Source organism: Punica granatum, chromosome 4 (assembly GCF_007655135.1).
Source record: "Punica granatum isolate Tunisia-2019 chromosome 4, ASM765513v2, whole genome shotgun sequence".
NCBI lineage: Eukaryota > Viridiplantae > Streptophyta > Magnoliopsida > Myrtales > Lythraceae > Punica > Punica granatum.
The window spans coordinates 16848679-17112362 of NC_045130.1; the positions used below are offsets into that span (position 1 = coordinate 16848679).

Sequence of the window (263684 nt, forward strand, 5' to 3'; positions counted from 1 at the left end):
AAAATCGTTTCAATATAATACATTCCGTCAATTGCCTCTGATGTCGTTAATATTTTACTGACATAGCGCGTCCTATGTGTTACTTTTGTTACGTAGAGTTAATCATAGTGCGCTACGTCATTAGAGAGGGCATAAAATCTGAAAAAGTTCAATAAAACAAAAAATACAAAAAATAGTAAAAAATTAGAAAAATAATAAAAAAAATTATTTTTAAAATTTTAAAAAACTTTTAAAAATAATTTAAACCTTTAATTTTAAATTTTAAATTTTAATTTAATTTTAATTTTAATATAAAATTATTTTTAAAAATTTAAAATTATTTTTAAAAACTTTTAAAACTTTTAAAAATTTTAAAAATATTTTTTTATTTTTTTTCTATATTTTTAGTATTTTATTTTTTTTATATTTTTACTGGACTTTTTAAAATTTTATGTCCTCTTAAATGACGTAGCGCATTATGATTGGTTTCACGTAACAAAAGTAACACATAGGACGCATCACGCCAGTAAAATGTTAACAACGTCAGAGGAAATTAACAGAATGCACTACATTGAAACGATTTTGAAACTTTTTGTACTAACAAGTTACCAAAAAAATATTTTAGACCAACCTAAAACATTCATGAAACTTTTTTGACCGCCAGTGCAATTAACCCTAACTTTTAATCTCATCCGTTTATTATTTACATATTGTGCCCTTTTTTATCCTTTACTTTTTACTTTCGCGTTTTTCACCCATAATATTATACCATAGATCCAAATTCTTCCTATCATACGTACCAATCACATTCCGCTACATTACTCATCACAACCGTGTCATCCACCACGCCATGTCACGATTCATTCTGACACGTGTTCCAATCACGGTAGGCCACATCACCTACTACTAAACCAACCTAATAAACTTGTTGAGTTAGCCAAATCGCTTAAATTTAAAAACAAAAAAAAAGAAAAGAAAAAGAAACTGCTGCAAATAGAGAAGAGAGGAGGGAAGGTGTAGTGGCTACCCCAACACTGGTCGCCGCCCTCTTAGACTTGGTTGCCAACGGCTTCAAAGGTCGCCAGCAACCTCGTCTGGGCTGTGGTAACTGGAGCCGAGGCCACTGCTGCCCAAACGAGGTTGCCAATGACCATGTCTGAGAGGTTGGCGGTCGGCGCCGTAGTAGTCACCGCCACCCCCCTCTATCCTCTCTTATTCTTTATTTAGGAAACTTTGTCTTTTTTTTCTTTTAATTTCAATTTTTTTCTGAAATTTCAAACATATTTTTATCTTTATATTATTTAAGTTGTTGGCTCATAATTTCTTTTTAATCTGACTAAGGATATTTTAATAAATCATTTTTATTTTATAAAAACTTATCCAAAATATAGAACCTGATCTTTTTCTTACAATTATTTTAAAGTAATACATTTAAATTATTTTAAAATTATTTATTTTAATTAATTTACAATTATTTTAAAGTTTTTAGAAATATTTGATAGTTATATAAAATAATTTATTTATTGTACAATTACTTTAGTTTTTTCATTTTATTTTTACAATTTTAAAAATCAAAATTTTAATCATGCAATATTTTGATTTTGCAAAAATAACTTTATCATGTATGTTTTATTTTAGATATTTATTTTATTTTATAAAAAACTCTATTTGTGATCCTTTTTATTTTAAATATATATGTTCTAGTATAAAATAACTTTATTTCATATTTATAATTTACAACTACTTACTTTCAATTTGAGTTTAGATATTTATTTTTCATTACGATTTATGTAATCAAAGAAATCAATTAAATAAAAAAAATAAAAGAAATGTCTTGTTTGCGTGGAGGAAGAAGAATGATAAATTTATAGAGAACACATTAGTTGGAGCAAGAGTTACGGTTCGCTCGCACTAACATATAATCGGCGTACTATTTTCTCCTTACCATATTAGTTTTGAGCAAATAACAGTACTAGGTGGAACAAAATGTTTAAAAGAAAGAGTTTATCATGTATTGATCAGCGATAGTTTGAACCAACTTAACATATACTTGGAATCATAAAATATCGTGAAAAGATAAACTGGAGCAAAGTGGTAACATGTACGTAGTAATCATGATCATTTGTTGAGGGAACAGATTTGAGTTCACAAGGCGGCTCACTTATAGATATATTCATACGAGTTGGTTCTTCCGTTCTATACAATCGCATTGTATCAGATTATTAAACTCGGCATGGATCTTATGAAATTTCTTTTGTATGTTGCAGGATGAGGTGTTGAAGTAAGTCCAGGGGACTGGCCTCTACAAGCACATTCTCGATTTTTTTATCATGATTAACTAGTTGCAGAAGACTCCGATCTCTCACTAATGATATCGGTCGAGTGTTATGTAAAAAAAAAAAAAATTCCCAGATTCAATTTTAACGACAAATACCAATATGGTATAAACTTTTTGTTTAGAAAATTGATTCCACCTAAAACTGTTACTTGCCTAAACTAACGCATTAATGAGTCAGTTATTATTAGTAGGGGCTAGCTGCAACTCTCCTTCTAACTAATGTCTTCTATCAAATTAATATGATTATTAAGTTTGAACCCTGGGAAGTGTACTCTTTGGGAGGAAAAATAACCTTTAATATTCGATCTCCCGATTGGATTAGTCAGACCCCATTAGACTTCTGGACACCAGGGTACACACCGAAAAAAATTAATATGATTATTCTTCAATTACGCAAGCAAGATATTTTATCTATCCTTTTATACAATTTATTTATTTTTATTAAATAACTCATAATGGAAAATAAATATATAAAATAAAGTATAAAATAAAATATTTTTAAATAAATATTTTTAATTTAAAAAGAAATATGTTGGTAAAATATAATAATTATTTTTTAAAACTTATAAAAAATTAAATTTAAAATAAATTTAGACTCCTTGTAGAAATATAACTAAAATATATATAAATAAATAACTAATAGCATGTAAATATATATATTATTATAAAATGAAAATAAAGAAGAATTATAAAGTTGATCTTTTGACAATGTGAAAATTAAAAGTAAGAATAAAATAAATATAAAGACAACTATAAATTAAATTAAATTAATATTGTAAAAAATCATAAATGTTTTTACAAGAATTTTAAAATAAATATTGTTATAATGTAAAATAAATATTATTCAATAAAAAAATAACTCTTCATCCATTGTATAATAATGTAACATGATATTAATTTTAAATTCTAAAATAATTATCTTTTTAAAATAAAATTTTAAAATAATTTCTTTAAATAATGTTTACTGTAAGAATTATTATGTATTGTAAGTACATTTTAAAAAAAATTATTGAAATAAAGTGGATAAAACAATTTATTTAAAAAAAGGAACAATTGTCTCGAAGAAGAAGAAGAAGATTGGCGCCGGCAACCTATTCTGGGGCTAGTTGGCGCCGGAGCCACCACCGCCCCGGATCTTTTCTGAATATGGATCCTCATTTCTGAATTAATGGGATTAGTGGAGTGGGAGGAGAAGAAGATGAAGATGAAGAAGACAAGAGACCTCCGATCAGATTTTTCTTTTATTTACATTGTGTCGGCCAGTTTAACTGATTAGATCGGTCCATTAAGCCGGTCAATCTTCAGGGACACATCAGCGACTCTTTTAATTTGTTGAACTTTGGATTTGACTCGATAAATTCGTGACAGATTTGAAGATTTGTGGGTAAATTGAATTTTTAAAATTCAAAGGATTAAAAAAAACTAACGTTTCACCATTGAACATAATTTGGCATTTCATTCTAGGATTTGTCAATTTATTTATTTTCATTTTGCCAAGATATATGGGATTGAGTAAATTAACAATTTAGTCCCTAACATTTGAGGCGACCATCAATTTCATCCTAACCTTTACGAGCTATTAATAACACCTCTGACCTTATACTTCTATCACTTTAGTCCTCGCCGTCAACCCCGTTAACTAACTTCTAAAGGTGTTAATTAAGATATTAAATATAAAAAATTTTAAACTGGTAAAATGGAAAGAAAATAAATAGTAGTAAAGGCAGAAGTGTAATGTTGACGGCATTATTGATGGCTTGAAAAGGCTAGGGATGACATTGATGGCCGCCCAAAACATTAAATACCAAATTGTTAGTTTACTCTCCGGGATTTGGATGAGCGTGTAGCCATGCCATGTAGTCTTGGCAAGTTTGACTGACATAGCTATCTTCCCGTAAACAATCAAGAGTCGAGAGTAGCCCTCCCACAATTATAACCACCTAGAATGCAGGGTAAGCGGCTCCAGTCATCTCGAACCATAAGGTCTACACTGGCGGGAGGACACCGATTGAACGGCATGTCATGACAACATTCGATCGGCTTATACTTCGAATGAGTTTAATTTCATTTTCTTTCTTTTTGGTAACAACTACATTCATCATTTTCTTTCTTTTTGGTAACAACTACAATCGAACGGCTTCCAATACAAAAATAGACTGCTCAGAAGAGGGAAGAAACCGCAAAAATAGTAAAGAATTTAGGAAGAGAAGTTGAGAGAGAGAGAGGAGAGAGGCAAATTTACAGAGGAGACTTCCCCGCCGTCTTATATGGTGGGATGAACCGAACAGAAACAATTAGGAGTTTGTTACCAAACCTCAATATCTCTCTGATAACTCCTCAGCTCTCCTCCGACAATCCTCTCACCCTTCTCCAACAGGTCGGAACATTTCCCAGAAAATATTGTCTTAAGTTTTGTTATTTTGATGTACAATTTTTTGTTTATTTTGATCATAAATGTCTTGAAAATGAGAATTTATCATTATTTGTGTATGTTTTGTATTTGATTTTGGTAGGGTCATTGAACGGAGAGGTGGTGGGAAAACATTTGAAATTTCTTTCGCAGCATATGGGCTCTACGACTCGGTTGGTTTGAGACGGGAATTGTATAGCTCGATCGATGGCGTCTCCGCCTGAATCTGAGACCCCTCCGCCTCCCCCTTCTGATGAGGACTCATCTCCGCCGCCCTCGGGCTCATCCTCTTCGCCTCCTCCTTCTTCTCCGCCCCCCTCCTCTCCCCCTCCACCAGCCTCCCCGCCACCAGAGGACTCCCCCTCCCCGCCTCCACCACCCCCACCCTCACCGGCCTCTTCACCCCCGCCAAAATCATCCCCGCCTCTTTCACCTCCTCCTCCGAAGTCATCGTCCTCCCCCTCGCCGCCCCCTCCATCTGGGTCATCGAGCCACTCACCTCCACCTCCACCTCCACCTCGGGCCCTCGTGCCACCAAAGTCATCCTCCCATTCGTCCCCTTCCACAGGCTCTAGTAGGGCACCAGCACCAGAGAATGAAAGCTCGTTCAACTTGTCCCAGAAATTGCCGATCATTGTCGGAATTGCGGTCGGAGCCGGGTTATTGCTCGTGGTCATGATTTTGCTTTGCGTGGTATGCAGGCGGAAGAAAAAGAAACAGCTCGACACGACAAACTTCTACAGAGAACCTTCTCATGCATCAAAAGGTACCAAGATTCAATTTCATATATGATAGACTGACCAAAAAAATGAATAATCGGTACTATAATACCGGACAATTATAAAAGTTTAAGAATTAAAATTTTTCAAAAGTATTAAGGAGATCAACCGGGGCCAAACCGGAACCGAAGCTAGCTAGACAACTTTAAGGATATTTTGTGATCTCATGCAATGTCTCTCTTCTTGCCGCAATGCTTTCTTGATTTTAGGCGGTGACTACTACTATTCGAACCAGAACCAGCAGCAGTCCAACTGGCACGGTGCGCCAGCTGAGCACGTCGTCAAACTTCCGACTCCGCCGGGCATGCTTCCAACCCCCCCAGGCAGGCAGGCGTCACCACCAGGTGCTCAGGCGGGAACAGCTTCCTCACACATGAGCTGGCCGCCGCCTCCACCTCCACCTTATGGCAACAGCAGCGAAATGAGCTCAGGTGGCTTCTCCAGCTCGCACGGACCACCAAGGCCGCCGCCGCACCCATCTGTGGCTATGGGATTCACCCAGAGCAGCTTCAGCTATGAGGAACTAGCAGCCGCCACCGGCGGATTCTCCCAAGATCATATACTGGGCCAGGGCGGATTTGGGTACGTCTACTTGGGGGTCCTGCCCAACGGGAAGGAGACCGCGGTGAAGTGCCTGAAGGCAGGCAGTGGCCAGGGCGACCGCGAGTTCCAGGCGGAGGTTGAGATCATCAGCCGGGTCCACCACCGCCACCTGGTGTCTTTGGTGGGGTACTGTATCGCCGGTGATCAGAGGATTCTGGTCTACGAGTTTGTGCCGAACAAGACACTCGAGTTTCATCTTCATGGTATACTTATTACGTTTTTTAGTTGATTAATTAATTAATCATGTAATATTATATATATATATATATTCCATATTATCAGCTATAATTTTCCCCCTTTTTTTTCCTTCTTTTATTTAATTTTTTGATGACCTGTCGATTATTTACAGGCAAAGATCGTCCCACCATGGATTGGCCTACTAGGCTCAAAATTGCATTGGGATCAGCCAAAGGGCTTGCTTACTTGCACGAAGATTGTAAGTCCATACTACATATACATACATTATACATGCATGAATTTTTTATATAATAAAAAAAATTGTGATATTTTCCCCGTCTCTCTACAAAAACAAAAAAGGGATGTTCAAAGATGAATTATTCTAATTAATGGCCTGTCGTTGGGTTTCAATCTAATGCAAATGCTTCAACTTTTTGGGGGCAAATTTAATTACTAAGGCGATACTTAGCTACTTTATATCTTCGGTATTATCATAATGTTATAACTTGTCATTTCTCCCAAAAAAAAAAAATAGGCCATCCTAAAATCATCCACCGGGACATCAAAGCCGCAAATATTCTCTTGGATCACAATTTTGATGCTAAGGTATGCAGTCAATGCAGTTTTATATTGCAACTTTGATTCGACTATATCTATCAATGTTGGTAACTAGTATTGCAACTCGTTCAGGTGGCAGATTTCGGCTTGGCTAAGCTTTCATCGGACAACTATACTCATGTGTCAACTCGAGTGATGGGAACTTTCGGGTGAGGAAACGCAATCTACTGCATATGAATGAAACCAATGCCAATAGCATATGCAAAGAATTATTTATTTGTCTCTGAATTTAATTCAACGTGTTTTGGTGCGAGTAGTTAATCAATTCGAAATGAGAAAAACTTGTGCAGGTACTTGGCTCCTGAGTATGCAGCAAGTGGGAAGCTGACCGAGAAATCAGACACTTTCTCCTTCGGTGTAATGCTCCTGGAACTGATCACCGGGCGTCGCCCAGTGGACATAACCGGAGAACTCATGGAAGACAGCCTGGTGGACTGGGTCTGCACAAAACCCTCTTCCCGATTAGCACTCTTTAATTGCATACGATTAATCAAATGCTGATAAATGATCGTACACAACTGATTTGGATGAGCAGGCTAGGCCACTGATTGAAAGCACACTGCAACGCGGGGATTTCGGGGAGTTGGTCGATCCACGTCTGGAAAACAACTTCGACTCGCAGGAGATGACTCGCGCGATCGCCTGTGCTGGAGCCTGCACTCGACATTCTGCAAAGAGACGACCCAAAATGAGCCAGGTAGGCCGCTTATATGAAGATGTAGATTCCTGCATTGATGATATATAGATAAATTTAAAACATGTCGTATCTTAATTAATCTCCAATACATACCGATCTTTTCTTCGTTAAGTAGGTTGTTCGAGCCTTGGAAGGTGACGCTTCGTTGGATGACCTGAACACCTGGAACAAAAAGACCCAGAGCTCGATCTTTGGGGACTCCAGCAGCAGTACTGACAATGAACCCGGAACGTACAGTGCTGACATGAAGAAGTTCAGGAAAGTGGCGTTCAATAGCCAGGAATACCAGAGCAGCGAGTACGGAGGCACCAGCGAGTACGGCCTCAACCCTTCGTCTTCCTCTTCCAGCAGCAGTGGTGACTCTCAGGAGATCAATAGCCGCGCGAATAAAAAGCGTGCTGCTTGAAGGAAACAAGAGTCTGACATCTCACAGGGTAGTGAATGACCAGAAACTTGGACGGCAAGACAACTATCCCTCTCTGTCTTGCAGTAAGTTTTCTCGGGAATTTGGGATTACATATATGACGGAGAGAGCTAATTTCTTTAGAGCCTACTCGAGGCATGAAGCGGACGTGCATATAATATCCTCTATTTTCACATCTATATATATATATATATGCGAAACTCTCTACTTAACTTTCTTTTTTTAGGTGTAACAGTCTCCGTATATACATATTTTCGTGCACTAGAGAAAGGATTGTCGGTCAGGGACAGACTGTCTTATAACTGCATAGAGTTGTCAAGGAAACTTAGAGCGTAGCATCTTCATCCGTCGTAGCTGTGGGTGTTATAACAGAGTGTTTGCGATATTATGCTGTATAAAGACCCTTCATAATGCTGCTTTATCTAGTATAAGTGTGATATTCAATAGATAATTCGCCCCTTCTAGGTTGTTCTTCGGGTTTTGCCATTGTTCGGAAAATTTTCTTTAGATGGGCAAGTGATGTAGCAGTTAACATTAAGGAGGAAGCAGAGTTTCGGGGTAACCCCGAGTGAGCACAAACAAGAAGACTCGCAAGGCAAAGTAATGGTCTAGCAGTAAGCGAGGGAGTCGATTTCCTATTAATGCAAGTAGAGATCGAAAAAGGCAAAAAGGATTTAAGTTCCTAACGATATCCGAGCCAAGAGATTATCTCCCAGCGGGCCAAAAGTGGAGCCTGGACTGATTGGAGAATACGAGCATGCCACTCTGTGTCCATACTGATCACAATTCATTATTCATTGCAAGTCCCATTAGTCATTAGAACAGCCTATAATTCAGCTTGAAGAACAAAGAGTGTGCCTGAGATATGATCAGAGACCCAACCCGCTGCAAAGCCCTCTAGGCGAAAAATGCAGTATCAGCATTATGATGTCTTCTGCAGCAGGCTGCTATGAAACTGGATTGAGGTCACAGCAAATTCCTCGGCTAAAAGAGCAGCAGCTACAAGTTTGTTAGAGCCGAGAGTTTTTACCGGAGAACAGCCAGCACTTGTAAAAACTGTACTGGAACATACTGATAATCTGACCGCATCTTCATGAATCTCATGAGAAGCATGTGGAGCTTAAACCGTATGGGGACAACTGAAACAGGTGGTAAACTTCAGGGAGCAATTTGTACACAACCTCATTACCTAATATACCCCCCATTTTTCATTTCCTTGAGGATGCACTTAAACGCGCCGTTTTCTTGTAAAATTACGCTTACACCCCTACGTGTTTGGTTGAGATTCCGAAAGTGCCCTCGTCTCCTCTCCTTCCTCTTTTCTTCGCCGATGGAACTCATTTCAGTTTGCTCAGCGCAGAGCAGACGGAGAGAATTCTGATCCTCTCAGAGTGTCTCCGATCTCAGTGCTTCCACTCGTTCAGAAATGGCTCAACCATTCATGAAGAAGGACGATGATCTTGACGACGAAGGTACACCATCGGGTCCTCTCTCATTCATGCTCTCAATCTGATTAGCTTGAATTGGCTGTTGGAGTTTTGTTGCGTCAACTGTGCATTGATCTGGTAATAGAGATGCTAGCAGAGTCACTTGGTGCAATGCTGTCAGTTTGCGAGCTGGTTTCATGGTGCTTAATGCGATTCTGAAAATTGTATGTGGTGCAGCTGAGTACTCTCCTTTTCTTGGGATTGAAAAGTGGGCAGCTCTTCAGGAAGCTAGGGTCTTCAATGACCCCCAGCTTGATCCAAGGCGGTGCTGTCAGGTCCCGGCTTTTCCTGTTTCTGCCATTTGATTACCCTCTAATGGGAATTCGCTCCGGTTGGATGCCGAGCTTCTACAGTAATTGTTTCTGAATTTCAGGTTATCACAAAACTGCTGTACCTGCTGAACCAAGGAGAGACATTCACAAAGGTCTAACTCTTTGATGTTCTTTTATTAGGCTGTGTATATCCGATTGCAGTTTCCATTCGTACGATTCTGATGGTTTTGATGTTGTTTGAATGCTTTTTGCAGACAGAATCGACAGAAGTGTTTTTTGCTGTCACGAAGCTCTTTCAGTCGATAGATCTAGGATTGAGGAGAATGGTTTATCTGATGATTAAGGAGCTATCTCCTTGTGCAGATGAGGTTGCCTGTCATGCTGGGATTTTTCTCAATTCGTTCTGGTCTCTAGCTTGGCAGCTGCAATCCGCTTTGTCATAAACACTTCATTGTTTTGTGTTCTTCTACATGCAGGTGATCATTGTCACAAGCTCTCTCATGAAGGACATGAATAGCAAGACTGACATGTATCGAGCCAATTCAATCAGGGTCTTATGCCGAATCACAGATGGAACCCTTCTTACCCAGATTGAGCGGTATTTGAAGCAAGCGATTGTTGATAAGAATCCTGTGGTTGCTAGTGCAGCCTTAGTCAGTGGGATTCATCTACTTCAGGTTTATTCGTATTCTTGTAGTCCAAGGTGTACTATGTCGACGGGACTCTTTCCCAAAATTTGTTTCCTAATGTCTGTCTCGTATATGCAGACAAACCCAGAGATTGTGAAAAGGTGGAGTAATGAGGTTCAGGAAGCCATGCAATCAAGGGTAGCCCTTGTTCAGTTCCATGCTCTGGCGTTGCTGCACCAGGTGTGGGCTTTATCTTTGGTTCCATTTCCACTCGTTCAGGCTAGGAATGAATGTAGGCCTCTAGAGCCATCAATGATTGGTGAACTTGCATATCCATTTGCAACTCCTTTGGAAATATTACCCGAATAGTATTTCTTTCCCATATTTCAAATACTCCGTACAGCAACCAATAAGTTATTGGGGGTTCTTTTGACGGTCTCAGTACCTTCGGGATTATTAACAGTACACTTTCTGGAAAATGTTAATAAATTTCAATATCCATTTCGTCGTTCAGAGTTTGGCCGTAGGATAAAGAGAAATGTAAAAGAATAGGCCTAATCGATCTATAGGTTAGTAAATTGGATTAAACTCGGTATTGGAGTCTCTTTTAAATCTAACATGGTGGCTGTATCTACTCCATATGTTAGCTTGTTAATAATCAATGGGGAAAAATCTTCCTATTTGCGGACCTTGTGGTTTCTCCTAATGTATTTCCTTGTCTCTGACACCTGTAATATAAATTTCACAAGAGTTTGGTATCCCTTCAGATTTCTTCAATTCATTCGGAAGTTGCTTTATTATTTTCATGGTCAAGCAACTATTTAATTTATGAAGCTTATGCTAATATGTTTGAATTACCTGAAATTGCTTTGAGAAACTGTAGCTTATTGGCAAATTGCAGATCCGACTAAATGATAGACTTGCTGTCAGCAAGCTAGTGACCAGCTTGACCAAGGGCACTGTTCGTTCACCTCTGGCCCAGTGCCTCTTAATTCGTTACATTAGTCAGGTATGTGTGCATTGGAATATCTTGTCTGCAATCGGCATGTAAATATTTTCATCCCTAATATCTCTGTCCAGGTTATCTGTGACTCAGCTGGTAACACACCACCAGGGGAGCGGCCTTTCTATGACTATCTTGATAGCTGTTTACGACGGGGAGGTGAAATGGTTAATTTTGAGGCTGCCAGAGCTATTACAGAGCTTAATGGCGTGACAAACCAAGAATTGACTCCAGCAATAACTGTTCTCCAGTATTTCTTGCTGTCTTCCAATCCAGTAAAGAAATTTGCCGCTATTCGCACTCTGAACAAGGTTAGGTTCTCTGAGACTGAACGAGGTCACCTTTTTTTCCATGGCATTCTACAAATAGACATTTGGCAAACTTTTGGATCTGGTTTGGCATGGGAAGGCTGATGACAAAGAGAAGGAGAGTCTAGATTGCTCACTTAGGATACCTCCCTATATAAGTTATCACAGTTATCTAGTGTCATGAACTTTTGGACTTACTTATGGGTGTTATCTAACTGTGGGATACTCACTCCGTTATAAACTAAACTACTTCACTTTTCCATATTATTGGCGATGGTTTATGGAGTTTCATTCAGGGCTTTGTATAAATAAACAAAAAGCATCATTAGAATGGCTCCTTTTGTTTCTGTCTAGGTTCTTATATAGCTTGGCTTTTGTCAGACATATGCCCATCGTCAATGTACAGTATAGGCTTAACTATACAATCAGAGCCAGCTAGATGTTTTCTTTTGGTATAAGAGGAAACTTGGTTTAGAGTGCTGAAAGAGGTTCTATATTGCAGGCTACTTTTCCACTTTAGATTCATGTGTCTGGTTTTAACATTTGATTGAATGAACTCTAAAATGACTGAATGTCTTTCATTAAGGTGGCAATGACGCATCCAATGGCTGTAACTAGCTGCAACATAGAGATGGAGAGTTTGATTTCTGACCAGAATAGGAGCATCGCCACACTTGCCATCACCACACTTTTGAAGACTGGAAATGAATCTAGTATAGATCGTTTGATGAAGCAAATTACAAATTTCATGTCTGAAATTGCAGATGAGTTCAAAATTGTAGTGGTGGAAGCCATAAGATCATTATGTATGAAGTTTCCCTTGAAGTATAGATCCCTGTGAGTTACTTGTCTCCTGCTGTTCTCCTTTTAAGCTGGGTGAAGTGAGCACATGTTCCGGTGTCCGTTTCAAAGGTCACTCATGATTCTTCGTGATCTTTTATTGGCAGAATGAACTTCCTAAGCAACATTCTCAGGGAAGAAGGTGGATTTGAGTATAAGAAGGCAATTGCAGATTCAATTGTCATCCTTATAAGGGATATGCCTGATGCAAAAGAAAGCGGATTGCTTCATCTCTGTGAATTCATTGAAGACTGTGAATTCACTTACCTCTCAACACAGGTTGCTTTGTGCAGTCAATTTCTCAGCTCGACTTTATCTATTAGGTGCGGATAACTTTTTTGTCCCTTTTTGTCTAAGTTTGATTAATTATATCATATGCTGCCAGATACTCCACTTTCTGGGTATTGAAGGGCCCACAACAGCAGATCCAAGCAAATACATAAGATACATCTACAACCGTGTACACCTTGAAAATGCTACTGTTCGAGCCAGTGCTGTAAGCACATTGGCGAAGTTTGGTGCCATGGTAGATTCACTGAAGGTACTATCCATTCACTCTTCTTCTATTCAGATAGGTAATCACGAAAATGACTTGAGTTTCTAACTAGCATTTCTGATGCAGCCACGTATTTTTGTCCTGTTAAGGCGCTGTCTATTTGACGCTGATGATGAGGTTAGCTCCTTTCTAACACACTTTAATCTTAATCTTAGTGCTGTCCGAATGTTTTTCGTCTTTTTCTTTTTCTAGATGCCAAGAATCTTTGACTTATCTTATAAATGCCAGCCCTCTAGATTTTACTCAGCTACTGCATGTGCTCATATGTGCAGGTTCGAGATAGAGCAACTCTGTATATGAACACACTTGGGGCTGATGGTGCAGTTGTTGAAACTGGTGGAGATGCAAGCGAATTCCTGTTTAAATCATTAGATGTTCCGCTGGTCAACTTGGAGACGAGTTTGAAAAACTATGTTAGTCTTTGCTTTTATTATTATTATTATTTTCTTTTTCTTTTTTTTTTACTTTTCAATCGATTGCTTTCTTTCTCATATTTGCTTTTGTTACAATGGTCTAGCTGACACTTGTTTATGTTTGTATGCAGGAGCCCTCTGACAAACATTTTGATATTTCCTCCGTGCCCAAGGAGGTCAAAGTTAAGCCACTTGCTGAGAAGAAAGCACCAAGTAAAAAGCCAACTGGTTTGGGTGCTCCTCGTAGGGGGCCTACTAGTACTGGCACTGTTGATGCATATGAGAGGCTGCTTTCTTCAATTCCTGAGTTCTCCAGTTTTGGCAAACTCTTTAAGGTTCCCATTCAAACTCTCGTGTGAATGGCTTCAGGCATTAGGTGGCCTATTTGTACTTATGCTGAATATAGGATTACTTACAAGCTGCTTCTTTTATCTCATTGACCAGTCATCTGCACCAGTTGAGCTGACAGAGGCAGAGACGGAGTATGCAGTTACTGTAGTCAAGCACATTTTCGACCACCATGTCGTTTTTCAGTACAACTGCACAAATACAATTCCAGAGCAATTTCTGGAAAACGTGATGTTCCTTGATGGTCAACTTCTTAATATATAAGATTTTGTTAAAGCATTAATGTAATTGATTGAGAAATCTGCATGCTGCCAGGTCACTGTTATAGTGGATGCTTCAGAAGCAGAGGAGTTCTCTGAAGTTGCATCCAAGCCTCTTCGATCTCTTCCCTATGATTCACCAGGACAGACCTTTGTGGCTTTTGAAAAGCCAGAAGGAGTTCCAGCAGCGGGAAAATTCTCTAACATCTTGAGGTTTATTGTTAAAGAGGTGAACATACTCCAATATACTAATTTGCATTCCTCCACTAGAAAGATAAAGACATATTTATTAGTGAATTGAATTGCTCTTTCCATCTTCATGATTGATTCGATGATTATCAAATCATCAGAGGTTAAAATTAATTAAGCTGTATGGGAACTGATCTGTTTCAAAAATTATCAGGGTGATATGACTCAATTATTTTTTTGATGGGTGGTATGACTCAATTATTGGTTCCTTCTGTTTTTGGATATTATATGTAGTAGAATCCAACCTGCTCAGGTTCTTTTCAGAATACTAGGCTGCTTGATGTCAAACATTTTTCGACAGCTTCGACTTGTTCCTGGTTAATAAATGGGAATGTCCTTTCTATCAAGGAAGTCCCCGAGAGTTTTCAGAATGATTACCAATGAACCTTTTTCCTTCTTTTTTTTACTGCTTATTGCATGTTTCCACATCAGGTTGATCCATCCACTGGCGAGACAGACGATGATGGTGTAGATGATGAGTATCAGCTCGAAGAACTCGAGGTGGTTGCAGCAGATTACATGCAGAAAGTTGGAGTCTCCAACTTCCTCAATGCATGGGAAAACATGAACCCTGATAGTGAGAGGATTGATGAATATGGCCTGGGACAGAGGGAGAGCTTGGCTGATGCTGTCAATGCGGTCATCAACCTTCTAGGCATGCAACCCTGTGAGGTAATCTATTTACTCTAAACAAGCAATTTACCTATCTCTCCTTAGTTTTTATGTGGAACTGCTAAGAAAACTTCTAAGAGTTAAGGACGATCACGAAGTTGATAATTAATGGATTAAGGGGGGAAAAGAATTTGGATTTCAATTTACTTAAATGGACAACAGCAATCTGTCTTGCTGGCCTGTCTATTATGGAAACTCAGTTTTAGCAGGCAAGTGAAATTTCGCTTGGTGACCGAATAGTTCTATATGCTGGAGACTCATAACTTTTAAGTCCTTTACTGTCATTCACTACCTGGCACTTATATGAGGGAACTCATCTTAAATCTCTATTCAAGATTTTGAATAAGGCTCTTCCTCTCGTGGCATCTGTGATTGGCTATTTGTTTTGTTCCCTGACATTGCCTCTTCATGCTCCTTGATTTAATTACTCTGGACTCGCTGAAGTTTGGGATAGCCGTTAGTCATTGTTCCTTTTTTCTTGGTCTTCTGTTGTTCTCAGGGCACAGGGGTTGTCCCAAGCAACTCAAGGTCGCATGCCTGCCTACTTTCTGGTGTGTTCATTGGCAATGTGAAGGTCCTTGTTCGTTTGTCATTCGGGATTGATGGTCAGAAAGAAGTTGCAATGAAGTTGGCCGTAAGATCCGATGACGAGAGCATCAGCAATGCGATCCACGAGATCGTGGCAAGTGGCTAGTTTTCTCGTCTGTCATTTACTCGGTTTAAAGATGGTTTTTTGGAATCCATTTTATCCTCCCCTCATGTGAAGATGATAGAAGTGGCGACTGTAAGTCCCCAACAACGAGAACCTTTTTACAGAAGAGATTTGGTGGATGAATTTATTTTCGAGCTAATGCGATGATCAGCATGTATCCAGGAATAAAGACTGCGGGAAACATCCCAGGATGAGTTTGTAGTCGCATTCTTTTTGCTATATTGGCGACTGATGTTTACTCATATGTGAATAACAAAGGAATGTATATGCACGTCTTGCCTTTGAATTTGGATAATTTTTTCAATAAATTTGGATCAAAGTTGACAACTCATTGATGAGCGTTTATGTTATGTTTCTGGGGGCCATTAGGAAAAACCGAGCGGTGAATTCGAGTAGGAGGGTTCGTGTCTCCTCTTTAGTTTACGTCAACTAACAAAGTCTCACTCGCACCGGGAGAAGTCCATCACCACGTCTATGATTAACTTGTGTTGACACTTTGGATGATCGGTTATGCAAACAGAAGAAGAGTAGCCACTCTTCCCTTCTACTGCGTGTAAAAATATAATGCGCGCAATCTATCAACTAAATTACGAAAAGTACATTGCGTATTCGGTTTGCCTGTGGGACGAAAGGAGATAAATGGTTCGGTAGGTTACTCTTTAGCGGCGGACATTCCCGGTTAGTAAAAACAAAAACTAGCACCACCGGACAGAAGAAGGGCCTTATACTACAATATAGTGACCGGATTAAGAGTCCTTAATCCATCAAGGTCACGTGGAGTCTATCTTAATTTTATTTATTTTAAAAGTTTACAATAAGACTCGTATATTTTGTGCAGTATGATTGGTCTAATTTATTATATTCACATTATTTTAAAAATTATTAGGAAAAATGAAAATGTATTGTGATTGGTCTAATCTATTAGATTCACATCACTTAAAATTTTCAGGAAAAATGAAAATGTGTTGTGATTAGTCTAATTTATTAGATTCAAATCATTTAAAAATTCTTAAGAAAAATAAAAACAGCAGAGGATGTTCCGTTGCCGGGAATCGAACCCGGGTCTCCTGGGTGAAAGCCAGATATCCTAACCGCTGGACGACAACGGATATGCTGTCTCCATACTTGTTCCAAATTATTAGACTTGAATCATATTCCCCCTGGGATAACTCATGGGCATCTAGTCAACTGTCAAGTACGTATTCAGCCAAAAAAAAAAAAAACTTTCAAGTATGTTCTTATTAGTCCTATAGGATGAAATATATATATATATATATATCAGCGTAAAGAAAAAAGAAATGCTCCGAGAGCCTCACTAATTAGAATGTCCCTAGTACTATTCAATGTAACCGTGAAACTACCACGTGATACAAATTCGATTGAGCCGCCGAATCGGCCAGAATAGCAAAACTCTTATTAAGAATAATAACAAGTGAATTCCCACTCCTCTATCAAAGAGATAAAATAGGACTGACTCAAGTGGGGACTTCTATCATTACATACCTAACATTCCCTCATCCTCACGTCCAAATCATCATGACACGAGATTAAAGGAAAGAAAGCACACATTTTACAATTTGTTTGGACCATAATACAAAATTATATAATTAGATTGATTCAGAGTAATTATTACAAAGCCCTAAGTAGCTTATAGCTTAATGGGCAACTTACGGTTTTTATTTTTTTTAAAGGGGTGGAAAAAACTTACTTTTTCCCACCCTAGCAAACATTACCAGAAAATTTTTCACGGGAAAAGAAAAAGAAAAAGAAAAAGAAAAAGAAAAAAAAGAAAAATCCTCCCACCCACATGTTATATTACATTACATTGCCCCCATAAATATGTATGACAGAAGGGAGCCCTTACCATCTAAATCTATTCTTACATTATTATCCTCAGCAATCTGCTGTGAAATTAAAACGGGACCCCCACTATATGCACCGCTATATTCGCAACAACGAGTTCGTGAGTATACACTTTTCAGGTGCTTCCACCGGGATACATGCAACCATTGTAACCTGCAACATATCAGAAACTCACTGTTGGTTCGGAGAACAGATATTGTAAACGATAATCGGATACACCCGGCTCTCAAAATGTACAGTGAAAGTGCCGTATCAGACTCATCGCCCCTAGTTTACATCCGCAAAGGGATCCTATGCAGTTTGTGATTCACTGCTGTCTTGGACAGTTTGTCTAATGGTCCACATTGGCTGTCGACAACAATCAAATTGTAGTCCACAGGACTGGATAATTGTCTAAGAGTTAAAAGAGATGTAGCTGCATAGTGTGCGGACAAAATGTAGAGGAGCCATTGGCATATTGCCTCGTAAGAGGGAAGTATATGTAATAGTAAAGCTTCTGCCACAGAAGAGACTCACTTGGATTGTTCAGCGTGAACGTAGCCGTCTGCGAGAAGTCGCAATTCCATGGGTTCTTGCCTGAGTTCTGGTAGTAGAGGTTCATTGCATAAGCTGCATGCGATGCCACGGTGTTCGGCTCAAAGCAAGCTCCTCCTGGTTGAATTGGACTGCAGTCGATGCCATGACCACATGCATAGTCGAGACTTGCCTGCAACTGATCATCTGGAATGCCAGACTTGGGAACACACCAACCCAGTGACTTCGGCTTCGGTGATGGAGACGCTGGAGTTTTAGCTACTGGGGCCTAAACCACAAAATGAAAGTCACGGTCATTCTAATGAGAAATTATTGCATGCTCTCAGGTATATGTGCCCACCCAGGCATAGCACGTGGTGGTGAGCCCCTCCTCGCCCGGCACATTAACAGAGTTGAGTATTTCATGCATAGCTTCTATATCTGAAGAGAGAATCTACGTAGACTTGGGGTACAAAGACTCTTTCTGACCAATTCATGACCACAAATCACTGCGAGTTCAATCAAAATCGATTTGAGAATAAAAGCAATTTCATAGTTATGACCAATTTAGTCCAAAGTAACTTTTCTAGAGACCCGAATTATGTTAAAGGATTAGAAAACTTCTCACCTGGCTAGATTTTGATAGACCAGCATCGTACGTCATTGTCAGGTCAGGCTTGAAAAGCCCAAATGATCGCTCGGACGCAGGCCCCGGCTTCAAATCCTCGTCGTAGAGTGCAAAGATGTATGTCTCGACGGACTTCCCCGGCATCAGCGGTGTCCCAACCATCGACCTGAGGTGTGCGATCAGATTCCCATTGTAGGCCTTAGCATTCTCGATGCTGGGCCCCACTTCATTGGGATCTCCTTTGTAAGGCCACCCAGTCTCTGAAACCATGATCTCAACGTCCTTGAATCCCATAGCATTGAGGGCAGAGTGCACGGCATCAACCTACACAGCACATGATCAAATCACCCAATTGTATTTTTGATGAATTAACGTGAAAACACTGTCCTCACTGAAACCAAAGGCATCAAATTATTGTGATAAAATCCGATCCACCAGACAGAGCCCAGAAAAACACTTCTATAGTATCTTGCAGAAATTGCATTTTGATGCGACCAAGCACAGCTCCCTTTTTTTGGCCGTCACAACTGAAAACAACTAATGATGCAAAAACAAACAATGTTGTAATTGCATATTAGATGGAATAATGTTGTGAATTCTTAGACAGTAAAAGCAATTCATAATCAACACTATTCCTTTACCAATGTTAGACACCAAAATCACAGCTCAGATTAAGTAAATCACCATGTCCCTAATCATTAACTTTCTTTTTTCCTAACAAGTCACAAATTGTAGGATATTGGTCCCTATCCTGTTGAAAAGCTTTATTGCTTTTAGTCCATTCCTGTACATGGGCTCCGACAATAATTTGAGAAATCACAAACTGACAGATGGAAATTATTAATGGCCAGCCTGTCAAACAAGCACCTTATGTCACATCAAGTACAATCCTTGTCGGATCACACAATGTCTGCATGCAATTACATTCTTCCAGCGTTCGCCTTTGATTTGAGGCTTTCAGGCTCTAAGTTAGTAGTCCATATACGGTAAGCACTGTCTGGAGATTAGATAGTCCACAAACTCACCTGAGCATCGAACATGTTCATGTACTTGATCCCGGTCCCTGAGTCGACCCTGCCAGAGTTGGGTTGGAAGAGGCAGAAGGCCAGCGTCTCCGGCCTTGGGTCGCTCTGGTATGCGAAGAACGGGTACGGGTTTATTGCAAGAGGCGATCCACTGTCACGCTGGAACAGGAGCAGTTTCCTCATCATGTCATCGTGGGCAGGGTCGAACCGGCCCGAGGACGGTGGATCAGACTGGCTCAGCAGGGACATGGCGTGCACGGTGGACACCCTGACCTTGCCGCCCAATGAGGCCGCGGTCAGGGCCTTCTGTACGTTCTGCATCGCGGGGAGGAGCTGGGAGATTAAGCCCTGGTCGTTGGACATTAGGACCTGGAAAACAATTTAAGTGATAGTAAGATTAATACGGTAGAACAAACTCAGTCTTAGAACAACGAAAAAAGATAGCAACAACTTTTACTATATAAATCTTCAATTAGATATTCCGTGAGCAATCAAGACGCCAAAGCTTGAACCTTGAGCACAAAAAACCGAAGGCGAGAGCAGGGAAAACCGACCTCGTTCCCGATGGTGACGAGGGTGATGTTGCTGGCGGGGTAATAAGGGAGAACATTGGAGTTGACCCACTGAGCCGCGGTGTTGGGGTCGGAGGCCAACCCCGGGATGTCCCCGTTGGCTGCACCAATGACGATCCCGATGCCAGTTCCCGCGAGCGCCTTGATGATCGCCGGGTCGGCGCCATAGAGCCTCATGCTGCCTATGGATGTCGACTGCAGGAGCTTCGCCGTGGCCGAGGGCGGCGGGAGGTTGTCCGCCACTTGGCCGTAGTTCACCCCGATGAAGGACTCCGAACCTGCAAATACACAGGGACGTAATTGCAAGTCCATTTTGTCATTAAGGGTGCGAATCAGAAATTACTACAATTTCATCCACCCAAATAAAACAGGGGAATTTTACTACTGCACTGTGTAGTCGGCTCAGCTCAGCCCAGGCACCCGTTGGCCGAGCTCCGACGGCGACAAACCGTCGCCGAGTCAGCTCGGCCATAGTGAAATCTCACTGAGTGAAGCCAATCAAACAAAAATCAAGCCGTCGAGAAAGTAAATAAACCATCATTTTCATTAGGGGGTAATTCCCGAGCGTCGGAAAGCAACAGAGAGAACAAAACAAAAGGCGACAGAAAGGCACGGTGAAGACGATGTCGGTTCATCCTCGACCATCAATCAGTACAGTAGCAGGGGAGGGGGGGCACGAGATCAAAGATGACGAGAAGCAAGCAGAAGAAGGGTAGAAGTGAAATGAACTTACCGGCGAAGTGGAGAGCCTGCAGCGACAGGGAGAGAAGCAGAAGTAGGAGGGCTGAGCTCCGGGAGAGGGCAGCCATGGATGTGGAAAATGTTGTTGCTTCAGGGCTCCAACACAGGGCGAATTGCGTGTGAGTTTGAGAATCGAACACGAAGGAGAAGAAGGAAAGCAGAGGACAGCCGATGAGAAGAACAGTAACGGCAGAAAGAGGAAGAGCTGAATGTCGGAGTTAGCACGCAGCTGCTTATAACGGAACCAAAACAAACATATTAAAATAAAACAATTTTTTTTATTTATTAATTAATTATTCGGAGGATGCATTGCATCGAAGTTTGTAGTATGTTTACGTTGGTGCGGTGGGACCAAGGATGGCATGTCGTGTCAGGTTTGCCCTTGGAGAGATGAATTATTGGCTTTCCCGGTGAAACAAATTAAGACACATTGCTACTATAATTCCATTATATCGAGTATACTGAACTTGCATCTTTTTTTTCCTTTTTTTTTCCCTATGAGAACTGAAATTACGTATTAGTCAATTAATTCTTTGTTGGTGATGAATTTTTTATTGGCTTTGGAGTGACCGAAGAGCTGAAGGGTATTATGGGGTTTTTAACGTTTGGTTTCTGTATCTGTGCATGATCTATCTATCCATGTTTGTTCTGTGAAATTCCTGGGGTAAAAAAGAAGTCAATTTTTTTTTTTGATAAGTAAAAAGAGAAGTCAATTAGTAAAAGATAGTTATCGCACGTTCCCACTTAATTATTGTGATATTTCAGATTAGATATTTTCATCGATCCTCCTTATAATCGAGGGAAAAAAAAAGTCATTCAGTGTGAATAAAGGTCAAACTTTTTGGGACCAACCTCTGCGTCCACCGCAACTTTGTCTTTAAACAAGGACTGAAATTATTATCATTTTTCTTCTGTTAAGAAAATTGCTTCTCACGGAAGGTAATAGGAAATTACTGTAACTCGAACCGAAATTATTGCTGCTCGAGAAAGCTTGTCCTCATTGAACCTCTCTTGTAATAAAAAAATAATATCACCTTTTCGTTCAGGACTAAAAAAATTTACTAAATATGTAAGTGAGATCACGTGAAATTCAATGTAAGATAAATTTGAGCTTATAAATGTTTCCTTTTTTGTTATTTATTGGGGGAAAGAATGGAATTTCCCAGATGCTCCTATCTATCTACAATTAGATTCTTGATGGGCATGTGCATGTTTACATAATCCAATCCCATCCAGTGATTTCTCTTATAATAAGTTGGTGGGTGATGGACAAGAGAATCTATTATTCCTCTTGGGTGAAGTGGGTGGTATGTATGATTAAAGATGAATCCCTAATAAAGTGAAACAAACAACTCTTCATGATCTAATCCACATCTCCCCACATGTTGGTCCATAAAATAGTTAAATGGCATTTGATCTACCCATGCCATCATTTTCATTTTGAAATGAAGAAGTCTCCCATATTTTTGGCTTCATAACGGAAAAGTTACCGGCAATTGGGAAAGTTATCGACCTTTATAACTCCAATCGGTAAAAGCTCGATGAACATTTGAAACAAAACGAGAGAAAGGAATTGCTATACATATCAAATATGAAGTAACACTACTAATTATGAGAAAATATTGACGGAGTGTTAATCATTCACTTGTCTGAATGAATAACTCTCAATCAAGATACTTAAAAGGTGTAAAGCTGATTGTATGAAATTTTACGAATTCTCATTTCCAAGCATTACTCATCCACAATTGATTGATAAGTAACATTCACTGGACATTTTCTCGATTAGCTTATAATTTACAATTGAGAAAACTAACAAAATGCTCCTTAAAATATCTAAAATTTAACAATTTACTACTCAAAAGATTTTGTCTAACAATTTAATTCTTCAAAGATCATTATTCCTAACATTTTGGTCCCACCGTCAAATTTTTGTAATTGCCGTTAAGGAAAAATAATATGGACATTTATGTGGCATCTAGTAGGACAAAATCTTCTTAGTTTTTAGATCTTTCAATGAGCATTTCGTTAGTTTTCTCTTTACAATTGATCGTATGGACATGACGACGTTGTCGTATAGTTTGACGTCTCATATGAACTTTCCACACAACCGACCTTTCTCTGTGTAGCTATAAAGCCACATGACTTTCAGGTCTTCTTCCCTTTTTTCGCTTTTCCACTTCCAACCACAACATTTGTGGCCGTTCCACCATAGCCAATACCTTAGCCAAGACCAAGACTTCGTTTACTTATGTTTATCTTAGGATATTAGGAATTCATTAAAAAAAAATTTGGGATAATAGGAACATTTTATCGGAACTTCACTATCTTTGTAATCAATCGTTTTTCGAATTGGCATCGCTTCCGGATTCCCCGAAAGGATAGCCTCCAAGCCCATTACTTGCCCACCTAGGCTTCAATTCCAAATTTTGCTTCTTTAGCATGTTTGGGAGGTTATCCTTGTAATGTTGCTACTTAGTTATTCTTACTAGCTAGTTAATGCATTTCCGCATTTCTTATTAAAAAAGAAAAGGGGTAAATTGTAAACACCCCTTGAAGTTCGGAGAAAAGCATGGAACGTCATTTGTTTAGAAAATACGCACTTAACCCAGTTGACCAGTTTGACCAAATCTTTAATTTTTGGATTCTGCACAAATAACAATTCAAGTCAAAACTTTTGGATTTCTTTTTTCTCAACACCATAGAATTATTTGTCATTGAATAAAGTTACCATTTTACGTAAAATTTTTGTATAAGGCCCTTCATATATTTAAAATAGTTTTTAATATGAAATTTAAAATAATAAGAAATAAATACAAGAAAAAAAGAAGAAGTTGACAGCATCGAACAAAGAAGAGAAATAAAAAGAGAAAAGGGCGGTGCTAATCTGTTGCCGACCACTACAACCCCAAGCAATGTCGCTGGAGGGCGTGGGAGACCTTGCCTGACGCGGGTGATCCAGCCCATCTCCCTTTGAAGAGAGAAGGGAATAGAGTAAAGAAACGCGGTGATGGCCCGTATCCAACTATTCCCACCCAAAGTGAGGTCGTTGGCAGTTTTAGAAGTCAATAACTACCTCATCTAGGGTGGGAGTGGTTGACAGCGTGTCACCATTGTACCTTTTCTCTCTCTCACAAGAGAGATAAAAAGGGGCGTTAAAGCCTTAGAGACACGTGGTCAATCACTACTGGCCTAAATAATGCTTTTGAGGCTCTTCTTATTTCAACCATCTTTATATATATATATATATATATATATTTTTTGTTTGATTTTTCAGTTTTTAATTTCTTAAATTAAAGACAATACTTAATAAAAATAAGAAAGGCCTTATAAGAAAATTTTATGTCAAATGGTGGTCTTATCAAGTAATAAATATTTGTATGGCCTTAAGAAGAGAGAACTCAAAAATTACATATGTCCTAAATTATTATTTTTGCAAAAATAAAATAAGGGAAAAGGTCAAATTTAGTCCTCAACCTTTAGCTCTTTTTCTATCTTAGTCCTAAACCTTTTCTTTGGTTGGATTTCGTCCTCAATCTTTTTTGCGCAGTATGATTTCAGTCCTTCCATCCAAAATTCCGTCCATTTTCCCTGACATGTGTATTCGTCAAATGAGAGTGCGCCACATGCGCGACATATCACTGCTATTCTAAATCGGTTGTTATAGAGCAAATCCGATTCTTTTTTTAATCAGATCCGTAAACCAGACTAAGATATTTTCAGTTCTTTTAGGATTCCAACCATCGCTTTTCTTTCATTGTCTCACGCACCGACAGATGGCTGGAATCCTGAAAGAATCGAAAATATCTTAGTCCGGTTTACGGGTCTGATTAAAAAAAGAATCGAATTTGTTCTATAACAACCAGTTTAGAGTAGCAATGATCTGTCGCGCAAGTGGCGCACTTTCATTTGATGAATATACAAGTCAGGGAAAATGGACGGAATTTTGAACAGAAGGACTAAACTCTTACCATGCGGAAAAGATTGAGGACGAAGTCCAGCCAAAGAAAAGGTTTAGGACTAAGATAGAAAAAGAGCTAAAGGTTGAGGACCAAATTTGACTTTTTCCCATAAAATAAAGATTTGGTCAAATCGGTCAATTTGAGTAAAGTTCATAATTTTTAAACAAATGAAGTTAAATATTATTTCTTCGAATCTCAAGGAGGTCTTTGCATTTTACCAAAAAAAAAACAAGAAGAAGAAAAGAATGTGATCTTTTTCGTCGCCGTGGCAACTATTGCTAGACACAACTACGCTTTGTGAGTTGTGATGTGTTGCCTTGCTTGGCTAGTAGTACAGAAGCTTCATTACTTCATTAGGAGTTCCTACTCGAATTTAATTATAGTCGCAACCTCTGCACCTACACCGGCTGTTCAGCATAATACGGCTCAAGTAAGAGCTCCCTGCCGGAAAGCAGATCAGTTAAAAGTCGGAAATCAATAACTGGATATAAATTATCAATTTCTTCTCGAGAATGGTAAACGCGCGATCTTGAAAGTGCAGCCCGCATCAATTGCCTAATACAATTCGACTTGAGCCAGATTTTTCCTCATCTCAATCGAATACACATAGAACGGTTTGATATACGATGGAACAGCTTGGCACGTAATACAACCGATAAACATACCAAATTATAACCTGAGGAATTATTTGCAATCCCCTTTTTCGCAGGGTGTCGGTGAACCTGAACAGCCGGAGATGTACGCAGGGAAGCCACAACCAAGGAGATGCTGCAAAATGCCAAAGCAATTGTTGCATCAACTAGTGAAAATCATCGATAATTCTACCTTTCGTTCGGTTTTCAACTAAGAACATGTACCTTAGGGGTGGCCGAATTTATGAGCAGTATATATCTTTTCACGCTCCATGAGCGTTATAGTAATAGTGCACAATTCGAATCATCCATTCATTAACTAAGATAAACTCATTTCAACTTATACAGCCACCAATACCGCTGACGTGCATGCATTCATATATTCTCCCCGTTTGTAATTTATAGCAAGCCGCGATCCTCTGTTTTATACGTACCTAGTCCTTAGGATTTAACGGGCTTGAATGAAGTGAGTTCCCTCGAATGGTCAAGTTTGTCCCAGACGTAGGCCTCGTAGTCTGTTGTGGTTGTCCGGTCTGTCACCGAAATAATCAGGTGGTAGTTCATCCCGGCTACCACCTGCCTCTCACCGCTCTTCACGACCCCAAGCATTAGGCTCGCCTTCGACCTTTTGTCATATTCACTGACGGCGAATTTTGCGATCCCTTGAATGTATGGGTCTTTAAGATCTTTTATAGGCTCCTACCCACCAGGAATGAGCTTCCGGCGGCCGCCAAGGCCAACTGCAGAGAGGATGGGGATGGCAGCGGCAAGTAGGAGGAGGAGGAGGAGGGAGATTTTGAGTAGCAGCTGGCACCTCATGGTATCCTAGTAGAACCAAGAGATTTGAGACAATTCATTTGTTGTTTCACCGCAAGTGCGTAGTTACATTACACCTACCTATCTATATTATCTATATTCCTATACCTATGCCTATACCTATCTATCTCTGTCTATTAACCAAGAAGTGACGTATTGAAACTATGGGGAGAGTTAAAAACTTTTTTCTTATTCTTACTCTCAGATTATTTTTGTTCTATTAATCATTATATATATTTTTGCATTTTTAACTTTTCTTATATTATATGTCTTCTTTCTTTTTCATAACAAAAAGGTATGGATTTCATTTGAATTTTCGCACGTCTGGTAAGATCATGCCCAACAAGTCTGTGGGATAGGTATGTGGAGGTGACACGGACTTTGCAGATTGCCAAATAGAGTGGTATTCTCCTACATGAATTTAGGAAGTATTCTATACATATTTTTCATCGTTGCTTGTACTACTGTTTGTATATTTTTTTTATTAGCTTTAAGTATTATCTTTTCATTTCATATGTATAACTAGAGAAGAACACACATACGCTACGCGCAGAAACATAAAAGGTAATACAATATTATATCAAAATAATAGTATCATTTATAAATTTTCTATAACACTTTTCTTTATATAACAATTCTTTTTATTGAAAACATAAAATAATTGCTTTCTTATATTTCAATGTTCTCACGAATATTAGTTGAGCAAAGCATTGTTATTAGAATCGGACCCACCCGTCCGGTTCCACCGGTCGGATAGGAAAGCGGACTTAAATCCGGTCCGGTTAGCTGAAAAACTCAAAATGCACTAAAAAAATGATGAACCCATAAAATCGACCGGTTTTTAAATAAACCTGTCGAACCCATTCGAAACGGCCGTTGCATGGGTTCAGAAATTTAAATGGAAATCTGAACTGAATCCACCCTAACCCGAAATGAAAACGGCCAGAAATCGCAAAACTAAATCGAAAATGAGCACAATTGAGTCAAAATCAAAATCGATTGAAACCTAGTCTTCTTCGTCTTCACTCTTCATAACCTCCACGGGTAAGTGCTCCATGGTAATAAACCAACCACCATCAACAAGCATCCAAATATCTCAAGAATATCAAAGACCACCAAATCTGTCCCTCTCAGCTCCCGAAATTTTGCAGCAATTCGTAACTAAACCCTTCACTCCCTCTTAAGAAAACCCTAAAGATTTCTGTCCTTTTCTTCCATTGATTCAGACAAGGCGACGAACATAAACCCAACAACCTCGAAATCAAAAACATGAAAGAGCTTCAACAACACTACAGCTCATGAATGCAGAGGAGGGAGTTTCGGCGGAAGATGCAGTAATGGAAGCCGAAGTAGTTGATGATGCCATCGTTGCGCTTGACCGAAGAACAAAATTTGGGATTGTTAAAGATTTGGGGTTGTTGAGGAGGAGCTATGGGAGCAGAAGAGGTCGGTGGGGAGATGAAAAGGAAGAAGAAGAAGAAGAACAGGGTGGAGATTGCAGAGGAGGCTGAGAGATTTGATGATTTCTTTTGAAAAAGAAGAAGAATTTGTGCGGAGAAGGATGGTCAAACAATAGGTGACGCAAGAAATGTTGAATCTGGAGAGGAAGGGTTAGGTGAGGAAGAAGCAGAGGGGTCGGGGTTGATGTTATCCCCTTCTGACGCCATGACATGTGAGGTGAGATGAGTGATGCGCTGTCGGTGAAAAAAAGTTTTTGGTAGACTAATATTTTTGCTCAAATAAGTGATAACTATTTTCTTGTATTGTATGTTATATTCTTAAAATAATAAATATTTATTTATTTTATAATTAAACATGCGGTTCGACCTATCAAACCTTCGATTAAACCCATAAACTCATGAACTCATACCTTGACCGGTTCGATGCCCGGTCCGATTCTGATAACATTGGAGCAAAGTGACCAAATGAAACAAAAAAGGCCTTTGTAATTATTCAATATAAAATTTGAAGCAAGCGTAAAGAGAGAGATTAGCTTTTATATCATGTATCTTATATGAATTAATGTACCTTGTAAGAAATCTAAAATCTTACTAACAATTAAGAGATCATTATGATTGTAATTCTATTATTAATATATATTGAGGTTATGTATTATATTGAGCATTATATAAATTACGATTCCGATAATATTGGACCAAAAAGTTTCAGTCCCGCGACACCGCTTGTATACATAAAACTTGAGCTTTTTCATGCAATGTCGGGTAGAGTACGATTCGAATTCCGTATTCTTACGACTGTAATTCGTTTTCATTTATTTTTGTTATATTTTTATTTAAGAGGTTTTTACCCTATATATCCCCAGGTTTCACCCTCTTTTTTTTTTTCAAATTTACGTTATGCTTTTAAAATATCAAAAATATCCCATGGTTTACATTTTTTTTCCTAAATCTATCCCGGCGTTATATTTTCCGTTAATGAAATGTAAGTAGGTTCCAAATCTATCCCATGATTTTAATTTTTTTCTCAAATCTATCCTATGGCTTTAATTATTTTCTCAAATCTATCTTATAGTTTTAATTTTTTTCTCAAATATATCCATGGTAAAGGTCCACAATGGTAAGACTGTCAAATGTTGACGAAAGATATAACAGTGGGATAAATTTGAAAAAAAAAATGTAACACAATAGGATATTTTTGATAATTTTAAAAGTATATGGTAAATTTGAAAAAAAGGTGAAATAATAAGATATATGCCTTTATTTGCCCTTTATTTAATTCATATTCGACTTTTAATAAATAAACAAACGAAAACAAAATGTTTGTTCACATGTTATTTTGTTCTCTTAGGCAAATAAATTTCTTAATGATGGAGTAAATAATAATATTACGAAATAACACAATAAGAAATACGTTACTTAATGATGAAGTAAATAATAATATTAACATTTAATATATTAATATATACGTTTACGTAACAATGAAGTGAATAATATTAATATGTATTTTTATTTTTCTATGTGTTTTACAACAAATTAATCTTCATGAATTTCGTCGTAAATTAATTGGTAGCATATTCGATCAAGTGGGTGATTTTCTCACATACTACAGATCTTATTCTACCCCTCCGGGCAAGCATTCGGATCTATTATGATATCGGGGAGAGTACAATTCAAATTTCGTATAAGCACGACTCTGATTTATTTTTGTTTATTTATTAATTATATATTAATAAATTTATTTTAATTATAATATATATTCTATTCGACTTTTGATGAATAAACAAATAAAAGAAATAAATGAGTTCACATTAAATTACAATTCATTTTTGTTTATTTTTAATATATTTTAATAAATTTATATTGCTTATAATATATTCTACTCGACTTTCAATGAACAAAGAAAGGAAAAAATAAACGCTTTCACATTGCTATTTCGTTTTATTATGCAAATTAAAATTTTTTATTTTACAATATATATTAATAATTTCTCCCTAAATTTTTATATAAAAATATATACATTACTTAACGAGAAAGTAAATAATAAAATATAATATAAATAATATATGTGTTTACTTAATTGTGAAGTAAATAATATTAATCTATACTTTCATTTTTCTCAAAATCTTATCCTATAAAATAATATATTTTATTCGACTTTCAATGAATAAAGAAAAGAAGAAATAAATGCGTTCGCATGGCTATTTCGTTTTATTATGCAAATTAAAATTTTTATTTTACAATATATAATAAATAATTTTCTTCTAATTTTTTTATATAAAAATATATACAATACTTAACGAGAAAGTAAATAATATAATAATATAATAATATATGTGTTTACTTAATTATGAAGTAAATAATATTAATATTTACGTTCATTTTTCTCAAAATATTAATATAAAATGTGAAGTAAATTTGAATTTATTTTCTTGCATTTAAATTACAAACTGGGATATAATATATAATATTTAAAATAAATTTATCTGCAAAAATGGACCGTCTTCTATGAGTTGGATATGTATTTTTTCTTAACAAAATACACCTGTTAATATGCATGAAGCTACTGTCATGCAACCAATTATATGTTGATATGTGGGCAGCCTAATATTCTTTAATATGTATAATTTCTATCGTTTTACTATATAGGCCTCACAACTACATATGCTTCATTCTTTCATTTTTTTTTATTGAGAGAGTTTCTTCTTTATCCGTTTTCATTACTATTTTTTCTTGACAATACAATTTTCTCTTACAGGTCATGAATAACAGTGTTTCTTCTACATAGAGATTTATGGAGAGAATCTCTACGAGTTTGGAACAAATTATGATCGTATACAAAAAGAAAGTCATGTAGTTGAAGAGTTATTACAATTTCAGACGAGTAAAGTAATATTTATTCATTTTTCAAATATAAAATGTAATCACTATTTCAATGAATATATATCAATTATGTGAATTTCTATATAAACTTTGATAACATCTCATTACTTAATAATAACTAAAAAATATCATTCATATTTATATTTTACGATCTATAATTAGCAGGTCTTGAGGACGCATAGCACGGGCCATCTCCCTAGAAATAGCGGTTTCACAAATCATAAGTGATAATAATAAATATATGAGCTGTACAGTCCAACTACTATCTATTAATTCTGATAATTGATTGGTACTATATCGGACTATTGCACAACTCTCACTACTACTGTTTATTGCTCCTCTGAAAGCGAAATGCGAGAAGCTGAATATTGAGTTTGAGCTTGACTTACGCTACGTTTGGATCGAGAGAAATGGAGGAAAATGAAACGGAAAGGAGGGGAAGTTTGTATAGAAATTTGGCAAAATTCTATATAGAATTAAACTCCCTCTCGCATTTCTTTCCTTTTTAACCATTTCCCTCTATTCAAACAGAAACTCAGCATGTAGAGAGGATCGGGATGGCTGTGGGGAGTAGGATGAGGCCGTGAGATTTGGACTAGCTGCCCCCGTATTGGCAAGTGCATTACACCTATTTGTAGTAGTTTAGACAAACTACAAGAGATTTTTTATTTTATTTTATTTTATCGTGCACTCTTATATCTGAAAGTCTAACAAATCGTAATAAATTCAATTTGAGATATCTTTATGGCGACGTTCCCCCGTCAGATAAGGTCGTATATCTCAAAAGTGCAGGCACATACCATTACTTATGGCTATCATATTTTCACAGAAAAAAAAGTTGGTAATATTTTTTTCGATTATAAAGGGAGGTCAATGGCCTTAGTACAATAAAATAAAAATCCTCAAGCTAATAAAGGGATAAGAGTAATCTTACCACGATAATCGAACATGTAACTTCTTGATTGACAGGCGAGTGCGTGCTCTATATCCTCCTAAAAGAAATGCTAATATTGGCCAAAATAGCATGGCATAGTGAGAAAAATCAAATCATCAGAACTGAAAATTTTCTCTATTTTTTATTTCTTAAATAACATCGGTGGGTGGTGGGGGTGCTCTTTATTGCTCTGCCAGAATGACACTACAAGAACCAAGTCAAATGAAATAATGATCAGCAAGATGTTTGTTGAGTCTCTCATCGCGCCGTTGCCTCCGTAAGGAAGTACACGGATTCGATAAGTATATATATCTATCTGATATCGAACGTTTTAATAACTTTGCCAGATAAAGCCCGTGAATATGAAGATCAGCAAGAGCCATCCCTCAAGAATCATAAACTGTGAATGGTTCAATAAAGTCGAGTCCATGAAGATATACCTCTGAGAGGCAGAGGCGGCTCGAGATCCTCAAGAGAAATGTGGGATGGATCGGATCCACCAGCAGAGCAGAGGAGAATCCTTATTGCTTGGCGTCATGAGTTCGCTAATCTTGCAGATGAGGGAGTTCAAGGACTTCAAGAATAAGCTCAAGTCTCGCGTTTTCTCCACGGATGGCAGTTCCTTCAAGTATGAGAATGTCACTTCACTGCCATCAACTAAGAAAGGAGCCATTGTTGCTGTAGTCCATTGTTATCTGAGATTGAAGAGAGTTTTGCATACCTGTGCAATTATCCTCAGAATGTCAAGGGGAGCCCGGTCCAATGGTAATAATAAAGCTTTTGCAAGAGAAGACACTGTTTGATTGTTCATTGTGAATGTATCGCTCTGCCAGAAATCACGATACCATGGGTTCTTGCTGGCTGCTTGGTAGTCAATGAGGGGTATTCTCAACTTCGCATTCAGGGTGATCATGGATCTCATAAAGGATAGTTGTTCGAACGAGTCACATTAAATGCTTTTATAGGATAAGTCGACTCAGATTTTCAGCTATTTTGAATGAAAACGCCAAGCTTGATACAATGCAGGATAGCTTGGCAATGGAACTAATAATATAACGCCTGAGGAATTGCTTTCCCATTCCCTTTTTAACTGCGACATATCGAATGAAAATAGAGAAAACCACAACACAGGAGAAGCAGCCCAATGCCGAAGCAATCAATCGTGCATCAACTAGTGAAAATCATCGGTTCTATCTCCGGTCGGCTTTCAGCTAAGGATATGAAATTTTTGTTCAGAAAGCGATGTGACAAAGTTCAGAGTCATATTCAGGTGCATAAAGCAATATTCATCGCAGGAGTTCTCGGTGTTCCATTACAAGAGAAGTGAAATACACTCCATACATCTTCAATAAGAGGACATTATATTTACACGGCTTGTTTATGTGTAAAATACTGCTACATTATAAACAAGGAGCTATTATATTGAAGAACTAAAGCAATACACGAGGGAACTATCAATTATATATACTCGAATTTGCCAATCCAAAAATCACAACTATATTTCAGACTAGTGGAAAACTTATATGACAGAAATAATGTGTGACCTTGGTGGCTGGGTTGGCTCAAAAGGGAGTTTTGCTATCATCTCCATCGCAATCTCTCCTCTGGACTGTCGGCAACAAACCTGGAAGGACGTGGAACTTTGTTGAATTCACCTGCACGGGAAGGGGGGGGATCTTTCTCTCGAGTTGCTCTATGTTCCTGCAGGACATGAGAGAGGTGGCCCAAGAGGATGAGTAATTACATGATAATAATATAGCACGTTATTCGATTTCAGAAAAGAACATGCTGACTGTTAATATACAGGAACACTCTTCCCTAAAATGTTCCATTTTCATCAGTCTTCGGCTAAATTGTTGCCCAAGAGGAAAAGAAAAAAAAAAAGGCTGGAAGAAGCATGATGGAAGTTCAAAAACAATCCCTGCTTTAACATATGCAGGTTAAACTTAAAAAAAGGTAAATCGTATGTCTCTGGAAGGAGCTGCAGGGGTTAGAAAACCGGAGGAACAGAGCAGCAAAGGTACTGTGAAATCGGTGACAGTGCTTATATTGGATCAGGAAAGGAAACAAATAGGAATATGAAATCCTCCAGGACAGGAGAAGAACTTACGGCACGAAATGGGAAATCATCCGTCTCGAGCATGTGAACAATTTGACCCATCTTTGGTCGCTTACTGGCATCCAAATCTATACACCGGAGACAAACTAATAAAACCCGCTTCAGGGCTCTTGGAGGGGGCTGAACTGCAATGAGAGGGTCAACAATTTCCTCCCCGCGATGACTGGCTACCATTGATTTAAACCAGTCGACCAGGTTCATCTGAGAAACACGCAACAGAGGACTTTCTATAGCAGCTATACATATGGCTTGGAATTTAATATCAATGTGCTATAACAGAAAGTTTTACCTCCCCGGCTGGTCTAGAATAGTCGATAGGACTCCGTCCACTAATCAGCTCCATAAGTAGAACTCCGAAACTGTAAACGTCACTCCCTTCATTAAGCATACCAGTGCTTGCATATTCAGGTGAGACGTATCTGCACAGTACATGTATAGCAAAGAAAAGCTAAGGTCATTGGTCACAGGGGTAGACTTCCCCAATACTTGTTAATACCCATTAAATTGTGAAATACATCTCATAAAGAACATACCCGAAAGTGCCCATTACACGTGTAGTCACATGAGTTGCCTCTGATCCCAACAGCTTTGCCAGTCCAAAATCTGATAACTTTGGATTCCACTTTCTATCCAGAAGAATATTGCTAGATTTTACATCACGATGCACAACCTTGGGCTCCAATCCTTCATGCAAATAGGCTAAACTGCAGAAGCAAATGAAAAGGCAACAAGCTTAATGCAATGCATATGACAGATTCAGCATTATCAATCTATGCTAATGAGTCCCGGTTTACAAATTATGGAATTCTCTTAATACAACAAGCCAGACTAGACCAGTGCAGTGGTTGATTTTTATAACAATGCACGATTCATAGTTCGGGTTTACAAGATGCATTATTGTCTGCAGGACATTAAATCTGATCTTCAGCAGACTAAAGAGAGGATACTAGTGATTGCTGAAATTTTTTGAAACTGCAGAGACACTTTGAGAAATGAGTCAAATGACACATCGGGCAGAAACAAGAGCTTATAATCTGAAAAGCTTGTCCACCACATAACAGGATGGTAAATGCAAAATTTTGTCCTGCTCTACTTCTACTCTCTGTTAGACTCGTGATAGGGAAAAGACATTATCAAGTCAGATTCAATCTATTAGTTTCTATGAAACACAAAATGATGCGCAACAAAGACAGAGCAGCAAGGTGCTACAAATTACAATATGCAGTATATTGATAAATTGCTCATTGAGAAGCAGTAGGCAAGCAAAAATATTTTATAGAAACAAAGGATGCTAGCATATCATACCCTTTAGCTGTTCCAACAGCAATTTTCATTCTAATTTCCCAGGTAAGAGGACTGGTCGGCCCAACATCACCATGCAACCACTGCTCCAAATTTCCATTATCAATGTATTCATAGACAAGCATCCTGATAAGGGATAGAAGTTGAGAAAGCAATATATGAATGCTATTAGAATTCATCTCATTCACAACGAAGGTTGATACGGTTGCTGCCTACCTTTGAGGACCCTCTGCGCAGTAGCCAACTAGACCCACCAAATTTTTGTGTCTTACTTTTCCAATGGCCTCAACTTCTACTCTGAACTCCTTTTCTGCCTGACCCCTTAAATTAAATAGTAGAAGTTATTAACCATAAGTTCATTGAACCATGGCATCATGACAACCAACCTAAAAACCACATCACAGAGTTGCATCACCAGAGATAATGAGAGTTCAAAATATTTCGCGTTAGACGAAGTGCAATCCCGAATAACATTGGTATGGATCATATACTTAATTTCATATGAAAAAGCTCAAGGCAACAGCATACTTAGTCACTGTAAAAACATGTCTATGATTAAAAGGAACTCTCCTCTTCAGCTTTGCACTTAACATTATAGATCGAGTGCATTCTACGTCTTTTGTTGGCCGTCCTTCTAGTTCGGTCCCAATATATCAATTTTTAACTTTATTAGTAACAAAAGGTTGATTACCCTTTTACCAACTCGCCATACATTCTTTGTGGAACACTGAAAATTCACACCACATAGAAAAGAAACGTATGAGGACTTAAGTGCAGTAATTCTTGCTTCAGTAAAGTTGAAGGGAATGATGGGAAGAGCAAAGCAGAGCAAGGAGCAGAGCGGGCAACTGCCATCATCACCCATGTACTAATATACGTACTACTTTCATGCTTTGAAATGGATAATAATAATAATAAGACACCATCACACCAATACCGACACAGAAGAAAACAAAGTGATGTGTCATCATTCTCGACGACGGTACCACAAATTATTTATTCCACATGCACCCCGTATTTTATATAAAATAAACGAAATGGAAAAATCAAAAGATTATCAAGCAAACCCAAAAAAAATAATCCACAAACATCAACTGAACATTTATTCATGCCCTCGTGATAATGATGCAGTTCTTTCCAGATCCCTATAATTTGTCTTGATGCTTGACAGGAAAAATGTGTTCTTTCAGCAGATTCAAAAGAAATGGCCGTAATTAAGGCGAGTCGGACACACTGTGTTGATCAGACGACACGGGGAGAGACCAAATGCATAGATAGCTGTCTGTCTGATCCCATTAATTTCGCTTATCGTGTCGTTGTTGTGTTCTTATTGGAGGAAATCTTGCATGGTTTTTGCAGGCCCCAGATCATAACAAAGGGTCTATGGATGATTGATTCTCTGATAGCTATGGGTCTCTAATCTACATTGACGCTGCGTCATGTCAAGTCAATTGCCAGCTCTGCCAATGCTCTGCTTACAGCTGAGCTTCCAGGAATGGAAAAGCTTTTCCGGAAAATGCGTTTTCGTGAAATGGGTTTTCCCGGAAAACGCTTTTCCAGGAATGCGGAAAACAAACGGAGAGAATAGTTTCTGATTTTGTATACGTACTTCTTGTTGAGAAGGTTCTTCACCGCAACCACCGAGCCATCGGTCAGGACTCCCCGGTACACGACGCCGTAGCCTCCTTCTCCAATCACATTCTCCTCCGCAAATCCGCGCGTCGCAACCTCGAGCTCCCGCAGACTGTACCACCGCCCCCAGCCGATGTTGCCCTGCGCCTCCGCCGCGGCATCGCTCTTGCTTCCACTCGACGCACCATCACTCTCCCCGCTCTTCCCGCCTCTGGCCGCACCGGCAGGCTCGCTGTCATCATCAGTTGACTCGTTCCGCTTCCCCTGCTTCTTCAGATCCGCGATCCCGATCCTGACCTCGTCTTTGACTCCATTCACCACCAGATCCTTCGCTCCGATCTCGGCGATCTCCTTGGTGACCAGGGGTATCGAGCCGGAGCCGTGCTTCCCGAGCACTTTCCGCTTCTTGGATGTCCGGGTGCGGCAGATGCAGAAGAAGAAGGCCGCGAGGGAGGCGGCTGCAAAGCAGAGGACGAGAATGCCGGCGAGTAGGAGTGGTTTAGGGGAGAGGAACGGCGGCTTTGAGCTGAGGGATACTTCGGAGGTGGAGCGGCGGTGGCTGGGAAGAGGCATTGTCTCCGGCGAGGAGACGGGGCTTGTGGGGGACTGCGAGCTGAGCTTCCTCGGGATTGCGAGAGACAGAGAGAGCGGGGGAAGCGTAACGTTGGGGAGCGTTTGTTTAGTAATGGAAATGAGAGAGAAAAATGAGAATGAAAATAGAAAAAATAGGTGAAAATTATGGAGTCCGAGTTATAAAACCAAACGCTGCGATATCGGTGAGTGAGCTCTGAAGCTCAGAGAGAGAGAGAGAGAGAGAGAGAGGGCCGTTGCTTCAACGGATACAAAAAGCGGAAAAGGGCAGAGGGGGGAGGGGGGGGGGGGGGGGGGGGGGGGGGGGGCAACAAACAGAGACTGGACTTCTTTTTGTTTTTGTTTTTGTTTTTTCTCTCTCTTTTTTCCTTCTTTTTCTTTTTATTTTTTTGCTTTATTTTCTTTTTCAAGAGCTTTATTCGTCTAATCATTTTTTTTGGCCAAGCTTGATTTGTCTAATTAATTAATTAACCGAATAAACCAATTAAACCTCGAAACGGCTTAACCTCGAAAATTAAAGAGGTAATCGTCACTGTCATCTCGAATTTTTCTTTTGTCACTACGGTTGGACTAAATATTCAATGAATATTACTCATCTACGGTACTTGAGTAACAATCAATCAAAATACTTATAAGTGCAAATTTGTAAACTCATTGTAAGGTAAGTTTTCACTTTTAAATATTTACTCATTTGGACCAGATATTCAATGAGTATTACTCATTCACTGTGACTGAATAAATATTCTTTTTTTATGAATTTTTACAAAATTTTATAAAATATTTACTCTTCCAATGAGCGTTGCTCCTCCAATATTTGCTTTCACATTTGCCTTTGAAATTTTTACCACACTTTAGCTTAAACGTCATTGTTTCGTATACCATTCCTGTCCCTCCATTAATTCTCGTTGTAAAAAAATGACGGGACTACACACATGAACCAAACGTAGTCAAGTTAGGCCCCGTTTGAAAAGTTAGTGTGATTTTAGAATCATAATTTTGATTTTAACTCAACACACTACACAACAAAAAATACACGTTTTTCAAGTCAAATTTATAATATCATCTCATTTATCTTTTTCCACAATCAAAATCAAAATCAAAATCATGATTTTAAAATAACACTAATAAATCAAATGCAGCCTTATTTTTTAATTAAAGTTGCCAAATCAACCTCATTTTGAAATTTTTTTACATTTTTCTACTTCACTTTCCTTGGAGCACACGAAGTAGAGGCTCCGTAGCCAGCCACCGCCTCTCTATCAAGGTAACTAGGTGCAGACCTCGCCTGCGGAGTTGATGGACGACGGGGTAGAGCCCTTCCCAGCCAATCTCCCTAGAGCCACCCAGCCGATCTGCCCCCCTTCCCTTTTCCGAGCCAATCTCCCTATAGCCCACTGGAAGCACAAAGAAAGAATATAAAAGAAAGTATTTTTTAATAATTCAAAAAAGATGACATTTTGGACAATATAATTAAAAAATAATATTTTCGATGTCATAATATTACCACGTAATATTTTCGTCACTAGAGTTAATGGAGGGATTAGCTTGGAAGACGAAACAACAACGGATTAAACTCGATACCCTCAGAACGTCGTAAAAACTATTCATTTCAATTGTTCAGAGCTCATCAAGAATATGCACATACGTTCGTTAAATGTTGTATAAATGCATCATTTTCCAGACAATACAATAACTTTTTTTTTAAAAGGAAGATAGATAAATCGATTGACAAGATGAGAAAAGGAAGACATAGTTTTATGCTTCTTTATAATGCTTTATAAGCCTCTGCATAGAAATCTACTCTCTTTTATGAAACCCAATGCACTCCCTTTAGAAAGCTAAGAAGCACGCACTCTTTATCTTCGAAATGATTTAATTTTTTTTTAAGTTTCATCCACAAGTCGATGGCAAAGTACTATTAGGAGGATTATGCATGGGATCCTATAATTCTCAAACCACTTTTACATATATAAATTCTAATAACGAAAATAAATGATTTCTAATCCACCGACTGCTAGCTTTTTTCAAAGCTTTGATACGGGACGAGCCCACAAGAGCATTGACATTCGGTTTCTAAATGATCGGGCGACTGTTTCTCATTCCCACCGACGCTAATCGCTATGATCCTCAACTCCAAAGAAGTTAATCTTGAAAAAGATTATTTCCACATGACAACACCCGAATGCTCTGCATTAATTTATTTCCTTAATGAAGAGAAAAGGACTCCTAATGCAAGTCCTAAACTCAATTATTATGGTTTGAATGGACAGCTCAGCTCAATGGTTTGGGTTATAAGTTTCCCAATCGGCCTCACCAATTGGTGGCCTTACGTATGGCACAATTCATTCTACCAGCAAATCAGTTCCAATTCCATCTATCCTGCGGGAAAAGCCTTTAACCACTCCCCACATGTCATCCTATCTTGACCCTATCCTTCTTCTTCTTCTTCATCAGAAAAAAAAAAAAAGAAAAAAAAAAGGGCTACTCCCCACCTAATGAAAGCTTCCCTTATGTAGAGACTACCAACTTTCATTCCTTGCGTTCAAAATTAGCATACCATGAACTTTTTGATAAATTGGGCACATGCCCTTCCTTCCGGGTCAGTTTAATTATTGTTGTTTCGGGCTGGTTTTACGGCATTCAATGTTTGCATGGCAGAGACTGAGCCTATGCATTTTTCGTTTTGTAATTTGCATTCTGTTGGAGGTGAGATGAGTGCTTGCAGTTATTCTGCAGAACCGTTTCTGCGAGGCCCGTCCTTTGGCATTGACTCGGAGTGTGATTCGAGGCGAGTTTGTGAGCTGAGGGTAGTAAATGAATAAGGGGAAAGATTTCGTGAGTTCTGAGATTTGCATTGAATGGATATTTGAGGAGGAGCGGCAAAGAAGCAAATGCAAATGGGTCCGTCCTGCTCGGTCCTGCCTATCGATCAAATTCAAAAAGATCAAATTTTCACCCTCCATTGTTAGACTTGTTATGGATCACCCCCAGAACCTTCTATTTATGTCAAGATATACCCATGCCTATGGCACCTCAACTATTAAAATGCCATGAGCGACGCCCTATTTGTCTATGGAAATGTGTCCATAGATCGTCGTCACAGCCAAGAAAATGGTAGGAGAATTTTTCAACCGACATTGGAGCTTTTCAGAAAATTAAGAGGATTTTTTTACTGTCAAGACTCGAGAAATAAGAACATATGCGTGCGCGTACCATCTCTGTCTCACTGCCATCGCAATTCAACATAACATCTATTGTGTCCGCTTTATATCCAAAATATATATTCTTACTATCCAGAGTAAAAATTTCGATATGAAAATTGGAGAATTATTGGAAAAATGGTTCACCAAATCTGAAGTGGGCCGTAATGAAAATCATTCTGCTGGTGGAAGAGACAGAGTCCAACTCCCATCCCTTAAATCGTGCCACAATTCTTGTCCTCTGCACAGTAAAATTTTGCTCATGGCATGTTGAATAATTCAATCGACAAGTTCCACCAAATGCTGCAGAAATAATATGGGAAGGAAAAGCAGCATCATTTTGCAATTAGAAGGACTTTTGAATTTTCCTTTCGTATTCCAGTTTCGGGTCTCTCGAGTCGTCGGTCATGCAGTCATGTCGAGCTAGGCTTGTTGACATTTGGTTGCTGAGATAAAAGGTGCCGCATGCGTCAACTGCTCTCTGGGACATCATACGAATGTAGATTAAGAAGCCAACTAGCTTTCAATTACATCAGGAATGCAACCTTCCTGCCGCAATATGTTCGCTTGGTAAAGGCAGGGAGCAGTATCTTATGTCGAATTTTGGCTGCTGGGTCCAAGAGGTGTCGTAATTCGAATTTTCTCTCAATAATATTGTGCCGGGTTTAAGTTGTATTGCTGATATCGGGCAGCATCTGAGTTTTGCTAGAACTAATACATATGGATGGGTGACTTAGCAGGTCAGAATTCCTAATTACTAGTGATTGTGAACTTGGTAGGTGCAATGGTGCAGAGTGTGTTCTACTACGTCTGCAAGAGTTATCACCATCAGGGCATCGATAAGATTGCTCCGCACGAGCATCTCAGCAGGTATATCTTCGGGAGTATGTGCCATTGAAGAGCAACATTCAGATGGAGAACTTGGAGATTTGATTATTCAATCAGTGGATCTTCTAAGTTGTTTATAAGCCCTATTTGCGATTTTGCTGGATTTCCTATCATTCTATTAGATTAATGTGGAGTTTGCCCAATGTTGCCATCTCGTCTTTGAGCTGTGACGAACATGAACCTCTTTGAAACTTAAATACTGCTTCCAGGCCTTCCGTTTTGTGTAGTGGAACTATGGGTCGGAATGCCCGTTAAGCTAATCTATGCCGACTCTAGCTAGAACGTTATGGCAGTGAATCCTAAATAGAATGTTCGTTTCCCTCCCTTTCTAGCTGGGATTGGATTATTCCACATTTCATTTAGTTATATATTCACTTATGCGAATATCCTCAACGGTGAATGCACTGGTTCATAACTAAAAAATTCGCGGTGCTTTAATATGCATGCCGGAAAGGAATTGCCAATTTCAAATGAATCCATTTTAGCTGCAGTCTCTGTGTAGTGACGATTCTGATTCGTTATTTCTTCTTTCTGGATTTCTGGATAAGAAAAGAGCAGATGCCGCTTCTCAATGGGAAATGTCCAGGTACCTTGCATGCATGTTGAATTGAGCGACCATTATGGTTATTACGTTTGAGGACCGGACCTATGGTTCTGAGTAGTCGGTCTGCTATTGCTAAGCATGAAAACTAGACCTGATACCTCCTTCAGTTTTGCTTCAATTTTTTTTTTTTAATGTATTCTTCGTTTGCTTTGTAAGGGAAGCAATCTCGCATGAGATGGTACAATGCTTTCGTTGAACGTTCATTGACAATGCAGCCACGTAACTTTTAAGTTCTTGTCCATTGCTCTACAGTAGTTTGTGAGAATCCTGTCAATCCTGCGATATTGCACTTGGGATCTGCTGTTATGTGCAAGCAATTTCTGTGAGGTACTCCGTGATGTCGCGCTGACTTTGCTGGTAAGGCGTCATGGACGCTTACGTTTTGAAAATGAAATGAAGAAGCGTCCTCGTCCACAAGCTTGTTTCATAGGGTCACTTAAACATAGGATAGGATGAGATGCATTCAATCAACTCTATAATTAAGATAAAATATGTGAACAAGGGAATACTACTCTCGGTTTAAGTTAAATTATGCATCTAACCCTATATGTGCTTTCACATATTCTGCATTTGATCTCGACATAAATGGACAAAATCAAGCGTCTTTACAATGGTGATATCCTATGTGATAGTATCAAGTGAAGATCAATCTCGTAGTGACAAGAAGACTCGTAGACGATTTACATGTTATTTGATTAAACTGAAAATGAAGTGTGCTCAGATATGACGCTGCCTTGTTGACACAGGTTGGCTTCGGTAGCTGTTGCAGACATGGTAAAATATATCCGAACTATCAAGCGGAAGGTTGGCATTTTGGTAGCTTTTGCAGACATGGTAGAATACGCTCAGGACTATCGACCAGAATACATTCACGAGCACCACGACAAGAAGTAAGACCAGATATAGGATTGCCTGAATAGGCTGGCCAAGCACAAAAGTACCTAGTGTGGCCCCATTCGTCTCCACCAAATGGGACATCCTGCTGATCACGCCACCAATAATGAAATACCCGAGCACCAGCATTGAGCCCATGAGTTCCCTACCAGTAAGGGGATATAAGGCTTCTCCTATGGCATCGATTCCATACCCGGGCTCAAGGACAGTGACAATGTTAACGAGGTACCATACCAATGGAACGTACACAGGGGCCATGATGAAACTGCCAATGATGCTGACAATGGAGAGGAAAGTCAAAACCTTATCATCGAGGATCTTTATTGCGTCGATCAGGCACCACACCAACAAGGAGAAGAACTTGTGGGAAACAATCATGGGAATCCAGAACCAAAGGAAGGTGAATCGGAGGTGGGGGAGGGTCCTTGAGATGGCAGAGATATAGATTACACGTTGCACGTGAGGGTGGGTGTTGAGGATATTAATCCCACGTAGAAAAGATAATCAAAATCCATTGGTTTATATGAGATTTGAGTACCGCCACTTATCAGCTTGAACTTTTAAGTGGATATGGGCCCAGACCTATATAAGTCCAATGGAAATTTAATAAGAGATGGCAGCCAAGAAGATACGGGCTTCCCGGAGGAGTAGAGGGTGGCCACAGTGAAGGAGACAACGGCGGTTGTGAGGAACAAGAACAAGCAGATGCACAGCAGCAAGAGGAAGTGGGCAGCCATCACGACCGCCCACTCCTTGCTGGTCCAGGACACATCCAAGTCGAGATGGACGAGGGTGGCCAGGAGAGGTTGGGAGACATGAGAATGGAACAGGATGAGGCCGCAGAGAGGGAGGACGAGTGTCAGGGTTGTCAGGATGAAGGAACGATGAGCTTGTTTCAGTATCAGAGCCGATTCGACCCGGATTCCTTGGACACCAAGGAATTTCAGCTCTTTGGACCGATCCATAGTGTTAGAGAAGATATATGATGAGTTTTCTAGGAGTTTTAGCTTCGGCGGTATGAGAAGTCGAATTCTTCTGCTAATATACGAATGAATGTTCTAGTCAGTACAAAGTGATTTAATTTAAGGCATGTGAGGGTGTTTCTGACGTTTCTTTAACATTGTCTTGATCAGGTGTGCACGTATATTCCAATTTTGAGTTTTATGTTTCATTGTTTCGATCTTTGCCACCCTTTTCTATTCCGGGTTTAACTTGAATTTGATCTAATATGTTATCCATTATCATTACCAATAGGGTATGGAGATTTTATGTGCCGATAAAGGCCTCCATGCCCTGTTAACGTTGGATATATGGTATCGGCGGCAAAAAAGCCTTCCCCTTAACACCATATATAGGAAAAGATATGACGACGTCCATAATGCAGAATAAGATGCACGATCAAGACACTGAACAAACGACCCCACAGTGCACCCGCATCAGAATCTATATATATATATATATATATATATATATTATAGGTATTTAATTACTATAATGCGATACAAGGCCTCGATTCATGGAATAATATTCTATCAGATCAACAGTTTCACATGTTTGGGAGACTCACAACGATAAACTCTAATTCATATTTTGTATTTAGTTTATAGGCCCCAAAACTAATCAATAAAAAAAATTATGAAAGTGAAAGGAAATCATATGTTTGTTGGTGTTGTTGTGGTAGAGACATGGGTAATTGTGCTCATTGTCTCGTGTTTTTAACTCTCCATTCAACTTTCTCATTTGTATTATTTTTTTCACTTTTTATATTTTATATATAGTAATTTAGAATACTTCACGGGAGTTTCCGGTTTTTTTAATGAGGAGCTTCCACATCAGCCTTCTCAATAAACACTCAATTTGTGATTTATTGTCTCTTCACGCTCCTTGCCAATACATTTTCCAAATTTTTTAATATTTTATAAGTTCATTATAGTAGTAACTTTAATCAACACTTACTTCTTGAAAAATATTCTTATAGGTTGAGTAAGCATTTTTCTTTTACATATTCATGCGATATTGTTTAATGAGTCTGAGCTTTTAGACCAACATCCTCGTTAATTTATATTTCATGTACTTTCATCTTATTATTTGGTCGAAATCTACAATTGTATTAATATACAAGAGATTTCTCACACAAAAAGTTCAAGGAAATTAAAAAAAAACACAAGGAAAATTGATAAATTGAAAAATAGAGAAAGTGCCCACAAATAAACTGAGAAATATAAAAATAAGATCATATCCTAACGATGTTATATTTTCATATTTTTCTTCATATTATTTTCTAAGTTATTTCAACATTTTTTTCTTCATATTATTTTTTATTATTTTTCAAGTTATGATTTCAAAAAATTCCCCCATAATTTGCATAGTTTTATATTTAATTATATAATATTTCATTATATATTTCAATACTATACGTTTTAAAATAAGCAATCAACTATTTGATTGATAATTAGCATTAAAATTATTATCCATTTATTATTATATATTTCATGCCATCTACAGTACTATTGGAAATGCAAATTACAAAATATTTAACTAAAATCGTAAAAATGCAAAATTATTTACAATTAAACTACAAATCACTATTAGAATAGTTTTATCAACTAATGGAATGAATTTACTACAAGTCATCAATTCAATATATTTTTACAATATATTGCACAAGATATTAATTGAAGTACATAAATATAAACGCCTGCGCAATACGCGGGTAATAATTCTCATGCCGCCACCTCATCAAAATTAAAACCGCCTTCTCTCATACCGTCACATCTTCAAAAATAAGAAACATAACTCTCTCGTTTTGTTATATCATCACTTATGTATTAATAAAAATTTTATATTCTTTTATTACTAATTATGCAGTAGAATATGTAAATTATATGCATATAACTTAATAGAATATATACAAATGAGCAAAATATGCACTATACTATATACCTCATATAATAATATATATACAATGTGCAATATATAGATTATCTACATCTTAAATAAGTTAAATTAAATATAAAATAAGTAACATGTACACATACTTCAATGTGTGCATATATACCGGTTCAATATGTAATAAGAATCAATATATCTCCAATAATAGAAAGTGTGATAATTAAACTTGTGTGTGTATATATATAGCACGAATGGCAAGGGTAAGTAATCTAAGGTATAGTCTGTCGATTTTTTGAGGAGAACAATAATCTCAAGTGCAACACGAGCAGAGACAAGTATGACATTTTCTTCCCATTAACCTTGCTTGGAGATAGCAAAAGGCCTTAAGCAATTACTACTTTAACAAACTCTTTTGTATTCCTTCAACTTTCATTGATTCGAAGTATCAATATATAATTATAAAAACCAAAACAATACGCCAGATAATGGTATGTAGGACGTAGGTAGCTCATGGTTGACTGACTCTTGAAAATTCTGCCAATCATGATGCGAAAAATAACATAGTATTATTGAGCCACATAATTATCATGAAATTCTAAAAGTTCTTCAGTTACTGAAGATGAAAAGTCATCTAATATAGTCTTAAGAATAAAATTTTTAAAAAATAATTATTTGTTTATATGCGTTTTTAGCATATTCACATTAATAAAGCACAAATTTTCATACTATACGAACTAATGAAATCTAATTTTTTTTAAAGCATAAAAATACTCAGTTAACTATTTTGTAGTACATCGTCAACCTATTTGAGAACCAACATTAAGAACTTTAATTGAAATAGGATTAATAAAAAATAAACCATAGCTAACTATTAACTTTCTTGTAACCAACTCTGTTAATGTAATCATGGACGAATCTTTGTTATTCGTGAACATTTCATATAATCTATAAGTTTATGCCATAAGTGGTCAGCCATCTTTTCAATACTAGTTCGTGCATACGCGCAGGCCCTACGTCTTATATTCAATAACTTAACATTCTATCCAAATTTCCAGATACCAATATATACTTCAACGGATGAATGCCTCATCTGATTATTCCAATTACAACAATGGTTGTCTAATTGTTGTCAACTGCTTTTATGCGCTTTAATTTGAACTCAAAAATTGGGAAATCTGGCTTTTTGCCTTCATGTGTGTACTAATCTTTATATAATTTCTTGGAAGTATTATGCCATTTAATTGTCATACGTGGGAGTTCACCGAAAACAATTCTCCATGAACTTAAAATTCAGTAGCTTTATTTATTTATTTTCTTTGGTTAAGTTTTGATTCGTACAATGAATTTTTTAGTGCAAATTTAAAACTAATTCCTTCAATATTTTGATTGTTTTAATAATCTTCTCCAAAATTTCTTTTTCTTGATTGAATTTTTATTTCTTAAATATATTTTAATGCAAATTCGAGTGACTAAACAAAAAGATAAATGCAAATATAAATAAAACAATCTAGAGTGATAACATATTTTACATTATATATTGATTGGATTTATTTTTAAATTATCAGTGAGTATATACTTTAATTATTTCTATAACCATACACGGTTTATCATGAATATAATCAACCTAATTTGCACAATTTTCATACACCTTTGCCTTAATAATAAACCATTGAAATCTAACTCAAGAAGATAGAAACTAAATATTTACTTTCCATTATTTACTAAATAAGGGAAAAATTTTCATATATTTATGTTTTAAAAGTGCACTTGATATAATTAACTATTCTAATATTGCAATATATTGCTTAAAAATTATTTCCTTTATCTTCTTATTATAATTATTTCTTAATAATTATTTTCCTTAATAAAAATATAAATTTTATAAAAAATTTCTCATTATAAATTATGAATTTTTTTTTGCATATTTGTCGAATATACATCCACTGTAATTATATACTATTTCCTCAACAATTATATGAGAATATATTATGCATTTTTTGTTACAATATAATATGCATATATTCAATTAGGACAATCTAGATAAAAGAATATAAAAATTTTCCTAATATATATATGAGAAATGATGATATGGCAAAATGGGAAGTTGAGCGCCCATGCAACGCGGAGTATTCACCAGGTATGTATGTATGTATCTATATATATATATATATATATATATATCACACTCAAATTAAAAGAACTAGGGCATGAGCCCCGTGCTTCGTCGTGGTCTCGGAAAATAATATCGATAAATTCACTATAATATTATGAAGGTATATGATGATTACCTTTATCTTCTTTTTCATCAAACTATTTTAGTATTTTCTCATTTTATTGTGAAAATATTAAATAACAAAAATAATATTGTTATCATTCTTCTGATTAATATAAATTGAAATATTCAACGAAATTTTGTTTGTATTTTCAAATAATACAATTGGATAATTGAACCAATCAAATGTAAACAGTGGATAAGTTTAAAATAACTAAAATGATGCATGCACTGTATTTTAGAATTGTGTTGAATTCTCTAACTTAATTTGATCGTGTTAATTATATTGCTCTAGGTTGACTCTTTAATTGTATTTCTCTTTCTTGATTAATTCACACTCGTCTATATATTAGTTCCTTTTTCTAACGATTGTGTTTTCTAATATGATGTTAGAAATTTACACATAGATTATAATAAAAAAAATAATTGATTTAATCCAAAATTATAGTTGTATGATTTTTTTGAGTGAATCATTGTTGTATGATTTTGATCTATTCATAGTATAAACTATATTGATCTTATTACATAATTATAATTAGCTAACCTTTCCTATATACTTAGTAAGAATTTTTCCGTACATTTGCATGTATCATGTCAGTTTTTTTTTGGGGGAGATAACAGTTAGAGTCATTTTGAAAATAAATGCACGTGAGTATTAAAATGATCTCGCTTCACTTTTACAGGATATGATATGTTTTAATCAATTATATAGATAGTTAAAATATGTCACATTAAAATCCTTTTGGATAATATTAAAAACAATCATCAGACACTTTCTTGTTTGGGATCAAGAGATTATGAATTCTATTCCCACTAATGGAACTTTTGGTTTCCTTTTGTTTAACTTTTTATTTTACAATATTAAACGTACGATTTTTTTATATTTGGAAAACAAAAAAAAAAGAACAAAAACAAAAATCGAATTTTGTTGGCAAACCATAAACATTAGGAAAGAGAAGGGTAACTTGAGAAAAAAAACAAAAAAAGTAAGGAAGGTACGTGCCATAATGTACTTGTCATGGATCTATATAAGAGTATTATTTATAAGATATGAAATAATTAATAATTATTGTAATATAAAAGACAAAATTTTAATTGTTTGACTAGTGTCCACAATAAGTGAGAGATTTAGTAAGAGTTTGACAAGTGGCTCCGAATGATGTTGCTTTGAGTTTTAAGAGAGGCCGACAAGCCTAAGATGGAATAGACCAATCTACACCCCGAATCACTGACAGTATTCCGTCATTTGTGCGAAAAATATATACTCGCAGCTCCTTTATTTACCTGTCTTTCATATGTCTGAATCTAATAAATCCCATTTATATTACAAGCAACTTTTTTAATCATTACTCACAAATTTAATTGTATATAAGATTTAACTTAAAATTTTAGAGCGGTATAACAAACTCAAGTTATTAAAAATAATTATGTCTCAAAATGAATTGCTTCCTGTAAAGACTTTTGGAAAATTTAAGAATTTTTCTATTTTTTCATGTCTACAGTAAATACCGACGAGCTATTAGATTTTTTATGTCGATAGGGAATAAAAACATCACCTAAAAAATGATGATTTTTTAACAAATTTACTATTTATAAATTTTAGATGTCTATTTATGGATATATCATACTTTGACTTAATTACTGTCTTGGACTAAACTAATAAAGTTATTTTTTTTAAAAAAAGTATATCAGAATAATGTAAATAATCTTTGAAATGTACAAACAATGTAATAATTTAATTAAATTTGATTAATCTTATATTTAAATTTATGATTCAATTTGTCAAATTTTTAGTGAATAAAAATCTATTTTCATATTTCATAAACTACACGTAAAACCTAATTTATAAAAATTATAATAATTAATGTGCTTTTCATAATTCATGATTTTTCGCTTGAATAATCGGTATTAATTTGATGAAAAAATATATTTGGATAAAGTCAAAGAATTAGTAAATAAATAAAAATATAAAATGTTATAAAAAGTTTGCAAGTAAAGCTATATATACATATTTTCAAAACAAAATCTATTAATAAGGCGTTAATTAGTAAACCGCACAATGTATGCAAAATTAGAGCAATATAATATAACTACAAACTGAATTTATTATTTATATTATTTTAAATTGAAACTTAAAAACACTAGGATAAATTTATTATTGTAAAACTGATGTAAAATTAAAAATATCCAAAGTATTTTCTACAATTTCAATCTTAAAAAATAAATATTCCATTAAGAAACTAAAAACAATTAACTAATTACCTTAATTTTGTTAAAATTAATTTATTCGATTGATCTTATTTATTAATTACATGTTCTTAAGTGAATAAAATAGTGCCCTTTTTATATAAGAGATTATCTAGCAGAGCTAACTCAATATGATGTATTTAGAATTCCTTATTAATTTTCTTATTAGAAGTTATCAAAGAGTTAATTTCACAAGGAATTTTTACGCCATATATCTCATTATTTTACCATTTCCTCAAATATATCTCATGCTTTATAAAATTACCCGAAAAGACCTATGGTTTACATCTTGTTCCAAGTCTATCACACCGTCAATTCGTCCGTCAATGTAAGTGGACTCCAAACCTATCCCATTGTCTTAATTTTTTCTCAAATCTATCCCGTAATTTTAATTTTTTCTCAAATCTATCCCCGGCAAAGGGCCACGGAGGCAAGAATAGGCCCACTTACGCTCCTCATCAGCAACACCGCTAATGTTGACGAAAAAATTAACACCATGATAGATTTGGAACCATATGTAAACCATGGGCCTTTCTGGGTAATTTTTAAACTATGTGATAGATTTGAGAAACAAGTGATATCATGGGATATCTAGTGTAATAATCCCATTTTACAATCACAAACTAATTAATATATTTAAAGACCTAGATAAAGAATATTATATGCAAATTTCTGTCATTAATAACAATTTCTTACCATGCACGGGATGAAATGAACAAGGAACTTCACTTTCACAAAAAGTTGAGCCTTGAAGCTCTTCATCTATATATATATAAAAGTAAAATTGACTCCCACAAACATTTAATAGGTTATAGTTAATAAGGTTAGAATCGTCAATTGGCTTCATTTATAAATAACTTTTATAAAAATTTCTTATATTCTTTTAAATTTTTTTTAAAAATACAAAAATGAGTTTATCTATTTCCATTACTGATATCATTGGAAAATCATATTTTGATTGTCAAATTCATATATCTGTACTATCTATATATAGTAGAATAAACTATTGGAAAAAGTACAAAAACCCCCTTGTGGTTTGGAATCGGGACAAATTGCACAATGTATTTTTGTTAGAGACAATTAGCCCCATGTGATGTACTCCGTTAGACATAGGGGTTACGGCGTTATTTTTTTCCATTTTTAATTCTTAATCTTTAGCATTTTAATCATTTTGGTTTTAAATCTTTTCTTTTATCATTCCTATCCTAAACTTTTCATTTTGTTTCATTTTAGTCCTATAAAGAAAATCAAAAGGGAAAGAGGGGTCGGGGCCGCCAATCGGCGACCCCGACCCCTCCATTGAGGTTGCCGGTACCCACGGAGGACGTCGGCCACCTCGGCGAAAGGGTCAAGTGGTCGATTGGCGGCCCCAACCCCAAGCCGACCGGAGACCTCTTAATGGAAGGGTTAGAATCGCCGATTGGCAGCCCCAACCCCGAATCGACTAGGGACCTCCGACTCAGAGTCCTCAGTCAATTCGAGGTTGGGGACGCTAATTGGTGACTTCTACCCCTCCACCAAGGTCGCTAGCGTCCTCCGTGGGTATCGGTGACCTCAGTGGAGAGGTCGAGGTTGCCGATTGGCGGCCCCGACTCCTCTTTCCCTTTCGATTTTCTTTGTATGATTAAAATGAAATAAAATGGAAAGTTGATGGTAGGGATGATAAAATAAAAAGATTTAGAATCAAAATGATTAATACGCTAAAGATTGAGGATTGAAAATAGAAAAAAATTAATGTCGTAACCCCCTATGTTTAACATAGTACACCACAGGGAGGATAATTGTCCTTAACAAAAACATAGGGTGCAATTTGTTCCGATCCCAAACCACAAGAGAGTTTTTGTACTTTTCTCTAAACTATTTAATGTATATAAGAGCAAGTTCCTACAAACTAATATAACCTAGAAAATTGTTAATAAAAAAGTGATAATAAATGCAAAAATTACTTTATAAATATAATCCAATCCAATACACATATTAATATATATATATAAGTAAAATTGACTCCCACAAATATTTAATAGGGTTAGAATCGTGATTTGCTTCATCTATTAATAATTTTTGTAAAAATTTCTTATATTATTTTAAAATTTGAAAAAGATACAAAAAGGAGTTTGTCTATTTCCATTATTGATATAATTGCAAAATCATATTTTGATTATCAAATTCCCATATCCATACTCTCTATATATAGTAGAATATGTTATTTAATGTATATAAGAGCAAACTCTTGCAAACTAATATAACCATGAAAATTGTCGAGCAACAAGTGATAATAAATGCAAAAATCACTTTCTAGATAGAATTCAATCCAATACATAGATTTATATATCTCTCTATATATATAATTCATCTAATATATTTAATACTAATGACAATGCATAATATCATAAATACGAAAAATTAAATTTTCAAACTAATGTAATCTAAAAAATTAATAATTAAGAGCTGATAAATGTAGAAATCGCTTTCTAGATAGAATTCAATCCAATGTGTAGAGTTATATATATATATATATATATATTAAGCTAAAAGCTTTTTTTCTATAAATGACTGCATAATTTCATAAATATAACAAATTTATATTAATATTGTTCAAATTATCAACATAATGATTCATTAATTAAATGACTTAAAAGCAAGTTTGGTTTGCAAAAATATGAATAAATGATTAATTTGAGTTTCAAATCAATCATTTATTTTTATTAATAAGAAATATTGTTGTTAAAATGTGATCAATAATTTATATAAAAATGATGACGTGGATATCATAACATGTATAGGGTTTGAATAGTCAATTTGCTTTATCAATAAATAATTTTTATAAAATTTTCTTATGTCATAAAATTTGCGAAGATTTCAAAATAGTTTATATTTTTCTATTATTTTAACCACTATATTCGATATAATAGACGTTCAAGATATGATATATAATTTTAAATTACTTATATAATTACAAACTTATATTATTAATTATTGTATCCATATATCTACGCTTTGCATATAGTAAAATACACTATTGAATGTATACGAGAGCTTTAGAAAATTATTAGTAAGTGATAATAAGGTAGAAGTTGATTCAATAGATAATTTTATATTTAGATACAAATATATATAATATGGATAGCTAAGAATTGGTTTATATAAATGACAATGCATAATCTCATAAATATAATAAATTTTAATTAATATTGTTCAAATTATCAACATAATAAGTAATCAACTAAATGGCTTAAAAGAAATTGGTTTTTCAAGGATCTAAATAAATTATACAACTCTGTGATAACAATAGGGTGAATTGCAATAGATAGCACCCTAAAAGAAAGAATTAATTCATTATTAATTTTAAAAGAAAAAAGATTATTTCAAGCAAACTAATTTAATGACACCAAGGTCATTAGGAAATAAAATTATTAATTTCATAAAATTGTTATTCATAAAAATAATAAAAAAATATATGTAACTAACATTTAGAAATTGAAAGCCCACAAAATAACATTTTTAGAGAAAAAATAAAATTGAAAATTAGTAAATGCGTGAATGGGTTATCCATGATAAATCGTTATAATATATTAATGCTTAAATAGATATACAATTCATATTGGATAAGATACTTAGTTGCAACATTATTATTGGATTATTTATATTTAGTCTAATGTTATTGAGAATTATTGTTTTAAATTCATATTAATCATTTTTTTATAAAGTATTTTGTTAAAAATGTATGTAAATCCCATATAAATAATAATAGGTATGCAATAATGAACACGCGCAACGCACGAGATAGAAGACTAATTATAAGTGAAAATCATGTCCAACAAATGCATGTTGTTCCGAGGGATATGACTTTATAATACAGAAGGAAAGGTTATGACGCTCTAGTTTAACATGTCCAAGGTCCAAATGCATTTAACTTAGAATACGAAGAGAAATTTGACACATTAAAAATTGAGCTAAGGAAAAGGGAAAGGAAATAAAGAGGCGTTGGAAAATGTGTGCCATTTAATAATAATTAAATCTGAAATCTCTTTGTTGGAGTGAAAATCGTTATACTATTTTCTTTTTAAAGTGATCGATTTTACATCAGTTTTCATGGATCACGTATTGACCATGTATCTTAATGGTCGAATGGTCTTCCTAATTCATCATAGCACACATCTGTTCATCAGCAGTGGAGAGTCAAGGACAGTTAAGGCCATCGAACCTAGAGGATTCGAGATAGGATTGCGTCCACAGACGTAAACAAATTGACACGTATGTAAAGATATACGGCATGTCCAACGCGCATCCACACAATTTCAACCATACATGCCGGAAGATACTAAAGTTGCCTTATGCTTATTACAAGGCGAGTGCGGATCTTATCAATTGGGGGTCGAAGTCAATTTTGGATGATCACATCTTACCCATCAAAGAGATCCCAAGATTTCATTCATTCCATGGGCGAGAGAATAGAAAGTCACACCCTATCACGACAAAACAAAAGCCCTTCCCTTCGCAACAGTGCCTCCCATAAAGCCGAATCTATCCATATCTTCCACTCCTTATCACTATACCCCTTGTTCATTGAGATCAAAGACTTATCTTGCCCGAATTGCGGGTAGTGCTCGAGAACTTGTCGCGTATTTCTAGCGAGCATGACTCATTACCTCTAATGTAAAACACGTAGGATGATACATAAAGCTTCAAAAGAAGCAATTTCATACGCATACGAGTGTTAAGTTTCGAGAAAATCACCAATGATAAATTAATCTATAAATTGAGTCAAAATATCATTTAAATTCACTCACTGAACACTTACTTTACTTAAAGAATAGCATATATAGAAGCCACATGTAACACGCACTCCACCAAATATCTTTTTCAGTGTGTACTATGATATTCGAAAATATGGTAATTCCTTATTAATTTAATTGAGTTAGGACGGCTCATTAAGGAATAAAATTCTTTCAGCGTGAATTTAATTTTCTTTATCCACAAGGTTTGAATCCGAAACTTTATTTAAGGGGTAAAATCATTTCAACTAATTCAGATTAGTTACGTCGGATACCTTGATATACTCTCAACATGTTCCTTCCATTGTGGGAATTGACTGAAATTAAAAGAGAAAAACGACAACCGGAGAAATTGGGAGTGTGAATGTGATAAACCAATTCGAGCCACTATTCATGGTTGACTACCCCCACATCATGAGCTAAGCGTACAAGTCAATTGTAGGTCCTCCATAAAGTCATCTTAAAAAAGAAAAAGAAAAAAGAAAAAAAGAAGGTCCTCTATAAAGTCTTCACGTGTGCTTTTGTTAGAGGAATATTCTCTCTTTGCATTGAGGCCTACGTTAATCCCGTTTCATATTGAGAGCTTCTTCCATCATTTTAAGGAAATCTTTTGGAAGTCACTAAATCAATTCTTTCGTGATGCCTACTTTAATTATATGAAAAAAGAAAAAAAAATTGATCCAATAGAATATAAATATAGCTACCGTTTCATAACAAAATATGATAGAATTTTTATATATTCATATGACCTTAAGAAAATATGACGAAATTGGAATATTCCGGGCGATTCTCGCAAATTCCATTTTAAAGAAGCATCTTATTCCATCGACTTCTTTTAGGTCTTTGCTTAAGCTCAAATAAAGCATCATTATCATCTTGATTAATATATGTACTTTTCTTCTCTACCCAACGGGAAGAGCTCTTCGCACACGGATTTATACTATTTGTTTTCTGTTAAAAGGAGGTCCCGGGGATTATTAATATATAAAGGACAAGAGAACTGAAATATCGTGGTTTGGAAGACAACCGACCAATGAAATTCGAGTTAATTAGCGTAAATTGATTTAAATGGTTCAACGTATATTCCTTTTAAATAAGATTTTAGGATCAAGGTTTGTAAATCAGTAAAAATCCAAATATAATAGGAGAGTTTCACTCCTTAATGGGCTCGATCTGAATTAATCGGGATCCGTTGGGCACCCCAATATCAGGTTACACATCAGAAAATTGGGTTAAATTAGCATGGATTGATTTAAATGGTTCACCACTTATTCTTTTTAAATAAAATTTCATGTTCAAGTATTATAAATGACGAAAATCTATAGTAGGAATGCTTCATTCCTTGTTAGGCCAGCTTAAACTTGATTTAGTCAGGACACATTGAACTTCCAAATATCAGATGATACAAATCGAAAAAAAAGAACGAGGGTAGAATATTTTGATTGTAGGGTAGAGTTTTAGACGTTTCTGCTAAACCCCTCCTTTTCTATATATGGATTATTTAGTATTGACTTAGTAAGATCAACATCCCACTATCACACACTTTCCGTCCTATATAGTCAAAAGTTAAAACCTCCCCCGTAACCTTTTGCCCCTTGTTTTCACTTTGATTTTTTGCTCAGTTAATTAATGAGGCACATTCTTTCGTTGCAGTTCGAACCAATTATTGTTCCGTTGCTGTTTTAAGTACTGCCTACGGTAGAAGATCGATTATGAGAAAGTTCATATAAGAATACAACCCTGTCCCCGTGTAGAATATTACGGACAACTCGACTGCAGAGGAGCCCGACCTCTTCTAATTATCTCATGCGTACGAGAATAAACAAAAGATGCAGCACCGTATTGATATATATAAGCTTTTTTCGTATCCAAATCGTTGCAACTTCTTCAATGAACCGCGCGGTGCGATATCCTCCTTAGAAATTGTCAATACCACATATTTGCAATCGCAGAAATGTCTCTAATTTTCAACTAGTTTCATATGTCTAAACCACCGTTTGAGCATCAAACTTAAATGTGGTTCGACACACCTCCCGTTTTTAATTCTTTTTATGTTTCCCTTTCAGGCTTTACAAGAGGAGATCCACTAGTCTAATATCCCATCATGGGAAGTGTGTTTCTAGTTTTAGGCTCTCTCTTCGACATATCCATTCAAAGTGGGGAGCACCGTCCATGACATCATATCTACAAATTTTCGCATGCTTTATCCACGTATGTAACGTTGGAAATTCTCGTCTCATGTTCACGAAACTGGTCTATAAATAGTTCTCGCATACTACATGCAAAGTAAGACGTGTAGCACAACACGAAAGGGTATCTCAATCGTCGAGTTAGTCTGAGGCAGACATGAAGTCTCTACTCGCCCTTTCTATCGTTTTCTCTCTTCTGCTGGTAACGCTACTTTGAATGATATTTAGCATGATCATGCAATTAATTTAGATTCGTACTCAGTTTTTGAATCATGCCATATATGAATGTGACCGTGTTCTTCCTGATCTCCTCGTTTTCCAATTACAAGAGAAAGGAAAGCTCGCTCAGTCCTCCCCGGCCCTAGTCTCGTGCAGTTGTATTGGTGTTTTTTTTTTTTTTCCCTGAAACATAAGATAGAAGCACATATAGGAAGATATCTAAATGCATTTTCGACGATTTTTCCTCTTTATTTTCAGAAAATGGGGTAATTTAGAATTTTGTGAGAGACCCAGGAGTGTCAAAGTATATATACTAACCGAAAAACGACGTTGTTCTTTGAAAACCCGTGCAGTTCTCCTGCTCGGGTTATGCAAGAAAGGGCCCAGCAGCAGCAGAGTACTGGAAGATGGTGATGAAGGACGATCCCATGCCACAGGCAATCTCCAGTCTCATCGTTCAAGCTCGAGAAGAGCCCTCCACTTCGATGGATGAAGAACTCAGGTCGACATTTGTGAGGGACTTCGATGTCAGGCCCAATGTTATCATATACCAGGGACGCGGGAATCACAACAAAGAAGAGCAAGGTTCTTCAAGGGTCGATCATGGAATGAGTAGGTCGAAGGATCTCCGTCATGGAGACGAAGAGATGCAGACATATAATTAAGTCTGTAAGACATTGGAAACAGACCGAGAAAAAACCTGTTTAGATGACGACTGATAGGATCCGTGCTATCGATGGACATGCTTCCTTTTCGCCTTTCCATTTTCTGCAGGTGTTTCTTTCGTTTGGAATTGAAGGGTGCATTTGTTTTATGAATAAACTTTAACTTAATTCAACTTAACTCCACCAATCTTCAAGTCAACAATACAATCATTACTTTTTTATTTTTTTTAAATATTTTTAACCATTCAATTCAATTTTTAATATTAAATTTTCGCAATTATTCATTACTTTTTCACAATTCAACAACACAATCATTACTTAATCATTATTTTATCTCAATTATTTATTGCTTTTTCACACTTTTTCTCATAATTCAACAATACAATCATTACAAACTAATTAAAACCAAAATTCAACTCAACTTAACTCTCAATCCAAACGCACTCTAAATTACCGATGTAACCAGTGAAATCCTGATCCAAAGCTGCTTTTCCGTCATTTCTTCTTCAACCTGCAGAGCATTAAATACTTCCAGAAAACTGTCTCTCGAATTATAGTCTCATAATGTACAAAGTTTCGTGTACACATGCCAAATAATCTAAGAATTCCAAAAAGTAGAAGATAAACGGTGCTGAGAGAGTTTAATGACATATTATGCATAATATCACTAGACATTGGCATTCAACACCGGACTAAATCGCGACAGTTCTTCTTGACATAGAGCGTACACAACATTTCTTCACACTGGAATCAATCCAAGCAGGTTGATTATCCTAGGTCCTATGCTAATATGACAGTGCCCGCGCCAATTACTTATCATGTTTGATTTCCAAAACCAGTGTAGACTGGAATTTCCTTAGCAAGTTAGTCCGATGACTATCAAAAGAGAAGGCTGAGAAGCACCTCCCCAAGTGAAATTCCTAAAAGCAACTTGCCTCGTTGAGGTCCACATAGGAATCTACTGAGCTGAATCTTCAGAGAATCGAGTATCAAAAGGAGCAGAAGAAGAATGAGACTGCGACCCACCGCCAGGGACGCCAGCCCCGCTCTGGAGCTCGATGACAAGGCACCGAACGGCTTTACTCATCTGCTCCAACCTCACAGCACTGATGGGTGGCAGACCGGTCGTAGCCCCCTGCCCAGGCTTTCCCACCACGGTCCCAGTGGCCTCGTCCACGAGACACTCTGAACCGATCCTCTGCTTAACGGACTCTACAAACTCCTCTGCTTGATCACAGGCCACTCTAAAGAGTTCCCACTTCTGCTTGAAGTTCTCAAGGGCAGCGTCTGTGGCTGATATTTTCTGCGTGCTTGACACTTCCTTGGCCTCGAGCACATTAGCTGCTGCCAACACAAACTCCTGGTATGCACTGTTCAGGGAGTCTACCATGTTGTCCATTCTGTAATGGAGAGATCAGCTGCCGGTTCATGAAGAAGGATCGCTATAACATATGTGATTAAACAGAACAAAGTCCATAAACAGGAATTCTTTGGCAAAGAGTCATAAGAAAATCCAAGCATCGGAAAATTTTTCAAGTATCCATAATATCACAAACAAGAATATCACAATTATCCACTTCGGCAATCCATAGAGCTGAACATTACGCCCTTCCAATTCTCAGTGTTCAATTCCTACAAACCACGAGCTTTCACCCATTTCGTAAGAAACAAATCTCGAGCAGTAACGATACTTCTCGCAATGGACTCTTCAAGCAATTCAATTGATAATATCCCCGAACAATCACAAGCAGAGTCGACTTTGATCTGTAACCACAAAATTATCTGCATGCTTCAGCGACCTCGAGTAGAAACTCATTTTCACATTATTAGCATCAATCAAAGTCTCGTCTGACGCATAAAGACTGAGAGTACTTTTAATTCGCTGAATCGCTACAGAATCTGTTCAAGCAAATCACAAGCTCATCCCCCAAATCCCTTCGACTATACATCGAATTCCTTCACCTCATTGTAAGATTATGCAGGTCCACTTGACTTCATCATCAGATAAGTATCAACAAGTCTTTACTGAACATTTATATCCTCAATACATCACAAACCTTTGCAGGCTTAATCTCAGTACAAAAAGTAAACAATCACTAAAATCTTGCCGCCCGAGTGAACCCTAAAAATGCAGACTCTACTTAAGCTTAACCTAAATCATAGTTCCTTTCAATCAATTACTCAAGTCATAGCAATCAACATTCCCATGAACACATAATAACACCAAAGGTGCACCTTTGACGGATGAAATCGAGAGAAAAAGGCATCAAAAAAACAGAACAAGATTAAAATCTGCCGTTGAAGAAATATGAACGTTCCGGCGGGAAGCTGAGCGATTAGCTTACCGTTTGAAGATCGTTGTGAAAACGACAATTGACCAGATGCGGTGCAACTGTCTCGAGGGGATTGGTTTCCTGATCGGAGAATTGGTACCGGCGGTAGTCAGCGACGGGGAGGCGTCTCCGGTGCGTGACAGTCGATGTTTTGAGGAGAGGAGAATAACTTCTCTTTCAGGTGCAGAGGAATTTATCCATCAAAAAAAGGCGCACGGGAATTTGATTTCACGTCCAATCTTTTACACTCTCTTTGTTTTGCACCCTGTTGTTTGTATAATCTCAATATAGACCCTCAAGGTTGACTTCTGTTGCACTTTGGCCCACATGCTTGTTTGGATGCAAAGGGGTGAGTGGAGGCGTACAGGGGTGGGGAAGGGGACTGTGGACGGCTAGGGGAAAATAAGGATGGTGAAACCTAAAATATTTGGATAAGCAAAATAAAAGGGGAAGAGGTGATATAAGATAACAAATCTTGTGTTTATATAGAAAATTTAAATGAATTAGGGAAAGATAACTTCAATAGAGATAATATTTTGACCTTATATTTTCACAATGTGGGTAGAGAGAGGTGGATATGTTAGCCCTTTTGATATAAATTAAAATATTCTAATTAAAAAAAAGGATAATTATTTTTTACTGGCCAATCATGTGAAAGCACACGCATTGACAATCTCTCTTTTCTCCTCTATAAATAGAGGAGCCCCTTGAGAAACTGAAAACAAGAGAGAAGAGGTACAAAGGTCTGGAGAAGCTCTACTGCGACCAAGACTCACAGCTCCCTCTCGAAGCCCCGTAGAATCAAAGGCTCGGAGGACTTTAACAAGGACTCATCAGACTCATGTCTCGAAGGTCCCGGTGGTTTCGCTAACACCTCCATGAGGTCAAACTGCTTAAGCCCTCGATTGAGAACTCATTGCACGTGGAAGAGAATCATAATTAACTTGTATTTAAAATTTGCGAGTTATATGATTAGAGATTATATACCCGTAACATTGATGCAAATCATTTTGTTGCATTTATTTCTCATTAATTACAAGACTTGAAATTTGTTTGCATACAAATTTATATTGTTTACAGTACGACTATCTTTACCTCTCATCTCTCTTTTACAGTCCTACAATTAGAGGTTATGATGGCCTCCAGGGAGCTTGTTATTCAAGACCCGAAGGAGGTTGCTCGCTCTGATGATTATGTTGTCAATCCTAACCTGGAGAAACAAACGAAGGTGTATGTTAGGACCAAGGCCAAAGGAGTGGTTGCACAAGGCGAGCTGACGATAAAGTGGGTCCAAGCAGAGTGGCGACTCTACTCCCTTTTCACCACAAGGACAGCGGTCGAAGTGCAAAACCCCAGCAACACCCGAGTGCTGCATGCTATATCATGACGAGCACGTCATCGCTGGAGGACCAGGTGTCCAATATGGCCAAATTCCTTGAACGCCTCATGAAGACCATCGATGATAGGGATTGGTTTATAACTTTCCTAATGAACAAGCTCGAGAATGCCGGAGCATTGAGCCAATTCAACAACAACGCTCCAAGACAAGCTCAGGCGTTGGGGACGACAACAATTGCTCCAAGGGCACCCGCACCGACAAGGACGCCACAACTGCAGGCTAGCTAACACCAGGCGTTGGGCACTGCTGCTGCTATAGCTCTAGGAACTACTGCAGACGCAAAACCACTACCAGCTTCTTTGGATCCAATTTTCCAAATACTCTATAGTGAAAAAAAACAAATGTTGACCCCAGTTCCTCCTCCGCTCTCTGTAAAAGGTGAAAAAAGTATCGGCTGGTCACAAATAAAAGTTATTGCTTAATTCTTTCTTGAATTTTATCCTATTATTTTTTATGTTCCTTTCCCTTTCATTCCCTTTAAAAAAACTCATATTATGTTTCTCATCACTCAAGTATTACTATCTCACCTCTCAATTAAGTTTTGTATCCTCTATCAAAATTTTTAATTTTCTCTCATAAACACTACCTCGTCTCTTATAAAGTAGACGACACTGTAATATATCCCGAGTTCTTTCTCCATTTACCTCCCAATAAGTGCAATTGCGAAGGTCTTTTTAAACTTATTAAAACGATGTTTTTCCAAGTCAAAATGAGAAATTTATCGATAAATAATTGTTTAATTACTTATTTAAAAAAACATAATTGATAATATTGATGATGACACGTGTACATAACAAGTTTGGAATATGAAATTTCAAAAAACAATTTTAAGATGTTACAATTGTTTTTTCATTTCAACATTACTTTCAAATATTCAATTATCATTTTGTTTTTTTTGTTATTTTAATTTTATACGTTAATATGAATGCTTATCTCATTTAAATAGTACATGTTAATAAGGTTATACGTATTATAAGATTTTCTACACCCATTATCTTTTGTGTCTTGAATCTGCACTCCCTACAACCCTTGACTGTCTTGGCCAAGACATTAATAGGATGAAAAAGGGTATAAATACATATATGTCTCTTTTTTGCGATTAAATTTCTCCACATAATCAAATCTCTAAATTTATGCTGTTTTTATGTATGTGTCTTCAACTTTAGGAAGGAGCAGGGGAAAATCAGCTGACTTTCAGCTACCTCTAGGATTTCAATTTGTTAAAATTTACTTCTCTCACATGTTATATGAATTTTGCTGGGGCAAACATAATCCTTCACACTCGACTATACACTAAGAGAATTTTTTTTTTTTTTACGAATTACGGGGCTGAAGCCATGAGTACTATAAATAAAGCTAATCAGTACAAAATCGAGATATGGAGACTCCAGTTACATTGCCAAATAGCAAAACCCTAGCCAAGAAAAGCAATCAGACTAGCAATGAAGACCGAAAACTAAAAGTTAAATTGAACAACCATACACGAATTCTGTTCCCGATAAATATGTCAAGTAACGACCAGCCAATCTTGCAAGAGGAGCTGATGAATGTCACTAATAAGAGCACCATTTGAACCATCAGCACTTTGCCCCGAGGTTAAAAAATGGACAGCCACTTCCGAGTCGATCTCTAGAATAATCCTTCGAAAGCCATGCGACCGTGCCACCTCGAGCCGAAATCGTACTCCCCAAAGCTCAACCACTATCGGAGAAGAAAAAATTTATACATTGTACAGATTTGTAGAAATAGATCGCGAGAGAGCTCTGCCCTCTCTAACCTTTAGTTGTAATTAATTTATACTTCCCCCATCCCCTTATGTGATTTTGATTCTCATAACACATCTAAAATTCAAAAAATCGAATTCCTCCCCATCTTTTTATAGTCTAATAAATACCATTATTACAATTAGTTCGCTAGAATGAAATTGATATGGACAAATCTCATTTTGGAATCGGGTTTTGGGCCCACGAGACGCTTTAGTTGGGCTCTCACACGTGCAATGAAAAAAAAATGATTAAATTAAACAACAAAATTGAAAGCCTCCTACCCGCCCGTTCGTTAGTCAGTTCACTATAAACGAAAAGTCAAGGAAAAAACTCTGAAAAGAAGAGCAGATTTTCCCAGCTAAATTCTCCCAACTGCCACGTGCTGTGACCAAACGACGTCGCAGCGGCTCCGACAAAAATAGGCTCAGCGGACCGGACGGAGAGCAGGACCCGACGGTTCCGACCAACCCGAAGTGAAAATAGCGTCGTGGAAATTTTAAAAAAAAAATCGAAAATTCGGCAAAAAAAATAGGGAAAAAGAAAAACTGTGAAACACAGAGAGCAAAAGCGACGTCTCGTGCTCGCTTTTCACCGGAATGATAGAAAAAATTTAACGGAAACGACGACGACCACCCTTCCGCCATTGCCGACGCCCCCCCTCTCATGGAAACCCTAATCCTCCTGCCCGTCTAGACCTCCGCTGCCGGTCCTTCCTGTTTCTTCAGGCACGCTCGCATCCTCGTTTGCCGAAGCAGTGGCGATGCCTCGATGCGTGACGGACCTGCTCCAGGTTGCCTGATCGAGCGCCGTGACTTGATCTGCGGGGGTCCTCGGGGGAGGATTTCGGATTCCCGGCGCCTTTGGTGCGTTTAAGCGGTGGGCTTTTCTTCGCATTCCGGTGGCAATGGAGTCGTTGATGGAGTTGTGCGACCTGGTCGCGCAGCATCCAGCGCTATTCTCCGACAAACTCGCGTGGATGTGCAGCCGGTGCCCCCAGCCTGACTCGTTCGGCGGTGGATCTCCTCGGGTTTCGCCTTCTCAGCTCAATGCCACCCTCGCTGTCGCCCGGTTCCTTTCCAAATCGGACTCCGCCTCTGATCACAGCCCCAACTCGGCGGTTCTCGATTTCCTGCGCTTGATCCCTTCCTCCTTCAGGCGGTCCTTTTGGCCGCAATCCTTCAAGAACGAATCTATCGGGTCCTTTTTCACGGATTTCCTCGGATACCTCTCAAAGGCGACAGAACTGTCCCCGGAATTCTCCACTGAAGTGGCTGAAGTGATGGGAGACATTGTCATCTCCGCGATCAGCTCCAGCGGGGACGATACCGGGATATCTAGGGTTTTCTTGCTCTCTCTGTCGCAGAATTTCCTGCCAATTTTGTCTTCTGATGCAGATAAGCTCGTCAACTGCCTCCTCGATCAATTCACAGTTCCAGTTATGGTGCCCCGGTCGCCTAGGGAACAAATGCAGCTTATTTCAGAGACATCTTCATCATCGCAGAGCTCACCCGTGAGTGTCATTACTAATAATATGAATTCACTCGAGGTCTCCAGTCCAAATGTAGCTAGTCAAGTGTCTGCTGGATCGCCAAGTGGGGCAAGTTCGAGGTTGGCGGATGGTACCCCTAGTGCATCCTCCTCCAGGGTCTCAGGGATGATGAATGGTGAGAGCGATTCTGGGTTATATGATAAGGTGGCTTCGTTCAAGGAGGAGTCCTTGGAGAGCTTGGAGAAGCAAGAAATCGCTTACAAGTTGATTGCTCATATTGTAGAAAAAGTTAGAATAGATCCTAAGTTGTTGGAGCAGGTAAGATTGATGGCCCGGAAGCAAGTACAGTCTATGCCTGCATTTCTAAAGGTATGTCTCCGGCTATACTGATTGTAGGGGTCCTCCTTTTTGTGTGTGCATAGGTGCAGACAGTTTACTCTTTGTGGTTTGTTCAGTCTTAATGGGAACTTGAGCAGCTTCTGTGCAATTAGTTATTATCGCATTATTGTTGGCAACACGAAGAAGATGTTAATAATTAAATGTGGAACATATTCATTGTTTTTTCATTCCTAGTATTCGAATGTTTGCTGTTACTGCAGATGCAGTGGCTAGTAAGTTTAGTGGGGAAGGTGTTAATCATTTGTTGATTGGTCACATGGACAGATAAGGAAGCGGGAGTGGAATGAGCAGGGGTCCCATTTGAAAGCCAGAATAAATGCAAAACTATCATTTTATCAAGCGGTTGCTAGGTTGCAAATAAAGAGTTTGGCTTCACTTGATTCAGATGGAAAATCTTCAAAAAAGTTGTGGCTTGAGGCTCTTGTACTGTTGACTGAAGCAGCTGAGGCTTGTCTCCTATCTGTTTGGCGGAAATTGAGAATGTGTGAAGATTTATTCAGTTCACTGGTTGAAGGCATGACCAAAATTGCCATCACCAAGGGAGGTCAACCTCTACGTGTTTTACTCATTCGCATTAAGCTCCTTGTGCTGACAGCATGTGCTCAGGTGCATTTTCAGGATAGATTGCTTCTCGTCTTTCACAAAATTGTTGAGCACTCTTCCAGTTTATTTATAATTACATTCCTATAATTTTATTTTATGGACTGTTGTGTTTGGCAGGCAGATACTTGGGCTAGCAGCCCAGGAACCATGGTCGAGAGTGTCTTGAAGGCAAGCCGAGAAGTTATTGAATATGGCTGGAGCAGGGACCGGGCTCCTGTGGACACTTTTATCATGGGACTGGCAGCAAGCATTCGTGAACGGAATGACTATGATGAACAGGTAAAGTTTTCATGGTCTGAATTCATCCTCTCTTTCGCCTATGACTAGCTTTCTGGTTGTTCTAGTAAAACCTCATGTTTTCTTCTCCTATACTTTGCATTCTTGTCCAACTGCAGGTTGAGAAAGAGAAGCAATCGATTCCTGTAGTGCAACTCAACCTGATACGGTTGCTGGCAGATTTGAGTGTTGCTGCTGACAAATCAGAAGTGGTAGACATGATATTGCCACTTTTCATTGAAAGTTTAGAAGAGGGGGATGCCTCAACTCCCTGTTTACTTCGACTTCGAGTATGAAACCTTTGTGTTAGAGCATTACTAGTTGTTCTGCAGTTTATTTCCATAAGATGCTTTTTCAGCAGCATGCAATAAATCACGTTTCATGCAAAACAGTAGCTACTCTTTTACATTTCAGTGATAAGCGTTCTCAACTCTCTGTTCTTGTGCTTCCGCAGCTCCTTGATGCTGTATCACACATGGCAAGTTTAGGTTTTGAGAAGTCATATCGGGAGACTGTTGTTTTGTTGACAAGGAGCTACTTGAATAAACTTTCAACTTTAGGATCTGCTGATAGCAAAACGTTGGCAGCGGAAGCCACTACAGAACGTGTTGAGGCATGTGAAATGTTCTAAGCTGGGGGTTCTAAATTGTATTAGGACAATTACCTGATACCATGGTTTGTTTTCTAATGAAAATTTTATTTATTTTGCTTTACTGTAGACTCTCCCTGCTGGATTTCTTCTGATTGCTAGCCGTCTCACAAGCAGTAAGCTGCGCTCAGATTATCGGCACCGTTTGCTATCTTTGTGCTCAGATGTAGGGTTGGCTGCTGAGAGCAAAAGCGGGAGGTAAAATTTAGGTTTTCTGTTAAGACGTTGATATGATGTCATAAGTAGATTTAGTTTTCTTATTTTTGAGAAAAGTAAACTTTCTTCTTTTCGTAATTAACGATAAGTGCTTCTAAACGTTTGCAGATGATTTTTTTTCCTTCTCAAGCCATTTCCTTTTCCCTGGGTTACAATTTAGAAAAACATGCCTTGTCAACTTTTGCAGGAGTGGAGCCGATTATTTAGGACCTCTGCTTCCAGCTGTTGCAGAGATATGTTCCGATTTTGACCCCACTGGAGATGTAGAACCATCACTATTGAAGCTATTTCGCAACCTGTGGTTCTATATTGCTCTTTTTGGGCTAGCGCCCCCAATACAATCTACTCAGTCGCCAAACAAATCAGTTTCAACAACACTAAATAGTGTGGGAAGCATAAATGTGATTCCTCTTCAAGCTGTCGGTGGACCTTACATGTGGAATGCTGATTGGTCCACTGCTGTTAAACGTATTGCTCAAGGAACTCCTCCCCTTGTAAGTTGTAATTGCACAATGCATGTGGATTGTACTACTATTGGTCTAAACGAGCGAGAATGTAGCTTAACATCTAGAAGGCAAATTGTTTGTATCTCTCAATGATTGTCCTTGCATCTATGATTGCCCTACGAGGTTATGTTATGAGTAGATTTAGTAGTTATATCCGGTTATCATCTTAGGCTTCGTTTGATAGTGCGGTGGCGGTTGAATAAGTGGTTATTTTGTTGAGTTTTAAGTAGAAGCAGTGTTTGGTGAATTCTTCCGAAGCCATGTTTTGGCTAATTTTTGCGGTTGGAAACGTGATTTTCTTTAGCAAGTTAATACATACTTGTAAAAACCACTTCTGCCTACTCTCTATTTTAAGGATTAATTTTTATTTCAGCAGTTTTAAAATTGTTACCTCCCAAACGCATTTGTTTATTCTAAAATCAGCACTTATTTTTCAGCAAGGGCCGGTTTGGTTTTTTAAAATTTTTTAACTCTACTCCACTTATCTTCAATTCAACAATACAATTATTACTTTTATATTTTTTTTCAATTTTTTTAACCATTCAATTCAACTTTTAATACTAAATTCTCTCAACTATTCATTACTTTTTCACATTTATTCTCATAATTCAACACAATCATTACAAACCAATTAAAAGCAAAGCTCAACTCTACTCATCTCTAAAACTAAAATCAACCTATATTTCATTACTTTTATTTCAGCAACACCACTCCCAAACCAAGCCTTAATTGTTTTGTCTTCAGCATGGTCATCTTAGTTAACATCCTCAAGAAGGATCCTTTGCATTTCTTTACCTTGAAAGGATAGCCTATCGATGTCTAACTTATGAGCTATGTATATGGTGGTAGATTATGGTTAATATTTTGCAGTGGTTTGGTTGCTCCTGAACTGGTGTTTATCTATTGAATTGTCAGATATTACGTGACGTTGATGAAAAGGATCCACAATTTGGTGGAACCATTTGAAATTTGAAGCATTTAGCGTATTGATTTTTTACTTAGGTTGTTAGCTCGGTGAAGTGGCTTGAAGATGAATTAGAGCTCAATGCTCTTCACAATCCTGGAAGTCGTCGAGGGAGTGGAAACGAGAAGGCTGCTTTGAGCCAAAGGGCTGCTCTTTCTGCTGCTTTAGGAGGGAGAGTAGAAGTTGGAGGGATGGGTACAATATCAGGTATATAATCTACCTATTTCATCTCCTGGCAGTTGATAAGATGCTCTACTCACTATTGTGATTACGTTTTTATACTACCTGAGTTTCAAAGATTTTATGACTGTGAAACAATTGAATGGTAGGATAGTTTTCATCTATTATCTCTTCTGTTTCTCTTCTCACATACTCTTTCACTTATGCAGGAGTGAAAACGACTTATCTTCTCGCTGTAGCCTTTTTAGAAATTATTCGTTTCAGCAGCAATGGTGGCATTCTCAATGGAGGAAACAATTGGACTGTTTCCAGAAGTGCATTCAGTTGTGTATTTGAATATCTCAAAACTCCAAATCTTATGCCGGCTGTGTCACAATGTCTGATGGCAATTGTCCACCGTGCATTTGAAACCGCAGTACTTTGGCTGGTAATTTATCATCTAATGAGATGCACTCTTTCATAATTTGTAGTGTTGACTGATCATTTTTTTGCTTGATAAAGGATGAAATGAAATGGCTAAACTATCTTGCTCTGTTAAAGATACGAATTTTCACGTATTTTTGTTTGGCTATTAAATGCATGCAGACTGAGATTGATAGAGGTATGTGTCGAAGAATTTCTTCTATGTTGCATATTGTCTTCTTTGGTTGTGGTTGATAAATGTGGATTTGTGTTCGACCTGTATGTTATTTGGGTTATTTATATACACATATAATATGAAAAGTATTTTATTTAGTGTAAATTCCTTCCTTCATCTCTTAGGAAGATCGAATATCTGAAACGGGCCATCAAGCGGAGATGCGAGACTCTACTCTCTGTGTTCATGCTGCTTTTCTCATAAAAAGTATGTCCCAGAGGGAGGAAAGCATTCGGGATATTGCTGTGAATCTGTTGACACAGCTCAGAGATAAGTTTCCTCAGGTAAAGTTCATATTTAATGTTTTCAGAAATTTTTTTACACACTGCTTGTTTTACCAAGCCATTTAACTAGATTGAGCAATGTGCATTGCCTCAGGTTCTGTGGAATTCATCCTGTCTGGATTCGCTCTTATTTTCTGTGAATGCTGATTCATCTTCAGCCCTTGTCAATGACCCTGCCTGGATAGCAGCTGTTAAATCATTGTATCAACGGGTTGTCAGGGAATGGATCATCAAATCACTTTCATATGCGCCATGCACAAGCCAGGGCCTTCTTCAGGTTAAAAGTCTTTGTTTACATAAGCTGGTCTAGAGTATATTTGTATTTGTATTTTGATACTTTCTGAATATCTTAACATGAATGTTACTTTCAGCGTATCCTAAACATTTGTTAGCATAAGAACATCCTCCCCTTCCCTTCCCACCCCCACCTCCCAGCTATGCCCGAGAGTGTAAATTAGGATTAATGGGCTGAAAAGATCTTCTGTGCTTATTGATTCATCAGACTTATTCTTCCTGCATCCAATATCAGACATTTTTCCTTTTATTTATTTATTTTTATTTTTATTTTTTGTTTTAGTAGCCAAAACTGATGTTGTCAGATTAAAACACTTTGTATCAGTAGGTGGTTGTCAGTGGCTTATGCCGATAGTAAAGTACCATCAGCATCTTCTCATTTCCTTGTATTCCCCTACCCATTTAGATCTGCTGATGGGTGTCATCATGGCTATTTGCTATATTTTTCATCATATGTATTTTTTGCCATTTGGTTTCAAATAGAAAATCTGTTTGCCACATCTATGAAGAAAATGCCTTGTGTATAAGATTTCCCAGTACTTAGATTTAATTTCTGATGGGTAGATGTTCTTTCCAGGAAAAACTTTGTAAAGCAAACACATGGCAGAGAAATCAGCCCACGACTGAGGTGGTGTCTCTTTTATCTGAGATAAGGATCGGTACTGGTAAAAATGACTGGAATGGCATGCAAACTGCAAATATCCCTGCTGTCATGGCAGCTGCTGCTGCAGCTTCAGGGGCAAACTTAAAGTGGACTGAGCCTTTCAACTTTGAGGTGCTTAGTACTGGTATAGTCAGTGCAACAGTCAAGTGCAACCATGCTGGGGAAATCACAGGCATGAGAAGTCTGTTCGACAGCTTTGGGGGGTTGAATATGGGTACTCCAGCACCCGCTTTTGGGATTGCCGGGACTTTGCAGAAATTGAAATCTAACATGTTTCCACAGCCACAGATTGAGAATAATTTTGATAAGGTAGTGCTTATAAAGTTTGTTCAGCAGCTCCAACATTTTGTCAACATGTATGAGAAAGGTGGGGAGTTCGACAAGACAGCATTTCGTCAAACTTGTTCACAAGCGACGGCCTTCCTGCTATCAAATTTGGTAATGTATAGGATAATGTGAATTCTTTTGGTTTGGTAAAACCTATAAGTTGGAAGAAGCCACTTCCGCTCATGCTTTCTTTTGTCGCCAGGAGAGTACTACAAAGTCAAACATAGAAGGGTTCTCACAGCTTCTACGCCTTCTTTGTTGGTGTCCTGCCTATATTTCAACACCAGATGCAATGGAGACCGGAGTTTTTGTTTGGACTTGGTTGGTCTCTGCCGCACCTCAACTTGGCTCGCTTGTCCTTGCAGAGCTTGTTGATGCTTGGCTATGGACAATTGATACGAAACGTGGTCTTTTTGCATCTGAAGTAAGGTACTCTGGACCTGCAGCCAAACTGAGGCCTCACCTTGCCCCAGGAGAGCCGGAGCCACTTCCTGAACACGATCCTGTCGAACAAATAATTGCTCATAGATTGTGGCTGGGCTTTTTTATTGATCGATTTGAGGTATGGACTTCTATTTTCTTATCTTCTTAGCTGACTTAATGTTCTTCATGTAATCGCATGTTCCGGAGAATTTTAAGGGGCTTTTGAGAAATACTTGACCTATGATTAGTGCTCACTACATTGGTGGTATTAATATGGTTTTGCAAGCGTCCAGTTTTTATGCTGTTACACAGATGCTGTCGGCCACCTGCTTTGTGGCGCTGGGCGGTGGTGGGTCCGATCCCGGCCATCACGGCCCACATGAGGTCACTGGCAGCCTCTCTGTTTGTTGGTGACCTCCTCTGTGGCAGTGATGGCCGGCGATGAAGCCCCCATCGCCCCCTTCCGTGAATTGCCCTCCGCCTTTCTCTCTCTCCCCCCTCTCTCTCCTGTTCCCTAGTACCAAATGGGACTGTTTTGCACAATCAGAAAGGTTGAGTGGTACTGGTGCAATTTCAGAAAAATTGCCTGATTTGCTTAGCGTTAAGCCAAAAAAAAAAAGTAATTTCAATGAGTAAGTGCTTTTTTAACTTAACTTAGCATGTGTTTGTGAACTTAATCAAATAAGTGCTTAAAAGTTAGCTACAAAGTTAGTTATAAGGGAAAATGAATGGGAGAAAGAGGGAAATATGGTAGATTCTAAAATACTTAATCATTGAGCCAAAAACCACTTGAGTAAGTAAAAAGAACTTGACTTAATAAAATAAGTCATTTTTCACTTATTTGTGATCTTTACCCGTCACAAAATACGATCTCATCCTTATCATACATCCTCTTTGTCCATACATTTAAGCACTTAATTTATCGAACGCCACCTTAGTTAAGTCTTCCTCCCCCCCACAAAGCAAACAAGCTAAATCCAATTAAGTGCTGAAATTTTTATTTAAGCACTTAATTGGTGTAATCAAATGCCACCTAACTTTTCCATTCATCTTCTTATCCCATTCTCAGGACAAATTTCATCCTCTGTCTCCTTTTGCCTAAGCTGAATTTCTTTTGCTAGTCTTATAGCTTTTAAGATGATTATTTGCTTAGAAGCAGTAAAAATTACGTTTTGATTCCTACACTTCTCCTTTGGAGCTTTGCCATCACTTTCTTTAGTCAAATCCACCTGAGCACTTACACTCCAAGACAACCATTTTCTTGAGTTCCTCTTGTTGATCCGTATCGACAAATTCCCTGCATTAGGATGCTAACAGCACAGTGACTTTTTCCTTGCATTAGGTCATTCGCCACATTAATGTGGACCAGCTCTTGCTCCTTGGTCGTATGTTACAAGGAACTACAAAACTCCCCTGGAACTTCTCACGGCATCCTGCAGCTACTGGTACATTTTTTACTTTAATGCTTCTTGGACTCAAGTTCTGTTCATGCCAATCGCAAGGAAATCTGCAGAAGTTTAAATCAGGGCTTCAGTTGCTAGAAGATCGAATATACAGGTGACCAATTTCTCAATGTTTTACCTCTAAATTAACACTTATACTTGTGGAATCTTAGTGCAGCTGGAATCAATGGTTTGGCATGAAAAGCCTTGAAATGATCAGATTATTAGTCTGACCATGCAACCTAAATGTTTTATTACTTCAAATTAGTAAAACCTCTTGACCAAGTAAAACCCGCTGAAACTGGATCCGCTCTGGTCCAGTTTGACATGATTTCTGCAATAAAACTACTCTAACTGAAGGGGTTGCTAACTCATCGTGTACCTTTCGGGGCGACTTCTCTTTATCATAGCTGATATGTGCTTTAGAAAGTTGAATTACTTGATATTGTTGTAGTAGCTTGGTCATTGCAAGTTCGATGTGTCAGCTTAACAATTTAAAGAATAAAATGCCTTGATTTCTAGAATTGCTGTTTTATGCCATTAATTATATCTTCAGTTTCTCTGAGAATTACTTACATAGTTACAATGCTCATGGACCAACTATTAATTAATAGTTATTCATTTACAATTTAAAAGTTGAACCACTGGGCTTCTTGCCTTTGAGCTTAAAGAAGGATTCAGTTGGGAAAACATTTTAAGCATTTAGTAGCACGCATGCTTTGATGTCAATAGTTGGTATTGCATTTCTTGGAGTTCGGGGGGTTTCCTCTGCTTTTTCATATTGTGTAAGAAGTGTCATACTAAAAGGTAGAACATTTTTGGATAATGCTATTGCCGTTCAGTGCATTAAAAACTCTTAGGACTTTGAATGAGGTGATATCTTTGACAAGTGCATCATATTTCATTATGGATTGAAAGTGGTATTTCTCACATGTTACAGGGCTTCCTTGGGTTGGTTTGCTTATGAACCTGAGTGGTTTGACATGAGCAATATGAATTTTGCTCAGAGTGAGGCGCAATCTGTATCTATATTTGTTCAGTTTCTACTTAGTGACCGAGGGGATGCTCTTCAATCGAATATTAAAGGATCCGGGAATGAAAACGAATGCAGTTTCATTGATGTGGTAAGATACCCATATCACAATTTCGGGAAAGTTAATAATGTGTTGCAACAGTCTTTACACTTCGAATTTCCTTCTTCGCTATAATACAGAATTATAAATGTCATCCTATCTGGGGCCCCATGGAGAATTATGCTGTGGAAAGAGAGAAGCGCAAGCAGCTACTTTTAATGCTATGCCAGCATGAGGCTGATAGGCTGGAAGTTTGGGCAGCGCCCACCAACTCGAAGTATGGTTTTCTAAGAATTAGAGATTTTCTTTTATATTAATTTTGTTTTATTTGTTTTATGCTGTTGCAATGGTAATTCCTTGCTAGAATTTTAATTCTGCTGAATTTTCAGGGATCCTGGTTCTCGGCCTAAAATTAGCTCAGACAAATGGATTGAAAATGCCAAGACTGCCTTTGCTGTAGATCCTCGGATTGCATTATCATTGGTCTCAAGGTTCCGGGCAAATACTCACCTGAAAAATGAAGTAACTCAGCTGATTCAGGTTAGTTTGTCAATAGGCTTGGAGATTGACAATCTCCACTTATATTTTCATGTAAAAAAAAAGGAAAAAAGAAGAAGAATGGATACAAAACTTTGAACCTCTGAAATATAATTTGGATTGGCACATAAATTTTTCCTTCCATTGATTCTTTCTGCATATAGGATGGAATTTGATTCCAGTCTCATTGTTATGTTATTGTGGTAATGAGGAGCATTTACCCCATTACATGTAGAACAATTATTCAACATATATTGATGGGTAAAAGCCCTATAGGTTTCTTTCTTTTGCCCCTCTTCTTTCTTTAGCTCCTTTTCCTTTTAAAATCTACCATTTTCTCCACAACTAGCTGATGAGAGGATGAAGTATTACTAGAAACCTGTGTTTACCAGCTCAAATATATGAAGCATCCTTTACATTCTGCAACTTGCTGCCTTAGTTACACTAACATTCTTCTTATGCAGTCTCATATATTGGAGGTTCGCACCATACCTGAAGCATTGCCATATTTTGTCACGCCTAAGGCAGTTGATGAGAATTCAGTTCTTTTGCAACAACTCCCACATTGGGCTGCTTGTTCAATAACGCAAGCCCTAGAGTTCCTTACTCCTGCATACAAGGGCCATCCTCGAGTCATGGCTTATGTTCTCAGGGTGCTGGAGTCCTATCCTCCTGAGAGGGTGACATTCTTCATGCCCCAGCTGGTTCAGGCCCTACGATATGATGATGATGTGAGTAGGCTCCACAATGACCTTGTTTGATATTCTAGGGCTTCCATTGATTTTTTTGATTGATGATGCTAGATATCAACTATTTCTGAACTGGAAACTTAGCATGTGTTTGTTTCAACTTAATCAAAATAAGTGCTTAAAAGTTAATTACAAGTTAGTTATAAGGGAAAATGAATGGGAGAAAGAGGGAAAATGAGAGATGATGTTCTAAACTATTTATCATTAAGCCAAAATCACTTAATGAGTAAATGAAAAAAATTTACTTAATGAAATAAGTCATGTTTCACTTATTGGTGTTCTTAAACCCTAACAAAATATCTTCTTATCACTCTTCCCCTCTTCTTATACATTTCTTTTTATAACTAATTAGTTGCTTAATTTTTAAGCACTTAATTTATCAAACGCCACCTTAGTTAAATTTTAGTATTGTGATGCTGTGAAAGTAGTGATCAATCAGAAAGTTATTTATTTTGTACTTATATATTGGGAGCTGTTATATCCCCACTAGGTAGCTCGAAAATTGCCCTTTATATTTGGGCAACAGAGGGTGCAGATTTCCCTCTCAACCCCTAGCCCAGACCCCACTCAACAGGAAAAAGAAGTCCAGCGTGTTTCAGCAGGATTGAGCTTTTCTTTTTGGTCTTTTCCTTTAATAAGTTCTGGGACATACACATCAGAGATTGCTTTTACTTTTCTTAAATGTTATGGAACCTGCAGATGTTGATCTTACAATACCTGTTTTGCTGCCATTAGATTTTTTAAAATCTGGTTTTCGGCTTTTGTTTCTTACATATGGTCAAAACTAGAGAGCTTTCACTTGTTGGATATTGTGATTACAGTGCATGCTTGTCGAGTACCAACATCACATTAATTTGTTTATTTTTCAGAGGTTAGTAGAGGGTTATTTGCTCAGAGCTACTAAGAGGAGTGATATATTTGCTCACATATTGATTTGGCACCTACAGGTTAGTGAGGATCTAAGTCCACCTAGAAATTCTTTCACAGTATTTCAATAATTTTCATATTTTGTTTGATTCAATCCTAATTTGTAATGCACAGGGTGAGACTTGTGCCTCAGAACCTGGGAAAGATCCTGTAGCTAATGCAAAGGTATGCTATCTCTTTCGTCCTTGCACTTCTGGTCACAGGGCTGAACCTTGATTTATGCATGGCACTGAGTCATCAATATGGCAATCGGCAATTTCAAAAATAGTTTTACATGTTTATCATGTTCGATTTTGTTTCTATTTTGTATCTAACTTTTGACCTCAAGTAAATCAGGGGCATTTAATATCAATCTCATAGATATCATTGATCTCATCTGGACAGGCTTCTTTCTATACCTCTGAATTTTATTGGACCCAGAAATGATACATTGAAAGAATCTTTCGGGTCTTCCAATATCAATAGGTTGAGTTTTACTTATTCAAAAGAAAAAAAAAGGTTTGAGTTTAGTTAAATTGCAATTTATTAAGAGAACGAAAGGGAATTAATGGATTACAAAATATCCATTGCTTCAAATTTGAACTTTAAGAGACATCTTAATTCTGTAAAGATGTGCGGTAGCTAGTATGTTAATAAATTGATGCGGAGCCAGAGTATTCAGCTGACACTTATAAATATATTTGTTGTTTCAGAATGCCGCTTTTCAAGCATTGTTGCCAGCTGTTAGGCAGCGAATAATTGATGAGTTCAATCCCAAGGCCCTTGACTTGTTCAAGAGAGAGTTCGATTTCTTTGATAAAGTCACATCGATTTCAGGCGTGCTCTTTCCATTACCAAAGGAAGAACGCCGAGCTGGTATTCGCAGGTGAGTCTTCATCCTCACTTTTCATCAAGCTCCTGTAATTTTATGCATTTTAAATTTTCAGGAATTGAAACTTCTATTATTGGGTTATTTCTGCATCAGTTGTTGAATATTTGTGGATAAATTTGTCCATCAGGGAGTTGGAGAAAATTGAAATGGATGGCGATGATCTCTATCTACCCACTGCTACTACTAAACTCGTCAGGGGTATTCAAGTGGACAGTGGAATACCTCTACAATCAGCAGCAAAAGTTCCTATTATGATCACATTTAATGTGGTTGATCATGATGGTGACCCTAATGACATAAAGCCCCAAGCCTGCATATTTAAGGTAATTTTGTCTCACTGAGTTCACTTGATTACAAAATTATTGCCGTCATTCGAGGGTTAATATGATATAATTATCAAATCTAGGTTGGAGATGATTGTCGCCAAGACGTGCTGGCTCTTCAAGTGATATCACTTCTCAGAGACATTTTCCAGGCAGTTGGGCTTAATTTGTATCTATTTCCTTATGGTGTTCTCCCAACTGGTCCTGAAAGGGGAATTATCGAAGTGAGTTTCTTTCTACCCTCCTATCTAGAGATTCTGTTTCTGTGCTTTTGCCTCATAAGTTCTTCAATGAAGCCCACTTTGTGAGAACGGGGGAAGAAACATCCATTACAAGTGGTTTTTGTCTTTCTATCCTGTAGGTCGTTCCCAACACACGAAGCAGAAGTCAGATGGGGGAGACCACTGATGGTGGACTGTACGAGATCTTCCAACAGGATTATGGGCCTGTTGGCACCCCATCTTTTGAAGCCGCTCGTGAAAATTTCATCATCAGTAGTGCTGGTTATGCAGTTGCCAGTCTTCTACTTCAACCAAAAGATAGGCACAATGGCAATCTTCTCTTCGACAAGTATTAGCCTCTCCCTCTCTCCTTCCTCCCTCTCTTCCTCTCTCTCAGGATCTGATTAACTGAACCTTGTTTACATGTAATGCAGTACGGGGAGACTCGTGCATATCGATTTTGGCTTCATTCTCGAAACTTCACCTGGCGGAAACATGCGATTTGAGAGTGCGCACTTCAAGCTGAGTCACGAGATGACTCAGCTGCTTGACCCATCGGGAGTTATGAAGAGTGAAACCTGGTATCGCTTTGTGGGGTAAGAAGACTAGAGATTTATTCCTTCCTTCCCTCCCGTCTCCTCCCCCACTAGCGATGCTCTTGAAGTGGAATTGCTTATAAATCAGGAATCATTTAATGTAGCAATTCCATTTCATTCCTTTAGTACCAGATATGTCCTAAGGGACCTAACAGAGTGACAGTTGGCAGAAGGTGAAACAATACCTTATTCTAAGTTCCATTTAAAATCTCGGAAAATTTGTCGGTGACCACATGTTAAAGTTTTTCTTGAGTGTGAGTGCTGCTTTAGGAGCACGCTTCAGCTTAATACCCTCTCTAGTTATGCGTCAAGTGAAAAACCAATTTTCTCTATTTTCTCTCTTATGTTTCCGTAGGTTGTGCGTGAAAGGATATCTCGCTGCCCGCCGTTACATGGATGGAATTATAAACACAGTGCTGTTAATGGTCGATAGCGGCTTGCCTTGCTTTAGTAGAGGAGACCCAATAGGAAACCTCCGCAAGAGGTTCCATCCTGAGATGAACGAGAGGGAAGCAGCCAACTTCATGATACGAACATGCACTGATGCATACAACAAGTGGACTACCGCTGGTTACGACTTGATACAATATCTGCAGCAAGGCATTGAGAAGTGAATCCTCTTTCCCCGACTCTATGTTATATATTATACATATATATATGAATTGGTGAGTTCAAATGTAAATTGATTTGATTGGAATCCCATAGGTGACATTTTTGTAGCAATGAATTTTTTTCCTTTTCAAGTTCTTGTGACCATAGACATGCCAGGTAAATTTGCAATGGCTGGGGTTGGCGCGGCTCTGGAGGGATGCTTGAGGAGGCATGTATACTTAGCTGCACTATTTTATTCCCTTGTGGGATTTGTATAGTAGCAATCCTATATTGAATTATCCTGTGTATTCTTCGCGATTTTCGGAGGAATGAGTATATTCTTGGGAGGGAGGAGTGTTTTCACCTTTCAGTTTTATCGTCTATTTGATGCTTTCCTTTTCAGAGGAAACAACTTTTGAGGGAAATTTGGGTCCGAGGTTCCCAGTATTCGGGTAAGAACTGACAAGCTGTGGACATTCGGTTGAAAGGCTAATAGCCGGGAACCCGATGAGTCACTTTCTGGTATTGCCTAGGGGACTGCCACCGGCCTGTCATGGAGGCTGCTGCTGCTATTGGTGACCATTATGAGGACATGAAGGAAAATGATCACTCACTGGACTGTGGCTGGGTCGATCCAGATGTTGCGGAGATGGCTCGAACCATCGTCTCATGCTGCAATCGGGTCTCATGATTGCATGCGACGAAGAAATCTTGATCCCTTTATTCGTTTATTCTTAACTTCTCCGGGGTCTTCTTGGTAGAAAAATTATTGCAACAGGGTGCAGGAATGAATATTAATTTTTAATAAAGAATATATCTAAAATCTATATATCTATACATTTTTATATATATATATATATATATGAAAGAAAGATATGAGGTGGGCTCGGCCCAATGGCCTCATAATGCTTCATTTTTAATTGAATTTTCTCGATTTTTTGAGTTTTTAAAATTTTAAATTATCTTATATTATAGAACTAGCAATAAAATTTTTTGAAATTATTTTCGGTAATAATATTCCATTTAAAGAAGACCAAGAATATCATAAAATTTATTAGATAATACAGTGATTTTTAATTGAAGGCAATATTAATTTTATGAATGGAATTTTCTAGGTTTTTATTTTTTTTATTTTCTCAATTTTTTTTAATAATTTTTTTTAAAGATCACATAATAAAATTTGCTTTCTTGATTTCTTTAATTTTTTGAGTTTTTCAAAATTTAAATTATCTTTTATTATAAAATTAGCAACAAAATCTTATGAAATTATTTTCGATTATAATATTTCATTTAAAAAAGACCAAAAATATCATAAAATTTTTGGATATTGTGGTGATCTCTAATTGAAGGCAGTATTAATTTTTTGAATGGAACTTTTTAGGATTTTATCTTTTTATTTTCAAAATTATTTTCAATAAAAATATTTTTTTAAAATATCTCATCATAAAATCTGATTTCTTGAATTTTTATAATATATATAACATAATATATTTGAAATAAATGAGAAGATTTTACTATATGTATAGATATTATTTGATAATCTTGAATTTTTTAAATAAAAAATAATATTTCATCATATCAATATTAACATCAAAATAAGTATATATTAGCATATATTTTATGAAATGATTTTTCTAGGTTTTTATTGATTTATTTTTATTTTCGGAATTATTTTAATAAAAATATATTTTAAAGATATCTCATCATGAAATATTATTCTTGATTTCTTTAATTTTTATAATTTATATAGCATAATGTATTTGAAATAAATAAGAAGATTTTATTATATGTATAGATATTATTTAATAATCTTGAATTTTTTAAAATAAAAATTAATATTTTATCACATCAATATTAACATGAAAATAAGTATACATTAATATATATATTTATATATAATATAAATATATAAATATATGGTTATGTGGACAACTTTCAGTATATATAGGAAGAAAAAGTATATATAAATTATATATTTATATATATATATATTCATTTTTAAAAAATAGATTATATAATATTTTATAGATATATATATATATATATATATATGAATTGTGTTTTCTTTTTAAAAATAAATCAGATTTGTTCACTGAAAAAGAAGAACAAATCTGATCATATTTTATATAGATTTTGTATGATAATTATAAACAAAAATTATTTTACACATATACATGGGCCTATTTAGCTCTCAAACAATACGTTTACAACTAGAAACGAGCTCTTGAAACATATGCGAGTGAGTTGATTCAATTTATGCTTTGATTTTTCTCTTATTTTTATCATAATTTTTCTTTTTTTTATTTTTCTCTAATTTTTGCTTATTTTCTCATATTTTTTTTCTCAAAATTGGTGATGTAAGTTTCATCTATCGAAAGGCTATCCTAATACGTAAACTCTCAGAAAATAAGTTCGTTTACCTCTTAAACGTGAATGTTGGTTGTTTATTTTATTATTTTTATTTCACTTTTGATTCTCGAAAAAAAAATTTCTTTTCAATTTTTAATTATAATTTCTTTTCATATTAGTGTACTATCATGTGTAATGCACGGGCTCCATTACACTATTAGTAATAGAATAATCTACGATACATGGTCAAGGAGAATTAATTATTACCATCATGATAGTTATCATAACTAAAATTTATCATTCCACTTAAGTAAGATTTTGGATTCGAGTCCGGTGAATGTAAAAAACCCATGCTGGGAGAGCTTTATCTCTTAGTAACCTGACCCAGCTTGACTAGATTAGTCGAGACCCAATTGGACTTTCGAATATCAAAGTTCACACTGAAAAAAAATTATCAATGAATGAACTAATGTGGTTTGATTTAAGTGGTTTCTTATTTTTGTTAAACTAGATTTCAAATTCGAGTGTTAGTAATGGAAAAAATTCATGCTATGAGAGCTTTACTCCTTAATCGCTTAACTCGACTCAACTAGATTAGTTAGAGCCTATTTGATTTTGGGATATCGGGTCCACACCGGAAAAGTTATCAATGAACTCATCGATTTCAATTCAATGCTGAGGATGCTGCTGGTGATATGGGTTCACGAGGACCCGGTGGCGCAGCCCTGGGCCCGGAGGCGGAGGGGAAAGATCTCGGAGCTGTAGACCTGCACGACGGTGCCCATCCCTACGGAGAAGAAGGCCACGCACGAAAAGGTAGAGAGGATGCAGAGGACGATGGCCCACAAGAGCTTGATGGAGCTGTGGTTGATGATGCTGAGGCAGGTGGCGATGGAGATGAGGAAGCCGATCGTCCCGGCGATGCTGCTGAGGAGGAGCGGGCGGTGGCCGAGGCTGTCGAGGAAGAAGGTGGTGATGAGGATGGACGAGGACTTGACCAGGCTGACACCGACTGTTGCGAGCAGCTTGTGGTCGGAGTCGGTAATGCCGGCCTTGCCGAATATCTCCAGGCCGTAGAGGACTGAGCGGATGCCCGACGCCTGTTGGAGGAAGTGGATCCCCACGCTGGTGATCAGTATGTGCCGCACCGCCGGCGTCAAACGGAGGAACAGCTCCTTCGACACCCCTGACCCCTTGGTTCTCTTTGGTACCTGCACTCCCCAAGTGGGCCCCAAAAAAATATTTCGACTTAATGAATTTATTCGCCAATGTTAAAAATAAAAATAAAAATAAATAAATAAATAAACCAATTTTGTCTTAGCATCTCTTACCCACCTGAGCGGTCTCATCCCAGCTCGGCTTCGTCCTTAGAGTCGGAGGTCTTGTGGAGGCCCCTTGCTTCCCCAAGACGGCCCTACATGACGAGCCACCAATGGCATGGCCATGTTGCTGAATCCGATCACCATTGATGGGATGGCCCCGATTCCGAGCATGAACCGCCACCCGAGGTGCAATGGCATCTTGGAGAAGGCATAGCGAACTACGTAGCCAAGGAGTATTCCGGCGTTAATGATGAAGACCTGGGAGCATGTGGGAAAACATTATGATAAATAAACAAACAAATGATATAATACATTTAACAAAGATTGTATTTGTATGCAAAGTGAAGCCGGGAATAGGGAGCCTCGAGTGGAAGCCGGGGAGACCTCAGCGGTGTAGACGGGTGCAATCATGAGGGCGTAGCCGAAGCTGACCCCAGCGACGACACACCCGAACATGAGAAAGGCATAGTTTGTGGCAAAGCCCATGAGGACGGCTCCGGCAAAGAAGATGGCCCTGACAAGTACTATGGTTACCGGTGGCCCATATAGTCGGAGGTCCTACCGATTGCCGCCGAGTCGAGGAGGGAGATAGAGTAGACGTTGAGGATTCCCATGAGAACCTCCTCCTGGACTACTGTCATCTTGATCTCCTTCCTTATGAAAATCACCGGCCCACTCATCACATGATAAATAGAGTCAATTCTTCGCATTCTTTTATGAAAAATTATTGTGCATTTTTTTTTTGTTATAAGGAAGGCCCATTGGTCCGGTACAATGAAACATGAAATCCTAATAACTAATAAATAAACATAGATAGTCGCATCAAATATTTGACATTGAATCTCTTGACTATCATCAAGTAAGAGCGTGTATTATTGTGTTACATCTTTTTTTGTTTCACGACGCCTTTATAATCCGCTTCATCAGATATATATGTCATTTCCCAACCAAAATTATTTATGGCTAGGTTTTAATTGTGGTTCCCGTAGCCAAGCAATATGGAAGTCATGGAAGCCAAGATTGTGCAGGCAAATGCGAACTTGTTCCTCTGGGGCTTCTTCGGTAGGTCGAAGTCCTGTATGGATTTCCCGTAGTTCAGGTGCGGTGCCGCGACGTTTCTCGTCCTTGCTTCCTGCTGGTGCTTGCCATCTCTCAAATTAGCAAATCTTAGCCACGTGGCCAAGAAAGAGACAGCTAAGGGCATCTCTCTCCACTGGGGAGCGAGAGATCCTCGCCAGCCGTCGTTGGCTATCTTGTGCCTCTGCAAAGAGACCCATCCTACTCAGATAATTGGCTACCGTGTGACAACCTTGGACCCCACATGGCAGCCAATTTCCTTTTTTTTTTAACATTATTTTTCTTAAAAAAATGAAGTAGCCGTTGGTTGCAAAGGCAGCTAATGGCTACAAAAAATTTTAAATTAAAATTTCTTTAATTAAAATTTTATGAATTTTTATTAATTAATATATTTTTAATTATTAATTTAAATAATTTTAAAAGTTCTTTTGTAAATTTTTAATTATGTTTAATTAATTAATATAATTAAAATTATTAAGAATATATGTTAATTATATATAAAAGTAGTTATATTAATTTAATTAATATAATATGTATATGGGGTCGGATCATAGACACTAAAGTCAAAGATACTGTTGGAGTAGATGTCTCATTTTTTCATAGAGTTTATCTCTATCTGACATGACGCCTATGTGACAGTGTAACGCCTAGTCCAAAAACAAGAGTGAAGACCCATTGGAGATAGCGAGGAGAGGTGAAGTCTCATGGATATTATGTGCATAACAAAGCATGACATAGTTGACGGGAGCTTATCCAATCCCAGTCCAGGGTTCTATAGTCAATTACAAAATTCAACATAATATACTACACTTAGATTATGTTCATTTTACAGACTACTGTATCCATTTTGAGCCTTCCTGGACCGGTCCTCACCTGGACTAGATAAATGCCCATAGTCGATAGAGCTTTTTTTTTGCAAGATGGTAGGGCCAAGGGACTTAATGCTTACGTCATCCTCGGACCGTGAATTTCTCCAAAAATAAATGTTTCTCTTTTTGGCAATGCAGTTAATTCTTCATGTATAATTGTAATCAAATTCTGTTTGAATAACCAACAAAGTATTGATTGAATGGTAAGCAGTTACAACCCCGTAAGGAGGAGAATATAAGTTCAAGCTTTCGAAAGTGCACTTATTGGGTAGAGAATAACTTTTAATACTCGATTCCTAAAAATTGCGAGTATAATATCACCCATAATTTTATTACAGTAAAAAATTCTTTTTGGGTAAGTTTTTATTCCACGTGTATATAGCTTGGATAAATAGTTTTATTCCACGTGTATATAGCTTGGATAAATAGTTATCTTGTTATTTTCATTGGTAATTATATTGCTTTAAATGTATTAGAGATTTTACAGCGGTTGACTAATAAAAACAACCACCATGCAGTCAGATCTCCTTACGTAAGATCATGGTCGTGAATTTTTTTACCTTAAGATTTACCCCTCATAATTAACTCTTGATATTTTCTGCCACGCATCTTCTCGTTGATGCTCATTCTTGCCCTTGAACGAGCTAAATCCACTTCGATATTAAACCGAATCAAAATGCACCATTTTAATCAGATAAAAAATAATTTAATTACTTAAGGAAAAAAGAAATAATAAAGTAATACTAAACAAACTTTATTTTCTCTTCATTTTCTCCTATTGAAAGAAAAATTCAATCTTGAAGAATCCCTAAAATTGACCGTGAAAAATTCAATCTTGGCTCTGCCGACAATGGAGGCATAGCAATGATGTCTACCTGTTCTAAACATTAAAAGAATTCATTGGAATGATTATAAAAGGGTTCATCGGATATAATCGTAATTGATTAATCACGGCGGTAGATTTTCCAAGAAGGACCTGGAGCTTCATAATATCATGAAGCCCATTGTTCCATGTGACGGACATTAAACCCAATTCTCTGACTTAAAACATTTTCCTTGTTTATATGGAGGGGTGTAATAATTCTCATAATGCTGTGAGTTAAAACATTTTCCTTGTTTTTGAAATTCTTGCAAGAACTCCAATGAAAAACTGAATTTTTCATTGGATTGAAAAATTCAATCCAGGGTTGTTGGGCAGCGATTGAGGGACGGTGCCGAGCATCAACAAGATTGAATTTTTCACGAGCAATATTAGGGATTCTTCGAGATTGAATTTGTTTTTTTGCAATTGGTTCTTCTTCGGTTGGAGAAAGACGAGCAGAAGATAATGTTTGTTTAGTGTTTCTTTATTTTTTTAAGTAATTAAATTATTTTTTATTTGATTGAATGGTGCATATCGATTCAGTTTCATATTGAAGCAGATCTAGCTTGTTCACGGGCGAGATCGAGAATCAACAAGAAGATGCATGGTCGAGAATATCAATAGTCAAAGTATAAGAGGTGAATTTTAAGATTAAAATATTTAGGATCCGTGTATGGCCAGAATCTTACATAAAGGGATCTGATAAAAAAAACCGTGATGATTGTTTTTACTACTAACAGTGGTAGCATCACTTTAAATGAATTTGGACTAAAATTTTTAGATATCACTTATGTTAACTTTTGTTAAAAATAGTCAAAATCAAATTTCTAAGTAGAAACGGAAGAGGGCTCATATAATCAAATCGTAAAATCGAATCATAGAATCGTAAGATTATACAATATAAAAAAAATAGTCTTCGAAATATAAATATAACTATAAATACGTGTAAAGAAACACGCTAAAATAAAGTTCAATGCATCCTTTATATTTGAAATTAAATCTAAATAATATAATCTCTATTCTAATAAATTTATTATCGTGGAGGAGAAGAATTTAGGCTATACATAAGGCGATCTTCAAGTGCAGGGTTTATTTACATTTTTTTTTTGTATATTTTAAAATCAATTAATTTAAGAAATGGAGAAAATGAAATATGGAGCCCACTTTTTTGCTATTTCATGTTTACTTATTATTTTATTATGTTATTCTATAAGTTGGGGTGGTATCTCTTGAGTCACTAATAGATGGCTCACCTGACCCACATCCCTTCAGTCTTTTTATCGTCTTTTTCTTCCTCACGATTAGGGTTTTATTTCTTCTCTCCTCCTCCAAGACAAACCAATCAAAGTTTCCTTCTGAACTGATCCCATACCAGAGAATCGAATCAAACTTTGACGAAAGTGTGAAAGAAATGAACCACCAGATACTTGCGGAAACGTCAAGTTTACCGATTTTACTTCTTCAACTTGCGATTCCAAGCTATTCGAAGTCAAATACCGATTTTGTTGCGCGTTGACTCGCCGGAAAAGCTGATTTTACGAGTTCGAATCGCGTTTTTGACTACCTTATTTTGGTAATACAAATAACTAACTTTGAAGAATTTATATATATTTGTTTTAGACTTATTTTACACCCTTCGCTGAACACAGGATCGGGTGAGAATGGGACTTTAGGGCTTTAACTTGAGGCCCAGATAGTCGAGGCCTCGCGACAGCGAAGGGAGCCCAGCAGCCCAACATGAAGAGACAGCCCGTTGACATGATTTTGGGCGGGAAACTGAGCCGGGATCTGATCCGCCGACTCGACTCCGAGCGAGGTCTGACTCGAAGTCACGGCAAAACCCACATTTGGTCCGGCGAGGATAGGGAAAGGCAGCTAGTATCCGGGAAAAGGCTTTTCTTTTTTCCCCCTCGATTCCAAGGTATTGATACGAACTTGCACTGATGCATACAACAAGTGGACCGCCGCGGGCTACAACTCGATACAATATTCGCAGCAAAGGCATTGAGAAGTGAATCCTGATCTTTCTCCCACTCTATGTTATATATATATATATTATACATATATTTGAATTGGTAAATTCAAATGTAAATTGATCGATTGGAATCACATAGGCAATTAATTGATTGCCTTGCTGCCATCAGTGACCACCACGAGGACAAGACGAAAGAGATCACTCACTGGCCTCTGCTAGGTTATTCTGTATGACGCAGAGATGGCTCGAACAACCATCTCAACCTCATTTGTGGCCAAATGCGGCATGTGCGTGGACTCTGGAACCACATCTATCCCAGCATCGGCAACCTTTATCGGCTCAAGTGGCCACAACCTTCCGCCCTTCCGGTGCGGTGATGATGGTCATTGCCAGGGGATTGGTGGGATCGCAATTAATTCACGGAATTGATTCCGGAAACAGTCCCTGAACAATTGCTTTGCAGCTCCCTTTGTGAACGGGCTAGCAGTAATCAATCAAACACAAAAAGAGGATGGGGTAAATGGCTAAAAGTCGAGATGAAAATATGTAACTGTGAAATACATAATAATAGGGAAGTCTTCGTCATCTGAATTAACCATCACTCGATGGGTGTAAGGGACCGAAACTATTTCATCTACGGAATATTTGTTGCTTTTCCTTTGGTTTAAAACGTCGGTTCCAGCACAGGACAACAGAAGAAGTAAAATGCAACGGGACAGTTCATAATACGTGCAGTGAGGTCCACCTAGGAGTTCGCTGTCGATCATTTCGGCTTCCCTACCCCCACAAACAAAGAACTTGGCCATCAAAGAGAGAGTGAAAAGTATCCATCAACTGGACATGCCAAGGAGCAATGAATGTATGGAAATGTTTTGCAGCTTTCATATTTCCTTTCACCTTTAGCTCTCACCTCCATGAGTCTTCTCCCAATAATATGTAAGTGGACCCATCTCTTTGGAGGAAAAGGGACACATATGTTATCAATCCACATTCAATTAAAGAAGCGATCCGACTTCTTCCGCGCGTCAAGTAAAGAAAGAGAGAGGTCGTCGAGGGGACTAAAGTTCTTGTCATGTTTTGCTACGAGTGGAGAGCGAGAGCTGTCTTCCGTCAATCACACGACTTCATGGAGGTCGGCGGTACAGTCTTCTGACCCGACATTTATCCGGTGCATATTCAGTCTTTCGACCCGAGATTTAGATTGTTCCCTTCTCTCACTTCCTCTTTCTATGGAGCAACCCGATGGATATATCAAACATGGGTCGTCCGCTTTGACGACACGATAGATTCTCAGTGATCGCATCATAGAATTTTAAGGAATGTTTGTTGCGACCAAACAAGAGTTTGTTGAAGCGGTTTGACGGTTGTTCCCCTTAAATAAAATTTTCGGTTTGAGTCTTGTGAATGAGAAAATTCTTGACTGTGAGAGTTTTACCGGACTCGAATTGGATTAATCATTACTCATTGGGCTTCTGAATATCATGATACGCACTAAAAAGAAAATCTTTTTTGCGACTAAAATGGATGAACAGAGACGAAATTTGATTAAGAAAACACAACAAAAATTTTTGAAACAAAGCAAAGTGCCCACTTGCTAATGAATGAACGGACCTGTCAATAGATATGTCATCTTCATCGTCTCCAAACTCCGATGGAGCTTTCATCAGTAACGAGCAGAAGCAGCTCCGTCAGTTCTCATATATTACCATCCTCCTTTTGTCTTAATTCTTACATATAAAAGGAAGAGAGTGACAATCAACCAAAATGTTGGTTGAGTGGTAAGTAGTTCATCCCGGAAAACACAAGTTTGAATCTTGGGAATCGCACTTATTGGGAGGGAGAATAACCTTTAATACTCGATTTTTCGACTGAATTAGTCAGAACCCATTAGATTTTTGAATACCAAGATATACATCGAAAAAAAAAAAAGTAGTAAGAGAGTGGCATTACATGTAAATTCCTCCAAGAATCGAGGGTGATGATTTTCCCCTCTTTCTTAATGTAAATACTTTCATCAAACACCTCCTTTTCGGTTTCCGAGGTTTATATTACTTTCCAAGGAAATGCATAAAATAGATAATTTTTCTTTGGTTTGGTTTCCTAAGATAGACTTAATTAAATCATTGTCGGTTTGATATATAAATTTGGATTCTGGAATCTTTTGTGCCCTCTCAATATATTATCATTTTGTTCATTGGCTTTTGGCATTTCGATGAGACAATCAATAATTTGGATTGCACAAAAATTAAGATAAAGTCAACTTGATTTTCTCTCTCCCACTATTTTAAGAAATGTATCTCCTTGGGTTAGAACCTACACATGCAAATCTTGATTTCATCATAATATGAATTTTGATTGCATAATTTTATGAATTTCTTAACAACGAAAAAGATGCGAGTCTAATATTTCACGAGATAGAAGCCCAACATATCGGTATCTCGTGACGAAGCAATCTTGCCCCCTTCATTTTTTTTTATATTAAATATCTTTGGAGTTTTCTTGGTAGGAAAATTATTGCAATAGCAGTGCAAGTGTCTTACCCCTTTTTCTTCTCTAAATTCTTGACTTTTTCATCCTTAAAAAATGACTAAAAATAAAAGTAGTAGTAATTGGTCTTTTCACTTAGCGATTTTACTTGACCACCTTCGTGGTCAACAAAATAGTAAAAAAATTATTTTAATTATATAGAAGAACAAGAAACATTTTTTTTCTGGGGACAGTGTAAAGGAATATGTGTGTACATGACATCATGGAAAAGTCTAAAAGGGCCTATATTTTTTTGACCTGTTTCCTAAAGAGTTCAATGGCCATGAAAACGAGACCAAATGTAGTAGTGATATCTTGGCGATGACAGGTCTGATCGAAACAAATTAATAATACTTAAATCATATAATAAAACACAGATGGACAACAATCATCGAGTGTTTTAAAATATAAATTAATATATTACAAGATGAGATGACAAAGTATACATTTAGAAACTCTTTTTGCCTCACCCCAAGCAAGAAAGTTCGGAAGTACCCGAGAAAGTGACACCTTAAATGGAGAGTTAATAGTATCGAAAGACTTGCGATAATTTCCAATTTTGTCAATATAATTTCATTACATGATTGAGAAGCCATTTCACTGATAACAAGTCTCGAAAATTGAAAAATGTAAATTTTACCCACTAAAATGGCGACCGGAATTTTTCATCCTAATTTTCTAATTTTCTATCATTTTTTCCCCTTTTCGGTTGAAATGATTTTTCTTTTCCTTTTCCATAATCTTTTTCGATGACTTCTCTTCCATAATTTAATTTCTTCATCATCATCATCGACAATATATATCGCTTGCCACCTATATTTACCGAATTGCCCTTGCCTAACCCTGCCTATTACCATTTGTACCCTCACCCAACTGGACCTCCCCCCTACGGCCGCCGTCAACGTTACCGTTAACCGCCTTCTTGTCCTCCTCTTGGAGGTCCCTCAGCGACGTCTTCCACCGGAAGAATCGGCCGAAGAGCTTCTCCATCTCCTCCAGCGTCCTCCCCTGCGTCTCCGGCATCATCGTGTAGAAGAAAGCCCAGGCGGCGGCGGCGATGGCGGCGTAGAGGAAGAAGGCGCCACCGATGGTGATGGCCCTGTTGAGGGAGAGGAAGGTCATGGTGAGGACGCCGCTGGTGACGCGGTTCACGAGGACCCCGGCGGCGCAGCCCTGGGCCCGGAGGCGGAGCGGGAAGATTTCGGAGCTGTAGACCCACGTGATGGGCCCCATCCCGATGGAGAAGAAGGCGACGTAGGACAGGGTGGAGAGGAGGGCGAGGACGATGGCCCACATGAGTTTCGTGGAGCTCTGGTCGATGATGGTGAGGCAGACGGCGAGGGAGACGAGGGAGCCTATCATCCCGGCGACACTGCTCAGGAGGAGCGGGCGGCGGCCGAGGCGGTCGAGGAGGAAGGTGGCGATGAGGATGGACGATGTCTTGACGAAGCCGACGCAGATCGTGGCGAGGAGCTTAAGGTCGGAGTTGGTAATGCCAGCCCTGGTGAAGATCTCCGGGCTGTAGAGGACCACCGCGTCGATCCCCGACGCCTGCTGGAAGAAGTGGATCCCCACGCCGGTGATCAGTATGTGCAGCACCGCCGGAGTCGGGCGGAGGAACAGCTCCCTCCACACCCCGGACCCCTTGTTCCTCTTTGGTACCTGCACTCCCCAAGCAGGGCCGGCACAAAGATTTCGACTTAAAACACTTTTTTCGACTTAAAATGAAAACGTTTAGTTACATGTACCGGGTAAAACTCGACTCGGTGTTTAACAAAAAAAAAACACCAAAATGATTTTGTCTTAGCGTATCTCACCTGAACGACATCGTCTTCACACAGCTGGGGGATCCCGGCGGCTTCCTTAATATCGGCGAGGCGCAGCTCGGCTTCCTCCTTGGAGTCAGAGGTCTTGAAGAGGACCCGCTTTGCATCCCCTAGACGACCCTGCATTACGAGCCAACGAGGAGACTCTGGCATGGCCATGATGCTGAATCCAATCGCCATTGACGGAAGCGCCCCGATCCCGAGCATGAACCGCCATCCCAGGTGCTGTGGCAGCTTCGAGAAGGCATAGTTCGACACATATCCGAGGAGTATTCCACCGTTGATGAAGACCTGAGAGCATTTTCATTCAGTTTCTCAGTTAAGTGTGTTTAGGGACCACGGAAGAACATGCCTTCCTTTTTTTCGGCATGAAACGGGAAAGAACATACATATAAAAAAAGGGTGTGTAGTGCGGCGGTACCCTTATTTATTAACATTTTTATTTCAACTAGGCACACAGTCCCCCCTTTAACCGAAAATGAAAAAATTAAAGCCGGAGAGAATACCTCTGGGAATGAAGTGAGGAATCCCCTGGCGGAAGCCGGGGAGACCTCAGCGGTGTAGACAGGAGCAATCATGAGGGCGTAACCGACGCCGACCCCAGCAACGAAGCGCCCGAACATGAGGAAAGCGTAGTTTGTGGCAAAGCCCATGAGGAGGGCTCCGACAAAGAAGATGGCCCCGGCGAGTACAATGGTGTACCTGCGACCGATCCAGTCGGAGGTCCTGCCGGCTGCTGCTGAGCCAACGAGTGAGTAGACGTTTAGAATTCCCATGAGAACCTCTTCCTGGACATAGGTCATCTTGATATCCTTCCTTATGAAAATCACTGCCCCACTCATGACACCAATATCTGTCCACAACAAAAACACACAAATTTTTATTTTACAAAAAAAAAAATATGTATGTATAAAATATAGAACGTCGTCAAAATGATTATTATCATGGGGTTATAAATATTTTTCAACTTTATTTTAAATCCCAACACCGAGGAAAAGGAAAAATAAAATCTCCAATGATTCAATGAAAAGTTGGGCTTAGAATACACTCTTTTGGTTTGTAATTCCACAGTTCATGGAAGAGGAAAGTGACGACACCTTTCGTACAACACCCAATCAAAACGCGAGTAGGAAAATCATTGCAGCAAATAATAAGTTTCAAAAGTCGGGGCTAGTTAATGTTTAAGAGAAATTTGTCTCAATTAACTGAAAACATCTCTTAATTTAAGTAAGATCTTAAAGATATGATAATTTTCAACTCTTGACATCCTTTCGAGAAAATACACTGTGCTTTTAATCCGTTTCATTAGGATATACGCCGCAACCGAGGAGAAATGAGGAAATTACTAACGAACTCGGATGTTTATATAGTTGAGAATTAATCAGTGGATAACGAGTTTGTGGTTACCATAGCCAAGCAATATGGAAGTCATGGAAGCCAAGATTGCGCAGGCCATGGCGAACTTGTTCCTCTTGGGCTTCTTCGGCGGGTCGAAGTCCTGGATCGACTTCCCGTAGTTCGCGTTCGACGCTGCCCCATTTCTCCTCTCTGCTTCCTGCAGCTGCTCTGCTGCCATCTCTCTCAGATTAGCAAAGCTCTCCAACACAGGAAGAGAGAGAGAGAGAGAGAGAGAGAGAGAGAGTGAATAGAGTCTTATGGATATGTGCGGAAGAAAGCATGTATGATATATAGACAGAGCCACTGTATGACTGAATGCTAACATCATCTCGGACCGTGAATTTCTCCAAAAATGAATTTTCTTAGTAACATAATTATTTCTACCAGATTTTCTTCTTTATCTGGTGTTTTGCTTTATCTTCATGTATAACTGTAATCAAATTCCTTTTGGATAAGTTTTTAATCCACATGTATAAATATCTATACATAGCGGATATATAGTTATCTTATTGTTTTTCTTTGGTAATTCTATTGCTTTAAATGTATTATATAACTAACATTTTTAGATTTCACTTAAGTTACTTTTTGTAACGGGTGTAATTAAATTTGGAGAATTTTTATATTACATCAATAACCAACACATATTCATTTATTTTCAATGTAGGACAATATTGCACGAGGAGTACCCATGTGTGAAAACATTGCATTTCTGTGTTAATCGAGAAGTTTTTGAGTGATCCTACCTTACCACGTAGCGTGAAGAAACACTAATTTAAAGCAATAGGTAGACTTTGCCATAAATTTCAATTCTCGAACTTCCATATTCCTCTTACAAGTAAATTTCATACTATTTTATTAGGTTAAAAGAATAATAGATATATTTAAACTATAATTCCTTGTGTAATAAATCTAACAAATAGGTGATACTCGCCTTGTATATTTTTCATTCGATGTTTAGGTGTCATCCAACAGATTTGATTTTCCTATCCTTGTTAGCAAATTTAAGATATTTCAATGATAAACCAATTTATAATTGGTGTATAAGATTCAAGAATTCCTTCTTAATTTATAGCGATTTATATTTGTGTTCACCGTGAAAGCTGTGAAAGCTATTTTATTTGAGTATGAAGATTTGACGCTTTTTATATTTTGACATCGACATGGTTAAAAGAGCAATTGAACCCTATATAAAGGAGATTTGAAATTTTTGTGTAAAACTCTTTTATCTATTATACAACTATTTGGTATACTTTCTTAAATAATTTTGGGTGATGAAGTAATTTGTGATATAAACATGGGTCGTCCGCTTTGACGACACGATAGATTCTCAGGGATCGCATCATAGAATTTTAAGGAATGTTTGTTGTGACCAAATAAGAGTGTGTTGAAGCGATTCGACGGTTGCTCCCCTTAAATAAGGTTTTCGGTTTGAGTATTGTGAATGAGAAAATTCTTGACTGTGAGAGTTTTATCCGAATTAAATTAAATTAATCAGGACTCATTGAGCTTTTGAATACAATGGTACGCGCTAAAAAGAATATCTTTTTTGCGACTAAAATGGATGAATAGAGACGAAATTTGATTAAGAAAACACAATAGAAATTTTTGAAACAAAGCAAAGTGCCCACTTGCTAATGAATGAACGAACCTGTCAATAGATATGTCATCTTCATCGTCTCCAAACTCCGATGGAGCTGTCATTCATAACGAGCAGACGCAGCTCCGTCGGTTCTCATATATTTACATCCTCCCTTTGTCTTAATTCTTACATATAAAAGGAAGAGAGTGCAATCAACAAAAGTATTGGTTGAGTGGTAAGCAGCTCACCCCCTAAGGATGAGAATACAAGTTCGAATCCCGAAAAGCGCACTTATTGAGAGGGAAAATAACTTTTAATACTCGATCTCCCGACTGAATTAGCCAGAACGTATTGGATTTCTGAATACCAAGTTATACGCTCGAAAAAAGAAAAAAGAAAAAAAAGTAAGAGAGTGGCATTACATGTAAATTCCTCCGAGAATCGAGGGTTACGATTTTTCCCTCTTTCTTAGTGTAAATACTTTCATCAAACACCCCCTTTTCGGTTTCTGAGGTTTATATTACTTTCCAAGGAAATGTATAAAATAGATAATTTTTCTTCGGTTTGGTTTCCTAAGATAGACTTAATTAAATCATTTTCGGTTTGATATATAAATTTGGATTCTGGAATCTTTTGTGCCCTCTCAATATATTATCATTTTGTTCATTGGCTTTTGGCATTTCGATAAACAATCAATAATTTGGATTGCACAAAAATTAAGATAATGTCAACTTGATTTTCTCTCTCCCAATATTTTAGGAAATGTATCTCCTTGGGTTAGAATCTACACATGCAAATCTTGATTTCATCATAATATGGATTTTGATTGCATAATTTTATGAATTTCTTAACAATGAAAAAGATGCGAGTTTAATATTTCATGAGATAGAAGTCCAACATATCGGTATCTCGTGACGAAGCAATCTTGCCCCCTTCATTTTTTTTATAAATTAAATATCTTTGGAGTTTTCTTGGCAGGAAAATTATTGCAATAGCAGTGCAAGTGCCTTACCCCTTTCTCTTCTCTAAATTCTTTGACTTTTCATCCTACAAAAAATGACTAAAAATAAAAGTAGTAGTAATTGGTCTTTCCACTTAGCGATTTTACTTGACCACCTTTAACAAAATATTAAAAAAATATTTTAATTATATAGAAGAACTAGAAACATTTTTTTCTCGGTACTGTGTGAAGGAATATGTAGACATCACATCATGGAAAAGTCCAAAAGGGACTGTATTTTTTTGACCACCAATTTCCTAAAGAGTTCAATGGCCATGAAAACGAGACCAAATGTAGTAGTGACATCCTGGCGATGACAGGGCTGATCGAAACAAATTAATACAACTTAAATCATACAATAAAACGCAGATGGACTTAGAGAAGATGAGATGACAAACATGTATGTAGAAACTCTTTTTGCCTCACCCCAAGCAAGAAAGTTCGGAAGTACCCGAGAAAGTGACACCCTAAATGGAGAGTTAATAATATCGAAAGGCTTGCGATAATTTTCAATTTTGTCAATATAATTTCATTACATGATTGAGAAGCCATTTCACTGATAACAAGTCTCGGAATTTGAAAAATGTAAATTTTACCCCCTAAAACGGCGAACGGAATTTTTCATCCTAATTTTCCAATTTTCTATCATTTTTCACCTTTCGGTTGAAATGATTTTTCTTTTCCTTTTCCATAATCTTTTTCGATGACTTCTCTTCCATAATTTAATTTCTTCATCATCATCGACAATATATATCGCTTGCCACCCATATTTACCGAATTGCCCTTGCCTAACCTTGCCTATTGCCATTTGTACCCTCACCCAACTGGACCTCCCCTCTACGGCTGCCGTCAACGTTACCATTAACCTCCTTCTTGTCCTCCTCTTGGAGGTCCCTTAGCGACGTCCTCCACCGGAAGAATCGGCCAAAGAGCTTCTCCATCTCCTCCAGCGTCCTCCCCTGTGTCTCCGGCATCATCGTGTAGAAGAAAGCCCAGGCGGCGGCGGCCATGGCGGCGTAGAGGAATAAGGCGCCACCGATGGTGATGGCCCTGTTGAGGGAGAGGAAGGTCATGGTGAGGACGCCGCTGGTGACGCGGTTCACGAGGACCCCGGCGGCGCAGCCTTGGGCTCGGAGGCGGAGCGGGAAGATTTCGGAGCTGTAGACCCACGTGATGGGCCCCATCCCGATGGAGAAGAAGGCGACGTAGGATAGGGTGGAGAGGAGGGCGAGGACGATGGCCCACATGAGCTTCGTGGAGCTCTGGTCGATCATGGTGAGGCAGACGGCGAGAGAGACGAGGGAGCCTATCATCCCGGTGACACTGCTCAAAAGGAGCGGGCGGCGGCCGAGGCGATCGAGGAGGAAGGTGGCGATGAGGATGGACGATGTCTTGACGAAGCCGACGCAGATCGTGGCGAGGAGCTTAAGGTCAGAGTTGGTAATGCCAGCCCTGGTGAAGATCTCCGGGCTGTAGAGGACCACCGCGTCGATCCCCGACGCCTGTTGGAAGAAGTGGATCCCCACACCGGTGATCAGTATGTGCAGCACCGCCGGAGTCGGGTGGAGGAACAGCTCCCTCCACACCCCGGACCCCTTGTTCCTCTTTGGTACCTGCACTCCCCAAGCAGGGCCGGCACAAAGATTTCGACTTAAAACACTTTTTTCGACTTAAAATGGAAACGTTTAGTTACATGTACTGGGTAAAACTCGACTCGTGTTAGCAAAAATAAACACCAAAATGATTTTGTCTTAGCGTATCTCACCTGAACAACATCGTCTTCACACTGCTGGGGGATGCCGGCGGCTTCCTTAATATCGACGAGGCGTAACTCGGCTTCCTCCTTGGAGTCAGAGGTCTTGTGGAGGACCCGCTTTGCATCCCCTAGACGACCCTGCATTACGAGCCAACGAGGAGACTCTGGCATGGCCATGATGCTGAATCCAATCGCCATTGATGGAAGCACCCCGATTCCGAGCATGAACCGCCATCCCAGGTTTTGTGGCAGCTTCGAGAAGGCATAGTTCGACACATATCCGAGGAGAATTCCAACGTTGATGAAGACCTGAGAGCATTTTCATTCAGTTTCTCAGTTAAATGTGCTTAGGGACCTCGGAAGAACATGCCTTCCTTTTTTCGGTAGGAAACGGGAAAGAACATACATAGCAAAACAAAAGTGTAGTGCAATGGTGCACGTTCTCGCCTGGTCAAGTTCGATATCAGTGAGATTACTTGTTCCATTTTATTAGCTATTAAAATTTGTATTTCAACTAGGCACACGGGCCTCCTTTAACCAAAAATGAAAAAATTAAAGTCGGAGAGAATACCTCTGGGAATGAAGTGAGGAAGCCCCTAGCGGAAGCTGGGGAGACCTCAGCGGTGTAGACAGGAGCAATCATGAGGGCGTAACCGACGCCGACCCCAGCAACGAAGCGCCCGAACATGAGAAAAGCGTAGTTTGTGGCAAAGCCCATGAGGAGGGCTCCGACAAAGAAGATGGCCCCGGCAAGTACAATGGTGTACCTGCGGCCAATCCAGTCGGAGGTCCTACCGGCTGCCGCTGAGCCAACGAGTGAGTAGACGTCGAGGATTCCCATGAGAACCTCCTCCTTGACATAGGTCATCTTGATATCCTTCCTTATGAAAATCACTGCCCCACTCATGACACCAATATCTGTCCACAAAAACACACAATTTTTATTTTACAAAAAAAAAATGTATGTATAAATATAGAACGTCGTCAAAATGATTATTATCATGGGGTTATAAATATTTTTCTACTTTATTTTAAATCCCAACACCGAGGAAAAAGAAAAATAAAATCTCCAATGATTCAATGAAAAATTGGGCTTAACTCTTTTGGTTTGTAATTCCACAGTTCATGGAAGAGGAAAGTGACGACACCTTTCGTACAACACCCAATCAAAACGCGAGTAGGAAAATCATTGCAGCAAATAATAAATTTCAAAAGTCGGGGCTAATCAATGTTTAAGAGAAATTTGTCTCAATTAACTGAAAACATTTCTTAATTTTAGTAAGATCTTAAATATATGATAATTTTCAACTCTTGACATCCTTTCGAGAAAATACACTATGCTTTTAATCCGTTTCATTAGGATATACGCCGCAACCGAGGAGAAATGAGGAAATTACTAACGAACTCGGATGTTTATATAGTTGAGAATTAATCAGTGGATAACGAGTTTGTGGTTACCATAGCCAAGCAATATGGAAGTCATGGAAGCCAAGATTGCGCAGGCCATGGCGAACTTGTTCCTCTTGGGCTTCTTCGGCGGGTCGAAGTCCTGGATCGACTTCCCGTAGTTCGCGTTCGACGCTGCCCCATTTCTCCTCTCTGCTTCCTGCAGCTGCTTTGCTGCCATCTCTCTCAGATTAGCAAAGCTCTCCAACACAGGAAGAGAGAGAGACGGGTGAATCGAGTCTTATGGATATGTGCGGAAGAAAGCATGTATGATATACAGACAGAGCCAATGTATGACTGAATGCTAACATCATCTCGAACAGTGAATTTCTCCAAAAATGAATTTTCTTAGTAACATAATTATTTCTACCAGATTTTCTTCTTTGTCTGGTGTTTTGCTTTATCTTCATGTATAACTGTAATCAAATTCCTTTTGGATAAGTTTTTAATCCACATGTATCAATACCTATACATAGCGGATATATAGTTATCTTATTGTTTTTCTTTGGTAATTCTATTGCTTTAAATGTATTATGACTAACATTTTTAGATTTCACTTAAGTTACTTTTTGTAACGGGTATAATTAAATTTGGAGAATTTTTATATTACATCAATAACCAACACATATTCATTTATTTTCAATGTAGGACAATATTGCACGAGCAGTACCCACATGTGAAAACATTGTATCTCTTTGTTAATCAAGAAGTTCTTGAGTGATCTTACCTTACCACGTAGTGTGAAAAAACACTAATTTAAAGCAATCGGTAGACTTTGCCATAGAGAAATAGGTAGACTTTGCCATAAATTTCAATTCTCGAACTTCCATATTCCTCTTACAAGTAAATTTCATACTATTTTATTAGGTTAAAAGAATAATAGATATATTTAAACTATAATTCCTTGTGTAATAAATCTAAAAAATAGGTGATACTCGCCTTGTATATTTTTCATTCGAGGTTTAGGTGTCATCCAACAGATTTGATTTTCCTATCCTCGTTAACAAATTTAAGATATTTCAATGATAAACCAATTTATAATTGGTGTATAAGATTAGAATTCCTTCTTAATTTATAGCGATTTATATTTGTGTTCACCGTGAAAGCTATTTTATTTGAGCATGAAGATTTGACGCTTTTTATATTTTGACATCGGCATGGTTAAAAGAGCAATTGAACTCTCTATAAAGGATATTTGAAATTTTTGTGTAAAACTCTTTTATCTATTATACAACTATTTGGTATATTTTCTTAAATAATTTTGGGTGATGAAGTAATTTGTGATAAAAAGAGAAGAGCTTTTCCTCTCAATGGTAAGATGTGGGCCTGGAAATAGTAGACTAATAAAGTAATTTGGAGAGTCAAACCATAGTCATCAGACTCCAAATTATGGGGTAATTTCATACCATTCAGAATAAAAATGGTGTATTAGTCAAATAAGGAGGGTGCTATCTGTTGATGTATTATCACACTATCTTTCCCATTACTTGTATGGTATATCAATGAGAAATTCTTCAGTAATCGTCCCATGAACTTATATATAATTGAATAATCTTATGCTTTTCTCATCCCATTATTATGATGAATTAGAATCATTAGTAAAGTTTTCTTATATATTAATAGGTTTTTTTGTGTGAACCATGGTATCCGGAAGTCCAATTGGGTCATGACTAATTCAGTCGAGCTGGGTCAGCCCACTAAGGAGTAAAGCTTTCACAGCGTGGATTAATCTACATTCACAAGACCGAACTTGAGACCTTACTTAAGGGGAATAAATGCCAAACCGTTTCAACCAATCCAGATTAGTTTATCAACAGGTTTTTCAATACGTAGTTTTTTTTTCTTTTTGGAGCTTAAGAATATGCCATTATTTGGAAATGGAAAGGAGAAGGAGGAAGATATAGGGAATGTTTTGCCATCAATCAATTTGTAAGTCGGGTATATTGGCCAACTTTTTCTTTTCTTGGATGGGAAAATAACTTCATGCTTATCTTATATAAACTACAATAAAACACAATTTAATTACCCATATCGGAAAGAAGGAAGATTGATACTTTGATTTTTGTGAACTAGAGGTCATACTTTGATATAAAAGGATGATAGGCAAAGAGATCATTTATGTACAGTTTGTGTTTAGCCAGTTTTACACGAACACGATATAATTAGAACATCAAATAGCCACACCAAAGAAATGGGGCCAACATATGTTCCTGGAATTAAGATTGGAAATCGACATTGCATATACAACGTATAAAAGTTGAAGCGCATGCCAAGAATGCCGCACGTAATTGATAACTTCAAATTAACTGGCTATGCGTTTCAGTGTCATAACAATTCAACCACCATATATATTATTCGTATAAATATCAATAATTTCTCGTACATATACACATTTCATACAGCTTATATACGCACATATCTATAAGTTTTCCTTTATGAAAAAAATAAAAGAAGAGAAAAACTTAAAAGAGCGTAAAATTTTCTTTAAAAAAATGTGGAGATGCAGTCTAATACAGTTTTATCCCTAATGAAAAATCATGCACAGCTGGATTCTCGAGGGACCAGGCATTATTAATTGACTATTAAACTAATTAATTTATTGAACACGAAGTATGTCCAGATGATGACAAAAATCTATGTATTGTTAACACCCAAACAGTTTGGGGAAAGTTCAATGTTTGTTTTTTAATGTCTCTATATTGTTTTGGTTGAATAATAATCTCTCTATAATTAAATGATAATGTCACTTGCAAGTGTCTAAAACGACAACCTGAATTGGTTTTTTATTTTTTTATTTTTTCTGATAATCCATATATTTTCCCTATTCCTTATTTGAAAACATCTTTTGTCGTGCCTAAATTAGTTAAAAAAATAAATAAAATCAGAGCATATTATTATAGAGATTCAAAAACAGAAAAATCCTCAAATTCATGCAAAAAAAATTATGAATTATAATAGTCGAAGTAGTGATTGATCATTAATCATGAAAATGTGATTCAATGCTAACACGAGCCCCCGTTGTCTTAAAAATTTACTAATTGTGTATGGGTTCAAAACTTATTGGAAGTCGTACCTTATACTCACGATAAAGCGATATCGTATAACAATCGATTTTAATGAATAAATAGATAATATCTCGTGATTTTACCAAAACAAAAGGTAGTGATTATTGTGAGTAGCATTGGAAAGGGATTATTAAGCCCTGACAATCAGAATGTCCAAATTATTCGAGTTAACCCGTCATTTTCTAATTGGATTTGACATCGGAAAATCGGGAAATAAAATGGTCCAATGAAAGCGGAAAATGGCAGCCATGCACCAGCCAAGAAGAGGTTTGTCATCCTACGTGCAAATTGAGGACCAAGTCGATCGGTGTCGCCAGCGATACCACCAAATTGTTCACTGTCTTCCAATTATTATTAATCGATTTTTGTACTCTTCCTTCGCATCACGTTCTCCAGCTGAAAAAATTTATATACTAAAAGAAACGTGTAAAAAATAAAATCACTGACAAACACTGTAACAATAAACATATATGTGTTACCATCAGACATTTGATCATTCAGTATAAGTATTTATTATTTCTATTCAAGTATTTAAGTGATGTAATTGTACAAAACGCTAAGTTTTGAACTGAAATACTAAACACGTAAAATTGAAAATAGAAGTAAAAAATCACTTATTAAATGTATCACCGTTAACATGATAATGGACACATCGTGTGTGTATATACGTATATAATCTGTCTCCGGATTATTACATGTAGCTATTAATGAAAGGTGAGCGAGACGGGATGACCCGCAAAATATAGTTTTAGTTGCAGGTTAGACCGTCCCGCTGACCACTACACGTCGGTTGATTCCCTGTGTCAATTGTGCTATAGAAGTCAACTTTTTATTTTTTTCTTTCTTTTAAAATTATCATTTTTTCAAATTTTTTTATTTTATCACATTTGTGGAGCTTTTCCCTAAAATACATTTTTTTTGGAAATTTATTCCCAAACTAATCTTGTTTGAAAAATAATTCCCTAAGTAGTGTGTAAAATCTTTTAAACGCTTTTCAATTCAACGCCTATCTTTTAAACACTTTACAAAACACTCTCAATGATACTCCCGTGTCTCCTTTTGACTTAATTAGATAAAGTATAAATTATAAAAATAATAATAACCAATATTGATATATTAATCGGATTTTCTTAAAAATATTAAAATCAAAATAAAAATTAATGGTTCGGCTAGGTTGGATGTAATTCTTAGAGTCAAAAGTAAATTAAAGTTACTTCTAATGGATATTTGATTTTTGTTATTTCATTTTTAAATTTTTTTAGTTTTTTTAGTTACTTCAGTATTTTTTTTTAATTAAGGGGTTCAGTTTGGTGAATCACGATTAATTGCCCCTTTTTTATTAAAAGAAACTGAATTGAAATAGAACCCATTTAAGAATTATTATTTTTTTACTCAATTTGATTGAACGATTCAATTTAGATTTTTGGTTTCTTTCCCTACTCCTATCCTCATTTCATGTCGCAGAAATCGTCATCCTAGCTTCAGTTAACGCACCATTGTGGTCTTTACGAGGATTTTCTCGTGCGGAGCACCTTTTTAGGCTCATTCTCACACGATAGCTCAATTGCATCTTATTGGAGAGATTCAAGTGTCGAAAACTAAGCGGAAACTAATGAGGCCGAGCCATGCTTGAAATCATGTGCCTTGTGATCTCAAGATGACCAAATCTTGAGGTCGCTTAAGCCTATGAAGAGCTCGAGGGCTCTCATTGCGAGGGCCCTCACGTGATATAGGATGATTTAGATCTCCATGAGGTTTGCATGAGCAAAGGTTGACCAAGTCACAAGATTTACCATATGCTCGGGGGACCTCAGGGCTAGGTCACCCAAACTTCACAAGCCCAGGCTTGCTCATCGTCTCCAACTACAACGAAGGTCAAATCTTTGACCTTGCATGTCGAGACCGGTTGGAATGATTGGTCCATTGGACGCAGCAGTCCAGTGGTAGCGATATTGCCGATCGTGGAGTAATAATAATTTTTTTCTTTTATTTTTTTTTTATAAATCAATGAAAAATAAGACATAAGAGTATATTTGAGGTGTTTTTAAAATAGTCTAAAAAGTAAGGGTTGAATTGAAAAGGGATTTCATATGTAGAAGCCAAATAGGGAATTACTTTCAAATTTAGATTAGTTTGGGAATAAGCTTTTAAAATAAGACTATTTTGGGGCAAAGCTCCATATTTGTCGTTCTGGTAATCAAGCCAGATATATACATCCGCTTCGGCTCCCTCATTTACCGAAAAAAAAAAACAGATATATACATGCTTACCGAAAATAGGAAAATGATTGTTATTCCGAATTGCACGTGCCGAGTTCTGCCGAATGTGAGGGCTTCAAAGAATGCCCATGCTTGTGGCCAAAATTACCACCCTGCCACTGTGTCTGTTCGGCTGACAAATTCGGCAGAAATGGTCGGCAGTAATAGCATTACTCCCGAAAATATACACACAAGGGATTTATATTGTAAAATGACAAGACTTGTGAGATTTGGAAACTGCGCGGCAAATACAATATCCCTTATATTACTATCGTTATACAAAAAAAGAGTGCAAAGAAAATATACAGAAATTCATATATATATATATATATATATATTGCATGTGTGTCTCTAGAACACAATTGGTCCATTACTTGCTAGACAATATTGCTAGCATATACTCTGCCTCGACTCAACTGATTCAAGTCTCAACCAGCAAGTTTCTTCCAGATCTCCGGAGTATCGGTTGTGTACATCATAAGGTTCTATAAATTTCAGGTTCATATCTTGAAAAAAATTCCACCCCCCCCCCCCCCCCCCCCCCCCCGTTATGCACAAATTTGCACTTATATGTATATATAGAGAGAGAGCTATATATCTAATGTTCGGTTTTAGAAATTAGGTGATTCCCTAGATGAACCTGTTGGGGTGGTTTCTCTCCTATATGGAAAATGGTGAATGGGGTGGTTTCTCTCCTATATGGAGAATGGTGAGAGCGAGTATTAAAAGTAATCCTTCACGAAAAAATTGAAAAGAAATTCATAAGTTTATAAAAAATAATAATCTAGCAATCCATTAACTTAAACTTTTGAGTTGCGAATGAGTCTGAGTCCGAAATAGGCCTGTGAATTTTTTCTAACAGAACCAATGATCCAATATATACATATATGAAGTAGAGCCTAAACGTGCTCGAGAGCGGGCCTTTTCTAAAGTCGGTAGATAATTGATGAGCATGCATGGCTTGGAGTTGAGAAAAGATATGTAGATATTAGATAAGTCTCCAGGCAAAAAAGGTCGTAACGACAATAATAATAAAAATATCAACCTTTGACAAAAAGTGCAAGTTTAATTATTGTACGAATCTTTACCTTGGCCAAAGAAAAATCTCATCTAACTTTACATTTCTTTCATTAAAAGAATCATGCGCCGTGATGAGAAAATTTATATATGCACCGCACATATATCTGCACGTGGGTTGGAATTTCTAATTTGTTTAATTCATAAATTTTAGTTTACGTTGAGAACTATGTGTCATGAGTAAATTTCCGATCAAAATAGATTAAGTTGCGTAAAGTTCATGTAAAATACAGAGGAACGACTTAATAAGTAAAGTACAAATGAACGATTTAACCACATAAATTTATAAGTCGCCACTATTTAATTATTATTTAGATTAATCATCCAAGTTAATCTTAGCCCTTCAAATTATCTCTCGTGACCCTAATAGTAAACTCCATTGTTGTAGCCAGCTAGCGCTGTGATGAAGTACTGGTTTAAGATCCACAAACACGAATATATCGGATATTTTACGAATCGTGCATGTAATTTTTTTTGAAAATAGAGATCAGAATATGTTGTTGATATATTATTTATGTTGTATTTTTGATTTTTTTCCTTTTTCCTTTTGATTTGCTTGCTTATTATAGTTAGTAGGAGTTATTGGTTTCGAGTACCTTGTATTTTTCACGATACCCGAATCTTATCATGTAAGGGACAAATTCCAAGATTTTGGAATCGGACCCTACCCTGTTGAATTCTAAAATCAGAACCTACCTGGAACTTGTATTATACCACAAGTTCTGAGTATCCAGTTGGAACCTGTAAATTTTTTTCTCTAGCTAAATAAAATCGAAAATATCACATACATAATCAGTAATCAGGCAAAATAGAATATCAACAAAATTTAGATTAATTCACAATAAAAAAAATGTCTCATCAATTCATCGATAAAATTAAACATCCATAATACGATCTCACATAACCAAGTGCCTCTAATTCATTAGATGAGATAATAATTTTATTCTTTTCTCTTTTTTTAATAAATAATCGGTTTCGGATATTTTATAGGCAAGAATCATAACCGAAATCGATTTTCACCGATTTCTGATTTTAATATCCGGAACCTACCCGATTTTAAATACGAGCCCAGCCGAATCCTACCTTAATGGATAAATTTCGACCGATTCCGGATATACTCGATTTCCGTGAACACTCCCAATAGTCAATCGAGTCAATGGGAAAAGAAGGTAAACGGAAAAGGGTGTGTGAAGTGAAAATAAAGTGTATCCAATTGATTATTGAATTTTGTCCAAATGTGTGCCGCCCCAAAAGTCCGTCTGTCTTTCTCAGTCAACAATGACGTTCTGATTTTGATTCCTGGATAGCTATCTATGGGTGGGCCCCAATGTCTCGATTTTTCTTGTCATGGCCAATTCTTTTTTTTTTTTGTCAAAATATATCCTGACCGTGACCCATCCCGATCCCTTCTCGCAAATTGCACATATGATATCCTTCAATTATTGTCCATTACATTTTCCAATTAATCATTTCTTTCAGAACAAAAGAACACCACATGAGGGCTTGTGTCTCTCTGTACATCTCCCTGTCTCTGGTAACCTAATGGGAAATACGAATAGACTAATCGAGTTTTAAACCGCGCCAAGTAGCAAAAGCAACATATACATTATAAATATTAGATATGAACATCATTGTTCGATGTGGCAAGTCCTAGTTAACAGATGCATGGTCGATATACTCTTTGGCTGGGTCTTGCTCGTCCCGCTTCAATTTACCTCACATGATTGGAAGTATGGTCCCTTACATATCCAACGATATTGACATGGTATATCCTTTAATAATTTTACGCACATATTATATATATGTTTTTTTTTTTTGGGGAGGGGGATGGACAGACTAAATATGTGAACACGTTTACTTCTCCAGTCCCAACGTGGACCGCGAGGACGAATTCCAAACCGATCAGAATCATATTTCTTTATATGATGATGACGAATATATATTATATGTGAACGGGTTTTCTCTTGTTTTGGTTGAAAAAGATGGGTGTCCTTTTTTCTTTTTCTTTTTTGGGGGGGAGGGATTGGTGTCATGCCGTTTCTTCCTGGTCGACAGCAAACCTTTTGAATTAAATGTGATGTATCATCGGAGATACTTTGATAAGGACAAACTAAATTGTAAAATAGTAAAGAAAAATGGCCCCTACGATTGCCGAAAATAGAAAAATAAGCTTCCATTTAATTTTCGAGTTAGATAATGATCAAATTCAACTTGATTCTGTATAATGATTGTAATTGATAAATATATTAATATGTGATGATATATATATATATATGCATGTATATATAGATATAAAAATAAATGATAAATTTAATATTAAAAAATTAATATATATGTAGATGTGAAAATAGATGGGAATTTATACATTAATTAAAAAATGATTTGATAAATCTATTTGAAAATTTTTATAAAAAGTAATGATTGTATTATTGAATTAAGGAAAAAATAAAGTTGAGATAAGTTGAGTAAGATTATTATTTAGAAAACAAATCAAAACCTAATAACCTTGAAAAACATAAGGTGCATGTAGTTTCAGAGTTAAAATAATTTTAATTTTGATTGTGAAAAAGGACAAATGATTGTGTAATGTGTTGAGTTAAAGTTAAATTTAAAAATTTTTACTTGGAAAATGTGTATTTTTGTTGCGTAGTGTGTTGAGTTAAAGTTAAAGTTAAATTTTTTGTGATTTTAACTGTCAAACCAAAACAGAGCAATATATTTCATCTTCTTATCAGCAGCCCATGACACCGTTGTCAAAACCAATTTTCCGCCACCACAGCGATGCTTCCAACAGGGGGTCACTTAGATGATGAACCAACATGATGATGGGAGTTGAAAATGATAAAATGAACCAGTAAAAAAGTGAACAAACCGGTTGGTAAAAGAAGATCAAACTGGGTTTGTAAAAAAAGATGAACAACCGGATTATCGGGTTTGATTATTAACCGATTAATTAGGTTCAGATTTTGCCATTATCCGATTATAGGTTGGATTGTAAGGACACGTGTCACAATATGATTGGACCACATGTCGGATAAGAGAGTAACTACTTGAAATTATAGTGAATAAAAATCGTTAAATAAATAGGTGAATGATTACAATATAAGGGGCAAAATATATAAATTATAAATGATCCAAATTAAATATTAAAATATCTAATGAATGAGATTTGTATCCTATGTAGGCTATTTTTTGATGTCCCGCTTTAGAATCACTCTAGAAGACCATTCGGCTAACAATTGACCCCTTAGATCAGCGGATTTATTCATGGGAGAATCATATATATCCAGTCTGATTTAGCTACTATACATCTACCTCAATTATTTGAATTTTCAATGATTAAATTAGTTATTTAACAAAGCTAACATGAATCACCACGTGGCATGGCACAATTAGGAAATTAATATGTTAGTGGACTTTACTTATAATGTAAGAATTAAAAATATGCTGGAAGCATTTATTGCCATAATCTAAGTAAGTCTGAACTGAACAGATATTAATCTCAATCTCAACTTTTTGTTGTCTCGGTGGGAAAGAGGTTGGTAAAAAGAAAAATTAAGAATATAATATCATCAGCCAAATAAAAAAATGATAACATACTTTTAACTAATTATTAAGGTGCCTTCAGCAGCCATATAATTATATACTTAACTTACCTATCAAAAACAAAATATATGCTTAACTTGGTTGAGCTGTTGCTCACATTCTGAGTCATACCTACCAAGCAAACAGTGGATTTGCATGTTGTCCTCTTTTTTCTTTTTGGATCTGAAATTGAAACATGCCAGTAATAAAAGTTCGATGTCCAAGATTAAATTAATTTGTTATTCAGTTGAAAAGTTATGAATTGATTTAAGGAACGTGCACCTTTCTTTCTTTTTATTTATTTATTTGAGTTTTTAATTGATTGATTAGCGATATACATATACATATATTTATATGCATGTAAAAAATTAGCACAGGATAGATGTTTCTAAAGGGGGACAATTTTTGGGATGCGTGATTGAGTTTTCAGTCACCTTACAAAACCCCAAAACAAGTGTACAAAAACCCAAAATAAGTATACAGAAAATTTGATATTTATACAAAACCAAAAAGCTTTTGTACAACAAATGTTTGGGGGATTAGCATTTGGGTGACTGAATTTTCAGTTATGAAACTCAAGAATTTCCCTCTGAATAGACATTTGTCAAAGTTGAAACCAAGGTGGCATCCATGTTGAATATTAGTCCCCCACCACCAAATGTGATAATCTAATAGTTAATAAGCCTACTCCCATATAGTCTAGTAATCATAAGATCCCAAATTCAAATTTTCTTTAGGCATTTGTGTCAAAATATTTACTAAAAGAGTGCTTTTCGCTTGGGTTTTGAGACAAATTTTTGCGAACTATACAAGACTTTTGGTGGTACTACGCTGATGAAAAATATTTGCGCTAAATTATCAGTTATGTTCGTGATAGAATACGATAATTCAAACATTGCGTAACGGAACGGCAAGATTATCATCACTACTTCCTACCATTTTACCAAAAAAATCGTCCCCCGTACTTATAAAAGAGAGAGAGAGAGAGGGAATATTCATCCCCACGCATGGAGATCACATACCCTAATAAATGCAATCCTAACTTTAACAAAAAAAAATCATTAAGGATGGTGATCTAGTGATTTTAAATTTACTCTTATGTAATTTGAAGATTCTCAAGTTTCGAGTTCGAATATTCTAAGTTAGGGTAGGCTCTTTGAATTGAGCCTGGGGTCATTTTCGCTTTTGTGAACGTACTAGGCTTCTTGTGGTGTTACGCTGACTGGGCTAGTGCTTGCGCTGGTTATTCAGTTCGTCTAGTATGTTCACGGTTCAACACGAGAGTCGAACATTACATAGCATGAACAACAATATTATTATCACTGCTGCCAACTATTTTACCTATAAAATAATAATAAAATATACCCACTCCTAACCGGCCTAAGGTTATACCTCGCATGAGAAACGGGAATTAATACACTAACACTTGCTTTCTATTTGTAACCAAGAAATCCTTAATTAATTCTCGACATCTACTAGTTATGTATTGTATTTACTCTTTTCATCCAAATATTTTCGATGTATTCCAAATACTATGGATAGTTCGGTAAATAAATTATCTTTCCGGATGTGTAGAGGAGGATACAAAACGGAAATCTGATTTATCGATCTCATAAATTCGATTCAAGTTTTGGATTGTTATGTAATTCATATAATTTGGTGCAAGGAAGTTTCTTGTTCGCGTACAAATCATCACTATCATAGTTCCCATCATTTAATAAACATAACTAACAGATTAGACCAAACATTTAGGAAGTATAAGGGAAGATCAGCCGCCCAACTTGTACCATGTTGTTTTGCGGCCTCCCTCATATTTATAATTATAAATTGTAAACAATCCTTTCAGTTTAAATTAACTCATTCATTAACCGACGTGAATTTATTAAAATGATTCGACGCTTATTTTCTTTAAATAAGAGGATTTCAGAATTCAAATCTTATAAATGAAAAATTCACGATTGAGAGTTTTGCCTTTTAGTAAATTAACCTGACACGAAATTGGATTAATCGAAATCAATTTGATTTTCGAATAACAGGCAGTGCATATGAAAAATTAACTCATATATCCTTAATACTCTTCCTTAAATAATGATTAAAGTTCACGTTTCATATTTATTTATTTATTCATAGCTGGCACCATTTCGTCCGTTCTACTATAACTTATCTAATCATGTACTTTGAAGTTGCGGCCGTGGAATAGTCCAAAAGATCAAGCTGGCAGTCAACACATGGTGAGCTGTTTGACTGTTATGCTTTAGAAAATGGCAATGCAGATTGCAAACAAAATGAGATTTAGACAAATTAATTATTATTTGTATTTAACTGGATTCAGCGTACAATACGTGACAACAAAATCTATCTTTGACAAATTAATTGGACAATTCTTTGATATCGTTGAGGCACCGTTTTCTTTATTTAACAATCGTTAAATCACCTTAAATTAAGAAGAGAGACAATGAGTGACAGGAAAACACCGAGCTTTGGTGGCACGATCTAGCGGTGGGGAGCGTGGGAACACCAGCTTTGATGGCACCATAAAAGCTCCCTAACTAGTAAATGGAGTCAAACATTTCCGCCCAAAATGTTCCGTGGTAATTCTTTGACACACACGTGTGACGATTAGGATGTCAGGTGTGTTAGGATATAGTTCCAAGATAGTGAGTTAGCGGAATCACCAACTGTCCTCACCGATCTAATGCATAGCACATTGGTCCTTGATGTCTGAAGGATTAGCCGGCGATTGGGTTTCCTCGGAGATGAGTAGGTCGAGTGCGAGATGATCGGATGAGATGCAGACGATGTCGCGGCCATGAGGAAAAGGCCGCTTTGGTTCTCCCTACGTGCGTGTGACTGTGTAGCTCGACTTTTGAAAGGAGACGGTCCAGAAGTTGATCTCGTGGCTGGCAAGTCACGATCCAAGGAGGCTCATGAGCTAGCGGGTTTCGGCCTAGAGAATTGAGCTGAAGGTCAGAACCTTAGCTCGGTGACTACATTGGCCTAGAAGCCAAGATTAGCTGTGGTAGTCAACAGATCAGCAATAGGGTGATCCCGGAAGGTCGATAGGGTTGTTCCAGAAGGCGGTTTAGTGCATGTTATGTAAAAATAGATATTGAAGGTGTGGTGTTATAAAAGTAAGGATAAAAAAGATAAATGCGTTTGATTGATGTGCCGAAGGGGGCTTATAATATTAGACCGGGTCAATACTTATAAGCCTTAGTCTAGAATCGGGCCCGAAATATCGAATACGGAATAACATCGAATGGTAAGAGTAATTTTTCTAATTGAAAAAAATACTTTTCCTCTTATTGCCTATCGAACGTAGTCTAATGAAAAAAAGAAATAAGTCTAATATTCTTCGGGATAAATTCTCCAATTATTCCTAATGACTAGTAAGACATAAAATAAGGAAAGCCAATAAATAAACATGTGCAGCGCGTCCACCCTACTTAGCACTATATGAGTGTCCCTTGAATTTCCTTTCAAGTCTTCACATGCAATCTTCCGTTCTCCTACCGGTTGCCTTGAGATCTAGCCCATATATCTTTCCTCTGGCATGTACTTCAAGAAAATTATCTTTCCATGTATATCTTCTCTCCCTTGGTAGCTTTTGCATGTAAGGAATTAGATGAGAATTTCCCTAAAATAAAGATTAGTTGCTGCACACCCGTCCTTCGCTTGGAAAGAATCCCATAAATTTCTATACCTAACCGCACGTCCATCCACGGCTATTCGAGTCGGGTATTGCCGTGTTTTGGGTCGAGCCGGTCCTGTGCCGCATCTCATGGGTCCCATGGACTTTACACATCGCAATCCGCATTTATCGCGAAGTGCGAAAAATATGTGTAAATATAAACATATGAAGATATAGTCGGCGATTTAGAATGTGTTTGATTTTAAAGTTGAGTTTAGATTTTAATTGGTTTGTAATAATTATATTGTTGAATTATGAGAAAAATTGTATTGTTGAATTATGAGAAAAATTGTGAAAAAGTAATGGATAGTTGAAAGAAAATAATGATTGTATTGTTGAATTGTGAAAAAAGTAATGAATAATTGAGAGAAGGTAATGATTGTGTTGTAAATTTGTAAGAAAACATAATGAATAGTTGAAAGAATTTAATATTAAAAATTGAAGAAAAAAGAAAAAATAATAATTGTGTTATTGAATTGAAGATAAGTATAATTGAGTTAAAAAAAAATTTTGAATCCAAACAACGCTTAATATTTATGTTTATGTGAGGTCGAGACCGTGCTGGAAATCGAGATCGTACGTAGAAGTCCAAAGTCCAACCCTCGTGGCTTAGAATTTTGTCCCCTTGCCCACATTTTGGTCCCTCCGCCTTCTCGTCAAACGTTCTCCGACTCCATTAACGATGTCCGACGATGACATGCTGTCACTGACTGGCCATTAGTGTGACTTTTCCTTGATCATATCCCCATGCTTGTACCAAACATGGACGAGTCATACATGATACAATCTTTTTTCCTTTCATAATCTCGATGTCTCGTAAATTTTCAATGTTTAGAGTGACCGATCATGCCATTTGGTCACAATGACGTTCCGTGCAGCTCACTGGTTAGATAAGTTCGTCGGGATGACGAATTTGAAAGGTTTCGTGTGAAAAAACGCAAACATTAGCTCAAAATGACATTGATGTTTCTATATATATATATATAGTGAAATTATATGTAATTTTTAATTTCTTTCGACATTTGCCCGATTTTTCTATCCAAAAAAGTAATAATTAGTAGTAATATCTTTTTTTGGTAAAATAAGAATATTCATTAAGCTTAAACAGTCATCCGCAGATTGTCCGAAAAATTGGGCAAACGCTGAAAGAAATTAAAAATTACATATAATTTCACGATATATATAGAAACATTTGATGAGGATGAAGCAAAAAACAATATAAATCCAACACTTGATCTGATCATAATTAGTAGTAATATCATGGAATATGAGTGAGGCATCGCAAATTTTTTAAAAAAGTCCCTCTTATAGAGTAATGATACAATCTTTTCTTATCTTCTTTGTCTCGCAATTTTTCAATGTTTAGTGTCGTGTATGATGCAGTTTGGTCAAAAGGAGATCCCGTGCAGCTTATCGGACCGTTCCGTCATTGGATTTGATAAAATATTCGCCAGGACGGGGAATTCAATGGGTTTCGTAGGAACAAAAGGTTAAATATATTTTCAGGTCAAAGCTTTTTTTGTCAGGTCAAAGCTAGATCAATGAAATGTACCATGAAATTATTAGTGTCACAGGTCCATAAATCCGGCAACATTTCCAATTATTTTTGTTGTGAAATCGGTGAACCGAGAGAAACATGGCAAATTTTAAAAATCCAAAAAATGTCAAATTAAATGCTAAGATATGCTTTTAGGAAAGGAAAATTGTAGCAACTGTCCTTTTCTATTCCCTTTTTTCATGGAATTAATTCAGGAGTTTGTTCTCTTTTCTCCCCCTCTTCTGCCCCCTCTGAAGTAAGTGTTGACTATAATGCAAAGTTAAAAGAGAAAATGGAAAACCAACGAGAGGTTGGATTCGTTGGTAAACTGACAATAAATAAAATCAGGTTTATGATTTGATTCTTTCGAAGGTCGGCATCTGGAGTTTAACGGCGGGCTCCAGGCAATATAATACACCATCCGGTGGACTAATCGGTTGTTACGGCACCGGACATCATTGACAGCAAAAAAAAAAAAAGAGAAAGAGAAAATGGAAAAATCTTAAGAAAACAAATTTCAAATTTGATATATAATTTTTTTTTGGGGAACCACCAAATTTGAACTATAGAAAATTTAGATTTATAAATGATTTTAATTCGTGATTCTGAAAAGGTATGGCAATTGAAGAGGTCCCAACCAAATCGGCCCTCTCACCCCATAATGACTTGAGCAAACTCAATATCAACTAAAACTTTAAACTAAGCCCGAGATCGCTTTCTACTTACTGGACACGATGATTTCAAACTTCTATATGAACAGCAACCAGAACAACCCCGATAATGTTGCCCGGTCCACATGCCCCCCATGTGCAAGAGCGGCATGTAACTCGGTACGACGGGCCCGTCAAACATAATATGTGGTGTCAAGTTCTCGATTCTAGCTTCGGTTCTTCATCTATCAATCGCGTTATAAGATCTTGGACTCATAGGTCGATACAAATGATGATATCAGTCGTCGGTGAATAGGCCCGGTGGGCTTCCATGGGCCCATTTACGTTGAGATCATTAGACCCACAACTCTTAATGGGCCTCCAGAGGGGTATTACTCGGCCCAGTGAGCAACAGTCAACGCCATTCACTCGTGGGAGTCAACTGAGATAGAGAGAGAGAGAGAGAGAGAGAGAGAGACTGTGTCAGACAGACCGCTTTCTCCTCCTCCTCCGACGAGAGTGAGAGGGAGAGGGGGAGAGGAGTATACATGGAAGAACACAGAGCTCAAAGGAGACTTGAGTCTCTCTGTCGCCACCTTCTGCAGCAATCCAGTGACAGTTTGCCTGTTCTTCGCCAGGTAATGATTCCATCACTTCCTGCTTCGGCTACCTATTGGCTCGTCTGATTCCGGGAATGCGGGTGATTTCTGGAAGCATTTTCACTTGATTTCCTCGGTGATGCCAAACTGCAGGTACCGTTGATTGGTGGGAAATTGGAATTGAGTGAAAGTGGAGAGGGAGATGGAGAAGCAGTGATTATCGGAGGGATGGTCTTGGACATTCATGCCGTGCCTTCCACTCCTCTCATTCTCGGGACCACCTCCCCCGGCAAGGTGTTTGTATTTCTTCTTTTTTCTTTTTCTTTGGGCCCTTTTTTTTCCTTCTTTTTTTTTTTTGGGTTCAAAAAATTCCATATCAGTTGGTAGGTGAAGTGATGATTCCGAGTTTACGGGGCAAACTGCATGTTGGGATGTTTCATTGTTCAATAACTGAACGTGAATGAACCTATTGTTGATTCCTATACATCTGTTTGATCATATGAAGCTTTCTCTGCTTGCTAGGAAGTCTCAGTATTGTAATGTCGCAGTTAATGGATTTCATATGATGATTGCTTTTTCGCAAATTTTGCGTTTTTTCATCATCCTTACGTACCAAAGTTAACCTATGAACAGAGTTGAAAATAGCGGTCTTGTGAGGTAAAATTTAAGCCGAGCCATCATTACTTTCTCATTGTTTTAGGTTTATTATTTCTCGGGAGGTGTTGCGAGGAACGTAGCAGAGTGCATGGCAAATCTTTCAGCGAGGCCTTTTCTGATCAGTGCTTTGGGCCATGATATGGCAGGTGACCTTTCTTCCATATTCGCGTTTGATATGCCACCTTCGTTCCTTTATCAGGCTAGGCCAAGTGCCTCTGCTCTAAAATTCTAGTCTTCATATATTAAATTGGGATTGAGACCAGAAGACATCGAGGATCTTTAGAAGTTTTTGGGGCTGGCAAGAGGGCAAAATGAGTATTAAAAAGAATTTTGTTAAAGAACATTTCAGCAGCTTGGGGAAGTTAGTTGGGTGATGTCCTTTCAGCCTCTTACCATTTCTATGATGTAGTAATTGGTTTCTCTAGTTCCAAGGCTGATGCTTTCTGCTCGTTACTTGTCCAGGGAACTTGTTGTTGGATCGCTGGAAATCTGCTGCACTACCTATTGACGGTCTGTTTCCTTTCTTAATCTGCTTCCTGCAAGCTATAGTGATGCTCCATTTGCAGTTTTACATTCTCATCTGTACTTTTGCTTTTTTCTTTACTCAAATTATTTGAAGGCATACCAGAAACATTGGAAGACTTCATTTCGATTTTCCTGCAACTTTATATACTCTTGAAATAGGAAACTTGGGAAAGTAGAATAATATTTTCTCGAGAATGAAAACTTTACTTTTCCTTTCTAATGGTTCTAGCTCTACTGAATTTTATCTGCTACACTCCTTCACTGTCGCTGGCTATATGTAATTGACCTCTAAGCTCCGTCTACTTTCTTGCTGCAGGCATACGGAGGCATGAGGATATCCGGACTGCTGTTGTATGCAACACGCTTGACTTAAATGGGGAGGTAGCTGCAGGGGTCGCCAGTGTGCAAGATATCGTAAGTTGAATTTCTTTGTCAGACATTTCATCCAGAAATTTTAGCTTATTGAAGCAAAAGTGTAAATTCTTAAAATTCAGGCACCAAATGTGCTTAATGGTTTTGTGAAGGAAACTTTTGTTTCAGCTGAGTGGATTCAACAATTCAGGAAGCAAATACATTCTTCTCCAGTACTAATGGTTGACGCGAACTTGAGTCCTCTTGCTCTCGAAGCTTCCTGCCTATGTAAGTGCTAACATTTTACTCTTAGTTCTTCTCTCTACCTTTTCCATGTAAACACAGATGCTGTTTATAAAATATGTTTGTGTTAGTGATCATTCTTCATTTTCTTTTATCAGTGGCTGCAGAATATAAAGTTCCTGTGTGGTTTGAGCCCGTGTCACTCACCAAGTCCAAAAGAGTGGTTTCTGTTGTCAAGTATGTGAGTGATCTGCCTCTATATCTGCTTTTCACCCTATGTTTTGTATTTAAATTACATTGCTCTGTGGAAAAAGGATTTAAAGCAAAAACTATAAATTTGTGGATCAAAAAAAAAAACTATAAATTTGTGATGGATTAAATAATATTAGAACTAGCAAGTCGATAACTTGCACCTCCAGTCAAAAGTAGGTTTCTTTTTTCTTTTTCTTTTTTTAATGGGGTAAACATTCTCTTGGCTCCATGTTTACTGGTTGTTCTGTTGTAAGAAAGTTCTCACTGTCTTCTACATGTGTTATTGACTACGAATGGTTACAGTAAAACACAACTTATGTATTGCCAAGTTTGGTAAATGAATTGTTGGTTTTATCAACTGCATTAAATGTAGACTATCTGCAGGTCACCTACACTTCTCCAAATGAGGATGAACTTATTGCCATGGCAAACGAACTTTCTCCTGGGAGTAGAATTCATTTGACTCACGTGGAAAAGAGCATCAAGGATCTCCCTCTGGAATCTGTGTTTGAAATACTGAAACCTGCAATTTGGGTTTTGCTTGAGAAGGGCCTTAAAGTGGTCGTTCTGACTCTTGGCCGAAACGGGGTTTTAATATGTTCTCGAGGTGGGCCTAATTTTATGACAACCTTTTCTAAGAATTCCCAAAGATTCAGTTCTCGGAGACGACTCTTCAATGCAGTCGCTTCTTCCTGTCCCTTGAGAATGTATGTCGATCCAGGAAAATCATCCGAGGACAGCTCCCACCTCTTTGCCCTGCATCTCCCTGCACTTCCTGCGACAGTTAAGAAGCTCACTGGGGCCGGGGATTGCTTGGTAGGTGGAACCCTATCATCCATTTCTGCAGGTCTGGACCTTGTACAGGCCATTTCGGTTGGTATTGCTGTGGCCCGAGCGACTGTTGAATCTGAGGAGAATGTGCCCCCCACATTCAATCCACAGGAGCTTGCAGGTACGTAATTCCATCTTAGGGTTGTTTCTTTTCCTTCTCATATTTTGGCATATGGATCTGAGTAGGTTGTGACTGGGTTTCTTTCTGCTTTCTATGCAGATGATGCCCGGTCTGTATATTCTGCTGCCACGGTTCTGTTCCGCGGGCCGATGCGGTAGAATAAATAAATAATATGTGAAAGATGTTGATAATATGTAAAAGATGTTCTTTTTAATTTCTCTTGGAAGACTCCTTAAAATCGATTCTTGGACTTTAAGGAACTAATACATACTGCAGCATTTCAAGTCGGGAGATCGTATATCATGTGGATTATTCTTTCGCCTCCCCGTGCGTAGCCTATAGTTCAATAACAGTGGCATTCCTTAAGAACTTGGAACTTGATCCCAGGTAATTTCTTTAGAATCAATATGAGGTGGCGAGTAGTTAGACCCGTACGTATGAATGTACCGGAGGATTCAAATTCGAGTTTAGATCAAAGGACGAAACGAAGTGGAATGGGATTCCATATACAATGGACTGTTCTAAACAATAATTTTCACGCATCATGGACTGTTCTATACAATAATGCTACATTGGAGTCTGTTTCGATCCCTTTCGCACATGTGTGGGTACATATTGCTGTAACCGACCACCCGTGATGGCCTTGTTCAGAGGAGCCTATTTGGTTTTTTAATGGAGCCGTTCCGGTTTGCCAGAAATTAGACATTTTAACTTCTTGTTGGCGAAATGAATTCGATGTTGTAATAGGTTTCTTAAAGGGACTAGATAACTATACCAATGTTCACTAACATTTTATTCTTACTTAATTGGTACGTGGCATCTAAAAACTATTTCAGAAACCCGATGTCGAAATTACAATGACTTGAAAACAATTGAGAAGACTTTGGTTTTGGTCCCTAAAATGTTACTTTTCATTGTTTTGGTTCCTCAAAGATTTTTGCTACTATTTTCGTTCCTCAATCTCCATTATGTCTATTGTTTTCGTCATGCCGTCTTTTGGGCATGCAAAATTTAACGAAAATCTCATGTGGCGTATGAGCTGGACGTATAAAGAGGAACCAAAAGTATACAACAATTGGATCTTTATAACTGCCACTCGACAACATTTGCTTCCTCAACAGTACGGGACAACAACCAAAGTCGGCTTTTTGTCATTCCCAAAATGGCATTTCCGTCAAATTTTGCACGAGTAGAAGACGGCATGACTAAAACAATAGACGAAATGGAGATTGAGGAGGGACAAAGATAGTGGCAAAAATCTTTGAGGGACCAAAACAATGGCAAAGTGATCTGAAAGGACCAAAACCAAAGTTTTCTCACAACAATTTCTAGGATCTTTTTCGTTTTCCTTTTCTGAAAATGAATTGAGAAATCCTTATATAGCCAGAGTACTTGTTCTACTTCCAAGTTCCAAAAAAAGTGTTTTTCTATTTGCCGGAAAACAGCGTCGTCTTCACCAGTTTTCCGTTTGTAATTTTCTTCTTCTGAGGACGAGGCTGGACGAAGCTTCTTCTTCCTTCATTGATGAGAAGTTGTTTCTCAGGATCGAATCGTATGTCTGTATGTATATGAGGACGTTGAGAGAGGGTCTCATCCTTCAAGCAAAGGCCATAAAATACGGCTTTACGCCCACAGTCTTCTCGTCCAATCAGCTCATCCATCTGTACTCGAGCAATGGCCTCCTCAAAGAAGCCCAGAGGCTGTTTGACGAAATGCCCGAGAGAAATGCCTTCTCTTGGAACGCCATAGTTTCAGCTCACGTGAAAGCTCGAAACTTGACGCAGGCAAGAGCACTGTTTGAGGCCGCAACTCAGAGGGATATTGTGACCTACAACTTGATGCTGTCGGGCTATGTCAGCGCAGAAGGGTATGAGACAGACGCGGTGGAATTGTTCAGGCAAATGCAGTCGATGAGTGATGTCATTAAACTTGATGAGTTTACGCTTACCACGATGCTTAACTTGGTGGTGAAGTTAAGCTCGGTTTCTTGTGGCAGGCAATTGCATTCGTACATGGTGAAGACGGGCAATGATTTGAACGGCTTTGCTAGGAGCTCTCTCATTGATATGTATTCTAAAAGGGAGTCTTTTGGGGAGGCTCTTAAGGTGTTCGGTCAGCTGGGTGGGAGGGTTGATTTGGTCTCCAGGAATGCAATGCTGGCTGCTTGTTGTAGGGAAGGTGAACTCGGAATGGCCTCAGATCTTTTCTGGAGAGAGACTGAGCTCAATGATGCCGTGTCTTGGAATACGCTGATCTCTGCTTTTGCTCAAAATGGTTTCGCAGAGGAGTCAGTGAAGATGTTTGTGGAGATGGGGAAGAATGGGATTAGATGGAATGAGCACACATTTGCTAGCCTCTTGGGTGCTTGCTCTGCATTGAAGGATCTCAAGCTTGGAAAGGAGATCCACTGTTGGGTTGTAAAGAATGGATCAATTTTGAATCCATTTATTAGTAGCGGTATAATCGATGTATACTCTAAGTGCGGCAATATGAAGTATGCGGAGTCAGTTTATGCAACTGATGAGGTCGTGAACTCCTTTTCAATCACAAATATGATTGTGGGCTATTCATCTCAGGGCAACATGTCTGAAGCTCGGCGGTTGTTTGATTCATTGACCGAGAAGAACTCTATCATATGGACAGCTCTGTTTTGTGGCTATTTGAAGAGCCAACAGTGTGAAGCTGTATTTGAGCTCTTGAATGAGTATAGAAAATGGGAGCCGAGCAATGTTCTTGATCCTCTGATCATCGTGAGTGTCCTTGGTGCCTGTGCTTTACAAGCAGGTCTGGAACCAGGAAAACAAACTCATGCTTATATACTGAGAAGAGGAATCGTAATGGATGAAAAATTAACAAGTGCCTTGATGGACATGTACTCTAAATCAGGCAGTCTAGGACATGCAGAAAAGATTTTTGACGAAGTAATCAAAAGAGATCTAGTGCACTATAATATCATGATTGCAGGTTATGCTCATCATGGGCACAGGGACCGAGCATTCCAACTATACCATAAAATGCTGGACAAGAGTTTGAGGCCGGATACGGTTACATTTCTTGCTCTGCTATCTGCTTGTCGTCACTGTGGACTAGTTGAAGTGGGCGAGAAATATTTCCGCTCAATGACCGAAGATCACAACATTTTGCCTGAAATTGACCATTACTCATGTATGATTGATCTTTATGGGAGGACGAATCAGTTAGAGAAGGCAGTAGATTTCATGAAAACAATCCCCACTGATTTTGATGCAGTGATCTGGGGAGCCTTCTTGAATGCTTGTAAGCTGAATGGAAAGCTCCAACTCGCGAGAGAAGCAGAGAAGAGACTTCTGGCTATTGAAGGAGAGAACGGGTCCCGGTATGTACAGCTGGCAAATTTGTATGCGGAGCATGGGGATTGGGCCGAGATGGAAAGAATAAGGAGGAAAATGAGAGGGAAGGAAGTGAAGAAGCTCGCTGGGTGCAGTTGGGTGTATGTGGAGAATGCAGTTAACGTTTTCACTTCAGGAGACACGTCCCACGGGAAAGCAGAGGCAATATATTCAACCTTAGGCTTCTTGACAGGAGAGCTGTCTGAAATGGCCGATAGGAGAATTAGGGAGAGCTCTCCCACATTGTGATTTCTATACGTAGGGATTAGGATGTGACTTTGAATGCTTGGGTTGAAGAACTTGAATTTGAAATTTTGAACAATTCTCCGGGAACGGACAGATGAAAATAGCATGCAGGTGCGTATATGAAGAGAAAAGACAAGGTATATTCTTCTGGGAGCATTCCTTAGTACATGTACAGAAGATCCTGCATTTCTCCAATGATAATAGATGGCACTGCCTACACTTAACAGCATCGGAGGAGCAGTCTTTGCATTCGTTTATTGGGTTGTTGGGGATGAGTGAAGCTAAAGTGAAGCGACCTGTGAAAATTATCGAGGCAAGAAGGGCATAAAATGCGCAGTTAACACTAAGCCAATGAGTGGTTTGATATCAATGAAGCGGAACTCTTTTCTATCGGCTGCAATTTGCTGCATTTGCAAAAACGACCAATTTTTTCTCCAGTGCTTTCTAGGAATCCTGATCTGCTTCAGGATTGTGAGTGACAAATGGAAGATGTCTTCTTTTCCTCGAGGAAGCACGAGTATGGAGCCGTAAGGAGCATGTCAATTTCGGACTAATTTTTTCCTTTGAGAAGTACCGGTGATGGTTAAGCTACGATTCACCACTTCTCGCAAGTATGAAGAGGAAATCATCTGCCATGGACTAGCGTAGTCGATTGCTTTTGTCTGTTAAGAGAAATAGCGGAGGAAGAGTTGAAGGCATGTTGTGCATTGTGAAAGAGGCAGGGACGTAAGGCCATTTCTTTTTTCTTTTTTTTTTTTTAAAGAATATATGACCCTCCCTTACCAACTACCAGAGTCGAATCGGACACTTGTCAATTGAAGAAAGGTAGCTTTACAGTTTAAAAATTGGAAACCTTACAACTACCTGGTCATCTTGTAATTTTGTTAAATTAATGTGATATAAAAGGTCAAGTGATGGACCTATCAGGAATAGAATATTATATTAGATAAGAACTCCCGCGGAAATAAGAGGCGTCATCGTTGAAATTGGACCCAATGTCCACATGATCAACGTCATAGAATCAACGTTACGTAAATTACAAAAGAAACACGTCTAATTTTAAATCGATACGGTTTTGACCCATTTTACGGATAATTTTGTCCTGTGAAACGACGGTGGTTCTGATATCAGTTCAAAGTAAAGACGAACTATACCATAAATTTGACGTGACAATACGAAACTGCCTAGTGCCTTTCAGCCTATTCGTGAACTTGCATTGCATGGGGCTTTGGTGAAATTAACAAGTGGGAATCGGGGACGTATTTTAAATGGTGCAAAACTTCAGGGACTTAGGAGCAATTATACTGCCCCAGCATTCCCGCTATTTTCCGACCGCGGGGCGTGTGGAGCGATTTAGGGTTGCATGTGAAGCCAAAAGATTGATCGGAGCTCGCGAAGAATCCTAAAAAACCGATCTCCGGCGAGGCTAGTTCTGCTCAGGATCTTATGCCGTAAGCTCTGGTTCGACCTCCAGCTTGTATGAGAGTGCTCGGGAAGGATTGCTCCGAACTGTGGTAGCTCCGAGAATGACCCTTCATTTCTCTCCAATTCCTATGGCGCGAGATGATTGTGTGTCGTTTTGAAGCGATTGGTGTTGATTTTGGTGCTCTGTGGATGTAGCAGTGCTGGAATCGATGGAGAATTGCGGGGATGCGTGCGACAGAGAGGGAACAGCGGCCGCTTCCTCAGCACCGAGCGGCTCAGAATACCGATTATTCGGCCGGCAGTCCACGATTCACCAGTGCATGGGCGGTGGTCTTGGTATGAATATCTACAATTTCTGATCATGAGCTGAAAATAATATCTATCTATGATGAACTGAAGCCGTCGACTGGTTTCTCAGCCGATTCCCGTTCATGAATCCTAATTGGGAAGATCTTAGCTGATATTGGGAGTAATGGAGCTCTCTTTAATTGGGAAGAAGTATTGATTATCTGTTTTAGCGTATAAGGAGATGCCAGATTTGTTCTTTCAGCTCATACTTTAAGCTTTAGCTTGCACACTTCCATGCCAAGCCAGTTTAGTGATGGATCTCGATAACTTTTCACGAGTCAAGCTCGGGAGCAATTACTATTAGGCAGCGTATTCCCGGTTTAGTGATCAAGCTCTGAACTTTGGGAATGTTCACTGCAGTTTCGTTAACTCCGGCAAGAAAATGCTCTAACTTTGGTCATTTCTCATTGGCAAGTTAGAGAGGGTCACCAATTACCTCCTCCACATCGAAGCTTAGCCTTTTGTTTTGCCCTTTGCATAATAGTAGCCATTATTGATTAAGTTATGCTAGAGCTTTCTCAGTATCCATGCATGTCTTATTTTGCTTATCCTCGTTTTTCCTTGCCTCCTCAGCTGCTGATGTACTATTATGGAAGCGGTGGCGTGTTTCTTTTGGCATCATCATTGTCGCAACAGCTGCGTGGATCACCTTTGAGCGCTCAAGATTATCTTTCTTGTCGATCTGTTCAGATGTCTTGCTGATCTTGATCGTGCTGCTGTTCTTGCGCGCAAATTATGCAGTTATTCGAGATAAGTATGATGTGCCTACCCTCTCGTTGCCTCATTTATTCCATTTTCATTGGAACAGTGCAAGAATCAGTGGAGTTACTATTTCAATTTTGAGCAGACAACTTCCAGAATTACCGGAGTTGGTTTTATCAGAGGAGATGGTTAATAACGCGGCAGCATCATTTCGTGTCAAAATCAATAGTCTATTGCTTATGGCCCACGATATCACCCTTGGGAAAGATTTTAGACTGTTTTTCAAGGTTAGTTTGGTTTGAATGCAGTAAATTTTATTGAGTAATAGCGGAGATAATGTCCTAAGCTTATTGACTCATCAACTAGGCTAATGAAATTCATGAGAGTGATTCATCTTTTAAGCACACCATCAAAAGGAAATCTGAGACATAAACACAACATAATAAACTGCTTAAAAGTATTTATATCATCGACTTTGAAACATGACCATTCAGATCTGCACAAGAGGGTGGAGAGAAATAACGTGATTCTTTTTTTCCTTGACAAGTCGAATCTACTTACACACCCTTATTGATTTTTTATCTGACAGGTAGTAGTCTGCCTGTGGCTTTTGTCTGTCATTGGCAGCTTCTTCTCATTCTTCACACTTGCATATATTGGTATGCATCTTCTTTCCCCTTAAATGCTGCATGTGATTCGTTATAAAGTCTAATTACTGGTCATTGTCTTATTGTTCTTTCTTCCCGGTTCAATTTATTGGATACTTCCACCTATTTCATGTTTTTCTTTTCTTTCTTGCTTTTGCATATGAAACTCAATGGGTGTATGCCTCGTCAGTTGCCCTTCAACTCATTTATGAAGCTGTTATATCTCTTACTTCCCTTATCTTTCTCTTTCAAATTGTCTTTTTCAATGGGTGTATGTATTTTGTTTATATTGTGTTCATCTCTGAATTGGTAACAGGTACGGTAATATCCATCACAGTCCCTGCCATGTACAATAGGCATGAAGAACATGTGGACAAGTGTTTTGGGATACTCCACAGGAAATTCTCGAGACACTACAAAATAGTCGACGAGAGTTTCATTAACAGACTCCCAAGAAGCTTATCAATAAAGGAGAAAAGCATGTAAATCCTGCAACTGGGTCCCCAATCCCCATTACTTCTGCGGGAGTTGGCCCTGCAGTTTTAAACATTGTGTGAATATTTGAAGCGAGGGTCCACCTAACTTGCCAGAAGTAGTCGAGGAACATCTTGTGGAGCTGCCTATGAGTATTATTACATTTATGTGTGCTTTCTGAGCTTCTCCTTGTCAGGAGGAACAAGGTTGTGGAGAGAGAATTCATCAAAAAAAAAAAAAAAGTTGTGGAGAGAGCATTTGTAGTATAGATGACAAACAGTGCTGGGATTAGGATCATGATTTTTAAGGTGGGATTTCTTCTTTCTGGTGAAATCCTCAGGTGGGTGAACAACAATTCTAAAAAATCGTGCCATCATACTTTTCCATATCCATATTTTTATTCCACGAACGTACCGAGATGGGTTGAGACAAAATTTCGACTTAAAAAGCACGTTACAATGTTAGAAATACATGATTGGTTTGACATGATTTAAAAGTTTTTGTTCATACATGTATTGTAATGCAAGGGAAAACGCAGAGAAATGATACCAGAATTATGTCTCTAGTTCGTGGAGGGGACAAAGGTTTGCAACTTGCAAAGAAACAGACAAAAGGGAAAGCGATGGAGAAAATCAGTTCACATGTCTGTCTTGCCAGGGGAGGAATTTCCATTTCAAAATTCAAGTGAAAAAAGAGATAAAGGCTTTGGATGGTGGGGCCGTAGAACAGAAATCCCACAGAGGAGCCTCAGTTCATAATCATCTGATAAAAAAAAGGCTTCTGTGTTGTCTTCTCATCATTTCTTTCATCCTTGAGCAATTCATAAAGTGAGAGGTTTCTGATTCCCCTACTCATATTGTTGGATTCTCAACAATTTTGAATGAACGAATGAATCAACGTTCAAGCCGAGATTCGAAAGTTGTGTGTCCGGGAGTCCCTACAGCCCTGAGCCCATACTGTTTAGGGGACTCGGTTGTCTCCATCCAACGGTTCCAGGACCTCCTTGGATGGTGCGACCCGGGACCATAAAATTGTTCGTATATCTGCGGTCTCATTAGACATTCGAGATCTTCTGAGTTCAGAATCTTCGAAGGACAAAAAACAAAGGAGGGAACTATCTCAAAAGGTGGTCAAAGAAAACAAGATAAATCTTGGACCCAGAAAAGAAAAATTAAAGCGGGGGGGGGGGGGGGGGGGGGGGGGGGGCAATGCCACATTGGAACATAATCTTGATTTCATATCATATTTCTATATCTCTGCGTGCTAAAGTTTTGTGCTTTCCTAACTTACTTTTTCCCTTTAGTATTTAGTAGTATTTACTGTCTCCCTCTCTCTCTCTGCCCCCCTTCCCCCACATTGTTCTGTTCAGGAAAGTAAGGATTTGACAGCGTCTGCTGTTTTTGTCCTGAGAAAGAGAGAACGAACTACCATTTGCAGACTCCCCATCATATAGCCTCCTCCATTGTCAAGTGTTGTCTCTCTGCTCTCCTAGAATGGCTTTGCTTCCTCTCTAATAGAAGCATACCCTCCAAGTTCTATGTACTGTAATGGGCTGCCTTTTCTCCTACATGGAAGTGAGTAAAGCTCTCTTTCTTTCCACCCAACACTCTCTCACAATGAAATGCTAATCATCTATTTGATACCTCCATGGAAGTGATTAGTTTTCCTTCTGTACAAGTACTAGTCATGTATGATGTCTGCCACTTCTGCTGTTCTTTATATACTTGGCGATTTGATCTGCAAATGGGTTAACACTTGATGCTGTTATCATGTAATCTGATGCAGTTCTAGGTTTGAGAAGGTGGTTATTTTTTACTCAGCTATGAGAAGTTCATTGAGATGGAAAAGGCTCTCGAAACCACACATTAAGGCCACGGGAAATCTTTTATGAGTTTTCTGGATACGGCTCGGTCTTTCAGTAGATTACTAGCATTTTGAACGTTTGATCTCGTTATTAAACTGATCGATCCAATTTTTTCGAAATGGGCTGCTTAGGGGAACCTGACAAAATGCGGCTAACTGATAAAGCATATCATCAATGATCGATGAACCTATCTAGATTTGTGAACTTTGCTTCAAGTTTTCCGTGGAAGCTGTATAATCATGGAAGTCGTGGTGCGCTTCAATTATTGTTTATGCTTCTCTATTGTTCATATTTGAAAAATATAATGATACACCATTTGGTTTGCAATGTATGCAGGTCTCTACTAATTAAGTCGAGTATTTGCTTACCTCTTTCGGTAATCATCCTTAAAAAATGGGGCCTACACAAAGGAATTTCTGGAAATCTGTTATTTCCCGTCGTAACAGAACCAAGCCCGCAAACCATTTCCGCTCCTTTCAGAGGGTTAATTCAATCAGCTTCAACCAAACACCGGTGTTCCTCAATGTGTATGACTTAACGCCCGCGAATGGCTACTTTTACTGGGCAGGACTCGGGATATTCCACTCAGGAGTGGAAATCTATGGGGTAGAATATGCCTTCGGTGCCCATGACTACCCGACAACTGGTGTTTTCGAGACCGAGCCCCAGAAGTGCCCAGGCTTCAAGTTCAGGAGGTCTATACTTGTTGGGACGACAAGCTTGGGCCCACTCGAGATCAGGGAGTTCATTGAGCGCTTGTCAAAAAGCTACAATGGTGATACGTACAACTTGATCATCAAGAACTGCAACCATTTCTGTGAAGATATCTGCTATAAGCTTACGGGGAATAGAATCCCTAAGTGGGTGAATCGGCTCGCGCGAATCGGTAATAATTCTTGTTCCGTCTATGCTGTGTCAGTCTTAGCTCTTTCCTAGTTTTCCAGAAAACGACTGAAGTTAAAATAATCATTTTCAGATCAACTTCTGTAGAGTTTTGTTCGGTTTGATTTACACTTCTTCATTTGCAGGTTCGGTGTGCCACGGCATTCTCCCGCGATCTGTGAAGGTTGCTGCTGTCGGGGTGAGAGACAGCAACTTCCAAGAACATAATGCCCGGAAGAAGAGAACAAGAACCACTGCCTTTGGCTGCTTGTCTTCGATGTCATTGCATAGGAAGAAAGTCATGATGTCCTCATTGTTTCTACCCTCCCATTACAAAATTTGCATCCCACCACAGGAGATGAAGAGGTCAAAGTCAAAGAGTCGGTGGTTGCTTGGAGATATCGTATAGTTCTGTCTGAATTCAGGATACCTGTAAGTACTGTGTTCGGGAAATTAAGCAAGTGTTTTGTTCAAAATGCCAATGGAAGGGCTTGCTCATTGGCTGTTTTTGTGGGTGATACTCCGTCGACAAAGTTCAAATGCTGTCCACTTCTGGATTGAGCCTTGCTGCCTAGTCCATGTTCTTGAACGATCTGATGTTGCAGGAGAACAAACCGAAGTGGATCGGAGATATGTTCTATATGGATGGACTTAATTTGGTGTATAGTCCTCTTGTACTTGGAAGTCTTCTCATTTTAAAATGACATATCAAATGATGCATTCATTTTGAACAGTCTCTGGCTTGGGAAAGAAACCCATCGAACTAATCGACTGGCAGCTTTGAAAAAGTACGAATTCGTACTCGTAACATGACTGCAGATTATAATCGATTTCGATATCAATCACACGTACAGCAACAATCTCCCTATGAACAAATCGAGTTTGACATTAACATGTGAGACAACTTGGATTGAGCTGGTAATGGTGCCCTGTTCAGCTCTGGGAGATGAAAGAGCAAATATTCGGTGAGTATTCTTGGTCACTTCACTGTATAACATTAAATCAAAATATTTGAGAATCTGGTTCCACAACAGGCCCATAAATTCTTACATATAAATATTCTGATTGATTATCCAAAATGAATGAGTAACATTCGACTAAATATTTTTTCGAGATGAAACATGGTCGTTTAGGTTGCATGTTCCGACAAGGACAAGTGAGTCAACTCAACCGAACAACCTCAACTTCTGCAGAGTGTTTCGATTGCCATATTCATTTATTCTCTTCGGCTTCGTCTATTCTGTTAATTAAGGAAACAAAAGCTCCAAGATGGACTGAAAGATCTTCCCTTCCCTCTTCTTCAGCACTCTTCCTCCTCAGTTCTTGATGCAGAAACAGCCAAGAAATCAAAGTCTGTCACTCCACTCCACGGTGCAGAAGATACTATATGAGAAAGAGGTAGAAGAAAGTCGGAAAATCTTTGGCCCGGCAATGAGAAGTTAGCGAGCCAATGTAGCATTAGTGCAGTTGGTATGCACATACCGGCTAAATGGATACTTAATGAGAAAGAGGTAGAAGTAAGTCGAGAATTTCGTTGTCCAGTGGAGAGGCTGAGAATTTGGCGCTAATGCCTGAGGATTCGGCAAATTTTTGGGGATTAATCGCTGCCAAAGACACTTAAAGAGTCCCTGCATATATTGGTAACCGTTGCTACATGATTGCTTTGAAACTTGAGGAGTTAAATTGTCCACTGACGCCGCTTGCTGGTTTTTTTATTTCGTGATGATATTAGGTTTGTGTTTAGTAGGATAGGATAATGGTGATATCAATTGGCATGACTTGTAAGTAAAAGCCAAATTGTAGAACAAACTTGTCTTCCTAATCAAGTCTCAACAGGGAGCAACTTGCAGAGAGATTTCCGACATAAGGATTCTTATAGTTAGTAATGATGTTATCACTAGGTAGAGTCGGTGATTACAGAGTCGATGTACGTTTTGAGACTTGGCGCTCAATTTCTAACACCATCAGCAAGTCTGACCCTGTCACGAAATGCCGATAATATTGTTCCAAGACAGTAGAGTTGGTTGAGATGACATTGCCCTTCCTCTCCTTCTTCAGCCAGCAAGAAACGATTTACTGTAACTTGTTTTCCCTGTGTTTATGTTCGTAGATCTTGCAGCCATTTTGACCATAGGTTTGAGATTGTAAAGTGCCTTGCATTTTGGTTATTAGAGATTCCTGCCATTTGAGCTTCAAAGATGATTGACATTGTTTTGTTGTCAAGTGGAAGTAAGTCGAGTTCCTGATTTCGCAGTAATCAACTGTGTCTTTTATTTCTTATCCATTCATAGTAGAGATATTTAGAGTTGTTGTCATGAGTGACAAAAGCAGTTGCACTCAAAGGAGCAGCCTGGAAATTACGAGGCAGGAGTCGACACTGAAGAGCATTGTGACCTGTCTTTTGACAAAGTTGAGAGATAACCCCCATAGGAAAAACCAGCAGAATGAAACTGAGGCGGCGCGCCAAATTGAGTAGATGGTGCAGCAGAAGAGTTGTAGTATTGTGGATTCGACCCAAGAACACCTGCCGAAGAGTTGGATCTTGGAGAAAACACAATGGGAGAGATTGCACATTGAGCTTGAAACTCATATGAGCAAATCGTGCAAAAGAGAGACCTTTGGTGAGAACCTCAGCGAGTTGGTCCGCGGTACCAAAAGAAGAAGAGATATAGAGTTGCTTTTGGAAAACACGCTCACGAACAAAAATGATAATATTCCTATATGTTTAGTGCAAGTTTGAAATACCGGGTTAGTCGTTAAATAAATCGCGAACATATTATCGCACCATAATGTTGGAGAGTGAGAGAGAAGGAGTCCAAGTTCTTGAAGTAGAGATTGAATCCAAATAAGTTCGGCGATAGTTTGATTTGGTGCTTGAACGTGCTAAACCGTACGCTGCTTCTTAATACTCCATGAGATCATATTAGGGCCGAGATAAATAGCAAATCCAATAACAAACCGACGATCATCGGAATTACGAGTCCAATCAACATCAGAAAATCCATGGAGACTTGATATAGAACTACGACGAATAAGCAGACCATAATTAATGGTGCCTTTTGAGTACCGTAGAATTCGCTTCACTATAGCCCAATGTACTATGGTTGGTTGATGCATAAATTGACACGCTTGGTTCACAGCGTAAGCAAGATCAGGCCGAGTGAGAGTAAGGTATTAAAGACAACCAACAATTAGGCGATAGAGAGAGGGATCATCATGAAGTACTCCATCAAGCAAAGATAAGCGAGATCCAACGGAAACAGGAGAAGAAGCTAGCTTGCAGTCCAGAATAAGGAAGCACGACGAAGTACTTCATGCACATACTCGGATTGTGTCAAGTAGAGACCATTATCATTGCTAGAGTCGGCCTTATTGGGCCGGTCCTGGTCCAACAAATCTAGAACCAATCTGATTTTGGGCCGAGCCGGCCCACAATATTTTGGGCCAGATTAGGCCCAATCGTTTTGGGCCGGGGCATAAGCCTGCTTGTTTTTTATATATATATATATATATTGAACCCCACAAGACAAGAGTTTTGTGGACCTTATTGGGTTTGGACTTGGATTTTTGAAGGGTTTGAATGACTTGAATTTGAATATCAAAATATGTGTTCCAATTGAGTTGACATAGATTTCTTGAGGTTGAATGTGTTTTTTCGTGTTGATTGGACTATGTTTAACCCTTTGTATGATTGAATATTCATCTACACTTGAATATGTATTGATTGCGATTTCGAGCCAAAGGGCCGGGCTTGGGCTTAAGTTTCGAAAAAACCACACACGTGGTGCTTGTTTCAGTCCATAAAGCGAATGGTCGAGAAGACAAACAAAATGAGCTCGAGTCTTTTTTTGTGAACTACGAGCTATCTATATTTGTGAACTAGGATTCAAGTTTTCTGTGGAAGCTGTAAAATCATGGAAGTCTTGTTGCTCTTCAATTACTATATATGCTTCTTTCTTGTTCATACTAGAAAAATATAATGATGCACCATTTGGTTTGCAATGTATGCAGGTCTCTACTTATTAAGTGGAATACTTGTTTGCTCCCTCCGGTCATCATCCTTAACAATGGGACCTACACAAAGGAATTTCTGGAAATCTGTTATTTCCCATCGTAACAGAACCAAGCCCGCATTCAGCTCTAACCAAACACCGGTCTTCCTCAACGTGTACGACTTAATGCCTGCAAATGGGTGAATCGGCTTGCGCGAATCAGTAATAACTCTCGTTCTGTCTATGCAGTGTCAGTCCTAGCTCTTTCCTAGTTTTCCAGAAACCTATTAAAGTTACAATAATCTTTTTTCAGATCAATTTATGTAGAGTTTTGTTCGGTTTGATATACACTTCTTCATTTGCAGGTTTGCGGTGCCACTGCATTCTCCTGCAATCTGTGAAGGTCGCTGCTGTAGGGGTGAATGACAGCAACCTCCAAGAACGTATTGCCCGGAAGAAGAGAACAAGACCACTGCCTTTGGCTGCTTGTCTTCGATGTCATTGCATTGGAAAATGTCCTCATTGTTTCTACCCTGCCATTACAAAATTTGCATCCCACCATAGGAGATGAAGAGGTCGAAATGAAAGAGTCGGTGGTTGCTTGGAGATATCGTATAGTGCTACACTTGTTTCACCATGTCTGAAGTTCAGGATAGCCTGCGTTTTGTTGTTGGGAAATTAAGCAAGTGTTCTGTTCAAAATGCCAATGGAAGGGCTTGCTCATTGGCTGTTCTTGTGGGTGGTACGCCATCGACAAAGTTCGAATGCTGTACCCTTCTAGATTGATCCTTATTGCCTAGTCCTTGTTATTGAACAATCTCGTGCTGCCGGAGAATAAACCGAAGTAGATCGGAGATTTATTCTCTACTTTCTGGTGTTCATTGAGACATATATATATATAGCAAAGGATCACTCTTTCAGGACGGACTTAATTTGATGGATGTTCCTATTGTACTTACAAGTCTTCTTCCCATTTCTCCTTCTAGATTTAACAATCACCGTCGAAAAATCTCTGACTCCGACTTCAAATAAATCTAGTCGGACAATTTTTTTTTTCTTTCCTTTCTTTTGGTGGGCACCTTAATTTAGAAATCCAATGGTTCTTCAATAACCTCTAGTTTGGGCCGAGTCAGAGATAGAACACTACCAATGTGGATAAAATTCAAAGCCGAAACTTTATTTTAGTGAAACAAGTGCCGGATTATCTGGCTAATCAAGCCGGACTACATATGAGACAACTTGGATTGAGCTGGTAATGGTGCACTATGGGAGATGAAACGTGGTCGTTTAAGCTGTTCCGACATGGACAGGTGAGTCAATTCAACCGAACAACCTCGACTTCTGCAAACTGTTTCTATTGCCATATTCATTTGTTCTCTTCCGCATCGTCCATTCCGTTAATTAAGGAAACAAAAGCACCAACATGGACTGAAAGATCTTCCCTTCTATCTTCTCCACCACTATTCCTCCTCAGTTCTTAATGCAGAAGCAGCCAAGAAATCGAAGTCTGTCGCTTTCTCACTTCACTGTGCAGAAGAGTTCAATGGGCATAGGAGGCGGATGCTGCTGCTTCCCAAGCAAGAAGAAAAGGGTTCCCGTTGATCCTCCCGCCGATCAAGATCTTCCCGACCGGGAAAAGGATACCCTTGTTCCTACCCGGAACCAAGAAACCCCCGAAAACGTCGGACGACCTCCTCCCGATGAGAAGGAGGATGTGAAGAAGAAGAAGAAGAAGTTGAGGGTCTTCATCGTCTTCTACTCCATGTACGGCCACGTGGAGATCCTGGCCAGGCGGGTCAAACTCGGGGTTGACTCCGTCGACGGGGTCGATGGTGTCCTGTTCAGGGTCCCCGAGACGCTGCCGTCAGAGGTTTTGGAACATATGCGGGTTCCGGCGAAGGAGGATGATGATGTCCCCTTAGTGGCGGTGGAGGAGCTGGTGGAGGCGGACGGGCTACTGTTCGGGTTCCCGACTAGGTTCGGGTCAATGGCTGCCCAGATGAATACCTTCTTTGAGAGCGCGGACTCCCTGTGGGCCGAGCAGAAGCTCGTGGGGAAGCCAGCAGGGTTCTTCGTCAGCACCGGGACACAAGGCGGCGGCCAGGAGACGACTGCGTATGTCGGGATTTTGTTTGTTTGTTTGATTGTTCTCAGTGAATTACATTGAGGAGTGTGACATTGTAGAATCTTGAGATTCCTGGGAAATCTTTGGCCTGACAATTAGAAGTTAGCAAGGCAACGTAGCATTAATGCATTCGTTATGCATATTGGATTAACCGGTTAAATCGATACTATATGAGAAAGAGGTAGAAGAAAGTCGGAAAATATTCAGCCTGGCAATGAGAAGTTAGCGAGCCAATGTAGCATTAATGCAGCTGGTGTGCATATTGGATAACCGGCTAAATTGATACTTTATGAAGAGGTAGAAGAAAGTTGGGAATCTCATCGTCCAGTGGCCAGGCTGAGAATTTGGCGCTAATGCTCGAGGATTCGGTAAATCCTTGGGGATTATTTCACTGCCAAAGACACTGAAGAATCCCTGCATATATTGGTATCTGTTGTTACACGATTGCTTTGAACTTTGGGGAGTTAAAATTGTCCTGTGATGCCGCTTGCCGGTTTTTGATTTTGTGATGATAATTAGGCTAGTGTTTAGTAGGATAGAATGGTGGTATCAATGGGCATGGCTTGAAAAGTAAAAGCCAATTTGTCAAACGAACTTGTCTTCCTAATCAAGTCTCAACAGGTAGCAACTTGTAGAGAGTTCCGACATAAGGCTTCTTAGAGTTAATAATAATGCTATCGCTAGCTAGAATCGGTGATTACAGAGTTGATATATGCTTTGAACTTGACATTCTGTTCATAACACCATCAGCAAATTTGATCCTGTTATGAAACGCTGATAATCTTATGCCAAGACAGTAGAGATAGTTGAGATGGAATTGCCCATCCTTTTTCTTCTTTGGCCAAGCATGAAACTATTTACTGTCGCTTCTTGTTTTCCTGTGTCTGTATTCGTATATCTTGCTACGGTTCTGACTGTAGGTTCGAGATTGTAAAGTGCCTGACATTTTGGATATTAGGGATTATTGCCATTTGAGCTTCAAAGATGAGTGACATTCTTTTGTTGTCAAGTAACTTGAGTTCTCAGTCCGCATTAGTCTACTTCTTGTGTTTTAATTCTTATCGATCTGTATGATTGATTGGCTCCTAGACCATTACCAACTCATCTAAAAGCTCGACAAATGATGGACCAATATATCTGTATCGCAGATGGACAGCGGTTACGCTACTAACCCACCACGGGATGATCTACGTTCCCATTGGGTACACATTCGGTTCTGGAATGTTTGGAATGGATGCAATCAGAGGAGGCTCTCCATATGGGGCAGGCGTCTTCTCGGGCGATGGCACAAGAGCGCCTAGCGAGACAGAGCTCGCCCTTGCAGAGCATCAGGGGAAGTACATGGCCTCGATTGTCAAGAGGTTCGGCCCAGTCCTGCCTTCTTAGCTTGCTCAGTGATATCGTAATTTTACGGTGTATTGTTTATATCGTGCGATTTTTTTTCTTGTTTTGCTTAATATTTGTACTTACTGTGTCATTTCTTTGTTCATAGAAGTTTCTGAGGTTAGCTGAGGAGCCTATTCTTTTTTTCATGTTCATGAGTCATGTATCTATCTGGTTCGAAAAATGCTTCTTCTTCTGATTGTATGATTCCTTATATGATAATCAAAGGTTTGAGATATCAGGATTGTTTCGTTACCCTGTTGCGATGATACACGGGTTCTAACTTTCACGATTCAGTAAAGTTGGTTAGTTTTCACTGGAGACTACGGGAAAGTGAAATGTAACTACAGGATGAGGCAATTCAATGCAGCATCTAAAGGCGGGTTTTACCCGACCATTGTCGCTCCCTCGGATTCCCAAAATATTATCAAGCGATCATAACCGGTGGCTAATGGTTCTACGAGGACTCGAACTTTGACTTTTACCAAGAAAATCACAGCATTTAACCACCGGATTAAACCTATTGCTTTGTAGTAAAAAATAAATTTCCGGGGTCAAATTAGGTGCAAATATTATCACCCAAAATTCTATCCATAGCAAATTCATTTCCTTTAAATTATACTTTTTGCTTATCCAAAGAAAAAATTCTCTTTTCCATTTCATAAATAGTGTGGGGAAGTAATCCCGCATGGAGCTCAAAAACGCGCCACTTTGGCGCCGTTTCGTCCCAAGGCTCCAAAACGACAGCGCAGCTTCCTCCCCCACTCAGTCTTCGGTCTCCTCTCCCCTCTCCCGTCCGCTCTTCAAGCTTCCGCCAAACTCTCACTCACTGCACAGAGTCAAAGATCCGGCCTAAACCCTAATCCTCCGGCAATGGCCAGATCGCCACTGATCCTCGTGGCCCTGATCTCTCTCATTCCGCTCCTTTGCCACTCCTTCTCCCCCGAGACCCCCACCGGTCGCCGGATCCTCGTCCTAGTGGACGACTTGGCGGTCAAGTCGTCGCAGTCCCTCTACTTCAAGTCCCTCTCCTCCCGAGGATACGAGCTCGATTTCAAGCTCGCTGATGACCCTAAGATCGCCCTCCAGAGATATGGACAGTACCTGTACGATGGGCTTGTCCTGTTTTGTCCGACAGTTGAGCGTGAGTTCTGATGAATTTTTGCTCTTTGTATTGTCCGAGCTGCGTGAAGTGCTCAGTTGATTCGCATAATGGACAAATGTGGAGTTCATGAGCTGATCTGTGGTGGTTTGACTTTTATTTGACTTAGCATGTTCCGGGACATAGAAAGTGCTTGCATCATAGATTAGTTACATTTTGTCGAATACTTGTTTTTCTTTATTTTTATCTGAGAATTTTGCCTTAATTGTGACGCATTTAGGTTTTGGAGGATCGATTGACCAAGCCGCCATCCTCGATTTTGTTGATTCGGGGCACGATTTGATCATTGCTGCTGATGTGCAGTCATCTGATTTGATTCGGGAAATCGCTACTGAGTGCGGAGCTGATTTTGATGAGGTAAAAAGAAAAATGTCCCATTTAGTTTTTCCCCAAAAATTTCCTCTAGTCTGTAAAGTTACGATTGTTTGTGGAGCTACTATACTTGCATTAATATGAAATTCTAGTTCATTTAGCTGTATCTGTATTTGGTGCAGGATCCTGCTGCTATGGTAATTGATCACATTAATTATGCAGTTTCGGAAAATGAAGGAGATCACACAGTGATTGCCAGTGACAATCTTATCAAGTCCGATGTGATTTTGGGAAGCTCTAAAATTGAGGCAAGGACCAGCTATGACATTTTTATGTTTGTTTTTTAGATTGAGATTGGTCTAGGGTAATCCTATGTGATTATCCCTCCATATTTGTTGGATTATATCCTTTCTGACACTGATTAAGTTGTGCACTGCATGCACTCTCGGTTTGTTCAAACATAAAATAGTTAAATTGCGGGAATCAGCGTTTACTTTATTCCCTACTTGTATATTGCTCAGAACATATCTGCAGTGCTTGGTCCATCCTGCTGCTGGACTTGTCTTATAGCTGTACTAGGTGTTTAGTGGTTTATATCTAACAAGTTCCTTTGGGGCTCATGTCAGGCTCCAGTACTTTTTCAGGGGATTGGACATTCGTTGAATCCTGCTAATAGTTTGGTAAGGTCTCAACCTTTTTAGCTTGATGGCCATTACTGACCAGTGTGCATTTCACTAAATTGTTGAATTGAAGTTGAGTTATTTCTCAACTGTGAACTCTGTCCTTATTTTTCCCCTTTTGTGGTTTTGCAATATTTCTAGGTGTTCAAGGTTCTTTCGGCCTCTCCTGCTACCTACTCTGCGAATCCCAAGTCCAAGTTGTCGAGTCCTCCGGCACTGACTGGATCAGCTATATCTTTAGTTTCAGTTATGCAGGTAATTGTTTGTCATATTGTTTGTTTTCCTGTAATCTGTTCCTTCTTTTCTTTTATAGGCTATCTTCAATTGGGCCCTTCTTTAATATCAGAGTTTCTTGTTTCCTGGTATTCCTGCACTGGATGTTCTTCTGATTGACAATCCAAACTCCTAGTAGCGTAATATTGCACAATAATAGGATATAAAAGATGCATCTGAAATTGCTTTATCTACAGTGTCTTCGTGAATAATCATGCCGCATAAGTATACTAGAAAACACGAACATCAATTTGGCAATGTGTCTGGAAATTGCTTTTATTCCCTGCAAACTTGTGTGTCTGTGTTTTGCTTCTATTCCCTGCATGCATATCTGCCTTCTTTCTTGGTAGATAATGTGACAAGGGCATTCATGTGAAGGAGGTTTTTGTTTGTGGTAATATATGGGGTTCTTTATGAAATTATGACAATACTGTTAACCCTTGTTCCTTGCTATTTCAGGCAAGAAACAACGCTCGCATATTGATCTCGGGCTCACTGAGTATGTTCAGTAACAGGTATGCAATAGCTTTAGTTGATGGAAGTTTCTATTTTCTAATGCTTTTCCTTTTCTATTACTAATATAGTTGTCTTTGCAGATTCTTCAGGTCAGGAGTGCAAAAGGCACAGAGCTCCACAAAGTGAGTTTTATTTATGCTTTATTTTTGTTTGTTATTGTAATAGGCTATGATGCTGCTTTTACTCTCAGTATTTCTCACTTCCTGATTGTAGATGTTAAGACTTTCCCTTGAGTGATATTATCCAATGGAAAACATGTTGGACTTATATTGCTCATACAAAATCTTACTATTGCCACCTATTTATCCAGTAATGTTGTGAGGAGGAGAATAAGTTTCTTAAGTTCTTACATATGAACTGGTAATTCTAGAAGTTCATTGATAATGTCTATTAGTGAAACAGCATGACTGTCTTTGAGATATTATTCATTTTTTGGGGATGACATTCACAAGAAATGATATGTTGCAGAATTAAAATATTTGTGGAAAATAGAAGGATCCCCATTTTTGTCTATTAGGTATGACATAGAAATGACAGTTAAGAATGCAAACTTCTGAAATATCTACATGAAAAAATAGCAGAGTATACACTGGTTAATCCTAATTTGTTACGTATTAGCTTGCATATTTTTCCCAATGTTTTATCATTTTATTGTGTGAGCTTGTTATAGGTTTTAGCATGTGATGTTATTCATTGTTTAGGCCGAGTCCTGACTACAGTTGATTCAGAACGGATTGTCCTAATTGTTTAATTCTTTTTTGGTCTTTGTAATTGCTGCAATAAAGTTGCATCTCATTGAATATCTTTTCTGGTCCGTTACCACCAGGCATGAAAAATCAGGGAACGAGCAGTTCCTGACTGAAATTAGCAAGTGGGTATTCCATGAGAGGGGTCATCTCAAGGTGAGAAACCCTAAAGAAGAGATTCAAGACTCTTTTCCACAAATGCCATTTTTATTGGCCCAAGAAGAAATTTGACGTTTTGTTTCAGAACTGTAGCCTCATTCTGGACATCTTTATTTGCCATTGCTCAAACTCCTGGTATATATTTTGACATTTTAAAATCTGATGTGTTGCAGGCTGTGAATGTGAAGCATCACAAAGTTGGTGAAGAAGATGAACCGGCAGTTTACAGGATCAAGGATGACTTGGTAAATTTATTCACCCTTTTGACGTATAGCTACATAAGCACTCCCTTAAGAGTATTCTTGACCTGTTCTCATGTTCTACCTTAGGAGTACTCCGTTGAGATATATGAGTGGTCTGGGTCAAGCTGGGAACCTTATGTCGCAGATGATGTCCAAGTGCAGTTCTACATGATGAGCCCTTATGTGTTGAAGACCTTAACTTCTGACAAGAAGGTGATTTCATATTAGGCAACTTAAATAATTGGTTCTTTCTTGGTGTTCAAGCTTAATGTTTTACCATTGCATCTTCCTGCAGGGCGTTTATTCTACTTCCTTTAAGGTTCCAGATGTGTATGGCGTGTTCCAGTTCAAGGTTGAATATGAAAAGCTTGGATACACCACTCTATCCCTGTCAAAGCAGGTATTTACTGAGAAGGCTACTTCTTCCACAACTGAGAATTTTCTTGAGTTTATAATTAACTGAGATGCTCTCCTTGTCAATATCATATCTTATTCTACTTCTTTAGCGGTTAACATGTACACGTCGTGCATTTTTGAATGAATCATTCTAATCCGCATAAGAGAGTCCTCTCTCTTCGTGTCTTGATACATCATGTAGTACAAATAGAGCACATTGAGACTTATGGTGGGAGAGAAATCATGCTCATGACTTTTTTATGTTGATTATGTATAAGACAGTGTAGAAGACAGTAATTGCAACGCTTTTTTCCTTGAAAAACTTATGCAGATTCCAGTCCGGCCTTTCAAACACAATGAGTATGAAAGATTTATTCCTGCAGCCTATCCGTACTATGGTGCAGCATTCTCCATGGTATGTCATACCCGTCCTGTTCAGTTCCTCACATTCTCATCTATTTCTTGCTCTTGCTTTGTTTTGGATTTGTTTGTTGAAAGTTTAAGATAGTCCTTCGAGCTTTCAACCTCGTCATTTTGATTCGTACTTGCCTTTTGGTTATCTCTTGCATATGCTCGATGTGACTTACGTCTTCTTTCAATGCCAGATGGTGGGATTCTTCCTCTTCTCCTTCGTCCATTTATACAGCAAGTAGATGCCAGTCTTCCTTAGGAGAGACGGAACAATTTGATTTTGGGAATGACAATTTTGTAGCGCTTGTTTGTTACTAAATTATCATGCCATAAGGATACAATGGTTAAATAGGAAAACATTTTCGGGAATTCCTTCAGATCTTTCTTTCTTTGCATGCATTGTCCATGTGGATGAAGAACTTCTTACATTTAGATCCTCCGTTCAAGGTTTGAGATCATAATCAGTACTCAGCAGCTAAGGCACAAGCTGTGAACTGCATTTTCGTGACACTCTCGTAAAGTGTATAAGCTTGTAGTTTCTCGTCTGCAACCTCAATGGTCTTTCCTTTTACGGCTCTATATACTTGAATTGAACGACCTTGCGGTACAGGACCTGATATGGCACAGGATGGGTTGAGTTCGGACCTTTTTATCCTCCTGAGAGTAGACTTAATAAAACAGTTTTAGACCTTTGATTGTGGTGACAGACCAGTCTGTTATGGTAGAGCGCAAACTTTAATTGGTCTGATTTCAAGGCCTGGCCAATTGTCTGCATTCATCGGACTACTGAGACCAATATTGCAAGTCTATCTGGAGACAGGCAAGATCGAGGCTACCCCTGGCCTATCCTGTGATACCGATCCTTATCCTCTTGTAATTCTCCTGATCAGTTAAAATGTTATATGGGCAAGCTTGGGCAATCAATAGAAGGATGACAGAAGGCATAGAAACTATGACATAGTGATAACATGGCAAGACAGGTTTCAACCAGGAACAACAAGAGATGACAAGCTACGAGAAAGCTAAGACGAAAGGAAGGAAATTGATTTTACGGATTTTGTATGGCAAGGAGTAACTAGTAAACACCCCGAAAGAGGTAAAGGGCATTTATCAGCGAAACTCGCCAGCTTTCCTTTCGGCCTCCCATGAATCAGACAAGCACAGATCCCTCAGCTTGTCTGGGATTATGAAGGCCCTCTACTTGAAATGGCAAAACAAGATATCTACGCACAGTCAATGAAATTTTAATTCAGGTGGATGCAGCTAAAACAAAGCAGTAAACTTCGGAAACATCTGATCACCATGACCAATGAATTCATAATTTCAATTTTGTTCCAGTTCCAACATAGATGGAAGCCAAAATGAAACTGTACTCTATAGTGGTTGAGTATCAGTAGTGAGCTTAGGCAATACATCGAGTTTCTCAGGGAGTTCGGCATCTACTTCAACACACCTCTTTTTACTATCTTGTTCATCTTTCTCGTCAGTATCTCCCTCTTCGGCCACTCCGTCATCTGCTTTTGAGCTTGTTTCGCACCGCTTCCTCAGAGGTATCACTTGGAAGAAAGACTCCTTCCAGTCTCTTGTCTCCAAGAACTTGAGAAGGATCTCTATCACTTGATTCACTGTCAGTACCTGCAACCCAGATATCCACAAAATAGCGAACATATCAGAAGCAATCGACTCTTTATTCAGGGTCTTCACTTTTTGAGAGAGAATTAACCCGGTATTTTATATGTTAGAAGGATTGTCCAACTGCAACCTTCGAGAAATCTAAGAAAAAAATCCCCAGATTTCTAGAACCAAAAGAGAAACTAGCATTAGGTGGCATAAGATAATACCTGAGAACTGGACATCTTCAAGTAATTCCCAATCGGCAGTTTCGCAGTTTGAATCTCTTGCTCCTGTGCTTTCTTCATCGTAATCCCTTTACACCGGTTCCTATCCACTAACCCGCCAATTATGTATATTTTGCTGCAGTCGAGTATGTCGAGCACAGTTTCAGAGTCTGCAGTGAGGTACACCAAATTACTCTTTTGCCCCTGAAAAGCCTCGATGTAAGACCCGTTTTCCTTTTCAATTATCCACTTGTCAAACCCGGGCAACATCTGCAATTGGCTCCCTATGCCTCCACTGCACCCTGTCAACCACAGATGGGCTGGAGTTGGAGATCTTCCGTTCACCGCGTAGCAATACATAATCTGTAGGGCTGTATCAGTAAGTTATTAATAGCCACATTGAAGTGAATTTCACTATAGATGAGAATTAGTCATACAAACTGAGACATAAGAAAATCTTGATATGCATGGATAGGATGAGTGTTATATTTTTTCTTCCTAGTTCACCTAAAATTTTTAATAATAGATTGTTACATCTTCAAAAACTCTTACTTTAATGAAGATAATCCTTTTTATGAAAAGAGACACAAACCTGTTGACTAAGGCTGTTGATCTCATTTGAAGACATGAGGTGAGAAAACTCAAGATCAATAACGATCTTCTGCCCATTCTCTTTAGCTCGGGTAAGCCTCTCTATTTTCTTTTCCTTCTCCTCAGAACGTTTCTCCATCCTCTCCTTTCGGAGCCCTTTTCGGGCCTCAATGAGCTTAGAGCGCTCCTCTTCCGGTAGACTCTCAAGGGTATCCTGCCATTCCTTCCGCTTTCGCTCGCCTTCTTTCTTCTTCTGCTCTTTCATTAGGGCCTTTTTCTCAGCTTTCTTTGCCTCAAACCTCTGTTGCTTAAGCAGCTTCTTTTGCTTATTTTTCGAGAAAGGCTGCTGCTCGGAATTAGTTGCATCACCTGTGGTGTTCTGATCCTTCTGTTCCCCAGCTTCCATGTCTTCAGCTGAAATCCTGAATCCGAAACGATACAGTTCCTTCAAACAGCTAGCTACACAGGTCTTTCATCAACCCTACCACCACTTCCCAACAGGGTCTCACTCCAACCTAGATTTTCTCAGAGGGAGACAAAAGATACAAGAAATAAATGTCTCATCCAATAAATCTGAAAGAGGCAATGACTCAAATTGGATTTACGAATACCGAGAGAGAGAAAAAGGCAACTGTTTCGGAGTACAAAACTCAGTCAAAGCTAACATCCCGTTCGGTCCAGTTTTAAACAAAGCCACACTCAATCCAATCCCAATTGGCATTCATCATAGCACATGAATCATAGGACATAATTTTTACAGTTTTCTCTTTAAATGGAGAAATGGATCAAGAAGCTTCAAACATCAAGACAACAGACACCGAGTTCATATAACCAGCAATGCCATTTCCCACTACGGGAGTGAGGTAGCCTTGAACTACATTTGTCAGATATCTCACTGACGAGACTTTGAGCTTGCAATGCAGAAAGCTCGAAACTTTAAAACAGATGAAAGTCTTCAGCTAAAGATATTGGTAATACAAAGAGATGTGTGGCAGAGTTACTAGTAAACGCCCCGAAGAGATCCAGAGTGAGCAGGGCGTCATCAGCGAAACTCCCAACAGTTCCTTTAGGCCTCCCATGAATCAGACAAACACATTATCACATTCTTGCCTGGGATTATGAAGGCCAGCCCAACGTACAATCGCTGCCCACTTAATCAAACCCTAACAGACCATTTTCCTGTGGTTTCATTTCAGAGCAAGAAGAAAGAGGGAAATGGGAAGCTCTCAATGAGCTTCATACCTCAAATTCTCGAGCTCACGGGAGAAGAGGAGAGGGCGGTCCGATTGAGCTCAGCTCAAACTGTCATTTTCTGGTTCATTCGCCTTGATTTTATAGCCGGCTTCATCGCCGGAAACCCTAATTGGTCCATCTGCTTCGTGTCTCGTCTAGGGTTTTTCTCCTCGAGGAGGGAACCACAGTTTTTCTGTATTTCATATCAGCCCCTTACTTTCTACGTAATTATATTTTTGGTCCTCCGACTCTTTTTTCTTGATAGTTTGGTCCTCTCACTCTTGAGCTCGACCTTTGCTTACCTTTGTTTGTATTTGGTCCTTCGACTCTTGAGCTTGACATTTGCTTTTTAGTATTCAAATCCAATTTCTCATTATCTATCTTCATTATATATGCCATCTGATAGTTGTCCCAACAGATACCGACTCTCAGTGGCTCAGGAAATTCCAGGATCCGTCAATGCTCCAGCACATGAAACCACACAAATTAGTACGCGGAACCACACAAAAGTGTCGAATCGAGGGGTGGGGGGTGGGAGCTGATTCGACTCTTCGATGCCATAGTCTTGCAATGATGGCTTGACATGGACCAATTTCACTTCCGTTGATCTGTCAGTAAAGCCTTTTCAAGCTGAAGTCAAAGTGAATATCCATCCACGACAATAGATGAAGCTTCCAGTCGCCTGCCATGATTGTTATGTTAAGAGGCTGCCTAAATCAATTCACATCCATAGGAAGATACAGTCACGCCAATGAGAGAAACAAATGAGAAATAAAAAGTAACAGAGTGAAACCGAATTTCATTTTATTCCTATTATCCCCCTCGAGCACGAGCAAGTTTCAAAAATTTCGCTCATACACATATTCCGAAAGAAAAACCAAATTAGAAGCAGAGATTACTCTTCGCCTCCATTTTCATAGACACATTTCAGAACCTCAACCCCTCAAAAATTCATCTTCATGTCAATTTAGCTTGAACTAAGTGGATGGTTAGTTGTATTGCAACATGGTAATAATGTTGCAGAAAAATTCTCCAGTTTGGCAGCTGATTGGGACAACAATGCAACAAGATTGGAACTGAAGGCCCTTAGAGATCTGGTTTCCCTGATCACAGAGATTAATGTTTGTGCAAGGCATCTTCCAAGCCCACGTCCATCCCGACCCGGTTCTTAATAGAGGTGTTTGCGTCGAGAGGCGATTTGCACTTCCTTTGCAGCTCAACAAACCTGTTGACGTCAAAGCCATGTCTCTTGAGCAGCTTCCTCTGCCTCGAGACGAACAGCCTGTTCATTAAGTCTTGGTAGGTGGGGTCTCTAGAAGTGAACATGAAGTAGGCGTATCCTATCACTAGGCCAGTGGTCGTAGTGAAAAAGGCGATAGGTTCCATGACATCCCACGAGAACTCCCAGAAGGTCAAACGGAAGAAAAGTCCGACCTGCATAAGTGCAAAACCTAGACCCGACCAGAGGATGCGGCGGACTTGTTTATGCGCCAGAACATCAATTTCTTCCTTCTTCTCCTGAAGTTTCTTCAGCTCTTCCCTCATTGGATCATCGTCGGGAGTGAGGGCAAGTGGGACTGCTCTCCTCACAAGGTCAACTACCTGTTTTGCACAACCAAAAAACAGCACATGATGAGTAACTCGTACGAAGTAACCATAGCTCTAACCTAGGTAGGACCAACATTGAAGTTACTTGTGCAGAGAGTTTCCAAAACCAACATGTCCTATAATGGAGTAATGAGAGACTGATTTACTGTTATCTTTTCCCTGACTCCATATTCAGCTTCATGCCCAAAACGCTACTTGAGCTTTCACTCTCTCTGAAAGATACAAAAGCTTTTAAGGGGCAGTGAAGCGCTATGGAACAAGGGCATAAACCAAGCTTCAAGAACTACAAGTGATCTGATGAAGGAAAAATATCACTGCGACTACTGATCAAAATGGTATTTTCATCTCCGGCATCTTTTACTGAATAAGCAAAAAATGCATATAAGCAACTAAATTTTGGGTGTGAATACCATGGAAAGGAAGAAGGAATACAGCACATGTAGAGGTATCTGGATTCCCAACATGCAGGCAGGGACTAGTATTAGACAAAAGCTACTTTACGTGTAAGACTCAAATTCACACTATACTATATGCTCTCCCTATCACAAGAAACCTGAACACCAATAAACGCAGAAGGGCTTAATTGTGAAATACCTTATCTGGGTGAAGGTAGACCTTGTCTCTGAAGAGAAGAATAATGCCAGCTTCGTCAAGGACCTGGGCAAAAGCAGCTGCTTCTTGTGGAGATTTAGTAACACCAATTCTCTCGCATTCCTCCAAAAGTTCCTTATATCCAATAACCTCCTTCTCCTCCATCCCGAGCTTCTTCTTAAGAGCCTCTACATTCACCAGCCTCATCAGCTTCTTGGCTTCTCCAAATGTCATAGGATCTTTCTCTGCTGAAGAATTATTAGAAGCTGAATGAGGTGAATCGACAAGATTAGCCGCTGGTTTTGATTGGGATGAAGAAGTCGACAATGTCCTGCCTAAGATGCTGTAAATTGAGACTCTTGGAGGGATACTAGATGACACTGAGGATGATTTGTATGTTGAAGAAGAGGTAGAGCAAGGGACGTCAGAAAATCCATAATCAATGAAACCCCTTGATCCCAAACAAGGCACTGTTTTTCTTCCAGCGAATATCATATTCGACATGCTTCGTTTCAACTCGCCAGACAACCACCATCTACTAAACATTTTTGGCTGTTTGTATCCCCTCCTTAACTGAATATCTGCTCTGTCACCTTAGTTTTCACAAGTTAGCCTGGTTTCACGTCTACCTCCAAAAAGCATAACTAGCTGAAGATTTCCGCATTCTTTTGTTTCTCATTCATCCTAATTGCCATCTGAGAAAAGTCAAAACAAACAACACGAGCAAGACCACATATCAGGATTACGAACTGTTGAAAAGAACCTCAAAAAAGAGAAGTAGATATTTGTTGGTAGCTGAAGAATGTCTGATTTCTGAAAGCCACCGCCATTGAAAAGTGCCTAACAACTTCCAGGCAACTAGTCACAACCACTAGTCTATTGTCTATTTGCCTTACATCAACCATTGAATTTTCATAAATCGACATTTGAACTACTTCTAATAAATGTAGTCCTATTTCATTTTCATTGTGCTCCTTCGTTACTATCCTACACATCATTTACAATAACTAAAGGCAACATACATCTTGAAGTTCATCCATTTCCATTCTTTCATGCCAAACACAAAGTACTAAACTAACGCCCATTTCAACACTGCCAAATATAACCGGAACTGGAATAAGAGAGGAAAAGCGAAGCATAAGAACAGACAACATTATGATCAATTCACTTGAACAAAGACACCTTAATGTAGAATTTAATGGAAAAACTTAATAAACACGACAGGCAAGTCAGTCATAATAATTGAAAACACTGGGGACGATCTCCGAGGTCCAATTTATCGTCCAATTTCACATCTCCAAGAGCTACAGAAGAGAGAGAGAGAGAGAGAGAGAGAGAGAGTCAACGATCAGGTTTCCCATTTCCTCTGGTTTGGAATCTGAGATTCCAGCCATGGATTGAATAATACCAAGGGTCGAAAAGAATCGAACCTATAGGAATCCAAACCAATATATTTCCTGCCATATAAAATCATGACTCGGCAGATTAGGGATTGCATCACATTTGTTTCCTTTTTAAAGTATCTGCATCAATATTTCCTCCTGGATTTCGACTCTACCAACTATCACCTACTAAGAACACCAAAAGGATACTCACGCGAACAAATCAAAACGAGCCAGCAAAGAGTTTCTGCGCCGCTTGGGACCGCGAGGCAGCAATTTCAAATCAACCGAACTCACCCAATCAGGCCGGAAAATCTACCGACTATGAACCAAAGGCAAGAAATGTTACCTCTACCAATTGCTCCGGTCAATGATGCGGCGGGCTGCAGGGGCGGAAGAAGCTGCCGGGGAGAGGGAAAGAGACAAGATGAGGACGAGGAATAAGAGGAGGAGGAGGAGGAGGAGGAGGAAACTGTCAACTCAATGCTTGGGATGAACGATCAACCACTAACCCAGCTCAGATGAGAGAGCCGTCGAAAGATAATTGGAGAGAGAGAGAGAGAGGGAGCGAGATGAACATGGTGGAGTGGAGGGAGGAAGAGTCCCCAAAAAGGGGCCCGGCCATTGAATGACTCAATAAATAACGGTTCCCTACCTATTTTCCTTTTCTCTGACTTTTTCGTTCTGTTCTTTCTTTTATTTCTCGTCTTTTTTTTTTTTTCAATTTAATGATGCTGCGAGTTATTCTCAATCCCAAATCTCTACTTGTGCCTCAGCTTAGTCTCAATCACGAGATGCTTAACGGTGAATATCAAATGAAAAAGCCATTTATGTAATCGAACCCCTTAAATTGCATGTAAAGTTATTTCTTTTATTATCCTTTCTTTCTTCAATATTCTCAATGTCATTGTTTTCCCATTTTCTCTTTGGCAAGGGGAAATATCTACTGGGCCGGCCACACTAGGAGCGGCCCATGATCAAAGACTCGAGGACCCGACTCGAGGATCCGCGGCACTACTCGATTTGGACAGATAGTAGCTGACCCAACTTTACTCTTTTCGGTTTCTAGTACCCGAACCCAGCACCTCGTTCTACTTCTGGCTAACTCAGCCGTGAATCTATCCAAGCCCCTCACGAGCCAGCTAAGGCCGTGAGCTACAACAAAGATCGGTTTCTAGCCGTCCCTCGACGTCATCCTTGTTAGTACTCCCTTGTATTTGGGGAGAATGCCGGCGGCTAAATATTCGAGCCGCGTAATCGTTTGCGCTTCATTCGTCATCCACTGTTTCCACGAACAACTCTCTAGAACCCAACTGCCGATTAGACTTATGAACCTTCGTGATCATGGCGCTACGCTTTAGCACGTTGAGGTCGGCTAGTGGTTTCGCTACCAATTCTTAGGACTGCGCCCTAGCACGCCCGACACACCTCTCGAAACAAGGTGCATTGTCCCTTACATCATATTTTCGGCTAAATACTCGAAAGAATGGTATGTCCAACTTATACCATCCCGGCTGGCTAGCGCAGCGTTTACATGTCTTAGCTGTTAGATTCTGTGTGCTTTCTTCTTCTTTCCTTGTTTCCTTTCCTTTTTACCACCCTTATTCTAGTTAACATTCGCCATTTTTAGTGTAATTCCACAGAATAAAATCACAATTTCCTTTTTCAAAATTTCCCCATTTTAAGCGTCGCTAATCTATCTTTTGTAAACGCTTTCCCTTTTTAATTAGCTTGCATATGTATCGTCATATGGAAGTAACCCTTAGAAATCTATTGCTATACATGTGTATCTCTTATCTCTAATGTGTTGGTTAGTTTGTGACCACCTCGCCCGAAGCAGCCGGGAAACAAAATGATTGTGTTAAGTTGATTGACTGAGGACTAACTATTTAGATCTTGGCTCCAACCAAACGGTTAAATAATGCACCCAAAAGAATATAACAAACAGTTCGTAAGACCAGTATTACTTAATGAGAAATCCAGTCGTTGATCAATAACTTGCAATGCATGAAATCTTTATTGGAAAAGTAACGTAAACCCTTACTCTTTTTTTTTTTTTCCTTTTTAAATTATTTTTACTTATTCGAATTATTTCCCGTACTTGTGTAATACTATACGAGAAGAGAAATTTGTTATTTGATCTATGAACTCATATTGAGATATTGATTGATTAATTAATTAATTAAATAAAACATACCATAATCTAATGATTTTCATATAACATTGTGAAATTACATGCTGGGATACACATGATAAAAGCTTCTTCTGATTCCATAATTGGAAGCTGTAATCTATTTTGCGCGCTTACTTTTCATATTAATGAAATAATTCCTCAATAGTTCACACATATATATGAATAGAACTTGTTCTTGAATATTACTGCAGAAAATTATATATAGGGGAACTTCCTATACCTTTGTTTTTCCATGAGGATTAGAGGCATTTTACGACAAATTGTCGATATATATAAACTAGGTCTTTAGGCCGTATAATGCTCGTGTTTATAAACAAAATTTTATAATAAATAACTGAATTTATCAATGTATAATAAGATATGAATAAAAGTATTTATTTATCTCTTTGTAAATAAATTATCATATCACTATTTTTAATGGATAAGTGAGAAAAATTATAAACTTTAAAAAGATTTAGAAAAAAAGATATACATAATCAAATTGTACCATAGTCTCTCTGTGACATAAATTGTATATATATATTGTAACAGATTATAAAAAATTACCTAATTTTGGGAGAAATAACACAATTCATTTTGTTTCTTGGAATTCCGATTCATTTTTTTAATGAAATTGTATCAATTGATGGCAGTAGTAGTAAAATTTAGATTAAATTTATATTGATGGTAAAATAATGTTATGAGGCCATTTAATGCAATCAATTAGTAGAGTTTATCATGCATAATCAATTTATCATAATTGAGATGTGAAAATTAGTACTTTTTTTATTTAGATTGAACTGATACCGATGACAAAATAATATTATGAGGCATTTAATGCAAACAGTTAGTGGCGTTTTTCATTTGTAATCAATTTATTGTTATTGAGAGGGGGAAATTAATACTTTTTTAATATTATAGTAATTAAAGGAATAAATTATTTCACAGCAACTTATTTCTCCTCATATATATAATATATATCTGTCCACAACTTATTAGATTAGATTTTATTTATTTAATTTTACCGTTCTATTGCTATTTAGTAAGAGAGAATAAAAAATATATGTATATATATATATATGTATATATACACCAATAACTTCACTACTCATTGTGCTATTGTTATTCAAATCTCATATATTAAATTTCATGAATTTTGAATAATTTTGGCTAAATGGTTCAATTATTTCCGCGAGATACTTGATAGTTCATTGAACTACCATATGTTTAGCTTTAAAAATTTATTCAATAAGTTTAAATTTATGTAATTATAAATATTCTTAATTTTTCTAAAATTATGAATATTTATTTGGTATTAGAATGACAACATGTGATTTCAATTCTTCTTAGTGTTGCTTTGAATTTTTGTCATTTTCATACATGCTGATACTAATTACAGTAATATGTGTTATAATTAAATTTTATTTATATCATAAATATTTGTTATTTTCGTAAAAAGTGATTTGAATTAGTAGTTTCTTCATTTCCATATTTGCTATTATTAATGCTGATACTAATTACGATAATATGTGCATTAGTAAATTTTTATTTATATAATGATAAATATTTGTAAGTTTCATAATTAAGTTTGAATTAGTGTTTTCTTCATTTTCATATTTGTCATTATTAATTACAATTATATGTATTATTATTAAGTTTTTATATAACATATTAGTCTATGTATTAGTAAGAAATTTACGATTATACCTCTATTTGTTATGGCATAGCCAAGTTTATATAATATACAGAGAGATATGTCTTTGCTGTAAAATCCATTATAGAGCAATTTGATGTTGATGGTATACTTGTCTAAATATATAAGACTTGGGGCCACGAATTTAGTTAATGCTAGTGATGCCTATTTATCATCTAACATGATGATTATTATGTTTTCTTCTTGGAAGAACAACGGGAAACACCAAAGCCAAAAGAAGCACTACTGCGCCACAACTTCTACATATCTGCAAGGCCCGGCCACCATGATCATGCTTTTATATATATATATATATAGCTTTAGAACACTCAGTTTTTGAATGAAATTTTCTTGATTAGTTGAGTTTAAAAAAAAAATAAAACACATTCTCTCGATTTCTTTGAGTTTTTTTTAAACACACTTTTTTAATTTTTAAAATTATAAAATATAAACTTGTGAGACCAATTATTATTTTCTCAATTTTTTAGGTTTCTCTAAAATAGTTTTGGAAAATATGAATTTGAATATAGACTTCTGGGACAGGCATTATATTCCCATTTCTTAAGCTTTTGAAGATTTCAATTTCAATTTAAATTTTTTAAAACAAATAATATAGGTTTTTAATACTGATAATTAATTTCTCTGTTTTTTGAGCTCTTTCTCAAAAAATGAATCTTTAAATTTTTTTATAAAATTGATATAAATTTATGAGACCAGTCACTACTTTTTGAATTTTTTGAATGTTATAAAATATAAAAATATTATATGTAGATGGCCTCAGAATAAGGCTGGCAATTCCTAACATGATACGTTAACACGACATGGATACGACACGATGTTAAACGGGTTCGGATTGACCATTTTTTTATATTCGGTCTAAACGGGTCCAATCCGTTTAGACACGGTTAATAAGCGTGTCTTATCGAGTTGAACCCTGTGTAACCCGATTATACACGATTATTTAGACGTGTTTAATTATATAACTCATTAATCCATTTATGTAACTAAAATTACCAAAATATCCTTACATGTAACCCTAATTTCCTTCCGCCTTTCCGCGTCTATTCTAAGTTTCTAAGTTCTAACCAGGTAACCAAACCCTAATTCTTTACTTTTTGTCTTTCTCAATGGTCAACAAACGTCGATGTACATAGAGACAGAGACGAACCCGCAACCTCGAGCCCTCGACCTCAAGCCCGCGACCTCGAGCTCTCGACCGCGACCTCTAGTACCCTCTAAAGGCTGAAGCACATACGATTCCCGGGTCCTGACTCCGTCCCTCTGGTCTCGCTCACGCTTTGACACTCCTCCAGCAATCGCTGCTCTCCAATCCGAGTCTCCGACGTAATTGGTGAGTTCTCGATTGTTAATTAAAGGCCGATTGAAGTCCAATTGCACGGCCCTAACCCTAATTTCGATTTGAGTCTCTCTCTTTCTGTCTAGCAATTCTGATACTATAATATGGGATTAATACAAACAATGTTTATGAAAGGATAGTCAAAATTGGAATAGGAATCAGATCAGCATATTAGTTTAAAGGGGCTGATTCGGCTGACTAGTAAATAATCAATTGCAGGCACATGGTTTGGCCACTAATGGCGAGAGCAAAAACTGAAAATGGATCAGTTTCCGCTTATACAGTTACTGCTCCAGCAGAAATTCCACCAGAGGAAACTCAAGATGAGTTTTCCTTTGGGAGGGAAGGAGCTCCATCCTAGACAGAGGGGAAAAACATGATATGGCTCGGAAAGATATGTAATTACTTGCTATGTTCATCAATAATTTATGTCGTGGTTTGTGATTGAGCTTTGAAGCATATTGTTAGTGGTTACGGTAATAGAACTTATAACAATCTAAATAACTTCGGGAATAAGCAGAGGGAACATGAGGTAACGAGCAGCGGCAGCAGCCAGCACAAGGTAAATGCCATCGTGTTTGTGATTTTCCTTTTCTGGGTTGTGCTATTTCAACGTTCTGGTCACTGAAGGTTGATGCTTTCTTTTTTTTCCCTCTTTTTGGTGTCATCATATGGGGCTAGCAATGTTTGGGTCGTAATTTGGGTACATATCGAACCTGCATACCGACGCGTTCGATGAAATGCTTGAACGATTTTTGGTTTTGAGACTTTGTGGCATGTTCTTGGATTTCGAAGCGAAAAACAAACTTTGCAATTGTCATGTAATAAATTATGGCTCTGGTGGACCTGCTTCCAGATGGGTTGCCAAGATGTGTGGGATGGCTTGCTAGATATCAAACTTAAAACTATGAGACTATACGTCAAGAACCTAAGCTTCTAAATGGGTATCTTTAAGCAGGTCGTGTTAACGTGTTCGGGTAACCGAGTTGAATGGATAAACATGTTGTGTTAATGTGTCCGCGTAACGGGTTGACATGGATAAACAAGTCGTGTTCAAAATTTAACCCGTGTAATAATCGTGTTGTGTATGGATACGTGTACCTATTATGACACGTTTCGATAAACATGTTTAAACATGTCGTGTCTGGGTTGATACGGATATAAACATGTCGTGTTCGTATTTTCAAAATCTGACCCGTTTAATAATCGTGTCGTGTACGGGTTATAACTTCCATGACACAAGTCCGTTTAGACACGACACGTATAAACACGACACGACGCGAATTGTTACCCCTATCTCAGAACACCAAAATCAATGAATGAATTTTTCTTTATTTTATGAGCTTTTTTTTTTAGTTTTTAAAAATATATAGATATAGATTTGTGTGATCGGTCATAATTTTCTCTACTTTTTGAGATTTCTTTAAAAAATAATATTTTATTTTTAATTATTAAATTTCTTAAAACGTATAAATATGAATTTGTGAGACTGGTAATCATTTCTCGATTTTTTTACCTTTTCTTATAAAACGAAATTTTAATTTTTTAAATTTTTTGAAACATATAAATAAAGATTAGCGAGACCATTTGTTATTTTATCATTTCCTTTGTTTTTTAGAAAATTTATTTTTAAAATATTTCAAGACGTATAGATATATATTTATGGTATATGTTATTATTTTCTCAATTTTTTAATAAAAATATTTTATAAAAATCTAGATAAAATAAATCATGTAAGATCGTATTTGCTTTTCAAAAAAATCAGAATTAGATTATATTTTTATAGATATGATGTCTTTCTTTTTTTTTTCAAAAAGCAAGTCAGATCATTTTTTTTTATAGATATGGATATGATGCTATCTATATTATGTTTTGTATGATACAATATAAATACCAGCAATACCAAAATAAAATTGTTACTAACTTGATTCCAAAAGATATTATTTCTCGGTCTGCGCATTCCTTAATTTTTTGCACACGTGTGAGTTCTTCAATTTTTTTTAATGCATAATTTTTTTTTTAAAATTTTGAATTCTCCAATTTTATGTAAAACCATGCTCTATCTCGTGTAATGCATGAGCTCCATGATTAGTAGAATATAATGGTAGAAACTCTTGACTAGGTTTCCCTATTTGACTTGGAACTTGAAATTGGAGCTCTTTATTCGCTATCTTTTCATTTGCCAAATATAATAGATTTAGCTACGATGACATTATATTTAACATTAATAATAAGAAGAATATAAGAATTCGCCCACTTATACTAAAATTAATTAACAAGTGTGCCTCAATCAAAATAACTCTTCATATATGTCTCAAAGTATAGTAGTAACAATTTCGTTATCTTCTCGAAATAATTCAAAAATACAGTAGTAATAAAATAATAATTAAATAATAATTTTTTTAAAAAAAAAGAAATTTCATATTCAAGATAAAAAAATTAGTATGTTGAAAGTTTAAATATTTATTACAAGACAAGTCATGATTGTATATAACTTTTCATAACTTAAATGCAAATTATCGTTAATAATATCGAAAATGAATATAATTAACTTTTTGATAAATAATCATTCTCAACTAAATATATTTCAATGGTTAAAATTGAAAATATAAATTAATTATAATTATTTTTCTTAGTATGTTAAGATTTATGCGTAACTTTAATAAGTCAACTCCTAATTTTCCAACTCTTCATATACTTGAACTTAACATCAATCACAAATATTTTTAGCTAATAATGTTCTTAAATTCTAAGAGAACTTCTAACTTGACATTATTAGTTGACTGTAACAATTGTCTATTTATATCTTTTAACTCCAATTGATTTTTTAATTTTATAAGTTACCAATGAATTTTTTTGAAGAAATAAAATGATTTATATTATTAAAAACTTTTACCGTCCCAATATTAAAATTGAAGTACTCATGAAATTGAAACAAAATACTCGATCTATAGTATATACGGTAAAGGAGAATCGGTCCATTAATTATGTGATCTAATTAGTTTTTGATTCATTATTTTATATAAGTAAAAATAAAATACATGTAACGTGTATATTTGAATAAGAATTTTGAATGATTGTACTCAATAAATTATAAACATGAAAAAAGTTACAATACGATTACCGAAGGTCCAATTTTGATCATTTAATTAACAAAAAAGGTAAAATGTAGTTACTTAAAGAACCGAAAATTGAAATACCCAAACCATTTAAACCTAAATATACAAATTCAATCTTTTAATTTAATTAAAGAATTATATTATTTATCATCTAGATATATTGTCAATATTATTTATAAAATGTAAATTTTTGTCAAAAGATGAAATAAAAATATATAAACATATTGCTGCAATTTTTATATAAACCAATCTAATATAAGCTGGAGACTTTAGCTACATGCCATCTATATATAAGCGAAGTTTAATTTATGGACACATCATTGACATGCCATCAATATGGAAGCGACCCTCCAATTTTATTGTAATTTATATGTGGCCTGATGGATTTGTGACGTTGTTGAAAGATCTGTGGGCCAAAATGTTATCTTTAATATTAGGGAAAAAGTATAAAAACTCTCATTGTGATTTGGGGTTAGGAAAAATTGCATCACGTGTTTTTTTGTTAGGAACGATTAGTCCTCCTGTGATATACTCCATTAGCCGTAGGGGGTTACGATTTTAGTTTTTTTTTTTTTTTTTTTTTTTTTCTATTTTTAGTTCTCAATCTTTAGCCTTTTAGTCATTTTGGTTATAAATCTTTTTTCTTTTATTAATCATATCCTCAACTTTTCACTTTACTCCTCGAAAGAAAATCGAAAGGGAAGGTGGCGGCCTTGACCCCTCCACCGAGGTCGCCAGCGTTCTTTGTGGGTACCGGCAACCTTGATCGAGGGGTTCGGGGTGCCAATTGGCGGCCCCAACCCCCCAATCGACCGGGGACTCTGACTCGAAATTTCTGATTGATTTGCGAGCTAGGGCCGCCAATTGGCAACCTCGACCCCTCCACTGAGGTCGTCGGTAACCACGGAGGACACTAGCAACCTCGATGGAGGGGTCGGGGTCGCCGATTGGTGGCCCTAACCCGCGAATCGATTGGGAGCTCCGACTTAGATCCCCCGGTCGATTTGGGGGCTTGTGGCCGCCAACCAGCGACCCCGATCCCTCCATCGAGGTTGCCGGTACCCATAGAGGATGCCGGCGACCTCGGTGAAGGGGTCAGGGTCCCCATTTGGCGACCCTGACCCTTCATTCCCTTTCAATTTTCTTTCAAGGACGAAAATGAAAAGTTGATGGTATGAATGATAAAAGAAAAAAGACTTAGAACCAAAATGATTAAAAAGACTAAAGATTGATGATTAAAAATGAAAAAAAAACTAACGTCGTAACCTCCTATAGCTAACGAAGTACACTACAATGGGCTAATTGTCTATAACAAAAACACATGGTGCAATTTGTCCCATTTCCAAATCACAATGGAGATTTTTGTACTTTTCCATTTATATTAAAATGACTAGAAAAAACTAGTGTTCCACCATAGAACATAATTTGGCATTCCACTGTATAATTTGCCTTCAATATTTTTTTATATTGATGATTGAGGTTTTATTTACCTTTTTATTCGTAATAGTCCGATATTACTATGAAAATTTAAAACTGGCACATAGTATTTTGTAAGACCAAATAAATGGAAGTTTACATTCACTAGCCCTTGATTCCTAAATCCGCCTGGTATGCAATCAACTTAACTCATCGCTGAAGCCACTGGAACAATTAAATTATTTTGAAGCAGTCCAAGTGAAAAAATGTTTCACCCTTAAAGAAATAACCGTTGAGGGCCATAACTAGAGTCCACAACTCTTCATGGCTATACCAACAGACTTGCAGGAGGGACAATTATCCACAGCCAGTTTAATAACATTGGGACTAAAATAGTATTATTGCTCTATATGCTTCTCGTAAATGTCAGCTACACATTAGATAAGAGTAAAAGTTTCTCATGAGCCATCTGTTAAAGCATCACTAATGTTTTTGGATGAAGTAAATTCCTTAGAAACTGTCATGGTAAAAGTGTTTGAGCAGAAAAGAGTTAACCGCTTAAAGGCATAGCCATAGTCTTTTTTTTTTTTAATAACTACATTGAGAAAAGGAATAGTGTTGATTTCATGACTAAAATTGCTTGGTATGATATATGCATTGGTTACCATTTACTAGGATAGCACATAACAATTTCTATTTCAAGGAAGCGGTAGTCAAATACAAGTGAAATTCTGAATATAGAACTTTCAGCCCCCGACGCACTTGTCTAGTCAGCCGTAAATCCCCGTAATACGGTAATGTATAAACTGTCAACATTCGGAGGCATCATATCCAGATTCCAACTGACCATATTAGCTCAATCTTGAATATTATCAAGAAAGTGCATTTTGGTAACTTTTGCCCACGCGTTCAGAGCTTATTCGGGTTGGGAAGAATTTCTGACCTTTTTCCAGCCATCATACCAATCCCTTGGTCTATCTATATAAATCGAAAGGGAGAAGAGAGAGTTTGCAATCAAAAGACAGTCACTAAACAATCCCTCTCTTTTCCCTTCTTTGAAACCAAAGTTGCGTTGAACAACCAGTTGCAAGTCAAGAGCATCTCCTAACAGGTAAAAATCCTCCATAATAGTCTCTATCGTAAAGATGTCTTTCTTTAGATTTTCTCTATGTTTTTTCACTTCTTTTTATTTCTTCCATTCCTTATGTAGGCTTGTATTCTTGTCTAGTTAACCACCATTGCTTTGATCAAGAGAACTCCGAGACAAATTGGGAGACTTATACAAAGATATATGACATAACGAAAAAGAGTTGAGTAGGGCAACAGTTTGCATGAGCCCATGGCCCTTTGTTTTGAATTGGTTGAAAAATTAAGGGACTCTTAATCGGCTGAGTTGTGGTTTATAGGATATACTGAAAAATTAACAGATATGTCTTGCGTAATTAATCAGATACTCGGCCATCAAATACTCCTCAAAATTAGTTTTCTTAAAATAGGCTATATTTTCCATGTTTAAACAACAACTTTGCATGACGAAATTAATGAAGTAATAAATCTCTAAAACTCCTACTTTCTCATACATTCAAAACTTGTTTAGTGTTATCAAAATGGGTGTAGCGTAGTGGCGTGGGCCCTCGCCTGGTAATCAAAAGGTTCCAGGTTCGACACTCGGTGGAACTATTCCTGCCCTCTCGTCATCGGTAGAGAAATTTCTCTTTCTCTAAACTGTGTTCGTACACATAATAAGAATTGATACTGATTAACCTATGGATAAATCTACAAGCACCAAAATTTGATGATTTTGACAGACATTTGCATGAGACGTTTCAATTCGTAGTTCAGCTGAATTGGAATCTATATAATATATAATTGCGAAATGAGGAGAGAGGATTAACGAGGTTGCCCTAAGTGGAGAGGGAGAATTATCGAGGTCATTCCAAGTGTCAAACCCTCAGCTTACCATTGTGCTACTTTTCATTTATCTATGGAGATAACTTAACCAACAAGAAAATAAAAAATAAATTCAATTATAATTGTCCAAACTCCCATGTTCTATCTTTTACTTGAAAAGAAAAAAAAGGAAAAAGAGTTGCCACTTAATTCTCTTACAAATCGGAACTAAACAATAAATTCAATAATAATTGCCCAAATTCCTATTTTCATCTATGACCGAATCAAAGAAAAAAGGATCGCCTCTTAAAAGAACCAATGCTTCTCTTGCAAATCGAAACTATGAAAATGTTCAATAATAATTGCTCAAACTGTCATTTCCAACTTTAACTGAGACAAAAAAAAATGGTCACCTCACAAAGGAAGCAAGGTTCCCCTTTCAAATCGACATTGTAGAAGATATTTTAATTTTTAAAATTTTACATGTTTTAATTTATTATAAATCGTTTGAAAAACTTATATGTTTCACAGGCCGTAAATTACATGCAAAATCATATTTGCAAAAAAATAAAAAATATAATAAAAAACTTTTAAAATGATTAATATTCTATACATAATTCATAAGTTTTTGCTAAACAACCAACTTTAATTTGATGAAAAATAAAAATGTTGTAGAATAATTTACACATAAGAATATAAATTCATGTTTCAAAATGAAAAGAACTAATAAAAATATTAAGTGAATTGCATAATACATGGGATAAACTTATATAACGATTATGTTAATTTCGATTAGAAAAACTTTATTCATTTCATTTAATCGACAACTTGAGAATTATTAAAAACTTAATTCTACAGTCATAAACTAATTAATATTTTTAAAAATATTATTTTTCATAAGTAACAATCCCGCGCACTGCGCGGATGGGATGGCTTGTTTCTTTTAATTTCAAAAATTTAAAGTTGTGACCAAGTCCAGACTTCACTTTCACATGAGACATAACATGTGGGGAAAAAAAAAGGGCTACAAGGCGTTATTTTTAGAGTGGTAATTAAAAGCAAAAATTAACTAAGCTGATAATGAACTCTAAAGTGGTAACTAGTGAGTTTTATTGAATGAAGTCATCTTTTGGTGAGAAATAAATGCTAGTCTAGATATGAAAAATTCTTCTTTATTTTTTCTATTTTGATATTTTTTGTTTATTATTTTTCTCTTCGATAGGTTTCCTTCCAAAGGTAATGGGCCATACCAACACCAAAAGCACTGTTGCCCAGGAAAGTACTTCTGTTCATGACGAAACCCTAGTGGACTACTACCCGGCCGCCTACCAAGTAGATCCCGATTTTCAAATATATGATTTCAACCTCCAATCCCGAAACTTCAGCGGCATTACAGCCCTCTCAAGTAGCCACAATCATGGCCTTGAGGTGCAAGCCCTCTCACTCGAGTCTCTTTGAGTAGTCACAGAGTGTTTGCTAGATATGGATGAGGAGGTGGCACGGGTGGTTATGGATTCTAAGGAGGATATATGGAAAAGTAAGGAGATGTCCGAGATTGTGAATGGCTTCTTCGAGAACAGCTTAAGGACCCTTGATTTCTGCACGGAGCTCATGAGCAGCTTGAAGCATGCAAAGGATAGACAATTTATGTCTCCCCTAGCACCTGAGAGGCCCGAAGAAGATCACCAAGGCATTTCCAATCGTGGAGAAGAAACAGAGAAAAGCAGGTACATACGTTTCAGCAGTTTGATGTTTAATCAAATAAAACATCGTGCATACCACAATCTCATACAGATGAAAAATTAAATATCTTACACTAATTTTTGTTGGCTGATAAAAAGAAACATGTACTTAAAGACCTTGGAGGAGCTGAAGACGTTGAATGGGACCCTATGCACAGAAGAGCTTTTACAAATCTTACAGACAGTTTACGAGAGCCACATTAAGGTGCTCGAGAGGCTGAAAAATGGGAAATTGAAGCTTCACAAGAAGTTAAGGGGTGTTCAATCTTGGAGGAAGGTCACGAGAGTGATCTTTGTCACGACTTCGGCGGCAGTGGTAATATGCTCGGTGGTAGCGGCTGCTGCAGGGGCAGCCTCGACAGTGGTGGCAAGCTTATCAGCTGCCACTGCATTCCCTATTAGCTCAGTAGGCAAGTGGATCGACGGACTCTTGAAAAAGTACGAAGATGCACTTAAAGGACAAATAGAGGTTCTCAGCTCTATGCAGGTGATTGTACAATCTTTACTCTAGAAACTATCTATGAAAGACATCCGTGTTTTCTGCATAATGACGACCATTTTAATTCCAAAAGAAATAGTGCCATCACTCAAAACACTTGACCGACTAATCCAATTTATCATGCAACAGGTGGGCACCTGTGTTGTCCTAAAGGACTTGAAGACGATTGGACTTTCCATAGGAAAGCTTGATAAAGAGCTCAAGTCGCTTACAGAGACTACTGATCCCATAGTGGATTCGGAAGTATCTGTTAAGAAAGACATAGGGGAGGTCAAGGAGCAACTTTGGGATTTTATGGAGTGTGTTGATGAACTAGGGGTCTGGGCCGACCGGTGCAGCCACCAGATTCGACAAGCAAGGATGGTGGTTCTCCGTAGAATCATTAACCGCCGTGAGAACTTGAATTAAGAAATGCAAAAAAAAAAAAAAAAAGCTCCCTAATTTTAACCCGGCAAGTGGCGAATGTTGGCTGATATGTTGTACATATAGACAACCATAATCTTGCTTGCGATAAATAGAAAGATTAATCTGTGGGTCGATTAATTCTTAATTGCGTTCTTTAGTTAAATACCTATTAATGCTGAATGTATCCAAGAGCAAAAATATAAAAACACAAATCTTAAAAAACCACGTCTTCATATAAGAACTAGTTTTAACTTTATATACTATAATGTATCTGCATCGGATATAGAGAACAATCATTACAGGGAATGGGACTATGACGATGGTTTTTCCAATGATTTCAACAGCTTTTCCAACTTTTATGGTCGGTTTGGTTTCAGAGGTAAAATAACTTTGATTTTAATTTTGATTTTGATTGTGGAAAAGAACAAATGAAATGAGATTATAAATTTGACTTGGGAAACATGTGTTTTTGTTGTGTAGTGTGTTTAGTTAAAATTAAAGTTAAAATTTTTGACTTGAAAAATGTGTGTTTTTATTGCGTAATGAATTGAGTTAAAGTTAAAATTAAAGTAAAAACTTTAACTTACAATCCAAACCCCCTTTTCATGTTTGTACTAGTGGACTTGCAAGATTTTAATAATTATTAGTAGCCATTTGAACAACAATTGGTGTAAAAATGTCTACAACAGTGGAAAAGTTTGACAGAGGACTGCATGTCTCCCATATCAATTTGCCCCATTTGCGTTGTCTGCTCTACACAATAAAATGTTTGTTAAGCTATAGTCGTTGGATAATTTTTTGTTGGATGATCTACCACCACTTTATGTCAATCTAGATGACAGGTGTGTTTTGCTCGGAAGAAATTGTCCAGTTTTTGATCCCTGGGAAAACTAACCTTGTTTTCCAGGATATGTTACCTATTAAGGCTGAGTTCGGGAGTGCGGTGCTTCTCCCCAAACTCCATTTTATCTGCTTCCACTGCAATAGGAAGCTGTTTGGGGTTGCTTTTTGTTGTCTGTTTGCTGTCGCAATTCTAACCCCAACCGTGAAAAATAAAAGCAGATGGCTAACTCTGGTTATTTATAATTTTTATTAATTAAGTTTATTATCAAACTTTTGTCCATTTTTATTGATATAATTACATTTGAATTAATTGAATACACGATAAAATTGGACAAACCCTTGTGTACCATTTTATCTAATAGTTTATAGTTGATAATAAATAGCAAAAATAAAAGAGAAGTGAAAATGAATGACAGAAGAGGATGTGGGAAACTAAATTGAATGAAAGCATTAGAGTGAAACATGGAGAGAGAAAAAGCGAGAGAGAGGAAAAGGGTAATCTACATATTATGTAATTCAAAATACTCCCACGAGAGTTCCCGTCCGATCAATGAGGATATACTTTCAGCTCATTGTGAAAAGTCTCCTCACATTCCTTGCATTAAAGCATATACATAAATGCGTTAACCTTTATAATTTTTACTCTAATCTCTTCCGTTCTCTTAAAGAGCAGTATTTAATAATATCATTATTGAATTTTGAATTTCCAAAATATTTTATCCAATAAATGTACAATCTACTTACGCGTCTTCCAAAATACAAGTACCCACGCAACGCGCCTGCTAAGGACTTGTTTATAACTAATTTATAGTTTATCCATTATATAGGCTGGTGCCTTGCATGCGTTTAATAAATAAAAACTTATGATATTTATAAAATCAAAATGAAAATTTATATTATAATATTGAGTCTCATGTATAAAGTATATTACATACAAAGCTTATTTTTACTCTATTAATTTTAAGATGATAAATTTCAAACTTATATGAGTACAACAAATTATTATTCAAGAGATAATGATCCAAACATAATATAATATATATTGCAAAAAAATATTCATTAATTTCTGTTGTGAATAAGTTTATTTGATTTAAATATTTTTAGTGGATAACTGCCAAAAACTAGAAATCATAAGAAAAATTAGAAAAAACAAAAGAGTACATGATCATACTACATCATGCTATTTAGAGCACATGATCATACTATACTATGTATATATATGTCCAAAACATATATATATTGTTAAAGTGAATTAACATATATATTTATTTAATTATTTATTTACTTATTTGATAAATATTTTGTTAATGCAAACTAATTGTATATACATATTACACTTATGCCATTATTTAATAGACTTGCATTCAACTTTATATATTATATATAGATTCCTATATACATAATTGTATTACATGATTCGATGAAGGGTATATTGGTAATTCAATCAGATAATTATCAAGGGTACACCAAGTGTTTCCTATGTATATATATATATAGTATAAATAATGATCTATTATGAGAGATTAATAATTGATATTTGAGCATGAGCCCTCTGAGAAACAAAAGAAAATTACTATTAAATTTAGAAAATGTCAAGGGCAACACAAAGTGGGAAACTTCACGAGATTTTGCGAAGATTGTCGCTTCTTTTTTACCCTGGAATATCAAATTTTCAGGGGTATTTTTGGTAGTTATATTACCGCAATAGAACAATATAGATGAATTAATTTCATTAATTTGATTCATAGAAGAAACTTATTGTGCTATAAACGCAAAAATACTAACTACCAATTAATAATGGTGAGGGATGCAAACATATATGACAATGAAACATTTGCTAAATTCTTTGTGCAAAAATGTGACCTGAGTAGGCGTGCTCAAATTGGTTGTTAATAATGGTGAGGGCATCGAACATAATAAAATGAAGATTGAATGGTGAGGGAATCGAATATTTTATGTTAATAATGGCGACGAAATCGAACATAAATGTTAATGTAAATATTTAAAGGAATACATCGATTTGTTTAAAAATTGAGTAGGCTTGCTCAAATTGGTTGTGGACACTGTGACCTGACAAATATTTGAAAGAACTTCACTGTCGTTATAAGATTGAAAAAAGGTATGGCAAATAAGCATGTATTATATATAACAAGTATTTATTCACTAATAACCAGACAACCATAAATTTGTATATAATTCATCATATTTCTTTCATTATTAACCCAATATATCTACATAAGATACATTATACTATTGAAATGTGATTAAATTATACATACATATCTATACATATGAATGCAGTGCACGTGTCTTCCTCCTAGTAACATAAATTGAACCCAATTTTTTCACTCTCTGATATGTGAAAAAGGTAAAAGATCAGGGTCAATTCCAAAAAGAAAATCTCCTAAGTTTTTTACTGGAGAAAGCAATTGTGAGATGTTTCAATATATATATATATATTATCTTAGTGATTGAGGTTTTATGTACCTTTTTATTTGTAATAGTCCTATGTTACTATTGAATTATAAATTAGCACATATTATTTTATAAGACCAAAAAAATGGAAGTTTGCACCCACTAGCCCTTGATTCCTAAGTCCTTCACTAGCTGGTATGCAATCAACTTAACTCATCGCTAAAGCTACTGGAAGAATTAATTATTTTGAAACAGAAGAGCGGAAGAAGTTTAAGCCTTAAAGAAATAACTGTTAACCAACAACTTCTTACGATGAAATTAATGAAGTAAGTTCAAATAGTTCGGTACTTGTTCCCACAAAGTAAGTTCTTAGGTTTGTATTTTGTGAATGGCGAAAATCGATGCTAGATTAGATGGAGTCTGTTGGGCTTCTGAATACTAGGGATCACACCAGATTTTTTTTTCTAAGACTCGTGTTTTCTAAATATTCATATTCGTTTAGTGTTTTGTACATTCTTGCACTCACTTCTACTTTGCACATCTCTGGTAGAGAAACTTCTCCTCCTCTGACCTATGCTTGTACTCATAATAAGAATTGATACTGATTAACCACTGGATAAATCCACAAGCACCAAAATCTGATGATTTTGACAGACATTTGCATGAGACGTATTAATTCGTAGTTCAACCAATGTGGAATTTCTTCCAATTTCGAAAATTTTAAGTTGTATCCAAGTCCAGACTTCACTTTCACATCAGACATAACATGAGGGGAAAACAATAGGGGATACAAGGCGTTTTATTATTACGTACTACTATAAACAATTTTTTTGAGTGGTAAAAAAAAAAATCTCTAATCTGATAATGAATTCCAAAGTGGGAATGAGGGTTTTATTGAATGCAAGTCTTCTCTTTTGGCTAGAAATAAATGCTGGTCTAGATATGAAAGTTTCTTCTTTATTTTTTTACTAGGCTATTGAACCCGTGCTTTGCATGGATTTTGTAAAGAAAATTTATTATGAAATATTAGATATTTAAGACAATTAATAATATTGATTGATATATTTTTATTCTATATAAACTTTAATATGATAGATTTCATAACCAAGCTAGATAACATTAATTCAAGAGCACATAAGCAAATAAATAATGTAAAATCTTTGGTAGACATGATCTCAATTATCAATTCAATTTATAAAAAAATAATTTTAAAATCCAAAAATACAAAAATATCTAGCTTTAGTTAATGAAAGAAAGATTAATAATCATAGCGTTTATAAAATTTTAACATTAAGTATTTGCAATTGTCTTTTTCTCACTTATATTTCATTTATTAAGTTTTGTACTTTGAATAACTTTAGATAAAATGGCAAATCACTTCGATGATAGATTTGCTTGATTTAACTTTTATAATGCTATTAATGACTATTAAAATTAATTAAGTAAAGTTTAATCATTCTTAATTGCTTTAAAATTATGTACATTTATTTATTTAATAATAAAATAACAGTTACTTATAAAATAATAATTAATTATTATAATTATTCTTTATTAATATTTCTTTTGAATATATTTTTTAATTACAAGAATAAGTAATATTATTCAATTTCTATATAACATACCAATCCATTAATGCATTTACTATTATATGCCTATTTAATAGAAAAATTTACTATTCTACCCCATTTAATAGGGCATGTTACAACTTTATATATATATATATATAGATTATATATGTCTAATATATGTTTTGTTTATTATATATTTTGCTCTTCTATAGGTTTCTTTACAACAGTAATGGGCAATAGCAACACCAAAAGGTTGCTGCCCTAGAAAGTACTTCTAGTCTTGACGAAACGCTGGTAGACTCTTACACGGCCGCCTGCCAAGTAGATCCCAATGTTTGATTATTTGATTTCGACCTCCAATCCCGAAAACTCAAGGGCATTACGGCCCTCTCATGTAGCTACAACTATGGCCTAGAGGTGCGAGCCGTCTCGCTCAAGTCTCTTCATATAGTCACAGAGTGTGTGCTAGATATGCATGAGGCGGTGGCACGGATGGACACCAAGGAGGCTATATGGAGAAATAAGGAGATGTCTGAGATTGTGGATGGCTACTTTGAGAACAGCTTAAGGACCCTCGATTTCTGCACAGAGCTCGTGAGGAGCTTGAAGCATGCAAAAGACAGACAATTAAACACTCTCCTAGCACTCCAAAGGCCTGAAGAAGATCACCTAGGCATTTACAATCATGGACAAGAAGCTGAGAAAAACAGGTACATATGTTTCTGCAGTCGATGTTTAATGAATAAAACATGATGCAAACCCCAATCTCATACAGATGAAAACATAAAAATCTTACACTAATTTTTGTTGGCTGTTAAAAAGAAACATATACTTGAGGACCTTGGAGGAGCTGCAGAAGTCGAAGGAAGATGGGAGCCCATTCACGGAAGAGCTCTTCCAAATCTTACTTGCAGTTTACGAAAGCCACACTAAGATGCTCGAGTTCGAGTGGCTGACAAACAGGAAATTAAAGCTCCAAAAGAAGTTGAGGAGTGTTCGATCTTGGAGGAAGGTCACAAGTATGATCTTTGTGACAACTTCGGCGGCAGTGGTAATATGCTCTGTGGCGGTGGCGGCCTCAGGGGCAGCCTCGCAAATGGCCGCAGGGGCAGCCTTGCAAGTGGTGGCAGGCCTATCAGCTGCCACTGCTAACCACCCTATTAACTCAGTAGGCAACTGGTCGTTGGATTGTGGAGAAAGTACGAAGATGCACTTGAAGGACAAAAGGAGGTTCTTAGCTCTATGCAGGTGATCTCACAATATTTCTTCTGGAAACTATGTATGACAAACATTCGCGTTTTCTGCATAATAATGACCAATTTAGTTCCAAAATAAATAGTGCCATCGTTCAAAACACTTGACTGATTAATCCAATTCATCATGCAACAGGTGGGCAATGTGTTGCCCTAAAGGATTTGAAGACCGTCGGACTGTTCATGGGAAAGCTTGATAAGGAGCTTAAGTCGCTTGTAGAGATTGCCGATTCCATAGTGGATTTGTTAGTATCTATTAATAAAGATATGAAGTCACTTATAGAGATCAAGAAGCAAGTTCGGGAGTTTATGGAGTGTGTTGACGAACTAGGGGTCCAGGCCGACTGGTGCAGCCACAAGATTCGACGAGCAAGGGTGGTGGTTCTCCAAATGTATCCAAGAAAAAATATATATAAAAAAAAAACATGTATTTAGAATCCAGGTCTTTACATATGCACTAATTTAACTTTATATATTGTTATGTATTTGCATCGTATACAAAGATCAATCATTACAAGGAATGGGGACTACAACAAAGGTTTTCTTAATGATTTCAACAACTGCTTGCAACTAATGTTTATATACCGGTGGAATTCTAAGATTAATAATTCTTAGTAGCCATTTCAACAATAATTGGTGTAAAATTGTCCGCAGCTGTGGAAAAGTTTACCCTTTTCCTGAGTGGACCATAGCATTATTGAGGTCGGCGTACGTCTACCAAACTGCCTCAATTGCATTGTTGCTCTATACAATAAAAAGTTAGTTAAGCTATAGTCGTTGGATAATTTTATTCTGATGATTTACCATCACTTTTTGTTAATCAAGTTGATTCGTGTGTTTTGTCCGGAAGAAGTTTTCCAGTTTTTGGTCATTAGCTTCCCTTCAAATTTATTCACTCACCTTCCATTTGCATCCGGATATCACAATCAACGATGCGGCATCAAAGTAATTAGCATAAAATATTTATGGTATACAGCTCATCATGGTTGTTTATTCAAGCAATAGTCAGGATAAATATAATCACGGATAATTCTATATAAATTATGTCTTTTCTAAACTAATTAAAAGTGCCAACTATAATACCATACAACAATAATCTTGGCTGGCATGGCATATATTTCATGTTTTAGCTGATAAAGATACATTATTTATCTAACCAGTTATCAGGAGATTGATGCATAGTTTTTTGTAACTCGCCTTTCAGATAACTACTAATTAATCAGAAAGCACTGTCGAATAGTTGCAAAAGACATTCGGGGGACATGTCTCGGTGCTTTTTTGTTATGCACCTTCATAGTAAAATTGTCCAGAAATACTATTGGTTCTTAGTCAATTCAATCTTCACATTCTATCAGTAAAGCATTGATATTTTATTAAGACATGTTATCTTGGTCAAAGGGACAAGAGATGGGAACTGGAAATAGGGATAGAGGATTTGCGTCATGTTCCGAGAAATTCGATAGTCACTTTGGAAATTTGAAACCATATGATGGTTTCATTTTATTAGAAATTAATCTACCATCAGTATTACCTTAAAACGCTCCAAGAAATTTGTGTTTTTATTCCGTAGAAATTCTACAGTGTCTGTCATTGGGGTTTTCTAAGAACTGATCCTTTTTGGAAAAAATCTAATTCATTATTGCCCTCCAAACGTCTTAACTCACCTTCTATTTGCTTCTGGATCCAGATTTATAATCAATGCTACATGAAAAGATTTTTCTTGAAATATTAATGACATACCTTATTTAGTACACAAATTTTGACAGGATAAAACTAATGAATTTATTTAACAATGAAATTATTGTGTTCAGTGTTATATATATATATATTACCATATGAATCTAGGAATTATCAAAATCTCTTTTTTTTGTGTTAAAAGTAATTAACAAAGTCTTTGAAATTAACAAGAGAAATGTTTAGATATCCTTTCTTGCCATATTGACATGATGGGATTGCCAGATAGAATGTATATCAACAAATCCAATTTGACAGACCTTCTCAAAGAAGTGTTTAAACAAGAGGAATTCTTAGAGATATTTTGTTGCCAGGTAGATACGATAGGAATGTATATCAACATATCCTATTTGGCGGGGCAATTTACTGACGAAGAATATATTTAAGCAAAGATATCTCTGCCTTATCAAGAGAGAGAATGGCATAGTGGTGCATCTCTCGCCTGATGACCAAAAGATCTCAGGTTCAATACCCAGTAGGACTACTCGTGCCCTTTATTAAATATTTATGATTTCTATTTCAATATATTAGGCTCATGGGCCTTCCTTGTAACCGAAAAAAGAAAAAGATATCTCTGCCTTTATGACAATGACTTTCATCTCGCCTCAGTAAATAGAACATTTTCCGTGACAATTTTCATATCAAACTATGTTGTTGTGCTTAAATCACATTTCCTCCTTAATTCTCTCTTACGATCATGAAATTTCTCTACGTTTGTCCTCGTTCCTAGCCATAATACCAAACCTTTGGATTAGATTTTCATCTGACAGACTTTTGTGCCTTTTATTAATTCCAAATTTATATATCGTGAAATCCAACCAAAATCCATATGTATCCCCAATCGATATGGAAATTCTACAAAGGCGACTGTTACTATATCAGTTCAGTGACATACCAGATTTTATGCGCAAAATTGGGACAAGCTAATCCTTCAATCCATCCCCATATTATTTTATCTTTCTACCGTTGTTTTTTACTCTTTTTTTTTTTGCTGAAATTGTTCTTTTTATCACTCGCAAGACAAGACATGACGGGTATTTACAATCTTTTAAGGGAGAGCAGAGGAAAAGGAGAGGATAGATAGAGGGAGGTGGAAGGGAATGAAAGAAGATTACAAACCCTTATTAGCTGATGCATTATATTATCGTGAAAGTTCTCTTTATTGCATTCTGATGATATCCCACATGAATTACGTTATGCTGAACTGCTAGTATTTGGTGGGAAATAGAAATACGACTAGAGGCATTTTAGAATTAACTGTCCGTATAATTATAAATCTTTGAATGGTTAAAGGAAAATTTGCCTAGTTATTTATTGATTTATTTGCTCTTCGTGTAGGTTTTCTTGAAAGAGGGATTGGAAACACCAAGAAAAACTCTGCTCTTACCCCAACAATCCATATATCTATATATATATATATATATATATATATATATATGAAAACAAAGTCTCGTAGTTGTTTTATGCCCATCCAATTAACAACACTACCTAGATGGAGGAACACCACATTTCCGTATATCCTAACAAGTTAGAAAAGGGTATCAACCGCCATTTATTTCTCTCACTCACTCAAAAGCACTCGTTCTTTCTCCTACCTTCGTACCCTTTGATCAGCAGAACTCATTCAACTTCCATCCATAAGCATTGTTGCCAGCCCTAAATTAAACATAAATTTCAAGGCTATGCAAGGATATTGCTGGAAAAAAAAAGGTTAATATATTCATTCATTTTTGACAAATAGTTAAACCTCCATACCGTTTATAAATGAGAGTACATGGGCGTCAAAAGCTAGTACCTCCTTGATGCCATATAAGGGAAATAGTAGTGGGCAATAACAAACGAAATAGTATCAGAAGCATTCGAATGAAGCATAAATTTACTATGAATGCTTGAAGATTGAGGCAATGCGCTGAATTATCCCAAAAAGTTAAAAAAAAAAAAGTTTTACGCCATGCACGTCCAACTATATTTTTCTTGGTCCCGTTCAATGATGATTTTCATGGATGCATCAATAGTTTGGGACTCTAAATTACAAGAAGAACCAATCTTCTCAAGGTTATAAAATAATTTGCTGGGTATTGAGGGAGATTTTTTTTTTTTTACTTTTCTTTTGGGCTGGATGAATGATATGATAATACATGCATAATTTAGTCCTAATTCTATCAATATCCGGAAACTAATAATGGATAGAGCAAAATCACTTGAAAATATGAAGATTTGAATAAGGAATTTCCTTGGATGGTGCGTGACGGTTCGCATTCTCAACGTAAATAGAACTTTGAGGTGCCTTAAACTCCATAATTGAATGAAGAAGTGCAATATTGTGATTCAATTAGAGCAAATAACGTAAGCCTACAGATGAAACATAAAAAATACAGAGAAGATGCATGCAAACCTGAGTTAAAAAAATATAAACATTGTCGATAGCCCAAGTTTATATTGAAGCAAATATATTACTCTTAGGGAATGATGTAGACATTCTGTTCGGGCATTCGGGGTGCATGGTAGTAAGGGAGGAAGATAGCAGATTGTTTTATACTTTAAGAAAAACACACACGAAAAAAAAAACACAAGAACATCGTCAGAAAGGCAAACGAGTTGGAAGTTGGTCACAAGTAACAAATCGGGAAGAATTGTAGTTTATCCCACTCAAAATGGAGCCGTCTCTTTGCAATAGTATCAAGTGGGTGGATCATTATCAATTTCAGCAGCAGTTGAGAGCTAATAGCAGTTGAGAACAGAAAGTAGATCGGCAAAAGCTTACCATAATAGTCAAGTTGTGGCTGGGTTACAAGGTTTTCAGAACAATGGAATGATCAAACAGAATCCCGAGCAGCTTTTCGCAAGGCAGTATTGCAGGGGGGGCTGTTCGCTTGGGATCAATTTAGACGGCAAAACCTGTCTTTGGGAGGAGCTCTTTACCTTAATTAGAAGGTCTGTAAGAGTAGAATTTGGCATGAGGGAGGAGAAATGGCACGAGGCAGAAGACAGACGAAGCCCGGAGGAAGCACGGGTTTCTGTTTTGAGAGCAATGTGGGAAATCGTTCGGAGATGGCGACAGTTATGCAACATGTAGGCATGTTAGCGTATATGGAAAATTCTAGCATGAGGAAGGTATCATCAGCAGCAGTTAGAAACGAAATGATTCCCAAACCGGAAAGGCATAAATGGTAGCCGTTAACATTTTCTATTATAGGCACAGATTATTGTGAATTATTGAATTATTAATAATACGATTATTACCTTTTATTATAGTAAGTATAGATTATAAGTATGTATATCTATGTACAATATGAAAACGGAATTGAGGTATACCCTAATTGAAGGCCTCTAAACGCTTGGATTACTCAATGATTTTTTCTCGATTTGTTTAATGTTCGAAATTTTTATAATATTTTATTAGTAAATTGTTATCTAAATAATATTTAACAAATATCAATTTTTACGAATTGTATAAAATTAATTGATTAATAAAAAATTTTAAATTTTAAATTATAAATAAATATTATAATGCCTTGGGTTCACATTTGCGCTTTGTGTCGTAAGAGAGATTATAGAATATGGTATAATATCTTAACTCATTATTTTCCAAGGTTTGTGTTCCGTATAGTGGGAAAGGGATGTACCATGATAAGCTTAGAAGGGTATCATGGAGAGGTATGTATTTCTTGTGCCTAGTTAAATGACGCCATTAGAACCAGTAGTCACGTCTACGAACAATATTGGGGAAAAAATGATAAAATTTTAGAACCAATCGTCAGGTCTACATATTATATGAATGTTACAATGGGAGTAAAATATCTCTAGAAATATTCAAAAGAGTAAAATTAGATTTAAAAAATATGGGAAAGCAATTATTGAGTTTCGTACTTTCATAATAATAATAATAATAATGAATTCGGAAAAGTCCTAAAAATAATAGTTATTAAGAGACACAACTTGAAGAGGTATTTCAGTTATATAATAATCGGTGCAACAAAAGGGTAAAATTTATCCATATACGTGAAAAGCACAAAATAGATATTTAAAATTTATTCATGTACTTTAAAGGCAAAATTGAAATTTATAAATCAAAAAATACTTTTTTGAACTTCACACTTTCATATATGTTATTAATAATTAATAATTATTATAGAATTATATGTTAGGTATCTCTCCAATTTAGAGGAAGTTGGACTCAAATTGTGTTGGACTTTTATCGGGTTTTAATAGGCTCAATGACCTACTTTTGTAGGGTTTATTTTTCAGCAAACCAGCTAAGAAAGTTGCGGTAGATCTGAACAGAGAAGATCAAATTAGGAAAGCAGATCAGCGGCAGAACAGTAGAAGCGGCCGTTATGTAGCAAAACAGAGCAGAATTCGGATCAACAGGGGCAGCGCGCACTGGAAATCAAACCTCAATTGGGACGTCAAACGACCTCTGATTGAGACAAAATTTTGGTAGCGGCTTCACGACACGTGTAGCTAAGTTCTGAATGGTCAGAATTCATATTCGAGGTCTGTAGGTGCTGTTTCAGCTAACTTTGTAAATCAGCTGGTGTGGGTGACGACTTTGGTGTTTGTGTGATCTAAGAGAGTGTCTCTTGAGTTGGTGATCTAAGGGTTTATCCTTGATGAAAAACATTGTGTAACCTTCATTGATGGCGGATCATTGATTTGGAGTTGGCCCCCGTGATTTTTTCCCACATCGGGTTTTTCCACGTAAAATTCTTGGTGTTCTTTTCTTTACTGCTTATTAGTTGATTTGATTGGTTTCTATCTCAATTACACTAGTAGGGGAGGAAACTTAATCGCTGCTTTGTTATTTAGTTGAGCACACCCTTCCCCAACATTATAGATATATGATATAGATATATATACTCGTTGGAAGGCCTAGTGCATTGCACGTGGTCGGCATCTCCATGAGCCATTAATATTAAATACTTTTTATTAATAAGAATAACTATGATATATATATATAATAATAATAATTTTGGTAAAATTATTTTACATCTTTCCAGCTCATAATTTTGAGTACGATGCCATTAAAGAGTACCTAATTGGAGGAGCCAAAATTAAACTAAACAATAAGAAAATCCCTTAGCAATCTCAATGAATAAAGACAATATCAAGGGTGAAAAATGCTGTTCACTTAAAAAATAAATAAGCGTGTCCCTCGTATAAAATAAAACTAGTCAAGTTACCCGCGCGTTGCACGGGCCTTTATGTACATATTTTTTTGGTGAATTGTTTTGTTATATGTCTTCATAACATATGTCAATTTTGTGTTGGATTTCGGAGACCAATTTATTTGCACCAACAATGTAATGTGGTCGGTCGTGAGGCCATCGACCAAGTTGTATGTCTTTGACGGTGTCAGGCCACCGCCTCATAGCATGCCTCCTGGACATAGAATATCACCTGCTCATGCCTCCTAGATATCGAACATCACCTACTTATTGACAAAATAATAGAAGAAGTTAATGCAAATTTGAGTCTATTGTCGTGTTTCCGAAACACTACAAGAATTTCGCTAAATAGGGACTGCTAGTAGGGACGGAAAATTTTTCATCTAAAATTAGAGACAAAATAGGGACGGTACAAAAATGGAAATAGTTGCATTTTATAGATGAAAGTTTTGAACGGAAGACTCTGTCCAAATGTTGGGACAAAAACTTCCATCCAAAAGAGCCGTCTAAATGCATAGAGACGGAATTGAGACGGAAATATCATCTATTTAAATTGAGATGGAAAATTTAAGACGATGTAATCTGTCTAAATATTTGCGCGGACTAGAGACGTATATTTCGTCCAAACATAGAGAAGGAATTGAGATGTAAATTTATGTACCTACTATATATACGAAAATGAGACGGATATGTCTGTCAATACTCTAGGGACGAAATTGAGAAAGAAATTTCCATCCATATTATATAGATGGAAATTTCCGTCCCTATTCTATCTATAATAAGTAAACATATATGCACGATATCTCCGTAAATTTCACAGATTACTTCGAAAAATACACAGTTTTTACTAATTACAGGTAGTGATTCTTTTTATATTGTGAATATGTAGATAATGAATATTCCTCCGCATCGATCGTGGATGTACAATCGTCCGTGAAACATTATCGTACAAAAAAAAATTGACAAAGAAAAATTAGATATCGAAAAATTAGATATCAATCTTAAAATATAACTCCAATTTATATTATAAATATATTTAATTGTACAAAGAAGATAGATGTTTGAATATAACATAGTGGTAAAAGTGTGCGTGTGCCATCACGGATGTCCAAGATGGAGTCTCGCCCAACACAAAGTGGAGGTATGAGCACACAGTGCTCCCATGTGGTGGGGGCTTGCTCAGCTAGGCTGACCTTGGCCTCTTAGTAGTTGTCCCTATTATTCGTATTTTTGAAAATAGAAAACAATAAAAAAATTCGAATTTTGGGGGATTTTTATTTAGATTTTAGAGATACAAAATTTCGTCCATATTTCGTCTCAATTTTAATAGGGACGGTATTAGACAGGAAAAACGGTCTATATTAACGTCTCTGACATATGGACGGATTACAACGGAAATGTCCGTCCCTAGGAGACGGATAATTTCGTCTCTATGTCAGTGTTGAGACGATTTTGAAAATACAAAATTTTGTCACTTACAAACGGAAAAGTTCGCCCCTAATCCGTCAGTATGTCCATAGAGACGGAATAGGGATGGATATTGTTCATCTCGGTGGACAGAACTGTTTGTCTCTAGTCCCTCCTTTAGAGACAGAATTGAAACAGACTTTACCGTCCCTACGCATTGAGATGGAATTTTTCCGTCTCAACCCATAGCAATGCCAAAATTAGAAACGGTGCGAAGATTGTCTCTATTCCATGTTTGTGGGTGGTATGGAGAGGGAATAGATACGGATTGGACCGTCCCTATTCGGCAAAATTCTTGTAGTGAAATAAAGTGATGTCCGTTAGTAGATCCAGCAGCACTAGGAAATAAAAGTCAATAAACAAAAAGCAAGCAGTAATTTAATTATTTGAAACAGTAATAATTACATAAGAAATAGTTCTACGGAAGCCTTTTGTTTTGATCATAATCAAATAAAAAGTTTCCATTCAAAAGGGGAAAAAAGAAAAAGTGAGTGACAGCCTTACATAGAACACGATCTGTATTATGGGCTCGTACCTTTAGATCCTTGAGTTCTAAGGAGACAACAACCTAAGCCTAGCAACCTTCTGCGTTTCTGGATACAAAGCAAGGGAGAATAGTATTTTTGAATAAAATTAAGTCAAGCGGCAAAGACAGAACATGGATGACACTTTTAAGGGAGTGTCACTAATTATGGGAGAGCTTACCTAGATGTTCTATTATCATCTGCAATTCAAGCAAGCGGCCGTTTCGATCACCACGTCCTGCAATTAGTGTGCTCACCTGTGCAATCTTGCTATCGTGTTGGCCACTTTACCTAACGGATCATTATGCTCCATTCTGACATGATCCATTCTGACATGATTCAGCAACTGAAATACAGTTACGGAGGCTGCCATCGAGTAATCAAAGCTATGGCAATCAGAGGAAGGATGTGGCGAGATCTTACCGTTACAGTGGGATGCCGAACTTGGATAAAGAAGCTACGGCAACCAGAACACATGCTGCTCTCCAGGGGAAGAAGATGGACAGAAAACATACCGGTACATTGCAATTACGAAGTTTGGAAAGGGTGAGGAGAAATCCTGTGATGGAAATGGGAAATCTTCTCCGGCAACAAAAGGGGGAAATGGAGAGGTGAAAAAAAGATGGAAGATGGAGGGAAGAGGAAGATGAAGAAGAGAAGTTGACGTATTGGGCGGGGAGGAGATTTAATGGAGGCATATGAATTTTTTGATAAAAAAAAAAATTAAATTACTTGTCTTTGCTTATCATTACCGAGAACAAAGTAGATGGCGGGAAGACCTAAAGACGTTACACCACCAGCTGAGGGAGCGTCAAAGGAAAGCTCTAATTGATGGGACAGAGCTCTCTCATCGGAGTCTACTTTACATATATATATATATATAAATATAATAGATTATAGATAGATATTTATACTATTATAAAGTCCGAAAGGTACTCTTCATTTCACTTTCACACTTACCTAAAATGCCCTCAGTATAAATAATTTAATTAATGATAACCACAAATTTAAGGTTAAAATTATAAATTTACTTTAATAACTACCAAGTTGATCCTAATCTCTCTCCCACTAACCCACTCTGTTCTCTCAACTCTCCTAAATCCTAAACGTTCGCCACCCCATTTGTGTTTTTCTTAACTAAAATTTTTAACTACTTTTTGTTTTAAGTTATATTTGTAATTAATTTTTAATATTATCGCCTGAAATTTCTCATACTTGATGAGTCGATTTCAAAATTTTGTTTCTAACTTTATATTTTTTTTAATTTATGATTTCTTTGCTTAGATTTAACCACCTTGCGTAGCACGTGTCCACGTCTAGTATTATAAAAGGGAGAACGAGCAATAGTTTGGGTAACTTTCTTGATCCCAAAAATGCCCATAGTAAATAGAATCAAGGAAATTAATAACCACTAGATATTGAAGAAGTTATGAGTACATTAGTAATTTTAAAATTTTGTTAACCACCCATTTTCCGGTAGAGGTTAACTACCCATTTTCTCTTCTCCCTTAATTTTCTCCCACTTCCTCTCTCTCTCTCTTTCTCCCCTCGCACTCTTTCCCTCTCACTAACATCATATGCATTCTTTTAATCTTTTTAATTCACTTGATCAATTGAAAATTTCAATCAATAATATTATAATCCCTTACTACTAAAGATGATTACTACATTTTAAAAATAAAAATCACATAGAAGGTTTACATGATACCACACATAGCACAAGTATCACTCTTGTACGTGTATATAAATATAAAAGCAGTGCAAGGCTAACAAGTATGCAACATCCAGGTTGAAATATCATGAAATTAAGATATTGCAAGTACAAAGGTGGTTGCATCATACAAGGTCATTAAGCAAATTCCAAGTATATAAAGTCTTGTGAATAAAGAAAATCCACGATCGAGAGATTTTTATCTCTTAGTGGGCTGATATGGCTCAAACATAGACTAATCGAGACCATTGAGTTTCGAATGCCAAGTGGTGCACATTGAAAAGAATAAGTATGGCAATAGAATAACGATTATTAAAGAGAGAGCAAATATATTATTAAATAATATGGACAAGAAACAAAAGAAAAAATGGGGCAAATTATTAGACAAAACTAGTAACTACTTGAAAGTTGAAGATATCATATTATATCCATAAGATGCTTACCAATATTATGCACGATCTGTTATAATTTTTTCTAATTCTTTAAATATTCTTAATAAATGTAATTATATATATATATATATATATATATTACTTTTTAAGATAAATCCCGCATGCACCCCTATAGTTTCGCAAAATGCCAGGGATACCCCTCCTTTAGAAATGAGATACTTACACTCCTGCTTTTATTGACGTGGCAGCTGACTTAGCAAAATGCATTGTGCATGCCCTACCACCTTTTATATATGTATGTAATAGACTCGTAAATATTCACACTCGTTGCACTTGTGTGTAATTCATAAAAGATTAACCAAAGATGAGTGATCAATTTAAGAAAACTTCATATATATATATATATATTTGTAAACGACCAGTTGAGAGACAACGATATATACAGATATATATATATATATATAAAGAAAAAGACATGTATGTATTCATTATAATATCTGAAATTTCACTTAAGTACGATAAATTCATATACACAATATTATTCAGCAGGATAGACGTTTTCCCGTTGTAGATTTTTCAATCTAACTATTTTCTTCTTCCACAATTGCAACACTGGCATATATATGTATTAAAAAATAGATAAGGGAAGGGAACAAAAAGACAAAAAAAGTCATTGGCGAGAACGGAACCTGATATCTCTTGTTTTCGAATGATGGATATCGCGTTTCGTTGTAGAATACGCGATTTCTCTCAACCAAATTAATTTTGTGTGGGAAGTTTTATCATTCCATAATGTCAAAATATGAGCACCTAAATTGTGGGAGTTTTGAATTAGTAAATACTATCCAACGTCACCACAAAATGATAATATAAATTTTCCATAAATGTCATCAAAAGATAAGAAATTTAAGAAGCGAACGTTTATGTTCAAAAGAAAAAAGCTAGAACCAATTATAATATATAAAAGCTGAAGAGCAATACGAGCATGCATCACGGCTCTCTCTTTCTTTTTCTTTTTTTTTTCTTTTTTTAACTTTCAGCTCCTAGTTGATCGAGAGCAAACATTCATGAATAAATATATTTTTTGAAAAATAGAAGAATTTCTTGATCAATTAAATGACATGTGTAATCTGGTAACATGTGGACCTGCATCTAGTTGAGAACCGCAAAACTGAGAAACATAAAACCCTCACAATTGCCTAAACTAGATGACCAGGCCGTGCTTATGCATGTGCTAGAGTTGTTGAATTAAGGAAATGATTGTTGATAAATAGTAAAAATGACAGAGATATTAAGTCGAAAAATTGATATTTTAATTGAGTTTGTATGTTGGAACTTGGAACTCTTTTTTTCCAATCTTTATATTGTTGTTGTCGAGTTTGTCATCCATGAACAACTAAATCTGTATAAGTATATATATATATATATACATATATATGTAAATTGTTAAGGCCATCGAATCAGCAATATAAGCTCTACTCAACTCCAATCATTTCTCTCTTCTGGACCTTCATTTCTTCTTACTCTTAAAAAGTGTTCTTTCTTTTTTATTTTTATGATTCCTATCGTCGTTGGAAGGTTCTCGATTAACAATCAAAATTTGGTTATACTTTGAAAAGTTCGGAGATAAAAACTGAAAGTAAAATGTTCCTCAACTAAAGTTACTCCTCTGGAAGTTAAAAGGTCGCAGTGTAAAATCACAATTACATATACACATCTTATGGCTTCCATGAATGCAAGTCTTTTTACTCGTAGTGACACGAAAGGTCACGCAATCAGAGGTTGGCGTCATCCTAGGTGGCATGTTCTTACTCTTCGTCTTAGCTTTTATATATTGTATAAATATTAATTTTGTTAAAAAGGTACAGGGTATGTATATATCATTACTGATGAAAAACCTATTTAAGAAGTAGAGGACTAAAATACAAACTGAGAACAATAGAAAATGAATGTGATAATACCAAAATTGTCTAATTTAGGATTTGGTGAACTTACATGGTGTAACTGTATGGTTTGTATTTGTTTTCAGAATGCAGTAAATCGGGAAAGAGAGAATTGGGATCAGGTACTTGATTGCATATTGATTGATGATTAGAATGATAAACTGTTAACTTTGGCTCAAGCACGAGCTTTTGAAGAAAAACAACGCTGGGAAGTTAAAGTGGAGTATGGAAGAAAACCCTGCATAGAAATCATTGCCTGAAAATATAGAAGGAAGACAAAGTAATTGAAGCAAAGAAGAAATGGGAGATGTGAATAGCAATAAGAAGGAGAGAGAAACAATGATTGTTGAATGGAGACCACACTCAAGTTGTGTTTGGTTTTAGAATTGAATAAAGTTAAGTTTTGATTTTAATTGGTTTGTAATGATTGTATTGTTGAATTATGAGAAAAAGTATGAAAAAGTAATAAATAGTTGAGAGAAAATAATAATTGTTTTGTTGAATTGTGGAAAAAGTAATGAATAGTTGAGAGAAATTAATGATTGTGTTATTGAATTGTGTAAAAAATAATAAATAGTTGAGAGAATTTAGTATTAAAAATTGAATTGAATGGTTAAAATTTTTTTTAAAAAAAGGAAAAAGTAATAATTATGTTGTTGAATTGAAGATAAGTACAGTTCAGTGTAATAGAGTTAAAATTTCTTTTTTAAAACCAAACAAAGCTTATTTGGAGTGTTCGACCGAGTGAATGATTTCAGTGAAAGATAAAATATATAGTTTGTATAGTGAAAAGATGTCAAAAGGTGACATGTCCTCAAATATTATAAGAAAGTATGTTTGGATTTAGAAAATTTTTTAACTCAACTCTACTTATCTTCAATTCAACAATACAATTATTACTTTTTTTCTTTTTTAAAAATATTTTTAATCATTTAATTCAATTTTTAATACTAAATTCTCTCAATTATTCATTATATTTTCCACGATTCAACAATACAATCACTACTTAATCATTACTTTATCTCAGCTATTCATTACTTTTTCACATTTTTTCTCATAATTCAATAACACAATCATTACAAATCAATTAAAACCAAAACTCAACTCAACTCAACTCTAATACCAAACACATTAAATAGGGTGTAGTGCAGTGGGACATACCTTGACCTGGCATCTAAGAAATTTCAAGTTCGATATTCGTGGTGAGACTATGCGTACCATTTTATTAGCTATATGAAATTTTATATCATTGTGCTAGATCATAAGCCTCTCGTTTGACTTAAAAAAAGACAAAAAGAAAGATACCAAGTAATTGGTTTTTCTATTGAAATGGATCAAAAGGTAGGTAAATCTTTTAGGAAAGAAGTGCCAATGGGTGACATGATTATGAAGGCCTTGATGATTGAAGGTTAGAAGGGTAGCCTTTCAAATACTAGAGCTCATACGGATAAAAAAAAAGTTTTAATGAAGGTGTAATATTGTTAATTAAAGAAGGGCAAGCATGGAAAAAAGTTTAAGAAACCTTTTGGAGTGAGTTTTACTTTTCTGTATAGTATATATATGGATATATTTAATGAAGCCTGAGAATTTCAATTTTGCTTCGGAGACTCTGGAAAAGTGTAAGTTGAACACTAAATTTGGTAATTAACATTGTAATGTCTGGTATCAATATAGAGGCGTTTGGAAGGATTGTGTATTTACTTTCTTCCCAGGGAACAGATTCTGTATTTAATTTTACAATTTAATGTTAGATATGGTGAGTAAATGTTTACCCTTTTATATGTATCTATATAGAGGAGAGAGAAGCATGTTTATGGATAGTCAATAGCGACTCACTGTAAAACAAATTTTGCGCCACCTTATCAGTCCGCACAAATGAAAGTTCCCCTCACAAATACCTCCTGGCACTCCAAACTCATCCTTAACATGCCCCCTTCTCCGCCCCTCCAACTGCGGGCCGCCATGACCGGCGCCACCTCCTCACTCTCCCTCTATAGTCGCAACAAGGTTGTCGTCATTATGGGCACCACCGGCTCCGGCAAGACCCAACTCGCCATTGACCTTGCCACCCTCTTCCCCTCGGAGATCATCAACTCCGACAAGATGCAAGTCTACGCGGGCCTTGACATCACCACCAACAAAATCCCACTTGAGGACCGCCACGGCGTGCCCCACCACCTGTTAGGCTCCGTCGACCCGGATGACGGCGAGGTCACCCCTTCGGACTTCCGCTCACTCGGTCAATCCATCATCGGGGACATCATTTCCCGTCAGAAGCTCCCCTTCATTGTCGGCGGGTCCAACTCATTCATATACGCGCTGCTAACCGAGAGGTTAGACCCCACCACCGACTTCTTCGGCGCGTTCGACTCACTGAGTACCGAGCTCAAGTACAAATGTTGCTTCCTCTGGGTCAATGTGTCGTTCCCGGTCCTTGATGATTACCTGCGAAAGCGGGTTGACAACATGCTCGCGTCAGGGATGTTTGAGGAGCTTGTCCGGTTCTATGACCAGTGTCGATTCGCCCCGTCAACCAGGACCGGGTTGAGGAAGACCATCGGGTTTCCGGAGTTCGATCGCTGCTTCAAGAGTTACCCGCCACGGAGGGGGGACACGTGGGCGGGATTGGACCCACTACGAAGGGCAGCCTATGAGGAGGCGATTCGGGAAATGAAGGATAACACGTGTCAGTTGGCCAAGAGGCAGATTGCGAAGATCCAGCGATTGAGAGACAGTGGGTGGAACCTGAGGAGGCTAGACGCCACGGAAGCAGTCAGGGCGATGATGATGGCCCCGGGACCTAGGAAGGGACTGAAGTGGGCCGAGATTTGGCAGAGCCAAGTCCAGGGCCCTAGCGTCAAGATTGTGAAAAGGTTCTTGGAGGAGTAGAGAGAGAGAGAGAGAGAGAGGAACTGGTCCAAGAATATGTGATGGTATGGGAACTCGATTTTGGGAGGACCAATGGGTGTCGGGGTAGAGAGAGAGAGAGAGAGGAAGGGAGAGAGAGGAACTGGTCCAAGAAGATGTGATGGTATGGGAACTCGATTTTGGGAGGACCAATGGGTGTCGGGGTATATACACAATAAAATTCGAATATGAAAAGTTAGATCGGAATTTAAGTGACAATTTCGATTGATAAATTAAGGGATAACAACCTAATTAATTCTTGTAAATAGAAGAAAACTCCTATTATTCTTGTTGCTTTCTTCCAATGATTTTTTTTTCAATTACAATGGAGGCCTCGTGGGCCTAGTAGACAAAAATAAAAATCTTAATAGCTAGTAAATGGATAATGATAGTCTCACTGACTATCGAACCTGATACTGTTGGGGACTAGATTTTGGGCCCTAACCTAACCAGGTCCATAAAATTTCATAATCTTGTAAAAGGTCCATTGTGGTGAGGCGCAACAAGATCCCAGGTCCATCTCGCGAAGCCCATAATTTAAGTGACAATTTCGATTGATAAATTAAGGGATAACAATCTAATTAATTCTTGTAAATAGAAGAAAACTCCTATTATTTTCGTTGCTTTCTTCCAATGATTTTTTTTTTCAATTACAATGGAGGCCTCGTGGGCCTAGTAGACAAAAATAAAAATCTTAATAGCTAGTAAATGGATAATGATAGTCTCACTGACTATCGAACTTGGTACTGTTGGGGACTAGATTTTGGGCCCTAACCTAACCAGGTCCATAAAACTCAATAATCTTGTAAAAGGTCCATTGCGGTGAGGCGTAACAAGATCCCAGGTCCATCTCGCGAAGCCCATTGGTTGAATTGATCTAATTACTTCTCAATCAAGGAATCTCGACATATGTTTCCTATTATATCGAGATATGGACTTAGGTAAATATACCGAATATGTCTCCAAATGTGGTAAAGTAATATATCCCTAAACTCCTTATAAATACTTGTTCCGTATCTAGATTTAGGGCTAATTGACATCTCCCACTCTTTCCCTCGCACATAACTCATTATGACTTGAGTACAGAGAGGAAAATGGGGACACCACCCCTAATCTCCCCTTATACAAGTGTTTGTGGCTTGTGATTTGTGGATTCGTCATTAACAAAATTAGTCATGATCTTGACCTAATTTTTTGGGTCCCAACATTGCACCATATATGATGTGCGGCCTCGAATTTCATCTTGACAGGGCCCGCATACGTGCGCACGATCGCACTGCTTGGGAGCATCTACCTTTCAAGGGGACGCAAATGGATGTTCGTGAAAAAGAGTCATTACTACCTATTTATGACATGATGGTCGAGGGCTAGTGAGTTGCTCGGGTCTAGGGGTAAGGAATGCAGGAAATTTGCTAAGGCAAATAATCTTATGGAATAAGGAATTTTGAATTCGGGGGTTCTATTACGTACAAGTCTATATCTCAAACGCCTTGTTGGTACTCTAGTTTGTCTAAGACTTGTCGTTTTTAGTTTGTTTACTGCGTTGATTAAGTTTCGCTTGTCTTGTTCGGTTTGATAACGTAAATTTGTGGAAACGGTCAATTCGGACTAAGAGACCTGAAGAAGAGCGGTTCCTAGCATCAGAGGATTGGTCCATCGTCCTCGCATCTTGGTTAATCGAACCATGATGACCAGTTCACCATATGGACCGAACCTGCGAAGCTGATGATTCCGCTCATCTCAAGGACCCCTAAATCGACTCGATTAGTTCCAACTCTCGAACCTCCCGCTTGCCAGACCGGGATCATTAGAAGAACTAAATGTACAAATAAATGTCCTTACACTGTACGCTCAAATAAATATAAATTACATTAATGGATCCCGGTGTCGGTTCGCATTCGGTCAATATTCCACTCATACTCACTAGGAGTTTGAAAGACCATAATATAAATTAATACAGCGTGGGCTCATGAGAACTAGGGGTCGAGTCCGACCAAAACTGTCACAACTTGAAAATTTGTCAATGTTTCCCTTAAAATTATCAGTAATCCATTTAACAAATAATAACATGTTTAAATTTTCATAAAAATCTCAAAAATTCCAATTATTATATCAGCCAACTCCACTGTAAATAAATTCTAAGAAAATAACTCATTTATGAGATATACTACTAATATATAACTGTAGATAATCTATTAACAACTAACCAAAATTTTAAAGCCGTAAAGTGTTACAAGAATTCTGTAAAAGACTTATATACCTATAAAAGTAAGGTCTAACTATAAAGTCCTCCAAGCTGACCCCTATGTCAAAAGGATTCTTCAATACGACTAGGCCTATTCCCATCTTAACTAAAAAATACTATGCATGGTGTGAGTTGTATCTCAGTAAACACGATATTTCGAGGTAAAATGACGAATTAAATAAATATTTGTCTTGACCCAAACAATTTATATATATGTATAAATAGTAGCACATCAGAGTTCACCAATAATTCCTCCATATCACCAGTGTATACATATATATATATATATATAAAATATGCATAGATATATATTAGTTATATCCAATATACTAACCCAACAAAAGTTCCACTAGCAAATACACACAACTCTTCCAACCATTTCACTAATATGTAATACCACTTGAACATCAGATAAGATACCCAATCAAATTCATACCATAAGAATATGCTTTTCAATATTAAATAATTTCAGAGAGACAATACGTAACACAATCAAACAACGTAACCATAGGATTATATTTCCTCGGGATAGAGTTTTGACGATACTGTAATCTCGCATAATTCAATCCACTCCTCCATAACTCCCATATCACCTCTCATACGCGGGGGCCACCCATCATCAAACCTTCAACCTAACGTCCATTTTATATCCCGCCGGTTCAGCGGTCTAAGCATCCATTTTATATCTTGCCAGATCATCGACCCAATGACTATAACAACAACAAATATCATCAGCATAGCTCAATCAAATTGCAACCATATAGACCCTTCAATATCACATTACATGCTTTAACGATAACATTAAAATCAATCACTTAGCTTATTTGTACATATTTATTTACATATATGCGCTATTTCACAGGGGAATTGAGTACTCACCGACGATACCTAAAAATATATAGTTCACCGAATTGGCCTTAATAATGCATAGTTTCGATCTCCTCCGTCCCTATCAATTTCAAGCATGACTGAATGAGTTACATATCGTCGTTACCATTCACATGACAAGCCATACTCCAAATTGACCTTAAAAATAAAACTATAATCATTTAGACCCCAATAGACAGTAAGGCATATGCAATTGAACATTTTCAAGTATCGCTCATACAACTAAAATTTATATACGGCAGTAGCCACATTCTTCTTCACAAAATAGCGAGCCTCATTTCGTAACATGATACACCTAAATCCTATCAATTCACCAAAGCTAAAATAATAATAATAATCCAAGACTTAATAGCGCAACTAAAATAGCTATAAACTGACCTAAAGATAACTAACTGCCACTATAAATATTTCTCCCCTCTAATTAGCTTGCAATGTTTCCTTCAATCGTTGCTTTCTCAGATTCCTATATCTTAAAACAGCTAGATTGAGCTATCACCCAAAATTCCTTCAACCTAATAACCCAACTAATTATAACTCTTAACTTACCAATTGAAGAATTCAATAGAATTCAAACAACAGAAAGAAATTGAAATAGGAATTTCATGTACATAGAGATGTCCACAACTTAATTGGGTTCCATAATTCCTCACACCCGAGGCAACTAGCTAAATGTCAGGTTTTGCTCCCATCTTCCTCGAACCTTTTCTTCTTTCTTCCATACTTACCCGCTCTTCCTCCAATGGTCTCTCTCTTTCTCTCTCTCCCCTTTTTGCCATAATCTCCCAAAATTACACACACTCTCTCTCTGGTTGTTTCCACGCTACTTCAACTTTTTTTCCAAAACAGACCAAAACACAATAAAAGCAAAGGGAAGAGACGGTGGCAATAATAATGGGCTCGAGGTAAAATTATTGGGCCCTTATGGGCTTAATGAATCCAAGCCTACACTAACATATCAGCCCATTAGCATCTTCTAAAAAGAGATCGAACTATGTGATTCTGACCGTCAAGGTCAGTAGCCGGTGTCAATCAATCCATTGGACCTATCGGGGCTGTGTGAACCCTGAATGAGCCGAGAGATCGGTCGATTAACCTAGAAGTGGTCCAAGAAGAATTCTCACATTTCGACTCGAGCTGCCTCAAATTGAGCCTAGACTTGAGTAAAAACGTGCGAGTTCTACCTAGATGTCTATGCTACGTGAACCACGTGTCTTGATGATTTGTTAAAAATTGTGGTTATTTAAAAGGACATGATTATCGATTTGTGGTTCGTCGACTCGATTACAAATCAATGGCTGATTCGTGCAATTTATTTAAATATCGTGTGGACTAATTAATCGAGTGGTTCGCCCCAATTACTACACGTATGAGGTTGATCAAATTAATGGATTACCAAATGCCTTTGAGTTTATAGGTTTCGAATTGTCGATTCAGTCATTGGCGAAACGTCCAATTTGAATCCTAATCCCCGTCTGTTTTAATTATTAAATATGAATCTCGTGCAAATGTCTCCATCAAAGCAAGTTTGGTGTTTTGGGATTTTTTTAGAAGAATTTATTTAAACCTCGGGGATGATCTGGGAAAATCTAGGGAAAATATTATAATGACCCAAAACCCATAGCTATCGGCCCAGGTAACATTCGTGGGGACATCCCATGTGTAATGGAGCCGAATCCTTGCTCAGGAAACATTGGGGACCGATTCGTAATTTCTGAGAATTCAACGATTGATCCGTAATTTCTGGAAAATGAGTTAGCAAACCACGAAAATGAGCTTTCTCGATTGGAAAATGCGTTTTAAGACCATTGGTGTTGTTTTTAGTTGATTTTGAGGCTTGGAAGTACCCGAAAATTAGTTTGGTCTGATTTGTTGAATAGATAGAAAGTTCGGTAAACATTTTTTATCCAAAGTTGCAGTGCCCTAAAAAATATGAAATTTTGTGTGGGGTCTTAAAATAACATTAGGAACATGTTGTAAAAATTTCAGCTCATTTTGAAGTCGTCTGGTTCACGAAAGCTATCAAAATCAAATCGAAAATACCGAAAGGACGAGTAAATATTTTTTTTATCTAAAGATCCAGCGCAAAAAAAATCTAAATTTTTGCATAGGGTATTAAAATAACATAAAAAATGTGTGGTGAAAGTTTTAGCTCGTTTTGAGGTCGGATGATTTTCAAAATATAATATGGCCAAATCGGGGATATAAGGAAAAACGTGTGAAATGAGTCCAAAACACCCATTCAGTAGTCTAACTGTAAACATATACATATTAAACCGATATTTACATGAAAATAGATAAAAACTCAACATATGAAAGTTAAGTTGGATCGGGTCCACCTTATCCCCCATAGGTACTTGTAACTAAAACGTTCTAACTTCTATAAGTCGGGGGGGTGTTAAACCTTTCTCTGAGAGAGGTGGTTGAGTGCTTGGAGCAGGCAGGAGATACAAGAACTTCTTAGCACAAAACTGAACTGAAAAGTGGAGCCGAGAGGGCTTTCGGGTCGTCATCGGGTTGTCGGAGGTGGTGCAATTGCATGGGCTACTCCGAGGGGTTCCCGGCTTACAAAATAAGGTAAAAGAGCGAAGGAAAGAGAGGGAGGAAGGGCGTTGCCCCTTGTTGGAGTCGAGTGACCCGAGAGGTGAGAGAAGGACACTAGCGAGTGGCTCGGTTGGATGAGTTAGGGGAGGCCACTGCGGTGGCTGTGCTCGGTGGCTCGGGGTAGCCTAGTGGTCCCTGATGGGGGCGGGAGGTGGCTTGTGGGTTGCAGAGTCATGGGCTGACCCGCATGGGTGTGAACTCGGGAGAGTTGATGAGAGACCTGAAAGGAAGAGGAGGGCCCGAGAGGTGGTTGTGCTCGGTGGAATGGCTCTTGAACCGTGATCTCCTTGTCATTGGGAAGAGAGAGGGATGTGAGTGACCCGTCCAAGGATGTGGGCATCACTTGCCTTAGCCGTGAAGAGAAGAAAGTCGTTGGAAAACGGAAAAATCTTGGAGGAGACGCGGCTGGACAGTGCTAGTTCGTTGTCTGATAGGCTTCAAACAGAGAAAATAATGTCACTAATAGACTTTGGAGGTCGAATACATGTGGGATATGAAGTTTGTTTCGAGTTCAAGTCGGGTCGAGAAGTGGTCACTGGAAAATCAGGATGGTTTTTCGATAAAACAATGTGGTTTCGACCTAGGGAGAGGGTTGCTGCTACTGATCCAAACTGAAAGGGATTCAGAAAGAGCTTAAGAGCTTGAGAGAGTTAAGAGAAAGTTGAGGGCTTGAGAGAGAAAGTGATTGTAGAGAGTGGTGTTCTTGTTCTTGCTTTTTTTTCTTTTGTTTTGTCTTCAAGAAGCAAAGAAATCAAATGAATAGATGAGGAGGAAGAGGTGGTTGTCGAATTTGAGAGGGCAAAAGGAAGGGCAAGATCTACATTCCATGGAACAGAAGAAGAAGGGATAGATGGGATGGTGTCCTTAGTCTCCAAGATATGGAGCATGGATCCCTAAAATAAAGAAAAGAAGAAAAAGCTTGGCCGACCATAGCTTGAGCCGTGGGCCCCACGAGTGAGCTTGGGCAGTCAGGGAGGCTCAGGTCTTGGTCAGTTGTAGGTTTGATTTTTGTGTCTCAAATGAATGGCGCATTGTCCGATGTCGGCAAGGAGAGGATTCTGTTGAGCCCAATATTGATGCGTTTTTCTTATCCCGATAAACTAGAGGTTCGGAGGCTCGGTTGTTGTTCTTGATTGATTTGGGTGATCTGAACAAAGTTAACCATTTTTTGTCGACTCCCTGCGTTCTGTCGTTTTGATATGCTTTGTTGTCTGGGCAAAACAGTTGACTCTGCGGCCCTGAATACAAATGGTAATTAGGGGACTACTAGGGAACCTGAAGTCAAACTTCTCTGACTGTTTCCCAAGTATCTCGAGGTGTCGGGGTACATTGTGTTCTTCATTTCTTGAAATTAGACCCCGAAGATTTGCCGAGCGGGACCCTTTCGGAGCTAATCAGAGGGCTTACATAATTTATGCAGTTCGATTTGAAATGTCCTCACTGGTCCTTGGGGTCACTAAGACAGGCCGGCCCTGACCTTAGATGTTAACATTTTGCCTGATGAGTTAGCTACTCGGGAATCTCGCTAGAAGGGCCTCTTTTTCCACTTGGGAGTTATTCGTGAGGTAGAGATGATTTCCGAAGAGCAGTTTGAAGAGTGCTCCATGGTCCTGACAACCCTTGGGTTTGGCCAGGGTCTGACCTTAGGTGCTCACGATTCGCTTCATGAGTTGACAACTGGGGAGACTCGTTGGAAGCTGCCTGCGATTACTCGAAAGCTCTCTCGGTCAAGCAAATGATTTGCAGAATGTGTTCAGACGAGCTCCTCATCAGTTTGGCTCTATAAGGGATCTTTGGAGTCTAATATTAGATATTTTTTAGATGGCACGGTGATAAGGTGATGAATAGTGTTGTTGTAGTCTACTTTTGTCTGCCTGAGATCATTTGGGCTCTCCGGTTACTCTCCGAAATTTGTAGGGAGAACCTTGGGGTCTTCTACATTGTTAAGCTCCGAGGTTGTCTAGTAAACCTTGTTGACCCGACTATGAATTATCCAAGGTCTGCCAGGCCACTTTATGCTAGAGTTTAAGAGGGTCGTAACCGAGAGTCCTATTGATGGCCCTCAAAAGCTGATGGACCAAAATGGGATGCTGACATGTGGGAAACGACAGGTAAAGCTAGTGTTTTTACCAGTTTTGAGTTCTCATTCGTGTTTCGAAGATCGGCAAGATGGTTTTTACTAGGAGCCAAGCTAACTCAGCTGCCAATCGTGGAGATGCTAGACGAAATCTGGATTAATATCAACCTCAGGGTAACAATATCCAGCTCCCTCACCGCCGATAGCAACCCCAAGACTGCAGTTCTCAGCCTCCACCGCTCATTGATGCTCCGCTTGAGGGTGATCCTCTAGGTGCGCACCCTCAAGCTAATCCTGGTCAAGAATTGTTGGATGCCTTCCTCCCTAACACTAGAGAAAGGGTCAAAGCTATGGTCTTTCGTCATGAGCAAGAAGTAGTTAAGAATGCTCTTTAGGGGGTAAAAGGTACGCGGAGTGCTCCATCTAGATGTGAGGAAAAATAGGCTCAATCGGAGTGTGCCAAGTCACTTAAAAAGCTGAGGAAGGCACTGAAAAAGAAGAGTGCTTCGCATCAGACTGGGAGATGGTCATAATTGTAATATTTGGAGGTGAGAGTTTAAGCGGAGCCTCTAGTAACGCACGGAGGGCCTACCCACAATAGGTTAAATCTATGGACGTTACCTCCACCCGAAAGTGAGAAGACTTGACGACCCAAGCCAATATCCACCAGGGTGGGGTCCTATGACGTGAAGCGGATCCTTTTTTACATCGGTAGTCCAGCTGACATTCTACTCTTTGATGCGTTCAAGCAAATGGGACTTGCTAAAGAGAGCTTGAAATAGGTCAATGTCCATCTTGTCAACTTCATAGGGAGCATCGCAGAACCATTAGGCTCGATCAACCTACCAGTGGTGTTTAGAAATGAGCCTTAGAGGGTAGATAGAATTGTCAACTTCTCGGTGATGGATCTTTTTTCTAGCTACAATGCAATAATTAAGAGGCCAATGCTCAATGTGATAAGGGCTATCTCTTCAACATTTCATTTCAAGCTGAAGTTTCCCACCAACAATGGAATTAGAGATATTTGTGGTGATAAATCTGTTGCGCGAAGCTGTTGTGCTGCTTCATTAAAAAGGAAATGAAAGGCGGAGCAAACACTCAACGTTGTGTCAGACCCATGCGAAGGTACATTTAGGCCAACTCCAGTTGAAGAATTGGCGGATGTCAAGGTTGGTCCAAAGGGGAAGAAGCTAAAGATGGGCATCACACTTGCACCAGATGTCATGGAGTCACTATTGAACTTCATCTCTTCTCATTTGGACTATTTCACTTGGCAAGCTTCTAATATGCTAAGAATAGACCCCAACATCATCACTCGCTACTAGGGTATCAAGGAGAGAGTAAGACTCGTGGTCCAAAAAGTCAGGCCCCTAGTAGGATAGAGGCTTGACGTGGTGAAACTTGAGGTTGAGAAGTTGAGGAAAGCCAATTTCATTCACAAAGTCACATTTCAAACTTGGGTCGTAAACATGGTGTTGGTAAAGAAGAGCAATAACAAGTAGATGACGTGCATAGGCTATATCGATCTCAATAAGGCTAGTCCCAAGGATGCTTAACCCTTGTCGCGCATTGACTAGCTAGTGGACTCAACAGCAGGTAGTGAGCTGTTGACATTCATGAATGCTTACTCTGGATAAAATCAAATCCACATGCACCCCTTGGATGAAGAACACATTGCATTCTACACAGATAATGGGGTGTGCCACTACAAGGTGATGCCCATTAGTTTAAAGAATGTCAATGAAACTTATTAATGGCTGGTCAATAGGATGTTCGCGAAACAGTTGGGCAGGAACGTGGAGGCTTATGTGGATGACATGATTGTGAAGTCTAGCTTCACCGTCGATCATTACAAGGACTTAGAAGAAATATTTGCGAAGTCGAGAAAGTATCAGATGAAGCTAAACCCTAAGAAATGTGCTTTTGGGGTCCAATTTGGTAAATTCTTAGGCTTCATGATAACACAACGAGGTACCGAGGCCAATCCATAGAAGGTTCAGGCCATACCGGACATGGCTTTGCCTAGGAACCCCCATGATGTCCAAAAGATCATAGGCAGGCTGGCTGCCCTTTGTAGGTTCTTGGCGAAGTCTAGAGATAAATGCCATCCATTCTTCAAGCACTCAAAGGAGTCAGGAATTTTTAGTGGACAGAGGAATGCGAAGCTGCCTTTTCAGCCATCAAGGATCATTTTCACTCATTCCCATCATTAGCGAAGCCTTGAGTTGGTGAGACTTTGTACATTTACCTAGGGTGTCTGAGACAGCAGTGAACTTTGTCTTGGTTCGCGAAGAGGCTAATCAATAGCAGCTTGTCTACTATGTCAACAAGTTGATGCTCCCAACGGAGAAAAACTGCTACGCCATTGAGAAGTGGGTCTTGGCATTAGTAGTTGCTTCGCGAAAGCTCAAACCCTACTTCATGGGCCATCCTATGATTGTGAGGACTGACCAGCCTCTCAAGCAAGTATTTAAGCGTCCAGATGCTTTTGGGCATATGATTAAGTAGGTTGTAGAGCTGGGACAGGCATTGACGGATTTCACTACCGAAGCCACAAGTCTCGCTGAGTCAGAATCAGAGCTAACTCAAGCAACGGGCCTAGAGGACACGCCCTAGACCTTTATGATGGATGGATCTTCAATAGCGAGAGCCTCTGGTGTTGGCTCTATGCTTATTCCCCCAGTGGGGGAGCCCTTGAGTTATGCATTGATCCTCACCTTCCCAGCCACCAATAATGAAGCAAAGTACGAAGTTGTCGTCACTGAGCTCTTAATTGCGAATGGGTTATGAATCACCAACCTCTGTGTGAAGTGCGACTCAGCTAGTCGTTCAACAAATCCTAGACTAGTGTGAAGCCAAAGAGCACAGGGTGAAGAATTCTGCCGAGAAAGCGAAGGGCTTGCTGGCAAGTTTTCCCTAAGTGGTGGTAGAGTTGGCTCCCCAGGAAGAGAAAATGCCCTTGTAGACTCGTTGAGTAAAATTGCAATTGAAGTGTAGAAGCGAAGGGGGTCCACTTTTGGAGCTTCTAAAAAAAGATCAAAGTCACGACAAGGCAACCATCATGAAAATTGAGGAAGAGAAGTCCTGGATGACTCCTATAATCGAGTACCTTGACAAGGTGCTCTCCCGGAAATCCACTGGAAGTGAAGCACTTGAAGATGACTTCAACCCAACACACTTTTCTTGACGAGGTATTTAGAGCCCTTGCTTCGATTTCTCCTACCATGCAACGCTAATTATGTCCTTGGGGAGCTACACGAGGGAATTGCTGGAGCCCATGAAGGGACTAAGATAATAGCATGAAAATCCTTAAGGCAGGGTTATTATTGGCCCACTATGAAAGCTGATGCTAGAGAGCTGGTTCAAAAGTGCAGAAGTTGCCAAGAGTTCGCAAGAAGCATAGGGCTCCCCCAACGGAGCTCACCCCCATTCCAGAGGCGTGGCCCTTCTCTACTTGGGGATCGATATTGTGGGTCCGCTTCTGCTGGCTTCAGGAGCGCGAAAGTTGGTCATCGTCGCAGTGGAAGTGAGTGAAAGCGGAAGCTGCCGCTTCCATCATTGGGAGGACCATCATCAAATTCTTCACAGCCCTTATCAGTTGTTTTGGTATCCCTCATGCTCTGGTCTTAGACAATGGGATGCAATTTGTTGGCAAGGAATTTGATACGTTTTGCAACGAGCTGCAGATCGAACAGAGGTTCACATCTAACTACACCTAGAGAGGGAAATCGGGACACCACCCCCGATCTCCCATTGTGCAGGTGTTCGTGATTCATTCGTGGCTCATGATTTGTGGATTCGCCATTAACAACTCGCACGTGGATTGCTTGTGATCTTGACCTAATTTTCTGGGTCCCAACAGTTACTAGAGAGTGCGTGCACTACTGCGTTATATCCTCTTCAATTGCTTTCTTCCAATGTCACAAGGGTTTCGTGACTTAATCTTGAACGATAGCAACTGGTCTTTGATTTGAAGTTTAATGGTTGTCTTCATGTCAATGAACCTTCGGGCTTGATGCTTATTCAAAGATTCTCCTTTTAACATGAACAGTTTTTAAAAACAAGCGACCATTATTTTCTTTCTTTGCGTCAAAGATTCTTTAGGCTTGGTGATTGATTAGAGGTTTTCCTTTAATTACAAACTACCATTAATTTATTTCTTGGCATTAATGAGTCTCTAGGATTAACGCATGTACAGAGATGCTTCCTTAAACACGAACACCCGTTAATTTGTTTATTCGTGTAAATGAGTCTTCGGGTTTGGTGCAATCAGAGATACTCCATTAAACGCGAATAGTTGTTACTTATTTTGTGTCTTCGTGTCAACGAGTTTCCCTGCGTGGGCCTTGTTCAGAGATGCTCCGTTGAACAGCCGTCACTTTGTTTGTTCGTGTTAATGAGTCTTCACGCTTGACGTTTGCTCGAAGATACTTGGTTAAACAAAAGTTCAAGCCGCATTTGTTGGGAGAAAAAATAACATTAAATGCTCCATTCCTGTTATTGTGAGAAAAAGGAACGCATGTATCCCACAATTTTTTTCTATGCAAAACGGTGATACAAATAAATGCCGACCACTGGACAATGAGATACTGTAATGAGATTATTTGGGTTTGGGTGAACATTTTTTTTCTGGTTTGGTTGGTTGGGTTGAATAGTACTCTCATGAGATTTTACATGTTATACGTAGAACTTCGGTTTAACTTTTTTTTTTTTTTGGATAAATTGGGGTCATAGCCCAAATGCATTAAATAAATAAAGTTACGAAATACAAAGACAACGCATAGTGACCTCTATAAGATCCCAAAACCCATCTAGAGAAACATTAAATCTATGACCCTAAAGAAAGTGTCAGGCATGGTTCGCCACCCAATTCACACATTTGTTACCTTCACGATAGGCATGTTCCGGCACCAACGCCCAATCTCAAAGAAAAAGCTCCCGGATGTCCATGACCAAAGCGGTGCATCCAGGTTTAATCTTTTATTTTGTCTAGACTAACATAAATTACCTAGTGAACGGAAAGTATTTGTCCAATTTCATCATCAACATAGTTTCCTAAGATATATATATATATATATATATATTTATTTATTACCATATAAACTTCAATTTTGCGTACGTGATTGTGCAGATATGAAATTTGAATACTAAACTTGGTAATTAACATCGTAATGTTTGGTATCTAACAAGTAGTACGGGTTTACACTTGTGTAAAATATGATGCATGACATGTGTTACCCGAAAACAAGGAATCCATAATCTTTTTTACCATAGTAGCCCAACCCTCGATATTATCGGACTATTGGGTTTTGGTAATTCCATTTGGCCGCTCGGAATTCACTTGGATCAGAAAATTTTCTTGATTATCTCTAAGTTGTAATTCTATAATCTAAGATGTCTTCATACAAGCATTAGTTAACTACATAAAATGTAGTTGCATCATATACAAAAGATTAATTAGTTAATCTGGTTAAAATATTTTTTATGGATGAACCATTTGGCAAAATAGAGACTGGAATCCGCAAGGAGTCTGTCCCAGGTTTCACTGTTCGTGCATATCTCGGATTTTGACTTGTATGTCATTCCTCACAAGGAGTCTTGAGGTGAGCCATATGCCGTTACGATACTTGTATCCCTTAGATTCCCTGAAAAAACACACGAATTACCTATAAAAGTGATGGTAGACCGTCCAAACAAAAGTTTCCAACAACTATAGCTTAACAAACTTTTTATTGTATAGAGCAGACAACGTAAGTAGGCCAGTTTGGTATAGGAGAGGTAGGCCAAACATAGTAGTGATAAGTTCTGCTCTCGAATGGGGTAAACTACTTTTCCACACCTTACAGATTACTTTACACCAATTGCCACTAAAATGGCGACTAATAATTATTGATCTTGCAAGTCCGGTATGAACATGGAAAGTTGCAAATAGTAGTTGAAATAATTGCAATAACCGTTGTTGTATTCCCCGTTCCTTGTAATGATTGATCTTTGTGTACGATGCAAATATATTGCAACATACAAAGTTGAACTAGTGCTTATATAAAGACATGGTTTTTTAAAGACGTGTATCTTCGCTATTTTTTTTTCTTTGGGATTAAGAATTGATCAACAAACTAATTTTTGTTTTCTATGTATCACAAGGAACATTATGGTTGTCTATGTGTACAACATACCAGCTTACAATCGCCACTTCTTGGGTTAAAATTAGGGAGAAAATTACACCATTTCACTCTCTCTCTTTTTTTTTGCTTTTTTACTCCACAGCATAAAATGAAATAATTTCACCATACATCAAAAATATTTTTGTTTTTTGCACCATGCAGCACATTCCATAAAAAAATTGGATAGAATGCTGACATGGCTTATCCCGACTAATCAGTGGCAGCTCAAGAAGCACTGGAACTCCATCTCAGGCAGCAGCCTTGGTTGCCACTTCCAGAATGCGAGGAAGAAGCTCCCCGGCCTCGATGCGGCCCTATCACTGCAGGATTCCTAGGCGTGGTAGAGTTCGTGTACCAACGAGTCGGATGAAGGAGGTGCACCGAAGAGTTATGCTAGGGCTGATCTAGGGTGCGTCCTTGGGGGAGATCTAGTTCAGCTTACGGAACACAGCGCCGCTGGAGGACTTGATCAACTCTCGGATGTTCAGCTTGAGGTTGGGGAAGGAAGGCGAAGGGAAGCATTCCAACTCGTTGTCGTCGAAGCCCTCAAAGACCCGGAGGTCGTCCTCGTCGACGGAATTGAAGACTCGTTCAGGCGGGCGTCTTTGTAGGGGATTCATCTCTGGCGACGAATTCCAACGATCGACAGGGAGGCGCCGCCGAGGCAGAGGAGACTGAGAGGCAATGATGATGGAGTTGGGACGGTGGACGGAGGAGCAATTTTTTGGCCTAGAAGGTGACTCGTCCTCCTAGAAAGAAGGGAGTGGGTCCCACTCGGGGTGACATGTGCGTCTAGTTGTGCAAGGTTTGTCCTAGAAATCAAATCAAGGCAGCATACCATCCAATTTTTCACGGAATGTTGATGGAATGCTGCACGGTATAAAAAAAATTTCACAATGTTTGGTGAAATTATTTAATTTTATGCATTGGCGTAAAAAAGAAAAAAAAATCGTGACGTAGCGTGTTATTTTCCCAAATTACGGAACTTTTTTTTCTTGTTTCATTTTTCTTTTGCATTTGTTAATTCAAGCTCTCACAGGGGTTAGAGTGCGTTTGTATTTAGAGTTGAGTTGAGTTAAATTTTGATTTTAATTGGTTTGTAATGATTATATTGTTGAATTATGAGAAAAAGTGTGAAAAAGTAATAAATAATTAAGAGAAAGTACTGATTCTGTTGTTGAATTGTGAAAAAATAATTAATAATTGAGAGAATTTAATATTAAAAATTGAATTGAATGGTTAAAAAAATTTTAAAAATAAAAAAAGTAATAATTGTGATGTTGAATTGAAGATAAGTAGAGTTAAGTTGAGTTGAGTTAAAAAAATTTTAAAAAACAAACACACCATTAATGTTTCTCCGAAGAACCACCGTCCTTGCTTGTTGAATCTTGTGGTTCCATTGGAGACCTTGAATCAACAAGCAAGGGCTGTGGTTTTCCAGAGAATAATAAATTACTACAAAAACTTGAATCTGCAACAGCTGCTGAGGCAAATTTTACCTGTTTAATTGTACCTATAGACCACCATAATGTTGCTTGATGTTAAAATACAATGTTTTTCGAGTTAATTATGTATTTACTGTGTCACTGTTCATTGAACCACATGAATGGATGTCTGAATGTGAATGGATGTCCGGATTTCAGTTAGGTACAAAGTTTAGACTGAATTATTACGTATCCGGAAGTTTAATGCCCAGTGCAAATACAGAAAACTGTAGTTGAAACCAGGGGAAGTTCTGAAAGCTCTGATATTGCCGCTTGCGGTCAACTGAATAATAGAAATGGTTTGAGATGAATGGTTAGCTTCCCTTTGATTATACGAAATGAAATGAAATCAAATTAAATGAGATTGAATACAATAAAACTCAGAGCAGAATCCAATCATTTCCTTCTTCAGCAGCCAATTCAGGGAAATACAAAATTAAATGAGATCGAAGGCATACAGAATTTCTGTGTCATTCATGAGTTTTTTTGAAAAAAATAACCTCAACAGTTGTTGGAGTTAATCCTTGGACTGCTTGCAACTACTCCTAGCTTTCATAAACACAGTAAGAGGGCACGGCCGAATGTTAAAATAGGTCGCAGAAGCCAGGTATGCACAGGCAAGAGCCACATACACTTTAAACCAAATGGATGAAAATAATGTGAAATATGTACATGTACCCGTCAAGAAGATGACTCCCAAGGCGTTGATTAGGCACTTTAGGGTGGAGAGTTCTCCTTCAGTCCCCTCATTTGGGAAGTGGCCCTGAGAGTGGAAGTCAGAGAGTAACTTGTCCTTGAGAGAGAACGTTTCGACTAGCCATGACGATACCTCATTCTCAGAAGTAGGGATATCATCGAGTTTGATTCGCCTAATGTGAATGTGTACTTCAGAAGGGTCAACCCCAAAGACATTGTCCAGGAAAGAAGGGCACCGGTGCTTGTAGCCAATTGTCACATCATAGACTGCAGAGAAGAAGAAAGATTCGCTCAGTATGTGTTTGCATCTATTTTGCTCAGTAAGCAAAGTTTTCATGCTATAGTACTGAACTTCCACAAAAAAAAAATCAATGTTGTTATAGATTGACAAATGAGATTACCTGCATCCACAGTGGCGCGCAACTCTTCAAGACATGCATAAAAGCCCTTCGTCTTGGGAAGAAGCACGTATTTCATGATAGGAAGGCCGTTTTCAGCAGCATATTTTTTACTGCGAAGGCACTTTTGCTCACTGCATAATAAGCATACAGTAAGAAATTTATACACGACAAACATATAACAAAGCAAAGCCCGTTTGTTAAAGTAGACTAAAGATAAACCCAATCTGAACCTTTCAGACACCACAGATTCCACATTCTTATCACATAAGTTTCACGTTCACCTTCCTAACGCAGACAGTATAACTCTTTCTCATTGTAATAATACTTGTAACATGCCATTATTCTATAATAGAACCCACCAATAATCCAAGTCATGTCCTCAAATTTCTGCACTTGCTATTAACTATAGAGAGTATCTCTAAGACAACATCGACTTGAGGAAAACCAAAAATAGACTAGTTGAATGAGCTAAAGCACATGAAGAAAGAAGATGAAAAGATTACGTGAAATCTGTGCCTTCGGGGAAAAGAGCCAGCCACAGCGGATCTTGTGGATCTTTAAAAGATGAGAGCATCCGACGCATAATCGGTTCGTCGACCTCCCACTTTCTTTCCACAGAAATGAACTCCAAAATATGGAAGGACCACCCGAATACCGGCAGCTTCATCAAACTACTCTTGAGGACATACTTTATGCAACCCAAACTTCCCTTGCGCATAGCAAGGTCCCATAGGTACATCCAGTCGACTTCCGTTCTATGGTTTGCAATGAGCAAGACACGTTCCCTGGCAGGAACAGTTTCTCCAGAAAAAATCACCTTAGTCCTGTTTATCTTTTCGAACAGAAAAGGCCATAGAGCTAACCACATGGCGAAAAAGAAGGATGTTGTTCTCCTGCTAAAGCGCACGCTGTAAAACCTCAATGCAACAGCGCTCAGGAACCCAAAATAGACCAGCATCATAAAAGCGGTTGAAAGCAGCACCAATAAACACACAACACCTCTTAACACCCTTAGTGGGGTTAAGGAACTGTGCCTATCTCCATCAGCTGGAATGGAAGGCTTAGAAGCTTCCATTTACTCCCAATAAAATCTCGTCAAAACTACAGTGGAACTGCAACTGATTACTCTAAAGACAGCAAAAAGGAGGTACTTTAGCTGTCCTTCGAAGAGAAGATCAGGTACAACTAAAAAAATGTTATGGTCATCCCTGTTTTCCTGCTAAAAGGAGAACAAAGACACGAGATCCCAAAAACAACCATAATGCCCTGGAAAGATCCCGGATTCAGCAAACACCAATCGGCAAGAGAACCAACCCGAAACTGCAGAATAACAACAATGGCTAAAATGAGAAAGATCTCACATTTTAGTAGATTGAGCAAAAGGAAACTAGAAAGTGTAAGTGCAGGTCAATGTCAGTGCAAATGCCTCACTCAGAGAGGGAATCGAAGTATGCCAATCCCCCATTGCAGGAAGTGTAAAGCTATTAAGAAATCAACTACGGATTCACCTCCGGCCGAGAAATAGTAAAGATTGCACAGTTATTTGGCACTCACGTGAACCCTGAACAGCAAGTACCAATCAATCAAAAAGGAGAATTCACGACACCAAAAAGCTTCGCAATCAAAGGTCCCCTTTTGCAGCGATCGGATAACCGATTCATTCCTTCCTTCCTCAATGCTTAAAGGCTACTTCCGAGTCGCCCATTCCCACTAATAAAACAAATATGAGCTCTGAGCTTTCCTCCAATGAGAACAGAGGCGCAATCGTCCTTCAGAAACTCGAGAATGTGTGCATATCGAAAAGGAGAAACTGAATCAAAAAGCTAACCAATCCGAAATCTCAAATCACCTTCGAACACAGAAGAAGCGTCGAGCTACAACCCACCTTCCTCGTGTTCTCACTTCATCCGGACGGGACTGAATCGGGGAGAGAAGGCAGAGAGAAAGAGGACTAGCTTCGACGGAGCTCACCGGCGAGATCTGAGACTCGATCGGTGAGGATCTGCTCTATGTTGGACGCCGTCAACAAAAAACCGATGCTTCGTAGCCATTGACGAAGAAGGAAGATTAGTGAACTGTGTGGAGCTCGGACACTGGAACGCCGTGGGTGATTTACGAGAAAGGGCCTCCAGTTTGGCGGAATTACAGATTCTGCCACGGGGATCTGTTCACCAGTGGCCCCCACCTACCTGCTTTAGAATTAGATTTATTTCATTTTCCAATAAAGTATTAACTGAATGAATAAATTATTGTTATGGCCCAAAAAAAATATATTATTCTGGGCCAGTTTGATAATGACATGAAAAAATCATGTTATCAGCTTCATAGGAATCTGCAGGAAAAATATGACATTGTGGTGTACATGTTAGATAGTGTTTTCATCCGTCCCTTGCACGAGTTTGTTTCTAATAGTAATTATTAATATTTTAGAATTTTCATCAATAACCAAAAAAATTTAATAATAATCCTAATATATTGCTTTAATTTTAAATAATTTGATGGCAATTCTCTTCTCTTTCTTTTTTCTTTTTTCTTTTTTTCTGAGTGAGAGCAATTCTCTTATTTAAGGGTTTAATCGTTAACATTATACAAATTCACTGAATGCATGTGTACAAACTTAATCTAATAATTTTTTTGGAAATAATATTTTGTTATGTCCTTTCAATTATTAATTCTTTTTCTTTTATTTGTGACCCTAATTTTGTAGAATTAGCATCTTGTATTAACCTTTTGAAAATCCTTTATATAGGTCACTAATTATTTTATTTAATATGCATTGTATAGTTATTTAGCTATCAATATGATTTGAAGATATATTAGAAATATATCATTTGAATATATGTTTTAGACATTTTTTGAAATAGTGTCATTGAAAATCCCTATTTTCACATGTAAAACATTAATTTTTGTATTTTTGTAAGTTTATATAATTAATGTGCTGTGACCATTTGTATATGTGCTTAATTAATTGTTTTTGAGTAAATAATAATTATTTTCATATTTTTAATACGTCTTTTATTGTTTTTGAGTAAATAATTTGTATTTTAATTGTATATGTGCTTAATTAATGGTTAGTTCCTATATGTAAATCTTATTTTGGTGTGATTGGAAAATCTTTTTTTCCAAGGTGGCTTTTAATCATTTATACTTTTATTCAATTTAAATTTTTAATAAAACTTATTTAATATTCATTTTCATACTTTTTATTGAATCAATATTGGGGGGACGGGACTTTGTATTTATGATTTACATTTATAAACGGTATTTATTATATATTGAGTGTAATTAAAATTATTATATAAATTTAAATTGACTATTTTACTCCTATTTAGTATGATCATATTTAATGCGATGTGTAGTCCGTTTTACTATATAGATATAGATATGGATTCAATTTAATATTAAATAATGAATCTACATATTAACTGACTATACTGGACTAACCGGTAAAAAAACTATATCAAGGCATTGTCCGCTCCGCTACATCGAAATTCAACTTGTTATGATACTTAAGGTAAAATAGAGTCTATTTTGTTTGCTTGCAAAATTTAATTTAATTTTTCATCAATTCACAGTACAATCGTTACTTTTTTTATTTCTTCAAATTCTCACATATTTTTTTATTTATTTAAATTAATTTTTGATACTAAATTCTTTCAGCTATTTAACATTTTTTTTTTCTCAATTTCAACACTTTTTCTTCAATTCAACAACACAATCATTACTTTTGTTATATTCTTCTTCAAATTCTCTGACATACTTTTTCCAATTACTTTCGTATTCATCTTCTCGAATCAAATTAAATCAAACTTAACTACGTTACCAAACGATACGGAAATCTTTTTTTCTAATGTAAGGGTGACTCGCGAGTTTGCAAGAAATTAAACTTAGAGTTCCACGACACCAGAATAATAGTAATTTCTTAAGTATTGATATTTTTTTTTTATCCAGAATGCAAAATGATCAGTCTATCGGTCTCTCATTGTTTCGTGAGAAAACCATGATTGGATACTCATCGTTGCTATCATGTAAAAGAATATTCCCAGTCGGCCCAATTAAATGGACTCCATCCCTCGAGTTGCCTACTCGTAGTTTTAATGACGTGAGCCGCGATAATTATTCAGGAAAGAATTGGGATCGCCTATTATTATTATTATTATTCAAGAAAATAATAAATGATGATGATGATGATGATAATAATAATTATTATAATTATAATAATTGAAAGTTTGTACATTTTGGGTGAACTGCAGCCTTCAATGGATACTATATACGTTCGAAGAATTGCGAAGTTCACTTCCACTTTGCATAGAACCTCTCATCGCTCCACATCAACATCCGATTCAGAGGGACGCGGACGTTCCGCTGCTTCAGGTGAAGATGCCTCGGCGCGATCCGCTTCCTCAAGCTGAACCCGAAATACTGCGGGAACCCCTTCAGCTCCTCCACGCTCCTCTCCATCTCCTCCACCAGGTACTCGTACTTGGGCCTCAGGTTCTCCTCTATGCTGTACCCGAATATCGCCGGCAGCCTCGCGCAGACCGTCGCAGATTCTTCGTACTTCAGCCCGATGCTCCTGAGGAACCTGATCTTCGCGCGGAGCTTCTCGACCTGTGTGTTCAGCAAATGCGCATTCAAGGTGGTCGGAACGTTCAGTTTCTCGACGCCCAGCTGCCTCAGATAATCGAGGGCAGGCTTAAGGCGGTATTCCACATTGGAGAGGAGGATTTGCGGGTGTCTCGTGATCAACCCGCACGATTCTTGAGCCGATGCCACTACGTCGTTGGCCAAGAACTCGAAGACGGGTTCGGTTTCTGCCGGGTCGAAGTCGGGGGAGAAGAGCTGCGGACAGAGGAAGGCGATTCGGGGGAAGTCCGAATCTGAGAAGCCCTTCGACTGGAAGAAATCGACTCTGGCGATCAATTGGTCTACAGCTTCCGGTGAGGGTAAAGTGTGGAGCTTGGCTTTTGGGTCGATTAGCCCGAGCGTCCTGAGGTACCGGAGGTTCACGCGGTGGGATGTTCGGAATTTGATGTAAAGAGGAGGGTTTTGGGAGGGAGAGGGAGTCTGGGAAGTTAGGGGTTTAGGGGAAGAAACAGAGGAGAGGGCGGCAGACAGACACAGAGAGTAAACCATGGCTGGTGTTTGAGTGCAACTCTTTAGTTAGTTCTGTTTCTTTAGCGGGAAAAGTTAACATTTTTGTGTGGTGCTGATTGTTCGGGTGGACCAGAAGATAAGGTCGGGATAATTAAATCAGACAATCCTTTAGGTTGTGGGAAACCATTGGAGATGTTCTCACTTCCGAAAGCCCATATTAGTCTTTTTACAATTTTGGCAAGGATAAACTAGAAAAGGCCATGCGCTGAGCTCAAAGGGGTTGTGCTCTATCTCCTCCCATGGAGTCTCTTCACTCTATAAATCGCCTGAACCCATCTTTGCCCAGAACCCTTTTCATCCCCTGCAATGCCCAGATTCACAGTCTCTGCAACAGAAACAGAGCCCTCCACTTCAGGGTTTCTTGTAAGCTGAAATCCTCCCTGGATGCCAGGAAGAATGCGAAGCTTGTGTCTCAGAAGATTCTGCTCTCTGAGAAGGTGCCGCCACCACTGGCCGAGGAAAAGGGTGACCTTGCGGGTGATGGCGGGGAAGAAGCAGGAAAGTCGGGAAGAGGCGGTGGTGTAGGATTAGTTAAGAGGTTTTCCAGAAGGGTTTTGGCTGTTCTATCTAACTTGCCTCTGGCAATTGGAGAAATGGCCACGGTCGCTGCTCTCATGGCTCTTGGTACTTTATATTATTATGGCTCTTTAATCAGTAATGATCAATATTTTTGTCATTCCAACTGAAATTTTACTTCTTTTATGAACCACATTAGCTTCATCCACCTAAAGATTCATTTCTTCTCTATCCAGTTCTATAACTACATTTTCGGGTTTTAGGATCAAGAAAGCAATGTATTTTATCTTCTTTCATCACTGAAACAAACCATACAATACATTCCTGTCTTCTTACTATGAAATCTTGAACATGTCTCCTTTCCAGTCATTTGCCCAATTTTCTCGTAGTGAAAGATTAGGATATTTCTGTTGACTGCATTGCAAAATTTTTGGTTCCCTCTTGCTTGAATTTCGGTTAAATGAGCTGGCTATGAGATTTATGGAGCTTTTGTTTGCACTTTATGATGTTTGGATTCACGCTATTAAATGATCTCCACTATGCAGGAACTGTGATTGATCAAGGCGAGGCTCCAGGATTTTATTTCCAGAAATACCCAGAAGAAAATCCCGTATTAGGATTCTTCACGTGGAGATGGGTTCTTACCCTTGGGTTCGACCACATGTTCTCATCTCCAATTTTCCTAGGAATGCTGGCTCTTCTTGCCGCTTCTCTCATGGCCTGCACTTACACCACTCAGATCCCCATCGTTAAAGTCGCGAGAAGGTTTGATGTATTTGTCCAATAATAAATGTATTCTTCATTTGCTAACCCATCGAAGCAACTTTATTAACATGATTTATTTGTATGAATAGATGGAAATTTATGAGTTCTCCAGAGGCCATTCGCAAGCAGGAATACTCGGACACTCTTCCCAGGGCATCAATTGAAGATTTGGGCGTCATTTTGATGGGTGCAGGATATGAGGTAGGTTGATCTATGCTTGGTGTATGATATTGGCGTACGCTTTGATCAATTTGAGTTTTTACGAGATATGCTACTTAATGTGTCACCAAGGCACACCTTCAGTTCCAGTCTTGGTAAAATCCTACTTATGTTTCTGTTCAATTCTCTTCCATGTTGCTCTAGAGTAGGAACCGCAGCTCAAATTAAAGCCATGAAACAAGTAGCTGGAAAATGTGTCAGCAGTCCCACAAAGGGATAGATTATTCCATTGAAAATTATAAATGTTGGTTAATCTGGCTAACATTGAACTTGAGTTCTATCTGCACCAAGCAAGCCCAGTTAATACGTGAGGGTAGCGCTAAAGTTTGTGTCATGTGCATTATGAAAGTTTCTGCAAGGTTAAGGTTTCAAGAAGTCAGGCCACTTAATAGCCACTGATTTGTGTTTTTAAAGATAAAGTTGTCTTATTGTTAATGACATTGGCATTGCTGAAGACTTCATGTGCTTTAATCTCGTTGGAGTATAGCATTTGAAAAGCTGTAAACCATCAGCATACATGTATTTTGATTGTTTACTCTCCCTGCCTTTTTTTTTTATCACGACTTAGTTAAGCTACATGTTCAATCGTGTCGGTGTTAGTTAATACTTTCTAACTATATGCTTTAGGTGTTCCTCAAAGGGCCATCTTTATATGCTTTTAAGGGTTTAGCTGGTCGATTTGCCCCCATTGGAGTACATTTGGCGATGCTTCTGATAATGGTGGGCGGTACTGTTAGCGCTGCAGGAAGCTTTAGAGGCTCTGTAACAGTTCCACAAGGGTTGAACTTTGTCATTGGTGATGTGCTGGGTCCCAGTGGTTTTCTTTCAACTCCAACTGAAGCTTTTAATACTGAAGTACATGTCAACAGATTCTACATGGACTATTACGATAGTGGAGAGGTACGTCTCACCTTTTCATGTGGAAAAGATTGAAGTTATCTCGAGAGCCTTTGTTATATTGATATTATAGATTATAGTTGGTTGATCACATCTTTTTTAAAGGACATAGTAGTTTCACAAGCATAACTGAATCTTCTTCAATTCTTTACAGAACAATTGTTCTTTTCCGATTTCTTAGCTGTAGGCTGGATCTGTTTTGGGATATATTGGAATCATTGAGCTTGAATTGATTTTATGCTTCTTCAAATAGTTCATAGACCTCAAGTTCATAGTCCAATTACCAAAATTAAATGTTAATTAAATTGACATGGAAATATGCCATAACTTGGCAGAATCCTGTAACCCTGCTATTGTAGTGGATGATGTTTTTAGGCTCTCTTGATGGTGACTTTTGCCCTCTTCATTTGTACGTGCAGGTTTCGCAATTTCACACTGATCTTTCGCTGCTAGACCTCAGTGGAAAGGAGGTGATGAGAAAGACAATCAGTGTGAATGATCCTTTAAGATACGGCGGGATTACCATATACCAGACAGATTGGAGCTTTTCCACCCTGCAAATACTCAAGGATGATGAAGGACCTTTCAATTTGCCCATGGCACCTCTACAGATCAATGGGGACAAGAAACTTTTTGGGACCTTCTTACCCACTGGAGATGACGATTCCCCCAAGGTCAAGGGAATGTGAGTATTTTTACCGACTTTATATATTGTATTTGCGGGCTTCCTGCAATGCAGGTGCTAAGGATCAATTGGAGGACTGTATTAATTCATTTTCTTACCCTGTTTTTTATCTCCTTTCTAATTCCGAAGAGGAAAGTTGTAAAACAATGCATTACTGTGGAAGTTCACCTTATGCCTACTTCATTTTATTTATTTATTTATTTATTTATTTTCCTTCTTGTATGATTCTCAAATCTGCAAAAGTAAGGCTCTTGCTTTTGAAGATGGTATATCACCAAAGATTTTTTAAGGTTCTTCTGTACTTTTGATAATGATAAAGCTTTTTTTATCTTTTAAATCTGAAAAGTTGGAAACCGAATGTCTATGTTGACATTACTTCTCTCATTTTTCTTCTATGGTCAATTATTTTATTTTCTATTCCTTGCCATAGTCTTATCTCCTTTTTTCCTTCCTCAACTTGCGCCATTTCAGATCTATGCTTGCCCGGGATCTCCAATCGATTGTTCTGTATGACCAAGATGGGAAGTTCACGGGAGTAAGACGGCCTAACTCTAAGCTTCCCATTGACATTGGTGGCACAAAAGTTGTCATTGTAGATGCCATAGGCAGTTCCGGTCTCGACTTGAAGGTGATGAAAATTCTCTTCCTGCAAAAGTTGTTCTCAAACACATATTTACACATCAAAGCTAAAAGATCAACTCCTGATGCAGACTGATCCAGGAGTGCCTGTCGTGTATGCTGGGTTTGGAGCTCTGATGCTCACAACTTGCATCAGCTATTTATCTCATGCTCAAGTGAGAGATTCTATTTTGCTCCACATTAATCTGCTTTGCTTACTAAGATTATCTACATTTGTTCTATCACTTGCTTGCCAAGTCAAAAGTATTTCAGTTTGCGGATGATAGCATGGGATCATATAATTTGCTTTACAAATCATGGACTAGACTTGAATCATGAGAGGTTAACACAAAAGTATTGAAGTTTGTTCCTCTCCTTATGGTCTTGAGTCCAAATCCTGTTGGGAGGCCATGAAAAGTAACCCCATGAGATGGCGATGGAACGGGGCCAGTGTACGCATTGATGATTAGGATTTTCTCGCATGTTTTATAGACCATGTAAATTTCTTGAGGGAGGGTGTAGTATGTGTGCTGAGGGCACGTTATCAGATAATTGTGCGTAGATAGCAGTACCAGCGTAAATGTGATGTTGGTTCATACTCTGAAATTAAATGATTGACGTGTGTTAACCAGTTATTGTGTTTCTTACGCAAACTTTGGCTGTGGCCTTGATATATTGCCAGATATGGGCGATGCAAGATGGAACTGCAGTGGTTGTCGGGGGAAAGACGAACCGAGCAAAAGCCGAGTTCCCTGAGGAGATGAACCGGTTGCTCGATCGAGTTCCCGAAATAGTTGAATCCCCTTCCAAGAATCCCGAAGGTGTAGGCAGTTGATTTCCGAGGCACAAACGTATGGATCCTAACTTCCATTCAATTGTGTCCGGGTAGGTGGACGAAGTTCTGCCTGCTCCATTTGATTGAGGCGGAGCCAATTGCATGACTCAGGGAAACAGTTGGATCGATTCTTTCTTCGATTCAATTGATATTGTTCTCGTCAAGTTCGTCTCCTGAAATTTGCAAAGGGAGAGCCTCTATCTCAGACGCATTGAGGACGTCCCTGAATAGCCTCTCCTTTTTCTTTTTTATTTTGGTGGCACACTAAAAGTACAGTTGGGAGATTCACTTAAATGTATACTAGCAATTATAAAATTGAAAATCGATGAAGGCAAATGGGATGTTCTTCTCCCTTTCCCTGCCCCCGGTATCAGTAATTCTCAGGAAAACGAAGAGACTGATGTTGAAGATGATCTCAAGTCATCTGGCTCTTTTGTACTTGGCCCAACATGCATATTATGAATAGAGGTAATTGACCCATGTTGGTCATAGGCCTCACAGAGACCAACTATCCTGCTTTAAGGAAGGAAATGTCAACAGATCAGAGTGATAACTGTCAATCATCAACATCATTGAGCGTTCGACTAACGGACCAAGAATCCCAAAGCAGCGACTGAAGCGGCAAAAGTGATTCAGACGAGGAAGCTGGAAAAGGCCCAGAAAATGTTGATGATACGAGGACACTTTCCAGCCACATCATGCAGCAAAGACCAAGGTTCATTAGCATTTTCTGTGATTTCATTATATTACTCGATAAACATCATATGAAACGCAATTTGATCATTACCATCATACATCGACTACTTGCTTGCACAACATGATATAATGGTCCTGAAGAATGTTTCTCATAAAACAAGCTTATTCAAACCATAAACTATCCATCTTTTTACAAATTTGGCAAGTTACAGCTGAGTTTTGTCACAGCAGATGCTACACTGATAGATATCAATGGCCAACAGCATAAAAGAAGAGCCGATTAAGTATCTTGGGCCCTCCATGGACCAACAAAGGGACTCAGTAAATTTCACGGGACCTGCAGAACCCGTGCTTCTACGCCAGCTGCAAAATCTCTTCACGTTTGATGTCGAAGATCTTCACCAATACGTCTTCAACGACCTGATCCAGTAACAGGGTGAGAGGCCGGGTTATGGCAATGATGCTAATCGCTTGGAAGTTGCGACACAGTTTCCCAGAGAGAAGCTGAAGAAGTTACGAGGAACTCACCTTGTCAGGTGTAGAGGCTCCAGAAGTCACACCAATTGTGATGGGACCCTCGGGTAGCCAATTTTCTTTCTCCACCAATTCCCCATGCTATTTTGACAGAAATAGAATGATGCAACACGTGAGTAAAACGGGTTCAATTCAGAAAGAAAAAGGAAAATATAGTGGAAATTTTAGTTCTCAGACTCTTTTTTTTCTTTCTTTTTTTTTTTTTTTGGCGGGGGGGTTTGTGCTGTTAGATAAATGAAAAGAGAGAAATGTAGTTCTCAGTCTTACCAACAGTTTATAAGCTATTCTGTTTCCTGGACCTATTCTCTGGTCACCATCAATCCAATAGGAAGGGATCCCACGTTCCTCTGCGATCTCCTGCAGGTGGGAGGTGTTGCTCGAGTTAAACCCTCCGACAACCACCATCAGATCCAACTTTTGTTCCACCAGCTTGTACATAGCATCTTGTCTCTCCTGTCAAAAAGAGCACAATTTGGATTCTTTTAGCAGTATTTTAACAAGGCAGACCATGCTTATCAGATATATATGCACAAAGTAATTCTTCCTCCTCAGGTAATCTTGTTTCATTACTACCATGTTTGGTCAAAAATCTTCAAGACAAAAGCAATAAACGTCCCTTAACAAAGTCTGGATAAGTAATATACCAAGATTGCATAAATGAAGAGTGCTGTACCTGAGTAGCATCACAGATTGTGTTGAAGGGCATGAAGTGCTCATTGACATTTTCCACTCCATACTTGCGCATCATAGTTTTCTCCACCGACTTTCCTGTATAATATAAACCATAATCTGATTAAACAAGAAAACAGTTCGCGGAGATATAGATAGATTTAGGTGTCAAGACTGGAATTTTACCAATCTCTTCAGTCTCGCCCTTAAGCATTGTGGTTTGATTGGCAACGCCAACTTTTATTAAATCCTTGTCAGGATCAAACCCCTTGGAAACCGCAAGTTTGAATTTCTGCATGAAAATCAATAATTACCATGTCAACTGGTTTATAAACTTAAAAGGTCTGATCCTAGTGAGAAACGAGGGAAGAATCAGCATACAGAAGTACCTCCATGAATGCCTCTCTGGTAGAGCTAGATCCATCAAGTTGACCACCAAGGATGTAATCACATACATATGTTGCCTAGTTAAGAGAAAAGTGTTCATCAGAAAAATGAAGATGAAGTTATAAACATTAGAAATGCCACACGACTAATTCAATGATAAAGGCTGCTACTTGAGACATTACCTCCTTCATATTCTTCACAACGATATATTTCTTAGCAAATGATGAGGTAGCTACGGTTTCTTCATGGCCATATTTACCATGAATTATTGAAGTGTAGTCACCTTTCTTGTGCTTTTCAACCACATTCCAGACCTTCAACGAGATTTTACAAGTATTTAATAGTCTGAAAGAGAGGTTGGACAAACAATTCACAAGCTACAAACATCTAAATTTGAACAGCGAGCTGCTGCCAAACACTGTAGACATACCTTAGTCACCCATGGGCAGGTTGTATCGACAATCTGTACGTTTCTCTCACTCAGAATCCGCATCTCTTCAACTGCAGCTCCAAAAGCAGGGAGAACAACAACATCGCCTTTGTCAACCACATGAAATTGTTTCTGCCCCTCCTCAAGAGGAATAGTCTCAACCTCCATCTCCTCTAAACGCTGCCATAGAGAAAATAATTCGCTTAGAGATTCATTTGATGATCTTATTTAATAGAATTTTCCCCACACATACTCCATACAAGGAATCAGTTCTTCTAGTTAGAAGCCACAACCAAGGACAACCCCTCTGGATCTTATAAATCATACTCCACGTACAAGCATGCCAGAAATGCCAAAACCAAATTTGAAAAGCCATGAGCTTATGGCATAGGTGCCGCAAGCCCGTAGTAATGATATATGTAGTGATGGAACAGCATAAGATTTCACTTCATGGGATACATACCCTGTTGACAGTAGGGTTGTGGATAATCTCATTGGTGAGCCAGATTTTCTCCTCAGGGAACTGCCTCCTAGCTTCATAAGCAATCTGGACAGCCCGCTCTACACCCCAGCAGAATCCATACGCGTCCGCAAGCTTCACTGTCACGTTACCCCATGTGTACTCATACCCATTTTCCTTCAAAGTCTTTATGACATCACCTGCCAAGCTCCAATAAATAGATAATCAGCGAAAGAACATAATTTGAAACAGTCACACGAGCTTCAAGAACAAATTCCACCACCCAAATTCTTTGCCATTTGGAAACTCTCGAGCCAATGACCAGATGATAATCATCCGATATCTACTCAGAACACGAGCCCCATCGTGGATAAATCCGAAGCATAAGAATTACGAATTCAAAGATCATTGTACTATAGCTCAGACTGTCAATAGTCATCAAGATCATTACTCGATACATCAACCCGAGCATCTTATCCGATATTCCTCAATCAATCACACAATCGACCCAAGAACACCGTTCACCCAATCAGCGCTGAAGTCAACGCAGCTCAGTAAGCAAACAAGCAGGGGGAGGTGGAGGACTCACTGGTGTACTCCCGATCCATGAGCTTATCGATCTCCTCCTTGTGGCCGAACCCCTTGCGGTTGTAGTTCTTGCTTCTGGTGAGGTTGTGCCTGAACACCTTGGGGTCGAACTCCGCCTCCACAGCGGCGGACGAAGGCGAGGCCTCGCCGGAGCACCGCACGGAGAAGGGGGGCTGCTTCCGGCAGCGGAGCGCACCGGCGCCTCCTGCGAGGGCGTCCGGCGGGACGGCGAGGTCGGTCCGGGAGGGGAAGCGGCAGAGATGGAGGGACATCGCCATGGGGGGAGGGGGCGCGCACGTGCAGGAGAAAATGGAACACGGAAACCGATCAGAGAGAGGGCGGGTTGGGGTGTGGTCTTGCCCGAAGTCCTAACGGTGTGGTGCGCATTTTATCCTCATTGTACTTTTGTGGGACTTCGTGTCTCACGACTCCGCTAGCAGACAAAATTTTTTTTAAAAAAATTAATTAATTAACAAAATTATTGAGGTGAAAAAACGCTCGTGTTTGGTGTTTTTCTTGTTTTTCGTGTCCCACGACTCCGCTAGCAGACAAAATTTTTTTAAAAAAATTAATTAATTAACAAATTATTGAGGTGAAGAAACACTCGTGTTTGGTGTTTTTCTTGTTTTTTATTATCATTTTTTACGTGTCTTTGGAATTTTGTGGGGGAGAGGATCCATGGATCGAAGATTCCTAATACTACTCGGTTTATTTTATTTCTTTCGTTTTTTATTAATATTCCTAGCCGTTATTACCTCCTTGTGAAATTACAGAAAAGGGCATACGATGTTTACTTGAAAATTTTCGCATTTTTTTCCGATTAGAAGTGGGATTCATACGCCTAAGTGATGATGAGAAAACACCACCTCAGTTGGTCCTTTAACCCAAAAAAATAAAAGGATAGATTCCACCCGTTTCTCTTTTGAAGTCTCAATTTTGAATTTTGTGAGCAGAAAAATCTATGATATGAAGAGTTTAACCCTTTAAAGAGTCTAATGAGCTCAAATCCAAATTAATCTAACACTCTTTGCATTTCAATAGCAAGTGATGCACGCCCTTAAAATGAAAATGGTGATAAGAGAAGGGAATTGAAAGGGCATAAGGTTCTACTAGGTTGCCCGCTCAAACTTGCAAAAATTTGCAAATTTTCCAATATATTATGTCGAGTTTTTTTTAATGAAATTATCTTATTTTACTCCAACAGCCTACCTAATAATAAGGTTACCAAAGCCCTCACTTTAAGCCTTCAATTTTAGGCCATATAATTCATGCCCATTTTAGAATTTTCATATAATGGAGGAAAATTTTAAACACTATAATAGAGTACTTACCCATAATTGATTAAGGCCCCTCATAATAATTTAACTAACTTAATTTCTAATAAACTTATTTGACACAACAATTCCTAATAAATCTCTTTTTTCCACTTATGTATGAATTACTTACTATAACATAATTAATTTCATTTAATTCCTATTTTTTCTCTCTATTGACCTTCCCAATTTATTACTAGTTTTCCCCAATCCCTAATTATTTTCTTAGCAATCATCTTTTTTTATCGAATAACCTGACAACCTTTCTCTTTATTTTTATTTATAACTTTTAAGTTTTTTTCAGTCTTTTTTCAAAATTATTTTACTTTTATTCTGATATAGGCAACAAAGAAATAAAAATTTGAGCACCGAAAAAGAAGAAATAAAAATTCGTTTAACATGATTGAAATAAAATATTAGGAGAAATTTATCATAAAAATTAATTATTAATTTGCATCCCAAAAATTAAATAAATTTCAAAAGAAAATTTTGGTATTGATTTAATTAAATATAAATTCAAGGTCTCATATTAATTTTTCGTTTTAGAACTCTAACTCTCTTGGGCTGCCCCTGATTCCACAATTTTATGATTCATTTTTGCCTCCTATTGAATATCGACTCCCTTTGGACTAATTTTCTAGATTCATCTACTGGTAAGAAGTCAATAACTGAATTCTGGAAATTTTGAGTCTGAGTTGCGTTCGACTAAAGCCCTTTCTCTACAAATTTTTGTTATACCACAAAAGTCATAGTAAAATTACATTAGATGGTGTTCACAACACTTGCTAATTCGTTTTTAATTATGTTGATTGATGAAAAAAATACATAGAAATCAGGGGGGATGGGTCAAAAATATCATCGATCAGATTTTATCTATACTTCTTTGCTATTACAAAAGGAAGAAGAAATCTAGTTTCTCTTTTTTATTTACTCACAACATCAGTATACCATTTTAATACGTATTCACCTTAAACCGTCAAAATATTTTGATACACTTTCAATATATTTAAAATATAAAATATATAATGATAAATTATCATATTTAGCATGGATATAATTTTTAATTCAAAATTAAGTTTAATTTTGCATGTGACGCAGGTCAACCTTTATTATATAAATTAATAAAAGAAGTATTTAACTTATTCTTTTCTTATTATAGGTCACGGGATACCCTCTTAACCTATTAGTTAAGATTCAATCCTCATTTGATCAAAAGAGTAGTTTGTCTCTTTAACCACATATTATGAAGCTTGAAGGTACCCCTTTATCTCAATTACAATTTTTGAAAGTACCCTTAGTAAAATAAATTCAATTAAGAATAACCATTAAGTAAACGTGTATTTAAAATTTTATTCGATCAATTACCCATTTCAATCCTATTTTCTGTCCTTCTCTCACCCACGCTCTCCCATCCCAACTTTTTTTCCTCTCTCATCCGTCTATCTCTATTATTTTCATTTAAAAGTTTTTTAAGTTATATGTCAAATTAACTTAATTAAAAAATTGGATTGTGCAACAATATTTTAACTTGGCAAGTTGATTCCGGATTTTAATGAGAAATAAAATTTATTTTTTAAACTATGTATATTTTACTATTTTAATTTATAAATTTTAATCACCCCATACGTAGCAATGTTTCAATAAGAGCACCTCGTAAATTTTGAACTGTCAGGTTTTGGTTTATGTAAGTTTTTAGCGCCAAATTCAACCAACTGCCTACTTGTCTTTTTCAATGCAATTTGGGCCGCAGAACAGATCCGAGAGGGCCTTTCTGTTGGTCTTTTTCTGTAGCCACTATATCAATAAATAATCATTTATAATAGCCATAAATATTTCATTTCAACTTAATAATTCTGGTGGATAACAGTACAAATGTATCAATCAATCGACCATTCTCGAATCTCTTTTCCTTGTGTAGCTCAATTGAGTAGGAAAGCCTCTATATATGTGCTAGATATATCTTCTGGCAAGATCCTAAGATATTTGTGGATGTCAGAAAAAATATGTTGACCCCCATGAAATAGAAGCCATAAAAATATGTTCTTTTTCCACAATTTTCATACATCCTAACAAGGACCGAGTTCGACATGTTCGTAGAAGATTGATGAACAGTCTCGAAGGATAATTCGTCTAAAAGCTATATATTACTACATAGGCTTCATTTTTTTCTGATGAGTATACGACATAGGCTCATGAAATTAAATAAATGATGCCCGAATTTTAAACTGAATTTAGAGGGGGCTAATGCCCTTGCTTTACTAAAACTTTACAAGCTCTTTCAAGAACAGAATGATAGCTCTACACTCTATCGAAAAATGATTTCTTTTCGAAACAAAAGAAAAAAAGAAAAAGAAAAGAACGACTTCTTTATTTAAAAAAAAAACTTTTAATCCTCAAATTTTTTTTTTTATATAATGAAGGTATCCGGATTTTGCCTAATTAATCACACAGTCTCCGTGAGCAACAAGCAAGATCACAAGACAAGTCAGTCCAGCCACAAGCTCTGCAAGTGGGTCCAATCGGGAGTGTTATCCTGCATGGTTTTCAAGATAAATCGAATTTATGACTTCTCTAAGAAAGTCACACCGTTTAACCACCATGTCAACTCTTTTGAGTTCTATTTTTTCCACTTTTGCCCTAAACTCCTTTTTTTTTATGTCAATCTTGTCCTCAACGCTACGTGTTTTGCTCACTTTAATTCTTCCGTCTAATTTTCTCTTAAAAATTTATTTTCGGTAAATAATATTTCCATAAGTTATTTATATAAAGAAATTCTAAAAACGTTAAAAAAGGTTAAAGAAAAAGGAAGGGACAATAAAATGGAGAGGAGGAGGCTACCGGAGCCTCATCGGCGGTCACCATTGCCCCTTCGAGGTCCCTAGTGACCTCTGGGATCACTAGCAATCTCAGAAGGGAGTCATGACCGCCGCAAGGTTCCCTCACCCCAGAATCAAGGGATCCTGGTCAAAACTGGGATCCTCGAGTTCGAAAAGGTTGACAAATTTATCTTCCTTGCTGATTTCGTGGTCCTTGATTATGAGGAAGATTGAGATATTCCAATTATCTTAGGTAGACCTTTTCTTGCTACAGGTAGAACCTTTATTGATGTGCAAAAAGGTGAGTTAACGACGAGGGTTCAAGACCAAGAGGTAAAGTTTAATATTTTTAAAGCAATGCAACATCCTAATAACCCTGATGAGTGTTCGTTTATTGATGTGGTAAACAGGTATTTGAAGAAACCTTTTAGGCGATGCACCCAAAGGATCCACTAGAAGCAGCATTGGCATCAACGGGTGAACCAGAGGATGAAGAAGTCATAAAGGTTATAAACATATTGGATGCAACACCTTACATTCGACCAGTTCCTCGGTTTGAGCCATTGGAGAGATCTGTCTCCTAGGCTAAGCCATCCATTGAAGAACCACCTCAACTGGAGCTTAAGGCTCTTCCTGATCACTAACGGTACTCTTTTCTCGGTAGTTCGTCTACTCTTCCAGTTATCATTTTTGCATTTCTTACTAACGAGTAGGAAGAAAAGCTACTCCAAGTTTTGCTTGAGCACAAGAAAGCCATAGGTGGACGATTGCTAAAGTAAAGGGGATCGGTCCCTCGATTTGCATGCACAAGACTCTCTTGGAGGAAAACCATAAGGCATCAATTGAGCAACAAAGAAGATTAAATCCAAATATGAAAGAGGTGGTAAGGAAAGAGATTATCAAATGGCTTGATACAAGAATTATTAACCCCATATCTGACAATAAATGGGTGAACCCCATTCAATGTGTGTCTAAGAAGAGAGGCATGACTGTGGTTGAAAATGAGAAGAATGAGCTTATCCCGACGCGTACAGTCACTGGCTGGAGGGTCTGTATGGACTGCCGAAAGCTCAATACGGCAACTTGCAAGGATCACTTTCCTCTACCATTTATCCATCAGATGCTCGATACACTTCTTGGTAAGGATTTTTATTGTTTTCTTAATAGCTATTATGGTTATAATCAGATAGGGATTGAGCCGGATGATCAAGAGAAGACCACATTCATGTGCCCTTACAGCACATTTGCTTTCCGGCGGATGCCTTTAGTTTATGCAATGCCTCTACCACCTTTTAGAGGTGTATGATGGCCATCTTCTCCGATAAGATCGAGCAATGCATGGAAGTGTTCATGGACGACTTTTCGGTATTTGGTACTTCTTTTGATAATTGTTTGGATAATTTGTCGTCCGTCCGTAAGAGATGTGAAGTGACTAACCTTGTTTTAAATTGGGAGAAATGTCATTTCATGGTCCGGGAAGGAATTGTTCTGGGTCACAGGATCTCTCGGGACGGCATTGAGGTGGATAAGGCAAAGGTTGAGACAATTGAGAAGCTACAACCTCCGTCATCAGTGAGAGGAGTTCAAAGCTTCCTTCGGCATGTAGGCTTCTACAGGCGGTTTATCAAAGATTTTTCGAAGATCACCAAGCCTATTTGCAACCTTCTTGAGAAAGACACCACGTTTGTCTTCAATGGTAAGTATATGGAGGCATTCCTCGAATTAAAGAAAAGGTTAGTTTCTGCTCTCATTATTATTGCTCCAGACTGGTCTCTTCCTTTAGAACTGATGTGCTCTGCCAGTGATTTTGATGTAAGAGCTGTGTTAGGTCAAAGGAACGACAATGTATTTCACTCTACTTACTACGCGAGCAAAACATTGAATGATGCACAAACGAACTACACCACGACTGAGAAAGAAATACTAGCTGTGGTTTTCGCATTTGACAAGTTTCGATCATATTTGATAGGGTCTAAAGTGATTGTTTATACTATCAAGAGAGGAATAGCACAGTGGTGCATCTCTCGTCTGGTAACCAAAAGGTTTCAGGTTCGATACCCAGTGGGACTACCCGTGCCCCTTTATTAGATATTTAGGATTTCTATTTCAATGTACTAGGCTCATGGGCCTCCCTTGTAACTGAAAAAAGAAGAAGAAGTGATTGTTTATACTGATCATTGGGCTATCAAATATTTGATTTCAAAGAAGGATACAAAGCCTCGATAAATAAGGTGGGTTCTTTTGTTAATTTGATTTAGAAATTGTGGATAGGAAAGGGTCAAAAAATAGGTTGCGGATCATCTTTCGAGGCTAGAAAGGGGGAGTAAGATTCTCGATAGAACTAGTATCAATGAGTCCTTTCCTGATGAATAACTTTTTGCTGTTTATTCTACTTTACCCTGTTATGTTGATTTTGTTAATTACATTGTGGGTAATGTGTTTCCTCCTGATCTGACAAGTCAATAAAAGGAAAAGTTCTCACACGATGTCAAATTTTATATTTGGGACGAACCTTATCTTTTCAAGCGATGTGCAGATCAAATTATTTGAAGGTGTGTACCTAAAGAGGAAGTGAGGATATTTCATATCATTGCCGTGCTCTACCATACGGTGGACGCTTCAGAGGAGATAAAATAGCAGCGAAAGGGCTACAATCAGGTTTCTTATGGTCAACTCTTTTTAAGGATGCTCATAATTTTGCTGCTAGATGTGATCGATGCCAAAGAATTGGCAATATTTCTAGGAAGCATGAGATGCCTTTGAACAATATTTTGGAAGCTGAGATTTTTGATATGTGGGGAATTGACTTCATGGAACCATTTGTGGATTCTTTTAAGAATAAATATATTATGGTAGCCGTTGATTATGTTTCAAAATGGGTAGAAGCGATTGCTCTACCTACTAACAATGCTCAAAGTGTTTTGAGGTTTCTAAAGCAGATTTTTACAAGATTTGGAACTCCGAGGGCAATCATTAGTGATGGAGGGTCACACTTTTGCAATTCCAAATTCAACGCGCTATTGAGCCGATATGGTGTCAGGCACATGATAGCTCTTGCCTATCATCCCTAGACGAGTGGACAAGTTGAGGTTTCAAACCGAGAGATCAAGAGAATTTTAGAGAAGAGAGTGAGCCTAACTCGTAAAGACTAGTCAAAGAAATTAGATGACACTCTTTAGACATACTGAACCGCATACAAGACACCGATTGGGATGACTCCCTATAAATTGGTGTATGGTAAGGCATGACATTTAGCTGTGGAGTTGGAGCACAAGGCATTTTGGACTATCATGAAACTTAATTTCGATCTCGAAGTTGCTGGTGAGAAGAGACTTCAGCAATTGGATGAAGTTGAAGAATTTCATCTTGAGGCGTATGAAAATGCGAAAATCTATAAGAAAAAGACGAAGCGATGGCACGATTGGAAGATTAAAGGGCGTCACTTCGAACCGGGACAACAAGTGTTGTTGTTTAATTCGAGACTCAAACTCTTTCCCGGGAAATTGAAGTCGAGGTGGCCTAGGCCATTCCAAGTAACTGAAGTTTTTCCTTATGGAGCCATTGAAGTGGAAGATAAGACATCGGGACGGAGATTCAAAGTGAATGTTCAAAGGCTAAAGCATTATTGGGGCAGTAAAATAGCCCGTGAGAGGTCTTCGATTTCGATAGGAGACACTGGAGATCGTAACTGGTCGTCAAGCCGATGACTTTAAATCAAGCTCTTCTTAGGAGGCAACCCAAGTTTCTATCTTTTCCTTTATCGTTTTATACATTTGATTTTCTTTTAATTTTCTCACAATTTCTTTTTTTGTTCGTAATGCAGGTAGGTCGTTAAAAAACAAAAAAAGTTCTCAAGCAGCAGATTTAACTGAGAAGGAACAACCGAGGCTTCCATCCATACAGCTTGGGTCTTGTGTTCTCAGGAGTTTGGTTTTCGGAAAGGACAGAGAAGGGGCGGCCGAGGCTCTCCTTTTCTCAGCCGCGACCATGTGCTTCACGTTATAAAAAAAAAAAAAAAAAAAAAAAACAGATTCCACACGACGCAGGCTCTCAAAGAGAAGGCCTAGGCCGCGTGATTGCAGGAGCTTGATTTAATTTAAGAAAAAAAACAGACCCTAAATTTTCTAATTGCAATTTCTTTGTCGGCCAGTCCTCCCTCCCTCCCTCTTCTTCTTTGAACTACAGAGCCGCGACACAATTAATAAGCATTATGACCTGACTCCACTTGCATTTGATGAATATGCATTGTTTGCATCCGATGAATTCACTGAGGAGAAAGCTAAGCTAATTAGTGATGACATATGCTTGGATGGATCTATCTGGGATATGAAGAAGGGAGTTTATATATCGATTAGTCGTGGTGATCTCACAGCTGAGGCCAATGTTTGGTATTACTTTCTGACGAAAAGATTGATGCCTAGCTCTAATGGGAGCACCATTCAGAAGGAGAGAGCAATCTTACTCCATTCGATTGTAGATGAAAAATCTATTGATGTAGGTACCAGGCCATTGTGCAGACTGCTTATTCTGATGAGCTTGGACTTTGGTTCCCTTCGTTGATCGCTGGCTTGTGTCGCAAGGCTGGAGAGGGTGAAGAAGTGAAGAAGTATTGAAGTGTGGTTCAATTATAGATGATAAATACATATTGCATCTTGGTTGCAAGACACGGGCAATTGAGCGAGCTCGAATGACAGCTGAAGAAGAAAGGGCTACCCAACCTTCTCTGCAACCTGGACCATTTGTAGAGGAGCAAGTTACTCAAATGGAGCATGTGGTTAGGAGGATTCCAGCTTATATGGAGATGTGCTTCAAGGGGATAGAAGATATGCTTCGGTTTCATGGGATGTCCTCTAACTTGGACATGTCTCAGCATCATGTCATGCCTACCTGGAGTGAGTTTGAACAAGCTAATTGTGCAAGACAAGCAGTGGTGGTGGAGCAACAACAACCCTCGCCAGATGATATGGCTGAATGATAAACTTCCAGGGGGGTATTTGCTTTTCTTTTTTCCTTGTTTTCTCTTGTTTATCTAAAACGTCGGGGACAATGTTTAGATTAGGTTTGCGGGGAAGGATATATTTTTTTGTGGATGTTTTGTGACTGTCTGCTGCTTTATTTGAGTGGTTGATACTTGCTGGTTTTGTTCTAGTTAGGTTAAGGGAGGTAGTTTAGAATTTTCTGTTTTAGATCTTTGATGTCAGCGTCTAATCCCTATCTCGACTTAATGAAAATTGAAGTGAATTGGTCCCTGTTCAATGACGAATTTAGTGATTGTATTCATATCTCATGGTTAAAGGATTTCCTAAACTTCATTTATTTTGGAGTTATTGTGTATTTACCATTTAATTTCGAAATATTTGAGTTTTGAAAATAAAAAAGAAATTATAATTGTTTTTAGCGTTATGCATACTTTGAGTAGGGATAAATCTAGTTGAAAAGATTATGAATTGATTAAATATATTGATTCACTTCTCGAGTTGACCTTGGTATGATTTTTAATTTGGGAGTCGAAGCATGTAAATATAGTGGATCAATTCCCCTTAGTAAGGTTTTTGAGCTTTCTTGCAAGATTAATACATAATTTATCGATCATATTTCTTTCATGAGGGTAAATTCATGTTTATTTCACTCTAGAACTCGCTCAATATACTTGTCGAGACTAAATTCATATGCATGTGTCACGGGCTCACTGTTTGATGCCCGTGCGGGCGTCCAGAGATACGAGCACCGAGGCTCCTCGGACCAGCCTTCCCCAGAATTAACTGGCTAACACAGATATCCAACCGATATGAAGTACAACACCCGAAGTACGTACCTGTGATAGAGCAGCTCATATTAGCCCACGTACAATGAAGGCAATCAATATACAGTCATAGGAACTCCATTATCGCACTTGGGGAGGGACTAGGAAGTTGGCCCATGACATTCTCCCCCACCCAATCCGCAAACGTCCTCGTTGCGGGCTTGTCCGTGTAGCAGTCCCAATGCCTTACGTCGCCTTCACCCCACACCACAACCCTCGTGGTGTCAGTACCTCAACAACAACACTGCCTTCACCCCACACCACGTCATAATGGTGTCAGCTCCATGACTGTTTATGCCTTCGCTGGTTGTTGTATTATGTGTCTTCCCTAGCCAGGTAACCATTGGATCGTCCCAGTGAGACACCATGACCAGCTTACCTACTGAACGAGGACTGGCGACTCTCGACACCCAAGCTTGGAGTCTCCACACTTTCCTCTCGTAGGAAAGCACTCCCCTGCCTGAGCCGAAGCGTCACGACACTTGTCGCTGGATCCTTGTCGACCCTACGTCATCATGGCTTGCTCCCACCAGGACTAGCTCTGATGCCACTTGTCACGGGCTCACTATTTGATGCCCGGGCGGGCGTCCAGAGATACGAGTACCGAGGCTCTCCGGATCAGCCCTCCCTAGAATTAACTGGCTAACATAGATATCCAACCGATATGAAGTACAACACCCGAAGTACGTACCTGTGATAGAGCAGCTCATATTAGCCCACGTACAATGAAGGCAATCAGTATACAGTCATAAGAACTCCATTATCGCACTTGGGGAGGGACTAGGAAGCTGGCCCATGACACATGCATGGAAAAGACAAAGGCAATTAGGTTGAGGTTGAGCCAAAAAGCCTACTTATTTCATTTTAGGCCCTAGTGAACCATTTTGAGCTTTATTATCATCTTATTTATTTTTCTTCGTAACCCATGGGGCTTTTAGATCATTAACTTCTTGGGGTGTGTTTTGGGTATTCATTATTGGGGTGCGTTGAATAGGTAAATTGAGTAGAGTGCGAATTTTGAGTTATTCAATTTGTAGAATTTTTCATCTTCTCCTAATCATAAAATAAAGAAAAAGAGAAAAAAAAACGAAAAAAAAGAAGTAAGTAAAATCAAGAGAAAAATGTAAAAAAAAAGAGGTAAAAATAAAGGAAGAAGAGAAGTTAAGAAAAATTAAGTAAATGCACTCGAGACTCGTGGCTAGAGTATAATAGAGGGTAATGGAATTGGGGAATGATGAGTAAGTGAAATTCATTGTACGAAGAGAGAAAAGACGAGAGTAAGTCTTTGCTTTTGAGAATGAAGAAAAGAGAGTTATTAGACCATGGGATTTGATCCCGAGATTTTCAACGACTTTCTTTCTCCTCATGTTTCAGCCAAATAGTTGGTTGAGATATCTAGCCACATTATAACCCATTAAAAAACCTTTTGATTTATATTTGCATTTGAGCTTAGTAGTGAAGATGGGATTGAAAAGCAAGTCTATGGTAGTGTATATTCATGAAATTTGAAATTGAGTGAAAATACATCACCTATACACATGAGAGTTGACTGCATATGCATTGATCGGTGACAATCTACTATATTGATATGTTAGGCTTTTTAATGAGATATCATGCAAAGACTCTGAGTTTGTTGAATAAGTTTGTTTATGAAAATTCATTTTCTTGGAAAGTTTGATTTATTTATTTCTTTTGGTGTGCATGGTTCTTACATGAAACTTTTTTACAAAGATGGTAATACATTATTTCTAAACCATGAGTCAGGTGATGAAGGAATGAGATCATAGGGCAGAGTGTAGTCACTCTTGAGAACTTTAAGGGGATTATTTACTTTGATTGACTTGAGTTTTGCTAAGGGAAGTAGTTGATTGATTATTTTTGTTTTCTTTTGTTCTTTTATTTGCTTGGGAACTAGCAAATGTTAGGTTTGGAGGTGTCTTAACTTTATGAAAATGGAATTATTCCTACTTTTTTATGGGTATAATTGGAGCTAGTTTATCGAGTTTAGACTAGTTTGAGTAGGTTTTTAGTTTAGTTTTCATTCATTTGCTTTTTGATAGGTTTCAGTGGTTTTGATTAGTTTTGCTTTGCTTTTATATGAATTGGAGTCAATTGATCGATCATTTGCAACCTCTAAGTTTTTGGTGTTTTTGGACAAGTTTAATTCAAGCTTTTGATGCAAATTGCCTATGGATAGAAATCTCATCAAGTTAGGAGTGCAGCAGTTTGGAGTCCGGATGAAGAAGATATAGTTTATCGAAGTTTGGAATGAGAAGTTGTTTTACTGAACCGAGAGCACCCAGACCGTGAAATTGAAGGCCTAGGCCATGTCAGATTAGCTCATTCCACCAGTATTCACTTGTTCCAATATTTTTAGTGGGTCCCGAGGCCATGTAAGGAAGGAAATTAGGAAAGAGGTTATGAGTTGTATTAGCGACTATTTTTGTGAGATATCTTTAGAAATTTAAGGGAGGAAATTATGGATCTTAAATAAGAAACAAGATTATAGGGTTTAAGAGAGATTCTCGGGGGATTGTTTTGAGACTTGTAGAGCAGTTGAACAGGGAAGAGACGCTCAGCACTACTGGAGAGACCTCTTGGACGTGACTTGTTCAAGCTTTGAGAGAGGATCGTGATCAAGACTCATCGGAAGCTTGTTTTTTTCATCGAATTCTCTTTCTTCTATCTTAGAATCATGCCTATTATGAACTCCGTTGGTTTTATTGTTACTATCATGAGCTAACTTTATCGTTCTAGGATAATGATGGAACCCGATATGTAGTTAGATTTCTAATACTCTTTTGAATTTATGCATCGAGAATTCCGTTTACGTATTCTATCTTGAGTTTAATGCTCGTAGTAGTCTGGCAAACTGTGGTATTGATCGATTAACCTAATTGAACTTGGAGGAGGGATTTTAGGTTTAGAATCGAGATAGGATAGCCTAAGTTCGATCTGGAGGATTCGAGTCAATTAGTGGGTAAGATAAGAATATACTTACACACCTTAGGTAGCCAATTCAAGTTAGATCGTAATGAATTAAGCTTAATCACAATTCCCGTAGGAATACAGTGGGTGGGTTAAGTTAGAAATTTTTCGGAAGATACTTAGGAAATAGTAGGGCAACTGAAGTTAGTAAACGGATTCATGATAAATAAACAATAGAGAGTATTGGGTGATCTAGTGAAGTATCGGAGGAAATTATAATCTTAGGTCTTCTCTATTGATTGAACTTCTTGTTGATTTATTTCTTGCTTTTAATTTTACTATTTAAAAATTGAATTCACAATTGATTTGACTTGCTCTCATCAAAAGTGAGTGAAAATTGTTAGTAAGGGTTTCGGTAGAAACGATCTTTACACATCATTTTACTACTCATACGCCATATGCATTTGCAGGGTGTTAAACTGTAAACAGACTACAAGATGTTTTTAATGAATATATAACCATTTCTTATTTATTAGTAAACCAAAAATATCGAACTCTCACGACAAGTAACATTCGTCCAAGTAAAATTAACTGGTCACTTAAGGCATGCTATATTGCCATTTTGATTTTTTTAATAAAAAATATTGAACATTCATATTAAGATTAGTGGGACTAAAATTCGGACTGTTTACTATCAATTAAGAGTTGATAAATTGTTTATGTATGTATTTTATCCTAAAATGCAATTATATTCAATATTAGGTTATCTCCAACAATGGGTATATCTTTTTGGTGTCTCTGGACTAAGTCTCACACCGCCACATAAGTGCCACATATATTAGAGACACCTTCCAAAAAAAATAGAGGCTTACATTTCAATGCTTGTCTCTCTTTTAGGAGAAAATTTTAAATAATTTTACCTCAAATGACATGGTGAGGAAAAACCAATAAGAATTCTTTAATGAAGAATATTATGGCAATTTATTCAAGTGATTAGCACCAAATCCCTAGTTTCATGCAATTTGATTGATACTTCCTTACGACACATGACGAGATAGGATCACCCAATAACTTTTCATCTTTTAGGGTCTCTCATGAGTGTCCATGTATCTGTTATATTAATTAAATTAATATTTAGACAAATTTTTTTTTTCCTCTCCTCCATTGTTCATTGCCCCTTCCCTTCACTGCCCCACTGCTCAAACCATCGCCACTGGCAACTTTGGGGGCCGTCGACACTACCTTCGGAGTCCTATTTCTCTTGCTTCGTCCCTCGAATCGTCCCTTCACCATCAAATCAAAATCGAATCAAACCCAAATCAAATGGAGCTAGATCGAACCCAAATCAAATTGAACCCGGAAACTGAAATCAAATCGAACGCATCCTCCCTTCACCATTAAAGCCGCCTTTCCTTTCCAAATCAGATCAAACCCATCGACGCCTCCTTTCACCCAAATCATATCGAACACGTCCTCCGTTCACCATCGAGATTTGATCTGAAGACGATGAGCGAGGGAGAGAATGGAGCTCCAGAGCTTGGCTTCTTCTTTCTTTAGTCTTTGGTGGGATCTCTAGAGGAGAAGGGGGGGAGAAGGAATCGTCAAAGGGAAGAGACCGGGGGGGGGGGGGGCAAAGACAATTGAAAAAAAAGGAAGGGGATGCCACATAGCAGTCGCTTATTAGCTTATTGGAATCTCTATGCAAAGGTGCCAACGCCTCTGTATAGGGAAGCGCACATCGTCAGAGAAACGCGTGGCTACTACTCCAGCCACGCGCGTCTCCATTGCCACATCGGCAATTGGAGACGAGCATTGAAGATCCGTTGGAGATAGCCTTAATTATTGCACAAATTATTATAATAAACTAAAAACTATTAACGATCCGTCCAACCCGCAGAGTACCACCCCCTAGTTTTCTTAAAGGGAAAAGTACAAAAACTCCCATTGTAGTTTGGGATTGGGACAAATTGCACAATGTGTTTTTGTTAAGGACAATTAGCCCCTACTTCGTTAGACATAGGGGGTTACGGTGTTAGTTTTTTTTTTTATTTTCAGTCTTCAATCTTTAGCCTTTTAACCATTTTAGTTCTAAATCTTTTTTCTTTTATCATTCCTACCATCAACTTTTCATTGTAGTCCTACAAAGAAAATCGAAAGGAAATGAAAGGTCGAGGCCACCAATTGGCGACTCCGACCCCTCCACCGAGGTTGCCAATTGGTGACCTCGACCCCTCCACCGAGGCCGTCGACGTCCTCTATGGGTATCGAGGACCTCGGTGGAGGGGTCGGGGTCGTCGATTGGCGGCCCCAATCCCGAATCAGGACGAGGAAGGAATCGTCAAAGGAAAGAGAGAGTGGGGGGCAAAGACAATCGAAAAAAAAGGAAGCCACATGGCAGCCGCTTATTAGCTTATTGGAGTCTCTATGCAAAGGCGCCAACGCCTCTCCATAGAGAAGCGCGCATCGTCAGAGAGACACGTGGCTGCTACTCCAACCACGCGTGTCTCCATTGCCACATCGGCAATTGGAGATGGGCATTGAAGATCCATTGGAGATAGCCTTAATTATTGCACAAATTATTATGACAAACTAAAAATTATTAACGATTCGTCCAATCCGCGGAGTACCGCCCCCTTGTTTTCTTCAAGAGAAAAGTACAAAAACTCCTATTGTAGTTTGGGGTCGGGACAAATTGCACAATGTATTTTGTTATGGACAATTAGCCCTTACTCCGTCAGACATGGAGGATTACGGTGTTAGTTTTTTTTTTCATTTTCAGTCATCAATCTTTAGCCATTTAATCATTTTGGTTCTAAATCTTTTTTCTTTTATCATTCTTATCATCAACTTTTTATTTTAGTCCTACAAAGAAAATCGAAAGGGAAAGAGAGGTCGAGGCCGCCGATTGCCGCCAATCGGCAATCTCGACCCTCCACCAAGGCCGTTGGCGTCCTCTGTGGGTGTCGACGACCTCGGTGGAGGGGTCAAGGCCGCCGAAACCGTCATTTCCTTTCGATTTTCTTTGTAGAACTAAAATAAAACAAAATGGAAAGTTTAGGATAGGAATTATAAAAGAAAAAAGATTTAAAACCAAAATGATTAAAAAGTTAAAGATTGAGAACTGAAAATGAAAAAAAAAATTAACGTCGTAACTCCCTATATCTAATGGAGGACACCATAGGGGGCTAATTGTTCATAACAAAAACATATGGTATAATTTGTTCCGACCTCAAATCACAATGAGATTTTTATACTAAGATTGCATATATATATTAATGGCTCATCTAATTTTTCCTTGCAAAAACATCCAAGATTTATGTCTGTGTCTCTATCAAGAATTGCTGCAAATTCCCAGTAAAAGAGAGAAACAGATCCCAACAGCCACAAAACATATGTAATCCTCTAGGAAGGAGATGACAATGGGACCCATCATATCTTCACGAAGCGGAGACTGCCACACCATCCAATCTCTGGTCTTCTCGTTGGCTCAAAACTGATAAAAAGAGGTCCAATCATTTTCCATTTTTCTGGGCAATTTATATTTTTAAGTGGAGGCTCTGCGTCTGCTAAGTTGAATTCAAAACTTTCTTGCTACGGCTGCATTAGCAATGGACAGCTGCTCACTGGGAGCTCTAACTGTCCCTGTGACGCCCTCTCCTTGTAGTGGGTTCGCCCAAAAATCCTTCCTTCACGGCCAGATTCTCCGATTGCCCAGTTCCAGGAGACACCCATTTGCGCGGAGGGTGAAGCTCCTTCAGCTCGGGAGGGCTAAGTCTTCAGGTACTCAGCAGCTTCTTGAATGCTTCCATGTCTTTAGAACTGAACAATGTCGTTCATTGCTTCTTCAGGAAGGTCCATTGCTCATCTTGTTCGACGAATATATTCTCGATCATGCTCACCGTATTGAGCATGAGTTTTGGAGTTCGGAATTCCGGAATCAGTTTTGGCTTCCGATTGTTGGTTTGGTTCTGGCGAGCTTAAATTGGAAAATGTGGGAGAAGTTTAATTGGATATACAACTAGCACTTGGTTCGGCAGTTTGATGACGATCTGCCACTCTGAGATCAAAGAGTTAAAGGCGAATCAGTACCTGTCGTAAGCTTTGATCTGCCTTAGTATAAGATCACAGAGTTAAGGCAATTCAGTAATAATTGTCCTAAGCTCAAAGGCTCTTTCAGTATGTGAACTTCAAGGAATAATTGTCAGCGAACACGTATAATCTAGCACAATTTCATTTTGGTATGGGATTCGTCCTTGCAAGGTTGCAACTTGGGTTAACTATTTCAAGTTTGAATATGTTGGTTCTCGTTTATTTTCTAGGAGGGGCCAAATATAGCTCTGTCACAATCAAAGCAGCCTTGAAGGGAGTCGATGCGAAAGAAGATGACCTTGCATTTGTTGCTGGTGCCACTGGTCGGGTTGGGTCACGGACAGTGAGGTCACCTTGTAGCTTACTACACTCTGATTCAGAATGTGAAATTATCCGTTTGCTCCTATTTTTGATATCCTTAGAAAATTCTCTTTTTTTGCTTTACTTTTCCAACAGGGAGCTCTTAAATTTAGGTTTCCGAGTTAGAGCTGGTGTCCGGAGTGCCCAGAAAGCAGAAGCTCTCATACAAGTACAAGTTTAATTGGCTTATTTGAAATTAAATTTGTAACCTCTCCTATCCTGATTACGTATTTACTTCAGAACTATTTTCATGCAGAGTGTTAAAGAAATGAAGCTTGAAGGATTACAACGTAAGAGAAATGTATATCGGAGCAGCAGTCTCCTTAATTTTTAGGTTCCATTTGTCATGGTTTGTCACACAAAAGGCATTTTCAGTCTCTAGAAGAGATCAATAGAAAATATTTTCAGTAAAGAAATTTATCATGACAGGGTATTTGCTGCATACAAGAGAAAGTATTATATTGATTGTTCTTCCTATCTGTGAAACACCGGAAAGTAACCAATGAACTTCTATGACTAGTTTAATGCCAAAATAAAAAAGGTTAGCACAATCACTTTGATAGGATATTTCTTTTGAATGTGTAGATGTAAGATATGCCCCTTTAACGAATAACAGCTGTTTTATGGTCTTTAGCCCAGCTGTAGAGAAGCTTGAACTTGTTGAGTGTGACTTGGAGAGGCCTGCTGATCAGATCGTCCCAGCCCTAGGAAATGCTTCGGTGGTCATATGTTGCATTGGGGCCAGTGAAAAGGAAGTTTTCGACGTGACTGGACCCTGCAGGATCGATTATCGGGCCACCAAGAACCTTGTCGATGCAGGTAAATAAGCCACTGGTGTACCAAAGATTTCTCTCATTTCTTCTTCCTTTCCAGGGTGTCTTGTTTTTATTGTAAATTAAGTTATTTTTAGATTGAGAATTCTGATCCTCAACTTGACAAAATTTGACATGAATCACTGGGAAAGTCTGCGGTTATCAAATCGTAAATGATCTAACTTTAAATTCTTGTTGTGGTCCAGCAACCGCTATGAAGGTTAACCACTTTATCCTGGTCTCCTCTTTGGGAACAAACAAGATTGGATTTCCCGCTGCTATTTTGAAGTAAGTTGGCCTTTTTCTCCTGCAATAAAATAATCTCTTTTATGAGGATTCCTGATTCTGCAAGTAGTTCGATACGTAACTGTTCAAATGGTTTCATTCTACCCTGTTAGTCTATTTTGGGGAGTTCTTAATTGGAAAAGGAAGGCAGAGGAAGCACTCATAGCTAGTGGTATACCGTACACTGTAAGCAGTTTTTAAAATGAACTGTCGGCTAATTTGTCTATGTACATATATATTGGATATTCTGTGTTAATTGTTCCGTGATGCTATTTCAGATAGTGAGGCCTGGTGGAATGGAGCGGCCTACCGATGCTTATAAAGAAACTCACAACATTACACTCTCAGAAGAAGACACTTTATTTGGAGGGCAAGTGTCCAATCTTCAGGTTTTGTATTTATACCACCAGGAAAATTATATTACCTTTTCGTAATTCATATTAGAAGACACACCTAGTGTTAGAGAAAGGATAGAACAATATCGTATATGCTTTTCAGGTGGCGGAATTAATGGCAGTTATGGCAAAAAACCGCAGCCTATCTTACTGTAAGGTGGTGGAAGTGATTGCAGAGACAACAGCTCCGTTACTTCCTATGGAAGAGCTCCTCGCAAAGATACCGTCTCAACGTGCTGAACCCAGGGTTTGACACTTCCCACTGTATTTCTCAGGAAGCATTTTTAAGAATAATTTTGAACTGAAAAATGAGAGCCGTTCGTTTCCTGTCAGGTGTCAGATGCTGCAGAAGTTCCTGTTTCTTCACCTTCTACTGTCGTTACTTCTGAGCCTCCGATTGTTCCCATTGTCGAGAAGGAAACTCCCGAGACCAAATCAACAGCACCAAGGCCACTTTCTCCTTATACTGCGTGAGTCAGTCTGCTTTCTTTTCTCTTTTTAATTAGACACTGAAGGACCAAAATCTAAAGGCCCCCAATTAGTGAAAGCTTATGAAGTTTTGATTGTTGCCACTATTTGTTTGCAGTTATGATGATCTAAAACCTCCCACTTCCCCATCTCCAACTCCATTGGGCGGTAAAAAGGAAGAAGCTAGAGAGATCCCAGAAGCAATTTCAGACATAGTGGCTACTACAACAGAGAAAGAGATCCCAGAAGCAGTTTCAGACAAAGTGGCTCCTACACCAGCTACCGGGGAGGCAAAAGCAGAATCGTCTGAAGCACAAAAACCGCAACCTCTTTCCCCTTATACTGCGTAAGTTCTTTCCACCAACACATCTCCTTCTAAATGGACTTAGAGAGAGAATCCTCCCAGCAGTTCAGCTTCCTATCGCTCACCCTAATTTGCGTGAGTCATTGGTTTGTCAAACTTCTACATTGTTGTTTCCAGTTTCAAGAACTCAGGAAGAGTTATTCACGAGTTCTTTCCCCAATTTTCCTTGCCATATTATGTTTTTATACTGCGTGAGTTCTTTCCATCCACACATCTCCTTCTAAATGCACTTTTAAATAATTAAGTGCAGTGACACAAATGTTCTTAGTACCTTAGTTCCATGAGGGGGCGCACCCAAATCAGTCTTTCAGCTCTCGAGTAATAGAGTTCACTATACCAGCTTAACCAGATTCTAGATGAGTCAGCATGATCTGGTCAGAGATTGTGCTCACAGCTGGTATTGCTTAGAAGTTCTAACTATATGTCTTCGGCAGTTATGCTGATCTGAGGCCACCAACCTCTCCAAGCCCTACATCCAGTGGTCCTAAACAAGAAGTGTCTAATTCCTCCACATCAGAAGAAACCATAAACCAGTCTCTTGGTGGCAATGATGTGGCAAATGTTTTAGCTTCTGGTGAAGAGTATCCTTCAAATGCTTCAGCTTCTTATCACTCACCCTACTTCGTGTCAGTCATCACTTTGTAAAACTAGCACAACATTAGTTCCGATTTCAAGAACTCAAAAAGAGTAAAGCCACGAGTTCTTTCTACAAATTTTGCGTGCCATATTACGATTTCGTCAATCTCGTGGTTTCAGGTATGACGACTTCAAGCCTCCTTGTTCACCATCCCCAAGTGCACCTTCTCCACCATCTCCTTCACCAACCTCATTGGACCCTTCAGGTAATGGTGCGGCAAAACCTTCAGCGCCGGTTGAGCCACCAAAGGATGTGGAAGATCATTCAGAGAAGAAGCCTAGTCCACTTTCTCCCTATACGATGTGCGCTTCTGATTTACATATCTTTAATTTGACAACCCCATACCCTGAAGTATAGACCAGCATAGACAAATTTGGAGCCAAGAATGTTTCTTAATGCTGTGCCCTTTGCTTTCAATGACTAGGTACGACGACTTGAAGCCTCCAACATCTCCAACACCATCTGCATAGAATCCTTGAAGCTCACTGTCATCATTCGATTATTTCAAGGCACTGCACCAAAAATCTATTTCTCATTCTCAGGATCAATTGAATTAGTTGCTTGTTTGCTTTGAGCTCATGCCGGGCAATAATGTGATTTCAGCAGAAAAATTGGGAGTGGTTCAGGATCTTATGCTGCAAGCAACTGGAACTTGGTCACCTCCAATGGAAATTCGTTGTATGTGATATTTACAGTTCAACCACATGCTCAAAACCTTCAAATTTTTTGTACAAGAGGACTCTCTTTTTGTCTGCAAATCTCTTGCTACAATGCATAATGTCAAGTTTATTCCATCGGTATCCTGAAAGCAGCTACCACGTTGAAAGGACTGCTCCGATGCCTTTATTTTCAAGGACTGGGCAAGCTCAGTTTCCATTCTCTAGAAAGTTTGAAAATGCAAAAGCATTTTAAAGTAACTATCACGAGATGACGGGCCTTATACGTACTAAATGGGAAGAGAGAGAAAAGAAAGGGAAAAGAAAGAAAGAAGGGCAGGTTTGCGGATTTCATGAGGGTGCTTGAAAAGTTTTTGAATGATTAGAAATATAAACTTGTACTTCTACGACATTTTTTATCTTTAGTCAAATAATTGATTGAGAATCTCTTCGTATATCACAACTCTTTTCGGTCGTAGAAAAGAAGGTTATACTATCGTAGAAATCATTTTGCATATTTGGAAGAGACATGTTAATTGTACTTAACGAAACTGAGTACTGTGAAGTCATGAATATTGATTGCAATTAAACAAGTCGGGCATTTTGGCCAGATATATAAAACTATTCTAGACAAACCTATCAAAAAAATTCAGTCAAAAAGGAAAAACTTCCGCTAGAGGAAGGGGTTGAAACTTCGACCTTGTGGTTAACAGCCACACGCTCTAACCAACTGAGCTACTCCAGCTTTTGCAATGTCGATGACTTATCTTATATATATAAAGAAGTTATATGCCAAGAAACACAGTTTGATGCATGAAAAACAGAAGATTATGTTTTCCGTACCAACTGCCGGTTTTCTTTTAAACTCTTCCACTTCCCGCCATCCTCAGATAATCAGAGCATATGTATCGTATTCCTCAGCAAGTAGCAAAGAACTCCGGAAAACCTCTCTCCCTCACTGGCCGCGAAGAGGATTAGTCTTGGCTGATCACGCAAGAAACATCCATCTCGATATCACGGCGTCATTGCTCTTTCCCCTATTTAGCATTATATTATTTCCACTGCCACTGATCAAAAGCATTGAGTTGAGCTACCTAGTACCTCCTCAAAATCATGGACGCTAATAACAAGGGCTGCTATGACCGTGATCCCCATAACGATGATGAGAAGCCCCCTGACCGCGGCTGGGTTGTCCCACCCAAGACCAAGAACCCCTTCGTTCAGGTGATGGTGAAGAACAGATTTCTCATATTTTCTTGATCATTTGTAATTGACTGAACTGAATCTTGATTAAACCATCTTCTCTTCTCCTTCATAGATGATCACACAAGAATCTCTCCGGGATGCACAGGTGTGGTGCTACTTTGCTTCTAATGCTGAACTAATTTGATGCGCATTTTAATTTGGGTCGGTCGGACCAAATTGTTATTGATTGTTTGACGATTGTGTTCAGCAAGAAGATTTGTGCAGAGTTATGGAACTTCTATCTGTTAAGGAGAATGAGGCCAGAACTGCGCTCGTACACTACTGGTGGGACGTCAAGAAGGTGTCTGCGGTGCTGCTCGAGAAAGGGGCGAGCAACTTGTTTGCAGAAGCAGGAGTTTCGATTCCAGAAGAAGACCAAGCTTCCAATAATACTCCCACCTTAGAACCTGTCATAAGATGCAGGATTTGTTTCATGCCCAAGAGCCACATGACGAGAATGAACTGTGGCCATTGCTTTTGCAATAAGTGTAAGAAACTCTCGTTGGTACTCACTCATCGTGTTGTCTTTCATTTTAATTTGTTCACGGATATACGGACTTGATTATCCATCTTTCACATGTGTACGTGCATAGGTTGGACTAAATATTTCACTATAAACATTCTCAATGGAAAGAGCAGGCGGATCAAGTGCATGGCACACCGATGCAACTCCATCTGCGATGAGTCCATCATCAGAAATCTCGTCGGTGAACAAGACGTCAATTTAGCTGAGAAGTTTGAGCGGTTCCTCTTCGAATCCTACATCGAAGAGAACAAGATGGTCAAATGGTGCCCCAGTATCCCACCCTGTGGGTATGCCCTTCAGATCAAGGACGAGGATGATTTGATTTGCGAGGTTGAGTGCAGGTGCGGACGCCAGTTCTGCTTTGGGTGCTTATTGGAGCCCCACTCTCCCTGCACATGCTTGATGTGGGAAATGTGGGCTAAGAGCCGAGACGAGTTGGAGACTGATAATTGGCTCAACATGAACACGAAGCGGTGCCCTGTATGCCACAAGTGTATTCAGAAGGATGGCGGGTGCAACTCCATGTACTGCCCCTGTGGGAACAAATTCAGGTGGGGACTAAATGGAAATTTTATGTCACGATTCCATTAAATTGCTATCGTTCTTGTTGCTTCGTACCAGAAAAGGACCTTGCATTGTTTTGCCGGGTTCTCTTATGAAGGAACGTGAACATATTGGAGCCAAATTTCCACAGAACCTGGAAATTGTTACTACCGACTTCTGTTTGCGCATCAGAATGATAGCTTCCGTTTATTTTTTGTTGGATCGTTTCAAGGTGACTTGAAACTTCTACAGGATCAGGGCTTCTCTACTTACATTCGGAATATCTTCTGTAAGGAGTTCTAATTAAATCCGTTGCCTCGTTGACATCAGTTGGCTCCATGCTATTGCCACGGGAAAAGAGCACACAGGAACTGCTGTTGCAAATCACAGCATCTGCTGTGGGAGGAAAGAAAATGAAGAGAGATACACGTACTGTTACGCAAGTTACATGGGACACATGGAATCGTTAAAGCTGGAAATGAAACTAAAGGATAGGATAGAAAGGAAGCTATCGACCTGGAAGGGAGCATTGGTGGAAGAACGCTTAAAGAGCGGACTCCACATGCTCTCCATTGCGAGGCGGTTCCTCTCCCACTCATATGTGCTCGCTTTCTACATGTTCTGGGACAAGTTCAGGAATGAGATGAGTAAAGAGGAGAGGAAGAGTAGGAAGAAAATTTTCGAGGACAAGCAGCAGCAGCTTGAAGATCATGTGGAGAGGCTCTCGGGGCTCTTGAACAAGCCCTTTGAGGTTTCAATGGATGATCCTTACAGCACACAGGTGAGTATCATATATCAGTCTATCGCCACAGACTCTCTCTGCAGAAACATGTGAGTATGCCTGTCACCGGAATATATAGACCTGATGACAATTATTTAGGCCTTGTTTGGTTGCAGGGCATTCGTCGAGGAAAATGTGGATGTTTCTCAGTTAAATTGCGTGGTTTTCTTGAAAAACACATCTTCTGAAGCACGAAATTCCACTTATTTTCTTATCTACTAAAGCAATGTAAGAGACAGTAAAAGATTTCTATAACCAAACAAGCCCGTCCCAAGTCCTTCATTTTTCTTCAGCCACACGTAACTCTTTAAGTGTGTACTAAGTCGGAAAGTCATGTGCAGGTACGACTTCATCAAGAATGATCTCCTTGGGTCTCTGAGATCTGGTCCCCTTCGTATAGCTCCTTACAGGTCGGAAGGACCAGTGAGGGCAATACTGCTAGGCGCTGTTACTACTGAAGATAGTCATTCTGATAATCAACATTGTTAGTCGGTTTCTAGCTGAGCCGGTAACATCTTGTTTTCTTTTCAAGAAATAGTTGGGACTACATTGGGAGAGGATCCTGGAAATAGTTTGAAGGTCGGTCTCGATTGTGGGCTTTTCAGCCGGAATTTGCTGACCGGCCAAAGCTGATCAATAAGATCCGCTAACTCAGTCTTTTCCTAGTCTTCAGGCTGTGTACCGTCCAATTTGAACAGAGGAGGTTACTCTTTTCTCCTGTTAAGATTGATCTTCTCCAGTGTTCCTCTGTGTATGATTCATCTTCTCCGTGCGAAAATCTCGACGATGTAAAATATTTCTTTGCTGGGATTCCACATACTGTTTGAAGACATTATATGAACTCTGTGGCTTGATCCGATTCAATCTCGAAATTATTTATGTGCATGATCAAACGCGTGAGTGTTCTTTGCCCTTAAACCTCCTTTTTCTAATGACTGTTTCTTGATAAATGCGCTGCATTTTGATGGAACAGTCGGGGGGGACCGAATTGAGCAAGAGAGGATTCTAAAAATTGTCCAAGGATCTCATCATAAGAATTTCAATTGGGATTCGTGGATTGGAACGAAAACCAGTCAACAGAATAGATCTGCTATAAATCATTTTAATAGTAGAAAAGGAAATTATATATTGAAATTATACCATTGAAAATTCTTAAAAATTTATAAAATATAAAGTTTTGATGTCTCGGTATGAAAGAGCTTAGAATTAAATGTGGCAGCGTGAAAAAAGCGATTTTAATTTTGATGATGTGGTAGCGTGAGCAATCAGGTAATTAAATAGAGTAACTTTCATTTAATTTCGGTTTTGTTACCCATATATATGATACCATTCAATATGTCACACTAATACATGATATCAACCAAATATATTATTAATATACCACATTAAACCAATATATATAAGAATTGTTTATGAAAGAGAACTTTCTCAATATAAATTACTAATATATTCAATATAAACTACTAATATATTTAAGATATCATGTAAAAAGTAGGTTGCGTATATTAATACTAGAAAGCTCTATTCTAATAGAACATTATCTATTGAAATTATATAATTGAAAATTCTCAAAAAAGTATAAAGTTTTGATGTGTCAACAAGAAAGGACTTAGAATTCCAAATCATGTGGCAACGGAGAAAAACGATCGATTTTGGGGAGGTGGCGGCGCGAGCAATCAGTTAATTAAATAAACTAACTTTCCTTTAATTTCAGTTTTGTTACCCGTGTATATGATACCATTTACAATATCACACTAATATATGATATGCATGATATCAACCAAATATATTATTAATAGATCACATTAAACTAATCTATCTATATCTATATCTATATCTATATCTATATGTGTATAAAATATTAAAAGCCGGATCAAAGTATAAGAAGCGTCACGTACGACGAAGGAGGCTTCTTCTTGTGTGACCCTTCATCTGACCGCCTATATCCATGTCAGGAGTGGCACAATGTTATGTTGCCACGTCGCTTCAGGAAACCGAAATTAATTGCAATCATGGGACGAAAAGATTAAAATAAGAAATCGATTAAACAGTTCATATTTTGCTGAGCGATTTACATTTTGGTTGAAGACTTGCACGAAAATATTAAATTTTCAGGAAAATATGTAATATTAATCCACCAGAATGTTTAATATAAACAGTAATGAAGATAAAAATCATTTTTATAAAGTTATATTAATAATTTTATTGATTATTGTAATCATTCTATGTTCGGCCCGTTCGTCTAGTACTTTCTCAATATCGTGTAAAAAGTATACCGCGTATGTTGATAACTTAATAGTAGAAAACTCTATTTTAATATAAAATTATATCATTGAAATTATATCATTGAAAAATCTTAAAAATTTATAAAATATAAAGTTCTGATGTGTCGGCATGAAAGAGCTTCCAATGATGTGGGAGCGTGAGAGAAAGCTATATGAGGTGAGAGTTTATTATTATTCTTCCACTTCCCGCCACACTCACATGATCAGAAAACCTCTCTCTGGCCGACCCGGAGGAAATCCTAACACTCCTCACAGTGATCACGCCGGAAACCTCTGGAGCATTGGAATCGAGCTAGCTCCTCGAAGTCATGGACTCTGATAACGGGGACGATTACAATAACGACCCTCACCCCGAGGACGAGGAGTTCCCCGAATGCAGCCAGGTCGTCCCACCCAAGACCAAGAGCCCTTCCTTCCAGGTGATTGTGAAGAATAGATTTCTCATCTTTTCTTGATCTTTCACAATGACGTGACCGAGTCTTGATAGCCATCTTTCTCTTTTCCTTACTCAGGTGATCGCGAGCGAAAGTCTTCAGGCTGTGTGGGTGCGTCGCTGATTCTAATGCTGAACTAGTTTCCTGCGTATTTTAATTTGGGTTAATTTGGGTCGATCGGACTGAATTCTAATCGATAGTTGGCCATGATTGTGTTCAGCAAGAAGATGTGCGTAGAGTTATGGAACTTCTATCTGTTAAGAAGAGTCAGGCAAGAATGGTGCTCATTCACAACCGGTGGGACCTCGAGAAGGTGTATGCAATGCTGGCCGAGAAGGGGGCGAGCAAGTTGTTTGCAGAGGCAGGAGTTTCGATTCCCAAAGAAGATCGATCTTCCCATAATAATCCCGTCGCAGAATCTAGTACAAGATACTGCAGTATTTGCATGGAATCCATGCCGGAGAATCACATGACAAGAATGGATTGTGGCCATTGCTTTTGCAATAATTGTAAGAAATTCTCTCTTCGGTATTTACTCGTTTCGTCATCTTTCATTTTGGTTTCGTTCTTCGACTTATGGATTCGATGCTTATTTACATATGCATGCGTAGGTTGGACTGAAAATTTCATCATAAGCATTCGCCATGGAAAGAGCAGACGCATCAGGTGCATGGAGCACGAATGCAACTCCATCTGCGACGACTCCATCATCAGAAGTCTCGTCAGGGAAAGAGACATCAATTTAGCGGAGAAGTTTGAGCGGTTCATTCTCGAATCCTATATCGAGGACAACAAGATGGTCAAATGGTGTCCGAGAATCCCACCCTGTGGGAATGCGATCCGGGTAGAGGACGAGGATGATATGATCTGGGAGGTCGAGTGCCCATGCGGATGCCAATTCTGCTTTGGGTGCTTATCGGAGCCCCACTCTCCCTGCACATGCTCGATGTGGGAAATGTGGGCTAAGCTCTGTGACAAGTCGGGGACTAGTAATTGGAAAAAAGAGAGCACGAAACCCTGCCCTAAGTGCCACAAGCTTACTCAGAATGATGACGGGTGCGACATCGTGGTCTGCTTCTGTGGGAAGTCATTCAGTTGGCCCCATGCTGGAGCCACGGGAAAAGAGCACGCAGGAACTGCTTTTGCAAATCGCAGCAGCGGCCCTGACAGGCAAGAAAACGAAGAGAAATCCAAGAGTGGAGGACAAGATCGTCGCCACTTCACGTAGTGTTACAAACATTACAAGGGTCACATGAACTCGTTGAAGCTGGAAATGAAGCTAAAGGAAACTATACAAAGGAAGCTATCGACCATGAACGGAACATTGGTGGAAGAAGAATTCTTGGGCTGGCTCCACACACTCTCCACTGCGAGACGGTTCCTCTCCCATTCGTACGTGCTCGCTTTCTACTTGTTTGGGGATACATTCAGGAATGAGATGAGTGAGGTGAAGAGGGAGACTTGGAAGAACCTTTACGAGTACCACCAGCGGCAGCTTGCGGGTCATTTGGAGAGGCTCTCAGGGCTCTTGACCTCTGAGGTTTCAATAGACGATCCTAACAGCAAACGGATCAGCATCATTGATCAGTCAATAATCACAGACTCTCTCTGCAGAAACTTGTGAGTACGACTGTCCCCGGAATATATTGACCCGATAAGAATCTTTTAGGCCTTGGTTTGCCACAGAGCATTCGTCGAGGAAAAAATTGGATGGTTTTCAGTTAAATTCCGTTGTTTCATTGAAAAAACGCATCTTCTGAAGCACAGAGTTCCACTTATTTCCACGTTTTCGTATTTCTACTGTAAACAAATCTGTTCCGAGTCCTCCTCTCTCCCCCGTTTCAGGAAACATTGCCCAGAAAACAAACACCCAACATTTCTCTGCAGCCACACATGACTCTTATGTATGTACTTAAGTTGGAAATTTACGTGCAGGTACAACTTCATCAAGAATGATCTCTTTGGGTCTCTGAAATCTGGTCCCCTCCAAATAGCTCCTTACCGGCCCGGAGGACCTCTGAGGGCAATCCTGAAAGGCTCCATTACTACTGATGATAGTTGTTAGTCGGGCTCTAGCTGAGCTGGTAAGATCTTTTTTTTTCTTTTTTCTTTTTTTCTTTTCATGAAATAGTTGGATCTGTATAGAGCGAGGATCTCGGAAGTTGTCCAAAGGTTGGTCCCAGTCGCAGGAGTATCAGGCGGAATTTGTTAACCGACCAAAACTGATCAATAGGAATTTTTTAACTGGATTTTTTTTTTTCCAGTTTTCAGGTTGTGTACTGTCCAATGGAACAGAGGAGACTCTTTTTCTTGTTATGATCGATTTCCTCCAGTGTTCCTCTATGATCCATCTTCTCCCTCCAAAAATCTCGACAGGGTAAAGACTTCTTTGCTGGGATTTCATGTACTGTTTGAAGACCTTATATGAGCACTGTGGCTTCCACTTATTCAATCCTGCAATTATATATGTGCACGATCAAACTCTTAAGTGTCCTCTGCCCTTAATCCACCTTGTTGTTATGGCTGTATCTGTTGGGCCGGTTTCTCTCCTATATGGAGAATGATGAGGGCGGGTGATGGAAGTAATCCCACATGGAAAAATTGAGAGGAAATCCATAGGTTTATAAGAGATAATGGTCTAGCAACCCATTGGCTTAAACTTTTGGGTTGTGGATGGGCCCGAGTCTCAAGTAAGCCCATGGATTTTTTCCTAACAGTGGTATCAGAGCCCAAGGTAACGATCCTGGAGAAGTGCACACGCTATGCGTGGAAACCCACACCGCGCCAAGGCCCGAGTGTGGAACTCGTGGCTAGTGAATGGCCTAACAATTTGTATCCGAGTTCAGAAGTAAAAAGCCCGGCTCGAAGTCCTCCATATAGTCCAGAATGGGGGGGAATTGTTGGGCCGTGACCTAACAATTGGTATCCGAGTCCGGAAGTAAAAAAACCCGACTCGAAGTCCTCCATATAGTCGAGAATGGGGGGGAATTGTTGGGCCGGTTTCTCTCCTATATGGAGAATGATGAGGGCGGGTGATGGAAGTAATCCCACATGGAAAAATTGAGAGGAAATCCATAGGTTTATAAGAGATAATGGTCTAGCAACCCATTGGCTTAAGCTTTTGGGTTGTGGATGGGCCCGAGTCTCAAGTAAGCCCATGGATTTTTTCCTAACAGTATCTTGAGCTATATGTGCACTGCATATTAGTTCGATGGAACAGTCAGGGAACGACTTGAGCAAGAGAGGATTATCGAAATCGTCCAAAGGGTATCATTCGCAAGAATAAATTTCCAGTTGGAATTCGAGGATTAACAAGAACCTGTATGTTCTCATTCTACACTTTCGGTAGAGAAAACTAGGAGCTGTTCGTTTGCTCAACTGTCATATTTCTCTTCCAAAAATCTCTCAAGGTAGAGAGTTCATTACCAAGATTCCGTTGGCAATGGATATGACTTATGAGGACACCGTAACAGTATCGTGTTCTCAGGATCGATTAATACAATTCCGGAATCAAAGAACAGTGCTCCAAGAAAATGTTTGTAAAGACAGCACATTGTTCTTGACCTATGTAGCACCATTTGAACACTAATCACAATTAACAAAAGACAGTTTCTAACTTTCGAGAGCAGAGCAGAGAACACAAATTGTTTCTGCTCATAATATATGATTGATATTTAATTGACTTTGAATGTATGTTTGCCTCTTGTCTTGGGCTCCTACAACAATCTCTAATCTCCATGACAGATTCGTCTCCAACCATAGCTTTGATGGCTTATATGCAATCAAATGATTAAATTAATCTGAAATCTCAGAGATTCTGTTTTTATACATTGACTTTTTAACTAATCATAGGGACATGAAGCATCTCAAGTTGAGAGTGTCTCAAAGCTAATAACAATACTTATAGCTTAATTACATAAGGCACTAAATCAAATGTCTTGGGAGTGTACAGATGAAACCTTTTTGTCGGTCTTCGGGCAAATGAAGGTTAATTAATGCAACTCGAGATTTCTTGGAGTAACAAGCATGTCTGTCAGTTCCCTGGGAATGAATAATTAATTAATTTGATGATTTATTGATTCTTAATTTGACTGGCTGCATACTGGGCAGCTTCAGGCTTAGTTTATTGAATTCTGACATCAATTTTTTTCTAGGTTGGATTATTCAGTTTGTTGACTATTTTGCATCTCAACAAATTAGAAACTTCTTCTGGTTATGGCAGTTTTTCATTAGAATACCGTAACTCAGTTAAGCACCTCAAAAGAAAAAAAAAATCTACTTGTCAATAAGTTCCATTTCACCTTCAAATGTGCCAAGCATAACAAGAATCTTTTTTTATTTTTTTTGGATAAATTGCACTGATGGTCCAAAAAGTATTATAAATGTTTCAATGTGGTACAAAAAGTTTTTTTTTCTACTTGATGGTACAAAATGTTTCGAAATTGTTTCAGTATAGTACAAACCGTCATCTCGCCATTGGCACCGTTAAGCCATACTTTACAAGATCTGTAAATTTTCCATCATAATATAATTTACGTAAAATATTTTGTACTATTAAGTTACAATTTCAAAACATTTTGCACCATCAGCGTCGGTTTGACGGCGTTAATGACGAGATGACGGTTTGTACTATACTGAAACAACTTTGAAACATTTTGTATCATCAAGTATCAAAAAAAACTCTTTATACCATATTGAAATATTTACAAAATTTTTTGGACCACTAGTGCAATTTACCTTTTTTTTGTCATTTTGAACTGCAATAATATTTATATAAATTAAAGACTTCTTTTTTATAAAGGAGGCCATGAGGATAGTATAGGGTTGGAGGAAGAAAAATAAAGGAATATGGGAATTGGGAAGTTCCACCAGCGATAGTCGAACTCATAACCACTTCATTCCAGGTGAGGATGTATGCCATTACATTGCACTTCTTAATATGTTTCTGACTTCCTGAAAGAGTTTCAAAATTTTCAGCTGGAGTCCATGGCTTCTCTCAGGACTCAGGCTCCCATGCATGTTTTCTAAAAGGCAATAAGCTTTTCTTCAAAAGACCCCCTTTTTTTTTCTTGAGTGATTTTCAACCAAAATGAGCATTAAAACTCTAAAGTTGGCATAGTAAACTAAGATTTCTTTTCAGAGCATTTTGTCCATAAAAACAAAACCGGTCACTTCTTGCCAATCATACAATGTTCCTCCTCTACACATCTTTTGGGAGCTTTATTTAGGCTTTAAACTTTCAGCCCTTTTGAGGTAATTCCTTGCCTTTTCACAAAAAAATTGCTAAACTTTTGGTCACCATATCAGATATGTTTTCTTTAGTCCTCTCCCATGGTGTTTGCTTGATATTGCATATTCTAACACAGTAAAAGTAAACAACAATGTCGACCCCAGTACAGTGGCTAAACAGCCCAGGATGAAACCGGATTACATTCATACAAACTTCTACAGTGCCATGCCATGATTTAAATTCCCTGTCTGTAACTAAACTTCGATGTCATGCCTTATGTTCCAGCTATCAGAGAACACATACCCTTAAATGTTTCATATAGGACAGAGATGCCATGATGATCGAAGTTCATTTGATAATTGCTAATTTCTAGGAAAAAAGGGATATGTCTTGCATGGTGGTTAAACATCATAACTAGTTTTCCACTGGTCTAGTCCTCTTTAACATTTTACCGATAGATAAGGGTTTAATATCTTCTGGAACTTACTTACCATCCTTAATATAAAATTAAAACATAAATTGAAATCCACTGGTTGGAGGGCTAAAAAAAAAAATGCAATTGTTGGACTATTTCTTACATGGAGAAGAGTGCAAGTCAAAGACCCATTAGACTTTTAGAGGGTGCATTAAATACACACACACACATACAATATATGTGTACACTAGTAGAAGACCAGAAGATATTCTTCAATGTTTCTTTCTGGTCAGTTCTCTTCTCCTTTTGAAAATGGCTGAGTTGTACTTCACAACATGAGCATATCCAACTCTCCATATCTCTCACTCTCTCTGTTTATGCAATGGTTTTGCTCCTTTTGATGCAATTGCATGCAAAGAAGAGAGATCCCCCCCACAAATTGTAAAAAGGTTCAAAGGTGGGCATTGCTTTCTAAGACAACGGACTAGTCAAAAAATCCCACTCCCTTTCCACTCCCACTTTATGTTTCAGTCACACATGCAACACTTCCACCTATGAACATCTTCATCAATTCTTTCAAATTCTCCTGAGGGCGCTCGTGTTGTTAAAGCGCTCATTGTATGTCGTCATTGGACCGTTTCTTTAAGCATCGAAGCGAGAGAAAAACTTTTCCTCTCAGTGGGTCGGTCGGGAAAAGACTGCAGCCAGCAGTCATTCGTTGTTATCGTTACTTCATAATCTTAAGAGAACAGATGCAAAACGCAAATTTTGAAAAATGATTTCCGTGACCAAACGGGGTAACCTGTTTGAACACCAAACATTTTGTTCCTGCATATCTTGTCTTGTTCTGTTCTCCTCTCTTCCGTGTCTGTGCTAAATACAGATGCAGAGTCAGCCATGTTGGATCAACCGTGAGTTTGAATCATGCTGCAGCCTTTTCCAAATCCCGATTCCTCCATTACTTGTACTACCGGAGCAGATTATTCTGTTGAAATTAATCTCACTTGGATGTTTCCTTCATGTTTATGTTCTGTCTTCTCTGCGGTTTGTCAATATCTGATGTTTTTGTCCGGTGCAATTAATGTTTGTCTCAGTGAATGTCTTTTGTGGTGTGGCGGGTTGTCTTTTGAAACCGCGAAGCTGAGGAACAACATTTCCTCAGTATCCCAAGCTTTACGAAAGGTAGTTTTCGGCTCCCTTTTCCCTCCATTTCTCTCAGTAAAATTGCCCCGTTACGTCTGTTTGTGCTTTTTTACTCAAATCAGCACCAGCAGTTTTAAAGTTGTCATTCGTTAATCTCCCATCATTTTGTTTCCTTGTCTTAAACATCGATGATCCAGAAGTAGTTCTCGAGCTTCATTTGTCTTAGGAAGTTTCTCTATATGTTTACTCTTTCATTCTCTGAACGAAGTTTGGCCTGTGCCCTTCAGTTGGATTAACACTGGATTGCCAATACGTGAGGAGCAACAGCACGGGACAGATTGAAAAGTTAAATTGATCAAGATGCTGTCTGGTGATCATACAGCTCAGGCAACACTAGAGAAAGAGGTACGGATCCGAAAGTTCTCGACCAATCACTTGTGCCCCTTCTGTACACATTTCAATGGAAAACACAGATAATAATAGGAACATCGATAACGTAATTGTCTCTTCTGTTTTGGTCTTTTCCCAGCAGATTCAGAATCTTGAAGATCAACTGCAGGATCAGTTTGCAATACGTCAAATGCTGGAGAAGACGCTGAATCAGAAGCGTTATGTCTGTGATGCTCAATCAACAAATCCAATCCCAAAGGTGGCTAATCTGCTGGCTTTTTCATTCAACATGACAACCCGTTCAGTCCTATCTAACTGATCCTTTTCTCTTGGCTTTCGATTTCAGCAAGCGGAGGAGCTGATAAAGGAAATCGCAGTGCTAGAGCTTGAAGTTGCCTACCTGGAGAAATACGTTCTTTCTTTGAACCGCAAAACATTTGTACAGCAAGTCTCCAAGGACAAGGATTGTGCATCAGCTGCCTTCAAGCATGGAGAAAATTTTACATCCGATCGTAGCTGTCCCATTTTTCCCCGACATCCAATTGGAAGTCCACTGAAAGAACGTCAGATTTTCAGGGCCCCACTTAGCCAGCCAGATTCGGGTGTTCATAGAAGCCAGTTCTGTCTATCTCACCGGTCATCATCTCATTCCAAGAGACTCTGCCCTCCAGTGAAACCTCTCGCTGAATATGATGAGGCATACCATTCCCTTCCTCTGTCGATGTTGGAGGTAAGTATGTATAAGTTCAGTGGAAGGCATGCTATTATCATTGTTAGAAGTCATGAACCCTCATCTCTTTTGTTTTTTTCAGAGAGCCGAGCATTCGAGATCAAACACAAGTCTCGGGGAGTACCTTCTACAGAGTGTATCTGATCATGACTGGGAAACTCCGAACTGGATCTCTGAGGAGATGATCAAGTCCATAACAGGAATATACTGTGAACTGGCCGAACCTCCCTTGCTGACAAATCACTATCTCCCTGATCTGTTTTCCCCGTCATTACCGGGTAGCGACCATTTTGGTTTCTCTTCCTTCAACTCAAACTTCTACAACCCGTTCTGTATTGATCACTCAAGAGAACTTGGAGGACCTCAAACAGACATGGTAGAGGTGAGATGGATTTCTCGGGACAGTGAAAGGCTAAAAAACATCGAGTACATGCTCCGGAAATACAGGTGAGCTTATGAAGAAACAACTTCAGAAAATTATCTTGAGCAGAGTTTGTTTTATTAATTCTAAATAAATTTCAGGTCACTAGTGCACCGATTGAGACAAGTCGATCTGAGCAAGATGAAGCATGAGGAGAAGCTAGCCTTTTGGATTAATGTGCAAAATTCACTGGGGATGCATGTACTGTCTTTTCTGCCTTTCCTTTTCCCATGCTGCATACGTTTACTATGCACTTCTGCTTAAACGAAAGTATAACTTCAGCAAACTAATAAATAGTTCGACTTCCGCAGGCATTCTTAGTTCACGGGATTTCAAAGATTAAATTGAAGAGGACAGCTTCATTGTTAAAGGTTACTTTCCTTGTCAAGCTAATTGATTAGCTTTTAGAACCATTAATTTTAAACAAAATTCTTACCAGTTATATTCTTAATTTCAGGCTGCATATAATGTCGGAGGGCAGGCTATTAGCCTCCACCAGCTCCGGAACTTTATCTTGCAGTGCAAAATGCTTCTACCGGGGCAGGTTACATGATAACTATCATACTAAAATTTGTGTATCGTCTAGTCCTAGTATTCGCATAGCTATAGAGACTTAACTAAAAGACTAGCAGTACTAAATGCAAAAATTCCGACTTACGGATGCAACTTATTCACCTAGAAAATGTTTTCCGAACTTTTTGTTGTCAACTGCTGTCGCGCCTCACTTAGTTTTCTATGTGTTTGCAGTGGCTTCGGCTATTTTTCCCATCAAGACAGAACTCCAAAATCAAAGATGTGCCGAAAGCATATGCAATTGATCGTCCAGAGCATCTTTTACCTTTTGCACTCTGCTCAGGATGCTTCTCTGACCCTGCGGTAATCCCTGCGCTGCTCATCTAACTCATAAGGCTTATAATGTTTTGAAATTATGACTTTTCTGTTTCAAATCATCACCTCTCTAATCTGATAGAAGATTCTAACCACCTTTTATATGCTTCAATCATACAGGTTCGCGTCTACAGACCCGACAAGGTCTTCAAGGAGCTGAAAGCCGCTAGGGAAGAGTACCTGCAGTCAAATATCAGTTTTCACAAGGAAAAGGTCCTCATTCCGAAGCTCGTGCAGAGTTATGCCAAGCTCTCGGGTTTGAGCCCCAACAACCTGCTCACAATTATCCTCTGCCACAACTCCGTGCCCTATTCTTCCTCTCAAGTTCGGCAGTCTCATCAGAAGCGAAAAGCCACAAAATCCATCGAGTGGATCCCTCACAACTTCGATTTCCGCTATCTTCTCTCAAACGAACTAGCATAGCAGGATATCATCTGCAACAGTCCTTTACGATCATCACTAGAATATAAACAAGATAAATCAGCATGATATATAGCTCGTAGTGACAGATGAATCACAACTGGATGAAGACCCCGTGGAGATTAAACTCTACCAATCTCGTTTATAGTAACAAGAACTGTTCTCGATGACACGGGATTTTGTGCAGCAGCTTGAGGATTTCCGAGCTAATGTGTAGTTCCTAACATCTGTTCTCATATAACAGTTTGTGATTCAGCCGTCATTCCCGGCAGTAAATGAGCAATGCGCTTTTCATCCTCTTCTCCCACCATTTTCATGTATAAAACGACTTCAAAGTCCAACCGTAGGAAAAAAAAAAAAAAAAATTTGAAGTTGTCGAAAAGTTTGCCATGATGTTTTGCACCTTACAAAATCTTGATCTTATGTAAAGACATGGTTTTGCCCATAATGTATATATCTCTAATAGTCCATTAAGCTCCCTATGTCTATCCGCAGCATATTCGGCTTCGGGCCACCATGTCAATCTCAATCGAGTCTAGACATCGAATGCTGTCGGGCTCGAATTAGTTCAGACTTGAGCAACTGTCCCGGGTCAAAGGCTTAGTGTCATTTTATCGGGTCGGAAGGGGGAAAAAATAGTTAAAAGAACAACAATTTTCTATTTGGAAGATATCCACAAAGTATTAAATAAATAAAGTGCAGACGCTGACAAAAATACAAAAAAGGAAAAGGGCAAAAAAGGAAATTTCTGGTATCAGGGCAATTGCTAGGTCACGTGAAGCAGAGCAGGCACCAGCCTACAGAAGATATCGCGATTTTGTGGAGTGTGAGATTTGAGAATCGAGATTCTCTGCTTCCGAGAACTCTGTAATTCGACCAAAAAACAGAGCTTCGGGCTCAGATAGGCACGGAGAGAGAGGGAAGACCCAGTTCGTCTCCTGTGGCATTTTGTGTGCGGATCCTGTGAACCCCATCAAGGAAAATCACCTAAAGCGGCAACATTTAGTCCCTGAGTGTTGACCGACAAACGGAGAGCGCCATTTCGGAGATGGACGAGGAGGGAATTGGGCTGGTTTTGGCTCGAGCCACGGAGCTGAGGCTGAACATCACCAATTGCATCCACAGAGCCACCAGCAATGGAGCAATGCAGCGGCAGGAGGAGGGAGTCAAGGAAGCAGAGGAGGAAGGCGAAGAAATGGAGAAACTCCTTAACATCTGCGATGCCCTCGAAGCCCTCGAGTCTCAGCTTTCTTCTCTTCAGGTCAATTCTTGAAAACCCTTTTACCAGATTGTCGTGATTGTCTCTCGCTGCATGAATAGGAAGTTCCCTGCTTCGCTTTGGGTATAGGCTGGAAATGATCAGAGGCTGTTCCTTTGAAAAGGGTCTTAGCTAAAGATTGTACATGGATTACCTGTTTAGAACGCAAGCTATTTGTTCTTGTGGGAAGTTTGTTGAACCTCCTGAGATAGATGCATATACATGATTGCTGCATGTTCCTGCTCATCCGGGGAAGGGGAAATTTGATGAACTGTGACTGTGGATACGGAAACAGGAAAGGAGTGATTATTAGCAGTATTTGAGATCCAATAACTTGTTGATCAAAGAGAATTTTTAATAGGATTTTCTTAGTTATGATTCTGAGTACATGGGCTTCTGTAGCATTTCCTGTGAGTGTTATTCCAGCAAGCTCGCTAGATATAAAGGTTCCAAGTAAAGTGAGAGACCTTAACAATTATATAGCGGAATTCATGGATACGAGTTGAATTGTGGTTGGTTGCAAGAATTTCTTTAGGAGAGAAGTGTTAAGTATAAAATAATGAAACAATGAATATCATTGTGGCCAGTGCTGCTAGCTTAGAGAAAGCACCGTTAAACTGTAACTGATCTAGCATGTCTTGATCATGCAAAAACCATCCTTGGGATAGTGCAATGACGTTTGCTGTTTTTCTAAATTTTGTCTCTAGATGGTTAGGTATTTGGAGGTTTTGAGGTTGATGACTTCCTATATAAGGATATGGACATCGGTTGATATCCACATTTTTTATCGGTGTTTTCTGACTAAGCCCTTTGATGTTCCCATTTAGTAGCTCACCAAGTGCAGAAAATGTGGCTCAAAGTTGGTTGAAACTTTAAAGATCGGGAAAATTATAGTAATTCCCATGCATAATCGCCCGAAAAAGAAGTTACTCGTAAGCATCATATTTTCACTTTGTACGACACTTTCCTTACCCGACTCTTATACCAACTTCCACTTAAGCAGCATAGTCTTCTATATGCACCGAGAGTGAGAGGTTATAACCACTTTTCCATTTTTGTTTTCCTGGCCAATAATAAAAATAAGGGAACATCCTTTTCCATTTTAGTTATTCTGCTTTATGAAATAAGAAGATTGAAATTTAGAAAACCAAACATTTCAGTTACCCTGTATTATGAGAACAAGCAAAATGGAAATTTTGGAGACAGAGCCCTGAATTTTAGTGTGGCTTATGGCTTTTAAACTAACTAGTATATCTTGCATTAACCAGGCTATGCAACAGAACCTGAAGTACGAGAGAGAATCAGCTCTAGTGGAGATCGAGAAAAGCCGCAAGGCACTGCTTGATAAGCTGAGCGAGTACAAAGGGAAGGACTTGGAAGTGATTCAAGAAGCAACTGTCTTTGCCAGCGAGACCGTTGAAGAGGGCAATGATCTCCTGCTCCCACCCTACCCCACACGCCCTCCTCTTTCTCTTGAGAATGGGTTCCCCTCAAATTCCAACCCTACTCTCAAGTCCTCTTTACGGAACGGAGCTTACAATTTAACAAAGAAGAACCAGCCTGATCATGAGAAGAGCCCTGGAGGAGGAGGGCTCGGACATGTAATGGCTTCAGTGGCCAGGACAGTGGTTACACTAGTGGGTGTGGTAGCGATATTGGGTTTTGCAGGCTTCGGGAATAAGACAAAGGGAAAACATTTTTCCCCTTTTGGAGCTGTGAACTCTATCCTTCGACCGTTGAGCAGAGGGGGAGAATCGGGTGGTCCATGCCCTCCAGGGAAAGTGCTTGTAGTGGAGGATGGGCAGGCCAGGTGCCTCGTGAAAGAGCGAATCGAAGTTCCGTTCGAGTCTTCTGTCTCAACACCGTATGTAAACTACGGGTGTGGTTGATTATTATCCTCGAGGCTTTTACTTTACATTTTGCCTATATATGTTGTGTATGAGAATGCTTGTAGTTGTATCCAATGATCCACCTCTTTTTCACATGTTTCCCTTTTGAGGAGGTTTGCATTTGCGATATGTGATTATACTCGAGAAAAGAAGTCGCTCGGCATTGTGTTTTATTTTCTCTGCATGAGTCCTGTGGGTACGAACATCCAAACAAATCGATCCCAGACAGCGTTCATGCTGAAGACATCATTAGCTATCATTTTGGAGTTGATTCAAATGAGAAAGCGGAGAATATAATTGTTCGGGGCAAAATTATCAGATATGTCCGGCATTTTTTGTCATCTGTATTTTACATGTTATGTATTTTACATGTTATGAGTTTGATGAATACCATCAGTTGTTTGTCTAGACTGATCCGGCTTGGTCTGCATGCTCCCATGCAGCCTCTTATTTTACACCAGTAGTCAATCAGCAAGTTGTCTTCCTCTATTAAATATTAACTCTTCTAATGACCGTAAGGACACCAACAAGAATGGTCAAAGCCCATCTTTGGACTGATAGATACTTAAGGCCCCAAAATCTTAAAAACCATGTTCTTCTTCCTGCGGACAGCCCCTGGTTTCATGCGACACAGAGATTTATCTCTTAGAGCTTCTGCTTTGTTTAGTCAGCACAACTCATGCTTCTCATCTGTTTTGACATAGGAATGGCTTTTCAGTTTCATGAAGGGCTAATCCCATTTCGAATGGGGCCCCTATATATACTGCCATTTCGAGATTGCTTTCCCCCAACAAAATATCGGCGATCGAAAGTCCCGGTTTTGTGCTCGTGGAAGAGAAGAGGAGCTGCAGGATAATCAATGGGAGGAGTATTCACGGAGGAGCAGGAAGCTCTGGTGGTGAAGTCATGGAGTGTGATGAAGAAGAATGCTGGAGAGCTGGGCCTCAAGTTCTTCTTGAAGTAAGACGAGCTTCATTAACTAATTTATTACCATTCGTTCTGTTTGTCGGGTGTATAGTCACGTGATATATCGAAATGTCTTAATTAGTCGGCACTTCAGGGCTGAAAAACGTCTTATTTCTGATGAAGCTTTCATCCTCCCTGAACTAGCGCCAAGAACAATGAATCTTGTTCGCGGTGTCAAAGTGATAAGGGGTTGAAGCGGGCAAAGCAACAAATGATTTCTTGAAAGTTGAAGTGACTCTTTCCGGTGCCCAAATTGAACGGAAATGATGTGTTGCAGGATATTTGAGATAGCACCAACAGCAAAGAAGATGTTCCCGTTCCTGAGGGAGTCAGACGTGCCAGTGGAGCAGAACCCGAAGCTCAAGCCCCATGCTATGTCTGTCTTCATGATGGTCAGTTAAAACCGCATCGAGCCCCTCTTGGATCCGAGCTCGACTAGGCCTCTCTATATTTCCATTTACGTGATTATTACATGCAAAGAGATCGTACTGTCTTAACAGTTTCATATCGGTCCGTCTAGCATAAATGTTTCCAATGGTGATCGGGATTGTGAAAGCAACCAAACCAAACAGCTGGAGCTTTTGTTAAGGTTCTATGAATGTTGAATTGTTCCTTCCCCTCTTTGCAGACTTGTGAATCGGCTGCGCAGCTAAGAAAGGCAGGCAAAGTCACAGTGAGGGAGTCGAGCCTCAAGAAAATCGGTGCTGTCCACTTCAAATACGGTGTTGCTGACGAACACTTTGAGGTGCATCTGCTTAAATCCAATATGTACTCGAGCCACCGTATCAAATCAGTTTTGCGTTCTTAACATTGCCATGTTACAGGTGACAAGGTATGCACTGCTGGAGACAATAAAGGGAACAGTGCCGGAAATGTGGTCGGAGGAGATGAAGAACGCATGGGGAGAAGCTTATGATCAGTTGGTCGCCGCCATTAAATCGGAAATGAAGCCTTCAAATTAATCAAAACTCTCTTCCTCTGAGAAGATGATATACGCCTTTCATTTGAAGTTTGTTGTACTTTGTGCTCCTAAAACTGTCAAACATTAATACCCGTTTTTCCTCTGTATTCCATTTCTGGTTCCAACTGAGTTTACCCCTCAATTGGAGAATGTAATATTGATTGTGGAGATTCCTAAATAATACCCTTTTTCTTTTCGCTTTTTCCTTCAACAAGTAATAATGGAGATACCGAGAAGGGACTCAGTGCAGTAGCACTTCATTCAACCCGCAAACCATGAGGTTTCGATTCAGCTCGTCCACGTGATTTTAGGAATTTCAATGGTACCATCAAGACACCGCATCACTTAAGAGTTGTTGGGTTACCCAGGGTGAGAAGTGGATCCGACAGCCGGGACATGGCGCCTTGATGGCACCATAGTAGCTCCCAAATATCGGGATATCTTATCCATTACCATTATCATAATAATAAACAATAATAATAATAATTTTGAAGAAAAAGAAGGCGAACATCCTTCTCGAATCTGATCTGCTAAAACTGAGATGCGGTTCAGCTACCTGTTGCCCTCAACCCTACTGAGATGCTGCCTAACATGGCCTCCCCTGTCCTGCAATTCACCATTGCCATGGGAACCTATCAGAGCAGCACTTGCTTTGGTGGCAAGACTACAAATCTCCTGGAGGGAGAGTGGGGCCTTTGACCTGGAGAGTGGCATGAGGAAGTAAATCTGCCCCACCTGGAGCTCCTCGTCTCCGCAGACCTGGGGCATCGCCGACCCTATGAACATGGACTCCGAGCAGCAGATGAAGCAGCCGGGCCACTCCAAGAGCACCTCGGAGGCCCTGACGGGGCGGTTGAACTCCTGGAGCGTCCCGTCATAGTGTACAAGCTTCACCGTGAACTGCTGATGCAATGTCTTTGCACAATCTTTGCTGTGGCCCATCTTGACCTGTTGGGGAGATAGACAGTTGCCCATTTGAACAAATCTGATCCGATGAGTCTCCTTCAACCTCTCCCAGAGACAGACACAGAGAATGTTCGAGGACATGTGGTGTTTCTCTGGGAGATGTCTGAGCTGGGATTTATAAGTGGGAAAAGGTGACTATTACCAGTATTTTGACTTTAAACAGTACGTGGCTTTATCATATCATATTGATTAGTGTCAATCTTCCATGAAAGATCCTCCTTTATGGTTATCAGTTATGCCTTCTTTTTTGCCTTTTCTTGTTGTATATCGTTTTGTTTATTTAAATTTTGGTCTTGTATATTATTGTTGTTAACGTATGTGGCTTCCCATGTGCAGAAAAAAGGGTGATCCTCCACATATCTACGTAGCGCTTAGGGCTTTGCTATTTCCTGGTACTATCATATGTCTCGATAGTGGTATGATAAAGTTCGATCTAAGTTGAGATTTGCCCTTCATCCTCTTGAATGCAGTAAAGGCCCCCGTTAGAAGCTCGGAAAGTGTCGCGTCACGCGTGTTTTTCAAGAATTTTAAAATATATAGTCGCTTCAAGTGACCATTACTTATCCATTTTGATATCGAATGCTTAATTTTCCCGGGATTGGGATTGATAGACAATGTGAGCTCATGAATTAGATAAGGAACGAGCACTATAACGTGACCATGGGATGTCTCAAAAATATATCGGGTTATGGGATTATTTAATGCGATTTATATCACCTTTTTTCTAGGCTAAGTAAAGGAAATACATTATTATCTTATACTGCATTTGATCACCTGATCAAAGAGCCCTTTTGATTTATTTGCAGCTAAAAAAAAAAAGAAAGGTTTTCATGGTGGGTTCTCTTTTCCTATCTCTAGAAGGTAAAACTTGGAGGGTGGGCTTTACTTGCACTGTTCCATCTTTTGGCCACATGATCTACCAGACACAATGTGCTAACTATCTCCCATTAAATCTGATTTAGAACTGAAATTCCCTGTTTAATTGGTTCAATGAACCACATCTTGTTTCTTTCGTGCAGAAAAGTAAAAGAGGGCACTCACCTTGGTCACAGATCGACGGAAAAGAAGAAGGCGGGGCCTCTTACCCCCCAGAAATGCATATCACACATGGTGTGACAGAATACCGTGTAGAAAGACAGTCGACATACAAGCCCAGACATTCGAGGGAGAAGGGGGCAAACCGAGTTGCACCTGTTGATTATCTCGATGGTAACGAACCCATCTTCTTATCCACCAATTTGATATTTGATTGGTAAAGGACGATTCTACTGGCTTTCATCATTGGTATCAATCCAATCGTGAAAGCAAGGAAAGCTAACTGCTAACTTTTCTTCATCAATCAGAGGTGATGAAAAGCGCCAACATTCTCAAAAATATGGAGATTGCCCATTCTAAGGAAAACAATGACTCCGTTTCTTGCTCATCACAAACATGACTACATGGAGAAAATAAATGTAAAGACGAAATCCGTATCTTCACTTTCGGTTCACAGGATGCCTGGAAAGTGTGTGGCTCGATTCAAGGCCAGAGCATCTATAAGGAGAAGGGAGGATGATTACACACCCTATGTCATCTGGAAGGTGTAAAATGTATAAACTGACAATTCTCAGGAAAATACTCAGGGAAATATTGCAAACATTTGATTACACATCGATGTTCTCGTTTTGCATGATACGAAGTCACTTTCTGGGTCTTCTCGAGAAATCGAGAGCTTGCTTCTAGGAAACCAGAGTACAGTCCAAAGAAGAAAAGAAAAGGTTTCCTTATGATCACTTTCTAACTTTAACAAAGAGCAGTCGGGCATTGAATAATTTGTCTACTGTTCGGGTCATGAACCTCCGGTTTCCCTCGTTTCACATTTAGCTCGTTTCCATATTCCTCCATAACCCACCCCTCCATAACCCGCCAGCAATCCAAACAACCACTTCGGGGAGTTCATGTAAACTGATCTCTAGCGTCTTGGTGATCGGTTGCGCCCCAATGAAACAAGACCATGCTGGTCAAAGCTACTGGAGCTCAGGGGAGTGTGATTGTCCACTACTCCTAAACCATGTGTTCGTTACCAAAAAAAAAAAAAAAAGGAGGAGAAGAGGAAGAAGGGACACGCTTACGTGTGGGACCGAGAAAATGCATGGGGGAAACAAGAAGACATCGTCAAATCTATCATGGGCCTACATGCCATGACCCACTGACCCCGTCACTTATTGATTTTATGCATTTGTTACAACACATCCAATGCTTCCGAGAAGGAAACAGGCGGACTTTGTGATTCATCTGTAGCCTAGGTTAAGATTCTGGGGCTTGCGAGGCATATAAGGATTGATTGCCCAGCCTCGACTGCAATGGGAAACCAACATATTTACAATCACAAAGCAGGAGGTTGAGGCTGACATAATTCATATTTGGCCGCCTCAATTTCGGATTCTTGACTTTTCAAACCACCTCCAGATTCGGTTTTCCCTTCACGAACTCATTCATAGAAACCCATCCACATTTGCTGATGATAAAGATTTATTAATACAAGACACTGATTCAGATATCGACATGTTTCTGTAGATCTATACACTTTGAATCACATTTTTCGCTATAAAGGACATTTCAGTAAAACTCGAGGGTCATTTACCACTCTAACAACTTAATTTCCCTAACCAAAAAGAAGTAATCGACTGCTATTTGGATGTGCCAGTTTCATTATTCCACAAACACCGAGCTATATACGGAACGGGCTGCCAGCTCTGGCTTGAATTCAAACTCTTGCCTCTTCGAGGCGAAAGTTTGGACAAACCCATCATTTTTTTTCTTTGCTCAATTCTTCACAACGATGGCAACAGCCAGAGGTTGAAGAGGGATGAGGCGAGGGACAAGAACCAGGAAAAGAAGGCCATGGTGGCAGATATCTGGTACCTGCTGCAGAATTTTGAAGGGCAAGGCTCATTCGAGTGTAGCAGAAGATCCACCACACTGGACGTAGAGCAAGCTGCTGCTAGTGTGAGAATCGACAGCACCTGTCAAGGAAAGAAAAAGAGCAGCTGACTATGATCATGCTGGATTGGTCGATAGATCATCAAGCCTGCAGATAATCATGCTCGTGACTTCGTTCATATCCCTTGAATATAGAACGTTAAGGCTCCTGCTTGATAATGTTTTCTGTTTTCCTGGACAGCTGTTACTGAAAACTATTCACAACTACTGCTTGGAATCATCTTCTTCATACTGATAAGATAAGGTTTTCAGTTCTCGACGCTCGGATCTTAAGAAACAAAGCAGACACGTCAAAACACAATATTAAAGCAGTTGCTGACATGACCGTTTTATCATTCGGTAGGCCCAAGAGAATCTTGCAAGTGCTTCAAAGATGCCCGCAAGAACAAAACTCAGGGCAAGAAATATATTGAATCAAATCAAGCAAACGTTCTCCAGAGAATGAATTGCATACCCAATCTCCCACGACAATTATGGCCATAATTCCAGGTTGCCGAAGGGGACACTTGACTAGAACAGAGTACCCATCTACAAGTGCCAGGGTGAAACTCCACGGTATAACCAAACCCATGATCGTGACCAAGTAGCTGCAGAACAAGAAATATCCAGAAGAAAGAATAATAATGTAGAAGTCTAGAATGATTTCAGAGAAAGATGAAGCCGGGGAGGAGGAAGGAAGGAGGAGAAAAACACGACGATAAGGATGCAGAAACTGATTGCTTTGCTATTAAGCTCGACACATCCGTGGCCAAAAATGTATCCTTTTACATAATTCCACCATCGGACTGATCCTAACTTCTCCAGTTAACATTCAATTCTTAGGACCAAACACCGACAAAAAATACTGGGCATACAGTTAAACCGTGAAACCTGAAAAAGATAACTCATCGCCCTTGACGAATTCGCAAAGGGGTTGACTTTGAAGAGTCCGAATTCGATAGAGTCTGCGCCAAATGGTAATACAGGGTGACTGGAAAAATGTACACCAGGGATCAACACTTGAGAGAATCATCAATCAATCAAACAGCAATCGCAATGCTTTCCCACTCAACTATCTTAAAACTGCTACGGGCTCGGGTTCAGACTCAGCAGACCATTTCCAAATCTCGAGCCATAACTAATAAGTAACGCATCATATTATCCGAAATGACGAAAGAGCTTCAACTGCAGGAAGAGCAGATAAATGGGTGGAGGGAGAGGCTTACCAGAAAGCTGTGTAGCCATAGAAGTCAACACCGACGGACATGAAGAGAAGAGAGGCGGAGGAGAACAGAGTCTGTCCCAGTCTCAGGGCGAAGCTGGCGCTGGTCCCCACCGACCCCGGCACCTCGTCCATGTCCTCCCTCTCTCTCCTTCTCCTCCTCCACAATTCATTCACTCTGCAACTCCCCCCATCCCGAATTACCCACCGTGCTCACAGACCCAGTTGCGGATTCTTCACACAGACAGTCTTCCTCGACCCTGAATTACGACCAACCCGCCGATAAAATCCTCAGCTCCGCCATAGCCGAGAGGGAAAGTTTGGTGGGCTTTTTGGGCTGCCGGCAGACAGATTTTATTTCCGGGTGGAGGATATCATTTATGAAATCTTGGGAGGAGGATTGATTTTTGGGCTTTGCTTTGTTTTTCGCTTGTTAGCTTATGTGATTGATTAATAATGGCGTCGGCTCTAATCATTCTGTTTTTGACGAAGTCTTCTTCTTCATCTTCTTCTTCTTCTTACCCTCCTCGTGTCTGTGACTAGTGTTCACTTTGGAGGGCTGCGCCGGTTGGGGGGGGGGGGGGGGGGGGGGGGGGGGGGGGGGGGGGGGGGGGCCTAAAGCTGTAGAGAAAGAGACTTTGTTTTGTGGCCATCGAATGAGGACAGGAATTTCTTCAGGAATAATAATTATTAAAATTATCAAAAGAATTACTAATTTAATCTCTCTTTTGCCCTTTGTTTACATTACTTTGATTTAGAATAATCAAAGCACGCCAAATTCTTTATCATAAATAAATTGGAATCGGAAACTCCTTCCCTGACCAAAATCAAGAAAGTGGAAGGCCAGCAATAGCAACCCATGAAAAGAAAAGAGAAACGGTGCTTCTCCATATGGCCAATCCATCAGTTGAATAAGCAAACCCTCTCATAAGTTTCGACGGCGATGAATTTGATGAGTTATAACCGAGTGGAAGAGGACTGAGCTCTCAGGTACGACGAAGCTGAGTACCTTGTCAAATGAAGATTTACAGTAGTCGCCATGCCAATGCAATGAGATGAAGAAATCTCTAAACTTTCTCTCAATTCCACAACTCAATTCTAAAATAAGTTCCAGGAGCATAATGATTGAACAGCTACATGAGAACAACTAGTTGGACTATGCTTGGCATTGTACCAAAAAATTAAATAAAGTAGCATGGTCCCATGCCAGAACACAACTGAATAATAGATCTTTAGAGGGAGAGAAGCTCGCAATCTTCTTCATAACTCTTCCAAATTGGCAGCTATCCACCTTGGCTGACAGCCCGAACACTGCACACTACAAATTGAGACAAAGGGTAAGTAACTAAAAGCATAGGAGGTTAACTCGACGTGCAACAAAATTTACAACCAAGCAAGAACCAAAATAGGCCATGCCGATTAACTTTTAAAACATAACAAAATAATAAAGTGGATCGGTTAAGCTTATGAGAAATAACAGAACCAGGGGATACTAATATTAATTTCGTGGAAACAAACCCAGTATGCCATTCGCTTATGAACTCCCTTAGTAAACTGACAGGTAAAAAGGAACAAAAGATGTTCTATGCGGTTTAAACTGTCCGGTGCGCTGTTCGATCCTCGCATCATTTAACTTGAGAACGGGTTAAAATATGAAAACAAGTGCAGGATATTGTTGCAAAGGCTGTACTCAAGCCAATAGAGAATGCATATCGACACCTCCATAACAGTTCAAGTTCCTTCATCAATATTGCATTAATAAATTATAAACCCAGGCAGAGAGATACAACCACTTATGCAAATGATGCCTGCCACGAGTAACCTATGTAGTTCGCCAACCCCAGTTAGCCAATCCACAACTTGCAATTTATCTAATTCAACCGTCTCCAATTTCCACACCCAAGAACGAAAATGGATGACTGTTCAATGAAAACCATCAACCCACAACCATTCATTCATTCACATTATGATGTATCCAAGCTCAGAACTGTTTTCACAATTTGCAAATCATCATTTAACCAATGATACTCATCACAGATAACTGCCGCCTCTCGGAAGTTATGGTTCTATTGATAACCGGACATTAATGGTTTCAAAGCAAACTTTTCAAAAGAGGAACTTGAACCAGTCCCAATTGCTCAGCATGGTCTCTACTTTCTGCAGTGACGCGGCAAATCCATAGCCAAAGCAGATACTTTAAGCTGTTCTTCAAACCAGGCCTAGAGATTAGGTTACGCACTATCTGCGGTTTCAAGCTTGACTCTGACATTGCTCAGTCTAATTTATATAGATTGTACTAAAGCTTAGAGCAATTCACTCTGTCCCATCATAATATAACCTATGCGGCCCAATCCTATGAGCAAGCTTCTAGGATGAAAAAGACAACATTTTCGGTAATAGCCCGCGAGTGAGAAGAAATTCTCCATCCAAAATTCCACAGCATTCCCAAGAACTCTGATCTCCAACCTTCCACAGCAATGAGCCCCCAAATCCAATTTACCTAATCCGAAAGGGTCGAGAAACAGATCATTAACGGAGTAGGAGGAGCAAATTACCTCGCTAGACGGAGACAGGAAGGGGGTTCTAGAAATCGAGCTTGAGCTCCTCCTTCTCGTCGGAGAAATAGTGAAGGACGTAGGGAGTGACCCGAATGACGGCGACCCAGACGCCGAACATGGTCACGTGCGTCCTGAGCTGCTTCAAGGCCTCCGCCTTGTCGGGCTTCCTCATGAACATCCCCGGGAACATGATTCCTTGCTTTGGCCTTCTCTTCTTCTTCTTCTTCTTCTTCCCCCACGAGAGAGT

At 38.3% G+C, this 263684-nt stretch overlaps 34 protein-coding genes, 4 non-coding genes and 1 pseudogene across 57 annotated transcripts in view; 19 read left to right on the forward strand and 20 right to left on the reverse strand.

Annotated features, from left to right (window-relative positions):
• Positions 1 to 4262: 4262 nt before the first annotated feature.
• LOC116204180 (proline-rich receptor-like protein kinase PERK7) lies at positions 4263 to 8483 on the forward strand. The gene is made up of 9 exons (XM_031536251.1): positions 4263 to 4269; positions 4912 to 5493; positions 5716 to 6312; positions 6459 to 6545; positions 6822 to 6892; positions 6977 to 7053; positions 7195 to 7342; positions 7440 to 7601; positions 7717 to 8483. The coding sequence occupies exons 1-9, from the start codon at positions 4263 to 4265 to the stop codon at positions 8005 to 8007; spliced, it is 2022 nt and encodes a 673-aa protein (XP_031392111.1). The 3' UTR covers positions 8008 to 8483.
• Positions 8484 to 9337: 854 nt separating this feature from the next.
• Positions 9338 to 16105, forward strand: LOC116205283 (coatomer subunit gamma-2-like). Its single transcript, XM_031537837.1, has 18 exons — positions 9338 to 9497; positions 9690 to 9787; positions 9886 to 9936; positions 10039 to 10152; positions 10261 to 10461; positions 10552 to 10653; positions 11315 to 11422; positions 11494 to 11727; positions 12311 to 12561; positions 12672 to 12843; positions 12950 to 13105; positions 13187 to 13237; positions 13393 to 13533; positions 13665 to 13868; positions 13978 to 14109; positions 14197 to 14370; positions 14823 to 15062; positions 15562 to 16105. The coding sequence occupies exons 1-18, from the start codon at positions 9452 to 9454 to the stop codon at positions 15754 to 15756; spliced, it is 2670 nt and encodes an 889-aa protein (XP_031393697.1). The 5' UTR covers positions 9338 to 9451; the 3' UTR covers positions 15757 to 16105.
• A 706-nt stretch (positions 16106 to 16811) lies between these two features.
• TRNAE-UUC lies at positions 16812 to 16883 on the reverse strand. Its single transcript has one exon. It is a non-coding gene; the product is annotated as a tRNA-Glu (tRNA).
• A 471-nt stretch (positions 16884 to 17354) lies between these two features.
• On the reverse strand, positions 17355 to 21350 carry LOC116204053 (glucan endo-1,3-beta-glucosidase 7-like). Its single transcript, XM_031536107.1, has 6 exons — positions 21109 to 21350; positions 20358 to 20653; positions 19804 to 20172; positions 18779 to 19102; positions 18154 to 18439; positions 17355 to 17790 (listed from the first exon to the last, which is right to left on the reverse strand). Exons 1-6 carry the CDS (start codon positions 21182 to 21184, stop codon positions 17753 to 17755), a joined length of 1389 nt encoding a protein of 462 aa, XP_031391967.1. The 5' UTR covers positions 21185 to 21350; the 3' UTR covers positions 17355 to 17752.
• An 11692-nt stretch (positions 21351 to 33042) lies between these two features.
• Positions 33043 to 37714, reverse strand: LOC116205908 (probable receptor-like serine/threonine-protein kinase At4g34500). Its single transcript, XM_031538605.1, has 7 exons — positions 36828 to 37714; positions 35435 to 35539; positions 35222 to 35344; positions 34450 to 34620; positions 34206 to 34335; positions 33908 to 34117; positions 33043 to 33498 (listed from the first exon to the last, which is right to left on the reverse strand). The coding sequence occupies exons 1-7, from the start codon at positions 37421 to 37423 to the stop codon at positions 33379 to 33381; spliced, it is 1455 nt and encodes a 484-aa protein (XP_031394465.1). The 5' UTR covers positions 37424 to 37714; the 3' UTR covers positions 33043 to 33378.
• Positions 37715 to 42850: 5136 nt separating this feature from the next.
• On the reverse strand, positions 42851 to 43992 carry LOC116204181. Its single transcript, XM_031536252.1, has 2 exons — positions 43660 to 43992; positions 42851 to 43387 (listed from the first exon to the last, which is right to left on the reverse strand). Exons 1-2 carry the CDS (start codon positions 43990 to 43992, stop codon positions 42851 to 42853), a joined length of 870 nt encoding a protein of 289 aa, XP_031392112.1.
• A 13461-nt stretch (positions 43993 to 57453) lies between these two features.
• On the forward strand, positions 57454 to 58464 carry LOC116205265 (organ-specific protein P4-like). Its single transcript, XM_031537802.1, has 2 exons — positions 57454 to 57604; positions 57975 to 58464. The coding sequence occupies exons 1-2, from the start codon at positions 57560 to 57562 to the stop codon at positions 58284 to 58286; spliced, it is 357 nt and encodes a 118-aa protein (XP_031393662.1). The 5' UTR covers positions 57454 to 57559; the 3' UTR covers positions 58287 to 58464.
• A 351-nt stretch (positions 58465 to 58815) lies between these two features.
• Positions 58816 to 60803, reverse strand: LOC116205266 (mediator of RNA polymerase II transcription subunit 32). 4 transcript variants are annotated; one of them, XM_031537805.1, is made up of 2 exons: positions 60632 to 60803; positions 58816 to 60050 (listed from the first exon to the last, which is right to left on the reverse strand). In XM_031537805.1, the coding sequence occupies exon 2, from the start codon at positions 59683 to 59685 to the stop codon at positions 59245 to 59247; it is 441 nt and encodes a 146-aa protein (XP_031393665.1). In that variant the 5' UTR covers positions 59686 to 60050; positions 60632 to 60803; the 3' UTR covers positions 58816 to 59244. The 4 variants fall into 4 exon arrangements, with proteins under 4 accessions (XP_031393665.1, XP_031393664.1, XP_031393663.1 ...); XM_031537804.1 differs by having other exon boundaries at positions 58816 to 59728; positions 60632 to 60802; XM_031537803.1 differs by having other exon boundaries at positions 58816 to 59704; positions 60632 to 60801.
• A 3522-nt stretch (positions 60804 to 64325) lies between these two features.
• Positions 64326 to 79395, forward strand: LOC116202576 (phosphatidylinositol 4-kinase alpha 1). The gene is made up of 26 exons (XM_031534171.1): positions 64326 to 65642; positions 65937 to 66278; positions 66393 to 66554; positions 66671 to 66841; positions 67006 to 67164; positions 67271 to 67398; positions 67604 to 67910; positions 68925 to 69093; positions 69276 to 69493; positions 69829 to 69987; positions 70082 to 70264; positions 70859 to 71383; positions 71475 to 71834; positions 73038 to 73252; positions 74078 to 74261; positions 74351 to 74487; positions 74600 to 74750; positions 75212 to 75478; positions 76366 to 76443; positions 76538 to 76588; positions 77116 to 77288; positions 77422 to 77617; positions 77701 to 77841; positions 77979 to 78187; positions 78273 to 78434; positions 78790 to 79395. Exons 1-26 carry the CDS (start codon positions 64689 to 64691, stop codon positions 79046 to 79048), a joined length of 6060 nt encoding a protein of 2019 aa, XP_031390031.1. The 5' UTR covers positions 64326 to 64688; the 3' UTR covers positions 79049 to 79395.
• A 2290-nt stretch (positions 79396 to 81685) lies between these two features.
• On the reverse strand, positions 81686 to 82636 carry LOC116205610 (probable polyol transporter 6; the record flags this gene model as incomplete). Its single annotated transcript, XM_031538242.1, has 1 exon — positions 81686 to 82636. A coding segment is annotated over one exon (561 nt), but the record flags the coding sequence as incomplete, so codon positions are not given.
• Positions 82637 to 82719: 83 nt separating this feature from the next.
• Positions 82720 to 83915, reverse strand: LOC116204182 (annotated as a pseudogene).
• A 6617-nt stretch (positions 83916 to 90532) lies between these two features.
• Positions 90533 to 93473, reverse strand: LOC116203479 (polyol transporter 5-like). The gene is made up of 4 exons (XM_031535213.1): positions 93239 to 93473; positions 92338 to 92684; positions 91823 to 92122; positions 90533 to 91667 (listed from the first exon to the last, which is right to left on the reverse strand). The coding sequence occupies exons 1-4, from the start codon at positions 93405 to 93407 to the stop codon at positions 90843 to 90845; spliced, it is 1641 nt and encodes a 546-aa protein (XP_031391073.1). The 5' UTR covers positions 93408 to 93473; the 3' UTR covers positions 90533 to 90842.
• A 3019-nt stretch (positions 93474 to 96492) lies between these two features.
• Positions 96493 to 99269, reverse strand: LOC116203480 (polyol transporter 5-like). Its single transcript, XM_031535214.1, has 4 exons — positions 99023 to 99269; positions 98136 to 98482; positions 97574 to 97873; positions 96493 to 97421 (listed from the first exon to the last, which is right to left on the reverse strand). Exons 1-4 carry the CDS (start codon positions 99189 to 99191, stop codon positions 96597 to 96599), a joined length of 1641 nt encoding a protein of 546 aa, XP_031391074.1. The 5' UTR covers positions 99192 to 99269; the 3' UTR covers positions 96493 to 96596.
• Positions 99270 to 115307: 16038 nt separating this feature from the next.
• LOC116204183 (putative pentatricopeptide repeat-containing protein At3g18840) lies at positions 115308 to 122987 on the forward strand. The gene is made up of 11 exons (XM_031536253.1): positions 115308 to 115511; positions 115626 to 115766; positions 116173 to 116275; positions 116592 to 116639; positions 116971 to 117068; positions 117179 to 117293; positions 117407 to 117489; positions 117885 to 118452; positions 118552 to 118606; positions 118729 to 118839; positions 119840 to 122987. Exons 1-11 carry the CDS (start codon positions 115422 to 115424, stop codon positions 122067 to 122069), a joined length of 3642 nt encoding a protein of 1213 aa, XP_031392113.1. The 5' UTR covers positions 115308 to 115421; the 3' UTR covers positions 122070 to 122987.
• A 411-nt stretch (positions 122988 to 123398) lies between these two features.
• On the forward strand, positions 123399 to 126071 carry LOC116204075 (reticulon-like protein B16). Of its 4 annotated transcripts, none has more exons than XM_031536136.1 (6): positions 123399 to 123580; positions 123687 to 123827; positions 124413 to 124593; positions 124687 to 124828; positions 125131 to 125200; positions 125505 to 126071. In XM_031536136.1, the coding sequence occupies exons 2-6, from the start codon at positions 123701 to 123703 to the stop codon at positions 125672 to 125674; spliced, it is 690 nt and encodes a 229-aa protein (XP_031391996.1). In that variant the 5' UTR covers positions 123399 to 123580; positions 123687 to 123700; the 3' UTR covers positions 125675 to 126071. The 4 variants fall into 4 exon arrangements, with proteins under 4 accessions (XP_031391996.1, XP_031391995.1, XP_031391998.1 ...); XM_031536135.1 differs by having other exon boundaries at positions 123690 to 123827; positions 125505 to 125932; XM_031536138.1 differs by having other exon boundaries at positions 123399 to 123577; positions 125505 to 125932.
• Positions 126072 to 126904: 833 nt separating this feature from the next.
• LOC116202585 (deSI-like protein At4g17486) lies at positions 126905 to 129141 on the forward strand. Of its 2 annotated transcripts, none has more exons than XM_031534180.1 (3): positions 126905 to 127236; positions 127863 to 128412; positions 128555 to 129141. In XM_031534180.1, exons 2-3 carry the CDS (start codon positions 127920 to 127922, stop codon positions 128815 to 128817), a joined length of 756 nt encoding a protein of 251 aa, XP_031390040.1. In that variant the 5' UTR covers positions 126905 to 127236; positions 127863 to 127919; the 3' UTR covers positions 128818 to 129141. The 2 variants fall into 2 exon arrangements, with proteins under 2 accessions (XP_031390040.1, XP_031390041.1); XM_031534181.1 differs by lacking the exon at positions 126905 to 127236 and adding an exon at positions 127291 to 127777.
• Positions 129142 to 133768: 4627 nt separating this feature from the next.
• Positions 133769 to 136163, forward strand: LOC116206396 (probable NAD(P)H dehydrogenase (quinone) FQR1-like 1). Its single transcript, XM_031539263.1, has 2 exons — positions 133769 to 134515; positions 135674 to 136163. Exons 1-2 carry the CDS (start codon positions 133881 to 133883, stop codon positions 135909 to 135911), a joined length of 873 nt encoding a protein of 290 aa, XP_031395123.1. The 5' UTR covers positions 133769 to 133880; the 3' UTR covers positions 135912 to 136163.
• Positions 136164 to 136660: 497 nt separating this feature from the next.
• LOC116203088 (dolichyl-diphosphooligosaccharide--protein glycosyltransferase 48 kDa subunit) lies at positions 136661 to 141355 on the forward strand. Its single transcript, XM_031534751.1, has 13 exons — positions 136661 to 137052; positions 137291 to 137427; positions 137565 to 137690; positions 138009 to 138062; positions 138204 to 138317; positions 138795 to 138850; positions 138932 to 138973; positions 139678 to 139753; positions 139930 to 140001; positions 140086 to 140211; positions 140294 to 140398; positions 140726 to 140809; positions 141000 to 141355. The coding sequence occupies exons 1-13, from the start codon at positions 136782 to 136784 to the stop codon at positions 141045 to 141047; spliced, it is 1311 nt and encodes a 436-aa protein (XP_031390611.1). The 5' UTR covers positions 136661 to 136781; the 3' UTR covers positions 141048 to 141355.
• Positions 141356 to 141860: 505 nt separating this feature from the next.
• Positions 141861 to 141990, reverse strand: LOC116206515. The gene has a single exon (XR_004156742.1). It is a non-coding gene; the product is annotated as a small nucleolar RNA snoR83 (small nucleolar RNA).
• A 97-nt stretch (positions 141991 to 142087) lies between these two features.
• Positions 142088 to 145111, reverse strand: LOC116203090 (tRNA (guanine(9)-N1)-methyltransferase). Of its 3 annotated transcripts, none has more exons than XM_031534755.1 (4): positions 144477 to 145111; positions 143236 to 143656; positions 142647 to 143006; positions 142088 to 142440 (listed from the first exon to the last, which is right to left on the reverse strand). In XM_031534755.1, exons 2-4 carry the CDS (start codon positions 143638 to 143640, stop codon positions 142180 to 142182), a joined length of 1026 nt encoding a protein of 341 aa, XP_031390615.1. In that variant the 5' UTR covers positions 143641 to 143656; positions 144477 to 145111; the 3' UTR covers positions 142088 to 142179. The 3 variants fall into 3 exon arrangements, with proteins under 3 accessions (XP_031390615.1, XP_031390613.1, XP_031390614.1); XM_031534753.1 differs by having other exon boundaries at positions 143236 to 143749; XM_031534754.1 differs by lacking the exon at positions 144477 to 145111 and adding an exon at positions 144236 to 144462 and having other exon boundaries at positions 143236 to 143749.
• LOC116206514 lies at positions 144217 to 144351 on the reverse strand. The gene has a single exon (XR_004156741.1). It is a non-coding gene; the product is annotated as a small nucleolar RNA snoR83 (small nucleolar RNA).
• A 140-nt stretch (positions 145112 to 145251) lies between the features above and the next one.
• LOC116203089 (calcium uniporter protein 5, mitochondrial) lies at positions 145252 to 148680 on the reverse strand. The gene is made up of 3 exons (XM_031534752.1): positions 148398 to 148680; positions 146670 to 147361; positions 145252 to 146069 (listed from the first exon to the last, which is right to left on the reverse strand). Exons 2-3 carry the CDS (start codon positions 147210 to 147212, stop codon positions 145584 to 145586), a joined length of 1029 nt encoding a protein of 342 aa, XP_031390612.1. The 5' UTR covers positions 147213 to 147361; positions 148398 to 148680; the 3' UTR covers positions 145252 to 145583.
• A 12498-nt stretch (positions 148681 to 161178) lies between these two features.
• On the forward strand, positions 161179 to 162345 carry LOC116204184 (UPF0496 protein 1-like). Its single transcript, XM_031536254.1, has 3 exons — positions 161179 to 161423; positions 161538 to 161925; positions 162067 to 162345. The coding sequence occupies exons 1-3, from the start codon at positions 161179 to 161181 to the stop codon at positions 162343 to 162345; spliced, it is 912 nt and encodes a 303-aa protein (XP_031392114.1).
• A 5315-nt stretch (positions 162346 to 167660) lies between these two features.
• Positions 167661 to 177929, forward strand: LOC116204185 (UPF0496 protein At4g34320-like). The gene is made up of 4 exons (XM_031536255.1): positions 167661 to 167878; positions 167991 to 168367; positions 168558 to 168802; positions 177672 to 177929. The coding sequence occupies exons 1-4, from the start codon at positions 167661 to 167663 to the stop codon at positions 177927 to 177929; spliced, it is 1098 nt and encodes a 365-aa protein (XP_031392115.1).
• Positions 177930 to 183191: 5262 nt separating this feature from the next.
• On the forward strand, positions 183192 to 184538 carry LOC116203391 (adenylate isopentenyltransferase-like). Its single transcript, XM_031535087.1, has one exon. It carries the CDS (start codon positions 183236 to 183238, stop codon positions 184247 to 184249), a length of 1014 nt encoding a protein of 337 aa, XP_031390947.1. The 5' UTR covers positions 183192 to 183235; the 3' UTR covers positions 184250 to 184538.
• Positions 184539 to 200106: 15568 nt separating this feature from the next.
• On the reverse strand, positions 200107 to 202891 carry LOC116205474 (probable 1-acyl-sn-glycerol-3-phosphate acyltransferase 5). Of its 5 annotated transcripts, none has more exons than XM_031538093.1 (4): positions 202709 to 202891; positions 201327 to 202633; positions 200824 to 200954; positions 200107 to 200689 (listed from the first exon to the last, which is right to left on the reverse strand). In XM_031538093.1, the coding sequence occupies exons 2-4, from the start codon at positions 201896 to 201898 to the stop codon at positions 200244 to 200246; spliced, it is 1149 nt and encodes a 382-aa protein (XP_031393953.1). In that variant the 5' UTR covers positions 201899 to 202633; positions 202709 to 202891; the 3' UTR covers positions 200107 to 200243. The 5 variants fall into 5 exon arrangements, with proteins under 5 accessions (XP_031393953.1, XP_031393952.1, XP_031393954.1 ...); XM_031538092.1 differs by having other exon boundaries at positions 201327 to 202533; positions 202673 to 202891; XM_031538094.1 differs by having other exon boundaries at positions 201327 to 202143; positions 202709 to 202890.
• A 2111-nt stretch (positions 202892 to 205002) lies between these two features.
• LOC116203274 (transcription termination factor MTEF1, chloroplastic) lies at positions 205003 to 205987 on the reverse strand. Its single transcript, XM_031534947.1, has one exon. The coding sequence runs from the start codon at positions 205957 to 205959 to the stop codon at positions 205117 to 205119; it is 843 nt and encodes a 280-aa protein (XP_031390807.1). The 5' UTR covers positions 205960 to 205987; the 3' UTR covers positions 205003 to 205116.
• Positions 205988 to 206141: 154 nt separating this feature from the next.
• On the forward strand, positions 206142 to 210878 carry LOC116203271 (cytochrome c biogenesis protein CCS1, chloroplastic). 2 transcript variants are annotated; one of them, XM_031534944.1, is made up of 8 exons: positions 206142 to 206604; positions 207042 to 207261; positions 207351 to 207462; positions 208108 to 208380; positions 208797 to 209062; positions 209534 to 209690; positions 209773 to 209856; positions 210363 to 210878. In XM_031534944.1, the coding sequence occupies exons 1-8, from the start codon at positions 206220 to 206222 to the stop codon at positions 210513 to 210515; spliced, it is 1650 nt and encodes a 549-aa protein (XP_031390804.1). In that variant the 5' UTR covers positions 206142 to 206219; the 3' UTR covers positions 210516 to 210878. The 2 variants fall into 2 exon arrangements, with proteins under 2 accessions (XP_031390804.1, XP_031390805.1); XM_031534945.1 differs by having other exon boundaries at positions 208144 to 208380.
• Positions 210879 to 211275: 397 nt separating this feature from the next.
• Positions 211276 to 214660, reverse strand: LOC116203273 (4-hydroxy-3-methylbut-2-enyl diphosphate reductase, chloroplastic). Its single transcript, XM_031534946.1, has 10 exons — positions 214281 to 214660; positions 213695 to 213891; positions 213232 to 213411; positions 212984 to 213115; positions 212804 to 212878; positions 212601 to 212706; positions 212419 to 212513; positions 212013 to 212198; positions 211740 to 211826; positions 211276 to 211631 (listed from the first exon to the last, which is right to left on the reverse strand). The coding sequence occupies exons 1-10, from the start codon at positions 214555 to 214557 to the stop codon at positions 211566 to 211568; spliced, it is 1401 nt and encodes a 466-aa protein (XP_031390806.1). The 5' UTR covers positions 214558 to 214660; the 3' UTR covers positions 211276 to 211565.
• Positions 214661 to 230663: 16003 nt separating this feature from the next.
• Positions 230664 to 235349, forward strand: LOC116206148 (protein TIC 62, chloroplastic). Of its 5 annotated transcripts, none has more exons than XM_031538927.1 (15): positions 230748 to 230919; positions 231459 to 231576; positions 231685 to 231757; positions 231845 to 231878; positions 232228 to 232407; positions 232607 to 232688; positions 232799 to 232871; positions 232964 to 233074; positions 233184 to 233327; positions 233414 to 233550; positions 233667 to 233894; positions 234347 to 234538; positions 234669 to 234851; positions 234974 to 235058; positions 235153 to 235349. In XM_031538927.1, exons 1-14 carry the CDS (start codon positions 230748 to 230750, stop codon positions 235017 to 235019), a joined length of 1773 nt encoding a protein of 590 aa, XP_031394787.1. In that variant the 3' UTR covers positions 235020 to 235058; positions 235153 to 235349. The 5 variants fall into 5 exon arrangements, with proteins under 5 accessions (XP_031394789.1, XP_031394791.1, XP_031394790.1 ...); XM_031538928.1 differs by having other exon boundaries at positions 235156 to 235349; XM_031538929.1 differs by having other exon boundaries at positions 230664 to 230919; positions 234974 to 235349.
• A 527-nt stretch (positions 235350 to 235876) lies between these two features.
• On the reverse strand, positions 235877 to 235950 carry TRNAN-GUU. The gene has a single exon. It is a non-coding gene; the product is annotated as a tRNA-Asn (tRNA).
• A 368-nt stretch (positions 235951 to 236318) lies between these two features.
• LOC116204186 (probable E3 ubiquitin-protein ligase ARI1) lies at positions 236319 to 238789 on the forward strand. Its single transcript, XM_031536256.1, has 6 exons — positions 236319 to 236429; positions 236524 to 236556; positions 236659 to 236955; positions 237085 to 237527; positions 237850 to 238350; positions 238642 to 238789. The coding sequence occupies exons 1-6, from the start codon at positions 236319 to 236321 to the stop codon at positions 238787 to 238789; spliced, it is 1533 nt and encodes a 510-aa protein (XP_031392116.1).
• A 2104-nt stretch (positions 238790 to 240893) lies between these two features.
• Positions 240894 to 242247, forward strand: LOC116204187 (probable E3 ubiquitin-protein ligase ARI1). The gene is made up of 4 exons (XM_031536257.1): positions 240894 to 241004; positions 241098 to 241130; positions 241240 to 241528; positions 241631 to 242247. Exons 1-4 carry the CDS (start codon positions 240894 to 240896, stop codon positions 242245 to 242247), a joined length of 1050 nt encoding a protein of 349 aa, XP_031392117.1.
• A 4984-nt stretch (positions 242248 to 247231) lies between these two features.
• On the forward strand, positions 247232 to 251021 carry LOC116203144. Of its 2 annotated transcripts, none has more exons than XM_031534809.1 (11): positions 247232 to 247575; positions 247759 to 247846; positions 248095 to 248212; positions 248337 to 248456; positions 248544 to 248927; positions 249010 to 249374; positions 249450 to 249549; positions 249660 to 249719; positions 249806 to 249892; positions 250096 to 250224; positions 250357 to 251021. In XM_031534809.1, exons 3-11 carry the CDS (start codon positions 248168 to 248170, stop codon positions 250657 to 250659), a joined length of 1593 nt encoding a protein of 530 aa, XP_031390669.1. In that variant the 5' UTR covers positions 247232 to 247575; positions 247759 to 247846; positions 248095 to 248167; the 3' UTR covers positions 250660 to 251021. The 2 variants fall into 2 exon arrangements, with proteins under 2 accessions (XP_031390669.1, XP_031390670.1); XM_031534810.1 differs by having other exon boundaries at positions 247234 to 247575; positions 248340 to 248456; positions 250357 to 251020.
• A 426-nt stretch (positions 251022 to 251447) lies between these two features.
• Positions 251448 to 253981, forward strand: LOC116204442 (plastid division protein PDV2). Its single transcript, XM_031536526.1, has 2 exons — positions 251448 to 251917; positions 253183 to 253981. The coding sequence occupies exons 1-2, from the start codon at positions 251705 to 251707 to the stop codon at positions 253801 to 253803; spliced, it is 834 nt and encodes a 277-aa protein (XP_031392386.1). The 5' UTR covers positions 251448 to 251704; the 3' UTR covers positions 253804 to 253981.
• Positions 253982 to 254576: 595 nt separating this feature from the next.
• Positions 254577 to 255927, forward strand: LOC116204443 (non-symbiotic hemoglobin 1). Its single transcript, XM_031536527.1, has 4 exons — positions 254577 to 254763; positions 255047 to 255161; positions 255398 to 255514; positions 255594 to 255927. Exons 1-4 carry the CDS (start codon positions 254663 to 254665, stop codon positions 255729 to 255731), a joined length of 471 nt encoding a protein of 156 aa, XP_031392387.1. The 5' UTR covers positions 254577 to 254662; the 3' UTR covers positions 255732 to 255927.
• Positions 255928 to 256282: 355 nt separating this feature from the next.
• Positions 256283 to 256777, reverse strand: LOC116204188. Its single transcript, XM_031536258.1, has one exon. It carries the CDS (start codon positions 256775 to 256777, stop codon positions 256283 to 256285), a length of 495 nt encoding a protein of 164 aa, XP_031392118.1.
• A 2380-nt stretch (positions 256778 to 259157) lies between these two features.
• Positions 259158 to 261453, reverse strand: LOC116204445 (CASP-like protein 5C1). Its single transcript, XM_031536528.1, has 3 exons — positions 260884 to 261453; positions 260133 to 260265; positions 259158 to 259701 (listed from the first exon to the last, which is right to left on the reverse strand). The coding sequence occupies exons 1-3, from the start codon at positions 261012 to 261014 to the stop codon at positions 259510 to 259512; spliced, it is 456 nt and encodes a 151-aa protein (XP_031392388.1). The 5' UTR covers positions 261015 to 261453; the 3' UTR covers positions 259158 to 259509.
• A 436-nt stretch (positions 261454 to 261889) lies between these two features.
• LOC116202319 (mitochondrial import receptor subunit TOM6 homolog) overlaps positions 261890 to 263684 on the reverse strand; it is a 1875-nt gene continuing 80 nt past the window's right edge. The window contains exons 1-2 of the mRNA XM_031533842.1: positions 263435 to 263684; positions 261890 to 262197 (exon numbers count right to left, since the gene is read on the reverse strand). The exon at positions 263435 to 263684 is cut by the window's right edge and continues 80 nt beyond it. Coding sequence (XP_031389702.1) covers positions 263463 to 263627 — 165 coding nt within the window. The 5' untranslated portion in view covers positions 263628 to 263684 and the 3' untranslated portion in view covers positions 261890 to 262197; positions 263435 to 263462. The remainder of the gene's footprint in view (positions 262198 to 263434) is intronic.

What these genes read in the sequence shown, in the direction of transcription:
- LOC116203090 (XM_031534755.1), bottom strand. Translation starts at nt 143,640, where the DNA reads ATGGAAGCTGGGGAACAGAAGGATCAGAACACCACAGGTGATGCAACT. An exon ending in TCAACAGCCTTAGTCAACAG is followed by an intron (nt 143,007 to 143,235) that starts GTTTGTGTCTCT and finishes ACAGCCCTACAG; the next exon opens with ATTATGTATTGCTACGCGGT. An exon ending in TGAAGATGTCCAGTTCTCAG is followed by an intron (nt 142,441 to 142,646) that starts GTATTATCTTAT and finishes TCTGGGTTGCAG; the next exon opens with GTACTGACAGTGAATCAAGT.
- LOC116204180 (XM_031536251.1), top strand. An exon ending in ATCACAATTTTGATGCTAAG is followed by an intron (nt 6,893 to 6,976) that starts GTATGCAGTCAA and finishes CAACTCGTTCAG; the next exon opens with GTGGCAGATTTCGGCTTGGC. An exon ending in GACGACCCAAAATGAGCCAG is followed by an intron (nt 7,602 to 7,716) that starts GTAGGCCGCTTA and finishes TTCGTTAAGTAG; the next exon opens with GTTGTTCGAGCCTTGGAAGG.
- LOC116204053 (XM_031536107.1), bottom strand. Translation starts at nt 21,184, where the DNA reads ATGGCTGCCCTCTCCCGGAGCTCAGCCCTCCTACTTCTGCTTCTCTCC. An exon ending in TGAACATGTTCGATGCTCAG is followed by an intron (nt 19,103 to 19,803) that starts GTGAGTTTGTGG and finishes TGTGCTGTGTAG; the next exon opens with GTTGATGCCGTGCACTCTGC. An exon ending in GTTCACGCTGAACAATCCAA is followed by an intron (nt 17,791 to 18,153) that starts GTGAGTCTCTTC and finishes GATATGTTGCAG; the next exon opens with GTTACAATGGTTGCATGTAT.
- LOC116203088 (XM_031534751.1), top strand. Translation starts at nt 136,782, where the DNA reads ATGGCCAGATCGCCACTGATCCTCGTGGCCCTGATCTCTCTCATTCCG. An exon ending in CTTTAGTTTCAGTTATGCAG is followed by an intron (nt 138,318 to 138,794) that starts GTAATTGTTTGT and finishes TTGCTATTTCAG; the next exon opens with GCAAGAAACAACGCTCGCAT. An exon ending in AAGGCACAGAGCTCCACAAA is followed by an intron (nt 138,974 to 139,677) that starts GTGAGTTTTATT and finishes CGTTACCACCAG; the next exon opens with GCATGAAAAATCAGGGAACG.
- LOC116204442 (XM_031536526.1), top strand. Translation starts at nt 251,705, where the DNA reads ATGGACGAGGAGGGAATTGGGCTGGTTTTGGCTCGAGCCACGGAGCTG. An exon ending in CTCAGCTTTCTTCTCTTCAG is followed by an intron (nt 251,918 to 253,182) that starts GTCAATTCTTGA and finishes TGCATTAACCAG; the next exon opens with GCTATGCAACAGAACCTGAA.
- LOC116203479 (XM_031535213.1), bottom strand. Translation starts at nt 93,407, where the DNA reads ATGGCAGCAGAGCAGCTGCAGGAAGCAGAGAGGAGAAATGGGGCAGCG. An exon ending in TTCCATATTGCTTGGCTATG is followed by an intron (nt 92,685 to 93,238) that starts GTAACCACAAAC and finishes TGTTGTGGACAG; the next exon opens with ATATTGGTGTCATGAGTGGG. An exon ending in TCCTCACTTCATTCCCAGAG is followed by an intron (nt 92,123 to 92,337) that starts GTATTCTCTCCG and finishes AAATGCTCTCAG; the next exon opens with GTCTTCATCAACGGTGGAAT.
- LOC116203144 (XM_031534809.1), top strand. Translation starts at nt 248,168, where the DNA reads ATGCTGTCTGGTGATCATACAGCTCAGGCAACACTAGAGAAAGAG. An exon ending in AGGCAACACTAGAGAAAGAG is followed by an intron (nt 248,213 to 248,336) that starts GTACGGATCCGA and finishes GTCTTTTCCCAG; the next exon opens with CAGATTCAGAATCTTGAAGA. An exon ending in AAAATTCACTGGGGATGCAT is followed by an intron (nt 249,550 to 249,659) that starts GTACTGTCTTTT and finishes CGACTTCCGCAG; the next exon opens with GCATTCTTAGTTCACGGGAT.
- LOC116203480 (XM_031535214.1), bottom strand. Translation starts at nt 99,191, where the DNA reads ATGGCAGCAAAGCAGCTGCAGGAAGCAGAGAGGAGAAATGGGGCAGCG. An exon ending in TCCTCACTTCATTCCCAGAG is followed by an intron (nt 97,874 to 98,135) that starts GTATTCTCTCCG and finishes AAATGCTCTCAG; the next exon opens with GTCTTCATCAACGTTGGAAT. An exon ending in GTGAAGACGATGTTGTTCAG is followed by an intron (nt 97,422 to 97,573) that starts GTGAGATACGCT and finishes TGGGGAGTGCAG; the next exon opens with GTACCAAAGAGGAACAAGGG.
- LOC116203089 (XM_031534752.1), bottom strand. Translation starts at nt 147,212, where the DNA reads ATGTTTAGTAGATGGTGGTTGTCTGGCGAGTTGAAACGAAGCATGTCG. An exon ending in TCTACCTTCACCCAGATAAG is followed by an intron (nt 146,070 to 146,669) that starts GTATTTCACAAT and finishes TGTGCAAAACAG; the next exon opens with GTAGTTGACCTTGTGAGGAG.
- LOC116203391 (XM_031535087.1), top strand. Translation starts at nt 183,236, where the DNA reads ATGAAAGTTCCCCTCACAAATACCTCCTGGCACTCCAAACTCATCCTT.
- LOC116204186 (XM_031536256.1), top strand. Translation starts at nt 236,319, where the DNA reads ATGGACGCTAATAACAAGGGCTGCTATGACCGTGATCCCCATAACGAT. An exon ending in AGTGTAAGAAACTCTCGTTG is followed by an intron (nt 236,956 to 237,084) that starts GTACTCACTCAT and finishes CTCAATGGAAAG; the next exon opens with AGCAGGCGGATCAAGTGCAT. An exon ending in GACTCTCTCTGCAGAAACAT is followed by an intron (nt 238,351 to 238,641) that starts GTGAGTATGCCT and finishes AGTCATGTGCAG; the next exon opens with GTACGACTTCATCAAGAATG.
- LOC116204188 (XM_031536258.1), bottom strand. Translation starts at nt 256,777, where the DNA reads ATGTCCTCGAACATTCTCTGTGTCTGTCTCTGGGAGAGGTTGAAGGAG.
- LOC116205265 (XM_031537802.1), top strand. Translation starts at nt 57,560, where the DNA reads ATGAAGTCTCTACTCGCCCTTTCTATCGTTTTCTCTCTTCTGCTG. An exon ending in TCGTTTTCTCTCTTCTGCTG is followed by an intron (nt 57,605 to 57,974) that starts GTAACGCTACTT and finishes AAACCCGTGCAG; the next exon opens with TTCTCCTGCTCGGGTTATGC.
- LOC116203274 (XM_031534947.1), bottom strand. Translation starts at nt 205,959, where the DNA reads ATGGTTTACTCTCTGTGTCTGTCTGCCGCCCTCTCCTCTGTTTCTTCC.
- LOC116204075 (XM_031536136.1), top strand. Translation starts at nt 123,701, where the DNA reads ATGGAGAATTGCGGGGATGCGTGCGACAGAGAGGGAACAGCGGCCGCT. An exon ending in ATTTTAGACTGTTTTTCAAG is followed by an intron (nt 124,829 to 125,130) that starts GTTAGTTTGGTT and finishes TTTATCTGACAG; the next exon opens with GTAGTAGTCTGCCTGTGGCT. An exon ending in CTTCACACTTGCATATATTG is followed by an intron (nt 125,201 to 125,504) that starts GTATGCATCTTC and finishes AATTGGTAACAG; the next exon opens with GTACGGTAATATCCATCACA.
- LOC116204443 (XM_031536527.1), top strand. Translation starts at nt 254,663, where the DNA reads ATGGGAGGAGTATTCACGGAGGAGCAGGAAGCTCTGGTGGTGAAGTCA. An exon ending in CTATGTCTGTCTTCATGATG is followed by an intron (nt 255,162 to 255,397) that starts GTCAGTTAAAAC and finishes CCCTCTTTGCAG; the next exon opens with ACTTGTGAATCGGCTGCGCA. An exon ending in TTGCTGACGAACACTTTGAG is followed by an intron (nt 255,515 to 255,593) that starts GTGCATCTGCTT and finishes GCCATGTTACAG; the next exon opens with GTGACAAGGTATGCACTGCT.
- LOC116204445 (XM_031536528.1), bottom strand. Translation starts at nt 261,014, where the DNA reads ATGGACGAGGTGCCGGGGTCGGTGGGGACCAGCGCCAGCTTCGCCCTG. An exon ending in TATGGCTACACAGCTTTCTG is followed by an intron (nt 260,266 to 260,883) that starts GTAAGCCTCTCC and finishes CTTGTTCTGCAG; the next exon opens with CTACTTGGTCACGATCATGG. An exon ending in TAATTGTCGTGGGAGATTGG is followed by an intron (nt 259,702 to 260,132) that starts GTATGCAATTCA and finishes TTTCCTTGACAG; the next exon opens with GTGCTGTCGATTCTCACACT.
- LOC116204184 (XM_031536254.1), top strand. Translation starts at nt 161,179, where the DNA reads ATGGATGAGGAGGTGGCACGGGTGGTTATGGATTCTAAGGAGGATATA. An exon ending in GAAGAAACAGAGAAAAGCAG is followed by an intron (nt 161,424 to 161,537) that starts GTACATACGTTT and finishes GCTGATAAAAAG; the next exon opens with AAACATGTACTTAAAGACCT. An exon ending in AGGTTCTCAGCTCTATGCAG is followed by an intron (nt 161,926 to 162,066) that starts GTGATTGTACAA and finishes ATCATGCAACAG; the next exon opens with GTGGGCACCTGTGTTGTCCT.
- LOC116203273 (XM_031534946.1), bottom strand. Translation starts at nt 214,557, where the DNA reads ATGGCGATGTCCCTCCATCTCTGCCGCTTCCCCTCCCGGACCGACCTC. An exon ending in ACAACCCTACTGTCAACAGG is followed by an intron (nt 213,412 to 213,694) that starts GTATGTATCCCA and finishes TCTCTATGGCAG; the next exon opens with CGTTTAGAGGAGATGGAGGT. An exon ending in CCAGAGAGGCATTCATGGAG is followed by an intron (nt 212,707 to 212,803) that starts GTACTTCTGTAT and finishes ATTTTCATGCAG; the next exon opens with AAATTCAAACTTGCGGTTTC.
- LOC116205474 (XM_031538093.1), bottom strand. Translation starts at nt 201,898, where the DNA reads ATGGAAGCTTCTAAGCCTTCCATTCCAGCTGATGGAGATAGGCACAGT. An exon ending in CCCGAAGGCACAGATTTCAC is followed by an intron (nt 200,955 to 201,326) that starts GTAATCTTTTCA and finishes CTTATTATGCAG; the next exon opens with TGAGCAAAAGTGCCTTCGCA. An exon ending in GCGCGCCACTGTGGATGCAG is followed by an intron (nt 200,690 to 200,823) that starts GTAATCTCATTT and finishes TCTTCTCTGCAG; the next exon opens with TCTATGATGTGACAATTGGC.
- LOC116203271 (XM_031534944.1), top strand. Translation starts at nt 206,220, where the DNA reads ATGGAGTCTCTTCACTCTATAAATCGCCTGAACCCATCTTTGCCCAGA. An exon ending in TGATGGGTGCAGGATATGAG is followed by an intron (nt 207,463 to 208,107) that starts GTAGGTTGATCT and finishes TATATGCTTTAG; the next exon opens with GTGTTCCTCAAAGGGCCATC. An exon ending in GTTCCGGTCTCGACTTGAAG is followed by an intron (nt 209,691 to 209,772) that starts GTGATGAAAATT and finishes CTCCTGATGCAG; the next exon opens with ACTGATCCAGGAGTGCCTGT.
- LOC116205908 (XM_031538605.1), bottom strand. Translation starts at nt 37,423, where the DNA reads ATGCCTCTTCCCAGCCACCGCCGCTCCACCTCCGAAGTATCCCTCAGC. An exon ending in CGTGTAATGGGCACTTTCGG is followed by an intron (nt 34,336 to 34,449) that starts GTATGTTCTTTA and finishes TGTACTGTGCAG; the next exon opens with ATACGTCTCACCTGAATATG. An exon ending in ATGATTTCCCATTTCGTGCC is followed by an intron (nt 33,499 to 33,907) that starts GTAAGTTCTTCT and finishes CATGTCCTGCAG; the next exon opens with GAACATAGAGCAACTCGAGA.
- LOC116204185 (XM_031536255.1), top strand. Translation starts at nt 167,661, where the DNA reads ATGGACACCAAGGAGGCTATATGGAGAAATAAGGAGATGTCTGAGATT. An exon ending in CAAGAAGCTGAGAAAAACAG is followed by an intron (nt 167,879 to 167,990) that starts GTACATATGTTT and finishes GCTGTTAAAAAG; the next exon opens with AAACATATACTTGAGGACCT. An exon ending in TTCGACGAGCAAGGGTGGTG is followed by an intron (nt 168,803 to 177,671) that starts GTTCTCCAAATG and finishes ACTGAAATACAG; the next exon opens with TTACGGAGGCTGCCATCGAG.
- LOC116206148 (XM_031538929.1), top strand. Translation starts at nt 230,748, where the DNA reads ATGGACAGCTGCTCACTGGGAGCTCTAACTGTCCCTGTGACGCCCTCT. An exon ending in CAAGAACCTTGTCGATGCAG is followed by an intron (nt 232,408 to 232,606) that starts GTAAATAAGCCA and finishes GTTGTGGTCCAG; the next exon opens with CAACCGCTATGAAGGTTAAC. An exon ending in CCTCTTTCCCCTTATACTGC is followed by an intron (nt 233,895 to 234,346) that starts GTAAGTTCTTTC and finishes TGTCTTCGGCAG; the next exon opens with TTATGCTGATCTGAGGCCAC.
- LOC116204181 (XM_031536252.1), bottom strand. Translation starts at nt 43,992, where the DNA reads ATGGATCGGTCCAAAGAGCTGAAATTCCTTGGTGTCCAAGGAATCCGG. An exon ending in TCTACTCCTCCGGGAAGCCC is followed by an intron (nt 43,388 to 43,659) that starts GTATCTTCTTGG and finishes GTTTCCCACAAG; the next exon opens with TTCTTCTCCTTGTTGGTGTG.
- LOC116205283 (XM_031537837.1), top strand. Translation starts at nt 9,452, where the DNA reads ATGGCTCAACCATTCATGAAGAAGGACGATGATCTTGACGACGAAG. An exon ending in CCATGGTAGATTCACTGAAG is followed by an intron (nt 13,106 to 13,186) that starts GTACTATCCATT and finishes TTTCTGATGCAG; the next exon opens with CCACGTATTTTTGTCCTGTT. An exon ending in TGAGGTTTATTGTTAAAGAG is followed by an intron (nt 14,371 to 14,822) that starts GTGAACATACTC and finishes TTTCCACATCAG; the next exon opens with GTTGATCCATCCACTGGCGA.
- LOC116204183 (XM_031536253.1), top strand. Translation starts at nt 115,422, where the DNA reads ATGGAAGAACACAGAGCTCAAAGGAGACTTGAGTCTCTCTGTCGCCAC. An exon ending in GTTTGCCTGTTCTTCGCCAG is followed by an intron (nt 115,512 to 115,625) that starts GTAATGATTCCA and finishes GCCAAACTGCAG; the next exon opens with GTACCGTTGATTGGTGGGAA. An exon ending in AACTTGGAACTTGATCCCAG is followed by an intron (nt 118,840 to 119,839) that starts GTAATTTCTTTA and finishes TTATATAGCCAG; the next exon opens with AGTACTTGTTCTACTTCCAA.
- LOC116204187 (XM_031536257.1), top strand. Translation starts at nt 240,894, where the DNA reads ATGGACTCTGATAACGGGGACGATTACAATAACGACCCTCACCCCGAG. An exon ending in AAAGTCTTCAGGCTGTGTGG is followed by an intron (nt 241,131 to 241,239) that starts GTGCGTCGCTGA and finishes GATTGTGTTCAG; the next exon opens with CAAGAAGATGTGCGTAGAGT. An exon ending in CCATTGCTTTTGCAATAATT is followed by an intron (nt 241,529 to 241,630) that starts GTAAGAAATTCT and finishes ATGCATGCGTAG; the next exon opens with GTTGGACTGAAAATTTCATC.
- LOC116202585 (XM_031534180.1), top strand. Translation starts at nt 127,920, where the DNA reads ATGGGGCCTACACAAAGGAATTTCTGGAAATCTGTTATTTCCCGTCGT. An exon ending in GAATCGGCTCGCGCGAATCG is followed by an intron (nt 128,413 to 128,554) that starts GTAATAATTCTT and finishes CTTCATTTGCAG; the next exon opens with GTTCGGTGTGCCACGGCATT.
- LOC116205266 (XM_031537805.1), bottom strand. Translation starts at nt 59,685, where the DNA reads ATGGACAACATGGTAGACTCCCTGAACAGTGCATACCAGGAGTTTGTG.
- LOC116206396 (XM_031539263.1), top strand. Translation starts at nt 133,881, where the DNA reads ATGCAGAAGCAGCCAAGAAATCGAAGTCTGTCGCTTTCTCACTTCACT. An exon ending in GGCGGCCAGGAGACGACTGC is followed by an intron (nt 134,516 to 135,673) that starts GTATGTCGGGAT and finishes TCTGTATCGCAG; the next exon opens with ATGGACAGCGGTTACGCTAC.
- LOC116202576 (XM_031534171.1), top strand. Translation starts at nt 64,689, where the DNA reads ATGGAGTCGTTGATGGAGTTGTGCGACCTGGTCGCGCAGCATCCAGCG. An exon ending in CCTTCCTGCTATCAAATTTG is followed by an intron (nt 71,384 to 71,474) that starts GTAATGTATAGG and finishes TTTTGTCGCCAG; the next exon opens with GAGAGTACTACAAAGTCAAA. An exon ending in CTAGAAGATCGAATATACAG is followed by an intron (nt 73,253 to 74,077) that starts GTGACCAATTTC and finishes CACATGTTACAG; the next exon opens with GGCTTCCTTGGGTTGGTTTG.